Source organism: Periophthalmus magnuspinnatus, chromosome 24, assembly GCF_009829125.3.
Source record: "Periophthalmus magnuspinnatus isolate fPerMag1 chromosome 24, fPerMag1.2.pri, whole genome shotgun sequence".
Classification (NCBI taxonomy): domain Eukaryota; kingdom Metazoa; phylum Chordata; class Actinopteri; order Gobiiformes; family Gobiidae; genus Periophthalmus; species Periophthalmus magnuspinnatus.
This window is the reverse complement of record NC_047149.1, coordinates 27,433,200-27,714,724: the sequence shown is the minus strand read 5'-3', so window position 1 is coordinate 27,714,724 and position 281,525 is coordinate 27,433,200. Positions and strand designations below refer to the sequence as shown.

The 281,525-nt window shown below is 45.4% G+C and overlaps 13 protein-coding genes and 1 non-coding gene across 18 annotated transcripts; 7 read left to right on the top strand and 7 right to left on the bottom strand.

Moving 5' to 3' along the window:
• The first annotated feature begins 45,036 nt into the window (after nucleotides 1–45,036).
• Nucleotides 45,037–53,569, top strand: LOC129457398 (muscle M-line assembly protein unc-89-like). The gene is made up of 4 exons (XM_055232192.1): nucleotides 45,037–45,257; nucleotides 51,229–51,360; nucleotides 52,224–52,953; nucleotides 53,297–53,569. The coding sequence occupies exons 1-4, from the start codon at nucleotides 45,037–45,039 to the stop codon at nucleotides 53,567–53,569; spliced, it is 1,356 nt and encodes a 451-aa protein (XP_055088167.1).
• On the bottom strand, nucleotides 51,706–64,929 carry LOC117392374 (syntaxin-7-like). Its single transcript, XM_033990427.2, has 10 exons — nucleotides 64,878–64,929; nucleotides 63,347–63,436; nucleotides 62,555–62,624; nucleotides 60,823–60,913; nucleotides 59,793–59,945; nucleotides 56,353–56,396; nucleotides 55,480–55,570; nucleotides 55,239–55,311; nucleotides 54,958–55,040; nucleotides 51,706–53,723 (listed from the first exon to the last, which is right to left on the bottom strand). Exons 2-10 carry the CDS (start codon nucleotides 63,426–63,428, stop codon nucleotides 53,622–53,624), a joined length of 789 nt encoding a protein of 262 aa, XP_033846318.1. The 5' UTR covers nucleotides 63,429–63,436; nucleotides 64,878–64,929; the 3' UTR covers nucleotides 51,706–53,621.
• Nucleotides 64,930–69,980: 5,051 nt separating this feature from the next.
• On the top strand, nucleotides 69,981–138,835 carry LOC117392378 (protein LEG1 homolog). 3 transcript variants are annotated; one of them, XM_055232069.1, is made up of 9 exons: nucleotides 70,068–70,367; nucleotides 70,632–70,724; nucleotides 73,667–73,740; nucleotides 73,981–74,085; nucleotides 75,247–75,365; nucleotides 76,641–76,782; nucleotides 77,902–77,998; nucleotides 78,414–78,588; nucleotides 138,822–138,835. In XM_055232069.1, exons 1-8 carry the CDS (start codon nucleotides 70,073–70,075, stop codon nucleotides 78,569–78,571), a joined length of 1,083 nt encoding a protein of 360 aa, XP_055088044.1. In that variant the 5' UTR covers nucleotides 70,068–70,072; the 3' UTR covers nucleotides 78,572–78,588; nucleotides 138,822–138,835. The 3 variants fall into 3 exon arrangements, with proteins under 3 accessions (XP_033846322.1, XP_055088044.1, XP_055088045.1); XM_055232070.1 differs by lacking the exon at nucleotides 138,822–138,835 and adding an exon at nucleotides 138,250–138,271; XM_033990431.2 differs by lacking the exon at nucleotides 138,822–138,835 and having other exon boundaries at nucleotides 69,981–70,367; nucleotides 78,414–81,072.
• On the bottom strand, nucleotides 83,354–103,623 carry dpf3 (double PHD fingers 3). 2 transcript variants are annotated; one of them, XM_033990430.2, is made up of 12 exons: nucleotides 103,529–103,623; nucleotides 96,576–96,736; nucleotides 94,993–95,100; nucleotides 91,877–92,007; nucleotides 91,051–91,146; nucleotides 89,689–89,761; nucleotides 88,724–88,765; nucleotides 86,328–86,465; nucleotides 85,672–85,800; nucleotides 85,234–85,346; nucleotides 84,621–84,702; nucleotides 83,354–83,506 (listed from the first exon to the last, which is right to left on the bottom strand). In XM_033990430.2, the coding sequence occupies exons 1-12, from the start codon at nucleotides 103,558–103,560 to the stop codon at nucleotides 83,439–83,441; spliced, it is 1,173 nt and encodes a 390-aa protein (XP_033846321.1). In that variant the 5' UTR covers nucleotides 103,561–103,623; the 3' UTR covers nucleotides 83,354–83,438. The 2 variants fall into 2 exon arrangements, with proteins under 2 accessions (XP_033846321.1, XP_055088042.1); XM_055232067.1 differs by lacking the exon at nucleotides 88,724–88,765.
• On the top strand, nucleotides 104,456–113,852 carry wdr21 (WD repeat domain 21). The gene is made up of 13 exons (XM_033990425.2): nucleotides 104,456–104,865; nucleotides 105,779–105,933; nucleotides 106,008–106,165; nucleotides 106,577–106,659; nucleotides 106,784–106,886; nucleotides 109,986–110,132; nucleotides 110,539–110,588; nucleotides 110,701–110,780; nucleotides 111,044–111,136; nucleotides 112,058–112,155; nucleotides 112,341–112,517; nucleotides 113,116–113,230; nucleotides 113,385–113,852. The coding sequence occupies exons 1-13, from the start codon at nucleotides 104,759–104,761 to the stop codon at nucleotides 113,594–113,596; spliced, it is 1,578 nt and encodes a 525-aa protein (XP_033846316.1). The 5' UTR covers nucleotides 104,456–104,758; the 3' UTR covers nucleotides 113,597–113,852.
• zfyve1 (zinc finger, FYVE domain containing 1) lies at nucleotides 115,182–124,869 on the bottom strand. Its single transcript, XM_033990423.2, has 14 exons — nucleotides 124,648–124,869; nucleotides 123,506–124,268; nucleotides 122,771–122,971; nucleotides 121,159–121,402; nucleotides 120,781–121,041; nucleotides 120,440–120,654; nucleotides 119,918–120,024; nucleotides 119,733–119,841; nucleotides 118,750–118,847; nucleotides 118,443–118,560; nucleotides 117,827–117,997; nucleotides 117,348–117,528; nucleotides 116,711–116,824; nucleotides 115,182–116,651 (listed from the first exon to the last, which is right to left on the bottom strand). Exons 2-14 carry the CDS (start codon nucleotides 123,785–123,787, stop codon nucleotides 116,419–116,421), a joined length of 2,334 nt encoding a protein of 777 aa, XP_033846314.1. The 5' UTR covers nucleotides 123,788–124,268; nucleotides 124,648–124,869; the 3' UTR covers nucleotides 115,182–116,418.
• Nucleotides 125,307–128,088, top strand: pigh (phosphatidylinositol glycan anchor biosynthesis, class H). Its single transcript, XM_033990429.2, has 4 exons — nucleotides 125,307–125,797; nucleotides 126,186–126,395; nucleotides 126,768–126,851; nucleotides 127,550–128,088. Exons 1-4 carry the CDS (start codon nucleotides 125,621–125,623, stop codon nucleotides 127,622–127,624), a joined length of 546 nt encoding a protein of 181 aa, XP_033846320.1. The 5' UTR covers nucleotides 125,307–125,620; the 3' UTR covers nucleotides 127,625–128,088.
• A 6,102-nt stretch (nucleotides 138,836–144,937) lies between the features above and the next one.
• Nucleotides 144,938–152,181, bottom strand: rhov (ras homolog family member V). The gene is made up of 3 exons (XM_033990428.2): nucleotides 151,587–152,181; nucleotides 149,821–149,879; nucleotides 144,938–147,377 (listed from the first exon to the last, which is right to left on the bottom strand). The coding sequence occupies exons 1-3, from the start codon at nucleotides 151,789–151,791 to the stop codon at nucleotides 146,931–146,933; spliced, it is 711 nt and encodes a 236-aa protein (XP_033846319.1). The 5' UTR covers nucleotides 151,792–152,181; the 3' UTR covers nucleotides 144,938–146,930.
• A 2,626-nt stretch (nucleotides 152,182–154,807) lies between these two features.
• Nucleotides 154,808–160,285, top strand: LOC117392373 (GTPase IMAP family member 7-like). The gene is made up of 3 exons (XM_033990426.2): nucleotides 154,808–154,859; nucleotides 158,140–158,251; nucleotides 159,187–160,285. The coding sequence occupies exons 2-3, from the start codon at nucleotides 158,233–158,235 to the stop codon at nucleotides 160,047–160,049; spliced, it is 882 nt and encodes a 293-aa protein (XP_033846317.1). The 5' UTR covers nucleotides 154,808–154,859; nucleotides 158,140–158,232; the 3' UTR covers nucleotides 160,050–160,285.
• A 1,929-nt stretch (nucleotides 160,286–162,214) lies between these two features.
• On the top strand, nucleotides 162,215–176,680 carry vps18 (VPS18 core subunit of CORVET and HOPS complexes). 2 transcript variants are annotated; one of them, XM_033990827.2, is made up of 9 exons: nucleotides 162,215–162,606; nucleotides 164,375–164,516; nucleotides 166,459–166,550; nucleotides 167,937–168,187; nucleotides 170,555–170,908; nucleotides 171,963–173,225; nucleotides 174,070–174,279; nucleotides 174,369–174,605; nucleotides 175,594–176,680. In XM_033990827.2, exons 1-9 carry the CDS (start codon nucleotides 162,522–162,524, stop codon nucleotides 175,882–175,884), a joined length of 2,925 nt encoding a protein of 974 aa, XP_033846718.1. In that variant the 5' UTR covers nucleotides 162,215–162,521; the 3' UTR covers nucleotides 175,885–176,680. The 2 variants fall into 2 exon arrangements, with proteins under 2 accessions (XP_033846718.1, XP_055088027.1); XM_055232052.1 differs by lacking the exon at nucleotides 162,215–162,606 and adding an exon at nucleotides 163,004–163,022 and having other exon boundaries at nucleotides 175,594–176,667.
• A 916-nt stretch (nucleotides 176,681–177,596) lies between these two features.
• Nucleotides 177,597–235,880, top strand: ino80 (INO80 complex ATPase subunit). Its single transcript, XM_033991027.2, has 37 exons — nucleotides 177,597–177,775; nucleotides 180,746–180,796; nucleotides 180,872–181,051; nucleotides 181,742–181,887; nucleotides 182,379–182,446; nucleotides 182,516–182,662; nucleotides 182,777–182,897; nucleotides 183,175–183,380; nucleotides 183,796–183,849; nucleotides 184,179–184,382; nucleotides 184,691–184,880; nucleotides 185,251–185,318; nucleotides 185,381–185,626; nucleotides 186,221–186,301; nucleotides 187,334–187,429; nucleotides 190,783–190,842; nucleotides 191,020–191,162; nucleotides 191,848–191,932; nucleotides 192,048–192,165; nucleotides 192,235–192,320; nucleotides 192,620–192,787; nucleotides 192,948–193,093; nucleotides 194,356–194,423; nucleotides 195,532–195,625; nucleotides 196,810–197,065; nucleotides 198,147–198,308; nucleotides 198,456–198,681; nucleotides 214,732–214,859; nucleotides 224,013–224,107; nucleotides 225,227–225,299; nucleotides 227,525–227,683; nucleotides 231,195–231,297; nucleotides 231,378–231,466; nucleotides 231,549–231,716; nucleotides 232,504–232,663; nucleotides 234,155–234,370; nucleotides 235,173–235,880. The coding sequence occupies exons 3-37, from the start codon at nucleotides 180,900–180,902 to the stop codon at nucleotides 235,406–235,408; spliced, it is 4,818 nt and encodes a 1,605-aa protein (XP_033846918.1). The 5' UTR covers nucleotides 177,597–177,775; nucleotides 180,746–180,796; nucleotides 180,872–180,899; the 3' UTR covers nucleotides 235,409–235,880.
• On the bottom strand, nucleotides 195,129–195,201 carry trnat-ugu (transfer RNA threonine (anticodon UGU)). The gene has a single exon. It is a non-coding gene; the product is annotated as a tRNA-Thr (tRNA).
• Nucleotides 235,881–238,562: 2,682 nt separating the features above from the next.
• Nucleotides 238,563–240,348, bottom strand: chac1 (ChaC, cation transport regulator homolog 1 (E. coli)). Its single transcript, XM_033990842.2, has 3 exons — nucleotides 239,729–240,348; nucleotides 239,582–239,617; nucleotides 238,563–239,257 (listed from the first exon to the last, which is right to left on the bottom strand). Exons 1-3 carry the CDS (start codon nucleotides 239,897–239,899, stop codon nucleotides 238,874–238,876), a joined length of 591 nt encoding a protein of 196 aa, XP_033846733.1. The 5' UTR covers nucleotides 239,900–240,348; the 3' UTR covers nucleotides 238,563–238,873.
• A 6,005-nt stretch (nucleotides 240,349–246,353) lies between these two features.
• On the bottom strand, nucleotides 246,354–264,270 carry dll4 (delta-like 4 (Drosophila)). The gene is made up of 11 exons (XM_055232058.1): nucleotides 263,892–264,270; nucleotides 263,554–263,814; nucleotides 262,834–262,891; nucleotides 259,835–260,098; nucleotides 256,683–256,743; nucleotides 255,379–255,509; nucleotides 254,565–254,734; nucleotides 254,003–254,222; nucleotides 252,466–253,207; nucleotides 249,504–249,606; nucleotides 246,354–247,607 (listed from the first exon to the last, which is right to left on the bottom strand). Exons 1-11 carry the CDS (start codon nucleotides 263,943–263,945, stop codon nucleotides 247,602–247,604), a joined length of 2,070 nt encoding a protein of 689 aa, XP_055088033.1. The 5' UTR covers nucleotides 263,946–264,270; the 3' UTR covers nucleotides 246,354–247,601.
• Between the last annotated feature and the right edge of the window lie 17,255 nt (nucleotides 264,271–281,525).

Here is a 281,525-nt window from a genome sequence, read left to right as displayed (position 1 = left end):
TCCTCTCTGCTCCTCTCTGATCCTCTCTCCTCCTCTCTGCTCCTCTCTCCTCCTCTCTGCTCCTCTCTCCTCCTTTCTGCTCCTCTCTCCTCCTCTCTGCTCCTCTTTCCTCCTCTCTGTTCCTTTCTCCTCCTCTCTGCTCCTCTGTCCTCCTCTCTGCCCCTCTTACTTCCTCTCTGCTCCTTTCTCCTCCTCTCTGCTCCTCTGTCCTCCTCTCTGCTCCTCTGTCCTCCTCTCTGCTCCTCTGTCCTCCTCTCTGCTCCTCTCTGCTCCTTTCTCCTCCTCTCTGCTCCTCTTTCCTCCTCTCTGTTCCTTTCTCCTCCTCTCTGCTCCTCTGTCCTCCTCTCTGCTCCTCTGTCCTCCTCTCTGCTCCTCTGTCCTCTTCTCTGCTCCTCTGTCCTCCTCTCTGCTCCTCTCTGCTCCTTTCTCCTCCTCTCTGCTCCTCTCTCCTCCTCTCTCCTCCTCTCTGCTCCTCTCTCCTCCTCTCTGCTCCTCTCTCCTCCTCTCTGCTTTGTTCTGGTGGAACATTCTTTTCTCCTGACGTCACAGGAGCAGAGGTTCATTTTAAACCAGTAAAACCTCATAGACGAAAACACATGAGCTTCAGAACAGAACAGAGCTTCAGGACAGGACAGAGCTTCAGGACAGAGCTTCAGGACAGAACGGAGCTTCAGGACAGAACAGAGCTTCAGGACAGGACAGAGCTTCAGGACAGAGCTTCAGGACAGAACGGAGCTTCAGGACAGAACAGAGCTTCAGGACAGAACAGAGCTTCAGGACAGGACAGAGCTTCAGGACAGAGCTTCAGGACAGAGCTTCAGGACAGAGCTTCAGAACAGAATAGAGCTTCAGAATAGAATAGAGCTTCAGGACAGAACAGAGCTTCAGGACAGGACAGAGCTTCAGGACAGAGCTTCAGGACAGAATAGAGCTTCAGGACAGAGCTTCAGGACAGAGCTTCAGAACAGAATAGAGCTTCAGGACAGAATAGAGCTTCAGGACAGAATAGAGCTTCAGGACAGAGCTTCAGGACAGAATAGAGCTTCAGGACAGAGCTTCAGGACAGAGCTTCAGGACAGAATAGAGCTTCAGAACAGAATAGAGCTTCAGGACAGAATAGAGCTTCAGGACAGAGCTTCAGGACAGGACAGAGCTTCAGGACAGGACAGAGCTTCAGGACAGAGCTTCAGGACAGAATAGAGCTTCAGGACAGAGCTTCAGGACAGAGCTTCAGGACAGAATAGAGCTTCAGAACAGAATAGAGCTTCAGGACAGAATAGAGCTTCAGGACAGAATAGAGCTTCAGGACAGAATAGAGCTTCAGGACAGAGCTTCAGGACAGGACAGAGCTTCAGGACAGAGCTTCAGGACAGAATAGAGCTTCAGGACAGAATAGAGCTTCAGGACAGAGCTTCAGGACAGGACAGAGCTTCAGGACAGAGCTTCAGGACAGAGCTTCGGTGCAGGAGGAGGCACGTTTCAGCCTCATGGACGTCTGCGTCTTTGACACGGCACAAATGGAACTGACGAGTAACAAACACATTTAGATCATAGTTGGAGAAATACTGTTACTTATCCTGAGGTGAGACTAGTTAAATATGTTTTTGTTACTTAAAGATGCACCGTGGAACTTTCCTGGTGGAAGTTTGGCTTCCTGCTTCGTCTGAAATGTTCCATAGTGCAGCATTTACTCATCTAATCTAATCTATTTAATTCATTGCTGACATTTTTATTGCAGCTTGAAAAACATTTGTTCTGTGAGTGGGTTTGCCTCTGCACAGATCTGACCTGTAATTTGACCCTCTGGTCTCCTTAGAGATAGATAAGTTTAATGCCATACTGTGGAACATTCCAGGCAAAGTGACATTATCTCCATAGAAACAATCAGAGTTACATAGTGCACCTTTAAACAAACATAATGAAGCAGACGGGGGTGACTCAGAGGCGGCAGCACAATTCCTTATGAACATTGCATTTGGGTGTTGTGCTTTTGAGCAGGACACTTTGTAGGGGTGTGTGTGTGTGTGGGGGTGTGTGTGTGTGTGTGTGTGTGTGTGTGTGTGTGTGTGTGAGGGGGTGTGTGGGGGTGAGTGTGGGTGTGTGTGAGTGCGTTGTAAAGACATATTTGCAGTGTCCGTTACCGTGACATCCTTGTGGTCAGATGAGTACACTGACCTGAGAAGAATGCAGCAAGTATTTGGAAAGCAAAGCCCAAAATGATGTTTGCGGATGTGACACGGGGCCTGGAAAAATGTCCCACAATTCCACACTGCGTCGTCAAGGGAAACGAGAGAATTCACCTCACGAGTCGTTCAAACGTTCACTGCAGAAAACAGCATCAGGATCAGCATTCAGATGTTTTAACCTTAAACCCGCCTGAGCTTGTGTCTCTATGGTTCTCATGTCTGTGGATCATTTTGTTTTACACATTTTAAATCACAATATTCAACTAAAACCACGAAATAAAAGAAACAAGAAAACTGTGGCGTCCAGTGGAGCTGACGGCGCCGTAAACGTCGTCACACTAAAGCGCCTCATGCTGTAGCGCCCCCTATGGACAGATGCACATCACACTAAAGCGCCTCATGCTGTAGCGCCCCCTATGGACAGATGCACATCACACTAAAGCGCCTCATGCTGTAGCGCCCCCTATGGACAGATGCACATCACACTAGAGCAGCACATTTTTATACATTTGGACCAAAATGACGACGCGACGCTGCAGAATCCTACGAGTATCAACGATTAAGAAAATAAAACTGGAGAAGGAAGAGCGGACGTCACAGGGGGCGTGTCACAGGGGGCGTGTCACAGGGGGCGTGTCACAGGGGGCGTGTCACAGGGGGCGTGTCACAGGGGGCGTGTGATGCTAACTAGAGGCACTACTCTGTCAGAAGCTCAGTGTGTTTTACCACAATCTGATCATAAAAACCTGATTTATCTGAAGTACAACAGGTGATTTGTGCTGTTAAACAAGTCCCTCAAATAACATCACAATCACAAGCTAGTTAGAATTAGCATTAGCATTAGCATTAGCATTAGCCAACAGTTTTTCAGTGAGTCACTTTCACCTTTTAGTGTAAAATCAAACCCTTAATCACTCAGACTGACCACAGCTTCATCTTCTCTTTAAATCACTTTGGGATTTTCTCTGGTGTTATTGTCAAACTTTTTTGGCTGTGTCTGTGAAGTGTGTCTCCATGGTAACTGCTGAACATTCTGCCAGAGATATACATGCAGAACACCCCCAGCGTAATGTCACTGCAGGATCAGTCTCATACATCCGCATGATGGGTGCAGAAACAGCGGTCTGCTGTGGTCAGTGTGAGGCGGTCAATAAGGCGGTCAGAGTGAGGCGGTCAGTGTGAGGCGGTCAGTGTGAGGCGGTCAGTGTGAGGCGGTCAGTGTGAGGAGGTCAGTGTGAGGCGGTCAGAGTGAGGCATGTGAGGTTTTCAATGTGAGGAGGTCAGTGTGAGGCGGTCAGTGTGAGGAGGTCAGTGTGAGGCGGTCAGTGTGAGTTGGTCAGTGTGAGGCGGTCAGAGTTAGGTGGTCAGTGTGAGGCGGTCAGTGTGAGGCGGTCAGTGCGAGGCGGTCAGTGCGAGGAGGTCAGTGTGAGGCGGTCAGAGTGAGGCGGTCAGTGTGAGGCAGTCTGTGAGGCGGTCAGTGTGAGGCGGTCAGTGTGAGGCAGTCAGTGTGAGGCGGTCTGTGAGGTGGTCAGAGTGAGGCGGTCAGAGTGAGGCGGTCAGTGTGAGGAGGTCAGTGTGAGGAGGTCAATGTGAGGCGGTCAGTGTGAGGCGGTCAGAGTTAGGCGGTCAGAGTTAGGCGGTCAGAGTGAGGCGGTCAGTGTGAGGCGGTCAGTGCGAGGCTGTCTGTGAGGCGGTCTGTGAGGCAGTCAGTGCGAGGCGGTCAGAGTGAGGCGGTCAGTGCGAGGCGGTCAGTGTGAGGCGGTCTGTGAGGTGGTCAGAGTGAGGCGGTCAGTGTGAGGCGGTCAGTGCGAGGCGGTCAGTGTGAGGCGGTCTGTGAGGCGGTCAGAGTGAGGCGGTCAGTGCGAGGCGGTCAGTGTGAGGCGGTCAGTGTGAGGCGGTCAGTGTGAGGCGGTCTGTGAGGTGGTCAGAGTGAGGCGGTCAGTGTGAGGCGGTCAGTGTGAGGCGGTCTGTGAGGTGGTCAGAGTGAGGCGGTCAATGTGAGGCGGTCTGTGAGGTGGTCAGAGTGAGGCGGTCAGAGTGAGGCGGTCAGTGTGAGGCGGTCTGTGAGGCGGTCAGAGTGAGGCGGTCAGTGTGAGGCGGTCTGTGAGGCGGTCTGTGAGGCGGTCTGTGAGGCGGTCAGAGTGAGGCGGTCAGAGTGAGGCGGTCAGTGTGAGGCGGTCTGTGAGGCGGTCTGTGAGGCGGTCTGTGAGGTGGTCAGAGTGAGGCGGTCAGAGTGAGGCGGTCAGTGCGAGGCGGTCTGTGAGGTGGTCAGAGTGAGGCGGTCAGAGTGAGGCGGTCAGAGTGAGGCGGTCAGTGTGAGGCGGTCTGTGAGGCGGTCTGTGAGGTGGTCAGAGTGAGGCGGTCAGTGTGAGGCGGTCAGTGTGAGGCGGTCTGTGAGGCGGTCTGTGAGGTGGTCAGAGTGAGGCGGTCAGTGTGAGGCGGTCAGTGTGAGGCGGTCTGTGAGGCGGTCTGTGAGGCGGTCAGTGTGAGGCGGTCTGTGAGGCGGTCAGTGTGAGGCGGTCAGTGTGAGGCGGTCAGTGCGAGGCGGTCAGCGGTGCCTCAGGACGGTCATCATAATAATAACAGTTCTAATCAGGTTTAGTCTGCGCCGCAGCAGCTGCGTGTCCTTGGCTCGTGGTTTATTTCACTCCGTCAAACCGAGAGCAGGAAAACGTCCAGACTCAGTGTTTTTGTTCAGTTTTTTGAATGGTGGGATCAGACACGGGGCAGACAGTTATGAAAGGCCCTGCTCCTTCTCGGCTCCGCCAATCGGAAACGTGGAAAAAGAGACAGAAATCCTGTACAAGTCTGCAGCCGAGGAATGCGAGCGTCCGGCCAAGCAGACGGCTACTACAGGAAGTGGCTCCATAAAAGGACGTCTGCGCGTTTCCAAATATGGACATGTTCTGTGTGAACGCTCGGGACGGGCAGAGAACAGGGGCTGCAGACACAAGGACTGTGAGCGGAACGGCTCCTTTTTTTACTAAAACAGCATCAGCACATGTCATGTAAACATGTTTAAAATTGTACTTCCTGGTTAAATCATGACATCACACCAGAGAAGTGCATAACTGTTGCCCAGCAACCACCTGGTACAGGGTCCAAAACTCCTCTATTATTTACACATAAAATATAAGAAAACCTTTATTTAGTGTCAGAAAAATGTGTTTTTTGTAAAATGTGCCAAACTTTTGTATAGAATTATCCTAGTGTGATGTCATCAGTGTGATGTCATCAGTGTGATGTCATCAGTGTGATGTCATCACTGTAACATAGAACACAGTGTTTATTTTTAGCCACGGTTATAATTGTTTGATGCCAGTGTTGAACTCTGCAGGCGAGGCAGTCTCCATGGAAACCAGCAAGCAGGAATATTACACAGTGCAGCTTTAAATACATCTGAAAAAAGTCAAAAACAAACCAGACTGAACGATTCTAGTTTATGTAAACATTATGTAAACATGAGCTCAGAGCGTTCAGGAGGAAACAGCTCTGTTTGTACTGGACTGAAAAAGAATGTCACAGATGCCCTCCCATCCTCCTGTATCTGTGTGTCAGATGCCCTCCCAGATGTGGTGTGGTGTCAGATGCCCTCCCAGATGTGGTGTAGTGTCAGATGCCCTCCCAGATGTGGTGTGGTTGTATAAATACGGCGGGAGAATGGAGCTCGTCACTAAAAAAGCCGATCGAGGAAAACATTTGTGGAATTTCCTTTTGAAAATATTGTATAAAGACTCAGAACACAGAGGGAGGGGCCGAGCTCTGGGCTCAAAACAGACGACTGTAAATGTCATAACAGCTCAGCACAACACGAGTGAGGCCCAACGCGACGAGGCCCAACGCGACGAGGCCCAACGCGACGAGTGTGAGGCCCAACGCGACGAGGCCCAACGCGACGAGGCCCAACGCGACGAGTGTGAGGCCCAACGCGACGAGGCCCAACGCGACGAGTGTGAGGCCCAACGCGACGAGTGTGAGGCCCAACGCGACGAGTGTGAGGCCCAACGCGACGAGTGTGAGGCCCAACACGGTGAGGCCCAACGCGACGAGTGTGAGGCCCAACGTGACGAGTGTGAGGCCCAAAGCGACGAGTGTGAGGCCCAACACGGTGAGGCCCAACATGTCGAGTGTGAGGCCCAACGCGACGAGTGTGAGGCCCAACGCGATGAGTGTGAGGCCCAACACGACGAGGCCCAACGCGACGAGGCCCAACTCGACGAGGCCCAACGCGACGAGTGTGAGGCCCAACACGGTGAGGCCCAACGCGACGAGTGTGAGGCCCAACACGGTGAGGCCCAACGCGACGAGTGTGAGGCCCAACGCGATGAGTGTGAGGCCCAACACGACGAGGCCCAACGCGACGAGGCCCAACACGACGAGGCCCAACACGACGAGGCCCAACGCGACGAGTGTGAGGGGCAATGCGACAAGCGCGAGGCTCAACAGGACGAGTGTGAGGCCCGAGCATTTAAAACAACTCAGGCGATGAGGCGTTTAACACACGGGCCCTGATGAGGCGTTTAAGTCGTGGTCGTGGTCAAACCTGCTCTTTAAATCGCTCTTGTGTTTTTTTTAAACCTTTTTTAACAGTGTTTGCTGATGTGTGTCGTGTCACCATGGAAACAGATGAACATTACACCATAGAGATACATGTACAAGACCCCCAGCACTGTTGGACTTATAGTGACGGACTCACCGTGTGTGTGTATGTGTGTGTGTGTATGTGTGTGTGTGTATGTGCGTGTAGGGGTGTAGGGGTGTGTGTGTAGGTGTGTGTATGTGCGTGTAGGTGTGTGTGTGGGGGTGTGTAGGGGTGTGGGGGTGTGTATGCGTGTGTGTGTATATGTGTGTGTGTGTATAGGGGTGTGTGTGTATGTGGAGCTGGTATAGGTCTCCTTGACGTGAGAGTGTGTGTGAGTCCCCACACTGTGCTAAATACCCCCACACACACTCCGAAGGCTCACTGTTTCCACTGAAGAGAAAGAGCGCCAAAACCACAGAGCCGACTGGGAATAGAACCACCGCATGACATCACACACATATACACACATGCACATACACACACTATACACACACACCCCTACACACACTATACACATATACACGCACTTTACACACACACACACACACACACTATACACACACATATACACACACACAAACACATACACATATACACACACTTTACACACACACATATACACACACACACACTATACACACAAGAGTCATCTCAGGTCACCACAACAGTACAGTAGTAGCAGTACAAGGAGTTGTCGTAGTAGTAGGAGTTGTCGTAGTAGTAGTAGTAGCAGTAGCAGTACTAGGAGCTGTAGCAGTACTAGGAGTTGTCGTAGTAGTAGGAGTTGTCGTAGTAGTAGGAGTTGTCGTAGTAGTAGGAGTTGTCGTAGTAGTAGTAGTATCAGTAGCAGTACTAGGAGTTGTAGCAGTACTAGGAGTTGTCGTAGTAGTAGTAGTAGTAGTAGTATCAGTAGCAGTCGTCATGGCGAGTTTATTTGTACGTCACATTTCATACACAGGGTAATTCAAAGTGTTTTACAGAATAAGAAAGAAAATTAAAATCACACAAATCAAAACATAAATAATCACAAATAATCATCATAAATTTACCATTAAAACAGAAGAGGCAGAATAAAAACCTTTAGTCACAGATGAACAGAACAGAGTCTGGATTTAAACATTGTCAAAGTCGAGTCTGTCTCACATCTTCAGGAAGAATGTTCCAGGTTTCAGCTTCATAAAACTGAAACACTGATTCTCCATGTTTAGTCCTGACTCTGGACCAGCAGGAGGCCGGTCCCTGAAGTCCTCAGAGTGTGAGATGGTTCATGTGGCACCAACATGTCAGAGATGAACTTTGGACCGAGGCCATGGAGAGACTTATACACACAGAGCTGCTTTAAAGTCTCTGAGCCACAGGAGCCACAGACCTGAACCACAGGAGCCACAGACCTGAGCCACAGGAGCCACAGACCTGAACCACAGGAGCCACAGACCTGAGCCACAGGAGCCACAGACCTGAGCACAGGACACATGTGTGAAGTACTTCCTGGTTCTAGTCCTGACCCGAGCAGCAGTGTTCTGGATGTTCTGGATGTTCTGGATGTTCTGGATGTTCTGGATGTTCTGGATGTTCTGGATGTTCTGTTCTGTGGCTCGTGTGGAGAGGTCAGAGGTCAGGACATTACAGTCGTCTAATCTACTGGACACAAACACAGGATAAGTCTCTCTCTTCGGTTTTGACAGTTTATCTTTGATTTTTGATGTTTTTAGATGTAAAAAGCTGCAGATGTTCTTGATTTGTTGTGTCTGTTAAAGTTCAAGTCTGAGTCCATTTTTACCTCTAGATTTCTGTCCTGAGTTGAAGGTTTTAGAGAGAGAGTCTGGAGGTGACACTTTCTCTGTGTTTCTCTTGAGTCTTGTCTGAGTTTATCTGGACAAAGTTGTTTTTCCTCCACACACTGATCTGGTCCAGATTCACCTGCTGCAGTGAGACATAGATCTGACTCGTCTGCAGAGTTGTGTGTCTGGTGACAGTAGCAGTTGTAGTATCAGTAGTATTAGCAGTAGTTTCCCAGTGACAGTCGTAGTATTCTCGTTGTAGTACTATGACCTCACTGCGCTCGGCTGTGAGGGGGAGGAGTCAAACTTTAGCCGTGGAGATGACTCTCGTTCCCATGACGACACTGGACAAATTTAAACTCACATTTTTAGAGCCGTGACGTGAAGGTCAGAGGTCAGACCCCAGCGCCTCCTGTCCCTGTGTCCTCGAGCAAGACACCACCTGCCTCAGTGTGTGTGTACTTCTCTTTGTGGCGCAGTACTCACTACAGTACTTCATCTGTACTTTTCCCAAATACTAAAATAAAGGGGTACTGTGTAACTTTTCTGGTCGAGGGTCCGCCACCTGCTTGTCTCCATGGCGATGTTTCTGCTTTATCTATATAATGTTTCACTGTATGTCATTTAACTCCAGGTCAAGTACAGGTCAGATCTGTGGAGAGGCGATCCATGTCACAGTAACAACACATTTTAATTTCTTTCCAGACAAAACTGACCCGTTTCCTCCTCAAAAACAGACCTGGACTTGTGTTTTGTTTCATTCACATGTTTGAGTCACTTTATTATTAGTCTGTAACATCTACAAAGCTCAAAACGCTCTGTTCCACCTTGTGATGTCATCAAGTGGTAGTTTTCATGTTAACTCCTCCTTTTACTTTTAGTTCAGTCGAGATAAGAGACAACTCCAGGACTGAAATGAAACAAATGATTCCAGTGAAGGTGGAGTTTAAAAACACAGTGGAGCACTTCCTGTATCACCACATGATGACATCACAAGGTGGAACAGAGAGTTTTCAGTCTAAATCTGCAGGTTTGTGTTAAACATGTGAATGAAACACAAACAGATCAGAGATGTTATAACAGGCCCTTTAAAAAAACCTGAATAAATGAAAATAGATGTGTTTAAACTTTAATGTCACACTGTGGAACATTCCTGGCGTCTGCAGCAGCTCGACAGTTTTAGTAACACAGTCGTTATTTTCTCCTCATTTGTAAACATCCTCTTTTTCACAGGGCGGTCGTAGTTCGGTCGCGGTCGGAGCCGTCTATTTCCTGGAAGCATCAGTTTCCATGTGTTTGAGCAAATTCAGTGTCACTCTGTCCTCACGTCCACAGAGGGACAGAGGGCCCGGCCCCTCTGTCCTCACGTCCACAGAGGGACAGAGGGACAGAGGGCCCGCGCCTGGCCCCTCTGTCCTCACATCCACAGCTCCAAACAAGGACAGAGGGACAGAGCTCCCGACCCGCGCCCATTATGTTTTTAGTGTCCTGATTTTAGCGTCGTGTTTTGTGATTGTGACTCTGAGGAGAATCCCCTTGTCCCGCTCGTTCTCCTTCTTCTGCTCGTCGTCCTCCCCCTCTCCCCCCTCATCCCCCTCCTCCTCCTCATCCCCGTCGTCCTCCTCGTCCCCCCTCGCCCCCCTCGTCCACCTCACCCCCCTCATCCTCCTCGTCCCCCTCTCCCCCTCGTCCCCCTCACCCCCTTGTCCCCCTCTCCCCCCTCGTCCCCCTCACCCCCCTCGTCCCCCTCTCCCCCCTCGTCCTCCTTGTCCCCCCTCGTCCTCCTTGCCCCCCTCTCCCCCCTCTCCCCCCTCACCCTCTCTCCTTCATGCTCTGCCCACATGAAGTGCATTCTGGGAGCTAGCTTACCTCGCGCCGCTTAATTCCATTAGCGGTCTCTGGCAGCGCCCGTGAGGAATGTTCCTGGTTTTGCCGGAGCGATGTGCAAACGGAACACGCGCCCGGATCAAACCTCTCCCTGCGTCGGGAATATTTCTGCAGCTTTGAAGTTTTGGTTAAACTCCACATGAGCGCGCCGCTCGCCACGAGCTAATGGAGCTTCTGAAACTTCTGAAGCTTCTGAAGCTTCTGAAGATATTTTGGAAAAACTGGACTGAGAAAAGTTCACGAGTCTCAGGAAACAAAAACAGAAACTTTAAACTCAGCGTCGAGTTTTACTCAAACTCAGACAGATGAAGGGTCTGTCCCCGTGTCCTCTGCATTTGACCCGATTAAACACAGACACAGAGAGAACACACAAACTCCACACACACACACACACACAGAGAACACACAAACTCCACACACACACACACACACACACACACAGAGAACACACAAACTCCACACACACACACACACACACAGAACACACAAACTCCACACACACACACACACACACAGAGAACACACAAACTCCACACACACACACACACAGAGAACACACAAACTCCACACACACACACACACACACACACACAGAGAACACACAAACTCCACACACACACAGAGAGAACACACAAACTCCACAGAGAGGCCCAGACGACTCAGTATTGAATCTGGAACCTTCTTGCTGTGAAGTGTTGCGCCACCTGCCTGTTTCCATGGAGATGCTACTGCAGCTTTAGACAGAGCTCTGACAGTGAGTCTGGAGACGTGTGTGAATGTTCCGCAGTGCAGCTTTAGACTCTTAGTCTCTGTTTGGCCGGACGTGGCATCATCTGTCATTTATATAACTCTTTATATAATCACACTTTGAAGCTTCAGCCGAGCCGTGTTTCTGCAGAAACACTTTGAAATGGGAAAAGTTTGATCTGTGGCATTTGACGAGGCTCCGGGAGCGAACGCCGTCTCCGGATCAAAGAACGACCAGGAATTCTGCTTCAAAATATAAAGAACAGGACATTTATGCCACTTTACAAGAAGCTTTGGTTTAAAGAGGAAACAGAGATTTAAGACAACGGCAAGGGGCGGAGTTACACTGGAGGGGCGGAGTTACACTGGAGGGGCGGAGTTACACTGGAGGGGCGGAGTTACACTGGAGGGGCGGAGTTACACTGGAGGGGCGGAGTTAGGCTCGAGGGACGGAGTTACACTGGAGGGGCGGAGTTACACTCGAGGGACGGAGTTACACTCGAGGGGCGGAGTTACACTCAAGGGGTGGAGTCAGATTTGAGGGGCGGAGTGGGACGTGAGGGGTGGAGTTGGACTCGAGGGGTGGAGTTAGACTGTGAGGGGCGGAGTTGGACGGCGAGGGGCGGAGTTGGACTGTGAGGGGAGGAGTTAGACTGTGAGGGGTGGAGTTGGACTGTGAGGGGTGGAGTTAGACTGTGAGGGGCGGAGTTGGACGGCGAGGGGGCGGTTGGGGGTGAGGGTCATTTTTGTTGTACGTATTGGTCTTAAATCTTCTTTAAAGCCGGGCGTGGCGTGGGTTTGGGCGGTGCAGGTGGAGAACTCGACGGGGAAAGAGCTTGAGGCAAAAATGATCAGTACTCGTCAAAAGTCCCATCGAGGATTACCCCTGATGACATCACAAGGTGGGACCAAGTGTTTTGAGGAGAGGAACGACACAGAAGAAAAGTGTTTTTTTAGGTTTATGTAAAACTCCAGACAAAGACTTAAATAACAGCGGCCGGTCGTGGCCTGGAGGAAACTGGAGGAAACTGGAGGAAACTGGAGGAAACTGAAGGAAACTGGAGGAAACTTTCTGAGATAAAATATTTCAAAATGTGGAGCATATTTTTATACAGATGTAAAAACTGAAACAGTTTGAGCTGCGCCCAGTAACCAGAGGTTTAGAGGTTCAGACTGTAGCACCCGCCTCACAGCGACATGGTGTCAGGGTCGACTCTGTGTCTGTGGAGTTTGCGTGTTCTCTCTGTGTCTGTGTGGAGTTTGTGTGTTCTCTCTGTGTCTGTGGAGTTTGCGTGTTCTCTCTGTGTCTGTGGAGTTTGCGTGTTCTCTCTGTGTCTGTGTGGAGTTTGCGTGTTCTCTCTGTGTCTGTGGAGTTTGCGTGTTCTCTCTGTGTCTGTGGAGTTTGCGTGTTCTCTCTGTGTCTGTGGAGTTTGTGTGTTCTCTCTGTGTCTCTCAGACGCTGGTGGACGGGTCAAATGAGGTGAAATATCTTTAACTGTAAATGATCAGGAAACATGGAAAGTATTTTGTTCAAACAAAACCTCAGATGTTTCCCAGACACAGATGTGCCTCAGTACAGCAATCTGTACAAAAGAACTGTGACATCATCAAAACACTCTGTGACATCATCATAACAATCTGTGACATCATCATAACAATCTGTGACATCATCAAAACAATCTACGGCCCAATAGAACTGTGACAATGTGGGCGGAGTTATCAGACTATTTTGTTCTTTGTTTATTTTTCTTTCTTTTTTTCTTTATTATTTTGTTGTTTGTTTCTTATTTTGTTGTTTGTTTGTTGTTTTGTTTGTTTGGCTCGTGTCTTTACCTGTTTTATGTTTGAAGTTTAAACGTGTCCAGTGTTTAGACCCTGACGAGAATCTGACCAGCTTCAAACAAACATGAGGTCATCTGTGGAGCCGCCGCGCCCAGGGCAGGTGGTCCTGGTCCGACCCGCTCCAGGTGCCTCTGGCCTGGGCACTGCTCTGTTTCAATGACCCCTGAGCCTGGAGGTCAGAAGGCTCCTAAAAATACAACCAGAGAATCTGCTCTGGACATAGGTCAGAGGGGTCAGAGGGAGAAAGAGGAGGAGAGAGGAGGAGAGAAGAGGAGGAGAGAGGAGGAGAGAGGAGGAGAGAGGAGGAGAGAGGAGGAGAGAGGAGGAGGAGAGAAGAGAAGAGAGGAGAGAGGAGGAGAGAGAGGAGGAGAGAGGAGGAGGAGAGAGGAGGAGAGAGGAGGAGGAGAGAAGAGAAGAGAGGAGAGAGGAGGAGAGAGAAGAGAAGAGAGGAGAGAGGAGGAGAGAAGAGAGGAGGAGAGAGGAGAGAAGAGAGGAGGAGAGAGGAGGAGAGAAGAGAGGAGGAGAGAGAAGAGAAGAGAGGAGAGAGGAGGAGAGAGAAGAGAAGAGAGGAGAGAGGAGGAGAGAAGAGAGGAGGAGAGAGGAGAGAAGAGAGGAGGAGAGAGGAGGAGAGAAGAGAGGAGGAGAGAGGAGGAGAGAAGAGAGGAGGAGAGAGGAGGAGAGAAGAGAGGAGGAGAGAGGAGGAGAGAGGAGGAGAGAGGAGGAGAGAAGAGAGGAGGAGAGAGGAGGAGGAGAGAGGAGGGGAGAAGAGGGGAGAAGAGGGGAGAAGAGGAGAGAAGAGGAGAAGAGAGGAGGGGAGAAGAGGAGAAGAGAGAAGGAGAGAGGAGGAGGAGAGAAGAGGAGGAGAGAGGAGGAGGAGAGAAGAGGAGAGAGGAGAGAAGAGAAGAGAGAGGAGGAGAGAGGAGAGAAGAGGAGAAGAGAGGAGGAGAGAAAAGGAGAGAGGAGAGAGGAGGAGAGAGAAAGAGAGAGGAGGAGAGGAGCTCAGAGTGAGAGATAGTTTTTTTAATTTTTATTTCACTTTTATTTAACCAGGAAAGTCCCATCGATTTATAATGTCCACACACACACGACACATACACACATACACACACACGACACACACATACACGCACATACACACATACACACACACGACACATACACACATACACACACACGACACACACATACACACGACACACATACACGGGATCAGAACACAAAGTACCACATTTACCAGAGTTTTACAGACAGAGTGTTTTTTGTTGGTATCGAGTATCGAGTGTCGAGTATCGAGTATTTTCCTTAATATCAAAATCAAATTTTAAACTTTAGTATCGTGACATTGAGCACTGCTCCCAGGTCAGATCTGCGGAGAGGAGTGTTTTTAGTCTAAGCTCGTGTGTTAAAGTTCTTCTGCTCGTCCAGAGCCGTGAGCTCATGTCCAGAAATAACCCACATTCCTGTCACGTCCTCCGGGGGATCCTGGGGTCAGTTTTGGGGTCACGGCTTTTGACCCCAGAGATAAACTGACCTCTGCAGGTGTCCGCTCTCCAAATATGGACCTAATTCCTTCTTGCACTAGAAAAACAGAGACAGAAATAAGTTTAGTTCAGGTCCTGGGTCAGTTTGAATCTACTGTAGATCTGGATTAGTCCTGGTCCTGACTTTACTGCTCTGGGGTATTAAACCAAACCCAAAGAGGAGGTATTTACATCTGTGGGGTATTAAAGAGGAGGTATTTACTTCTGTGGGGTATTAAAGAGGAGGTATTTACATCTATGGGGTATTAAAGAGGAGGTATTTACTTCTGTGGGGTATTAAAGAGGAGGTATTTACATCTGTGGGGTATTAAAGAGGAGGTATTTACATCTGTGGGGTATTAAAGAGGAGGTATTTACATCTGTGGGGTATTAAAGAGGAGGTATTTACATCTGTGGGGTATTAAAGAGGAGGTATTTAATTCTATGGGGTATTAAAGAGAGCATGAGTGATGTAGCCTTGTGGGCGGAGCCTCGTACAGGCTCATACTGGTAACTGTGAGGAGGGTTTGAATAGGCCTGGAGAGATCTCTAGATGACTCAAACATGATGTGTTAGAACATGAGAGGAACATACAAAAAAAGTCCATTTGTCAGAACCTCCCCTTTAAAACTCGGTGAAAATCATCAAACTCCAGATCTGAACACAAAGACACAGCAGCATTTGGAGAATTGATTTGACTAAAACGCTTCTGTTTTTGTTCAGATTCTTGTGGTTTTGTTTTAATGAGCCGCAGCAGGAGACGAGAGGAACAAGAGGAAACACTTAAAGGAGCAGAAGGCCTGAGGTCCCGAGGATCTGAGGTCAAAACAAGTCCACTGTGAACTGTCTGCGTCTAATTATAGAGCGTCTGGTGATCAGGCAGTGCTCTGTTAGCGTGCTAGTTGTTGTTGGCTAAACTCTGAGAAAGTGCTGATAAACTCATCATGGTGAGTCATTAGGATGGTCTGATGCATGAGGTCAGTGAGGAGGAACTTTCGACCAAACTCTTTAAAATGAACTCGTTCTGTTTTTCACGTTTTTAAAAGATTAAAACTTGGGGCCAGCAGGTTTCGACTGGTCTCGTTTTAGAATAAAACTCATTTTTCACTGTAAACTCTTCATCATTCTGACACTGGAGCTTAAGACGACGACTAAACGACTCACCAGAGACGGGCTCTGCTCTGTGTTATATAAAATCTACTTTTATCCAGGTTATGATCCTGTCTGCACCTCACAATGAGCCTCATCTGTGTTTAAAGAGGCACTATGTAACTTTTATAGTGGAGGGTCTGTCTCCTGCTGGTTTCCATGGAGATGTTATTGTTTTACAGATTTAAAAGTTTATCAAAAAGACACAGCGAGTAAAGATATGTGTTAGTGCTAACAGCTAAACATCTGACAAACTGTTCAGTACTGCTCAAAGGAAAAGCTAAAGCTAACGCTAACAACATTCACACTTCGTGTTGTCATAACACTCACAGGAATGTTAGCTTCCCTGTGTTAGCTTGGCACCCGAGCACATACCTGGGCTAATTAGCTTCCTGGCTAAAAACACCACTTTAATCACGCACTCCGCCGGACTCGTGTCATTCTCTGCCAAAGCAAATGTTACGTCCAGGAAAGGAGAAAAAGGGGCCATTTTGTCCCCGCTGCAGGACAGACAGGTGCTGCGATGTCGGGACGGTCTCAGGTCAGAGCCGCGGTCAAATAAACGTGTTTTTGTAGAATTAGACTCAAAAGAGACTTTACATTTTTGCGATTTACCTCAATTACATTTAACTGGAAACACTGTGGGTTTAATGCAGCTCAATCTGGTACAAACAGTCCCAAGCACACACATGAAGTCCCCCTGCACACATGAAGTCCCCCTGCACACATGAAGTCCCCCTGCACACACATGAAGTCCCCCTGCACACATGAAGTCACAGCACACACATGAAGTCACAGCACACACATGAAGTCCCCCTGCACACACATGAAGTCCCCCTGCGCACATGAAGTCCCCAGCACACACATGAAGTCCCCCAGCACACACATGAAGTCCCCTGCACACATGAAGTCACAGCACACACATGAAGTCCCCAGCACACACATGAAATCCCCCTGCACACACATGAAGTCCCCCAGCACACACATGAAGTCCCCCAGCACACACATGAAGTCCCCCTGCACACATGAAGTCCCCCAGCACACATATGAAGTCCCCTGCACACATGAAGTCCCCCAGCACACACATGAAGTCCCCCTGCACACATGAAGTCCCCCAGCACACACATGAAGTCCCCCAGCACACACATGAAGTCCTCTGCACACATTAAGTCCCCCAGCACACACATGAAGTCCCCCAGCACACACATGAAGTCCTCTGCACACATTAAGTCCCCCAGCACACACATGAAGTCCCCCAGCACACACATGAAGTCCTCTGCACACATTAAGTCCCCCAGCACACACATGAAGTCCCCCAGCACACATATGAAGTCCCCTGCACACATGAAGTCCCATGCACACATGAAGTCCCCCTGCACACACATGAAGTCACACAGGTCCCACACACACGCCAACATTAGACTGGTCCAGTGAAGTAAACACCTCCTCTTTAACATGATTGGCCTATAGAATGTTGAGATGTCACCTGCTGGACACCAGTGGACACTTCTGGACACTTCTGGACACTACTGGACACTTCTGGACACTTCTGGACACTTCTGGACACTACTGGACACTTCTGGACACTTCTGGACACTGATGGACACTTCTGGACACTGATGGACACTTCTGGACACTTCTGGATACTGATGGACACTTCTGGACACTATTGGACACTACTGGACACTGCAGGACATGTCGTGCAGGTCTGAAGGACCTGTGAACTGGCTGTTGTCTCCGTCTCGTCGTCCTGTCTCCGTCTCGTCGTCCTGTCTCCGTCTCGTCGTCCTGCGTCATCACTTCCTCGTCGTCTTCATGAGGAATGCGCTCGGCTCCGGTCAGGACTCGCTCAGGTGTGAGCCACGAGCCGGACTGTCCACTGAGTCTGAGACGAGTCTGACACTGCGGACGAAGAAAAAGAGCCGCGTTTAAAGAGCCGCGTTTAAGAGCCGCGTTTAAAGAGCCACATGTAAAGAGCCGCGTTTAAAGAGCCGCGTTTAAAGGGCCGCGTTTAAAGAGCCGCGTTTAAAGAGCCGCGTTTCAAGAGCCACGTTTCAAGAGCCGCGTTTCAAGAGCCACGTTTAAAGAGGAGGGACTCTTTAAAGATGTCACTTTTGTGGTGGGGGGTCTGTCACCTTTTTGTCCAATAATAATAATAATAATAATAATAATAATAATAATAATAATAATTAAAACTGCAAGCAGTGATAAAGGCCCTCGCCACCCCTTGCGACCACGGGGTACACGCCACCGCGGAGATCCTGCCTTTTGTTCCCGCTTACATCGCCCCTCCCCCCAAATTCAGCGACTGAGCAATACTACTCCATTCTTTTCATTGAGACCATTTATGACATTGTCACGCCTGAATTCTTGAAAATAGAGGTATATCTTCATTGGCTTTTTTGTTCAGTATGATAAGAGGAATATGTGTACCAAATTTCAATGGTCTATGACAAAGTAATTATTTTTCATCCCAGTTAACCAAAACCAATGTATTTCAAAGAGAAATGTCAGACGTTGCCATGGCAACACCTTTGAAATTAGAGGTATTTACTTTTTGACTTTTTTGTTCAGTTTACCAACCCAATTGTCCATGTCAAATTTCAAATGTTTACGTCAAAGTAATTTTTTTGGTACAATTCAAAAGTTCAAGGGGGCGCTACAGAGCAAAAAAAATTCTGACACATGCAAATTGTATATCATTTCGTACAGATCAAGATTTTAAACAAAATGTATATTAATGCCGGGAAATAGGACACTGCATGTGTGGGTTATGCACACTTTAACACTTCAAAATATTGCTTTTTAATTTGAAGGCTGGCCACACCCACATTTTATGATGTAGAAAAATCCAAGAGAGTTCCCTATAATCCCACATGGGGTCTCGTTCATTTTCACCAATTTGCAAGTTTTTTGAATGAAAATCCACGGCGCAAAAAATCCAAATGTGAGAGGTAAAATTTTGAAAAAATGGGGTTCCACCCAAAATGGCCGACTTCCTGTAGGGTTTAGGGTGGGGTCATAATATAATTTCGTATTTGTCTTGACATCTTCTATGTATATTTTTTGTTCAGTTTGCCAAGCCAAATGTCCCTGCAAAATTTCAAATGGTTATGTCAAAGTAATTTTAATACTTCAAAAAACTTATTTTTTCTTTGCAGGCTGGCCACTCCCACATTTTATAAATTAGAAAATTCCAAAAGAGTTCCCTATAATCCCACTTGGGTCTAGTAAATTGTGACCATTTTGCAAGTTTCTTGATTGAAAATCCACGGCATAAAAAATCCAAATGTTAGAGGTAAAATTTTGAAAAAATGGGGTTCCGCCCACAATGGCTGACTTCCTGTACGGTTTAGAGTGGGGTCATAATATAATTTTTTACTTGACTTGACATGTTCTATGTTTGTACCAAATTTCATTTGTCTACGATGAAAAAGGTCTCTCATTGCCATAATGTATTTCAAATTTTGAGGTGGCGGTATTGAGTCATTTTGATACGTTAATTTTTTTGAACATCAAAATACAAAATTTTTTGCCAACTTTGAATTTTAGGCCATAGTTTGGTGAGTGTAGAGCATCTATTTAGTCTACAACAAAGTCCAATACTCTGAACCCCATTCATTTCAATGACAAATTTATTATGTTACCACGGTAACATAGTTGCAGACAGAGGTATGTTCTCATTGGCTTTTTTGTTCAGTTTGCCAAGCCAAATGTCCATGCCAAATTTCCAATGTTTATGTGAAAGTAATTTTTTGGTCCAATTCAAAAGTTCAAGGGGGCACTGTGGAGCAAAAAAAAATCTGACATATGTAAATTGTATATGTATGTGTTCAGATCCACATTTTGAAAAAAGTGTATATTAATGCCGGGAAATAGGACACTGCATGTGTGAGTTACGCGCACTTTAACACTTCAAAATATAGTTTTTTTATTTGCAGGCTGGCCACACCCACATTTTATAATTTTAAAAAATTAAGGAGAGTAGCTTATAATCCCAAATGGGTTAAATTCATTTTGGCCAATTTGCAACTTTCTTGAATGAAAATCCACGGCGCAAAAAATCCAAATGTGAGAGGTAAAATTTTGGAAAAATGGAGTTCCGCCCACAATGGCCGACTTCCTGTAGGGTTTAGGGTGGGGACATAATATAATTTTTTACTTGTCTTGATATGTTCTATGTTTGTCCCAAATTTCATTTGTCTACGATGAAAAAGGTCTCTCATTGCCGTAAAGTATTTCAAATTTTGAGGTGGCGCTTTTGAGTCATTTTGATACGTAGATTTTTTTGAACATCAAAATACACATTTTTTTTGCAAATCTTGAAATTTAGGCCATAGTTTGATGAGTGTACAGCATCCTTTTAGTCTACAACAAAGTGCAGTACTCTGAACCCCAATTCATTTCAATGACACATTTATTATGTTACCACGGTAACATAGTTGAAAATAGAGGTATTTTCTCATTGGCTTTTTTGTTCCGTATGATGAGAGGAATATGTGTACCAAATTTCAATGGTCTATGACAAAGTAATAATTTTTCATCCCAGTTATCCAAAAACAATGTATTTCAATGAGAAATGTCAGACGTTGCCATGGCAACACCTTTGAAAATAGAGGTATAGTGTCTTTGACTTTTTTGTTCAGGATAGCAATAGGGATGTCCATGCCAAATTTCAAATGTTTATGTCAAAGTAATTTTTTTTGGTCCAATTCAAAAGTTCAAGGGGGCGCTGTGGAGCAATTTATTGTCTGACCTGTGTAAATTGTATATCTATGTGTTCAGATCAACAGTTTGAATAAAAAAGTATATTCCTGCCGGGACATAGGACAGTAACTGTGTGAGTTACACGCATTTAAAACCTTTAAAAAACGTCTTTTTTCTTTGCAGGTTGGCCACACCCACATTTTATAACGTAGAAAATTCCAAAAGAGTTTCTTATAATCCCACATGGGTGTAGTTCATTTTGACCAATTGTCATGTTTCTTGAAAGAAAATCCAAGGCACGAAAAATTCAAATGTGAGAGGTAAAATTTTGAAAAAATGGGGTTCCGCCCACAATGGCTGACTTCCTGTAGGGTTTAGGGTGGGGTCATAATATAATTTTTTACTTGTCTTGACATGTTCTATGTTTGTACCAAATTTCATTTGTCTACGATGAAAAAGGTCTCTCATTGCCGTAATGTATTTCAAATTTTGGGGTGGCGCTATTGAGTCATTTTGAAACGTTAATTTTTTTGAACATCAAAATGCACATTTTTTTGCCAATCTTGATTTTTAGAACATAGTTTGGTGAGTGTAGAGCATCTATTTAGTCTACAACAAAGTGCAGTACTCTGAACCCCATTCATTTCAAAGACACATTTATGATGTTGCCACGGTAACATAGTTGCAGACAGAGGTATGTTCTCATTGGCTTTTTTGTTCAGTGTGCCAAGCCACATGTCCATGGCGAATTTTGAATGTTTATGTCAAAGTAATTTTTTTGGTCCAATTCAAAAGTTCAAGGGGGCGCTGTGGAGCAATATAATGTCTGACCTATGCAAATTCTATATGTATGTGTTCAGATTCACATTTTGAAAAAAAATGTATATTAATGCCGGGAAATAGGACACTGCATGTGTGAGTTACGCGCACTTTAACACTTCAAAATATAGTTTTTTTCATTGATTGCTGGCCACACCCACATTTTTTGATGTAGAAAAATCCAAGACAGTTCCCTATAATCCCACATGTGTCTAGTTCATTTTGATCAATTTGCATGTTTCTTGAATGAAAATCCATGGTGCAAAAAATTCAAATGTGAGAGGTAAAATTTTGAAAAAATGGGGTTCCGCCCACAATGGCCGACTTCCTGTAGGGTTTAGGGTGGGGTCATAATATAATTTTTTACTTGTCTTGATATGTTCTATGTTTGTACCAATTTTCATTTGTCTACGATGAAAAAGGTCTCTCATTGACGTAATGCATTTTGATTTTTGAGGTGGCGCTATTGAGTCATTTTGAAAGAATAATTTTTTTGAAAATCAAAATAATAAATTTTTCGCCAAACTTGAATTTTGGGTCCAATAAAATTGACTTTTCGTTAACGTTCAGGGGGTCAAAAGTGGCTTCAATTCGGCCACCAAAATAATAATAATAATAATAATTAAAACTGCAAGCAGTGATAAAGGCCCTCGCCACCCCTTGCGACCGCGGGGTACACGCCACTGCGGAGATCCTGCCTTTCGTTCCCGCTTACATCGCCCCTCCCCCCAAAATCAGCGACTGAGTAATACTACTCAATTCATTCCAATGAGACCATTTATGACATTGTCACGCCTGAACGGTTGGAAATAGGGGTATGTCTTCATTGGCTTTTTTGTTCAGTATGATGAGAGGAATATGTGTACCAAATTTCAATTGTCTATGACACAGTAAATATTTTTCATCCTTGTAGACCAAAACCTATGTATTTCAATGAGAAATGTCAGACGTTGCCATGGCAACACCTTTGAAAATAGAGGTATGGTGTCCTTGACTTTTTTGATCAGTATAGCAATAGGGATGTCCATGTTAAATTTTAAATGTTTATGTCAAAGTAATTTTTTTAGTCCAAGTCAAAAGTTCAAGGGGGCGCTGTGGAGCAATTTATTGTCTGACCTGTGTAAATTGTATATCTATGTGTTCAGATTAACAGTTTGAATAAAAAAGTATATTCCTGCCGGGACATAGGACACTAACTGTGTGAGTTACACGCATTTAAAACCTTCAAAAAACGTCTTTTATATTTGCAGACTGGCCACACCCACATTTTATAACTTAGAAAATTCCAAAAGAGTTCCCTATAATCCCACATGTATCTAGTAAATATTGACCATTTTGCAAGTTTCTTGAATGAAAATCCACGGCATAAAAAATCCAATTGTTAGAGTTAAAATTTTGAAAAAATGGGGTTCCGCCCATAATGGCCGACTTCCTGTAGGGTTTAGGGTGGGGTCATAATATCATTTTTTACTTGTCTTGACATGTTCTATGTTTGTACCAAATTTCATTTGTCTACGATGAAAAAGGTCTCTCATTGCCGCAATGTATTTCAAATTTTGAGGTGGCGCTATTGAGTCATTTTGACACATTAATTTTTTTGAACATCAAAATAATTAATTTTTCACCAATCTTGAATTTTGGGTCCAATAAAATTGACTTTTCGTTAACGTTCAGGGGGTCAAAAGTGGATTCAAAGTCGCGACCAAAATAATAATAATAAGAAGAAGAAGAAGAAGAATAATGGAAACGCATTTTCCACCCATTATTTTTCTCCTAAACCATAACAGCTACAGTCATGTGACTTTCTCACATTGTGCCCCATCACAAATAAGGCCCCCGTGAATTTTTTCACACGTCCACGACAAATCGCTTGTCTTCTACGAATTTTTGAAAATGAAATTTGAAGAGGGCCGACTTCCTGTACATTTTAGGGCGGGGCCATAATATCATTTTTGTCATGTCCCGACATGTACTATTTTTTGATGTGAGTTTCGGATTTTTACGTCGACTTTTTTCCGAGGCGGGCTCCCATTGGCCCCATGAAAATCAAAGTTTGAGGTGGCGCTACCGAGTCATCTTTCGTTATTTTTTCTCGGGGTCTTTTGTGACAATTAGAGCTCGTCAAGTTCTAATTTTTGACACCACTCACTGCCATGTCGGGGCGTGTTTACTACTTGATATTTGCCATTTTCCGGGTTTCGGACGCGGTTTTAATGAGTCCCTCGCCGGGACGGAGTCCCAGGCTCGGGCCTAATAATGGAAATTTTTTTTCCACCCATTATTTTTCTCCTAAACCATAACAGCTACAGGCATGTGACTTTCTCACATTGTGCCCCATCACAAATAAGGCCCCTGTGATTTTTTTCACACGTCCACGTCAAAGCGTTTGTCTTCTACGAATTTTTGAAAATGAAATTTGAAGAGGGCGCTAGAGAGCCATTTTGTGAGAGAGTGCCTTGATTTGCATATCATTGCGTTCAACTCACAAATGTGCATAAACGCTGTATTAGCGTTTTCCCAACAAAAAATGTGTGAAAGAGAAATATTTTTTTGAAATATTCCAAAATTAGCGATTTTGTTGAAAATTCACCCTGACCACACCCAAAGTCATAATCAAAATATAGTTGATAATCTTTAATCACACATGGGTTTAGTGGGATTTGGCCAAATTTGACGTGTTTGTGATGAAAACTGCGAGAAAATGTCCTGAATGTGAGGGTGTGCACTTTTGTCGTTCCCGGGTTTGATCCAATATGGCCGACTTCCTGTACATTTTAGGGCGGGGCCACAATATCATTTTTGTCATGTCCCGACATGTACTATATTTTGATGTGAGTTTCAGATTTTTAAGTTGACTGTTTTCCCAGTCGGGCTCCCATTGGCCCCATAAAATCAAAGTTTGAGGGGGCGCTGTGGAGCAATATAAAATCTGACCTGTGTAAATTGTATATCTATGTGTTCAGATCAACATTTTGAATAAAAAAGTATATTCATGCCGGGACGTAGGACACTAACTGTGTGAGTTACATGCAATTAAAAACTTTTAAAAATGGCTTTTTTCTTTGCAGGCTGGCCACACCCACATTTTATTACTTAGAAAATTCCAAAAGAGTTGCTTATAATCCCACATGGGTCTAGTTCATTTTGACAAATTTGCAAGTTTGTTTAATGAAAATCCAAGGCGCAAAAAATCCAAATGTGAGAGGTAAAATTTTGAAAAAATGAGGTTCCGCCCACAATGGCCGACTTCCTGTAGGGTTTAGGGTGGGGTCATAATATCATTTTTTACTTGTCTTGACATGTTCTATGTTTGTACCAAATGTCATTTGTCTACGATGAAAAAGGTCTCTCATTGCCGCAATGTATTTCAAATTTTGAGGTGGCGCTATTGAGTCATTTTGATACATTAATTTTTTTGAACATCAAAATAATTAATTTTTCACCAATCTTGAATTTTGGGTCCAATAAAATTGACTTTTCGTTAACGTTCAGGGGGTCAAAAGTGGATTCAAAGTCGCGACCAAAATAAGAAGAAGAAGAAGAATAATAATAATGGAAACGCATTTTCCACCCATTATTTTTCTCCTAAACCATAACAGCTACAGTCATGTGACTTTGTCACATTGTGCCCCATCACAAATAAGGCCCCTGTGATTTTTTTCACACGTCCACGACAAATCGATTGTCTTCTACGAATTTTTGAAAATGAAATTTGAAGAGGGCGCTAGAGAGCCATTTTGTGAGAGAGTGCCTTGATTTGCATACCATTGCGTTCAGCTCACAAATGTGCATAAACGCTGTATTAGCATTTTCCCAACAAAAAATGTGTGAAAGAGAAATATTTTATTGAAATATTGCAAAAATTGCGATTTTGTTGAAAATTCACCCTGACCACACCCAAAGTCATAATCAAAATGTAATTGTTAATCATTAATCACACATGGGTTTAGAGGGATTTGGCCAAATTTGAAGTGTTTGTGATTAAAACTGTGTGAGAAAATGTCCTGAATGTGAGGGTGTGCACTTTTGTCGTTCCCGGGTTTGATCCAATATGGCCGACGTCCTGTACATTTTAGGGCGGGGCCATAATATCATTTTTGTCATGTCCTGACATGTTCTATTTTTTGATGTGAGTTTCAGATTTTTACGTTGACTTTTTTCCGAGTCGGGCTCCCATTGGCCCCATGAAAATCAAAGTTTGAGGTGGCGCTACCGAGTCGTCTTTCGTTATTTTTTCTCGGGGTCTTTTGTGACAATTAGAGCTCGTCGAGTTCTAATTTTTGACACCACTCACTGCCATGTCGGGGCGTGTTTACTACTTGATTTTTGCCATTTTCCACGCTCCGGACGCGGTTTTAATGAGTCCCTCGCCGGGACGGAGTCCCAGGCTCGGGCCTAATAATAATAATTAAAACTGCAAGCAGTGATAAAGGCCCTCGCCACCCCTTGCGACCGCGGGGTACACGCCACCGCGGAGATCCTGCCTTTCGTTCCCGCTTACATCGCCCCTCCCCCCAAAATCAGCGACTGAGTAATACTACTCCATTCATTCCAATGAGACCATTTATGACATTTTCACGCCTGAACGGTTGGAAATAGGGGTATGTCGTCATTGGTTTTATTGTCCATTATGATGAGAGTAATATGTGTATCAAATTTCAATAGTCTATGACACAGTAAATATTTTTCATCCTTGTAGACCAAAACCTATGTATTTCAATGAGAAATGTCAGACGTTGCCATGGCAACACCTTTAAAAATAGAGGTATGGTGTCTTTGACTTTTTTGTTCAGTATCGGAATAGGGATGTTCATGCCAAATTTCAAATGTTTGTGACAAAGTAATTTTTTTACGTGCCATTTAAAAATTTCAAGGGGGCGCTGTGGAGCAATGTAATATTTGATATGTGTAAATTGCATATCTATGCACTCAGATGAAGATTTTGAACAAAAAGTATATTAATGCCGGAAAATAGGAAACTGCTTGTTTGAGCTACGGGACATTTAAAACTTCAAAAAATGCCTTTTTTCTTTGCAGGCTGGCCACACCCACATTTTATAATTTAGAAAATTCCAAAAGAATTCCCTATAATCCCACATGGGTCTAGTAAATTGTGACCATTTTGCAAGTTTCTTGAATGAAAATCCACGGCATAAAAAATCCAAATTTTAGTACAAATACAAAATACAAAATACAAAATATTTTGCCAATCTTGAATTTTAGGCCATAGTTTGATGAGTGTAGAGCATCTATTTAGTCTACAACAAAGTCCAGTACTCTGAACCCCATTCATTTCAATGACACATTTATTATGTTACCACGGTAACATAGTTGCAGACAGAGGTATGTTCTTATTGACTTTTTTGTTCAGGTTGCCAAGCCAAATGTCCATGCCCAATTTCAAATGTTTACGTCAAATTAATTTTTTTGGGCCGATTCAAAAGTTCAAGGGGGCGCTGTGGAGTAAAAAAAATTCTGACATATGTAAATTGTATATCATTTCATGTAGATCAAGATTTTAAACAAAATGTATATGCCGGGAAATAGGACACTGCATGTGTGAGTTATGCTCACTTTAACACTTCAAAATATTGCTTTTTTCTTTGCAGGCTGGCCACACCCATATTTTATGATGTAGAAAAATCCAAGACAGTTCCCTATAATCCCACATGGGTCTAGTTCATTTTGACCAATTTGCAAATTTTTTGAATGAAAATCTGAGGCGCAAAAAATCCAAATGTGAGAGGTAAAATTTTGAAAAAATGGGGTTCCGCCCACAATGGCCGACTTCCTGTAGGGTTTAGGGTGGGGTCATAATATAATTTTTTACTTGTCTTCACATCTTCTATGTTTGTAACAAATTTCAATTGTCTACGATGAAAAAGGTCTCTCATTGCCACAATGTATTTCAAATTTTGAGGTGGCGCTATTGAGTCATTTTGATACATTAATTTTTTTGAACATCAAAATAATTAATTTTTCACCAATCTTGAATTTTGGGTCCAATAAAATTGACTTTTCGTTAACGTTCAGGGGGTCAAAAGTGGATTCAAAGTCGCGACCAAAATAAGAAGAAGAAGAAGAAGAAGAATAATGGAAACGCATTTTCCACCCATTATTTTTCTCCTAAACCATAACAGCTACAGTCATGTGACTTTTTCACATTGTGCCCCATCACAAATAAGGCCCCTGTGAATTTTTTCACACGTCCACGACAAATCGCTTGTCTTCTACGAATTTTTGAAAATGAAATTTGAAGAGGGCGCTAGAGAGCCATTTTGTGAGAGAGTGCCTTGATTTGCATATCATTGCGTTCAGCTCACAAATGTGCATAAACGCTGTATTAGCGTTTTCCCAACAAAAAATGTGTGAAAGAGAAATATTTTATTGAAATATTGCAAAAATTGCGATTTTGTTGAAAATTCACCCTGACCACACCCGAAGTCATAATCAAAATGTAATTGTTAATCTTTAATCACACATGGGTTTAGAGGGATTTGGCCAAATTTGACGTGTTTGTGATGAAAACTGGGCGAGAAAATGTCCTGAATGTGAGGGTGTGCACTTTTGTCGTTCTCGGGTTTGATCCAATATGGCCGACGTCCTGTACATTTTAGGGCGGGGCCATAATATCATTTTTGTCATGTCCCGACATGTACTATTTTTTGATGTGAGTTTCGGATTTTTACGTCGACTTTTTTCCGAGTCGGGCTCCCATTGGCCCCATGAAAATCAAAGTTTGAGGTGGCGCTACCGAGTCATCTTTCGTTATTTTTTCTCGGGGTCTTTTGTGACAATTAGAGCTCGTCGAGTTCTAATTTTTGACACCACTCACTGCCATGTCGGGGCGTGTTTACTACTTGATTTTTGCCATTTTCTGGGTTTCGGACGCGGTTTTAATGAGTCCCTCGCCGGGACGGAGTCCCAGGCTCGGGCCTAATAATGGAAACGCATTTTCCACCCATTATTTTTCTCCTAAACCATAACAGCTACAGTCATGTGACTTTCTCACATTGTGCCCCATCACAAATAAGGCCCCTGTGAATTTTTCCACAAGTCCACAACAAAGCGATTGTCTTCGACGAATTTTTGAATATAAAATTTGAAGAGGGCGCTAGAGAGCCATTTTGTCAGAGAGTGTCTTGATTTGCATATCATTGCGTTCAGCTCACAAATGTGCATAAACGCTGTATTAGCGTTTTCCCAACAAAAAATGTGTGAAAGAGAAATATTTTTTTGAAATATTCATAAATTTGCGATTTTGTTGAAAATTCACCCTGACCACACCCAAAGTCATAATCAAAGTAAAATTGATAATCTTTAATCACACATGGGTTTAGTGGGATTTGGCCAAATTTGAAGTGTTTGTGATGAAAACTGTGCGAGAAAATATCCTGAATGTGAGGGTGCGTACTTTTGTCGTTCCCGGGTTTGATCCAATATGGCCGACTTCCTGTACATTTTAGGGCGGGGCCATAATATAATTTTTGTCATGTCCCAATATGTTCTATTTTTTGATGTGAGTTTCAGATTTTTAAGTTGACTTTTTTCCGAGTTGGGCTCCCATTGGCCCCATAAAATCAAAGTTTGAGGGGGCGCTGTGGAGCAATATAAAATCTGACCTGTGTAAATTGTATATCTATGTGTTCAGATCAACATTTTGAATAAAAAAGTATATTCATGCCGGGACGTAGGACACTAACTGTGTGAGTTACATGCAATTAAAAACTTTTAAAAATGGCTTTTTTCTTTGCAGGCTGGCCACACCCACATTTTATTACTTAGAAAATTCCAAAAGAGTTGCTTATAATCCCAAATGGGTCTAGTTCATTTTGACAAATTTGCAAGTTTGTTTAATGAAAATCCAAGGCGCAAAAAATCCAAATGTGAGAGGTAAAATTTTGAAAAAATGAGGTTCCGCCCACAATGGCCAACTTCCTGTAGGGTTTAGGGTGGGGTCATAATATAATTTTTTACTTGTCTTGACATGTTCTATGTTTGTACCAAATTTCATTTGTCTACGATGAAAAAGGTCTCTCATTGCCGCAATGTATTTCAAATTTTGAGGTGGCGCTATTGAGTCATTTTGATACATTAATTTTTTTGAACATCAAAATAATTAATTTTTCACCAATCTTGAATTTTGGGTCCAATAAAATTGACTTTTCGTTAACGTTCAGGGGGTCAAAAGTGGATTCAAAGTCGCGACCAAAATAAGAAGAAGAAGAAGAAGAAGAATAATGGAAACGCATTTTCCACCCATTATTTTTCTCCTAAACCATAACAGCTACAGTCATGTGACTTTCTCACATTGTGCCCCATCACAAATAAGGCCCCTGTGAATTTTTTCACACGTCCACGACAAATCGCTTGTCTTCTACGAATTTTTGAAAATGAAATTTGAAGAGGGCGCTAGAGAGCCATTTTGTGAGAGAGTGCCTTGATTTGCATATCATTGTGTTCAGCTCACAAATGTGCATAAACGCTGTATTAGCGTTTTCCCAACAAAAAATGTGTGAAAGAGAAATATTTTATTGAAATATTGCAAAAATTGCGATTTTGTTGAAAATTCACCCTGACCACACCCAAAGTCATAATCAAAATGTAATTGTTAATCTTTAATCACACATGGGTTTAGAGGGATTTGGCCAAATTTGACGTGTTTGTGATGAAAACTGGGCGAGAAAATGTCCTGAATGTGAGGGTGTGCACTTTTGTCGTTCTCGGGTTTGATCCAATATGGCCGACGTCCTGTACATTTTAGGGCGGGGCCATAATATCATTTTTGTCATGTCCCGACATGTACTATTTTTTGATGTGAGTTTCGGATTTTTACGTCGACTTTTTTCCGAGTCGGGCTCCCATTGGCCCCATGAAAATCAAAGTTTGAGGTGGCGCTACCGAGTCATCTTTCGTTATTTTTTCTCGGGGTCTTTTGTGACAATTAGAGCTCGTCGAGTTCTAATTTTTGACACCACTCACTGCCATGTCGGGGCGTGTTTACTACTTGATTTTTGCCATTTTCTGGGTTTCGGACGCGGTTTTAATGAGTCCCTCGCCGGGACGGAGTCCCAGGCTCGGGCCTAATAATGGAAACGCATTTTCCACCCATTATTTTTCTCCTAAACCATAACAGCTACAGTCATGTGACTTTCTCACATTGTGCCCCATCACAAATAAGGCCCCTGTGAATTTTTCCACAAGTCCACAACAAAGCGATTGTCTTCGACGAATTTTTGAATATAAAATTTGAAGAGGGCGCTAGAGAGCCATTTTGTCAGAGAGTGTCTTGATTTGCATATCATTGCGTTCAGCTCACAAATGTGCATAAACGCTGTATTAGCGTTTTCCCAACAAAAAATGTGTGAAAGAGAAATATTTTTTTGAAATATTCATAAATTTGCGATTTTGTTGAAAATTCACCCTGACCACACCCAAAGTCATAATCAAAGTAAAATTGATAATCTTTAATCACACATGGGTTTAGTGGGATTTGGCCAAATTTGAAGTGTTTGTGATGAAAACTGTGCGAGAAAATATCCTGAATGTGAGGGTGCGTACTTTTGTCGTTCCCGGGTTTGATCCAATATGGCCGACTTCCTGTACATTTTAGGGCGGGGCCATAATATAATTTTTGTCATGTCCCAATATGTTCTATTTTTTGATGTGAGTTTCAGATTTTTAAGTTGACTTTTTTCCGAGTTGGGCTCCCATTGGCCCCATAAAATCAAAGTTTGAGGGGGCGCTGTGGAGCAATATAAAATCTGACCTGTGTAAATTGTATATCTATGTGTTCAGATCAACATTTTGAATAAAAAAGTATATTCATGCCGGGACGTAGGACACTAACTGTGTGAGTTACATGCAATTAAAAACTTTTAAAAATGGCTTTTTTCTTTGCAGGCTGGCCACACCCACATTTTATTACTTAGAAAATTCCAAAAGAGTTGCTTATAATCCCACATGGGTCTAGTTCATTTTGACAAATTTGCAAGTTTGTTTAATGAAAATCCAAGGCGCAAAAAATCCAAATGTGAGAGGTAAAATTTTGAAAAAATGAGGTTCCGCCCACAATGGCCGACTTCCTGTAGGGTTTAGGGTGGGGTCATAATATAATTTTTTACTTGTCTTGACATGTTCTATGTTTGTACCAAATTTCATTTGTCTACGATGAAAAAGGTCTCTCATTGCCGCAATGTATTTCAAATTTTGAGGTGGCGCTATTGAGTCATTTTGATACATTAATTTTTTTGAACATCAAAATAATTAATTTTTCACCAATCTTGAATTTTGGGTCCAATAAAATTGACTTTTCGTTAACGTTCAGGGGGTCAAAAGTGGATTCAAAGTCGCGACCAAAATAAGAAGAAGAAGAAGAAGAAGAAGAATAATGGAAACGCATTTTCCACCCATTATTTTTCTCCTAAACCATAACAGCTACAGTCATGTGACTTTTTCACATTGTGCCCCATCACAAATAAGGCCCCTGTGAATTTTTTCACACGTCCACGACAAATCGCTTGTCTTCTACGAATTTTTGAAAATGAAATTTGAAGAGGGCGCTAGAGAGCCATTTTGTGAGAGAGTGCCTTGATTTGCATATCATTGCGTTCAGCTCACAAATGTGCATAAACGCTGTATTAGCGTTTTCCCAACAAAAAATGTGTGAAAGAGAAATATTTTATTGAAATATTGCAAAAATTGCGATTTTGTTGAAAATTCACCCTGACCACACCCAAAGTCATAATCAAAATGTAATTGTTAATCTTTAATCACACATGGGTTTAGAGGGATTTGGCCAAATTTGACGTGTTTGTGATGAAAACTGGGCGAGAAAATGTCCTGAATGTGAGGGTGTGCACTTTTGTCGTTCTCGGGTTTGATCCAATATGGCCGACGTCCTGTACATTTTAGGGCGGGGCCATAATATCATTTTTGTCATGTCCCGACATGTACTATTTTTTGATGTGAGTTTCGGATTTTTACGTCGACTTTTTTCCGAGTCGGGCTCCCATTGGCCCCATGAAAATCAAAGTTTGAGGTGGCGCTACCGAGTCATCTTTCGTTATTTTTTCTCGGGGTCTTTTGTGACAATTAGAGCTCGTCGAGTTCTAATTTTTGACACCACTCACTGCCATGTCGGGGCGTGTTTACTACTTGATTTTTGCCATTTTCTGGGTTTCGGACGCGGTTTTAATGAGTCCCTCGCCGGGACGGAGTCCCAGGCTCGGGCCTAATAATGGAATTTTTTTTTCCACCCATTATTTTTCTCCTAAACCATAACAGCTACAGTCATGTGACTTTGTCACATTGTGCCCCATCATAAATAAGGCCCCTGTGATTTTTTTCAAACGTCCACGACAAATCGATTGTCTTCTACGAATTTTTGAAAATGAAATTTCAAGAGGGCGCTAGAGAGCCATTTTGTGAGAGAGTGCCTTGATTTGCATATCATTGCGTTCAGCTCACAAATGTGCATAAACGCTGTATTAGCGTTTTCCCAACAAAAAATGTGTGAAAGAGAAATATTTTATTGAAATATTCCAAAATTTGTGATTTTGTTGAAAATTCACCCTGACCACACCCAAAGTCATAATCAAAATGTAATTGATAATCTTTAATCACACATGGGTTTAGTGGGATTTGGCCAAATTCGAAGTGTTTGTGATTAAAACTGGGCGAGAAAATGTCCTGAATGCGAGGGTGTGCACTTTTGTCCGTTCCCGGGTTTGATCCAATATGGCCGACTTCCTGTACATTTTAGGGCGGGGCCATTATATCATTTTTGTCATGTCCCGACATGTTCTATTTTTTGATGTGAGTTTCGGATTTTTACGTCGACTTTTTTCCGAGTCGGGCTCCCATTGGCCCCATGAAAATCAAAGTTTGAGGTGGCGCTACCGAGTCGTCTTGCGATATTTTTTCTCGGGGTCTTTTGTGACAATTAGAGCTCGTCGAGTTCTAATTTTTGACACCACTCACTGCCATGTCGGGGCGTGTTTACTACTTGATTTTTGCCATTTTCCACGCTCCGGACGCGGTTTTAATGAGTCCCTCGCCGGGACGGAGTCCCAGGCTCGGGCCTAATAATAATGGAAACGCATTTTCCACCCATTATTTTTCTCCTAAACCATAACAGCTACAGTCATGTGACTTTCTCACATTGTGGCCCATCACAAATAAGGCCCCTGTAATTTTTTTCACACGTCCACGACAAATCGATTGTCCTCTACGAATTTTTGAAAATGAAATTTGAAGAGGGCGCTAGAGAGCCATTTTGTGAGAGAGTGCCTTGATTTGCATATCATTGCGTTCAGCTCACAAATGTGCATAAACGCTGTATTAGCGTTTTCCCAACAAAAAATGTGTGAAAGAGAAATATTTTTTTAAAATATTCATAAATTTGCGATTTTGTTGAAAATTCACCCTGACCACACCCAAAGTCATAATCAAAATGTAATTGTTAATCTTTAATCCCACATGGGTTTAGAGGGATTTGGCCAAATTTGTAGTGTTTGTGATTAAAACTGTGTGAGAAAATGTCCTGAATGTGAGGGTGTGCACTTTTGTCGTTCCCGGGTTTGATCCAATATGGCCGACGTCCTGTACATTTTAGGGCGGGGCCATAATATCATTTTTGTCATGTCCCGACATGTTCTATTTTTTGATGTGAGTTTCAGATTTTTACGTTGACTTTTTTCCGAGTCGGGCTCCCATTGGCCCCATGAAAATGAAAGTTTGAGGTGGCGCTACCGAGTCGTCTTTCGATATTTTTTCTCGGGGTCTTTTATGACAATTAGAGCTCGTCGAGTTCTAATTTTTGACACCACTCACTGCCATGTCGGGGCGTGTTTACTACTTGATTTTTGCCATTTTCCGGGTTTCGGACGCGGTTTTAATGAGTCCCTCGCCGGGACGGAGTCCCAGGCTCGGGCCTAATAATAAATGCTGGGGTCTGTTCTGTTGTGTCCTTTTCTAGTGAGTCTCATTGAGTCTCATGTTTTTCTGCAGGATTCTTCCAGGGTTTAACCTCAGAGTGACATCAGCAGCTCAGTGTTTTTCTGACCCTGATCAAGTACCTCTCTCACACAGAACCTCCAGAGACGAGGACCACATGACGAGAAGGTCCTCCACCTGAGGAGAAGGTCCTCCACCTGAGCAGAAGGTCCACTATCTGAGGAGGTCCATGAACCACCTGAGGAGAAGGTCCACCACCTGAGGAGAAGGTCCACTACCTGAGGAGAAGGTCCTCTACCTGAGGAGAAGGTCCACCACATGAGGAGACGATCCACCACTTGAAGAGAAGGTCCACTATCTGAGGAGGTCCAGGAACCACCTGAGGAGAAGCTCCACCACCTGAGGAGACGATCCACCACTTGAGGAGAAGGTCCACTATCTGAGGAGGTCCAGGAACCACCTGAGGAGAAGGTCCACTACATGAGGAGAAGGTCCACCACTAGAGAAGGTCCTCCACCTGAGCAGAAGGTCCACTATCTGAGGACGTCCATGAACCACCTGAGGAGAAGGTCCTCCACCTGAGCAGAAGGTCCACTATCTGAGGACGTCCATGAACCACCTGAGGAGAAGGTCCACTACCTGAGGAGAAGGTCCACTATCTGAGGAGGTCAATGAACCACCAGAGGAGAAGGTCCACCACCTGAGGAGAAGGTCCACTATCTGAGGAGGTCAATGAACCACCTGAGGAGGAGGTCCACTACCTGAGGAGAAGGTCCACCACCTGAGGAGAAGGTCCACTATCTGAGGAGGTCAATGAACCCCCTGAGGAGAAGGTCCACTACCTGAGGAGAAGGTCCACCACCTGAGGAGAAGGTCCACCACCTGAGGAGAAGGTCCACTATCTGAGGAGAAGGTCCTCCACCTGAGCAGAAGGTCCACTACCTGAGGAGAAGGTCCACTACCTGAGGAGAAGGTCCACTACCTGAGCAGAAGGTCCACTACCTGAGGAGAAGGTCCACTACCTGAGGAGAAGGTCCACCACCTGAGGAGAAGGTCCACACCTGAGGAGAAGGTCCACTACCTGAGCAGAAGGTCCACTACCTGAGGAGAAGGTCCACTACCTGAGGAGAAGGTCCACCACCTGAGGAGAAGGTCCACACCTGAGGAGAAGGTCCACCACGTGAGGAGAAGGTCCACCACGTGAGGAGAAGGTCCACCACCAGAGGAGAAGGTCCACTACCTGAGCAGAAGGTCCACTATCTGAGGAGGTCCATGAACCACCTGAGGAGAAGGTCCATGAACTTGTGTCCAGAGCCTAGAGGTGGCTTGTGACCCAGATGATTTCATGGAAATAGAAACTTAAAGTCACACTTCAGAACATTCTCCATGGATCAGAGATACATTTAATGCCATACTGTGGAAGATTATAGCCAATGCAACAACATTCCCATGGACACACCCTCCTCCAGGCCAAATAAGAGTCAGGTTTGTGGAGATGCGAGCCCGCTCACAGTCTGGACCATAGACTGTTTATATGGATGGATATTGCTAACGTGCTAACCGCCACGGCGTTCCAAACAGGAAGTGATCCTGGGAGTGCTCCAGCTTCATGGCTCCAATTCACTTTACATTGAAATAAATCAAGATCTGAACATAAATAACATTTGGATCAGGTCCTTCTTCCCCCGAGGTCGCTCCTGTTAGCGTTAGCAACAGGTTAGATTGACAGCGTTGCTAAGCGACCGCTCCCTGCAAAAACAAGGCGCGTTACCTTCAACATCCTCGCTCCTGATTGGCTCTCGCTGACACTCGGCTCCAGATTAGCCGCTGTAGCTGCTCTGGCCTCGAGCTGGAGCCGGACGCCGTGATGTCACTCTCTTCGGTCTCTCTCTTCGGTCACTCTCTTCGGTCTCTCTCTTCGGTCACTTCTTCGGTCACTTCTTCACTCGTCTTTGGTCAGGACGCAGGTTTTTTCACGTTTTCGGTGCCATAAACACATCCAGAATAAAAGCCTGTTTTATTCGAGTGTTTGTGGGTTTCACTGTTACACAATTGAAAACAAACTCAAGTATTTTCCAGTGTTTGGCCGAGGCTTCGCCGTCGCCGCGGTGATGAGCGACTCACTCCTAATGTGAGCGTTTAGTGGTTTCAGTACTTTTATGTCAATGCCACACACTGGAGCATTTATTCAGACCAGCAGGAGCAGGAGGAGGAGGAGGGACAGGAGCTGGGGTAGGAGCAGGGGCAGGAGCAGGAGTTGGGGCAGGAGCAGGAGCTGGGGCAGGAGCAGGAGCTGGGGCAGGAGGAGGAGCTGGGGCAGGAGCTGGGGCAGGAGCAGGAGCTGGGGCAGGAGCTGGAGCAGGAGCTGGGATAGGAGCAGGAGGAGGCAGGAGGAGGAGCTGGAGCAGGGGCAGGAGGAGGAGGAGGCAGGGGCAGGAGCTGGGGCAGGAGCAGGGGCAGGAGGAGGAGCAGGAGGAGGAGCAGGAGGAGGAGCAGGAGGAGGAGCAGGAGGAGGAGCTGGGGCAAGAGGAGGAGCTGGGGCAAGAGGAGGAGCTGGGGCAAGAGGAGGAGCTGGGGCAGGAGGAGGAGGGACAGGAGCAGGGGCAGGAGCTGGGGCAGGAGCAGGGGCAGGAGCTGGGGCAGGAGGAGGAGCAGGGGCAGGAGTTGGGGCAGGAGCAGGAGGAGGAGCAGGGTCGTGTGAGGTGAGGGCGGGGGGTTTATGTAAGTGTTCCGTCGCTGAATCCGGTGCAGTTTTGTTTTCACACTCGTAAATCTGAAAAGTAAAGAAACAGAACGAACTTTGAGCCGAACTGAGCGAAAACAAGACCCAAGATCACCAGGGCGACGCGTAAAGCCACAGTCTGTCACTTTCATTCACCAGGGCGACGCGTAAAGCCACAGTCTGTCACTTTCATTCACCAGGGCGACGCGTAAAGCCACAGTCTGTCACTTTCATTCACCAGGGCGACGCGTAAAGCCACAGTCTGTCACTTTCATTCAGTCATATTACACTGACGGCTTTTTGTTATTGAGGACTTTTTCAAAATCACTATGGCGACGGTATACGTCCCCTCTCCTGTTTTCACTCAAACATCAGTGGGGACGCCTCTCCACAGATCTGACCTCTAACTTGACCTTTGTGGTGCCTCCTTATTTGGAGTTACGTCTAATGCCATAATGTGGAACATGTGGCCAAAGCAATCTCCATGGAGACAAGCAGTGAACCAGATTCAACAGAAAAGCTACATAATTCACCTTTAAATTTAGTAAAGCTGAAGTGACCCCACCCATCAGGACTAGACCAGGTGTTTAGGGTCATAGACCCTCTGGACCTCCTCCTTTGACCTCCTCCTTCGACCTCCTCCTTTGACCTCCTCCTTCAGCCTCCTCCTTCAGCCTCCTCCTTCAGCTTCCTCCTTCGACCTCCTCCTTCAGCTTCCTCCTTTGACCTCCTCCTTCAACCTCCTCCTTTGACCTCCTCCTTCAGCCTCCTCCTTTGACCTCCTCCTTTGACCTCCTCCTTTGACCTCCTCCTTCAGCCTTTGAGACTCTGATGGTCACTTGCTCCTCATTAGGAGCTTCTTCCAGATGTTTGACTTTCCGCTGTAGGATCAGGGGACGTTTCAGTCCTTGTTTTTTCTGCAGTTGAAGTGTGTCTTTGTCTCTTTGCCTCTTTGGCTCTTTGTCTCTTTGTCTCTTTGTCTCTTTGTCTCTTTGTCTCTTTGGCTCTTTGAAGGTTTTTTCTGCTGCAGACGTGGGTCAGATTTAAACTTTTAATCTCATTATTTTTGTGATGAAAACATCGACTATAAACATGAAAATAAAGCTCCACATGGAACATTTAAACTGTGGAATAAAAGAATGAAACACACACAGGTGGACATGTGGACATGTGGACATGTGGACATTTGGACATGTGGACATGTGGACAGGTGGACAGGTGGACATGTGGACATTTGGACATGTCCACATGTCCACACTCTCCGGCGTCATGTGACCGACACGGCGTCACCGCAGCGACTCTGAGGCTTTGTCTCTGTTGAATTTATTTGGCGTCAAGATCAACAAAATAACAACGATGACGATGGCGACGCCCACAGCAACGGCGAGGAGTAAAACACTGTGGGCGGGGCAAACGATCAATATGCATTCTTATGGTGTGTTCACACTGGGGCGTCAAGAACGCGTGGGACGCCTCGAGTTGGACGCCTTTGCATTTGAGGGAAGACGCCGCCTCCTCGTGGACGCCTGGACGTCAGAGCGTCCGCTGCGGTCTCTGCGGTCTCTGCGGTCTCTGTGAGGTCCTTTGTTGTTTTATTTTTATTTTGACTTTAGTGGATTTATTACATAAAACTCATCGACGGAGGCGATCGCTCTGCGGCGGCGTGTCTGGGTCCATGATTAGCCTTTATGCTAGCTGGTGCGCGCAGTACGATTAAGTCGCCGCTAGTTTGTGGCTGATGTCTTTCTACTTTTTATAGATAATGATGTCGCTTTGTCTCTGGAGCGTTGTCTCTGATTGGTTGACGCTGCAAGTCGAATGCCAAAAAGTTCAGCTTTTCAACTTTTGGACACGCGAACAAATCATCTGACGCCTGGAGGACACGCCGCGTCGACGCCAAAGCATCCGACGCCTGGAGGACACGCCGCGTCAACGCCAAAGCATCCGACGCCTGGAGGACACGCCGCGTCAACGCCAAAGCATCCGACGCCTGGAGGACACGCCGCGTCGACGCCAAACTCAGGCTGTACTGACGCCTGAAGACGCACCGTAAAAACACAGGACAGCCAAGACACTTTGTATGTAAACTCCACGCCCTGGTGTGAACACACCATTAGTCTGAGGGGTTGCCTCTCCACAGATCTGACCCGTACCTCGGCCTGGTGGCCTCACCTGCTCGTGTCAGTGGAGATGATGAGCTCATCTTGTTTCATGTGTGTCTTTCCTCGATTCCTCAAACACAGATAAACTGGACCGTTTCCCCTCTACAGGCTGATATTATATTGTTTTTTTATCTCTTGGTGCTAACTTCACTCTTTCTTACTCCTTCAGAGCATTCTCCTCTGTTCTGGCGTGTTCCAGACTCTTCTTTCTCTCTTCTTTCTCTCTCCTTTTCTCCTCCTCTCCCCACTCCTCCTCCTCTCAGGTAGCCCGTGTTTTTACTCTGGCCTTGTACATTAGTGTGTTAGCGTGTCTGGCTGGCGTGCGTTCCTGTCGGCGTATGTTTGTGCAGGTGGAGGACATTTTGACACTCCTCCCTCCTCCCTCCCTCCCTCCCTCCCTCCCTCCCTCCCTCCCTCCCTCCTTCTCCTCCATCGTATTAAAACCAGTGTGTCGTTTGAAGAGTCCAGCCCTGCGCTGGCATTTCCTCGGGGTTCTGGAAAAGAGAGTGAAAAAGACGAGGGAGGAGACATGAGAACGCTCTGGTAACAGCTCAAGGACACAGACCTGCTCCTTCAGAAGAAACGCAGAGCAAACGCAACTCATTTGACATTAAACTTATCTCCATGGAGACAAACCACGTCAGCACCAGTTTAGTTACAGGTCAGATCTTCAGAGAGGCGAGCCGGCTCATAGAATGTTTCAGAACATTTATTGACCTTTATTTCACGGGGAAAGTCCCACTCAGACCCGGGATCTGTTTTCAGACGTGGAGGAAACGAGCAAAAAGAGTCCTGCCCCAGAACCGAGACTCTCAAGAGCAACATACAGCATCTAAATGTCATACAGTCAGGAAGTGCACTGGCAGCATGCTAGTGGTTTGCATTATTATGATGGTAAAACTCTGGTCTGAGAGTTGAGTAAAGTGTTTATAAACTCATCATGTTGAGTCATTAGGATGTTCTGATGAGGTCAGTGAGGAGGAACCAGGACTAGACCAGGTCTAAACCAGGACTAAACCAGGACTAAACCAGGACTAAACCAGGACTAAACCAGGTCTAAACCAGGACTAAACCAGGACTAGACCAGGACTAAACCAGGACTAAACCAGGACTAAACCAGGACTAAAGCAGGTCTAATCCAGGACTAAACCAGGTCTAAACCAGGACTAAACCAGGACTAGACCAGGTCTAAACCAGGACTAAACCAGGACTAAACCAGAACTAAACCAGGTCTAAACCAGGTCTAAACCAGGACTAAACCAGGACTAAACCAGAACTAAACCAGGTCTAAATCAGGTCTAATCCAGGACTAAACCAGGTCTAAACCAGGACTAAACCAGGACTAGACCAGGTCTAAACCAGGTCTAAACCAGGACTAAACCAGGACTAGACCAGGTCTAAACCAGGTCTAAACCAGGACTAAACCAGGACTAAACCAGGACTTAACCAGGTCTAAACCAAGCCTAAACCAGAACTAAACCAGAACTAAACCAGGTCTAAATCAGGTCTTAACCAGGACTAAACCAGGACTAAACCAGGACTAAACCAGGACTGAACCAGGTCTTAACCAGGTCTAAACCAGGACCAGACCATGATCAAACGGCTCTTGTTGAAGATCGTCCAAAGTCTGGACCAGTCTGTGAAAATCTGCCGTGCGTCTCTGACACAGTTTGTGTTTATGTCGCTGCTCAGTGTTAATGAGGCTGAAGCCACAGCTGCCCTGGGACCAAACCATTGATATATTTCCTCATTCCTAACCAATCACAACCCACTACCCTCATCTCGTAACCAATCACATTTGAGCAAATACACGCTGTCTCCGCTCCTCTGCTCCATCTCCACCGCAGCAGCAGAACCATTAACCTCTTCAGACCCTCCATCTCCTCTTCTTCACCAGCACCAGTGTGTAGGCCACCAGGCAGATCTGTGGAGAGGTTACTCATTCCCATCTGCTCGTTCCCGGCTGCTCATTCCCAGCTTTTCCTTCCCGGCTGCTCGTTCTCGGCTGCTTTTTCCCAGTTGCTCATTCCTAGCTTATCATTCTCGGCTGCTCATTCCCGGCTTTTCATTCCCGACTGCTCGTTCCCGGCTGCTCGTTCCCATCTGCTCCTTCCCGGCTCCTCGTTCCCGGCTCCTCGTTCCCATCTGCTCGTTCCCAGCTTTTCCTTCACGGCTGCTCATTCCCGGCTGCTCGTTCCCATCTGCTCCTTCCCGGCTCCTCGTTCCCGGCTCCTCGTTCCCGGCTGCTCGTTCTCGGCTGCTCGTTCCCATCCGCTCCTTCCCGGCTGCTCGTTCCCAGCTTTTCCTTCCCGGCTGCTCATTCCCGGCTCCTCGTTCTCAGCTGCTCGTTCCCGGCTCCTCGTTCCCGGCTCCTCGTTCTCAGCTGCTCGTTCCCGGCTCCTCGTTCTCGGCTGCTCGTTCCCATCCGCTCGTTCCCGGCTGCTCATTCCCAGATGCTCGTTCCCGGCTGCTCGTTCCCGGCTGCTCGTTCGCGGCTACCCGTTCCCGGCTGCTCGTTCTCGGCTGCTCGTTCCCATCCGCTCGTTCCCGGCTGCTCGTTCTCGGCTGCTCGTTCCCGGCTGCTCGTTCCCGGCTGCTCGTTCCCGGCTGCTCGTTCCCGGCTGCTCGTTCTCGGCTGCTCGTTCCCATCCGCTCGTTCCCGGCTGCTCATTCCCAGATGCTCGTTCCCGGCTGCTCGTTCCCGGCTGCTCGTTCGCGGCTGCTCGTTCTCGGCTGCTCATTCCCAGATGCTCGTTCCCGGCTGCTCCTTCCAGGCTGGTGGCAGCACAAAGGAGCGCTTGTGAGGGAACATTCCAGTCTGGTGTTGACCTAAGCTACTTTAGAATGTTTGTGCAACGGCTTCCGACCGCTGATTAAAAATAGTGTTTGATGCAGAGGGCAGTTTGGACTGGTCTGTGCTCAAGAACACTCATTAAAGAGAGAGAGGTTCAGTAAAAACATGAGGTTAAACACAGGGCTCACACTCACCGCCACACGCCGAAGTCAAACACGCCGCTCACACTCACCGCCACACGCCGAAGTCAAACACGCCGCTCACACTCACCGCCACACGCCGAAGTCAAACACGCCGCTCACACTCACCGCCACACGCCGAAGTCAAACGCCGAAGTCAAACACGCCACTCACACTCACCGTCACACGCCGAAGTCAAACGCCGAAGTCAAAGACGCCGATCACACTCACCGTCACACGTCGAAGTCAAAGACGCCGATCACACTCACCGTCACACGCCGAAGTCAAACGCGCCGATCACACTCACCGTCACACGCCGAAGTCAAAGACGCCGATCACACTCACCGTCACACGTCGAAGTCAAAGACGCCGATCACACTCACCGCCACACGCCGAAGTCACACACGCCGCTCACACTCACCGTCACACGCCGAAGTCAAACACGCCGCTCACACTCACCGTCACACGCCGAAGTCAAACGCGCCGATCACACTCACCGTCACACGTCGAAGTCAAACGCGCCGCTCACACTCACCGTCACACGCCGAAGTCAAACGCGCCGCTCACACTCACCGTCACACGCCGAAGTCAAACGCGCCGATCACCCTCACCGACACACGCCGAAGTCAAACGCGCCGATCACACTCACCGTCACACGTCGAAGTCAAACGCGCCGATCACACTCACCGTCACACGCCGAAGTCAAACGCACCGATCACACTCACCGCCACACGCCGAAGTCAAACGCGCCGCTCACACTCACCGTCACACGCCGAAGTCAAACACGCCGAAGTCAAACACGGCGATCACACTCACCGTCACACGCCAAAGTCAAACACGGCGCTCACACTCACCGTCACACGCCGAAGTCAAACGCGCCGCTCACACTCACCGTCACACGCCGAAGTCAAACGCGCCGCTCACACTCACCGTCACACGCCGAAGTCAAACGCGCCGATCACACTCACCGTCACACGCCGAAGTCAAACGCGCCGATCACACTCACCGTCACACGCCAAAGTCAAACACGCCGATCACACTCACCGTCACACGCCGAAGTCAAACACGCAGAAGTCAAACACGCCGATCACACTCACCGTCACACGCCAAAGTCAAACACGCCGATCACACTCACCGTCACACGCCGAAGTCAAACGCGCCGATCACACTCACCGTCACACGCCGAAGTCAAACACGTCGAAGTCAAACGCGTCGATCACGCTCATTGACGCACGGCGAAGTTAAAGAAGCTGTACTTGATTTTTCTCTACGTATTTGACTTAAACGTGTCTCTCCAGAACAGACTCGTGAGGTCAGAATAAGTCCAGTGTGCACTGTCTGCATCTGAATATAAAGAGGAGAATCAGGAAGTGTGTGTTAGCATGAGCTTGTGTCTCTCAATAGTTATAATCTCTGACATCGTGGATCATTCTGTTATAATTTACTTTTTAAATCATAATATTCGTCTAAAACTACTAAAAGAAGTAGTTTTAGTCGCAGTGGGCGTGTCACAGTGGGCGTGTCACAGTGGGCGTGTCACAGTGGGCGTGTCCTGGTGGAGGTGGCTAAATACAACTTCAGAGGCTCAAACCCAGAGAAAAAACGACTAGGACACGGTTAAAGATCTGAACAGAACATTTTAAAGAATAGGGCGGATTTAAACTAATTATTAAATGTAAAAGTTGTAACATCTGAGGCTTTTTCACTTTCTTTATCTCATTCAAATGTTCTGTTTTCTTCGAGTGGATTTAATCTTTACCGACTTCAGCTTAAACTGATGGATTTGGGAGACGTTAAAATGGCTGCAGTTCATTTGAAGTGAAGGTGGAGCAGATCGTCTAAAGTCCTCTAGGAACTACAAAACAGACGTGATGTCACAAATACAACCATCCTCCATGTTCTTCCTCTTCTCTGGGGCCGGGTCACGGGGGCTCAGTCTAAGCGGGGACTCCCAGACTTCCCTCACCCCAGACACCTCCTCCAGCTCCCTAGGCATTCCCAGGCCAGAGACACAGTCCCTCCAGTGTGTCCTGGCTCTTCTAGGGCCTCCTCCTGGTGGGACATGAACACCTCCTCAGGGAGGCGTCAGGAGGCATCCTGAGCAGATGCTCGAGCTTCAACTGCTCCTCTCCATGTGTAGGAGCAGCAGCTCTACTCCGAGCTCCTCCCGTGTGACTGAGCTCCTCACCCTGTCTCTAAGGGAGGGCCCAGCCTGTGGAGGAAACTCATTTCTGTCACTTGTATCCATGATCTTGTCCTTTCAGTCCCAGAGCTCATGACCACAGGTGAGGTCAGTAGATTGAGGTAAATCCAGAGCTTTGGACTCAGCTCCTTCTTCACCACAACAGACGACACAGCGACAACATCACTGCAGACACTGATCCACCTGTCAATCTCACCCTCCTCGAGAACAAGACCCCGATACTTGAACTCCTCCACTTGAGGCAGAGACTCTCCACCACCTGCAGAGGGCGCCACCTTGTACAAATACAACCATAGACTGTTTATATAAACGGACATAGCTAACCTGTTAGCCGTCGTGTTCCAAACAGGAGGTGATCATGGGCGCGCGTCCGACTCCATCGACTTTGACTTTCTAATTCTACCTGGACGTCACTCGCTCCTCGTCTTTATGAGTCAAAATGAAAGAAATTAAACAAAGAGCTGTGAGTTCACGGCCTTAAAGGAGAGGAATAACTTATTTAGTCCCATCCATTTTCCTGATTGGAACTTTAAAAAATCAGTTTCCTTTTAAAAGTGAATAATAATTTAAAAAAAATGACCAGAGCGTTTTTCTAATCAGTTTATGGGACTTTGGTTTAAAGTTGTTTCTGATCGAGACAGAGACACTGGGCCGTGTCATCAGAGGTATAATACTCCCTACAACAGGATGATAGTCAGTTTGGACCGGACACTCTCACAGTGGCCTGAGGGGTGATGTCTCTGGAGGATCGTGTCATGTCCTCCCCCGTCCCCCCGTCCCCCCGGTGCAGTGTCCAAACATGAGTCCTGTACAGACTCAGTCGTGGCTCACACAGCTGTGGACACGTCACTGTCTGGAGTGTGACGAAGATCCCACCAGTGTGAGAGTGGAGAGTGTTTGCCCAAGTCTGCGTCCCACGCCCATCATCACCCGCGACCTACAACCCCGTTCAAACCCCGCCCACTGTGTCTGGAAGAGCCACGCCCATCAGCACCCGCAACCTCTGACCCAGCTCCATACGTGAGTCTGAAAAGATTTTCAGCAGCTTTGTTTATTTTACACATTACACCAGCCCAAACCACAAAAAAACTTTACAAAACCTTTAAATTTTATGGACTATGTGCTTGTGTCTCTATGGTTCTCATGTCTGTGGATCATTTTGTTTTACACATTTTAAATCCCAATATTCAACTAAAACCACGAAACAAAAGAAACAAGAAAACTGTGGTGTCCAGTGGAGCTGACGGCGCCGTAAACGTCGTCACACTAAAGCGCCTCATGCTGTAGCGCCCCCTATGGACAGATGCACATCACACTAAAGCGCCTCATGCTGTAGCGCCCCCTATGGACAGATGCACATCACACTAAAGCGCCTCATGCTGTAGCGCCCCCTATGGACAGATGCACATCACACTAGAGCAGCACATTTTTATACATTTGGACCAAAATGACGACGCGACGCTGCAGAATCCTACGAGTATCAACGATTAAGAAAATAAAACTGGAGAAGGAAGAGCGGACGTCACAGTGGGCGTGTCACAGGGGGCGTGTCACAGTGGGCGTGTCACGGGGGCGTGTCACAGTGGGCGTGTCACAGGTGGAGGTTAAACGGGGGCAGATCGACAAAATGGCGTCTTGAAAATAGTGGATTAAAGATTAAACTCAAACATGAATCAGTCCAAATAAAACTTCAGAGACTCAACCAGAAGAAAAGACTGAAACAGGAGAAACATCTGAACAGATTGAACAGGGCAGAGTTAAACCCAGAACAGGACCAAATGTTGTGGGTGTATCCTGCAGATTCCAGTGTTAGCGTTAGCGTTAGCCTGACAGTGAATAGACCAGCGCTGGTGTAATGTGTCTAAGTTTAGCCTCTTATTTCCGTTTGGACATGATGAAAAAAGGGGAGTTTAAACCACAGCTCTGTTTTGGGGAGTGTGGGTGGGCTTTCGGGAGTGTGGGTGGGCTCTAGGCTCTGGGAGCGCAGCGTTTCCATGGTCAAAAATAAACTCCTATCTCTCTCATTGGACCTGTTATTCTTGATCTGCCTTTTCCAGCCACACTGCAGAAACACCGAGCTGTGGGTCAAAGGCCTGGACCTGATTATGTCCCGTGTGTCTGACCCCAGGACAGATGTGCAGCTGCTCCAGGTCAGACGTGTCAGAATGTCGTCGTGTTTGGATTAGGACGCTGTGAATGCAGATGTGAACTTTGAACCACTGTAAACTGTTTAAAGCTGCTATCTGTAAGAATAAGGGATTCTCTTTCACCAGTAGAGGGCAGAGAGAAACCTGCTCCCTCCATCACCTGCCCCGCCCCTCCTCTCACCTGGCCCCTCCTCTCACCTGGCCCCTCCTCTCACCTGGCCCCTCCTCCCTCAGGATCGTTGCACCACAGTACATATAAAGAGTACTTTATATTTCTTGTATGGTTCATAAATACTTGAGGCTGGTTCAGTCACAGGGCGTCTCCTCGTCGGCCATCTTGGTGCTGGAGGATGTGGCTGAGGCCACACACACGAGTCAGATCTATGTTATTGTTACACAGTGGACGTATTTCACACAGGGCGGAGCCACTGGTCACGCGCCGGCGGCTCCACTTCCTGCTTTTGCTCACGGAGCATCAGACAAACCAGAAAAAACATGCCACAAGTTTAAGCTCGGCTCAGTCCAAGTTTAATCAGGATAAAACACAAAGTAAAATCTGTCACTGGACAAAAAGTTTTAGACTGAAGACGTTTCTCTGCTCGTCCAAGTCTCTTCTTCAGTTCTGGTCAGATTCCTGCTGGACACTGACTTATATCTGTCTGAAGGAGGCGCTAACGACACTGAAACGGCAAAGAGATTTTGTCTCCTCCATTCAGTGAAGAGTGAGCGTCACACTGGAGAAACTAAACACTCCAAAAGAGAAAGAACAAACATGAGAGAGAACAGCTCAGGACACAGTCTGCTGTTCATCTACAGAAGAGAATAAACAGAGAGAGCAGCTCAGGACACAGTCTGCTGTTCATCTACAGAAGAGAATAAACAGAGAGAACAGCTCAGGACACAGTCTGCTGTTCATCTCAAACACACTGACCACTGCTTTGAACAGAGTGAGGCTCAGATCTCAGCCAGAGAAAAGAAAGGGTTTGAGACGAGAGATAAAGAAGAGATTCTTCATGCTCAGACCCAAAGACAACAAAGGAAACAAAGAGAACAACAGAGTGAGCCAGGATGCTAATAGGTGTGAAAAACACCTATTAAGGAGTGAATGAACATGCTAAATATGCTAAATATGCTAAGTGTGACTCAGACACAGTGCACACTTAGTGCAGCTCAATAGACCTCAGCCCACAAACAGAAACTGTAAACATGTTATGTCAGTTTCAGTGTCGTTAGCGCCCCCTTCAGACAGATATAAGTCAGTGTCCAGAATAATCTGACCACAACTGAAGAAGAGACTTGGACGAGCAGAGAAACGTCTTCAGTCTAAAACAATTTGTCCAATGACAGATTTTACTTTTGGCTTTTACTAAGTTTAAGCTCCTTCCTCTCCTCTACAGTATATTGTAGTGTAGTACTATAGTACTATAGTACTGGAGTAGTACAGTGGTATAGTACTATAGTAGTAGTACTATAGCAGTACAGTAGTATGGCTCAGACCCAGATGCCTGAGGAATCACACTGACGTTTTCTGGCGTTGTTTTCCTGCACATTCTGTTCGACTTTTGTCGGTTTGTTTTGGACGCTCGTGTTTGGAACATTTGAACTGAGGCTGATTCTGGAGGGAAAACTCCACAGTGTTTATGACATCGCCATGGAAACGAGCAGGTGACGCCATCGGGCCGAGGGGCGGGGCTGAACGCGGGTTTTTCACTGTTTTTAAAAACAACTGAACTTATGAATCACAGATTAGTTTAATGCCATACTGTGGAACATTTCAGGCAAAGCAAATGACATCTCCATGGAGACGAGCAGATGACGCCACCAGGGAGAGGTCAGATCTGTGGAGAGGTGTGAGGTATGTTTTTTGCAGTATCTGTGGAGACAGGCAGGGGGCAGTGGTGGACTCTCCCAGTCAGAGAAGTTCCACAGTGGAGCTTTAACTCTTCTTCTTCTTCTTTTTCTGTTTATTCGAGTTTAATCCAGTTCCACCTTTGGCCCAGTTCTTTTCCTGCAGCGCGGTTCAGTCTAATATCAACACATTAGTGCGGCGCTTACCCAGCATGCCGTGTTTTCACCTGCGCGATGTGAGACGCCATTCAGGCCTTTGGCAAACACCACGTGAAAGGCGTTTAAAGGCGGCCCCGGCGCGGCTCGCTCCCCGCAGAGCTGAGCTGTACGTGGAGCTGCTCTATACGTTTTTATGGTCCATTTAGTTCAAAGTGTAAAAAAGAAGCTAACCGTGTTTACGTTCCAGCGCGACGTAAACAGCTGTGCTAGCTTTCATATTTGGACTTTGAAAATGCTACGACTTCCTCTTCAGAAAAACATCAATATTTACCAGAAAAGAACACCCCAGAGCTGTTAGCATGTGTTTGAGCGGCGCTGCTAGCTAGCGCCTTGTGTACCCTCGCGCTCATCTTTATGCATGACATTTTTTCATATAAACTTCACTCAGAGACATGTTTTCACATTCCTTGGTCCCGTGACAGGAATGCTACGACTCAAGCCACAGGAGGCTAAACTAAACGCTAATACGCTACGCTAATATGCTAATATGCTACGCTAATATACTAAGATGCTAACTATTCATGCTATAATAATAATCCGTCCACAGGTTCGCACTCTCACAACAGGAAGGTTCAAGTCCCCCTCTCTGTGTGGAGTTTGCATGTTCTCTCTGTTCTTCCATTTCTCATAAACACCTTGAAGAACATTCTCACTGAGTCGCCTCTCCACAGATCTGACCTGTAACTGGGCCTGGGGGCATCTTTTGCTTGTTTCCATGGAGCTAGACCAGTTTTATGCTCTACTGTGGAACATTCTAGATGAAGCAATGACATCTCCACGTGGGGCCCTGGGACCAGATAAACTCACAGAGCTGCTCACATGAAAACTACCACCTGATGACATCACAAGGTGGAACAGATCATTCTGAGCGCTGAGATCTTCCCGTAGGTCTGATAAACACAGTGGAGTTTGAGCTCTGTCCATACAAACGTTCTGTTCTTACTCCCACAGACGACAGGAGGAGTCCAGACGAGGAGGAAACGTCATGTGACTCAGAGGAGACGACACAACACTGCCCCCTGCTGGATGTGGACAGCACTGCAGCTGTGAGGAGCCAGAGAAGACAACATGACCTGTGTGTGTCACACGGTAAAACCAGGCACGGCGCCTTTAAGAGTAAAACTTACTTCAAAATCATGTTACTCGAGTACAAACTACTGGTAACGTTTTGTTTAGTTCGTTCTGGGAAAGGTCCAGTTAAATTATCGTCTTCACACGTGACCTGGAAAAGTCCGATCTTTTCTTTGGTGCTACTTTAAAAGTCCATGTCTCACTTTTCTCTGATCTGATGTTTCCTCACACAGACCTGGAGCTGTGTTTTGTTTCATTCTCACATGTTTAACACACAAACCTGCAGATTTAGGCTGAGTTCCTCTCTCAAACTGAAAACACTCTGTTCCACCTTGTGATGTCATCATGTGGTGATACAGGAAGTGCTCCACTGTGTTTTTAAACTCCACACACCTTCATTTCTAGAATCATTTGGATCATTTCAGTCCTGGAGTTGTCTCTTATCTCGACTGAACTAAAGGTAAAAGGAGTTAACATGAAAACTACCACTTGATGACATCACAAGGTGGAACAGAGCGTTTTGATCTTTGTAGATGTGACAGACTAATAATAAAGTGTGACTCAAACATGTGAATGAAACAAAACACAAGTCCAGGTCTGTTTTTGAGGAGGAAACCGCGTTAGAACATGGATTGAAGTTACAGGATAAATGTTGTGTAATACAGGAGGGTCGTCGTCTTGCGCCCCCTACAGGCCGAGTCTGAGCACAGCAGGGCCAATTAGCAGCATTTAGTTTGACAAACGTCTGTTTCTTTCTGGGTCAGGGGCGTGTGAAGCCTCCTGTGTGCAGACTGCAGCTGGTACCTCTCCAGAGAAAGGGCCGCAGTGTTAGCCGCGACGTGCGAGCGCTAATCAAAGCTAACAGGCGCGCTCATGTTTTCTGATGACGCATTCGAGGGCCCCGTGAGCTCGGTAAACGCCGCGCCGGCAGCTCGTTCATTACATGTGATTTTCCACATGGCTGTTTGAAAACTGTGCTCCCTCAGACGAGCTTCAGACCAAACATCACGGCACGAACGTCAGGACGAGATTAGCGCCGCGAAACTCAGACGTCGCGTTCACGAAGCAGCTGCGATTTTAAACGAGCTGCGTCTGATCACGTTTAAAAAAAGAACAAGCTCATTTTAAAGTTTGGTCCAAAGTTCATTTACCTCAAGCAGAACATCCTCATGACTCACCACGATGAGTTTATAAGCACAACAACAAGTAATGCTAACATCAACTAGCATGCTACAACACACTTCCTGATTATTAGACAATAAAATCAATGAAGAGCTGTTTATACAAGACACACAGAACACACACACAAGCAGAACACACACAAACACACACAAACTCAAGCAGAACAAACACATCAACACGCCATTAACACGGGATGAACATACTTGTTCCAGGACTCCTCCAGGAGTTTTTAAACTACTAATTGTGTATGCTAACTGTGTATGCTATTATTATTATTATTATTAATAATAATAATAATACATTTTATTTATATTGCACTTTACATTTCAGAGAAATCTCAGAGTGCTACAGAAGAAACATAAAAACATTATAAATCAGAGAAAGTAATAAACATAAAAAGACATTACAATTTAATTTATATTTGCAGACATTAAAATAATTAATAGCAGTAAAAAACAAGTTAAAAAGTCATAAAACTTGATAAGACTTTTTAAACAAGAATGTCTTAAGGCCTTTTTTTAAAGGCCTGGACACTTTGTCCTCAGAGACTCAGAGGACGTCCCACAGTCGAGGGGCAGCTGCCTGAACGTCCCCGTCCCCACAGAGGAGTCTGGTCCTGGGCTGTGGAGGCAGCGAGTGGAGGATGAGCGGAGACTGTGAGGTCGCATGCTAACTGTGTACGCTAACTGTGTATGCTAACTCTGCATGCTAACTGTGTACGCTAACTGTGTACGCTAACTGTGTATGCTAACTGTGTACGCTAACTGTGTACGCTAACTGTGTACGCTAACGGTGTATGCTAACTCTGCATGCTAACTGTGTACGCTAACGGTGCTTGCTAACTCTGCGTGCTAACTGTGCGTGCTAACTCAGACTCTGTACTCACACTGATCTGACCTTTGTAAATCACCTGTAATTGAATAACTGTAACGTTGCTAAGTTTAATGCCACACTGTGGAACATTTTCAGGAAAAGCAAAAACATCTTAATCAAAACAAGATGGAAATTAATTTTTTTTATTTATATTCATACATTAAAACTTTAAAAAAGACTGAACCAGGACCAGGACTGGACCAGGACTGGACCAGGACCTGGTCCGGTTTGAGATGAAGAAACATTAGGACAGAAACATATTTAAATAGTTTTAACATGAACTTTTACAGTAAAGTTTAAAGTTGAACTTCATCAATAGAAAAATGCTACTTCAATAATCTTTAATTTACAGTAACTCGATGTGATGCAAACGATAAATAAGAGTGAATTTATAAAGATTATAAACGTTTTAAAGATTAAAAACACTATAAAGATTAGAGTTAGATTAATGTTTCAGTAACAGTGCAATAAAAATAATAGTTTCATAGACCTGTAAAAATCACACAGAATTTATTCAAACGTCACAACAATGAAAACACGATTCTACAGCCACAAGATGGCGCCGAAAAACCTATGGTCTTAATGAACATGTATTTATAAAACCACGAGTGAAATCACAAGAGAAGATCCTCACGCTCCCCTGACGGTTTGGGTCAGAGGTTAAGGCTAACGCTAACGCTAACCCTGATTGTTCGACTGCAACCACCACCACAACCACAACCACAACCACAACCACCACAACCACAACCACCACAACCACCACAACCACCACAACCACCACAACCACAACCACAACCTCGACCTTGACCTCGACCCAAACCCTGACTGTTCTCCTGATCCAGACCTGTTCAGATCTGTTCTGTTTGTGTGACACGAGCTCTTCATCTTCATCTTCATCTCTCCTATGTCTGCGTTTGAGCTCATCCAATCACAGAGCAGCAGATGGATTGGACCAATCACAGAGCAGCATTGTTGTTTGGGCGGAGCCAAAAGTTGAAGTGTGTTTATGTGGGCGGCTGGTGACTCTGAACATAAGTGACATCAGTTTGGCTTGTGCCAAGTTTCATTTTGGGACAAAGTCCAGAGAAGAGTCCAGAGAAGAGTCCAGAGAAGAGTCCAGAGGAGAGTCCAGAGAAGAGTCCAGAGTCCAGAGAAGAGTCCAGAGGAGAGTCCAGAGAAGAGTCCAGAGTCCAGAGAAGAGTCCAGAGTCCAGAGGAGAGTCCAGAGAAGAGTCCAGAGAAGAGTCCAGAGTCCAGAGTCCAGAGAAGAGTCCAGAGAAGAGTCCAGAGAAGAGTCCAGAGGAGAGTCCAGAGAAGAGTCCAGAGAAGAGTCCAGAGGAGAGTCCAGAGTCCAGAGAAGGGTCCAGAGTCCAGAGTCCAGAGAAGAGTCCAGAGTCCAGAGTCCAGAGAAGAGTCCAGAGTCCAGAGTCCAGAGAAGAGTCCAGAGAAGAGTCCAGAGTCCAAAGTCCAGAGAAGAGTCCAGAGTCCAAAGTCCAGAGAAGAGTCCAGAGTCCAGAGAAGAGTCCAGAGTCCAGAGTCCAGAGGAGAGTCCAGAGTCCAGAGGAGAGTCCAGAGTCCAGAGTCCAGAGAAGAGTCCAGAGAAGAGTCCAGCGAAGAGTCCAGAGTCCAGAGAAGGGTCCAGAGTCCAGAGAAGAGTCCAGAGTCCAGAGTCCAGAGAAGAGTCCAGAGTCCAGAGTCCAGAGGAGAGTCCAGAGTCCAGAGTCCAGAGAAGAGTCCAGAGAAGAGTCCAGAGAAGGGTCCAGAGAAGGGTCCAGAGAAGAGTCCAAAGGAGAGTCCAGAGAAGGGTCCAGAGTCCAGAGTCCAGAGTCCAGAGAAGAGTCCAGAGAAGAGTCCAGAGAAGAGTCCAGAGAAGAGTCCAGAGGAGAGTCCAGAGGAGAGTCCAGAGAAGAGTCCAGAGAAGGGTCCAGAGTCCAGAGAAGAGTCCAGAGAAGAGTCCAGAGGAGAGTCCAGAGTCCAGAGGAGAGTCCAGTGAACTGTGCCTCACTCCAGAACCAAAGGGATCGTCTTAGAGGGAGTGAACACGTCTAAAACACATTGGACACTGAGCCCCAGATGATGAGTCCAATCGCCACGGCGACCACCACCGCGATGGTCACCAAGACGCAGATCTTCTTCCGGGAGCTGCTCTGAAACAGACAAAGAAACAAAGGCACATATAAAAGGCACAGGGTCAAAGTGCACTGTGTAACCTCTACAGTGGAGGGTCTGCCTCCTGTGGTCTCCATGGAGATGGTTTTACTTTTTCTGGAATGTTCCACAGTACGGCATTAAACTCCACACAGAGGAACATCAATGCTTTATTACGGAACTTTACAGATGATGCAAAGGCAAACTAAGTGGGTACGGTGCAGGGCGGGTGAGGCGCGGGGCGGGTGAGGCGCAGGGCGGGTGAGGTGCAGGGCGGGTGAAGCGCAGGGCGGGTGAGGTGCAGGGCGGGTGAAGCGCGGGGCGGGTGAGGTGCGGGGCGGGTGCGGGGCGGGTGCGGGGCGGGTGCGGCGCAGGGCGGGTGCGGTGCTGAGAGGAAATATCCGTCTAAATAAGTGAATAAATAGCTGCTGTGTCTGAATGAGCTGCTGTTTGTGACGTCGCCCGCTCCAGTGTCATCGTCCATCTCCACGGCAACAAACAAATACAAAAATGCCAGACATGAGTCACTCTGCATCTAGGAAGAAAATGGAGTCATCCTTTTACACAACAGGGGGCGCTAGAGGGTCAGCAGGTAGAGACGGAGGTTGTGGTCCTGGCTGTAACGTTAGAGAAGTTAGACCCACAGAGGTCAAACCCACAGAGGTCAAACCCACAGAGGTCAGCCCCACAGAGGTCGGATCCACAGAGGTCAAACCCACAGAGGTCAAACCCACAGAGGTCAGCCCCACAGAGGTCAGCCCCACAGAGGTCAGCCCCACAGAGGTCGGATCCACAGAGGTCAAACCCACAGAGGTCAAACCCACAGAGGTCAGCCCCACAGAGGTCAGCCCCACAGAGGTCAAACCCACAGAGGTCGGACCCACAGAGGTCAAACCCACAGAGGTCAAACCCACAGAGGTCGGATCCACAGAGGGCGGATCCACAGAGGTCGGATCCACAGAGGTCAGCCCCACAGAGGTCAAACCCACAGAGGTCGGATCCACAGAGGTCGGATCCACAGAGGTCGGATGGTTTTATGTTTGTCTGATTCTTGGTTTGGTGGATCGTGGGCTCCACATTTATCAGAATGTTACGTCAGTGAAGGGTCAGTTTTGGCCCTTGTTTACATTACGGTTGCTAGGTGACAGGCTCTTGTTTACATTACGGTTGCTAGGTGACAGGCCCTTGTTTACATTATGACCTGATTTCTTCCTGTTACAGGAGCTTAAATACCTGATACTCCGCCGCTCGGGCCAACTGCTGCATTCCTCTGTGGATGTTCTGGTCTGTGCTCTCCACATTGGCCTCGATACTGTCTGTAAAATACACACATTTATATACTGTAAAATACACACATTTATATACTGTAAAATACACACATTTATATACTGTAAAATACACACATTTATATACTGTATATCTCAGGTGTGTCTCAGGTTCAGGTGTGTGTCAGGGGTGTCTCAGGTTCAGGTGTGTCTCGGGTGTGTCAAAAGGTCAAAGGTCACATGACTCACCGATCATTTCTCCCTGCTCATGCACCATCACCCCCAGGTCCTTGAAGATGTCATTTATGTCGACAATGTCCGACTGTGGAAACACACAAGTACAGACGCACACAGACGCACACGCACACAGACGCACACGCACACAGACGCACACGCACACAGACGCACAGGGACACAGACGCACAGGGACACAGACACAGTGAAATACATTTCATTTCATTCATAAATACTCCTCCAGTCACAGTAGTACCTCCAGTTGTCTAATGGCCTGCTCTCGCTCCTGGATCAGTCTCAGGTCTTCTTCACTTATGGCCTCCACCTCCGCTTGCAGCTGCAACTCACTACAAACATTTTCAATAGTAGATTTAATATTTAAGGAATGTTAGTTTGGCTTAACAAGTAGAACTGAACTGTGATTTTGTACAATATGTGCACTAGGGATGGGACGATATACGATAATATCGTTAATCGCGATAAAAAAGGTCCGCAATTAACCGTTCATGGCATTTTTTAATAAAAATCATTGTGCACGATTAAAATCGCCTAAACGGCCCCACACTGCCTCATGTTTCCAGTTCGATGCAGCGATTAAGATAAAGGCAATGGATCTGTCCATCAAAGAAGGAAATAGAGCCACTGTATGTAAGTTTGACCTTTAAAGAAGGAAATAGAGCCACTGTACGTAAGTTTGACCTTTAAAGATGGAAATAGAACCACTGTACGTAAGTTCAGTATCAATGAACCGATGGTCCGACGTTGGAGGCGGCAGAGGGAAGAACTTAGTCAGTGTAAAAAGACGACAAAAGCTTTCAGAAGAAATAAAGGCAGATGCTGTTTTATTTTCTAAACACGCAAGTTTGTTCATCCCGTGTTTGTGCCGATTTTCAGGCACAGTTTGAAAAAAAAAAGTGTCTTAAATTAAAACAAAAAGAAACTCCGTACTACAGCATATTTGTAACCCGTGGCTTATATTCAGGTGCGACTTATATATGTACAAAATACTTTTTCTTCGGGTGCGCTCAATAGTCCGAAATTCACAGTTGTAGTTTCAATACTAGTTTTAGTATCGATCAGGATCTGATTTTCGATTATTTTGACAAATCTAAAGGAGAGTCATACAAACCTTGAAAAAGCAGGTACATTTCTGAAGTCATCGTCGTGGCCTCCCTGAAAAAAAAAAAACAATCAAACAAAAAAAACTTCATTTCACTTTTGTTTTGTATTTAAAGCTGCACTGTGGAACTTTTCTGCAACCTGTTGTCTCCATTTTACAAAACAAAGTGATAAGGTTTCCATGGAGACAAGCAGACGGCAGACCCTCCACCAGAAAAGTTACCCAGTGCCCCTTTAAAGCACAAAAATACTATGAAAAGAAAGTCTCTCTGTTTAAACACATTGACTCGTTCATAAACCCACAGGACGTAAACGGAGCGATGTCGCCACCTGGTGGAGTGTTTCAGACCTGCTCCTGCTTTAACTGTGAGAGAAACGGTCTGAGGAAGAACAGGACCAGAACCACAGGACCAGAACCACAGGAACAGGACCACAGGAACAGAACCACAGAAACAGAACCACCAGAAACAGAACCACAGTACCAGAACCACAGGAACAGGAACAGAACCACAGGAACAAGACCACAGGACCAGAACCACAGGAACAAGACCACAGGAACAGAACCACAGGAACAGAACCACAGGAACAGAACAACAGGAACAGAACCACCAGGAACAGAACCACAGTACCAGAACCACAGGAACAGGAACAGAACCACAGGAACAAGACCACAGGACCAGAACCACAGGAACAGAACCACAGGAACAGAACAACAGGAACAGAACCACCAGGAACAGAACCACAGGAACAAGACCAGAACCACAGGACCAGAACCACAGGAACAGGACCACAGGACCAGAACCACAGGACCAGAACCACAGGAACAGGACCACAGGAACAGAACCACAGAAACAGAACCACCAGAAACAGAACCACAGTACCAGAACCACAGGAACAGGAACAGAACCACAGGAACAAGACCACAGGACCAGAACCACAGGAACAAGACCACAGGAACAGAACCACAGGAACAGAACCACAGGAACAGAACAACAGGAACAGAACCACCAGGAACAGAACCACAGTACCAGAACCACAGGAACAGGAACAGAACCACAGGAACAAGACCACAGGACCAGAACCACAGGAACAGAACCACAGGAACAGAACAACAGGAACAGAACCACCAGGAACAGAACCACAGGAACAAGACCAGAACCACAGGACCAGAACCACAGGAACAGGACCACAGGACCAGAACCACAGGACCAGAACCACAGGACCAGAACCACAGGACCAGAACCACAGGAACAGGACCACAGGAACAGGACCACAGGAACAGAACAACAGGAACAGAACCACAGGAACAGAACCACAGGAACAGAACCACAGGAACAGAACAACAGGAACAGAACCACCAGGAACAGAACCACAGTACCAGAACCACAGGAACAGGAACAGAACCACAGGAACAAGACCACAGGACCAGAACCACAGGAACAGAACCACAGGAACAGAACAACAGGAACAGAACCACCAGGAACAGAACCACAGGAACAAGACCAGAACCACAGGACCAGAACCACAGGAACAGGACCACAGGACCAGAACCACAGGACCAGAACCACAGGACCAGAACCACAGGAACAGGACCACAGGAACAGGACCACAGGAACAGAACAACAGGAACAGAACCACAGGACCAGAACCACAGGAACAGGACCACAGGACCAGAACCACAGGACCAGAACCACAGGAACAGAACCACAGGAGCAGAACCACAGGAACAAGACCAAAGGACCAGAACCACAGGACCAGAACCACCAGAAACAGAACCACAGGAACACAACCACAGGACCACAGGACCAGAACCACCAGAAACAGAACCACAGGAACACAACCACAGGACCACAGGACCAGAACCACAGGAACAGGACCGCAAGACCAGAACCACCAGAAACAGAACCACAGGACCAGAACCACCAGAAACAGGACCACAGGAACAGAACCACAGGACCAGAACCACAGGAACAGAACCACAGGACCAGAACCACAGGAACAGGACCAGAACCACAGGACCAGAACCACAGGAACAGGACCACAGGAACAGAACCACAGGAACAGAACCACCAGAAACAGAACCACAGGAACAGAACCACAGGAACAGAACCACCAGAAACAGAACCACAGTACCAGAACCACAGGAACAGGAACAGAACCACAGGAACAAGACCGCAGGAACAGAACCACAGGAACAGAACAACAGGATCAGAACCACAGGAACAGGACCACAGGAACAGGACCAGAACCACAGGAACAGGACCACAGGACCAGAACCACAGGACCAGAACCACAGGAACAGGACCACAGGAACAGGACCAGAACCACAGGACCAGAACCACAGGAGCAGAACCACAGGAACAAGACCAAAGGACCAGAACCACAGGACCAGAACCACAGGAACAGAACCACAGGACCACAAGACCAGAACCACCAGAAACAGAACCACAGGACCAGAACCACCAGAAACAGGACCACAGGAACAGAACCACAGGACCAGAACCACAGGAACAGAACCACCAGAAACAGAACCACAGGAACAGAACCACAGGAACAGGACCAGAACCACAGGACCAGAACCACAGGACCAGAACCACAGGAACAGGACCACAGGAACAGAACTACAGGAACAGGACCACAGGACCAGAACCACTGGAACAGAACCACAAGAACAGAACCAGAGGACCAGAACCACAGGAACAGAACCAGAGGACCAGAACCACAGGAACAGAACCACAGTAACAGAACCAGAGGAACAGAATCAAAATGTAAAGAAAGAAATGAACATTTGCACATTTGAATTTTTGGACCTCAGAACTTTTGGACATTTGGTAAATGCAAAATGTTTGGGATTTTTCTGTGTAACATCACAGTATCAATACAAAGTGATTCAAAGAGCAGATTTTCAGGAGTCTGTGGTCAGTCCGAGCTCATGGTCCTGTTTAAGAGTCTGATTTTACACAGGTGGAAGCTAATGCTAATGCTAATGCTTGTGACTGTGATGTTATTTGAGGGACTTGTTTATCAGCACAAATCATCTGTTGTCTAATCAGAACGATTGTGTAATTCAGACATGATGGTTGTTATTTACATTACGGTTTAGTTTTTAAATGACGTCTGTGTTTCACCGTGAACAAGCAGGAAGTTAAATTATGAACTTTATCAAAACTAATTATATTTAACATCTGAGTAAAAAAATGTTTCTGTAAGCGTTTTTTTTTCTGTCCTTTTGTCTGGACTGGGACATACTCTGATGTCCTTGTCTTACCCCAGAGTGGGACATACTCTGATGTCCTTGTCTTACCCCAGAGTGGGACATACTCTGATGTCCTTGTCTTACCCCAGAGTGGGACATACTCTGATGTCCTTGTCTTACCCCAGAGTGGGACATACTCTGATGTCCTTGTCTTACCCCAGAGTGGGACATACTCTGATGTCCTCCTGTCTTACCCCGGAGTGGGCGGTGGACACTCTGGACGACGCTCTGACGCGGGCCACGCACTCTCGCTCTTTACTCGCTGCCTGACGTTGTGTTTTCTGGAAACTGTTCAGAGCCGCAGAGAAGTCGTTCAAAAGACGCTCTTTCTGAAGTTTCCTCTGACGCTGAAAATACAAGATTTACACAAATAAAAGAGAGAAACACAAAACAGAGACACTGATGGAGACGAGAGGAGCCACGTGTGAATCAGAAGAGATTTATTTACACTGCAGTACTTCACTGTAAAACCAAAAGTAAAATTTGTCACTGGACAAAACGTAGGAGAGAAGACGTTTGGCTGCTCGTCTGGACAGATTTGTGCTGGACACTGACTTATATCTGAAGGGAGGACACGGAAACTGTAAACACAGTTTCTGTTTGTGGGCTGAGGTCTGCACTGCCTGAGACATATTTAGCAAAATAATTCAGCTTTTAATGGCCCTAATGACTCACTCTTGTTCTCTTTGTTCTCTTTGGGTCTGAGGGTGGAGTTATAGGTGGAGGACAGATTATGTCTGACGCCTCATTCCTGTTCGAGGAAGAACAAAAATTGCTTCTTATTTTTGTTAGAAAGAAGCGACGAGCAGCGAAACATCTTCACTCCCACAACTTTCTGTCCAGTGACAGATTTAACTTCTGACACATTTTCACACATTTTCAAACCGAACCGTCTGAAGCTGCAGCTTCAGTGTGAGCGTGAGTTTATTCTGTTTAATGAAACTGCAGCCTCTTTGATCTGATCATTGAGTTTGATTTGCAGTTTCCCAAATAGACGCTCAGAGCATGCACAATGTGTGTGTGTGTGTGTGCACGGGGTGTGTGTGTGTGTGTGTGCACGCTGTGTGTGTGTGCATGCTGTGTGTGTGTGTGCACGCTGTGTGTGTGTGCACGCTGTGTGTGTGTGCACGCTGTGTGTGTGCACACTGTGTGTGTGTTTGTGTGTGCATGATGTGTGTCTGCGCACACACACACACACACACACACACACATATATAAAAGTACCTGGTCTGGTCCCAGGGGCAGAGCAGCGAAGGCTTTGATCTGTTTGTCTGTTTCTTTGGCCAAATAGTTCCCCTGCTGCTGCTTCTGCTGCCTGTGAACACACACAACACACACAACACACACATTACACACATGACACACATGACACACATTACACACATTACACACACATTACACATTTTAAAAGTATCACACTATTCTCTGATCTAATGTTTCCTCATCACACACAGACCTGGAGTTGTGTTTTGTTTCATTCTCACATGTTTAACACAAACCTGCAGATTTAGGCTGAAAACTCTCTGTTCCACCTCGTGATGTCTCTGTATTTAAGACCAGGCTTAAAACCTTCCTCTTCGGTATAGACCAGGTTACATAGTGAGGGAGTTAGGGACATTAAAACCCGGGATAAGACAGGCTGCAGTAGGAGTAACTAGCTGGGGGAAGTATGGCAACCTGAGCACTATCCTCTGCTTTGCCCTATTTTCTCATCAGCAATGCTATTCACATGTTGTCCCCTGTCCCACTCCCCCTGTGGAGTGTATCTCTGTCAGATGCCCCGATGACAGATGGACCCTCTCCTCCACCCGCCTGGCCCTCCTCCACCTCGCTCCCTCCTCCTCGTCTGGTCGATTTTTCTTGTTGTGTCTGATTTTTCCTGTTGTTTTGTTTTTGTGTGTTGTTTGTTTTTGTGTGTTGTTTTGTTTTTGTGTGTTGTTTTGTTTTTGTGTGTTGTTTTGTTTTTGTGTGTTGTTTTGTTTTTGTGTGTTGTTTTGTTTTTGTGTGTTGTTTTGTTTTTGTGTGTTGTTTTGTTTTTGTGTGTTGTTTTGTTTTTGTGTGTTGTTTGTTTTTGTGTGTTGTTTTGTTTTTGTGTGTTGTTTTGTTTTTGTGTGTTGTTTGTTTTTGTGTGTTGTTTTGTTTTTGTGTGTTGTTTGTTTTTGTGTGTTGTTTTGTTTTTGTGTGTTGTTGTGTTTTTGTGTGTTGTTTGTTTTTGTGTGTTGTTGTGTTTTTGTGTGTTGTTTGTTTTTGTGTGTTGTTTTGTTTTTGTGTGTTGTTGTGTTTTTGTGTGTTGTTTGTTTTTGTGTGTTGTTGTGTTTTTGTGTGTTGTGTTTTTGTGTGTTGTTTTGTTTTTGTGTGTTGTGTGTTTTTGTGTGTTGTTGTGTTTTTGTGTGTTGTTTTGTTTTTGTGTGTTGTGTGTTTTTGTGTGTTGTTGTGTTTTTGTGTGTTGTTTTGTTTTTGTGTGTTGTTTGTTTTTGTGTGTTGTTTGTTTTTGTGTGTTGTTGTGTTTTTGTGTGTTTGGTTGATCCCCGGGTCACCAGGCCTTTCTGTGTGGAGTTTTTCATGTTTCTCCTCGTGTCTGGATGGGTTTCCTCCGGGTACTCCGGTTTCCCCCATCAACCAAAACATGAACGCCCTTCGAGACAACTGTTGTTGTGATTTTGGGCGTTACAAAAATAAATTAATTGAAAATGAATTGAATTAAAAGGAGCTGTTAACATGAAAACTACCACTTGATGACATCACAAGGTGGAATGTCGCATTTTGATCTTTGTAGATGTAACAGACTAATAATAAAGTGTGACTCAAACATGTGTGAATGAAACAAAACAGAACTCCAGGTCTGTTTTTGAGGAGAACATCAGAACACTGTTTAAACCTCACAGTTTGTGTGAATCAGGAGCTTCACACATCGCACACATTTATAAAAACATGTGTGTGTTTCTCTTAAACTCACATAGAGCTCCTGAGCTGACTGTCGTCCTGCTCCGTCCCAACGAGAGACACCGCCCTCTGAAGCTCATTGGCTGAAAACACAACATCATTATAAACATAAGTCTCTGATATTTAGTTATTTTCCAGAATGTTGATCCTGGTCCTGGTTTGTTAAGAGTCAGACTTTTACAACAGATCAAACTATTCACTCGATTTAAAAAAGTGACACAGCAGAAGAACCACATGGACCAGCATGTTAAAAATGACAAAAAAAAGTAAAAACACTGACAACAATATGATGTCATACTATGATGTCATACTATGATGTCATACTATGATGTCATACTATGATGTCATACTATGATGTCATAATGATGTCATACTATGATGTCATAATATGATGTCATAACTCTAATGTCAGATATTTAAGCAGACAGATGGAGACATATTTAAACTGTTGTCTGTGGGTAAAATCTCAAAAATGAGACGAGAAAAACATGAAATCACTCGTCTAGAAGTTAAAAAGTCTTTACAAAATGACGAGTCTGACGGCCGCAGAGAGGACACAGTTTTTACACAGAAAGTGAAGTGGACAAATGATCACTTCCTGTTTGGAGGCGGCGGGTTATGTCCATGTAAATATACAGTCTGTGGTTTGTCTGTGGTTTGTAGAGTTTTTTGTCGTCTCATTTTCCATTTCCATTTCTGAGATTTCACCCCACAGACTCCATTATTTTCAAGTTGAAGCCGTCTCCAAACGGCGCCCTCTACAGATCTGTCCCACACTCCTCTTTTCTCTGTTTAAAGTTCTTACTGAGGACGGTGAGTCTCTGGATGTTTGAGGTGATGTCGTTCACCAAAGGGCTGGGATTAGGAAACCCAGCGTGGTACGCCATGACGACGGCTGCAACAAACAAGCACATTTAAAGCCACAGTGTCACTTTTAGGCCAAAATATACTAAAATACAAGCATTTTTCAATTTTGGACATTTTTATTGCTCTGAAAAGGTAAGACATAAAAACATTCGTCCTTAGTCCTGACTCTGGGCAAGCTCGCCTCTCCACAAACCTAACTCTTATTTTTTCAGCCTTTTTAATATTTTTGTTATTACAGAAAATAAACTCAATAATAAATCAGACAGAAGTAATAAAGGTCTGGTCTCCATGGAGATGTGCCTGGAACTCTCCACAGCTAAAAAAACAAAAAAACATTGTTATTGTGAGCAAGACTGGCTCTCCACAGATCTGACTCGTAACTTTGGTAAATGGCCATTCACACAGACACCGGGGTGAGGTGGGGTTAAGTGTCTTGCCCAAGGACACAACAGCAGCGTTCATCTGTGGAGCTGGAATCGCACCTCCAACCTTCAGATCATTGAACAGACGCTCTACCACCTGAGCCGCGGTCGCCCCTTCTGCCCCTAAAGTCTGAGGATGGTTTAATAACATATTTAATGTCCTACTGTGGGACATTTTAGGTAAAGCAGTCACATCTCCACGGAGACAGGGCGGCGGTAGAAATCTGAATCACAGTTGAACTTAAAACAAATATTGAAACAGTTTTTATCGGCTCCGTGTTTGTGGCTCTTTGGGCGTGACTCAGAACACACGGGGAAATACACAATCTTATCTTAAAGCAGCACTATGTAACTTTTCTACTGGGAGAATGCCTTTGCTTTTCTCCATACAGGAATGCTTCACAATATGGCATTAAACATCAGTCAGTTACAGCACGAGTTTTAAATTCTGCTTTGAAAAACATGTGCTCCTTTTTCCAACTGCGATCAAGGCTCGCCTTTCCACAGATCTGACCTGTAACGTGTGAACTGCTGATTTTCCTGGATAAACAAAGGTCTGATTCTCGATTCTTCAATGAGCAGTTTAATAATAAATAAACATAAAACTTAAAATAAAAACCAGGCTGTGCTTTAAAACAGAGTCAACACAAGACACACAGTGTGTCTTTAAATGAAAAGTTCCACAGTGTCTTTAAATGAGTCTTTTTCTGTCTCTGCGCCTTTAACGCGACAGGAAAATGCGGAAATCAGAGACTCACAACATGAACCAAACTCAAACAGGTGAAAGTTTACACAGGTCTGGAGTTTCTCTGGAGTTTCTCTGTTGTTATTTCCTTTAGTTATTTCCTCTGAGTCAGTCTGAAGTTTGCAGATCTGACCTTAAATCACTGTCACTTCAGTTTTTCAAACTTTTCTTTTGTCTCGACGTCACGACGTCATGTCAAACCTGAGCACGTGACTGACGTATGTCCGCGCGGGGTGTGACGTGGGGTCGCAGATCCTGAAAAACTTAAATATTTGAGTAAAAAGAGTTGAGTAAAGTTTTACCTTGTCGCGCAGCAGCGGTGGAGTTTGACTTCCTGATTGTGCGCCACGCCCCCGTCACGTGACCAAAAGCACAGCTGCCGGAAACAAACACTGTGGTCACGTGGCCCAATGTTTGATCACGTGGGAGCTGTGGTCACGTGGCCCAGTGCTTGATCACGTGGGAGCTGTTTGGAGTGAGCTGTTCATTTATTAAACCAGTAAAAAAATCTGAGGAGAACTCACACTTACCCAAGTGACTTTTTAAATAAAGAGTACTTTTCACACTACTTACTACACTACTAGTACTTACCTGGACCAAGAGTACTGTGTTCTGAATACTTACAGTACTTTTACACAGAGTACTGTGTTCTGAATACTTAAAGTACTTTGAGTTACATTTTAAATTTTGGTATAAAAATAAAGGATTAAAATCAGGTTTATGTTTCAGGTTCCATGTTTATCTCAAACGGGAGAAGTTCAGATCTCACCTTCACCAAAAGAGACGACGTTTAGATTTGTCTCAATGATTCTGTTTGAGACGAAATGTGTCAAGTACAAAGTACAATGTGAAGTACATGAGTACAATGTGAAGTACATGAGTACAATGTGAAGTACATAAGTATAATGTGAAGTACAATGTGAAGTACATAAATACAACGTGAAGTACAATGTAAAGTACATAAGTACAATGTGAAGTACATAAGTACAATGTGAAGTACATAAGTACAGCGTGAAGTACAATGTGAAGTACATAAGTACAATGTGAAGTACAATGTGAAGTACATAAGTACAATGTGAAGTACATAAGTACAACGTGAAGTACAATGTGAAGTACATAAATACAACGTGAAGTACAATGTAAAGTACATAAGTACAATGTGAAGTACATCAGTACAATGTGAAGTACATAAGTACAATGTGAAGTACATAAGTACAATGTGAAGTACAATGTGAAGTACATAAGTACAATGTGAAGTACATAAGTACAATGTGAAGTACATCAGTACAATGTGAAGTACATAAGTACAATGTGAAGTACATAAGTACAATGTGAAGTACAATGTGAAGTACATAAGTACAATGTGAAGTACATCAGTACAATGTGAAGTACATAAGTACAATGTGAAGTACATAAGTACAATGTGAAGTACATAAGTACAGCGTGAAGTACAATGTGAAGTACATAAGTACAATGTGAAGTACAATGTGAAGTACATAAGTACAATGTGAAGTACATAAGTACAGCATGAAGTACAATGTGAAGTACATAAGTACAACGTGAAGTACAATGTGAAGTACATAAATACAACGTGAAGTACAATGTAAAGTACATAAGTACAATGTGAAGTACATCAGTACAATGTGAAGTACATAAGTACAATGTGAAGTACATAAGTACAATGTGAAGTACAATGTGAAGTACATAAGTACAATGTGAAGTACAATGTGAAGTACATATGTACAATGTGAAGTACATAAGTACAATGTGAAGTACATAAGTACAATGTGAAGTACATAAGTACAATGTGAAGTACAATGTGAAGTACATAAGTACAATGTGAAGTACATAAGTACAATGTGAAGTACATCAGTACAATGTGAAGTACATAAGTACAATGTGAAGTACATAAGTACAATGTGAAGTACAATGTGAAGTACATAAGTACAATGTGAAGTACATAAGTACAATGTGAAGTACATCAGTACAATGTGAAGTACATAAGTACAATGTGAAGTACATAAGTACAATGTGAAGTACAATGTGAAGTACATAAGTACAATGTGAAGTACATCAGTACAATGTGAAGTACATAAGTACAATGTGAAGTACATAAGTACAATGTGAAGTACATAAGTACAGCGTGAAGTACAATGTGAAGTACATAAGTACAATGTGAAGTACAATGTGAAGTACATAAGTACAATGTGAAGTACATAAGTACAGCATGAAGTACAATGTGAAGTACATAAGTACAACGTGAAGTACAATGTGAAGTACATAAATACAACGTGAAGTACAATGTAAAGTACATAAGTACAATGTGAAGTACATCAGTACAATGTGAAGTACATAAGTACAATGTGAAGTACATAAGTACAATGTGAAGTACAATGTGAAGTACATAAGTACAATGTGAAGTACAATGTGAAGTACATATGTACAATGTGAAGTACATAAGTACAATGTGAAGTACATAAGTACAATGTGAAGTACATAAGTACAATGTGAAGTACAATGTGAAGTACATAAGTACAATGTGAAGTACATAAGTACAATGTGAAGTACATCAGTACAATGTGAAGTACATAAGTACAATGTGAAGTACATAATACAATGGGAAGTACAATGTGAAGTACATAAGTACATCAGTACAATGTGAAGTACATAATACAATGTGAAGTACAATGTGAAGTACATAATACAATGTGAAGTACATAAGTACAGCGTGAAGTACAATGTGAAGTACATAATACAATGTGAAGTACATAAGTACAGCGTGAAGTACAATGTGAAGTACATAAGTACAACGTGAAGTACAATATGAAGTACATAAATACAACGTGAAGTGCAATGTGAAGTACATAAATACAATGTGAAGTACAATGTAAAGTACATAAGTACAATGTGAAGTACATAAGTACAATGTGAAGTACATAAGTACAGCATGAAGTACAATGTGAAGTACATAAGTACAACGTGAAGTACAATGTGAAGTACATAAATACAACGTGAAGTACAATGTAAAGTACATAAGTACAATGTGAAGTACATCAGTACAATGTGAAGTACATAAATACAACGTGAAGTACAATGTAAAGTACATCAGTACAATGTGAAGTACATAAGTACAATGTGAAGTACAATGTGAAGTACATAAGTACAATGTGAAGTACATAAGTACAATGTGAAGTACAATGTGAAGTACATAAGTACAATGTGAAGTACATAAGTACAATGTGAAGTACATAAGGACAGCGTGAAGTACAACGTGAAGTACATAAGTACAATGTGAAGTACAATGTAAAGTACATAAGTACAATGTGAAGTACAATGTGAAGTACATAAGTACAATATGAAGTACAATGTGAAGTACATAAGTACAATGTGAAGTACAATGTGAAGTACATAAGTACAATGTGAAGTACAATGTGAAGTACATCAGTACAATGTGAAGTACAATGTGAAGTACATAAGTACAGCATGAAGTACAATGTGAAGTACATAAGTACAATGTGAAGTACAATGTGAAGTACATAAGTACAATGTGAAGTACAATGTGAAGTACATAAGTACAATGTGAAGTACATAAGTACAATGTGAAGTACATCAGTACAATGTGAAGTACATAAGTACAATGTGAAGTACAATGTGAAGTACATAAATACAACGTGAAGTACAATGTAAAGTACATAAGTACAATGTGAAGTACATCAGTACAATGTGAAGTACATAAGTACAATGTGAAGTACAATGTGAAGTACATAAGTACAATGTGAAGTACATAAGTACAATGTGAAGTACATAAGTACAATGTGAAGTACAATGTGAAGTACATAAATACAACGTGAAGTACAATGTAAAGTACATAAGTACAATGTGAAGTACATCAGTACAATGTGAAGTACATAAGTACAATGTGAAGTACAATGTGAAGTACATAAATACAACGTGAAGTACAATGTGAAGTACATAAGTACAATGTGAAGTACATAAGTACAATGTGAAGTACATAAGTACAATGTGAAGTACAATGTGAGCTACATAAATACAACGTGAAGTACAATGTGAAGTACATAAGTACAATGTGAAGTACATCAGTACAATGTGAAGTACATAAGTACAATGTGAAGTACATAAGTACAACGTGAAGTACAATGTGAAGTACATAAGTACAATGTGAAGTACATAAGTACAATGTGAAGTACAATGTGAAGTACATAAGTACAATATGAAGTACAATGTGAAGTACATAAGTACAATGTGAAGTACATAAGTACAATGTGAAGTACAATGTGAAGTACATAAGTACAATGTGAAGTACAATGTGAAGTACATAAGTACAATGTGAAGTACAATGCCGTTTTCTTGTATGTTTTTATTGTGTATAGTTCTTAGAGTATGTGTGCTTTCAATTGTTGGATTATAATTTTATGTTTTACTTTGTCTCTGTGTTTTATCAAATCTAGTTTGTTTACACACACACACACACACACACCCCTACACAGACACACACACACATACATACACAGACACACACAAACATACACACGCACACATATACACACACACAGACACACACATATACACACGCGCACACACCCCTACACACACACAGACACACACACAAACATATCCACACACACATATACACACACATACATATATACACACACACACATATACACACACACAGACACCCCCACATACATACACAGACACACACACAAACATATACACACACACATATACACACACATACATATATACACACACACACAGACACACACACATACATACACAGACACACACACAAACATATCCACACACACATATACACACTCATACATATATACACACACACATATATACACACACACAGACACACACACCCCTACATATACACAGACACACACACACACACACACACAGTGTATACACTCAGTTGACCTTTTCTGACCAGCGCCTCACTGACCCGAGGCTTGGACCCTGTTTCATAATCTTACGTGGAACCGTCTCATATCTGAAAATCGGCTTCTGGCTGCACTGTCACGTCGATACCTCCAAAGTCCTCACAAAGTCCTCACAAAGCCCCATCTGACACCAGCAGACTTTTATTCACCCAAAAGTGGGTCAGTGACGGGTTCAGTGATGGGGTCAGTGATGGGGTCACATATGTGGACTAGAGGAGTTCACTGGAGACATTTGGTTGGACGACTCAGATCTGTTTGCTCTGTATCGATTTGTGAGCCATGTGTATCTAACAAAAGCACACAGTGTTATCTGGAGGTAAAGATCAGTCTGTTATTGGACCGGGCAGTGAGTGGGAGGAGGAGAAGGAGGAGGAGAAGGAGGAGGAGGAGAGGCTTGTACTTAAGCCCAGTGGAGGTGCTTGTCCTGGGTCTCTTCTGGTCTCCTCAGGTCTCCTCAGGTCCCTGCGTCTCCTCTGGTCTCCTGGTCTCTCCTGTGGTCTCGTTGCGTCTCCTCTCTCAGAGCCATGCGTCTCCTGCTCCTTGGCCTGCTCCTCGTGGGCTCCTGTTGTCTGTCCAGAGCGGGTCTGATCTTGGAGAATGGCGCTCCGATTATGTGGGCCCACGCCACGTCGCAGCCGACGGACTTAACCATCACGGAGGGAGTGCTGACCCCTGACCCCTGGCACTACCTGCACCGCATGAGCTTTTACCGCATCCTCATCGCCGCTACTGACCCCTACATGACCTCTATGGGCCCCGGGGACAACCAGAGCCCCATCTGGGGTCTGCCTCTGCAGCTCGGCTGGATGCTCACCTCAGGTACAGGCTCTGACGCTCTGATGTGAAGGAGTCCACCACCTGCTGCTTTCTAACCAGTTTTTGTTGCATTGCCTGTAATGTTATATATACTGTGTGCGTGTGTGTGTGTGTGTGTGTGTGTAGGGGGGTGTGGGGGTGGGGGTGTGTGTGTATGTGTGTGTGTGTAAACAGTTCTGCTGTAGAGTTTTGAGATTGTGCTTGTCTCTTTGTTTAATGTTCAGTTCAGTCTCAGGTTTTTAAACACCCCCCCTTTCCTCTCCTCAGGTCGTCTGGCCGACCCCACAGGTCTGACCGTATGTGGGACTCAGGGTGGAGACACGGCCGACATGTGCATCTCCACCAACAGCTGGTGGGGCTGTGAGTGCAACACTGGAACATGAACATCACACAAACATCACATAAACATCACACAAACATCACATAAACATCACACAAACATCACATAAACATCACACAAACATCACATAAACATCACACAAACATCACATAAACATCACACAAACATCACATAAACATCACACAAACATCACACAAACATCACATAAACATCACACAAACATCACATAAACATCACACAAACATCACATAAACATCACATCAACATCACACAACCATCACATAAACATCACACAAACATCACATCAACATCACATAAACATCACATAAAAATCACATCAACATCACACAACCATCACATAAACATCACACAACCATCACATAAACATCACATAAACATCACATAAACATCACACAAACATCACATAAACATCACAAACATCACATCAACATCACATAAACATCACATAAAAATCACATCAACATCACACAACCATCACATAAACATCACATAAACATCACACAAACATCACATCAACATCACATAAACATCACATAAAAATCACATCAACATCACACAACCATCACATAAACATCACATAAACATCACACAAACATCACATCAACATCACATAAACATCACATAAACATCACACAAACATCACATAAACATCACACAAACATCACATAAAAATCACATAAACATCACATAAAAATCACACAACCATCACATAAACATCACACAACCATCACATAAACATCACATAAACATCACGCAAACATCACATAAACATCACACAAACATCACATAAACGTCACACAAACATCACATAAACATCACACAAACATCACATAAACATCACACAAACATCACATCAACATCACACAAACATCACATCAACATCACACAACCATCACATAAACATCACATAAAAATCACATAAACATCACACAACCATCACACAAACATCACATAAACATCACACAAACATCACATAAAAATCACATAAACATCACATAAAAATCACACAACCATCACATAAACATCACACAACCATCACATAAACATCACACAACCATCACATAAACATCACATAAAAATCACTTAAACATCACACAAACATCACATCAACATCACACAAACATCACATAAAAATCACATAAACATCACATAAACATCACACAACCATCACATAAACATCACACAAACATCACACAACCATCACATAAACATCACATCAACATCACACAACCATCACATAAACATCACATAAAAATCACACAACCATCACATAAACATCACATAAAAATCACTTAAACATCACACAAACATCACATCAACATCACACAAACATCACACAAACATCACACAAACATCACATAAACATCACATAAACATCACACAAACATTACACAAACATCACATAAACATCACATAAACATCACACATATTGAGTCTTTATGGTTCTCGTCTGTGACCCCTGTGGATCATTTTATTATAATTTACACATTTTAAATCACAATATTCATCTAAAAGCACTTCATAAAAGAAATAAGAAAAGTCTGCTGACTTCCACGCTAGAAAATTGCGGTGCCCACAGACGTGTAACTCCACAGACGTGTTACTCCACAGATGTGTAACTCCACAGACGTGTTACTCCACAGACGTGTAACTCCACAGACGTGTAACTCCACAGACGTGTTACTCCACAGATGTGTTACTCCACAGATGTGTTACTCCACAGATGTGTTACTCCACAGACGTGTTACTCCACAGATGTGTAACTCCACAGACGTGTTACTCCACAGATGTGTAACTCCACAGACGTGTTACTCCACAGATGTGTTACTCCACAGACGTGTTACTCCACAGACGTGTTACTCCACAGATGTGTAACTCCACAGACGTGTTACTCCACAGACGTGTTACTCCACAGACGTGTTACTCCACAGATGTGTAACTCCACAGACGTGTTACTCCACAGACGTGTTACTCCACAGACGTGTTACTCCACAGACGTGTCACATGTGTGTCACTGGGATAATCTGATTTCTCCTCATAAATCAGATTATGGGATTGTAAAATTATTCCAGTGATCTGATTTTGACTGAAAACTTAAATGGACCAATATTTACTACACAGTACATGTACTCACATATTTACTACACAATACATGTACTCACATATTTACTTCACAGTACATGTACTCACATATTTACTACACAGTACATGTACTCACATATTTACTTCACAGTACATGTACTCACATATTTACTTCACAGTACATGTACTCACATATTTACTTCACAGTACATGTACTCACATATTTACTACACAATACATGTACTCACATATTTACTACACAGTACATGTACTCACATATTTACTTCACAGTACATGTACTCACATATTTACTTCACAGTACATGTACTCACATATTTACTTCACAGTACATGTACTCACATATTTACTTCACAGTACATGTACTCACACATTTACTTCACAGTGCATGTACTCACACATTTACTTCACAGTACATGTACTCACACATTTACTTCACAGTGCATGTACTCACACATTTACTACACAGTGCATGTACTCACACATTTACTACACAGTACATGTACTCACACATTTACTTCACAGTACATGTACTCACACATTTACTTCACAGTACATGTACTCACATATTTACTTCACAGTACATGTACTCACATATTTACTACACAGTACATGTACTCACATATTTACTTCACAGTACATGTACTCACATATTTACTTCACAGTACATGTACTCACATATTTACTTCACAGTACATGTACTCACATATTTACTTCACAGTACATGTACTGTGTACTCACTGTTCAAAGCCAGGATTATTTTAAATATTTTACTATAATTATAATCGTGATAAATGAAAATAGTTTAATTTGTTTATAAAAGACCTTTGACCTTCTCCAGGTGTGAACTACTTCTCCTCCGCCCTGCCCTTCCTGTCTGCGGCGAAGCAAGGGATATTGGGAGATGGAGTTTCTGTACGTATGCCAGGATGTTCTGAGGAGTTTTATGTTTAGTTTTTAGAGCAATAGATTTCAAAATGTGCCAAACTGTTTGAATGTATTTTAAACTTACTGTTCTTTTGAAAGTTGTTTTTTTTTTGCATTAGGCCGTAGAAGTTTCTTTCCCAAATGTTAAGATGTTTAAGTCAGAAAGTTTCCAAATAAAACACAGTGGATGCTGTTCTTGACCCTGAGCTCTGCCCTGTCCTGGCTCAGGTCCAGATGCAGAGTCCGGCCGGAGTCGAGGGATACTGTACCACCTACGACTCGTGTAAAACAGCTCATCCCGACGTCATCAACAACTGGGACTCGTTTTTCCAGGTGAGACGAGAGATTCCAACGTTTTTAAAGATCAAACTGATTCTGAGGCAGTGGAGAAGTGAGAGTAGAACAGACTGTAAAGAAGAGACTGAGTGTGACGCCAAGGCTTCAGCTCAAATGAAGCTCATCGAGGCTGGAGCAGGTGGAGAGGCCGATCTGGACCACAGTATCATGTTTGGAATTCTGACCGTGAGTGTCATAGCAACCAAAGAGCCAATCAGGAGCGAGGCTGTTGAAGGTAACGCCCCTTCCCTCCCGTACCACTGGTTTAACAGGGAGCGAGCAATTAGCAACGCTGTCAATCAAACCTGTTGCTAACGCTAATGCTAACGCTAACAGGAGCGACCTCGGGGACAGAAGGACCTGATTTGTCTGTTATTAATGTTCAGATCTTGATTTACAGACACAATAGTGAAATAAAAACCCCAGGATCATGTAGAGGGTTAATACGAACATTTAAGACCAGAATGAGTCTGAAGCAGCAGAGACAGAGAGAGGACAGAGGACAGAGAGAGGACAGAGGACAGAGAGAGGACAGAGAGAGGACAGAGAGAGGACAGAGAGAGGACAGAGAGAGGACAGAGGACAGAGAGAGGACAGAGAGAGGACAGAGGACAGAGAGAGGACAGAGGACAGAGAGAGGACAGAGGGGGCGCTGTTTATACAGAAATGAACTGGAGCCAGAGTCGATGGAGCAGGAAGTGCACCATGATCACTTCCTGTTTGGAGCACGTTTGCTAGCAGGTTAGCTCTGTGCGTGTATAAACACAGTCTGTGGTGTAGATGTTTGCCCTCTTACCAAAAGCTCACCTGTATAAAGACTCTGGTCAGATGCAGAACACTTTCATCTTAAAGCTGCACTAGGGAACTTTTCCCGGGAATGGCCGCCGCCTGCTTGTCTCCATGGAGATGTTAATGTTGTGCCTAGAATGTTCCACAGTATGACATCAAACTAATCAATCTGGCATTTACGAAACAACTTGTAAAACACTTTACCCTGAATGTTACGTAGTGTGACATAGTACTTGACTTCACCAGGACAACATACAGGTCAGCTCTGTGAGCAGGCGAGCTCACAGTGAGGATGCAGGGTTTTTTTTATGTATTTTGGACTAAATAAGCATCAGAACAGTCCTGACGTTCATCTTGTTTGTGTCCCAGGGTCTGAAGGACGCCACCACCTCCCCTCTGCCCGAGAACGAGAAGAAGGACGCCATCTTGGGACTGTACTGGAGAGCGCAGATGTCCTCCACCGCCGCCCACTCCACCTGCCAGGACAAGTACTGCCTCCCTCTTCCTCATGTTGTTCTCCTCCTCTTCCTCCTCAGGCCGAGCTCTTCCTCATGTTGTGTTCTCCTCCTCTTCCTCCTCAGGCCTCCCTCTTCCTCATGTTGTTCTCCTCCTCTTCCTCAGGCCTCCCTCTTCCTCATGTTGTTCTCCTCCTCTTCCTCAGGCCTCCCTCTTCCTCATGTTGTTCTCCTCCTCTTCCTCAGGCCTCCCTCTTCCTCATGTTGTTCTCCTCCTCTTCCTCATGTTGTTCTTCTCCTCTTCCTCATGTTGTTCTCCTCCTCTTCCTCATGTTGTTCTCCTCCTCTTCCTCAGGCTGAGCTCTTCCTCATGTTGTTCTCCTCCTCTTCCTCATGTTGTGTTCTCCTCCTCTTCCTCATGTTGTGTTCTCCTCCTCTTCCTCATGTTGTTCTCCTCCTCTTCCTCAGGCCTCCCTCTTCCTCATGTTGTTCTCCTCCTCTTCCTCAGGCCTCCCTCTTCCTCATGTTGTTCTCCTCCTCTTCCTCATGTTGTTCTCCTCCTCTTCCTCATGTTGTTCTTCTCCTCTTCCTCATGTTGTTCTCCTCCTCTTCCTCATGTTGTTCTCCTCCTCTTCCTCAGGCTGAGCTCTTCCTCATGTTGTTCTCCTCCTCTTCCTCATGTTGTTCTCCTCCTCTTCCTCATGTTGTTCTCCTCCTCTTCCTCATGTTGTTCTCCTCCTCTTCCTCATGTTGTTCTCCTCCTCTTCCTCAGGCTGAGCTCTTCCTCATGTTGTTCTCCTCCTCTTCCTCATGTTGTGTTCTCCTCCTCTTCCTCATGTTGTGTTCTCCTCCTCTTCCTCATGTTGTTCTCCTCCTCTTCCTCATGTTGTTCTCCTCCTCTTCCTCATGTTGTTCTCCTCCTCTTCCTCATGTTGTTCTCCTCCTCTTCCTCAGGCTGAGCTCTTCCTCATGTTGTTCTCCTCCTCTTCCTCATGTTGTTCTCCTCCTCTTCCTCATGTTGTTCTCCTCCTCTTCCTCATGTTGTTCTCCTCCTCTTCCTCATGTTGTTCTCCTCCTCTTCCTCAGGCTGAGCTCTTCCTCATGTTGTTCTCCTCCTCTTCCTCATGTTGTGTTCTCCTCCTCTTCCTCATGTTGTGTTCTCCTCCTCTTCCTCATGTTGTTCTCCTCCTCTTCCTCATGTTGTTCTCCTCCTCTTCCTCATGTTGTTCTCCTCCTCTTCCTCATGTTGTTCTCCTCCTCTTCCTCAGGCTGAGCTCTTCCTCATGTTGTTCTCCTCCTCTTCCTCAGGCTGAGCTCTTACTCTGGTGTGGAGAAGTCGTTCGCTCACAGTTGGCTAAACGCTGCAGAATACGTCGCTGCAGCTCATTTCCAGTCGAGTTTGGAGTTGGCGTCTCAGTTCATGTCTCCTCTGCCCGGGCGAATTCTGAAGGTGCGGAATTTAGAACGTCAACATTCGAAAAACTCTAAGACTCTACAAACTCTACAAACTCTACAAACTCTAAAAACTCTACAAACTCTAAAAACTCTACAAACTCTAAAAACTCTAAGACTCTACAAACTCTAAAAACTCTACAAACTCTAAAAACTCTACAAACTCTACAAACTCTAAGACTCTACAAACTCTAAAAACTCTACAAACTCTAAAAACTCTACAAACTCTAAAAACTCTAAAAACTCTACAAACTCTAAAAACTCTAAAAACTCTACAAACTCTAAAAACTCTAAGACTCTACAAACTCTAAAAACTCTACAAACTCTAAAAACTCTACAAACTCTACAAACTCTAAGACTCTACAAACTCTAAAAACTCTACAAACTCTAAAAACTCTACAAACTCTAAAAACTCTACAAACTCTACAAACTCTACAAACTCTAAAAACTCTACAAACTAAAAACTCTAAAAACTCTAAAAACTCTACAAACTCTACAAACTCTACAAACTCTAAAAACTCTACAAACTAAAAACTCTAAAAACTCTAAAAACTCTACAAACTCTACAAACTCTAAAAACTCTACAAACTCTAAAAACTCTACAAACTCTACAAACTCTACAAACTCTAAGACTCTACAAACTCTAAGAACGGTCTTGTTAAAATGACTTCAGTTCTGAATATGAACCTTGATTTAAGTTTTTTTTTTTTTTTCTCTGTAAAATAAATTTTCCTCTGATTGTGGTTAGAATTTTTCCAGGATTGTTGCGTCACAGGTAGAAAAATAATGTATTTACCCAAGAGTCAGTTTAAAGTGACACTGACAGTGACATCGTTTTGAACAAAATCACATTTCTCAGACGAGTTTTTAAATCTGTGATGTTCTTCGGTCCTTTCTGATTTTTGTCCTGTATTTGGAACATGCTTGTCCCTGATTGGCTAATTCACCTGTCAATCACGCCCCTCTGAACTCTGGGAGATTGAGCGGTGACCGGACTCACATCTTCATGACGTTTTGTTCTGTGCGTTCTGTGTTTAAAGGATGTCCGTTCGCTCTGGTTTTGGCGCTCGGCCTTTAGCTCCGCCCACTCCATAATGACACATTCTCTCTCGTTCAGGAAGACGACAGCCCTCCAAACATCCCCGACCTGAGCGCCGAGGAGAACCACTCCCTCTACATCTTCTCCTGGATGCAGAGCGTCGACAACTTTCTGGGTCAGTCTGTGTTTGTGCAGCACATTTAGACACTCTGTTCCACCTTGTGATGTCATCATGTGGTGATACAGGAAGTGCTCCACTGTGTTTTTAAACTCCACCTTCACTAGAATCATCTGGATCATTTCAGTCCTGGAGTTGTCTCTTATCTCGACTGAACTAAAGGTAAAAGGAGGAGTTAACATGAAAACTACCACTTGATGACATCACAAGGTGGAACGTCGCATTTTGATCTTTGTAGATGTAACAGACGAATAATAAAGTGACTCAAACATGTGAATGAAACAAAACACAACTCCAGGTCTGTTTTTGAGGAGAACATTAGAACACGGTTTAAACCTCACGAGTCAGGTCTGTGTGACGGTGGAAACGCGTCACGTCGCTAACGTCCTGTACTTTGTGCCGCGTCCTGCAGGGGGCACTCTGGCGAGCATGTGGCGCAGGGCCATGTGCTCAGTGACGACTCGAGAAAACGGACGAGAGATGCTCAAACAGCTGCTCTTCAACCCCGAGTACGCCACCTCCAGCTTCCTCTCCATCGTCACCTCCATGTCCACGAGCTGTGGCTCCTAAGACCGGGACTGGACCGGGTCTAGACCGGGACTAGACCGGGACTAGACCGGGACTAGACCGGGACTAGACCGGGACTAGACATGGACTAGACCGGGACTAGACATGGACTAGACCGGGACTAGACATGGACTAGACCGGGACTAGACATGGACTAGACCGGGACTAGACCGGGACTAGACATGGACTAGACCGGGACTAGACCGGGCCTAGACCAGGACTAGACATGGACTAGACCGGGACTGGACCGGGTCTAGACCAGGACAAGACTGGGACTAGACCTGGACTAGACCGGGACTAGACCGGGACTAGACCGGGACTAGACCGGGACTAGACCAGGACTAAACATGGACTAGACCAGGACTAAACATGGACTAGACCGGGACTAGACCGGGACTAGACATGGACTAGACCGGGACTAGACCGGGACTAGACATGGACTAGACTGGGACTAGACCGGGACTAGACATGGACTAGACCGGGACTAGACCAGGACTCGACCGGGACTAGACCGGGACTAGACCGGGACTAGACATGGACTAGACCGGGACTAGACCGGGACTAGACATGGACTAGACCGGGACTAGACATGGACTAGACCGGGACTGGACCGGGTCTAGACCGGGACTAGACCGGGACTAGACCGGGACTAGACCGGGACTAGACCGGGACTAGACATGGACTAGACCGGGACTAGACATGGACTAGACCGGGACTAGACATGGACTAGACCGGGACTAGACATGGACTAGACCGGGACTAGACCGGGACTAGACATGGACTAGACCGGGACTAGACCGGGCCTAGACCAGGACTAGACATGGACTAGACCGGGACTGGACCGGGTCTAGACCAGGACAAGACTGGGACTAGACCTGGACTAGACCGGGACTAGACCGGGACTAGACCGGGACTAGACCGGGACTAGACCAGGACTAAACATGGACTAGACCAGGACTAAACATGGACTAGACCGGGACTAGACCGGGACTAGACATGGACTAGACCGGGACTAGACCGGGACTAGACATGGACTAGACTGGGACTAGACCGGGACTAGACATGGACTAGACCGGGACTAGACCAGGACTCGACCGGGACTAGACCGGGACTAGACCGGGACTAGACATGGACTAGACCGGGACTAGACCGGGACTAGACCGGGACTAGACCAGGACTAGACCGGGACTAGACCGGGACTAGACCGGGACTCGACCGGGACTAGACCGGGACTAAACCGGGACTAGACCGGGACTAAACCGGGACTAGACCGGGACTAGACCAGGACTAAACCAGGACTAAAGTTCTTTTTCTATAATATTTTCTTTTATAAACTTCAAACTCTTTGGAAATATTCAAATGATTTTCAGTCGTGTTTGTGATACAGACTCTTTACTCCCTCTAGTGGTCATGTGTGGAACGGCCTCTTTAATAAACACATTTTTTTATTTTAGTTTAAATAAATTCAAACGCTGTGATTTAAAGGTGCACTGTGGAACTTTGATGTTTTAATCTGGCAAAAAAAAAAACGTGAAAAACAACTTAAAATGACAAAAATATTTATATGAACACGAGCAGATCAGGCGCACTCAGAAAAGTTACACACTGCACCTTTAAAATGTTTAAGAACAAGAAAAACAACTTTTATGGAAAAAGTTTATTTTAACACAAAACTTGCAACAACACAAAACATCGGTAAAGGATTTACAAAGGGAAGACAGGCCCCGCCCCCTCACGATCTACAGGCCCCGCCCCCTCTGCGTCACTCTGGAGTCTTCAGGCCCCGCCCCCCAGGCCCCGCCCTCAGCTTCACTCTGGATTCTACTCTAAAACCGATTGTCTGGAAAAATATCAAACGCACAAAACAAGATGGAATCCTCCCGTTTCCATGACAACAAAACATTACACTGATAAAATACTGGAACTTTTTTTTTCTTTTACCGAACACTGTACACTGTAGAAAAGGAAGACGTGAAGACGACGCTTCAGACTGAAACTGAAACGGAAACATGGTCTGGTTCAAACAGATTCACTGAGTCAAACTTAAACTCTGATATTAAAGGGGCACTGTGTAACTTTTAAGTTGTCTGAATTCTTCTTTAGTTTAGTGGTGACGCCCCCTGGAGGCGTGGAGTGTTAAAGCTGAAGAACTACAGGTTAAAGCTACAGTATGGAACATTCTGCAGTTGGCACGTCACAGAAACTCCACTGAAACACAAAGTTAAAGCCATACTTCGGAACATTCTCCGTACTGTGGAATGTTACAGCCAAGAGAATGTTTCCATGGAAACAAGCAGGTGGCCCTCCTCTAGGCCAAAGAAGAGTCAGGTCTGTGGAGAGGCGAGCTCGCTTACAGTGTTTTTCAATGCAATAAAAACTGAAAAAAAGATTTTATTTGAGTCTGTTTTTTAAAATGTTCCATACTGTATCTTTAAGGATGTATTTAGTGTTTAAACTAAGTTTAGTTTAAACTTTGAAAACCCTGTAATAATAAACACATGTCAGTGTCAGACGTGTCGATTCCTTTTGTACAGTGCACTGGACCTCAACTTTTACATTAAACTCGACACAGTTACACAATTTAAAAACATACAAAAGTGAAGTTAAAATGACCATGCAAAGAAACGCAAGTGTCCCACAGTCTGACGTGAACCATCGCTACGGCAACGTGGGATTTAAGACGAGAAAAGTCCCACAGTCTGAGCACGAGAACCGTGGCGTCGCTACGGTAACGTGAAATTCTCCAGATCTGAAAGAAACACGGCGGAGAAGTTTAAACGAGTCAGGAACGCTCCAGAACTGGTCCTGGTCCTCTGAGGTCCTGTGAGGCCCTGGTCTTATGAGGCCCTCTGAGGCCCTCTGAGGCCCTCTGAGGTCCTCTGAGGTCCTCTGAGGTCCTCTGAGGTCCTCTGAGGTCCTCTGAGGTCCTCTGAGGTCCTGATCCTGGTCATGTGTTGTTCTGGAGTTCTTTCAGTTTGACTTTTGTCTGTTTTTTTAAACATAAATTATTATAAACGACTTCAGTCGAACAGAGACATCGAGTCCAGTGACTTTAAAAACACAGAGGACGACTTCCTGAAGTGCCACCTAATGACATCACAAGGTGGAATAACGTGATACAGAAGGTTTAAATATACGAACACGACCAGCCAAAGGTTTGGACACACGGCTGTAAAAATAAACAGAATGAGACGATGTGTTTGACCTCATCAGGACCTTTGACCTTTGAACCATCGTAAAAGACAAAGTCAAATCTGTCACTGGACAAATCTCTTCTTCAGTTCTGGTCTGAAGGAGGCGCTAACGACACAGATTCTGTTTGTAAACAAACCACATTGAGCTTTAATGGGCCTCATTGTTGTTTACAGCAGACTGTGTCCTGAGCTGCTCTCTCGTCTCTTTTACGATGGATCAGACGACTGACGGACACAGACACAGGACCTTTGACCTTTGAGGACATGAAAAACAGTGCTGTTCTTTGGCGGCCGTCGGCTGAGGTGAGGTAGAACCAAAAACATGAAAACATAAGAATGATGAAGTTTAGCCTGACCAGCCGAGCTCCCTGTGACGAGTGAACGGACCAATCAGAGCAGCCGGAGGACGTCATCATAAACACAGTTTAATCACATGGTGTTTAGTCTGATCCTTAAAGCTGCCCTCTGTAACCTTTCAATGGAGGGCACGTCTCCATGGAGACGAGAAGGTGGCAGAGGCTAAAAGTGAAAGAGGGTTTGGCTGGGCAGGCTAATGTGTGTGTGTGTGTGTGTGTGTGTGTGTGAGTGTGTGGGGGGGTGGGTGTGTGAGGACATGTGGGGGGTGTGTGTGTGTGTGTGAGTTGTGTGTGTGGTCTGATAGAGGTAGAAGATGGACCCTGAGCCTGTTCCTGACCTGTGTGTGTGTCCTGTGTGTGTGTGACCTGTGTGTCCTGTGTGTGTGTGATCTGTGTGTCTTGTGTGTGTGTCCTGTGTGTGTGTGACCTGTGTGTTTGACCTGTGTGTGTGTGTTTGACCTGTGTGTGTGTGTGTTTGACCTGTGTGTGTGTGTGTGTGATCTGTGTGTGTGTGTGTTTGACCTACAGAAGTTCAAACGGCTTCAGTTCAGAATCAAATGTTTTTTTAAGTTGTGTTTGAGTTTGTGGAGTTTAATTTTGTCATTTCAAGACGCTCCCTCTGCCTCGTCGCGACGGGGCATCAGGACCAAACATTGACATGGACACTGGCTGAGGTCATGAAAAGTCCTGAATAAAAAAGTTTCATTTTAAATCCTGACTCTGGATGTTGTTGTTTTAGTTTCACGTCGTCAAACGCCTCAGAAATGAATCTATTGCAAAACACTTCACATTCTGCCCTGAAGCCACGTTCTGTCCTGTAGATCTGCCCCTGTGCCCTCTGCTGCCCCCTGCTGCCCCCTGTGTCCCCTGTTGCCCCCTGTGTCCCCTGCTGCCCCCTGCTGCCCTCTGCTGCCCCCTGCTGCCCCCTGCTGGACTCGTGTGGGTGAGTGCTGATAATGCCACGTTCAACTGTTACAAACACGTTACAGTAGAAATATACAAATGTTCTAAATGTTTCAGATGTTTCAGGTGTTTCAGATGTTTCAGATGTTTCAGGTGTTTCAGATGTTTCAGGTGTTTCAGATGTTTCAGGTGTTTCAGGTGTTTCAGATGTTTCAGGTGTTTCAGATGTTTCAGGTGTTTCTGGTGTTTCAGATGTTTCAGGTGTTTCAGATGTTTCAGGTGTGTCAGATGTTTCAGGTGTTTCAGATGTTTCAGGTGTGTCAGATGTTTCAGGTGTTTCAGATGTTTCAGGTGTTTCAGATGTTTCAGGTGTTTCAGGTGTTTCAGATGTTTCACATGTTTCAGATGTTTCAGATGTTATGCTTCTCCAAACGCAGAGGCTTTGTCTTTTAACAGGTCCAGACACAGGTGACAGCTCCAGCTTCCTGAAAACAAACACATCACATTTAAATCAGACGGTGTAAAGTGACTGAGTGTGACGTCACCACGGCGACGGCTCCAGATGAAGCTCGTCGAGGCTGAAGCGGGTATAGTGTGAATCTGAAGCAGAGTTACATATTTAGAACTCCGAGTATCATAGCAACTAAAGAGCCAATCCAGAGTGCAGCTGTTGAAGGTAACGCCCCCTTCCCTTAGCAACGCTGTCAATCAAACCTGTCGCTAACGCTAACGCTAACAGGAGGCGCCTGATTCGTCTGTTTTTAATGTGAAATAAAAACCCCAGGATCATGTAGAGGATTAATACTATTTATACTTCACCCTCCGGAATTACCACTCAGTGACATCACAAGGTGGAACAGACTGAATACTGAGGCTCACACAAACACATGAAGTGTGTGTGGTGAAGTGTGTGGTGAAGTGTGTGGTATAGTGTGTGAGGTGAAGTGTGTGGTGAAGTGTGTGTGGTGAAGTGTGTGGTGAAGTGTGTGGTGAAGTGTGTGGTGAAGTGTGTGTGGTGAAGTGTGTGGTGAAGTGTGTGGTGAAGTGTGTGGTGAAGTGTGTGGTGAAGTGTGTGGTATAGTGTGTGAGGTGAAGTGTGTGTGGTGAAGTGTGTGGTGAAGTGTGTGTGGTGAAGTGTGTGGTGAAGTGTGTGGTGAAGTGTGTGGTGAAGTGTGTGGTATAGTGTGTGAGGTGAAGTGTGTGGTGAAGTGTGTGGTGAAGTGTGTGTGGTGAAGTGTGTGGTGAAGTGTGTGGTGAAGTGTGTGGTGAAGTGTGTGTGGTGAAGTGTGTGGTGAAGTGTGTGTGGTGAAGTGTGTGTGGTGAAGTGTGTGTGGTGAAGTGTGTGGTGAAGTGTGTGGTGAAGTGTGTGGTGAAGTGTGTGTGGTGAAGTGTGTGGTGAAGTGTGTGTGGTGAAGTGTGTGGTGAAGTGTGTGGTGAAGTGTGTGGTGAAGTGTGTGTGGTGAAGTGTGTGGTGAAGTGTGTGGTGAAGTGTGTGTGGTGAAGTGTGTGGTGAAGTGTGTGGTGAAGTGTGTGGTGAAGTGTGTGTGGTGAAGTGTGTGGTGAAGTGTGTGGTGAAGTGTGTGGTGAAGTGTGTGGTACCTTCAGGAGGTTGTGTCATCGGGGGCTTGAGGCAGTACATGTGGTATCCTCTGTCACAGTCGTCACAAAACAGCAGCTGGTCCTGAAAGCGAGAGGGGCGGAGTCACGTCAGACACGTTTAAACACAGACGTGATCCTAAAGAGGGGCGGAGTCACGTCAGACACGTTTAAACACAGACGTGATCTTAAAGAGGGGCGGAGTCACGTTAGACTCGTTTAAACACAGACGTGATGTGTAAATACAAACATAAAAACATGAAAATCAGGTCCTGCAGCTTTAACATGTCACAAAAAAACTGTTTTATTTAAGGAAACGACAAGAAAATGTCCACAGACAGAAAAGGTTTCCTTAAATATGTCGTGTAGAAAAACGACAGAGATGGACAGAGATGGACAGAGATGGACAGATGGACATAGATGGACAGATGGACAGAGAGATGGACAGATGGACAGAGATGGACAGATGGACAGATGGACAGAGAGATGGACAGATGGACATAGATGGACAGATGGACAGATGGACAGAGATGGACAGATGGACAGATGGACAGAGAGATGGACAGAGTTGGACAGAGATGGACAGAGATGGACAGATGGACAGATAAACACTCACGTCGTTCTCGGACGTCCCGCACAGGGAGCAGGACTTGCACTCGATGCACTGCCACTGGTACGTCCTCACGGCCTGCATCATGTTCTCTGTGAACTGCAGACACGACGGGTGTCCTGCAGGGGGCAGTCACACACATCAGGGACACGACTCTGTGTTTATGTTTATTTTATGTTTATTTTATGTTTATTTTATGTCGGACTAAGAACTGAGGAATCGAGGAGGAGCAGGTTTATATTTATGTAAATATAGATGGACATGTTATGTTGCTTTGCCTAGAATGTTCCACAGTATGACTTTAATTGATCTGTCTTTACTAATGTATTACAATTTTTTATGTCCTGTATTGGGTTTAAGATTAGTGGTCAGGGGTCAGGGGTGAGGGGTCAGGGGTGAGGGGTCAGGGGTCAGGGGTCAGGGTCCTGTCTGTGTCACACTGACCGGAGCGTCCACAGTCGGAGCAGGACACCAGCTCCTCGGCTTGTCCGGTTTTCCTGTTGGAGTCCTGGTCGCCCAAACAGAAGTCGCAGTAGTCGTTTGGAATGATGGAGCCGTCTGGACCTTTCTGAGCTGCAGAAAAATAAAACTGAGTCAGGTCTGGAACCAGAAACCCTCTGGTGTGTAGAGGTTTTATACTGAAAGTTGTGGCCCAAACGTCCACAACTGATGAAGAGGAACTCAAATCAGACAAAACAAAACATATGGACTTTAATTAAACACGTGCGAACGTCCCGTCGTGTGAACGTCCCGTGTTAAAGTGTTTGTGGGTTTGAAAAAGACCGGAGTCTGTGAGGGAGAGTTACACCTTTTCTTCTGGCTTTCCCTGTTGTCCTGTTTTTTGTGTCTCTTAGATCTACTGAAGACTCATTTTGGACGTCCACAGCAGAGAGGAGGAGAGGACTTTCTCCAGTTTGTTCTTTCTTCTTCTCGTGTGAACCTGATGTTTGGATCCACAGATTTAAAATGTGCAGTAAACGGCTCCAGATCCTGAGTTTTGATTTTAGAAAGTGGTGATGTCATCAGTGATGAATGTGATTGGCCTGTGGAACGAGGCGATGTCGTCCGACACACAGCAGAATGTTCTGGGTCGTACTCACGTTTGTGTGTGTCTGGAGGAGGTGGAGGAGACGGAGCGATCTCGGGCTCTTTCTCTTCCTCGCCCTCCTCTTCGGCGAGGTGAGTGTGTGTGTAGTGGTAACTCAGGCCTGGGCGATTCTTGTAACGTTTCCCACAAACTAAACATCACACAAAAACACAAAAAACACATTTAAAAGTCATTTAGGCCACAGCAGCTTCTGTTTGTGTAACGTCTGTGTGTAGTGTGTGTGTTTGTGTAGTGTGTGTGTTTGTGTAGTGTGTGTGTTTGTGTAGTGTGTGTGTGTTTGTGTAGTGTGTGTATTGTGTTTGTGTAGTGTGTGTGTGTTTGTGTAGTGTGTTTGTGTAGTGTGTGTGTGTTTGTGTAGTGTGTGTGTGTGTGTTTGTGTAGTGTGTGTGTGTGTGTTTGTGTAGTGTGTGTGTGTTTGTGTAGTGTGTGTGTTTGTGTAGTGTGTTTGTGTAGTGTGTGCGTGTGTTTGTGTAGTGTGTTTGTGTAGTGTGTGTGTGTGTGTGTTTGTGTGTTTGTGTAGTGTGTGTGTTTGTGTAGTGTGTGTGTGTTTGTGTAGTGTGTGTGTGTGTTTGTGTGTGTGTGTGTTTGTGTGTTTGTGTAGTGTGTGTGTGTTTGTGTAGTGTGTGTGTGTGTTTGTGTGTGTGTGTGTTTGTGTGTTTGTGTAGTGTGTGTGTGTTTGTGTGTTTGTGTAGTGTGTGTGTGTTTGTGTAGTGATTAGTCGTGAACATAAAATACGACACATGAAACATGAGTTAAAATCATGAGATAATTTAAAAAAAATTTATTTATTTATTTTATTTTTTCAAAGTCCTCGTTTGCCTGAAGTGGCCGTTGTGTAAAGATTTAGATCAGATGAACGTCGTTTAAGAACATTTACATTTACATTTAGTGATTTATCTTTAGTTTAATTAAATGATTCACACAAACTGACCCCTGACCTCTGACCCCAGTGAGCTCCATGTTCTAATGTCCTCACAAACAGACCTGGAGTTGTGTTTTGTTTCATTCACACATGTTTGAGTCACACTTTATTATTAGTCTGTTTCATCTACAAAGCTCAAAACGCTCTGTTCCACCTTGTGATGTCATCAAGTGGTAGTTTTCATGTTAACTCCTCCTTTTACCTTTAGTTCAGTCGAGATAAGAGACAACTCCAGGACTGAAATGATCCACATGATTCTATAAATGAAGGTGTGTGGAGTTTAAAAACACAGTGGAGCACTTCCTGTATCACCACATGATGACATCACAAGGTAGAACAGAGAGTTTTCAGTTTGAGAGAAGAATCTGCAGAGTTTGTGTTAAACATGTGAGAATGAAACAAAACACACTCCAGGTCTGTGTGTGATCACATCAGAGTCGTGTGGGGCCTTTAAATGATTAAATCATATTTTTGTTTTCTTCTTCTGGCAGATTCGTTCGGATCATTTGACTTAAATTGTTTTGGATCCGTGTTTTGGGCAGAAGTGTTGAGCTGTTTTTGAAATCTGTCCGTCCACTTTCATCTGGAACAAAACCACGTCTTTGTTCCAGAGTTTCTCCTTCAGTGAACGTCTAAAATGTCTGCCGGAGCTGCAGAGGAACATGCTAAAGGCTAACGGCTAAAGGCTAACAGCTAAAGGCTAACGGCTAAAGGCTAACGGCTAAAGGATAACAGCTAAAGGCTAAAGGCTAACGGCTAAAGGATAAAGGCTAAAGGCGACACATGCCCTGCTCTGAGTGGCATTAGCTTTAGCGTGTTAGCGTTAGTGACATGCAGAGCTTTACTGCAAAACATGATCCCAACATGAGTTAAAATATTTAAAGCTGCACTGTGTAGCTTTTAAGAGCCTCCGCCTGCTCGTTTCCATGGAGATGTCAATGCTTTGCCTGGAATATACCGCAGTGCTGCTTTATCGGTCTTGTATTCACTTACAGGTTTTTTTTTTTATTGTTAAAAACACCTGGAGAAACTCGCTTTCTCCATAGATCTGACTGGTGACCTGGCCTGGTAGCTTCACCTATTTGTCTCCATGGAGATGTTAATCCTTTTCCTGGAATGTTCCACAGTACAGCATTAAACTTGTCTTCTTGCATTTATTTAATTATGTTTTTTATTGCTCGAAAATATCTTGAAAAACCTGTGACTTGGTTCCGTTACCTGTTTGTCTCCACGTTTAATGCTGTACTGTGGAATATTCCAGACAAAGCAAGACAACGGCCGACCCTCTATAGAAAAGTTACATAGTGCAGCTTTACCTCATGCGCAGACGTGACATTTTGCAGCGTTGGGTCGAGTTTAAGGGGTTTGTCTGCTAGCATCGCAGCGCTAAGGAGTGTTAGCATTAGCATTAGCCATTCTCACACGGAGCATTGTGGGAAAACAAGATGGCAGACAGATTCAGATACCTTCTTCAGCCCTTTTTGAGTTATGCTTTTGTTTGTATCTATCTGGAACAGAGAAGACACAAAAGCAAAAATAAAAACGACAAAAAACGAAATTACAGAACAAGACAAAACATAAAAAGATGAGCTACGTTTATCAGGGTCAAAGTTTAAACCGGCATGCTCTAAAAACACAACGAGACACAGAGGCAGAGGACGAGACGGACGCGACACAAACGCTCTCAGGGTTTGGGGAAAAGGGAAAGAGGGATTTATTTAGGTTAAACATTTTTGGCACAAATAAAATAAAACATAAAACATAAAACCAACACGATGGGTTTCACTCGTCACTGCAAAAACGAGACGCAAAAACGGAAAAAAAAACGAGTTTGGTTCAGAAACGTGTGGGTCCAGCTCAGATGAATGAATGTTTCTTGTTTTTGGTCCAACCGATTTTGTGGGCTGCCGTGTCTTGGTAATTTGACAGATTCGTAAGCCAGATGCCCTTCCTTCCTGTTACTGTCAAACTGTCAAACTCAAGGCCTGTGGGCCAAATGTGGCCCTCTACATCATTTTATGTGGCCCTTGAGTTATGATGGTCTTAAAATGTCATTTTATCAGGAGATGCAGTTACACAGACATATTTGTACATCCAGGCAAATACATGAGCGATATGTGTAACTTTAATAAGTAGTAAATACAGAAATAGTTAATTAACAAATAAAAAAGTAGTTAGATTTATTTTACATCTGGACATTTGAGGTCAGCCCTTTTTCTGATGTGGCCCTCGGTGAAAATGTGTTTGACGCCTCTGGACTAGAACAATGAGAGAAGTGTCTTGCTCAAGGGTCGTCAAAATGATTAAAAATCATTTACTAATCGATACTAAAACTAGAATCAAAACTAAACCAGGTCCCCTCGTTTTTGCAGTGCATTGTGGGTAACACTGAGCCCCCCTGGAGGACGGCGGGGGGACTGCGCTCTCTTACTGTCACAGACGTAAGGCTTGTCCTGGTCGTCGTTGTTCACAGGCTCCGCCCTCCTCCGACTCGACCCTCGGTTCTGACACAAACACGACAAAAATCATTCACTTTATTTATGAACAAAGACAAACTTAAAGATGCACTGTGGGACTTTTCAGGTGGGTGACTGTCTCCATGGAGATGAGTTTCTGCTTCCTGTTTTTTTGCAACATTTTGAGAATTTTTTCCACATTTGTTCTCCATGGCAACGGTCCTGTTCATCATTCTGAAACCCACAAATGTTCCACAGTAGGGCATTAAACTGATCTATCTGCACGGCCTAGTTACAGGTCAGATCTGTGGAGAGGCGACCCTGCTCAAAGTAAGAATACTTAATAATAATTTAATAAATGCAAAATAAATATGTTTAATGCCATACGGTGGAACATTTCAGATCAAGCAATATCTCCATGGAGACGAGCAGGCAGTGAACCCTCCACCAGAAAAGTTACGCAGTGCACCTTTAAATACAAAGCACCTGAGCTCTAGTATCTGCTGGCGCCCCCTGGAGGCAAAAATGAGGCTAAAAACCATCGGACAAAACTGTGTTTATTTAAACATGTATTTATGAATGTATTTATTAAACATATTTATTAAATGTATTTATTAAATGTATTTATTAAACATATTTATTAAACATATTTATTAAACATATTTATTAAATGTATTTATTAAACATATTTATTAAATGTATTATTAAATATATTATTAAACATATTTATTAAATGTATTTATTAAATGTATTTATTAAATGTATTGATTAAACATATTTATTAAATGTATTTATTAAATGTATTTATTAAATGTATTTATAAATGTACATAAACACTTTAATAATATGGAGATAAACATTTAAACTCAACCTGCTCCTGATTGAATGTTTTAAATGGACCAGGTCTGTGTCTGTTCCGTGTTTGTTCTGTGTGTTCCGTGTTTGTTCTGTGTTTGTTCCTGTGTGTGTTCCGTGTTTGTTCCATGTCTGTTCCGTGTTTGTTCCGTGTCTGTTCCGTGTTTGTTCCTGTGTTTGTTCCATGTCTGTTCCGTGTTTGTTCCATGTCTGTTCCGTGTTTGTTCCGTGTCTGTTCCGTGTTTGTTCTGTGTTTGTTCCATGTTTGTTCCATGTCTGTTCCGTGTTTGTTCCATGTCTGTTCCGTGTTTGTTCCATGTCTGTTCCGTGTTTGTTCCGTGTCTGTTCCGTGTTTGTTCCGTGTTTTTACAGGGCTCATGAGTCTTTTCTCTCTGTGGCCTGTTCCTTATGAAATAAAGTCAAATAAAATAATAGAGACATAAATATATAAATCTTGTTGGTTCCTGTTCCGTGGGACTCACTTTTCCTCTGTTCCGGTTCTTCCTCTTCGGAGTGTCCAGCTCAAAATCCTCGTCGTCCTGAAACGCGTCGCCATTTTCCTCGGCTTCTAAAACTCTCTGAAACAGAACGACACAAACACGACGTCGGACTGATCTGTCTGTCCCCCTGTCCCCCTGTGTCCCACTGTCCCACTGTGTCCCACTGTGTCCCACTGTCCCCCTGTGTCCCACTGTCCCACTGTGTCCCACTGTGTCCCACTGTCCCACTGTGTCCCACTGTGTCCCACTATCCCCATGTGTCCCCCTGTGTCTCACTGTCCCCCTGTGTCACACTGTCCCCCTGTGTCCCACTGTCCCACTGTCCCCCTGTCCCTCTGTCCTGGGTTTATCACTGCTCTGTGATTTAAAGACACAGGAGCCTCAGTCTGAGCTCGTCCTGGTGAAGAGTCTGATTTTACACAAAAAGGTGAAAGTGACTCACTGAAAAACTGTTGGCTAATGCTAATGCTAATGCTAATGCTAATGCTAATGCTAATGCTAATGCTAGTGACAATACAATGTGAGGCACTTTTTTTTAACAGCATAAGCAGCATAGACAGAGAAGTGCCTAAAGTTAGCATCACACCTTCAGGGAATATTGATAACAACTGCAGTATCCACACTGTACCTGTCTCTCCTCTCCTCACCCGTCTCTCTCCTCACCCGTCTCGCTCTCCTCACCCGTCTCTCTCCTCACCCGTCTCTCTCCTCACCCGTCTCTCTCCTCACCCGTCTCTCTCTCCTCACCCGTCTCTCTCCTCACCCGTCTCTCTCCTCACCCGTCTCTCTCCTCACCCGTCTCTCTCACCTGTATCTCCAGCAGCGTCTCCTCGTCTTTGCTCAGACTCTTCTTCTCCAGGAGACTGTCTCCTCTGAGCAGAGCCTCCAGAGCCGTGGCCTCCCCCGGAGGAGCCTCACGTTTAGGAGCCAACTCTGCCTCTGGAAGGAGAGAAGGAGGAGGAGAGGAGGAGGAGGAGAGGAGGAGGAGGAGAGGAGGAGGAGGAGAGGAGGAGGAGAGGGGAGGAGGAGAGGAGGAGAGGAGGAGGAGGAGAGGGGAGGAGGAGAGGAGGAGAGGAGGAAGAGGAGGAGGAGGAGGAGGAGGGAGAGAGGTGAATAAACCAGGACCAGACCAAACTCGTGTCCAGACCCTGAGACACTTGAGGCAGAGACGCTCCTCCCCCTGCAGAGGGCGCCACCTGAACGTGAGACACATGTTTAATGCCACAGTGCGGTACATGTTTAATGCCACAGTGCGGTACATGTTTAATGCCACAGTGCGGTACATGTTTAATGCCACAGTGCGGTACATGTTTAATGCCACAGTGTGGTACATTGGAGTTTTGCGTAGGTCGTGTTGGCTCAGGGTCTGATGGGAAAACTGTCTCTCCTCATTACTGGTCTATTTTTGAACGAATGTGGGCGAAAAGAAGAAAAAGAAGAAAAAATAAAGAAGAAAAAATAAGAGTAAAATAGTGAGTTTCTAAAAGGAGGAGGTGAGACAGGCCCAGTGCCTGATGGTCTCTGTGTTTGATGTTGGACACTCGGGTGGAGCGAGGGGCGGAGCAGAGCACCACCTGGTGGTGAGTTGGATCCGGAGATTCTGGAAAAACGTCCGACGCCTCAGGACGAGGAAGCGGCTTCACCAGCACAGGAGCAGAACAGAGGAGCTGCTGAACTCGACTGTGGAGGTGGAAAGACTTTGAGGATCTCCTCAAACTTCAGAGGAGGAGCAGAGTTTGAGGACTCAGAGGTGGGCCCTTTAAACAGTGTAATATGGGCCCTTTAAACAGTGTAATATGGGCCCTTTAAACAGTGTAATATGGGCCCTTTAAACAGTGTAATATGGGCCCTTTAAACAGTGTAATATGGGCCCTTTAAACAGTGTAATATGGGCCTTTAAACAGTGTAATCTGGGCCTTTAAACAGTGTAATATGGGCCCTTTAAACAGTGTAATATGGGCCTTTAAACAGTGTAATATGGGCCTTTAAACAGTGTAATATGGGCCTTTAAACAGTGTAATATGGGCCTTTAAACTGTGTAAAATGGGCCTTTAAACAGTGTAAAATGGGCCTTTAAACTGTGTAAAATGGGCCTTTAACGTGACTTCTTTAAACGCTCCAGAGCTAAACTGAGGCACTGCTCTGTGTGTGACTCAGGAAACATTAAACAAACATCAGACGTGTGTTTAAACACAGAGCGTCACATTCCTCTGTCTGTGATACAGATCTGAGCTCACGGCCCACTGCACAAACACGACTGAGCCGACCAGTGTCCCACACTCACATTCTACTTCAGTACTCACAACAGACTCGATACTCGATACTGATCCCAATACTACGACGACAAAAACACACAACTAGAACATGATTAAGGATCTGAACAGGACAGTTTGAACAGGGAGGAGTTAAAAAACTGTTTAAATATTAAACGTTGGCAGAAAGTGACGTTTATCCTGAAGGAAATAAAATCATGAAAATCTATGAAAAACAGAACAGATAAAAAAAAACAAGAGTGAATGAAACAAAACACAGCTCCAGGAGTTTTTGAGGAGGGAACAACAGCAGAACATGAGTAAAACGTCAAAAGAGTCTGAGCCCCACATGTTTATGTACATGTGTACATGTATATATATACATATATGTATATAAATACATATATGTATATATATACATATATGTATATATATACATATATGTATATATATACATATATGTATATATATACATATATGTATATATATACATATTTGTACATATTTATCCCCGTGTTTATCCCTTTGGTCCAGGTCACATTTGCAGCTGTGACGTTTGAGTTTGTTCGGCTCATATTTGTCGCTGGTCTGGGGCAGTTTGGAGTTTGGAGTTTTGTGTTACATCTGTGAGAGTTTGACGTGGAAACAATGGAGACGCTGGCCCCAAACAAAGAGCTGCCTTTAGTTCAGGCTGATCAGGTTCCTCAGGCATTCCACCGACAGAAACACTGCCCCAAACAATCAAGCACCAGACACACGGAGTACTACAGTCTGTGAGGAGGTCACATGACACTGAGGAGGTCACATGACACTGAGGAGGTCACATGACACACTGAGGAGGTCATATGACACACCGAGGAGGTCACATGACACTGAGGAGGTCACATGACACTGAGGAGGTCACATGACACACTGAGGAGGTCACATGACACTGAGGAGGTCACATGACACACTGAGGAGGTCATATGACACACCGAGGAGGTCACATGACACACCGAGGAGGTCACATGACACACTGAGGAGGTCACATGACACTAAAGAGTCACAAGCAAATGGCACCAAGAGGAAACAAGGAAAACAGCCACGGCCGAAAACTTCAGACGAGTGAGACGAGTCCTGAGGAGTCAGATCAATGGAACAAGACCAGGCAACAAACAGCTACGCCCTGGAAGTATCAGAGACCAGCAGGAATCATCAGCCAAAGGAGGAGATACAGACCACAGACGCTAAGACCCCAAAGCTCCTGACCTGCATCGAGGGTCCATCCCAAATCCAGCACCGTGAGACTGTACGAGCCGTAAGGAAGGAGGACGAGAACGAGTGAGGGTGAGAGCCACAGTCCAGGATGAAACATCCAAGATCCATGAGAACATCAAGAACAAGGCCCCAACAGACGACGAGCTCAGTGTCTCAGACAGTGGAGCGCAGAGGAGGAGGAGAAGGAGGAACCATCATGGAAGGACAAGCCCCTGCACGGGACGTACCACCAGAACAGAACTGAACTGGACTGAAGACCCCGAGGTCAGAGGTGAAACACCTCCAAAGGTCATGAAGAATGAGCCAAGATCCTGTGGGACTTTAGAGAGAGAACCAACGGGACACTGGAGCAACAGCATCACTCTGCCTCCACCCAAACAGTTTGTGTGTAGTTTGTGTGTAGTTTGGTTGTTACCTAGTCGTAGCTCGCACAGTCGGAGTTGCGGGTCCAGAGGAGGGTGGAGTCTCCTCTTCTTCCTCCAGCAGCGAGCGGGATACGTGTACATTTGTCCCGCCGCCCGACCTGGACACACACAACACACAACACACGACACACGACACATGACACACAACACACGACACATGACACACAACACACAACACATGACACACAACGCATGACACACGACACACGACACATGACACACAACACACAACACATGACACACAACGCATGACACACGACACACGACACATGACACACAACACACAACACATGACACACAACGCATGACACACAACACACAACACATGACACACAACGCATGACACACGACACACAACACATGACACACAACACATGACACATGACACACAACAACAGGGATATTAGCATTTTACAATATGTGAACTACACGCAGACAAGAACCAGGAAGTCCTAGTTTAGTCCCTCTCCTCCTCCTCTTCTCCTCCTCCTCTTCTCCTCCTCCTCTCCTATCGTCCTCCTCTCGTCCTCCTCTCCTCTCCTCCTCCTCCTCTCCTCCTCCTCTCCTCCTCCTCTCTTCTCCTCCTCCTCTCCTCCTCTCTTCTCCTCCTCTCTTCTCCTCCTCCTCTCCTCCTCCTCTCTTCTCCTCCTCCTCTCCTCTCGTCCTCCTCTCGTCCTCCTCTCGTCCTCCTCTCGTCCTCCTCTCTTCTCCTCCTCTCCTCCTCCTCCTCTCCTCCTCTCCTCTCCTCCTCCTCCTCCTCCTCTCTTCTCCTCCTCCTCTCTTCTCCTCCTCCTCTCCTCTCCTCCTCCTCTCGTCCTCCTCTCGTCCTCCTCTCCTCCTCCTCTCTTCTCCTCCTCCTCTCCTCCTCCTCTCGTCCTCCTCTCCTCCTCTCTTCTCCTCCTCTCTTCTCCTCCTCTCTTCTCCTCCTCCTCTCCTCCTCCTCTCTTCTCCTCTCTTCTCCTCCTCCTCTCGTCCTCCTCTCTTCTCCTCCTCCTCTCCTCCTCTCTTCTCCTCCTCCTCTCTTCTCCTCCTCCTCTCCTCTCCTCCTCCTCTCCTCCTCCTCTCGTCGTCCTCCTCCTCTCTCCTCCTCTCCTCCTCTCCTCCTCCTCTCCACATTCACATAAATATCTCAGTGAGTTGTGGACACACCCTGTACTTTGTGGCAGGTCACGTTTTCTGTTTTTATTTTGGGATTGTTCATGTGTTACACACAGAGGGGGCGGGGCTTAAGATGTTTAAAGCCACAGTACGGAACATTATTTATGATTGTTCCAGAGTTATACAAACAGAGACCCTCCTCCCCCAGATTAATTATGTTTCTGTGGATCATTTTGACATAAACATCATTAAAACAAGAAAACAGAATAAACAGAATAATTGTTTTTGGCTTTTTTCTTTTGAGTAAAACAGAAAAAAACACACAACACATGTGGGACTGAAGAGTGAGAGACACACAGGTTGTACACAGAGTACTGCAGGTGTATAATGGTATTTCACACACGTGACGTGTTCTCAGTATAAATATAAACACAGATCTGCTCCGTGTGTGGTTCATACTAAACACACTCTGTACCTGGTCTGCGGTGCTGCTTCTCCATCCAGATGTAGCAGTTGTTTTGAGCGACCCCTGTCTGTGAGTCGAGGAATGGCATGCGCACGCTCCTCTCAGCGCAGAGTCGTGCATTATAACTGCGACAGTGTTCGATGGCCTCTCGGTAAAACTGATCCCCCAGACTGAAAACACAGAGAAAAGAGGTAAAAACACAGAGAAAAGAGGTAAAAACACAGAGAAAAGAGGTAAAAACACAGAGAAAAGAGGTAAAAACACAGAGAAAAGAGGTAAAAACACAGAGAAAAGAGGTAAAAACACAGAAAAAAGAGGTAAAAACACAGAAAAAAGAGGTAAAAACACAGAAAAAAGAGGTAAAAACACAGAAAAGAGGTAAAAACACAGAGAGAAAAAATAAAAACACAGAGAAAAGAGGTAAAAACACAGAGAAAAGAGGTTAAACACAGAGAAAAGAGGTAAAAACACAGAGAAAAGAGGTAAAAACACAGAGAAAACAAATAAAAACACAGAGAAAACAAATAAAAACACAGAAAACAAATAAAAACACAGAGAAAAGAGGTGTGTGTTCGACTCGCGTGTTGGATTTGCGCGCCAGACTCGTGTTAGACTTGTGTTGGACTGGCGTGTTGGACTGGCGTGTTGGACTGGCGTGTTGGACTGGCGTGTTGGACTGGCGTGTTGGACTGGCGTGTTGGACTGGCGTGTTGGACTGGCGTGTTGGACGCGTCGGGCTCACACGTGTCCTGTTCCTCACATTAACCTGATCCTCTCTGTTTTTTTGTGAATGGGAGAAACACATGTTCATGTTCTGCTGGTTTGACACATCGACACCTCTACAGGTCAGATCTGTGGAGACGAGGGAACATGCAAACTCCACTCAGAGAGATCAGGAGTCTAACCCACAACCTCCTGGTGAGAGGGAGGACACAGGATAACCACTCTGCCATGATTGTGAATAGATTTGTGATTTATGTTTTAAGATTAACGTCACATTTAAAAGACGAAAAAAACTGAAGTGCGCCCATGATCACTTCCTGTTTGGAACACGCCGCGGCGGCTAGCAGGTTAGCTACGCCCATTTACATATACAGTATGCTAGCAGGTTAGCTCTGTGCGTGTATATAAACATCTACAGTGGGAGCGCCCCCTGTGGGGCAGTGGATCATGACGTTTACGTCAAGAGATTCAAACCTCTAACCATGGGCTCAGTGGACTCTACCAGCTGAGCCGCCGTGGCTCGTCCCTTGTGCGTGTTTCTGGGCCGGTGCCGCTCGTCCGGGTCCAAACACTGAAGCTTTGTGAGTTTCAGATGAACCCGGTGCTTCTGTCACATTCTTCACATTTTTGAGCATTTCCGCAGAAACAAACTGAACAAAAACCTGAACAAAAACCTCTCGATTTATTCAGTTTATTCTGAGCAGGTGACGTCAGGACGGACGAGTCTGGCGCGATTCAGAGTCACGATACCGACACGATACTTGATACACGATACTCGATGTGTGATATGCAATAACTCGATATCGATACCATGATGATACTAAAAACACTCTTTAGACACGGTGCTGTTCCATAGAGGTCCCTGTGTGTGTGTGTGTGTGTGTGTGTGTGTGTGTGTGTGGGGGTGTGTGTGTGTGTGTGTGTATGTATATGTGTGTGTTTATGTGTCTGAGTGTTTCTCTGTGTGTGTGAGTTTTTGTTCAATAATCAGGAAGTGCGCTGTTAGCATGCTCTGGTGTGAGTTGTGCTTATAAACTCATGGTGGTGAGTCATGAGGATGTTCTGTTTAAACTGTTTTAAGTCGAGTGAATCCCGTTTGTTTTGGGTGGAGACTCGTGTCACAGAAACACGACAACCACACGCTCAGATCACGTCTGCGGAGGTCAGGGCGGTCAGAAGAATCGAGAATCAGACACTAATCGATACTAAAACAAATATCGAAACCAGATACTCGCAGGTATCGATACTAAAAAAGTCTAATAGTAGAAAACAAAGTACAACGTTTAAAGCACAGTGTCTAAAGAGGGTTTGTATCACCGTGGTATTGGGATTGGTATCGAGTATCGGCTCTGTTCCTTAGTATCTAAATAGAGTTTGAAATTTTTGTATTGTGACAGAAGTTCAAAGTTCACATTTTAACACAAAAGACGGAAATCTGAATTAACAAAAAACACAGAAATCATGATCTGACACACAGGGAGGGCATCTGACACACACAGGGAGGGCATCTGACACACAGGGAGGGCATCTGACACACACAGTCTGTTGTTCTCAGATTAAACCTTTGTGATTTCTCATTGTGTTTTTGTTTTGTTTTGTTGAATATTCATGAGTTTAATCTGTGTCAGGGGGCGGGGCTTTGAGAGGAGCTGTCAATCATCCACTGTGTCAGGGGGCGGGGCTTTGAGGGGAGCTGTCAATCATCCACTGTGTCAGGGGGCGGGGCTTTGAGAGGAGCTGTCAATCATCCACTGTGTCAGGGGGCGGGGCTTTGAGAGGAGCTGTCAATCATCCACTGTGTCAGGGGGCGGGGCTTTGAGAGGAGCTGTCAATCATCCACTGTGTCAGGGGGCGGGGCTTTGAGGAGCTTGTTTCAGTTTCGTTGTTTTATTTTCAGTTTCTCGTTTGTGGAAACAGAATTTTAAATGTTCTTAGCCTCATAACGAGAAGGTCCCCAGTTCAAACCCTCGTCACGAAGAAAACGGTCAAATAAAAGAGAAAATATAAAACATGAACCTGCACCCGACACGACGGGTCAAAGGAGAGAGAGTGACCCACAGACACGACGGGTCAAAGGAGAGAGTGACCCACAGACACGACGGGTCAAAGGAGAGAGTGACCCGCAGACACGACGGGTCAAAGGAGAGAGTGACCCACAGACACGACGGGTCAAAGGAGAGAGTGACCCACAGACACGACGGGTCAAAGGAGAGAGAGTGACCCACAGACACGACGGGTCAAAGGAGAGAGAGTGACCCACAGACACGACGGGTCAAAGGAGAGAGTGACCCACAGACACGACGGGTCAAAGGAGAGAGAGTGACCCACAGACACGACGGGTCAAAGGAGAGAGAGTGACCCACAGACACGACGGGTCAAAGGAGAGAGTGACCCACAGACACTGGAGACGGGTCAAAGGAGAGAGAGTGACCCACAGACACGACGGGTCAAAGGAGAGAGAGTGACCCACAGACACGACGGGTCAAAGGAGAGAGTGACCCACAGACACGACGGGTCAAAGGAGAGAGTGACCCACAGACACGACGGGTCAAAGGAGAGAGTGACCCACAGACACGACGGGTCAAAGGAGAGAGTGACCCACAGACACTGGAGACGGGACACTCGTTTTCTGGCTTAAACTGGCCTCTACCTCCTCCTCTCCTCTCCTCCTCTTCTCTCTCCTCCTCTCCTCTCTTCCTCCTCTCCTTCTCTCTCTCCTCCTCTCCTCCTCCTCTTCTCTCCTCCTTTCCTCACTCCTCCTCCTCTTCTCTCCTCCTCCTCTCCTCTCTTCCTCCTCTCCTTCTCTCTCTCCTCTTCTCCTTCTCTCTCTCCTCCTCCTCTTCTCCTCCTCTTCTTTCTTTACACTGATCATTTTTGTCTTTCAGAACAAAACCACATGGACCAAACATGATCCAGATCAGACGAATAACTCCTGAAACACCAACCCCCCTCCACCTCCTCCTCCACCTCCTCTACTCCTCCACCTCTTCTACTCCTCCACCTCCACCTCCTCCTCCACCTCCCCCACCTCCTCTACTCCTCCACCTCCTCTACTCCTCCACCTCTTCTACTCCTCCACCTCCTCTACTCCTCCACCTCTTCTACTCTTCCACCTCCTCTACTCCTCCACCTCTTCTACTCCTCCACCTCCTCTACTCCTCCACCTCCTCTACTCCTCCACCTCCTCTACTCCTCCACCTCTTCTACTCCTCCACCTCTTCTACTCCTCCACCTCCTCTACTCTTCCACCTCCTCTACTCCTCCACCTCTTCTACTCCTCCACCTCCTCTACTCCTCCTCTACTCCTCCACCTCCTCTTGCACCTCCTCCTCCACCTCCTCTACTCCTCCTCTTCCATCTCTCTCTTTCTCCACCCTTCCTCCTTTTCTTCTCCTTCATCCTGCTCTCTCACTCTATTCTCTCTCCTCCCCTTCTCCTTCCATCTTTCTCATGCTTGTTTTCTCTCCTCCCTCCTCTCTTCTCTTTTGCCTCTTCCATCCCCTCTTCTCCTCTTCTCACTCTCCTCTGCCACTTTCCCCATTCTCTCTCCCCCTCTTCTCTTACTTGCTCCTCCTTCCTCCATTCCCTCCTCTCCCCCTCCACTCCTCCTCTCCCTCCTCTGTCTCCTGCTCTCCCTACACTCCCACTCCCTTCTCTCCTCCTCTCTCTTCTGCCCCTCTTTCACTGCCTCTCTCTATTTCTCTCTCTCTCCATCCCTCCTTCCACAGACAAAGACATACCTCCAGTTGTACTGATGTTGTTCTGTGCAGTGCTCCTCCTTTTTTACCCTCTCTCCTCCTCCCTCTATCTCTCTATCTTTGATTCTCCTTTCCCTCCTCTCTCCTCTTCTCTCTCTCCTACACCTCCTTCCCTGTCTATCCCTCCCTCCATCCCTCTTCCTTTCTTTCCCTTGTATCCTCCCCCTCTCTTTTCTCACTCTCCACTATTCCTTCCCTCTCCCTCCATCCTCTTTCCTTTATCTCTTCTCCTCCCTCTATTCTCGTCCTCCCTCTCTCACTCCTCCCTCTGTTCTTTCTCTCTCTCTTAAATTGGGGGAGGGGCAGAACAGATGTATCCGACAAACAAAAAAATACATTTAGATACAGCCCTCCCCCCCTCCACCTTCTCCTCCTCCCCCCTCCCCTTCCTCTTCCTCCCCCTCCTCCCTCCCTCTCTCTCTCCCTCTCTTTTCTTCTGACCTACATTTCAAACACATCTTTAGTTTTACTCAAATATGAGCCTCAGCCAAAAGAAACATTTAAACAACAACACAGCTCAAATTATTATTATTATTATTATTATTATTATTATTATTATTATTAATAATAATAATAATAATAATAATAATAATAATAATAATAATAATAATAATAATAATAATAATAACACATCATATACACGGGGCAGATGTCGTTCCTCCATCTCACCCCTCTCCCTCTGGACCCAGGAGGATTCTGGGACAATCTGATCTTATGGAAATGCAGCACAAACAGAGCAGAGGCCTGAGCGTCAAACACACAACAACAACAACAACAACAACAACAACAACAACAACAACAACAACAACAACAACAACAACAACAACAACAACAACAACAACAACAACACTGGACTTTATGTTTATAGAAAATCCACCAAAGACAAAACAGTCGAGATCTGGGACAGAGACATGATGATGATGACGATTACGATGAAGACAATGATGATGTTGATGATGATGACGATGATGAACTCAGGAGGTTTTATCTTTGTTTAAATATGTTCAGTTCAGACCCTCACAGACAGAGCAGCTCCTTCTGCACCATTTTCATTTTTCTTATTATAAATTAAACACTTGATTCAAATGTGAATCTTCAAAATCTAAATAATAAATATTTCCACATGTCGTCCAGCTCCTGTCAGATCCACCTGGTTTAGTCTAGAAAAGTCCTGATGTCGTTTAGTCCTGGTTTAATCCTGGTTTAGTCCCAGTTTTACTCTAGTGTCTGTGAACAACACGGTTTATGTAAAACTAAAGGTTTAAAGCTCCTGTGTCACAAACTGACTCCTGCAGCTTTAATCCATGTTCTAACGCTGTCAGCACATCAAAAACAGACCTGGAGTTGTGTTTTGTTTCATTCACATGTTTGAGTCACACTTTATTATCAGTCTGTAACATCTACAAAGGTCAAAACGCTGTTCCACCTTGTGATGTCATCAAGTGGGAGTTTTCAAGTGAACTCCTCCTTTTACCTTTAGTTCAGTCGAGATAAGAGACAACTCCAGGACTGAAATGATCCAAATGATTCCAGTGAAGGTGGAGTTTAAAAACACAGTGGAGCACTTCCTGTATCACCACATGATGACATCACAAGGTGGAACAGAATGGGGTTTTTTTTTCAGTTTGAGAGAAGAACTCAGCCTAAATCTGCAGGTTTGTGTGATAAACATGTGAGAATGAAACAAAACACAACTTCAGGTCTGTGTGTGACGAGGAAACATTAAAACACAGATCAGAGCGGTGCATTATGGGACTTTAACATTTCAAATGTCGCCTCAATGTTGTAACTGATGATTATTATATTAAATGATACAAGAACAGAGCGTGTTTCAGATAAAGAGACATTTATGCTGTTTTTTCTTTACTCTTTGTGTGTTTAAATCAAACCAGCTCCGCTCTCTTCACCTCTGCAGGTTTTTCTTCTCTCTAAAACCTCATAATAAGACGTAACTGTGCGCCATTGTTTATCCATCTGACAGAAGCGACACGAGAAACAGCGACGAGGATCAGTCAGAGCGCTTTGTGTGGCTCTTTTACGCGTTGTGTGGCTGTTTTACGCGTTGTGTGTCTGTTTTTACGCTTTGTGTGTGTCTGTTTTTACGCTTTGTGTGTCTGTTTTTACGCGCATAAACCCGCTCCAAACGCATTATCCGGCTTCACGGTGTAAACTTAAGACCAGCTTTGCAAAAACACAACTTTGGTGAGCGTAAACCCGCGCGTAACCGTGCACATTTGGGCAGATTTGGAGAAGTGTGCGCAAAAAGCAGAATCCGTGGTGCCAAACGTGCGCTCCACAAACAGCAAACAACAAGGCAACATGACGCTCAGTGATGTGATTATGTTTATCAAAGCGTTTTACCAATCCTCCCATCAGAAAAGCCTCATAAAAGCATCATAAAAGCATCATAAAAGCATCTCTACTGCAGCGGAGGTGCAGCATCCACATCGCGTAAAAGATGAGACATAAAGATGCACTTACGTTTTCAGAGGATTATGAATGACAGTCGCCATTTTCCTGCTGGACTGTAACGTAATATTCCAACAAATCTGTGTGTGTGTAGTTTGGGACCCTAATGAAAAAAACACAGCAGCCAATGCGCGTGTGTCCAGTGTGTGGCCCCTCCAATGCAACAGCAGGGCCCAGAGAGAGGGCGTGGTCTGTGGCCCCTCCAATGCAACGGCAGGACCCAGAGAGAGGGCGTGGTCTGTGGAGCTGTCACACCAATGCACCAATCAGAGGAAGAGGGCGGGGCATCTGAAGCTGTCAAACTAATCAATCATGAATAATCTGATAAAAGAACGCTACTGCATCCCATTATATATGAATGCATTGATTTAATCTAAAACAAAATGTGTTCTTGGTTTCATTAGACTTACGTTTTGTTTTTTTTATTTATTAGACTCATCAGCACGGCTTGAAAACGGTTTTCTCACTGTCCATGACGTGTATAAAGAAATAATAACCGTGGCTTTGCTCTTTATTTATTTATTTGTTATTCATAGGTCGTAATAAAGCATGGATATATACAAATAATAATAATAATAATAATAATTATATATATATATATATATATATATATATATATATATATATATATATATATATATATATATATATATATATATATATATATATATATATATATATATATATATATATATATATATATATTAGTGGAGTCAAAGCTGTTTAAAAATGTCCAATAACGCGCTGCTGCGTCACGTCAGTGGGAGGGACAAAATGGCGGTTATAAATAAATAATAATTGTGATTTTACTCTTTATTTATTATTCATCGGTCTTATTAAAGCATATATCTATACAAATAATAAAAAATTATAAAATATAGTTTAGTGACGAGTTACAGCTGTTTAAAAATGTCCAATGACGCGCTGCCACGTCACATCAGTGGGAGGGACAAAATGGCGGACAGCTCTAGCATTTAGCTCACGAGGCGCAGAACTGACTCATTTTTGTCTGTGAAATAAGATGAAAATGCAAAATATGTAATATAAGAAGACGTGTTTAGTTTGATTATTACGTTTTCTGGTTGTATAGTTACTTCATTATCATTGTCTTTGTTGTTATAATCTGTAAAAGCCCGAAAAAGTGCCAGGGAGCTAACAGTGCTAATAGTGCTAACAGTAAACAGGCCAGAAACAGTTCAGAAAACCTTTGGAAGAAACGAATCTTTTTAAATCGTCCCAGAAATGAGGAGGTGGAACTGGAGAGACGAGGAGAGGCCGCGCAGGAGACACGGAGGTCCCCGGCATCAGGGGAGGAGCAGAGGGAGTGAGCAGAGACACAACAGCCTGAGGTAACAGCTGTTCCATAACTCCACTGTGTCTCAGAGCTTTCAAATCAAATACTTTCGGTTTTGTGTTTATTTTGCAGTAATAGTTGACCTTCTGTGAATATGCATTTATAAACTTTTTACAAATGTTCTGGCTTCAGTGAGTGGAGTCACGTGGAGTTCACAGACTGGAGCAGATGTGGTTAGGTCTCTGTGGATTTCTTTGTTTATATGTTTGGGAGCCCATTCATATTATAAACAATAGTAATAACTCAACTCTGTCAGCTTCAGGTGTCGGGCATCTAGCAGCAGACATCTTAAAAAGACTTGAATCTGTCCCACGGCTGAACCAATGCAGAGACATGTCTCTAGATCAGAACAGGCTTGTGAGGGTCTGTATTACAGGGTTACTGTGTTATTTTTGGTTAATGTTCACTTTATTGTTCATGCATAGATATTGGTCCTCTGCATTTGACCCATTCTGCTATGTCACTGGGACAATTTCTCTGTGCAGCTTCCCGTCTCCAGATTTTGAGCTCTGTTGTATTCATGAATAGGATATTTTTTTGTTGTCTAAGGGATAGGGGCAAAGTTATTTAAGATTTTACTAAAAATTGACCCGATAACGACTGGTACCAGAGACTGAAAACAGCATTAATTTAATTTAAACAAAAATAAAATAAGACAAAACTGATCCAAATGTTTTATGGAGCTGTTATTTAAGTAACGACAGAACAGCTTTGTGTAAGTAAAAGTTCAAACATTCTGAGACTTTCTGGACTGATTATGACCTGTAAGTCTCATTACATCGTCCAAACAGGATATCGACTGAACCGATATATGGAAGTCGATATCTGATCATGAAAATAACACTAGATTTTAAAAACTGGGCTGTTCAGATTGTGGAAAATATTTGATGGTTGCTTTTTTGTTTCAGGACTGACAGAAACTATGAACCAACCCAAAGAACTGAAAGTCAAACTGCTCCTTCCTCCTCCTCCTCCTCCTCTTCGTCCTCCTCCTCCTCCTCCTCCTCCTCTTCTTCCTCCTCCTCCTCTTCGTCCTCGTCCTCCTCCACCTCTGCTGCTCCAGGTACAACACCTTTTTTTATTTCAACTAAACTAACAGTGACATATATTTATGTGTACACATATTTGTATCTCCAGAGCTTCCCGGTTTCTACTTTGACCCGGAGAAGAACCGCTACTTTCGCCTGTTGCCGGGTCACAACAACTGTAACCCTCTGACCTCGGAGCAGCTGAGGCAGAAGGAGAGAGAGAAGCAGAGAGAGAGGAGCCTCGCAGAAGACGACAACCCCAGAAAAGTGAGACTCCAGTGGGCAAGAAAAAAAATAACACAGCCCAGATTTATTCAACCAGAGCCAAAAGTCTTTCTTCATTCTGTCTGCTGTTCATTTTTGGCTTTTAAAATCTAAAAAAGTACCTAAAAATGAAGTTTCATATCCAATCCATTATTATGTGTTAAGCACGTATCCTAAACATGTGTGCTGCCCCTAGTGGCATTATAAACAAACAACAATTCCACAGTTATATACAGCCGAGCAGAAAATGTATAAATATATAAAAAACATAAAAACACGTTACATACAAGTGTATAAAAGTGTTAAAATGTAACCACAAGAACATTGATAAAATAATTTAGTTTTAGGTAAAGACAAAGACTTTTGACAGCTACGACTTTAAAACGACTTTAAAACTTGTTCCTGTTTCTACAGAAAGCACCAAGATCAGGACTGAACATGACGCTGCTGCTACAGAAAAGACAGTTTGGCTCTGTCCCCGGCAGATCCTTCTGCAGGTGCGACACGTGGTTTAGTGTTTATCATGTGAACGTGATCACAGCTGAAGACTGTTCAGATAAAGCACTTCTGTGGGAAACAGGCATAAGCTTTTTCACATAAAGTTTGGTTGTATTTGTGCAGATTGTCCCATGAGGTGAAAGTGAGTGACATGAAGAGACACAAACTGGAGATTCTCAACACTGACCACAACAGTCAGAGCACGGACAACTTCAGAATAATGGTGGTGAGAGCAAAGCCCAGTGACCTTTAACACTTCAGCTGTGTGTGTGTGTGTGTGTGTGTGTGTGTGTGTGTGTGTGTGTGTGTGAGACCTGTGTGTGTGAGACCTGTGTGTGTGAGACCTGTGTGTGTGAGACCTGTGGGGGTGTGTCCTGTGTGTGTGTGTGTGACCTGTGTGTGTGTGTGTGTGACCTGTGTGTGTGTGACCTGTGTGTGTGAGACCTGTGTGTGTGAGACCTGTGTGTGTGTGTCCTGTGTGTGTGTGTGTGACCTGTGTGTGTGTGTGTGACCTGTGTGTGTGAGACCTGTGTGTGTGAGACCTGTGTGTGTGAGACCTGTGTGTGTGTGTGTGACCTGTGTGTGTGTGTGTGACCTGTGTGTGTGAGACCTGTGTGTGTGAGACCTGTGTGTGTGTGTGTGACCTCTGTGTGTGTGTGTGACCTGTGTGTGTGTGTGAGACCTGTGTGTGTGTGTGTGACCTGTGTGTGTGTGTGTGACCTGTGTGTGTGTGACCTCTGTGTGTGTGTGTGTCCTGTGTGTGTGTGTGACCTGTGTGTGTGTGTGTGTGACCTGTGTGTGTGTGTGTGTGATCTGTGTGTGACCTGTGTGTGTGACCTCTGTGTGTGTGTGTGTGACCTCTGTGTGTGTGTGTGTGACCTCTGTGTATGTGTGTGACCTGTGTGTGACGTGTGTGTGACCTGTGTGTGTGACCTCTGTGTGTGTGTGTGACCTCTGTGTGTGTGTGTGATCTGTGTGTGACGTGTGTGTGACCTGTGTGTGTGACCTCTGTGTGTGTGTGTGACCTCTGTGTGTGTGTGACCTCTATGTGACCTGAGCTGAAGGTCACTGTCTTTGCCCCTCGAGTGCAGACGGACCATAGACTGTTTATATAAATGGACAGCGCTAACCCGCCGCCGCCGCCGCCGCCGTGTTCCAAGAGGCGTTACCTTCAACATCCTCGCTCCTGATTGGCTCTTTGGTTGCTGTGATACTCGCGGTCAGAATTCTAAATACCGTAAATTTCGGACTATAGTGCACCTCAGTATGAGCCGCACCAGCGAAATTTGAAAAGAAAATCAACTTTGTACAAATTTAAGCCGCAGGTTTTCATATTGAAACGTGAGATATTTCCACAGACAGACGCTGCACCGACACGACACCAACACGGGATGAACACACCTGCAGGTTTAGAAAATAAAACTGCACGGAAAATCTGCTTTTATTTCCTCTGAAAACTTTTGTCTTTTTACATTGACCCAGTTGGATTCATTGATGCCGAGCTCTCGTGCTGTGGCTCTTATTTCAGGGGTCGGCCCCGCGGCTCCGGAGCCACATGCGCCTCTTTCACCCTTATACTGCGGCTCTGTGTGGTTTGGGAAAATACATTTTAAGTATTTAATTGAAGTGTATTTTATTTGTGTTAGCTCTTTTTTGTTGTAGTTTAAATTGGAAGATTATTATGATCTTAAAATAAAATTATATTTTCTTATTTTTCGTTGCTCAAAATAAGCGTCACACTCGGAACAATGTTCAAAACAAACACCGCTCATGTCTCAGACACACTGACACACACAGACACACACACACCCCGACACACACACACACACAGCTCACAGTCCTGTGTAAAAAGCCCTGATTTTCAGACGCTGTGCACAGGGGTCAGGAGCCCGTCCCTCATGACACACTAATAAACTCGTCCGTAGATGTGACATGAAAATCCTGCTGGAAATCGCCACAGAAATCTATTTGATGTAGTCAAGTTTATTATCTGCTCTTGTCTCCGTGATGACGTTTCACGTCAAACACATCAGACACGACGCACAAAAGTAGAGCCACAAACTAGTGAAAATGAGCCAAAACAAAAGTCTGTGGAGAGATTTTAACAAAGGGGAAAAGGACAAAGAGCCAGAAGAGGAGACTACGAGAAGATTTTAACAGACACTGCCTACTTAAAATCTGGGTTTGTCTCCACAGGTGAGTCTCACAGACTCCGCTCTGTTTAATATGTGGGAAAAGCAAATGAGGCAATGAAACCTTCAAAATGGCTTTGGCACATGGAGAATAAGAACCTGGATTAAGCCTTTAGAGTTTTAGAGTTCTCTACAGAGCAGAGTAGACATAATCACATTATCAGCACAGGGTCACACTGATGCAGTGGTTTGGTGAGTTGTATTTTTTTTATGCACTTGTTATTTTTTCCATATTTATCTGCCACGTGTAGAAGGTCTGTGAAAATAAAACCTACATTATTCCGTTACATTATTATTATTATACACAGTGTTTTCTTCATTTTAGATGTCAAAGTATTTGCGGCTCCCAGTGTTTTATTTTCCGTGGAAAGTGGCTCCAAATGGCTCTTTGCGTGTTAAAGGTCACGACCCCTGCTCTATTTCCTTCTTTATCTTAAAAACTGCATCATATCCATTTCACAAAATGATCGTTCAAAATCAAAACTAGTGAATTCTTCAGAGCAGAATCTTTCCCCACGTCTGTCTCACTTTTACGTTTACAGCTGGAGAGCGCCCCCCGGTGGACGTTATCCAGTAAAAATTGTATAAATAATCTGCACTGTCCGCAGGGTTCAGAGCGTGAGGGGGGAAAAGTCGCGGCTTTAGTCCCAAATTTACGGTAAATAACTCGTCTCCAGATCAGACTCTCCACCTGCTCCAGCCTCGAGCTTCGTCTGAGCTGAGGCTGTGGGGACGTCTCAGTCACGTCTTTACAGTTTCACTCTATTTAAAAAAACAAAGAGTCGAAGCGTCTGAACTGTGTCTGTTCTTAAATGTGGTTCTTTTAAAGTCATTTGTTTGTTTTAGTGTGAATGTTTTTTCGGCCTGTGCAGTTTCACTTTTGTCCAGGTCTCGACTTCAGTGGATTTTTCTCCTGGTTAAATAAAGTTTTATAAATATATAAATAATAAAACACATTTATTTTTGTTCAGTCGACGTGGAGAGGCCCGTTTTATTCGTAGTTCATATTATCCATATTTCAAACATTTCCAATTAGTGATTCTGATCCATTTATTTATTATTTATTCCATTTTGGACGAGTTTAAACAGTTTTAAAGAGTTTTCTCAGACGCTGTTCTCATCTTTGTTCTCAGGGCGACTCGTCGTGTGAGCGCGTCTTCACTGTGAGCGACGTGTCTCACGGAGGAGCCAAATATGGAATCATGAACCTCCGCAGCAGCAGAACGCAGAGCCCCCTCACTGTGGAGATGTGTGATAACCTCTTCTTCACAAACCGCAAAGTAAGACAAAAAAAAAAACCCCTTTCCATCAGCCCCTGTGTCATCATGAAAAAGGACACTCAGACCACAGCGCCACCTACGGACGCACCCAGCTTCAGTCGATTTTCTGTCTCTGGTATCGGTTCATATCGAGTATCGGCCGATTCTTAAAGTCAAAGTGTCGATATCAATAACTGAAAAGCTGGATCAGTGCATCCCTAGCGCCACCTGCTGGTACAGATCAGGATAGTGAGACGCTGAATCCTACGAGTATCACCAGAAAAAAAATCTGAAAAGAGTCAGTCCAAATAAAACTTGAGAGACTCGACGAGAAGAAACGACTGAAACATGAGAAACTGAACAGACTGAACACGTCTGGTTTGACTCGGGTGAACTTCAGGTTTGACTTTCACTGTTTTTGTTCCAGGTGAATTCAGTTTGTTGGGCCTCGGTCCATCACACAGACTCTCACGTCCTGTATCCTTTGGCTTCATTCGTTCATAGACGTGATGTATAACCATGTGACCTTTGACCTGACGGCGCTGTGTGTTCAGACGCTCCGGCTCGTTCTCCTTGACGCTGTGTTCAGGTTGTGTTTGGTTGGAGCGGCGGACACTCCGGGATGTGTCAGTTTACTCCCGGCGTCTCTTTACAGTAATTCAAACCCAGGTACAAACAGGATCATTGTGCAGATTATTGATCATCTGATTTAAACTTCAGACGCTGATCATGAGTAAAATGAACAGAAACATCAGGGATGTTTTTGTCCTGTTCATTCTCGTGTCGTTCTTCCACATTTACCTCCAGATGTTCAAACTCTTTTAAAATGGCCGCTGTGCAGGAAATCCTAAAGTCGATGTTTGTATTTGGTCCATCTCTGTTTGATTTTACAGATTCTTGTTTTTCTCATTCTGTTTTTTTCTTGTTTCCAGAACAAGCTGAGACTCTGTGCAGTTTTAAAATCTCCTCAGCCTGGTCCTGCGCCTGGTGCCCACACCCTCAGTTTGACAAAACCTTCAGCACAGGTCAGATATGAAGGGTCAGGGGGCAAACACAGGTCAGATGTGAAGGGTCAGGGGTCAAACACAGGTCAGATGTGAAGGGTCAGGGGTCAAACACAGGTCAGATGTGAAGGGTCAGAGGGTCAGGGGTCAAACACAGGTCAGATATGAAGGGTCAGAGGGTCAGGGGTCAAACACAGGTCAGATGTGAAGGGTCAGGGGTCAAACACAGGTCAGATATATAGGGTCAGGGGTCAAACACAGGTCAGATGTGAAGGGTCAGGGGTCAAACACAGGTCAGATATGAAGGGTCAGAGGGTCAAACACAGGTCAGATGTGAAGGGTGATCTTCTGTTCCACGGAGGAGCCTCAGGTTGTTTGAACAGTGTCTGCAGTTACTCTATTATTATTATTATTATCAGATTTATTTTTAGCTCTGAGACTCGTCTCCATAGTAACAGACTTTACTCGTTTATGTTTTAATGAGACGCAAACAGAAAAATCCTGACATTTGATTCAGTGAAGCATCATAAAATATTAATATTGGAATTTGGATGGATGGATGGAATAATAATAATAATGATTATAATAATTATTATCATTATTATTATTACACCTCAGTTTACACACATGTCAAACTGTACAGTGAGTGTATTGATTATATTGCTCACATTTTATAATATAATCTGGGGCAAAGCGTCTTTAATGTTTCTGCTCATTGTGCCGATCAAATAAACTAGAGACAAATAAACCCCAGGTCTGCTGTAGAGTCACACTGAACTAGATGTTCACTTGAACAAGTATCAGCTGTTTGAACTCGACACCGTGACCCCCGTGACCCGCCCTGATGAATAGAGATTTAAAATGGCCGACGGTTTAAGAGCTCATGTGTAAAGTTTATTGTGTATTTTAAATGTGTTTTTAAATGGTCTCGTGTTTGTGCAGGTTTGTCTCGGAGGATCATTCTGAAAGACGCAGAAAATGGACGTACTCAAACCTACAGCGTCGCCAGTGACGTCCTGGCCCAACAGTTTTCACTCGGGGTGAGTTCTGCAGACCCTGGACTAGACCCTGGACTAGACCCTGGACTAGACCCTGGACTAGACCCTGGACTAGACCCTGGACTAGACCCTGGACTAGACCCTGGACTAGACCCTGGACTAAACCCTGGACTAAACCCTGGACTAAACCCTGGACTAAACCCTGGACTAAACCCTCTGCTCCTCAGGACCCGGTTCTATTCAGCGGCTGCAGGTCGGGTGAAGTCTTCGGTCTGGACCTGAGACAGCGCAGTCGAAAAGGACAGAGCTGGAAAACCCATCGTCTCCACCAGGGGGCGGCCATCACCTCCATCAGAGTCCTGAGCGACCACAACTACCTGCTGTGTGCGGACATGCTCGGACAGGTCAGGCCCCGTCCAGGGTCATGTGTGAGGGCGTGTCCAGTAGAGCCGACGCCACCGTAAACGTCACACTAAAGCGCCTCATGCTGTAGCGCCCCCTATGGACAGATGCACATCACACTAAAGCGCCTCATGCTGTAGCGCCCCCTATGGACAGATGCACATCACACTAGAGCAGCACATTTTTATACATTTGGACCAAAATGACGACGCGACGCTGCAGAATCCTACGAGTATCAACGATTAAGAAAATAAAACTGGAGAAGGAAGAGCGGACGTCACAGTGGGCGTGTCACAGGGGGCGTGTCACAGGGGGCGTGTCACAGTGGGCGTGTCACAGGGGGCGTGTCACAGTGGGCGTGTCACAGTGGGCGTGTCACAGGGGGCGTGTCACAGGTGGAGGTTAAACGGGGGCAGATCGACAAAATGGCGTCTTGAAAATAGTGGAATAAAGATTAAACTCAAACATGAATCAGTCCAAATAAAACTTCAGAGGCTCAAAGAAGAAACGACTGAAACAGGAGAAACATCTGAACCGTTTAAATGGCTCCAGCTGAGCGGATCTAACGCTACAATAAAAAATGTTTTCTTTTGTTTTCAGATAAAACTGTGGGACGTGCGGGTCTCTAAGTGTGTGCAGCAGTACAACGGACACTACAACGAACACGCTCTGCTCCCCGTCCACCTGAGGGAGCCAGAGGGACTCGTACTCGCAGGTAAACACAGAATCAGTGTGTGTGGGGGTGTGTGTGTGTGTGGGGGTGTGGGGGTGTGTGTGTGTGTGTGGGGGTGTGTGTGTGTGTGTGTGGGGGTGTGTGTGTGTGTGTGTGCGCTCGTGTGCGTATGTTTGATCTGTTCGTTCTGTTCCAGTGGGTCAGGACTGTTACACTCGGATCTGGAGTCTCCAAGATGGCCGCCCGCTCCGCACCATCCCCTCGCCGCACCCCACGGCCAACGACCTCGTCCCCAGTGTGGTCTTCTCCTCAAACCTCGGCGGTTTTAACGGAGCGGCCGGACTCCTCATGGCGGTCAAGAACGACCTTTTCTTTTACCCGTACGGTCCAGACAACCAGACGCTTTAAGGAAACATGGCTCCTGTGATAAAGACGCACTGAGACTCACGGAGGAGCTGCCACCTGCTCGTCTCCATGGAGAGGAATGTTCCATTGTGGCATTAAACTTAAGTTATGGGTGCTACTGGTATTTCAAAATATTACTCAACTATAAGTAAAGTGAGTACTACCAATACCACTGTGAGCATTTCTCTGTCACTTCTTTAAAGGAGATTTTATTTCCTGTAATATTCCACAATGTGGCATTAAAATATTTCTTACATTTATTCTTTTACAGTTGTTTTCTTTTGTGTTCTTACTGTGAATGAGCTCGCCGCTCCGCAGGCCTGGCCTGTTTGTTTCCATGTCACATCTCCATGGAGACGAGCAGGTGAAGAACCCTCCAGTATAAAAGTTCCACAGTTCACCTTTAAATGTGTGAATCAGTTTAAGCTTCTGTCACGTTTTGTACCAAAGTTAAAGTTTGAGCTGATGTAAAACCAGAGGAACATTTACTCGAGTACTGTCCGTCAAAACAGAATGAAAAACATCCGTCAAAAACATTTACACTAAACCTTAATCTGACACGTTCTATAAACACAATTATATAAACAATATTTTATAAACTCTGATGTTATTTAAACTTTGACTTTGGGCCAGTGCAGTTTTTCCACAGAAGATCAACGTTTAGTCTCAGGGAAAAACTTTTTTTTTGCACAAAAAAACAAAGAAACGACTGAGTTTAATAAACACAGTGAACAGATTTACATAACGTGAGTGTGACCTCCCCTTTGACCTCCCCTTTGACCTCCCCTTTGACCTCCCCTTTAACGTCCCCTTTGACCTGATGCAGTGAATCCCAGACGTGGTGAGGCCTGTGTCGTTTCTGTGTCGCTTCAGTTTTGAGCAGAACTGTTTTTATTCGTGTTGTTTTTATTCGTGTTGTTTTTATTCGTGTTGTTTTTATTCATGTTGTTTTTATTCGTGTTGTTTTTATTCATGTTGTTTTTATTCGTGTTCGAGCTCCACATTTTGGATTCACAAAAACCAAACGTCACATTTTCAAAGATTAAATATTAAAAAGGTCGAGGAGATTTCACTCTGTGCAGAACATCACGTTATATTTTATTATATTTTATTATATTTTATTATTTTATTTACATGACGCTGTGTTTTTGAGGGACCAGCCTCGACCTGAACCGGGTTCTTTTTTAAACCCATTTGAAAATGTTACAGTATAGTACTTTATACTTGGTACTTTATACTTTGCCGTTTGGGACACGACCCACAGAGGCCCTGGTTCAGTTACACTTTTAAAACAACTATTACCTTTAAAGTTTCACTATGTAACTTTTCTGTGGGAGGTCGGACACCTGCTGGTCTCCATGGAGATGTTACTGCTTCAGCTGGAATGTTCCACAGTGCAGCAGTAAACGTGTCTGTGTGGCATTTACTTCATTACGGCGCGTGGGCTCGCCTCTCCACAGATTGGACCTGTCACTCCAGCCTAATGACATCCGCAGGAATATTCATCTCCATGGAGACGAGCATGTTCCATGGTGCATCTTTTAAGCCTCGTCCTTCTGTAGAAAAGTATTTAGTCCAAATTTAACAAAAATAAAGTAAACTGTTTTATTGTGGCTTTTCTGAAAAAAAACTTTAAAAAGACAAAATATCCCAAACATTCCTGAATTATTCTCAAGTTCACCTGATATTAAAATGTCCAACGCGCTGGACGACAGGCGGCGCTGGACGACAGGCGGCGCTGGACGACAGGCGGCGCTGAGCTGCAGTTACAGGCGACTGTCAAAAGGGGCAGTGTTTGTGACATTTGGAAACATCAAGTTAAATTCAGAGAAAAACCAACATTTGTGGAGCAGAAGTTTGAGATTTATTTTAAAACAGAGTCTGACCCTCTGAGGCCCACAGTCTGTGACCCTCTGAGGCCCACAGTCTCTGACCCTCTGATGCTAACTGTGGGCACTGCTCTGACTTATCTGAACATGTTTGTTTTGTTAAACACGTCCCTCAAACATCACACCATGAGTTAGCATTAGCATTAGCATTAGCTTTAGCATTAGCTTTAGCCAACGTTTTTTTTTTGTTTTTTTAATTCCAGTTTTCAGACGATCTTAACACTTTTCTGACCATGTTTGCGAGTGTGTGCTTTGTGTCACCGTGGTAACCGCTGAACATTCTGCCACAGACATTCATGTAGAACCCCCCGTGAAATTATAAAACATGAACTAAACATGTTTGAAAATGACATTAAAAACTACAAAAATGCTGACGCCTGTAAAACCAAAACACAAACTTCAGTCCTGCTCTGACTGTGTCCTCGAGGTTGGTGGTTCGACGCTAAAGACGCTGGACACTGCCATCGTGTCCTTGAGCAAGACACTCCACCCACTCCAGAATCTTTCCCTCAGTCGCAGAGTTCCCTGGTTTTCTTTGTGCTGTTGAGAGGTTGAGAGGTACGACAGATGTGTTTTTCTGGGGCAGCAGTAGCTCAGGTTGAGAGGTTGGAGGTTTGACGCTCGCTAAAGACTCTATACTGTCATTGTGTCCTTGAGCAAGACACTTCGCCCACCGGATATCCCATTTCTGATGTTTTCCGTTTTTCGTCACAAATCCAGTGGTCTGTGGTTTTCTTTGGCGCAGCAGTATCTCCGTTTAAGAGGTTGGTAGTTTGACGCTCGCTCATCGTCTCCTTGAGCAAGACACTCCGCCCAGTTTACCGTGTCGATCGTTACCTACAGATGCCGTTTTTCTTCGGGTTTGTGATGTCCCAGTTGGTTGAGAGGTTGGTGGTTCCGTCGCTGTGCCCTTGAGCACGACACGTCCCGTCGGTGCTATAGGTCGCCCGGTCTGTGCACACACACGTTACACACTCGGACGGGGTGGTCCCAGCCTCTAGAGGGCACCGCTCTCCTCTCGGGGGAGCAGTCTTCGCACACTCCCTGTCCACACGAGCGGCAGTGGTGGATGGAGAGTCGCGGGTTGAATTCCCTCTGACACCCGGAGCACGAGTGGAGGTCCTGATCCGGGACCCAGTACGTGGGACGAGCGGCGTCTTTCACCAAACCTGAAAAATACACGGACGTTCAGAGCGACGTTACATCAAGTATATCGGGTTTTTCTCACCCAGAGGTATGTCCATCGCTCCGACCACAGCGCCCAGCGTGTTCTGTACGGCCTCGCCCACTTTACGAGCGATCAGGGTCCCGCCCTCCTCCTCCAGCGCCGCGTCCAGCAGCTCTGCACGCACAAATACAGCTAAAGTTTAATCGCTGTAGGACTGAAGACGTTTAGCTGCGGCTTGGACGAGCAGCTAAACGTCTCTGACCACAGCCACGGTCAGTCTGAACGTTTCATTTCCTAAAGTCTCTAGAGTCGCTCCTGTTCGCTCTGTGACCTTTGACCTCTCTTCTTTCGCCTCAAATGAACTCAAACAGATGTGAGGAGTGTAAACGCTGACGCTCCTCGAGGGGCAGTTTAAAACGGACTAAAAACAACAACACTGAGGCCAGAGGAGTACGGAGAATTCACAGGAACAACCCCCCCCCCCTGGTGTTACCCGTGTCTCTCTCTGTGGCGCCCCCTGGTGTTACCCGTGTTTCTCTCTGTGGCGCCCCCTGGTGTTACCTGTGTCTCTCTCTGTGGCGCCCCCTGGTGTTACCTGTGTCTCTCTCTGTGGCGCCCCCTGGTGTTACCTGTGTCTCTCTCTGTGGCGCCCCCTGGTGTTACCTGTGTCTCTCTCTGTGGCGCCCCCTGGTGTTACCTGTGGGGATCTCTCTGTTGGTGAAGCACTGGTCACAGACTCGCACTGGCCCCAGGCCCCAGCCTCGCTCAGGGACAGGTCTGGACTTTGAGGAGCAGGAGGCGCAGACTCCTCCTCCACAGGCTCTGCAGTGATGTTTAGTGTCGTTAGGACCAAAGTCCAGTTTACACGACTGACACGACTACAACAAAATAGAAACACACACGATTAAACAGACAATACACACAACTGACACGTGTGTCACAAAATATATAAACACACACACGATTAATGTGTGAAACAGACGAGGTGTGTGTGTGTTTAAGGCTCATGTGTGTGTGTGTTTGAGGCTCGTGTGTGTGTGTGTTTGATGCTCGTGTGTGTGTGTGTTTGATGCTCGTGTGTGTGTGTTTGATGCTCGTGTGTGTGTGTTTGATGCTCGTGTGTGTGTGTTTAAGGCTCATGTGTGTGTGTGTGAGGCTCTCGTGTGTGACACTCACCAGTATGTCACAGTTGCGTGTCCAGTACGCGGGGGCGATCTGATCCGTGAGCCACGACGTCACGGCTTTGGCCGGAGTCACACTGAGCTCAGACACAGACTGAGAAATCAGTTTGACTCCATCCAACAGCCTCTGCGCCGCATTACTGTGGTCCTTCAGGAAACCATCACTCTGCAGATACAACAACACACAACACACACATGAAACACACAACACACACATGAAACACACAACAACACACAACAACACACACGAAACACACAACAACACACATGAAACACACAACAACACACATGAAACACACAACACACACATGAAACACACAACAACACACATGAAACACACAACACACACATGAAACACACAACAACACACATGAAACACACAACACACACATGAAACACTACTGTAGTGTAAAGCCGACGTCCTTCAGACGTGGATCAGAGTCGTTATTATCTCATATTCAATTAAAAAAACATTCTGAGACTTTCTGATCCGACTGTGAACTTATTACATCAGTTTAAACGTCCAACACGATATCGACTGAACGTGAACATGTGACCACAGCGTGAACATGTGACCACAGCGTGAACGTGTGACCAGAACAAGGTCTCACCCCAGGCCAGATGTGCTGGATCTCCGTCCTGACCACAGTCTCCACGGGGTCCTGGTTGCCGTACCAGTACTGTCTGCTCCTGTAGATCACTCCACAGTTTGGACACTCGATCACATACCTGCAACACAACACGACTTTAAAGGGTTAACACGGATTATTACAGAGCAGAACTGTGAGGGTGGACCACAACATGTCTACTCATGGTCCTGGTCTGGTCCGGTCTGGTCCGGTCTGGTCTGGTCCGGTCTGGTCCGGTCCCACTTCTCGTGTATTTTCTTGTGTAAGTCTGACCCGCTCTTGGACTTACCCAGACCAGGCGTAAATGGCCAGTCCAAACCAGGGCGAGTCTGAGGACGCAGTGGTCTTTGGAACGACGATGACCTCCTTCCCTCCCTCGTAACAGGCCTGAGAGAAACGAGAGTTTAACTGACCTCTGACCCTTAGGGTAAATAAACTCTGGAGCCGTCCTTTAACTGCTGATCATAAACAGATTATAATTAAATATTAATGTGAGAAGTTTGTCCTTTCATAGTGTAACGTTGACTAAACCGGTAGCAGTTCACCTTTTGACCATTAGATGGTGCTGTTAGTTTCATAATACTTCAGAGTTTACTTGGCTTGTTTTTCTTATTATTTCTTGTTTTAATTTTCTTGTATGTATTAATTAATTATGAGATCATAATGGTGATAATTCTTCATTTGTAACAGTGCTGTAAATGTTTAATTTATCATAAGTTTGGGGTCGTAAATCTACTTCCTATTTCTGGGTCAGTTTTTTCCTAAGAGCTCGTGTGAAGTCCTGCCCGGCAGCACGATTTAAGATAAATAACAAATAAAATAAAGGTTTTCAGTTCATCAGTTTGTCCACTTACAGGCCAAAGTGGTGCGTATTTTTCATGTGTTTATTTTATTTTGTGTTTACTGTATCTGTAATGTGAGCCATGTTTTATTTTGTATGTTGACAGTTCTACGGTGTGGACTGTGAAGAATAAACGCAGTAACATCAGTCAAAAGAACTCGTGTCTCTCGTGTACGTGGGCAACCGGGCATACATAGTTTAAATGAACACACACACATCCACCTCCTTCATAAAAAGATAAATGTGTAATTCTTTGCTCAGACCTGACAGCTGTAGATTTGTTTTTAAATATAATGTTTTGTCCTGGTGTGTGGGTGCAGTTCCGGTCTTGTCCTGGTGTGTGGGGGCAGTAGTGAGCTCATGTTTTGTCCTGGTGTGTGGGGGCAGTTCCGGTCTTGTCCTGGTGTGTGGGGGCAGTAGTGAGCTCAGACCTTGCAGGTGTAGATGCGGTTGTCGTACTGAGCCGAGTATCGACATCGATGTTTGGCCTCGTGCTGCAGACCTTCCTTCAGGTGGTTCATGCTGCTCCTACAGCCAGACCTATGACATGTGAGAAATGTTACAGAGTGAGCTTTATGCCAGGTTAAGTGAAGCTCATTAACGTGCGGCGTCGTACCCGCAGCTGAGGCAGAGGCTGGAGCAGGTGAAATATTCATCGGGGAAGAAGCAGGTGCTGTTCAGGTGCTCGTCCTGAATCTCCCCATTGAAACGTTCACTCAGAGCCTGAAGCACAAACTCAGAACAATGAGGAACAAGAGCAGGTCCAACTCAGGACAGTTAGAACAACAACAACAACAACAATAACAACAACAACAACAACAACAATAACAACAACAACAATAATAACAATAATAATAATAATAATAATAATAATAATAAATGTAAAACGCTGATCAGGTTGAACTCTTAACTCAGGGTTAAGGGGCTAAATGCAGGGACCTGTCCCTCAGCCGCTCTGCAAAGGACAGAGACACCTCCAAAAGACCTTATAGCTCAGAGTTAGCACAGTTAGCTCAGTGTTAGCACAGTTAGCTCAGTGTTAGCACAGTTAGCTCAGTGTTAGCACATTTAGCTCAGTGTTAGCACATTTAGCTCAGTGTTAGCACATTTAGCTCAGTGTTAGCACACTTAGCCTCACCTGCAGAGCCTTGTAGATGACAGTCGCACACCTGGGGGAGCGTGTGTTGTTGTTGTCGAGCTGTAGCTCTAAACAGCGCAGGAGTCCAGTGAAGTCTGTGGGAGGGTTGAAGGTTCGAGTCCCTTTGTACTGAACAGAACTGAACGCCTCCGGAAACAGCCCCAGCTTCCTGAAGCGCTCCTGCAGGAGGCGCTCCGCCGATTCTAACGGTTTATCTGAAACAAGACACTGCATTTGACCCTTCAACTCCCGGGTCGCCCTGTGTGGAGTGTGTTTGTTCTGTGGGTGTGTGTGGGGGTGTGTGTTTGTATTTGTGTGTGTGTTTGTGTGTTTGTTTGTACCTGACCCCAGAAGCTTCGTGTGCACCGTCTCGTGGAAGATGACCACGGCCGGCCCCAGAGTGGACAGAGGCACGTCCAGACCGCAGCGCGCCGTCGTGGCCTTCAGCTCTCTGGAGAAATGTTTCAGATACGCCTCCGAAGCGTCGCCGAGGAACTTAAACAGGTCGTCATGGAGACGGTCTGCGTGCGTTCGATAGATCACGATATCAGACACGGCCAGGACTTTGAGCAGCAGACGAGTGCGCTGGCCCTGATTCGCTCCTGGAGACGGAACAAAAGGGTCGTCAAAAATACAGTCTATGCTAGCAGGTTAGCTCTGTGCGTTTACAGTCTGTGTTTATTACCCCAGGATGACCCCTGTCCCCTGACCCCTCATACCAGCTCCCAGCAGCCCCTCTGTGTCGATCAGGACCACGTTCCTCACAGGGTCCAGAGCGGCCCACACTCCCACGGTGCACGAGTCCTGAGCCGGAGACGTTTGGAAAACCTCTCTCCCCATGAAGAAGGTGTGGTTCAGAGTGTGGGACTTCCCCTCGCCCGTGTTCCCAAAGATGGACACGACTTTGAGCAGCTCCTCTGGACCACAGCCCAGACGACTCACGAAGTCCTGCTCATCTCTGACCTGAGGAACAGAACATGGAGCTCTGAGCTGAGGAACACGACAGAACATGGAGCTCTGAGCTGAGGAACACGACAGAACATGGAACTCTGACCTGAGGAACACGACAGAACATGGAACTCTGACCTGAGGAACACGACAGAACATGGAACTCTGACCTGAGGAACACGACAGAACATGGAACTCTGACCTGAGGAACACGACAGAACATGGAACTCTGAGATGAGGAACACGACAGAACATGGAACTCTGACCTGAGGAACACGACAGAACATGGAACTCTGACCTGAGGAACACGACAGAACATGGAACTCTGACCTGAGGAACACGACAGAACATGGGACCAGGGGGTGTGGGATGATGTCATACTCCCAGAGCAAGGCTCAGATTTCACTGTTGAGCTCAACAGCGACACCTCCTGGATCTGGAGCTAAATTTTACATAAATTCTTCCAGAAAAAAAAGTTAAATGTAAAAGCTGGAGGAGAATCATCTGTCACTGTGGAGCTCCACTGACACGGGGATTTTAGAGCAAATATTTAAAACAGTCAATTCACAAACGTTGAACCTGATCATTTCTATAAATGACTCGACTCCATAATCTGCTTTTTAACTCTTAGATTATTGTGATTGTTCTGCAGCTGCTGAACCACAGAGTCAAACGAAAATACAGAAAATATCCATGAGATAAGATTTTAAAGGAGCAGTGTGTAACATCATCACGTGTTTCCATGGAGATCATAATAATCATAATAATGCATTAGTTTTATAAAACTGTTCTTGTAGCCACAGCTGCCCTGGGGCAGACTGACAGAGGTGAGGCTGCCAGTCTGCGCCCCACACCCCCTCACACCCCCCCCCCCACACACCCCCTCACACTCACACACACACACACACACACACACACCCCCTCACACTCACACCCCCACACGCACTCACACACACACACACCCCCACACACACCCCCACCCCCACCCCCACACACCCCCTCACACTCACACCCCCACACCCTCATACACACGCACACACACACACACACACAAGTGTGGGTCAAGAGCCTAAAGACACAACTGTTTCTTTGCACTGGCGCCCCCTGTGGCACCTGCTGTTCACTGCAGTCTCCTGACCAGACCCTGGTCAACAACAGAGAAGTGACCAGACCAGGGTCTGACCAGGACGTTTGACACAACATTCTACTCCATCCTGTGTGTCAGATGCCCTCCCTGATGTGGTGTTGTGTCAGATGCCCTCCCTGATGCCGTGTGGTTGTATAAAAACAGCCGGAGACTGGACGTCGTCTCCGATAGAAAAGATCAGACATTTGTGGATTTCTTATAAATGAAACACTGTTTGTTTTGTGTTTGTTTCTCACTTGCATCTCCTCCTTTTCGTCGACCAACAGGAAGCTGGAGACTTTCTCTAGAGCCGCCCTCAGACGCTCCGCCTCTGCGTCCGCGGTGCTGTCGTCTTTCGGGGTTTGAACTGGAGGATACGCCGTTAGAGGGTGTTTCTTCTTATTCACTCCTCCATGCGTCCTCTTCTGACAGTCCAGGCACAGGTTGATTTTACATCCCTGGAATTAGGTCAGGATTTATGGATTTGACATTTGACCTGTGGTAATGATGAATGTCATCGCCCCCTAGAGGACAGCTGTGGTAATGAATTCATCAAATACATATTTTTCTACCTCCACTGGGCACAAGTCACTTTACCTCAAGGAACCATTCACTTTATCAAACACACAGACACTGGAAACAAGTGTCTTGCCCAAGGGACGTTTGTTGTCGTCCAGTCGTCCAGGTATGGTCCATAGCAAAAGAAAAAATACAATTCTATAACTGATTGACTGACTGACATGATTTGGGGTATTTGAAGCGTCCATTTTCTCCCTCTACTGTCACCGAACAGAAAACCAGTCTTGTAAAACGGCCGGGGAGCTCTGTCACTGAAAGTTACTTGGTTCTGCTTTAAAACAAAGTCAGACCTGAGTAGCAAAGCTTCAGACAGAGCAGTGCCTCAGTTAGCTTCACCTCACCAGGGACTGTTAATGACGTCATTGAAAAGTATAAATATTCAGAACACTTACGTTTGACCCATCCTCACTCACCTGGCACCTGACCGCAGCCCGCAGTCGTGCGCTGTTCCCGCCGTAGCTCCCGTCGCCTTTGCACGAGTCGCAGAACGGCACGTGTCCGGGCGCGATCCGCACTCGGTCGTGGTTCCTCATGCGCTCCTGTAGGTGGAGCTCTAGTTCACAGCGTGTGCACTGCAGACTGCCGCACTCGTCGCACTCAAAAGCCGCGTCGTCCGACCCTCCGCAGGCGTAACTCTCCTGACAAACTAGAACCGTGTTCATGACTTTATCTGCGCATGACCCTTGACCGCTCATGGTTTACGGCTCTCTGAAGCTCGAGGTTTACGGCTCTCTGAAGCTCGAGGTTTACGGCTCGCTGAAGCTCGAGGTTTACGGCTCTCTGAAGCTGTTCCAACGAGTCACTTAGCCATAAAAACAGGTGCAGTGGTTCCAAAAATTTCAGATAAATGTGAAATAAAAAATATAGAAATGATGGGTGTTGTTTCAAAAATCGTATCCTATATGAAAAAAAATACTATGTCAGTTCTGGACTAAAAACTGTGCATTGGAAGACTATTATTCGTTATTATTACACAGCTGTTATTCTGAACTTTTTCAATTTGAAAGGCCACATTTGAAATGATAAAAATGACAATGTCAATATTCTGAAAAAAAAAAAAAAATGTATTGGAAGACTAAATTAAACACTTGTTTCCAGTGCGGTTCCACCTGTCAAAGTTGTGTAGCCTGAGGGCAGGGAGGGGAGGGCATCCGGCGTAATCAAAGCTGCCAATCACTGTTGAAAAGAAGAAACAAAAGAATTAAAATAATGTACAGATTTGGTATTACTTATTGTACTTTGTGTTAATATTAAACTAAGTGAAAGGTTATAAGTCTTTCAAATAGTGACTTATTCACAGATAATTCAAAATAATAGTTGAAAAATAGTGAACACACAAACTGCTGTTAGCTAAAATTAGCCTCAGCCTTTGTCACTTTTGAGCTAAATTGTGCTGTGTAATGGAAAGACAAAAAGAGTAAACAACAGCACAGAGTTTGTGAGAGAAACGAGCTCATAAACTGTGAATGACACGGTCTGGTTCAGTTTAACTGTGAAATAAAAGCTTCATTTGACTTTGATTTGAGTTTATGTGAGTTTATGTGAGTGGACTGACCTCACGGAGCCGAACAGCAGCGACAGGCTCCAAAAACAGTCCAAATGTGCCACGACAGCGGATAAAAGGCGAGATTCTGCCCCGAGCCGCGACACACCGCCCCGGGGACGTGTCCGAGGGGAGGACGGAGCTGGCTGCGGTGTGTTTTTGTCTCCAAGTCCCGGATTTGTTGTTTGTTGTCGTTTTTACATCAGCTGATCAGATTGTTTTTAAGCAGAGGTCAAAGGGCGCGCGTGCGCAGTGCATCCTGGGAGATGAAGTCTTTGTGAGTTTGATTTCGCGCCACCACAGCGATTCAGTGACGTAATTTTTAATATTTATCATTTTATTAATTTACTTTGATAGTTTTAAATTAACATGGTGTTTTTGAAAGCAGTAAGAATAATTCTAAGCACTTTTAGTTCATCAATTCTTAAATATAAGCAGAGATTTCCCATAAAGCCTCGCGTCGACTACCAGCAAAACAGTGCGCTTGAATTAAGAACTGGCGTGCGCCGACATTCACGGTCAAAACACGGAATAAAGCCTAAAATATATATTTGTTTATGCCTTTGTTACGCTTTTAACTGTATTTAACGTAGTTATTTGTCTATTTGTACTCATTTAAAAGACGAACTCTCCGTCTAAATGCATGTTTAGTTTCAGCCGGAGCGCCCTGTGTCACAAACGAGCGCACCTTTCACCTTCAGTTTAAGTTTGACTGGAGACTTCACTTTTATGACATTTGTTCATAAAACTTTGCGAACAACGTCACAAATCTGCTATACATTAATCCGTTAGGACGTATTTATTATTACGTAGATAACGTGATAATTGCAAAAATTCCCAGGCTGCATTTAAGAACCTGAATGACCTGTTTCTCCAGTGTTGTGCTAGCCTGGATGCTAGCTTAACTGTTAGCCTAGCTGTTAGCCTGTCTCTGCAGCTCCTTTTGAAAACATAAGTCACATATTGGTTCGTTTTTGTAGGTGCGATGGAAGAAGAGACTTTCAGTGACATAAACGGCGGAGCAGTGACTCTGCAGTGTCAGTTTCACTCCAGTTTGTGCTCAGAGTTCGTGGTGAGTTCTCCTAAAGTGTCTTTTTGGAGAGTGATGGGCTCCACCAGCGCAGTGTGGCTCGGGGCCTACGTGCTGTTTTTCTTCACACAGGTCAGTGATTATCATAGAAATATCAGACTTAAATATATATATATATATATATATTTATTTACATTTACATTAACCATGGAAACAGGCCAAATCAGAGTCAGGTCTGTGGAGATGCGAGTCTGGTCAAAGTACGCACGTGTTTTTCACTACAATAACAACCAAAAAAACTAACACCGCTTTTATCTGAGTGTATTTTGAGCTCAATTGTTACATACTGTGGCTTTAATGTGGTGGTCATGGGTTGAAGACTTTTGTGAGGACTTTTGGGTTCAGCCTGTAGAGCCTCATTAAAGCTTAAATATTTGTGTTGTTGTTTTTGTTGCAGAACAGGGCCGTGCTGAGCCGCTGATCATCATCACTCTTTTAAACACTTGTGTTGTTGTTGCAGAACACGGCCGTCCTGAGCACTGCCATCATCGTCACTCTTTTGGGGATGATGGTTTTTATTCACTTTGTCAAAGTGGATCATGAGTCCCTGTTGGTCGTCGGCTCTTTGGGGATCCAGGTGTCGTACAGTTACGCCTCAGGACGAGAAACCACGTCCTTCATCGAGATGAACAAGATCAAGGACATCGTCATCAACGAGGCCATTTATATGGTACAACTGTAGAACATGTATATAAGAGTGTGTGTGTGTGTGTGTGGGTGGGTGGGGGGGGGGGTGTATATATATATATATAGAGAGAGAGAGTCTGGCACAGAACTGTGGGGTCGACTTCATTTTATTGGATGTTACAAATACAACATCTACAGTGTTCTATAATAATAATTATATTTGATGATGTTTATGTGATGGAGTCGTGCACTTTTCTCCTGCGCTGAACATCATGACTGTTCACTATTTGACCCTCCAACAAAACACTTTTTTTTTGTTTTATGACCCAAATATTGATAATAATAATAATATTTAAGGAAAGTATTTTCAGTCACCTCTTCACTGTAATTATAATAAAGTGTGTTGTATTTGCAGCATCAGATCATCTATTACCTGTGTGTGCTGCTGAAGGATCCTTCAGACCCAGACGCTGTGTCGGGGGTCGTGCCTTTGTTTCAGGTACAAAAATATATTAAAAAAAACATCTATTGATTTTAACACCGTCGTGTTGACGCATACTTTGAGAGGCTCCTGTGACTTACAGAACTGAAGCATTTTTCTGCTTCTTATCTGGTGGTATTTTTTTCTCCTTTAACCTCTTAGGGCTCGACTCATGACATTCTTTATTCATTTCTGTTATTTGGGCTTGTCTCATGTGAGGAGCTGCAGACAGAAGCAGGAGACATGTGCCTTTATAAAAAAAAAATCTAAACATTTTAAACTCTTAAAAATGTTCTAAATTGAATATCTTTGCATTGTTGCTGCTGTTTTTCTCATTCTAAAAATTTGCATTGTGGCCTAGACGACCCAAAATGTGTTGTCCACATGAGGGCGCCAGGTCCCAGGAGGTTATTTTACAAATTGCTGTTAAAATAAGTTAAAACTAGTCAAAAAATTGGCAAACAATTATCTACCATAGGCCAAATGGGTGAGTATATCAAAACTACTCAAATCATTAAGTGTTTAAAAACAGTTCAAAGTGGTTCTGTTTAGCTTGTCCTCTTCTCTTTTAATGATTATTTATGTATTCGTTTGTTGTATTGTGATTTGTCTTTTTTCTCCTGTGAAATATTTTGAATTACTCTGTGTACTCATTGTACTGTGTAGTTTTATTAATAATACGTGTCTTATGTAATATTTGTTTTCTTAATTTTCAGAGTTCTAAGCCCAGACTGAACTGTTTGGTGAAAGTTTACAAAAGCTGTCAGGAGATTCTGTCTAAAGGCTCGTGATCCTGAACAAAATGATGTTTTTGTGATTATTTTAAACTCTGTAAAATGAACATTTTAACACCGTCTCCTGCTGTGAGACTTTTCTGTGTGATGTTGATCTTGGTGCCATTTACTATTTAATTCTTCTTCTATTTATTTGAACCCTCTTCTACTGTGAATTTGTCCCCTTCATTTGACCCATACTTCAGTACGGCCGAGGCCACCGGGGGGCGTAATCCTCCAGATCAGAGCCTGTTGTTCCTGGAGCTCTGTCCTGGTTATTATTAGTTTAATTATTGTGTATGTTTTAGTGTAAAGTCCATAAAAGTGCCTGGCCCTGGGGACCGTGTTGCTGTGAGTGAGAGTGCTAACCCGCCTGACGCCTGTCACATGTTATATTTGTTTTAATAGTTACATTTATACCTCTCTTTCTTCAAAGTATTTTCTCTGTTTTATTACATATTTTAATAAACACATTTGGTCAGAAATCTGCTGCTGTCACTTTTCTCCAGTAGAGGGAGCCACACTCTTTCTTTTTGCTCCAGAGGAGGTCATGGGTCAAGCGCCTTGAATAAACCAGACTGTACTGATCCTCCGCAGTGACATCACACTGGGGTGTTCTACATGTGTGTCTATGGCTGTGTCTCAATTCGCCAAATGCACCCTTCAAGGGTCCTTACGAAGTACTCTTCAAAAGTGCAGTTTGAAGGTTCCGGTGGAGAATCTGCCCTCCTCAGTGTCGTCTCCATCTTGCTGAAGTGGGACAGGTCTACACCACGGACCGCACTTCCACCTCTGTCTTTGAACGTACGATACGCACATTACGTACGTTATTTTTAATGATTTATTATTTAATAGAAAAAAAGTCAAGATGTCGTCGTCACAGCCGTTTCTTTCTGTTTAGATTGAATATCAATAGGCAAATATAACGTTCGAGGTGATTTTTTTTCTCATTTGTAGCTACTTCATAACTTAAACAAAATATACCTTGTGAAAACGTAATAACAGAGACAGAGGTAACAATATAATTTTCACATTCATAGTCTATAAACCAGAGACACTGATTAGTTGTACATATAGTGGGATATTGCAGTTTAATGGTTCGGTATTTTGGCCAGTGTCTACACCACTTTAATAACAGTAGAGGGCACTGTTTCCCTTCTGTGCCGTGCCAGTTCTTTTCATCTGATTATTATAAGGTATTTTCTAGCAGTGCAGCTACATCAAGCTAGTATCTTGATTTACTAACACGAAAGTAAATGACACGTGTCCACGAGGGGCGCAGACCTATGGAATGTACCGGAACACATGAAGATTTTGTGCACGTCTCAGGACTCTGTTCTGTCTGTTCTGTCCTTTCCTCAGAGTCCGTTGTTTCATTGTTCACATTATCTGTGTGCAACTCATTAAACTCTTCTGACTTTACGTTTCAGTCTCTTGGTCTTTGACACAATAGAAACGAAGATTCTTACATTATTCTTATTGCAGTAATAATTTCTAATGATAATAATGTCTCTTATTGTCTAGCAATAACTGCACATTCCTTTATTCCATGTAACTCCTTTTTATTCATCAAACACACTGTACAGATCTTTATTCAGATTTAACAGTTTCATGTCGCTCTGTTGTAGATGAGGTAAACCAGTACGAACATTTGAACGTATATTGCGCAACGGACTCCATTTTCTTCTCTTTTTTGCGTAGGCGCAGTGCATGACGGGATATAGAAGTGCGTGAAGTGTGCACGGATGCACGCTTCAGTTACGTCCGATCTCCATGGAAACGGTGCAAAGGGAAGGGCAGGTTTGTCGGCCGCATTCAGTAGGGTGGGGTGAAATGGGACAGCCCTTGTCGCGCCGGAAATCACGTCACTGCCCTTCGAACCGCCCTTCCAATGGTGATTCTAAGGCCAGGTGGGCGAATTGAGACACAGCCTATGATAGAATGTTCAGCAGTTACCGCGGTGACACAATTCACACATCAGCAAACGCTGAAAAATCTGTTTTTAAAATAGAGAGAATAGAAAGACACATCTTTTCCACGACCTCGAGCCTCTGCTGCCCCCCTGTGGCTCCTGGTTTAGTCCTGGTTTAGATCTGGTCTAGTCCTGGTTTAGATCTGGTTTAGTCCTGGTTTAGATCTGGTTTAGTCCTGGTTTAGTCCTGGTTTAGATCTGGTTTAGTTCTGGTTTAGTTCTGGTTTAGTCCTGGTTTAGTCCTGGTTTAGATCTGGTTTAGTCCTGGTTTAGTCCTGGTTTAGTCCTGGTTTAGATCTGGTTTAGTTCTGGTTTAGTCCTGGTTTAGTCCTGGTTTAGATCTGGTTTAGTTCTGGTTTAGTCCTGGTTTAGTCCTGGTTTAGATCTGGTTTAGTCCTGGTTTAGTCCTGGTTTAGATCTGGTTTAGTCCTGGTTTAGTCCTGGTTTTGTCCTGGTTTAGATCTGGTTTAGTTCTGGTTTAGTCCTGGTTTAGTCCTGGTTTAGTCCTGGTTTAGATCTGGTTTAGTCCTGGTTTAGATCTGGTTTAGTTCTGGTTTAGTTCTGGTTTAGTCCTGGTTTAGTCCTGGTTTAGTTCCACATGAGGCTCATGGAGCAGGTCTGTGGATTTTGCATGTTCTCCCTGTGTCTTTTCCCGTCAGTGTGACCTCAGTGTGACCTCAGTGTGACCTCTGACCTCAGTGACAGGTGGACAGGTCAAATGCAGAGGGCCCATTGATGTTCGTCCTGTTTTAATCACAGTTTGCTCCGTGCGAGGGAGCCGTGTGAGGGAGCCGTGTGAGGGAGCCGTGTGAGGGAGCCGTGCGAGGGAGCCGTGTGAAGGAGCCGTGTTTATATGAGCTCACAGTCAAATGCTCCATGATGGAACTTTTCCTCATGTTTCAGTTTAAATGTAAATGTCTTTAAACTGGAAACAAATGAGACTCAGACCACGCCCCCTACAGCGTCACCACGGAACTGCACTGTGAAAGAGACACGAGAGAAGAGACATGTCTCTCTGTCTCTGTCTCACTGTCTCTGTCTCTGTGTCTCTGTCTCACTGTCTCTCTGTCTCTGTCTCTCTGTCTCACTCTCTCTCTGTCTCTGTGTCTCTGTCTCACTGTCTCTCTGTCTCTCTGTCTCTGTGTCTCTGTCTCACTGTCTCTGTCTCTCTGTCTCTGTGTCTCTGTCTCACTGTCTCTGTCTCTCTGTCTCTCTCTGTCTCTCTCTGTCTCTCTGTCTCACTGTCTCTGTGTCTCTGTCTCTGTGTCTCTGTCTCTCTCTGTCTCTCTGTCTCTGTGTCTCTGTCTCTCTGTCTCACTGTCTCTGTCTCTCTGTCTCACTCTCTCTCTGTCTCTGTCTCTCTGTCTCTGTGTCTCTGTCTCTGTGTCTCTGTCTCACTGTCTCTCTGTCTCTCTGTCTCTCTCTGTCTCTGTGTCTCTGTCTCTCTGTCTCTCTGTCTCTGTCTCTGTGTCTCTGTCTCTGTCGCCAAAGGAGCAGCGTCTCCATGGAATCAAACAGGAGGAGTATGAGTCAGGTTTGTGGAGAGGCGAGCTTTTTCAGGGCCATAAACACAAAAACATTTTTAAAAGCTTTTATTTTAGTCTATTTTCTGTCTAAAAAGTTTCATACTGTGGCTTTAACATTAAAGTTCATTATTCGGGTTTTGTAAATTAAAACATAAATACAACAAATATAAACGTTAAAAACATCACAACTTCAACTATTTTCATGTGTACTTTAAACTTTTACACTGTATACTTTTACTTCAGTACATGTAAGTGACACATATTTCCCCGTGTATCTGTAGTTACATGAGTATGAAGTATTAGTACTTTCCACCTCTGGTTATTTCACTTTCTGAAAATTTATTTCTTCTATTTTAAGTTTTATTTTTATTTCCTTCATTCATTTCATCCTCCGTGTGTGTGAGGAGTCGTGTGTGTGAGGAGTCGTGTGTGTGTGAGGAGTCGTGTGTGTGAGGAGTCGTGTGTGTGTGAGGAGTCGTGTGTGTGAGGAGTCGTGTGTGTGTGAGGAGTCGTGTGTGTGAGGAGTCGTGTGTGTGTGAGGAGTCGTGTGTGTGTGAGGAGTCGTGTGTGTGAGGAGTCGTGTGTGTGAGGAGTCGTGTGTGTGAGGAGTCGTGTGTGTGAGGAGTCATGTGTGTGAGGAGTCGTGTGTGTGAGGAGTCGTGTGTGTGAGGAGTCGTGTGTGTGTGAGGAGTCGTGTGTGTGAGGAGTCGTGAGCGTGAGGAGTCGTGTGTGTGTGAGGAGTCGTGTGTGTGAGGAGTCGTGTGTGTGAGGAGTCGTGTGTGTGAGGAGTCGTGTGTGTGTGTGAGGAGTCGTGTGTGTGAGGAGTCGTGTGTGTGTGAGGAGTCGTGTGTGTGTGAGGAGTCGTGTGTGTGTGAGGAGTCGTGTGTGTGAGGAGTCGTGTGTGTGTGAGGAGTCGTGTGCGTGAGGAGTCGTGTGCGTGAGGAGTCGTGTGTGTGAGGAGTCGTGTGTGTGAGGAGTCGTGTGTGTGAGGAGTCGTGAGCGTGAGGAGTCGTGTGTGTGTGAGGAGTCGTGTGTGTGAGGAGTCGTGTGTGTGAGGAGTCGTGTGTGTGAGGAGTCGTGTGTGTGTGTGAGGAGTCGTGTGTGTGAGGAGTCGTGTGTGTGTGAGGAGTCGTGTGTGTGTGAGGAGTCGTGTGTGTGTGAGGAGTCGTGTGTGTGAGGAGTCGTGTGTGTGTGAGGAGTCGTGTGCGTGAGGAGTCGTGTGCGTGAGGAGTCGTGTGTGTGAGGAGTCGTGTGTGTGAGGAGTCGTGTGTGTGAGGAGTCGTGAGCGTGAGGAGTCGTGTGTGTGTGAGGAGTCGTGTGTGTGAGGAGTCGTGTGTGTGAGGAGTCGTGTGTGTGAGGAGTCGTGTGTGTGTGTGAGGAGTCGTGTGTGTGAGGAGTCGTGTGTGTGTGAGGAGTCGTGTGTGTGTGAGGAGTCGTGTGTGTGTGAGGAGTCGTGTGTGTGTGTGAGGAGTCGTGTGTGTGTGTGAGGAGTCGTGTGTGTGTGAGGAGTCGTGTGCGTGAGGAGTCGTGTGCGTGAGGAGTCGTGTGTGTGAGGAGTCGTGTGTGTGAGGAGTCGTGTGTGTGTGTGAGGAGTCGTGTGTGTGAGGAGTCGTGTGTGTGTGTGAGGAGTCGTGTGTGTGTGAGGAGTCGTGTGTGTGAGGAGTCGTGTGCGTGAGGAGTCGTGTGTGTGAGGAGTCGTGTGTGTGTGAGGAGTCGTGTGTGTGAGGAGTCGTGTGTGTGTGTGAGGAGTCGTGTGTGTGTGTGAGGAGTCGTGTGTGTGAGGAGTCGTGTGTGTGAGGAGTCGTGTGTGTGTGAGGAGTCGTGTGTGTGAGGAGTCGTGTGTGTGTGTGAGGAGTCGTGTGTGTGTGTGAGGAGTCGTGTGCGTGAGGAGTCGTGAGCCGTACGTCCTGTCCGACCGGTCGCTCCTTTGGCTCAGATGCCCTGGTCCGACCGGTTTGGCTCAGACTCACATCCGTTTGTTTTTTGTTTTCACACAAAGACTCGGCCTGAGTTTGTGCCGAGTTTACACAGGAGCAGCAGAGCATTATGGGTAAAGAGGACAGGGAGCACCAGGGCATTATGGGTAAAGAGGACAGGGAGCACCAGGGCATTATGGGTAAAGAGGACAGGGAGCACCAGGGCATTATGGGTAAAGAGGACAGGGAGCACCAGGGCATTATGGGTAAAGAGGACAGGGAGCACCAGGGCATTATGGGTAAAGAGGACAGGGAGCACCAGGGCATTATGGGTAAAGAGGACAGGGAGCACCAGGGCATTATGGGTAAAAAGTCTCTGTTGGGTCAGTGCAGAAACAAACATAATAAAACTCATTAGTGATAATTATACAGAGTGAAAAGATACTACTACTACTACTACTACTACTACTACTACTACTACTACTACTACTACTACTACTACTACTACTACTACTGCTACTACTACTACTACTACTACTACTACTGCTGCTGCTACTAGGACTCATAATCATAATAATGGCAAACGTTCACATTTTTATACTGAGACTCAAAGTGTTTTACACACACCCCCCTATACACACACACATATACACATCTCGTCTCCGTCCTCGTGTTGATCTCGTCTCCGTCCTCGTGTTGATCTCGTCTCCGTCCTCGTGTTGATCTCGTCTCTGTCCTCGTGTTGATCTCGTCTCTGTCCTCGTGTTGATCTCGTCTCCGTCCTCGTGTTGATCTCGTCTCCGTCCTCGTGTTGATCTCGTCTCCGTCCTCGTGTTGATCTCGTCTCCGTCCTCGTGTTGATCTCGTCTCCGTCCTCGTGTTGATCTCGTCTATGTCCTCGTGTTGATCTCGTCTCTGTCCTCGTGTTGATCTCGTCTCCGTCCTCGTGTTGATCTCGTCTCCGTCCTCGTGTTGATCTCGTCTCTGTCCTCGTGTTGATCTCGTCTCCGTCCTCGTGTTGATCTCGTCTCCGTCCTCGTGTTGATCTCGTCTATGTCCTCGTGTTGATCTCGTCTCCGTCCTCGTGTTGATCTCGTCTCCGTCCTCGTGTTGATCTCGTCTCCGTCCTCGTGTTGATCTAGTCTCCGTCCTCGTGTTGATCTCGTCTCCGTCCTCGTGTTGATCTCGTCTTCGTCCTCGTGTTGATCTCGTCTCTGTCCTCGTGTTGACAGTCTGTAGGAAACTCACTCTTGTGTTTTTGTTACATTCCTGTGTCCACAGACACATACCTGCGGCTCGCCACACGACACCAAACACATTTACATATTTGAGGCTCCAAATTAAAATTCTACAAAACCTCAAAGATTCTCAGAGACAGAGATAAGTGGAGTTTTAAAAAGTTCGTTAAGTTTTAGATCTTGGTTTATCACTAGTTTAGTCCAAATGGTCCTGGTTTGAATCAGGGTCCGCTCTGATATTTACAGTGTTTATTCAGCCCTGGTCAAGTTCTGACACTTAAAAAGACGAGAGACGCCTGTAATTTTCATCATAGTTTCACTTCAACAATGAGACAGAAAGAAAGATCCAGGAAATCACACTGTAGGATTTTAAAGAATTTATTTGCAAATTATGGAGTAAAATAAGTATTTGATCAATCACAAAAGTTCATCTCATACTTTGTTACATTCCCTTTGTTGGTCAAATGTTTTCTGTAAGTCTCCTGAGGTTTTCACTGTTGCTGTAGTTTGGCCCATTCCTCCTGCAGATCTCCTCCTCCCAAACACTCCTTCGTTGCCCGGGCGATGTGTTTGGATCATTGTTACGCTGAAAGACTCAGCCACGTTTCATCTTCAATGTCCTCGCTGATGGAAGGAGGTTTTCACTCAAAATCTCACGATACTTGGCCCCGTTCATTCTTTCCTTTACACGGATCAGTCGTCCTGGTCCCTTTACAGAAAAACAGCCCCAAAGCATGATGTTTCCACCCCCATGATTCACAGTAGGTCTGATGTTCTTTGGATGAGACTCTGCATTCTTTCTCCTTCAAACACGACAAGTTGAGTTTGTACCAAACAGTTGTATTTTGGTTTGATCTGACCCTGTGACATTGTCCCAATCCTCTTCTGGATCATCCAAATGCTTCTGTCAAACTTCAGACGGGCCTGGACATGTCCCGTCTTAATCAGGGGACACGTCTGGCACTGCAGGATTTGAGTCCCTGGTGGTGTAGTGTGTTACTGATGGTCCATTTGTTACTTTGGTCCCAGCTCTCTGCAGGTCATTCACTCGGTCGCCCCGTGTGGTTCTTGTGTCATTTTGACCCCACGGGGTGAGATGTGGAGCCCCAGATCGAGGGAGATCATCAGTGGACTTGTATGTCTTCCATTTTCTAATACTTGCTCCCACCCTGAACCACCACCTTAACATGGTGGAGGGTCTGAGCCCAAATGATCCTGGGAGGGTCACCCATGGCAAACAGGTCCAGGGGGACGGGTCAGACTAAGAACGGTTCAGCCTCTTATGATGAGCGACAGATCAAGGACACTTATGTCATCTGGACCGGCGTTAGCAGGGCCCCACCCTGGAGCCAGGCCTGGGGTGGGTGCTCAACACCAAGGGCCTGGTGGCCGGGCCATTCCCACACGAGGTACAGTCAGACTCAGCCCGAAGGAGCGACGTGGGGCCGTCCTCCCGTGGACCCACCACCTGCAGGAGGATCGGGGTGAGGGCGACCGGATCTCCAGACATGAGACTGGCTCTGGGGACATGAGACTGGCTCTGGGGACATGAGACTGGCTCTGAGGACATGAGACTGGCTCTGGGGACATGAGACTGGCTCTGGGGACATGCCGCTGAGGGGGAGGAGCCTGAGCTTGTGCAGGAGGTTGAGTGTTACAGATTAGATCTAGTCGGCCTCACCTCCACACAGCCTGGGCTCTGGACCCTCCTCCTCGAGGGGATGAGGACCTCCTCTGGCGTTGGGGAGCGGCGAGGAGCTGGTGTGGACTTATTGCTCCACGGCCGCCTCATGTTGGAGTTCACCCCTGGTTTAGTCCTGGTTTAGACCTGGTTTAGTCCTGGTTTAGTCCTGGTTTAGTCCATGTTTAGTCCTGGTTTAGTCCATGTTTAGACCTGGTTTAGTCCATGTTTAGACCTGGTTTAGTCCTGGTTTAGTCCATGTTTAGACCTGGTTTAGTCCTGGTTTAGACCTGGTTTAGTCCTGGTTTAGTCCTGGTTTAGTCCTGGTTTAGTCCTGGTTTGTGTCTTGTGTCTCTGTCCCTGGAGCCTGTCTCTCTGCTCTGTCTGTCTCACATCCTCCATCTCCAGTGTGACTGTTTATATACTTAAGGATATGTATAAATACTTTGTTATATATGTATAAATACTTTGTTATATATGTATAAATACTTTGTTATATATGTATAAATACTTTGTTATATATGTATAAATACTTTGTTATATATGTATAAATACTTTGTTATATATGTATAAATACTTTGTTATATATGTATAAATACTTTGTTATATATGTATAAATACTTTGTTATATATGTATAAATACTTTGTTATATATGTATAAATACTTTGTTATATATGTATAAATACTTTGTTGTACAGTCTATGGTCCTCACACATCAGGCTGAAAGTGAAAGTGTGTGTGTGTGTGGGGGGGGGTGCGGGGGTGTGTGTGTGTGTGTGTGTGCGTGTGTGTGTGTGTGTGTGTGCGTGCGGGGGTGGGTGTGTGTGTGTGTGTGGGGGGGGGTGTGTGTGTGTGTGTGGGGGGGGGTGTGTGTGGGTGTGTGGGGGGGGGTGTGTGTGGGTGTGTGTGTGTGTGTGTGTGTGGGGGTGTGTGGGTGTGTGTGTGTGTGTGTGTGTGTGTGTGTGTGTGTGTGTGTGTGTGTGTGTGTGCACTATCACACTTTTCAATACCTTTAGTGGAGAGAAACTGGGAAACAGTGAAATCTGTGGGTAAAAGTCAAAATGGCGGAAAAACTAAAATGATTAAACTGTCACTGAGAAAAGAATGAAATCAAATCAAAATGATAAGGTGAGAGTGACTGCTCCCCCGACTCCCCTCCTCTGAGGTACTCCCACATCATGTCCCCTCCTCTGAGGTACTCCCACACCATGTCCCCTCCTCTGAGGTACTCCCACACCATGTCCCCTCCTCTGAGGTACTCCCACATCATGTCCCATCCTCTGAGGTACTCCCACATCATGTCCCCTCCTCTGAGGTACTCCCACATCATGTCCCCTCCTCTGAGGTACTCCCACACCATGTCCCCTCCTCTGAGGTACTCCCACACCATGTCCCCTCCTCTGAGGTACTCCCACATCATGTCCCATCCTCTGAGGTACTCCCACATCATGTCCCCTCCTCTGAGGTACTCCCACATCATGTCCCATCCTCTGAGGTACTCCCACAGCATGTCCCCTCCTCTGAGGTACTCCCACACCATGTCGCCTCCTCTGAGGTACTCCCACATCAGGGCCTCGCCTCTGAGGTACTCCCACATCAGGGCCTCGCCTCTGAGGTACTCCCACATCATGTCCCCTCCTCTGAGGTACTCCCACATCATGTCGCCTCCTCTGAGGTACTCCCACATCATGTCCCCTCCTCTGAGGTACTCCCACACCATGTCCCCTCCTCTGAGGTACTCCCACATCATGTCCCCTCCTCTGAGGTACCCCACATTATGTCGCCTCCTCTGAGGTACTCCCACATCATGTCCCCTCCTCTGAGGTACTCCCACACCATGTCCCCTCCTCTGAGGTACTCCCACACCATGTCCCCTCCTCTGAGGTACTCCCACATCATGTCCCCTCCTCTGAGGTACTCCCACATCATGTCCCATCCTCTGAGGTACTCCCACAGCATGTCCCCTCCTCTGAGGTACTCCCACAGCATGTCCCCTCCTCTGAGGTACTCCCAGGCCCTGAGGACAAACTGTGGGACAAACGTGACTCACTCTGAGCTCAGGTTCACTCAGTCTCGACTCAACAAGTTCAGACTCATCAGATTCAGACAGAAACTAAAGAAAAACACGACCAGGACTAGACCAGGACTAAACCAGGACTAAACCAGGACTAAACATGGACTAGACCAGGACTAAACCAGGACTAAACATGGACTAGACCAGGACTAGACCAGGACTAAACCAGGACTAGACCATGACTAGATCAGGACTAGACCAGGACTAGACCAGGACTAAACTAGGGCTAAACCAGGACTAAACCAGGACTAGACCAGGACTAAACCAGGACAAGACCCGAACTAAACATCAACTAGACCAGGACTAAACCAGGACCCAACCAGGTCTAAACCAGGACTAAACCAGAACTAAACCAAGACTAAACCAAGACTAAACCAGGACTAAACCAGGACTAGACCAGGACTAAACCAGGTCTAAACCAGGTCTAAACCAGGACTAAACCAGGACTAAACCAGGACTAAATCAGGACTAAACCAGCACCAGACCAGGACTAAACCAGGACTAAACTAGGGCTAAACCAGGACTAGACCAGGACTAGACAAGGACTAAACCAGGACTAAACCAGGACTAAACCAGCACCAGACCAGGACTAAACCAGGACTAAACTAGGGCTAAACCAGGACTAGACCAGGACTAAACTAGGGCTAAACCAGGACTAAACCACGTCTAAACCAGGACTAAACCAGGACTAAACCAGGACTAAACCAGGGCTAAACCAGGACTAGACTAGGACTAAACCAGCACCAGACCAGGACTAAACCAGGACTAAACCAGCACCAGACCAGGACTAAACCAGGTCTAAACCAGGACTGAACCAGGGGGCAGGTGAGCTCTTGTTGTGTTTATATAAATATACTGTATATAAATGTAGGAGGCTCAGATACTTTTATATTTGTTGCTTTTTTCTTTTTTGTTCAGATTAAATGTTTGAAAAGTTTTTTTCTGTAAATCCGACATTTTCAGATGTATTTTTGGATTTGAATCAGTCCTAGTAGATTTTTATATATTTTTTATTCGTTCAGTTTTGCATAAATAAGAAAATAAGTCAAACCGCTCTCAATAATATAAATATATATAAATATATAAATACATAAATATATAAATATAACGAGTTCAGTCATTTTGACCAGTGTGTCCTCAAGTTCAGAGCTGTGGGTCTATAGTGTCACATATGTATAAATACAGTATTTATACACTCATAAACACATATATACACTATATATACTCTTATAAACATATATACATTCACACATAGATTCATATATATAAACACACACACACACACACACACACATATACACATTTATATATAAACACACACATATATATACTTTCGTATATATAAACACACATATATACATGTATACATTCATATATAAACACACACACATATATACACATTCATATATAAATACACACATATACATATATACTTTCATATATATAAACACATATATACATGTACACATTCATATATATAAACACACACACACATATATACACATTCATATATAAACACACACTTATACATGTACACATTCATATAAACAGTTTGACTCGTGTCTTTCAGATGGTGTCCTCCTCGTGTCCTCCCCGTGTCCTCCTCGTGTCCTCCCCGTGTCCTCCTCGTGTCCCCGTGTCCTCCTCGTGAGAACGTCCTGATCCTTTGATTCCCAGACACACCCAGAGTCCCAGGCCCAGCGTCGTCCAATCAGATCGCAGCATTACCCCCCATGCAAATATGCCCCGCCCCGTCCCGAAACCAGCTGCACTTTCATCATCCTGAGCTCAACGTTTGTCAAGTTCCCACAAAGAGATGCAACTCTGAATGAAAATCATTTTAAACCTGCCCACAGTATTTACGGAAGTGCATCTGATTTAAAAACCTTTAAGGTGATTGAAGACGTCACTGTGGCTCTGCACAAAATTAAATCTCTGACTTTTACTGTTTTAAAAACGTTACAAACAGAATCAGTTCATTTAAACAGTTTGGTTCCTCCTCTCAGAGCATCATAATGACTCACCATGATGAGTTTATAAGCTCATTACACGACTCTCAGAGCGGAGTTTCTCATGACGCTAATGCTAACAACAACTAGCATGCCAATGTGCACTGCCAAACACAACTCACGTTTTCTTAATAAATAAAATCTAAATCTGAATTTTACTTAATCATGAGGCAGATTTCAGCAAATCACAAAAAAACTTGAGTAATTCCAAGTTTGTGACATTTGAGACGAGGCTAAAGCTAACGCTAATGCTAACGCTAGCTTAAACACTAAACTATTTCAGGTTTATCATCAGTTTTGACACATGTGCTCGTTTCTGTCTGAATCTAAACTTTGACTGTCTCTTTAGGATTTACTGTCAGGGGTCAGGGGTCAAAGGTCAAACACAGTTATATTTATTATTCTGGACTTCACCATGAAATCTCCAAAAGATTCACAAATGTTGAACCTGATCATTTCTGTGAGAAACTGGAGCCAAGAGCTTTGTGTGATAAAACCCCAGAACAGTGTTCAGCCTGTTCCCCTCAGAATATAAATATAAAATAAATATAATATAAATATAAATATAATATAAATATAAATACAAATATAATATAAATATAAATATAATATAAATATAATATAAATATAAATATAAATATAAATATAAATATAAATATAAATATAATATAAATATAAATACAAATATAATATAAATATAAATATAATATAAATATAAATATAAATATAAATATAAATACAAATATAATATAAATATAAATATAATATAAATATAATATAAATATAATATAAATATAAATATAATATAAATATAAATATAAATATAAATATAAATATAAATACAAATATAATATAAATATAAATATAATATAAATATAATATAAATATAATATAAATATAATATAAATATAAATATAATATAAATATAATATAAATACAAATATAAATACAAATATAAATATTACTGGCCCATGTGGTGATGTGGTCGTGGCCGTTTCAGCCGTGCACACACACACACACACACACACACACACACACTCATGTTGTATTTTAATCCACAGACGTGACACTTGGAGAATCTCATTTACAAACAGACTCCACACAAAACACAAAACTCAAACACACGGTTCAATCCACGTTTCTCTGGTGTTTCTAAATTACAGTCACATTTTTATTTTCCATTATGCAGAGTTAAATAAAATAACACAGTTTATTATAACATCTGCGTCACATGATCGAACTCATGAAACATGTGTAAACTGTTGATTAGCATCATGCTAACTCTGCAGCGTAAAGAGCTTCAGATGAGTTTACACAACAAAACTCACAAACAACAACAACACTCAGATATTTGTATGAGGCCAAAGTTTAAACGCACAAAAAACTGAACTGTGGAAAGTCTGTAACAACATGGCCCCTACGGCAGCTCAGAGTGGACAAAACACATGAACTCAAAACAGAAACAACTTTCTCCACTGGGATATTTATATATATATATATGTATATATATATATATATATATATATATATATATATATATATATATATATATATATATATATATATATATATATATATATATATATATATATATATATATATATATATATATATATATATACACACACACACACACACACACACACACAGATGCCCTTCCTGTGTACTGTTTGTTTTAGTTCATAAGTTTCTTCAGTCTTTTTTAAACATCGATGCTTCTTTTCGCATCCGTGTGGATCGATCCTCATTTTAAGATCTGTTTTTCCGATATGTAATCACATCTTCAATATTTGTTTTTATTTGAACTTCTTTCTTTAAATTAAGATAAAACAGTGGAAACAAAAACACATCCTTCAACTTCAGTATTTAAATGTTTGGTGTAAAAAGCACAACATGAAACTGAGTTGTTTCACAGCTCCAGACTCATCTGCGGCTCGTCAGCGCCGCGGTGAGGCGGGGGGGCGGGGGCGGGGGCTTGTTGTGCTAATGCTAATGCTAAAGGTGCTAAACTCTTTGTCTGCTGCTCCTTTGAACTGAACGAGCCGTCAGACTCTGTTCAGTCCATTCTTATGTTTGTCTTGATCTGCACACGGCCCCATCCCTCACTACCCATGATGCACTGCTCTGATCTGTTTCCTCGTCACACACAGACCTGGAGTTGTGTTTTGTTTCATTCTCACATGTTTAACACACAAACCTGCAGATTTAGGCTGAGTTCTTCTCCCCGTGTCTGGATGGGTTTCCTCCTACGCCCTTCGAGACGACTGTTGTTGTGATTTTGGGCATTAAAATAAAATGAATTGAACATGAAGCTCAGAGTCAATATTGTGAAACAGGAGCTTTATGTTGTGTTTTTAGGCTGAAACGAGCCATTGAGGAGTTTTAAGGAAACAGTGAAGTTAAACCTGTGGGATTTAAAATGTAAAAGGTTTTACTGAAGCTTCTGACCTTTAAAACTGAAACTGTTTTTACACCTGAGGCTCAACAGTTTCACCATAAAAAAAACAAACATCTGAAACTAAATGTTCATGTCAGGACACATGTGTGAAGTACTTCCTGGTTCTAGTCCTGACCCGAGCAGCAGTGTTCTGGATGTTCTGGATGTTCTGGATGTTCTGGATGTTCTGGATGTTCTGGATGTTCTGGATGTTCTGTTCTGTGGCTCGTGTGGAGAGGTCAGAGGTCAGGACATTACAGTCGTCTAATCTACTGGACACAAACACAGGATAAGTCTCTCTCTTCGGTTTTGACAGTTTATCTTTGATTTTTGATGTTTTTAGATGTAAAAAGCTGCAGATGTTCTTGATTTGTTGTGTCTGTTAAAGTTCAAGTCTGAGTCCATTTTTACCTCTAGATTTCTGTCCTGAGTTGAAGGTTTTAGAGACAGAGTCTGGAGGTGACACTTTCTCTGTGTTTCTCTTGAGTCTTGTCTGAGTTTATCTGGACAAAGTTGTTTTTCCTCCACACACTGATCTGGTCCAGATTCACCTGCTGCAGTGAGACATAGATCTGACTCGTCTGCAGAGTTGTGTGTGACACATTATTGTTGTGTATTAACTGTCCTAACAGCAGCATCTAGAGACTGAACAACAGGGGCCCCAGGACTGACCCCTGGGGCACCCCACAGGTCAGGGACATTTTATCTGAGACACATTTTACAATTTCAACCTAGAACTATATATATATATATATATATATATATATATATATATATATATATATATATATATATATATATATATATATATATATATATATATATATCGGGGGGGGGGGTGTGTGTCGGGGTGTGTGTGTGTATGTGCTCATGTTCATGTGTTTCACTGCTGACCTACTTTTCAAGTTTTCCAAAACAAAAGCTCGTCCTCTCTGTCAGAGCACCTGTCAGAGCACCTGTCAGAGCACCCGTCAGAGCACCTGTCAGAGCACCCGTCAGAGCACCTGTCAGAGCACCTGCTGATTCCCAGGACTCTGCTCTCGGCTCTTCCAGCGAAACCTAAAAAACCTGAACGAAACTGGAGCGAAGCCAAAGGAGCGAGAGAGTAACTGCCACGAGGAAAGTCACAACAACAGGAAGAGCCTGAGTCACACGGAACCACACCCCGACACACAGCTACATGGATCTCACACACACGTCTCCGACCCCGACACACAGCTACATGGATCTCACACACACGTCTCCGACCCCGACACACAGCTACATGGATCTCACACACACGTCTCCGACCCCGACACACAGCTGTGTGTTGTTTCTACATGGACAAAGTGCATGTTTCATGTCTGAGATGTTACAGTGAAGTTTGGAGATAGTTCTAGTGGCTCATCACAGCACGAGGTCGAGTGAAGTGAATATCGTGAAATAAAACTCTCTGGTTTGGACAGACACAGCTCTGGGTCAAAGGTCACAGCTCCTCCACCTGTGACTCTGGAGACGACGTCTCTGAAGATGGAGACGTTTGTGAGATAAATGTGTCTGAGGCTCCTTTAAAGATGCTAACAGGCGTAGCAAAGATGCTAACAGGCGTAGCAAAGATGCTAACAGGCGTAGCAAAGATGCTAACAGGCGTAGCAAAGATGCTAACAGGTGTAGCATTGCTAACGTTCATCTGTCCTCAGAAAACCAAACACTTGTTGTTCTTATATGTTTGTGTTGTTGTTGTGTTGTTGTAGTTGTAGTGTTGTTGTTGTGTGTTTGTGTTGTTCTTATGTTTGTGTTGTTGTGTGTGTTGTTGTTGTGTGTGTTGTGTGTGTTGTTGTGTTGTTGTAGTTGTGTCGTTCTGGATGTTTTCAGTCTGATGTTGTTCAGATAAAAACAAAAACAACTGGACAAAGTGACGAGAGTCAGAATGTGTCAAATGTGAATCAACAACAACTGAACCAGGAGGGGGCCCCAGAGACACAGCCCGGGGCCCCTGAGAGGAGGGGCCCCAGAGACACATTCAGCTCCAACAACATTCTCCATACTGTGGAACATTACTGCCAAAGCAACAACGTTTCTATGGAAACAAACAGTATGAGGCCAAACATGAGTCAGGTCTGTGGAGGTGCGAGCCCGTGCTTTCCCTCTGGGTCTGGGTTATTTTATTGGCTAAAATGTTCCGTACTGTGGCTTTAAGTCATTTGAGCCCGGTTCAGTCTGATTTTATGACACGGAAACAAAAACAGAAAATACAAATGTTCAGTTTCTTGATTTTCACAGATAAAAACATAAAAATGGAACAAATTTAACAGATTATTATAAAATATAATACATAAGTAAATAAATATAATAAATAAATAAATATAATACATAAATAAGTAAATCAATATAATAAATATAATATATAAATAAATATAAACTGATCCAAAGCTGAGTTTTTCAAATGGTTTATTGATTTTTTGTAAATACAGTTTGAACAAAACAAACACGTCTCTGTTTAAAACAACAGAACAAACACAAACACACACACACACACACTTCCACTGGAAGAACAGGACGCACCGGATCAGGTCTGTGCAGAGGCGAGCACAGACTAAATATATGTGACAGGTCAGGTCTGTGCAGAGGCGAGCACAGAGTAAATATATGTGACAGATCAGGTCTGTGCAGAGGCGAGCACAGAGTAAATATATGTGACAGATCAGGTCTGTGCAGAGGCGAGCACAGAGTAAATATATGTGAATATGTGTATCTGATTCATTTGATTCATTTGATTCATTCACTGTCTCTGAGTCGAGTCGCTGTGAGGGAGGATTCATGCTAACGACACACCTCCTGCTGTTCCTGTTAAATGCTAATGGGAGGGCATCTGAGACAAAAAGATAAAGACGCCCCTCCCACCCCACACCTCCCCCGAACGAGGAGCTCCACCTCCAACCGAGAAACAAACTCCAACCGACAACGACATGGAGCGTTTGAATCACAGACACAAGAAAGGCTAACAGAGCCGCTAGCTAACAGAGCCGCTAGCTAACAGAGCCGCGAGGTAACAGAGCCGCGAGGTAACACACTGCAGACACGTTTATGTTTTTTTTACCTTGTAGATGATTTGACTTTGTTGGACATATTTTGTCCTGTTTTTAAAATATATTTGTTGTGTCATTTCAAAACAAATAAAAAAAAAAAAGTTGAAATAATGGAGTGACTTGAGTTTTTGTTTAAACTAAATGTTGATCCAAACAGAGTCAGTGCTGCTTTTTTACAGTGTGTCGAGTGTGTTCAGACTGTGATGTCACTGCAGATGGGGTCAGAGGTCACACTGGACTCACCGTCACACGTCCTAAAGGTCAAAGCACAAATGTTGAACCTGATCATTTCTGTGAGACTAGAATCATGACGTTTCATCTGAGTCAGAAATGAGACGACGTCATCACGTGTGAGACGTGATGATGTCATCACGTGTGAGACGTGATGATGTCGTCACGTGTGAGACGTGATGATGTCGTCACGTGTGAGACGTGATGATGTCGTCACGTGTGAGACGTGATGATGTCGTCACGTGTGAGACGTGATGATGTCATCACGTGTGAGACGTGATGATGTCGTCACGTGTGAGACGTGATGATGTCGTCACGTGTGAGACGTGATGATGTCGTCACGTGTGAGACGTGATGATGTCATCACGTGTGACGGCCTATGGTGGTGATGTGGTGATGTCATGTGACCAGTTCCTGCTCCTGTGTCCAGTGTTTGTTTTTAAACTGGTTTGACCAAAGAGTCAAACAGTCAAAGTGGCTCCGCCCTGCTCTGGCTCAGCTTCTGTTTCTGCTCCGTCGCTTTTTCTCTTTCTCTCCCTCCCTCCCTCTCTCTCTCTTTCTTTTCTTTCTCTGGTTCTGTCTCATGTAAATTCACACATTTCTGTTTGTTTTGACCTCTCCCGTGTCTCTCGTGTCTCCCGTGTCTCCCGTGTCTCTCGTGTCTGTCTCGTGTCTTAAAGGGACGGGGGACTGTTCTTTGTGTTTATATTTTTGGACAAACTCCTGAAGCTGAGCAGATAAATGTGACTCTTGATCTGAGGCGTTTTTCACTCGTTTTTCACTCGTTTTTCACTCGTTTAAATGTCTCTTCTCTTTAGACCTGCATCATTCAACTTATTTTAATGTTTTTGTTTTTCTCCAAAATCTAAAATATCATAAAAACATTTTTCTGGACTGATGATTCAGCCAAAGATGAATCAGCTACAAAACAAGTCAAATTTACTTCATATAATAAAGAAATAAAAAACTCATTATTATTAAAGTTGTTCTGATTTAAAGTCGTTTAGATGTTCATTTTTGCAGTGTAGCAGATTCTGTGCTAACTTTAGCATCTGTTAGCTTCCATTAGCATCTGTTAGCATCATGATTTGTGACTTTGTTCAAAATGACCCTGATGATTTGTGGATGAATAAATCGTCTGTATAAATAGCGAGTCCTCAAAGGTCAAAGTTCAGATGAAACAGAAGAACTTCTTCCAGCTGCACCTGGAGAACGCTTTGGTTCTTCTGTCGGAGAACCTCCTCTTTTTACCTTTGCGAGTTTTACTTTTGATGGCGGCAAAGATGGCGGCGTCAAACGCCTCCTTCAGGTTCTTCTGCGTCAGCGAGGAACACTCTACGTAGTCCGCCGCTCGGATCTTCTCCGCCGCCGTCCTGGCTCTGGAGCCGACAATCGGACTCACGTTAGAACTGTCCAGGTTTATCAACACGTTCACGTCCAGGAGTAAGTCCGACTGAGTCCCGATCAGGACGATGGGAGCGCCGGGATTGTGCGCGCGGATTTCAGGAACCCATTTTTTAGTGACGTTGTGGAAAGACGTCGGGTTGACGACGCTGAAGCAGAGCAAGAACACGTCCGTCTGACTGTACGACAGAGCGCGGAACTCGTCAAACTCCTCCTGAAAAACAGAAAGAGAAGAAGAAAAGAAGAGAGAGAAGAGAGAAGAGAAGAGAGAAGGAGAGAGGAGAGACAGTGAGTGTCCAGGTCTGACTCACAAACTCGTGGTTTAAAGTGAAACTCGTCTCCGTCTCGTCGTCTCGTCTTTACACGAATCATCTTTAAATGTTCCTTTTTATCGTCAAAAGTATAATATCGATATATAATATCGATACTGCATACTCATTTCTCACAGGTATCGATACTGAAACAGTGACTTTCACAGAAGAAAATCTGAGTTTCAGTTTGAGTTTGAGTTTGAGTTTGAGTTTGATTTTCAGCTGAAGCTCGTGTGACAAACAAAGAGATTTGACTTAATCAGCACAAAAGGAGAGTTTGATCTTCACTGTGGCATCAGGATCAGTATCAGTATCAGTATCAGTATCGGAGGACTGAGTCACTTTGTTCATATCGACACGTCGTCTGTGAAACGATTCCTCAGGGACAAACTTATTATTATAGTTTCATTATTTTAAAATCAGAAGCAAAAATTTGAATTTTAGTCCAGAACAAAATGTGAGTTTGGATTTTGAGGAAGATTCAGTTTGTTTCTCTCGAACGTTACGAGTAAATACGACTACTACAACTACTACTACTACTACTAATACTACTACTACTACTACTACTACAACTACTACTACTACAACTACTACTACTACAACTACTACTACTACAACTACTACTACTACTACTACTACTACTACAACTACTACTACTACAACTACTACTACTACAACTACTACTACTACAACTACTACTACTACTACTACTACTACTACTGCTACTGCTACTGCTACTACTACTACTACTACTACTACTGCTACTACTATTACTACTGCTACTACTACTACAACTGCAACAACAACTACTACTACGACTACAACTACAACAACTACTACTACTACTGCTACTACTACTAAACTTTAACTTAACGTCAGATTTAAATGAGACAAAGATCAAAACCCATAAAGAAAAACATGAAGCACGACACAAACTACACACACACACGACACAAACTACACACACGACACAAACTACACACACACAACACAAACTACACACACAACACAAACTACACACACAACACAAACTACACACACACAACACAAACTACACACACAACACAAACTACACACACAACACAAACTACACACACACGACACAAACTACACACACGACACAAACTACACACACACGACACAAACTACACACACACACGACACAAACTACACACACACACGACACAAACTACACACACACACGACACAAACTACACACACACGACACAAACTACACACACAACACAAACTACACACACACGACACAAACTACACACACACGACACAAACTACACACACACGACACAAACTACACACACGACACAAACTACACACACACGACACAAACTACACACACGACACAAACTACACACACACGACACAAACTACACACACACGACACAAACTACACACACACAACACAAACTACACACACAACACAAACTACACACACAACACAAACTACACACACAACACAAACTACACACACACGACACAAACTACACACACGACACAAACTACACACACAACACAAACTACACACACAACACAAACTACACACACACGACACAAACTACACACACGACACAAACTACACACACACGACACAAACTACACACACACACGACACAAACTACACACACACGACACAAACTACACACACAACACAAACTACACACACACGACACAAACTACACACACACGACACAAACTACACACACACGACACAAACTACACACACGACACAAACTACACACACACACGACACAAACTACACACACACGACACAAACTACACACACAACACAAACTACACACACACGACACAAACTACACACACACGACACAAACTACACACACACGACACAAACTACACACACGACACAAACTACACACACACGACACAAACTACACACACGACACAAACTACACACACACGACACAAACTACACACACGACACAAACTACACACACACGACACAAACTACACACACACGACACAAACTACACACACGACACAAACTACACACACGACACAAACTACACACACACGACACAAACTACACACACACACGACACAAACTACACACACGACACAAACTACACACACACACGACACAAACTACACACACACGACACAAACTACACACACACGACACAAACTACACACACACGACACAAACTACACACACGACACAAACTACACACACAACACAAACTACACACACACAACACAAACTACACACACACGACACAAACTACACACACACACGACAGTTGTGTAATGACCTGAGTTGTGTAATGACCTGACTCACGATGAGTCAAACTGTCAAAGTGTGAATCTCACCTGTCCAGCTGTGTCCAGGAGCTGCACTTTGACCGGTGACCCCTCCACCTGCACCTGACCTGTCACAAAGAAACACAGCTTCAGAGAAAAACACTGAAACACGACACTAATGAACTGAAACACGACGATAATGAAACACGACGATAATGAACTGAAACACGACACTAATGAACTGAAACACGGCGATAATGAACTGAAACACGACGATAATGAAACACGACGATAATGAACTGAAACACGACACTAATGAACTGAAACACGACGATAATGAACTGAAACACGACGATAATGAAACATGACGATAATGAACTGAAACACGACACTAATGAACTGAAACACGGCGATAATGAAACACGACGATAATGAACTGAAACACGACACTAATGAACTGAAACACGACGATAATGAACTGAAACACGACGATAATGAACTGAAACACGACGATAATGAAACATGACGATAATGAACTGAAACACGACACTAATGAACTGAAACACGACGATAATGAACTGAAACACGACGATAATGAAACATGACGATAATGAACTGAAACACGACACTAATGAACTGAAACACGGCGATAATGAACTGAAACACGACGATAATGAAACACGACAATAATGAACTGAAACACGACACTAATGAACTGAAACACGACGATAATGAACTGAAACACGACGATAATGAACTGAAACACGACGATAATGAACTGAAACGCAACCATAATGAACTGAAACACGACGATAATGAACTGAAACACGACGATAATGAAACATGACGATAATGAACTGAAACACGACACTAATGAACTGAAACACGACACTAATGAACTGAAACACGGCGATAATGAACTGAAACAAGACGATAATGAACTGAAACAAGACGATAATGAACTGAAACACGACGATAATGAACTGAAACAAGACGATAATGAACTGAAACAAGACAATAATGAACTGAAACACGACAATAATGAACTGAAACACGACACTAATGAACTGAAACACGACACTAATGAACTGAAACACGGCGATAATGAACTGAAACACGACGATAATGAACTGAAACACGGTGATAATGAACTGAAACATGATGATAATGAACATGTTTAAATCAGACGTGTTTCAGATGTTTCTCCATGTTCTGGTCGTTTCTTCTCGTTCGTCTGAAGTTGTTTTTGGACTGATTCATGTTTGAGTTTAATCTTTAAAAATGTGCTGCTCTAGTGTGACGTGCATCTGTCCATAGGGGGCGCTACAGCATGAGGCGCATTGATGTGACGACGTTTACAGTTTAGATGAATATTGTGATTTAAAATGTGTAAATTATAACAGAATGAGCCACAGAGATGAGAACCATAGAGACACAAGCTCAACAGGACTGGTTTAAATAAATATGCAGCACGTGACAATAATCTGACCCATTATATTCTGAATTGGGTTAAAGTTGAAGTTTAATTTGAGTTTTGTTTCATTTTTCTTTTTTACAACAAACTCACTCTGGAGTTTTGTCATTATTGGTTCATATTCAGTGTAAAAGTTTTGTTACAGCACTTTTAACTTTAAATTTAAAAAGTTTAAAATAGCTTTACATTTGAGCCTTTGTTTAAGGCTCCACCCACCGCTGACGTCTGGACTTTGCGCATTTTACGCATTTACCCTTTTTACGCACTAAGTTGCAGAACTGTTATTGTATTTTTATAATAGTTTCAGTGATGATTCATACTCAGTTTTCTTAAACTCTGTGACTAAAACCCTGAGTCTCACCAGAGAACACGTCGAAGCCGGTCTGCTGGTACTCCGCGGGGTATCCGTTGGAGGTGTAGCTGACCACCATGCTGGTTTTACCCACGGCAGGGTCCCCCACGAGCATGCAGCTGACCGCCCCCGAGTCCAGCGCGTCCTCCCCGGTCAGGCCCAGCGCGGAGGCCCGGGGCTCGTGCTGGTAGAAGTAATCCATGTGCGGGGGCATGACGCGGAGACGAGGCAGAAAGTCCTGTTTCTGTGACGGAGTTTCGACTCGGAGAAAAGGAGTAAATCGATCAATGTGATTAAAGTGGAGTGATTAATCGATTACCACAACAAACAACAGCGTCTGCGGATCATCTGATCATGTACTGTCCTTCACAGAAAACAAAAAGTCCCGTTTCCATCAGGAGGAACAAGCTCTCCAAACGCGTAAAAGTGTGCGTAAAAGTGTGCGTAAAGTTGGAGCGACCAAACCGCTCTGCTCTTTTAGTCCAACTTTAGTCCCACTGTAGACCTGTTATAATCCCGGTTTAGGCCCGGTTTAGTCCTGTTTGGTCCTGTTTGGTCCTGCTTCTGTCCTGGTCCAGTCTGGGGTCTGACCTGTGGCTCTTGTGCCAGAGTCGCGTGGGGCGGATGTATTTAGGGCGCTCGTGCGCTCAAACAGGTTTTGATTTGCATAACCACGCCCCCCTCAGAGAGCCGCTCCTCAAAGAGATAAAGGCAACTACAGGTCATTGTCTTCATCATCATCGTCTTCATCACATCAGGCTGTTTGACCAGGTCTGAGCCTAATGTGTCTGTGTGAGGCTTTAAGTCACTGCAGGAGGAAATAGAGCACACAATTACTGGAACCAGGTCTAAAACAGGTCTAAACCAGGTCTAAACCTGGACTAAACCAGGTCTAAACCAGGTCTAAACCTGGACTAAACCAGGTCTAAACCAGGACTAAACCAGGTCTAAACCAGGTCTAAACCAGGACTAAACCAGGTCTAAACCAGGTCTAAACCAGGACTAAACCAGGACTAAAACAGGTCTAAACCAGGTCTAAACCAGGTCTAAAGCAGGACTAAACCTGGACTAAACCAGGTCTAAACCAGGACTAAACCAGGTCTAAACCAGGACTAAACCAGGACTAAACCAGGACTAAACCAGGTCTAAACCAGGACTAAACCAGGACTAAACCAGGTCTAAACCAGGACTAAACCAGGACTAAACCAGGTCTAAACCAGGTCTAAACCAGGTCTAAACCAGGACTAAACCAGGACTAAACCAGGACTAAACCAGGTCTAAACCAGGACTAAACCAGGACTAAACCAGGTCTAAACCAGGTCTAAACCAGGTCTAAACCAGGACTAAACCTGGAGTAAACCTGGACTAAACCAGGACTAACCACAGTAAATGTGGCTGGTGTTGACTTATGTTTGTGATCAAAACTTTTATGTTCATCTTTTGCAGATCTAAAATGAAAATTATTTTTAAATTCACATAAACTTTTTTCCTTATTCCAGATAAAAATATTAAAATATAGAACATACTTAATTGATTAGTTAAATTACTTTAAATAAAGTATATATATATATATATATATATATATATATATATATATATATATATATATATATATATATATATATATATATATATATATATAAAATAAATGAGTTTATTCTTCGTTTATTTCAGTCCAACTCTCTGACCTGACCTCACGTCATCATTTTCTGTCAGATATTTATATTTTATTTAAAATAGTTTTTCTGTAAGATTTGGTTTTTCTCTTTGTTCAGCCTAAACTTTCACCTGAGTCTGTAGCGCCTTCTGGAGGTGAACCCGCGCCACTGCAACTGTGTGACACTGCATCTTTATACAAACCTATGAACATGACTCTGGGACTAAACCAGGTCTAAACCAGGTCTAAACCAGGTCTAAACCAGGTCTAAACCAGGTCTAAACCAGGACTAAACCAGGTCTAAACCAGGACTAAACCAGGTCTAAACCAGGTCTAAACCAGGTCTAAACCAGGTCTAAACCAGGTCTAAACCAGGACTAAACCAGGTCTAAACCAGGACTAAACCAGGTCTAAACCAGGTCAGGCAAGTTACTTCAAAAATGTAATTAGTTATAGTTACAAGTTACTTCTCACAAAAAGTAACTGAGTTAGTAACTCAGTTACTTTTTGGGAGAAGTAACTAGTTACTAGGCAAAGTAACTACTCTGCGTTACTTTACTCCACGTTACTTATTATGTTAAAACAATAAAAACACAACAGATGTGAACCTTTAACATTTATTTCACTTTAACAGATTGAAATTATTTTACATTTGTTTTCAAGTAAATTATAGAATGTATCAAAAATTAAAAAATATAAAACATTTAATTTGAAGTGCAAATAAATCAACATGTCACACAATTTCAGAAACTGAACTTCAAGTATTTTCTTCATTAAAATAAACAATAACAATAAAGTGCTTTCAGTAAAATACTGAAAAGATTCATTACTATGTTTTGTAAAACTAAGACATTCAAATGTAAATCATGTAAAATAAGACAAAACCTTTGACCTTCTCTGGCCACACACTGTGATTCTGTCCAGTCCAAATATGAATCACCTCTGACCTGAGCCTGTTCCTCTTTGGACAGAACAGTCACGTTTCTGATCAAAACACAACTCAGTCCTAATCTGCTGTGAACGTGTGGACAGGACATCATTTCCCATCATGCATCACGTGTTTGTAGTCCATGCAGGCGGCCGCAGTCTGTGGAGAGCTGCTGCGCTTAAAAACGTCCCGTTACCGGCGCATATGTCAGAGCCACTCTGTGGCATCTTGGACACAAAACTAACCGGCATGCACCGCGCACAGACTGACGGCGTCGTATCTGCGCCTCATCTCAAACGCGCCTTTTCTCTCAGCCCAGTCTCCTCTTTCACCAAAGAAACAACAGCAGCTCCTCGATGAGACTCTGATGAAGAGAAGAGTGAACTGAATAAAAAGTAACGCGCCACATTTTATTGTCAGTAACGGTAACGGCGTTACGACGCTAGGAAAAGTAATTAGTTACATTACCCCGTTACTGAAAAAGTAACGCAGTTAGTAACGCCGTTATAGTTTTACTCCCAACACTGGACATGACCTGAGGACATGATTCTGCTCTGCCTGTAACTGATGCTGATTCTGTGAAATCACGTGACTCCCTCCACACAGATCCTCTATATAAGACAGAGCATGGCTCAGTGTGGCTCAGTGTGGCTCAGTGTGGCTCAGTGTGGCTCAGACTCCTGTCGACCACAGCGAGGTAAGAATTCCTCATATTCCTTCTTTGGCGTTTAATTCAATATTATGTAAAATGCTCTGTGGATGTTTGGATGTTTAGCTCTACTTTCAAAAATACAAATATCCCATTGACATTTAGGCTGATGAGGCAAACACCAGTAAATCAGATCGTTACAATATTTCTGACATCAAGTTTTACCCGAGTGGAACTGCAAGTGTGTTTGAGGAAATCACCACAGAAATCTATTTGTTATAACATGTTTATTATCTGCTCTTGTCTCTGCGATGACGTTTCACGTATAACACAAAAGTGAAAATGAGTCAGAACAAAAGTCTTTGGAGAGATTTTTAACAAAGGGGAAAAGGACAAAGAGCCAGAAGAGGAGACTACGAGCTCCAAGAAAAAGTAAGATAAATTTAACAGACAACACCAGGAGTCCAACTTAAACATGAGTTTGTCTCCACAGGTGAGTCTCACAGACTCCACTCTGTTTAATATGTGGGAAAAGCAAATGAGGCAATGAAACCTTCAAAACGGCTTTGGCACATGGAGAATAAGCACCTGGATTAAACGATAAGATTTAGAGTTTTTTGAAAGAAACTGTTGCACAGACTAGACATAATCACACTGTCATTGTCTCTCGTCTCCTCAATGGGACAACCTCATCACAAAGACACAAGTGCAGTGTCCCACAGATTCAACGTGTGGTGAGGTGTATTTTTTATTTTTGCCATATTTATCTGCCACGTGTAGAAGGTCTGTGAAAATAAAACCTACATTATTCCGTTACATTGTTATTATTATTATTATTATTATTATTATTATTATTATTATTATTATTATTATTATTATTATTATTATTATTATTATACACAGTGTTATCTTCATTTTAGATCAAAAAGTATTTGCGTCTCCCGGTGTTTTATTTTCTGTGGAAACCAGGTTCAAATGGCTCTTTGTTTGTTAAAGGCCGACCCCTGGTCTAATGTCTAACTCAGGGGTCATGACCTTTAACCCCCAAAGAGCCATTTGGAACTGGTTTCCACGGAAAAAATCAAAACAAAACACTGGGAGCCGCAAATACTTTTTGACATGTAAAATAAAGATAACACTGTGTATATTGTTTTGTTTTTTACCTTTACACTTTGTATAAACATCTCTAGTGTTTCTTATTAAATCCATGAAGTGCCACAGAGACGTCTGCTCTGACCCTCTGCACAGCGTCTGCACATCAGGACTTTATGCAGCGAGTGAGCGCTCTGTTTTTAACATGTGACTGTGACGCTTATTTTGAGCGTCAAAAAATAATAAAATATCATGTTTATTTTATTATTTCAAAATCACAATAATCTTTCAATTTAAACTACATTTTAAATAAGAACCAACGCAAATAAAATACACTTCAATTAAATATTTATAATTAATTCCCAAGCCACGCGGAGCCACTGCATAAGGATGAAAGAGCCACATAGTTTCTGTGTCACATGACCACAGAATTCCAGGTTTGGAAGACAGCAGCTGGAACAGACAAGGGAAATGCATCGTCGTGTCATTAGACCAGTCAAAAGAGCAACTTTGGGTTGATTTATTGTTCATGTATATTGTGGTTTGGCATTGAGTGTTCTAGGTATGGGCCTCGTGTCCATGTTGAGCACGCACAAGATTCTACAGTCTGAAGAGGAACATTCATCACCATGTCGCCTGTAGTGGGATGATTCTCTAAACACGTGATCTTAGGATGTGGAGTTACAGCATCATTCCGTGGATGATAGGGAAATGTGACTGGGACTGTCTGTAGCACTGACTTTGCTGTCAATGGGACATAGTTCTAAAACTAAAAATGAGTTTTGAATTTGGCCCATCCTCACATTGTAGTGGAATGGTGATGTTTTCTTTCATTGTTTGACCTGATGAGCCGATTGAATAAACATGTTTTCCACTTAATGGAGGTTTAGGATTAAATTGCATGGATTTTGACAGAATGTGTTGCTCCTGAATCTACTAAAAATGATACAATCTGATCTGTGATTGCTAAACAGTATTGTGGGATTTTTTTTGAAGTTTTCAGATGTGTATTGAACATACATTTGACCATATGTTGTAAGGGTATTTTGTACTGTGGTATGTGGTGTAGTACCTTTCTCTGAAGTTCTATGTTGGAGTCCGTCTCTTCCCGGTCCCATCTGACTTTTGTCAATCTGATGTGTTGGTTATAGCCAATAGTCTCACATTTGAAGGAGCTTCTGAAGAAAGGGGACAGTTGTGCCCCCAAAGTTCTATTTGTTCACAACAACAGCATATATCATAGGAAAACCTAAAACGTTCCAGCCTAAAGCTGCTCATCAAGACAGAAACTAAATTGGTGCGATCATTTTTGCAATTTTCAAATTTCTAAATTTGCTCCCGTTTGCGCATGCAAAGTCCGATTTTGCTCAAATTTGAATCAGTAAAACTTGTAAAACTTTCATGCCTAATTCACCTGATTGTGAAAGAAATAAATTTGGCGTGACAGCGCCCCCTATAGAATAACAAATAAATTTGTATGGAAAGCTGAAAATTTAGTTTTCCCAAATGTTATCAAATTTGACACAAAATTCCATTGGGTCATCCCAATCAATAAAGTCAATCAGACCTATGTCGTCTTTTGCACCGTGTTGCCATGGCGATGCGCCAAACTGCCAATGTTATCCTAATGGGAAACCTCCCAAATTTTCCCATTCATCAGAAAAATATTAGTTTCATGGAATAATGTGAAATTTGGCACAATGACTCTTCATGTCATCCTGATCAAAAAAGTTAATGGGACCCATGTCATATTTTTCACTGGGTTGCCATGGCGATGCACAACAGCCCCCATTTTATCCTAATGGTAAAATTTCTCAATTTTCGTACATTTCAAAGTCTTATAATGACTTATTGCCATCAATGAAGAACTTGAAATTTGGCACAGTGATTCTTCAGGTCGTTTCCGACAAAAAAGTCCAGGGGGCCAAGTTTGTATTTTGCAGGGTGTTGCCATGGCGATGTCTGGAAAACCCATGTTTTTGCATTTTGTGCATCAATGCTTCCAAAGTCTTTTGACTTTGTTTGGTGACAAGTGCAGCGGCGCAATAAAACAGAGGGAAGTGGCGCGTCAGCGCCACCCACAGGGAGTGCTGGGTCGGCCGAGTGCGAAGCACGGCCCGTGAGGGCCGTTCGATGCAGCTTGCGGCTTTAATTGTATTTTGTCTTTCTTATTCTGTAAAACACTTGACACTGTTGAATTGTGCTGTTCAAATAAACCTGTTTTGTGTCAATACAGACAGAGACACACCCACTTCATACACAGGCTGCAGTGAGGGACAGGAGACACAGACCCTGCAGAGGACGACAGCAAAGACGAGACGAGTCCAGAATGAGCCTAATCCCTGCAGGTCAGAATTTCAAGGGGCATGAGGCTGAAAAGTGTTTTTTTCTTCCAAAAAATATTAATTAATGATAAAGTATTTACAACTAAAAATGTGGTGAAAAATAAAAAGTGAAGAAAATAAAAAGGAAATGCAGATAATTATTAGTGTTGTGTCGTAAAGACTGAAGGGACCAAAGAGACAGAACTCAGGGAAAAGTTTAACTGTTTATTTACAGTTTTAAATGTGTGAATGAAGGTCGATGGATCAGGGAGGGGAGGGGGGTTTGCAGTCGTCCAGGAGCAGAGCGTGAGCAGCGGGGTCAGAGACGAGGTGAGCGGTGCTGGTCAGAGTGAACTGGGTCAGAGGGTGTGAGGTCGAGCTGGGTTGGAGACAGAGGAGCTGAGGGGGATCTGACGAGGAGCAAAAAAACATCCGACCTAGAACGAGTCACAAAGAGCAAAAACATGAGACTGAGCCAAGCAGAGCTGTACCACTGAGGACACGAGGACGTCCTGGCTCCTTCGTCCTCCCTTTTGTCCTCCAGGTGGAGCTTGGTTGCTGATGAGTATCAGGTGTGTGTGGGAGGAGCCAGAGTCTCCGCCCAGCTCCGGGCTCTGACACAGAAGAGAGGAGGGGAAAACAGTGCAGAAAGACAAGACTGGGATCTTGAGTTAACAACAATTATAAACTCACTTTTGACTCGTGGTTTATTTAAGTTAATAAATCACAGATTTGAGTCTAAATTGTAACACAATTTAAATGATTACATCAGCTCCATTGCATGTTAAAGCCTTGGTGAGGAGCTGGATTTGATATTTGCATAAAGTGTTGTACAGTCAGGTTGTACTGTGATTAGCTCCTTTGTAACTCGTATAAATATCCATTTGTCTGGGATCCAGAAAACACTTCAACACTTTACAATCTTCAATCTAAAAAGTACCAATATTTGTGTGTGACAGGTGAAGAGGACCACCACCAAGGCACATGGAGACTCATTCTGGTCGGAAAAACCGGAGTGGGAAAGAGCGCAACCGGGAACACCATCCTCGGAAGAAAAGAGTTTGAGTCACAGCTGAGCCCCTCCTCTGTGACGGCTCAATGTCAGAAGGCTGAAGCAACGATTGGTCATCGAAACATCGCTGTGATCGATACTCCGGGTCTTTTTGACACAAATTATACCCAGGAAGAAATTGTGGATCGAATCAAATATTGCATTTGTCTGTCTGCGCCCGGGCCACATGCATTTGTGATTTGTCTCCAGCTCGGAAGGTTCACCAAAGAAGAGCAAGAGACTGTCAAAATAATCCAACGAATCTTTGGAGAAGAGGCAGCGAGATACACCATCGTTCTGTTCACACGCGGAGATGACCTGGAGGGTTTTACACTTGAGTCTTTCATAAAGAAAGATAAAGCTTTATCAGAGTTTGTCAAGACGTGCGACAACCGCCATCACGTCTTCAACAATAAAATCACAGATCAGAAGCAAAGAGATGAGTTTATTAAAAAAATCAATAAAATGATCCAGAATAATGGAGGAAGGTTTTACACCACAGAGATGTTCAGAGTAGCAGAGGAGGCCATTAAGAAAGAGGAGGAGCGACTCCTAAAAGAGTCAAAAGAACAAGACAAGGAAAAGATTCGGAGGGAGGCAGAGAAGGTAAATGAGTTCATGATGGCCATAGCAAACATGGAGATCGGTACAGCTATAGGAGCAGCAGTCGGGGTTGTCCTGGATGAGATTGGGAAGGCAGTAGGTAAAATGGTTGAAGAGGTAGATGAATGGATAACTGGAGCAGCAAATAACATGTGTGTGATACAGTGAAGTGATACTGAGGGATGAGGATCCAAACCATAAATTTTATCTGTTACATTTTGGTCAAAGCCACATTTCTCATTTCTACTCAACAGCCACAGGAGAGTCTGACACACTCCATTTTAAAACACTGGTGTGATCTCAGTGTGTTAGACTCTGTGTTTGACTCTGCTTTTAATTATGCTTTGAATGTTTCTGTTCACTGCCTTTAACCCGACTGCACAATAAATAAACATCTACAGAACGATTCTCGAGCCTCTTCTTCACACAACAGAACAGAAACCGACAAACTCCACAGGGAATCAGATTAGATCAGGAGGAACACACTCTCCAAACACATAAAAGTCAAAGCGACCGACCTGCTCTGCTCTTTATGTCCTACTTTAGTTCTATTGTAGACCTGCACCTGGAAACAGGACTAAACCAGGATGTGTCAGTCGTCCTGGTTTAGTCCACAGCAAAAGACAAAGATTAAATCTGTCACAGGTGATGTCTCAGGCCTCATTTCTGTTTAAGGAAGGATTGTCTTTCCTCACAAAAATATCTTCTTTAACTCTCCTCTCAAACCATTTCTTTTCTGTGGCTCAGATCTGACCCTCTCTCTGTTCAAAGCAGTGGTCAGTGTCTTTGAGATGGAGATGAACAGCAGACTGTGTCCTGAGCTGTTCTCTCTCATGTTGGTTCTTTCTCTTGTGGAGTGTTTAGTTTCTCCAGTGTGACGCTCACTCTTCACTGAACGGAGGAGACACTTTATTTTGTTTGTGTCTCGGGGTTTTGTTCTTTGGTTGAACCAGTTTCTGTCTTAAAGTGTTTGTGGGTTTGAAATAGACTGAAATCTCAAACTGTCTGAAAATTTTAAGTTATAACTGCATAGTTATAGTTCCTCTATAACTCCATCCTCAGACCCAAACAAAGAGAATAGCAGAGTCGTTAAAGGCTGAATATGGTACTTTCAGCTGAAGCTGGAGACAATAGATGTTTACAGTTTCAGTGTCGTTAGCCCCTCCCTTCAGATAAGGCCGTGTCCAGCAGGAATCTGACCAGAACTGAAGAAGAGACTTAGATGAGCCAAACGTCTTCACTCCTACAACGATTTGTCCAGTGACAGATTTAAACTTTGTCTTTTGCTCTGGATCAGACCTGGACGACTGAGGGACGACACAGACATTTCTCAAGAACTACTGACCTACAACCGTCAAACTGGCAAGTGTAAGTCCGTACACAAATAAGACGCCATAGGATGAGCCTCTGCTTTATTCTCTCTGTGACAGACATATAGACACACGTTAATATGTCCTCACATTGACAACTAAATTATTTTGAATTAAATGGGTGCTAGTGGAAGACATATCGTTAGAAACAAATGCACCAGTTACTATTTTACATACATTAAAAAAAATAAAATCAACCCTACCTGTGACAGACACAATAGACAGGTTAATATGTCCTCACATTGGCTCCTGTAACAATGAGAAAACACCACGAGGTGGCGCCTCATTTTCGCGGTATAAGGATGTTACAAAACAAGCGGCAAAATTTTACAATCAGAATTCAAGTTACAAAATTTAGAATTATCCTTCCAAAATACATGAATTGCATGTGAAAATATTGTCTAATTAACATGTGCTCTTGTATTGTTGCTAACGGTAAATTATTTTCATAAAATATATTATTTTCAACAGCAACAGAACTGACCCTCTGCCCCGACACTGAGAGGAAGCTACCAAAATAAAACACAAGGGAGCAATGCGCACATCCGGTTTTTCAAAATAAAACATCAAAATGACAAAATTTACATATAAAATCAAAAGAAACATAATACACTCTGTTACACATGAGAGCTGGAAACTACTTTTTACTTTAATCCAGTTAAAAGTTTTAAAAATCTAGAACATTTTAATCGATTAAATTCCCTTAAATAAATTATTTATTTTTGCAAAACCGTCAAAAGTAACAAAATAAATGTGTTTATTCCTTTTTTATTTTGTATTTATTTCAGTCCAGTTCTCTCAGCCTGAAAAATATTAATATTTAAAAACAGTTTTACTGTGAGTTTTGGTTATTTTCATCTTTGTAAAGCCTAAACTTTCACCTGAGTCTGTGGCGCCCTCTGGAGGTGAACCCGCGCCACTGCTCCGCCATGACACTGCAGTCACGTGACCCCTGTATCACGTGCTCCTCGTGTCACGTGCTCCTCCTGTCAGCTGCTCTGCTCACGGAGTCTTTCTGCGATAAAACACCAAAAATACTGAAAATGACTTAAATGTTTCGTAACGTGATTTTATCAGGTCTGTGTTTTTTATCTAAACCTCTGAACATGTTTTATGGACTCTGTTTGGCTAGCACTGTGAGGCTAACACTGTGAGGCTAACACTGTTAGCTTTAGCTCGGTGTTTTGATGCTAACGCGGCTCGTCCTTTTTGCCTCTGACTCCGGACTGAGCTCGTGATTTAAACAGTTTTTGGTTGTTTTTTTTGAAAAATGGCTTCGATTTTGGACGAGTACGAGGATTCACAACAAACAAGACAAAATGTGCAGCCTCACACAGCCATGATCACACACACAGGTAAGACACACACAGCCCTGATCACACACACAGGTAAGACACACACAGCCCTGATCACACACACAGGTAAGACACACACAGGTGAGACACACACAGCCATGATCACACACACAGGTAAGACACACACACAGCCCTGATCACACACAGCCATGATCACACACACAGGTAAGACACACACACAGCCCTGATCACACACAGCCATGATCACACACACAGGTGAGACACACACAGCCATGATCACACACACAGGTAAGACACACACACAGCCCTGATCACACACACAGGTAAGACACACACAGCCCTGATCACACACACAGCCATGATCACACACACAGGTAAGACACACACAGGTGAGACACACACAGCCCTGATCACACACACAGGTAAGACACACACAGCCATGATCACACACACAGGTAAGACACACACAGCCCTGATCACACACACAGGTAAGACACACAGGTGAGACACACACAGCCCTGATCACACACACAGGTAAGACACACAGGTGAGACACACACAGGTGAGACACACACAGCCCTGATCACACACACAGGTAAATGAATTAAAATGTTTTACAGAATAAGAAGGACATTAAAATCACACAAAACAAAACACAATTAAATGTCTCACATCTTCAGAAAGACTGTCCCAGAAAATGAACTCTGGGACCAGAAGACCAGGACTAAACCAGGACTAAACCAGGACTGAACCAGGACTAAACCAGGACTGAACCAGGACTGAACCAGGACTGAACCAGGACTGAACCAGGACTGAACCAGGACTAAACCAGGACTGAACCAGGACTAAACCAGGACTAAACCAGGACTGAACCAGGACTGAACCAGGACTAAACCAGGACTGAACCAGGACTAAACCAGGACTAAACCAGGACTAAACCAGGACTAAACCAGGACTGAACCAGGACTGAACCAGGACTGAACCAGGACTGAACCAGGACTAAACCAGGACTAAACCAGGACTAAACCAGGACTAAACCAGGACTAAACCAGGACTGAACCAGGACTGAACCAGGACTGAACCAGGAGGCCCTGAAGTCCTCCTCATGTGAGGTGGCTCATGTGGCTCATGTGGCTCATGTGGCTCATGTGGCTCAGGTGGGAGATGTTCTTTGGTGCTGGTCCATGGAGACTCTTGTTCACACAGAGCTGCATCTCTGAGCCACAGGAGCCACAGACCTGAGCCACAGGAGCCACAGACCTGAGCCACAGGAGCCACAGGAGCCACAGGAGCCACAGACCTGAGCCACAGGACACATGTGTGAAGTTTGTGTTTTATGTGTAAAATAAACTGAAATGGTTTGACTTTGTGGATCTATATTTGATTCATTTTTCACTTTTTAACGGTGATGAGATGATTGTTGTAATTTGGCACAATATTTTATTTAAACAGAGAAACAGGCACTTAATATTTTTCAAGTTTTCAAGACAGATTCAAAATTTAAACAGCACATTCTGTAACATGAAATAAATATATTCAAAATCAGAATGATATTTAGTTTAATGAGGCCAAAGACACTTTTCTTAGGCCTGGACATTTTAAGTCAGTTGTATTTTCTGTTAAAATAAATGTGTTCATCAGGAGAACTGTGTTTTAAACACAATATTGTGTCTTAACAGTTTGAGGTCATAGTTCAACCTTCAGCTCAAATCTTTGTGATAAAATAACGGCTGGAGCTGACAGTTCTACAGATGAATGTGTTTTACTTTGTTTCTCATTCTCTTTTTATTATTTGTTTGTGGAGCAGGTTTTGTGAACGTGAGACTGGAGGAAGAAAAACCCATTTTCAACAAACAGAGAATCGACTTCACTCCCCCAGAACAAATCAACCACCTCATGGTCTGCAGCAACCAGCTCTGCATGAGCCTGGGCCGAGACACACTGCTCAGGTACAGGACCAGGACTAAACCAGGACTAAACCAGGACTAAACCAGGACTAAACCAGGACAGGACCAGGACTAAACCAGGACTAAACCAGGACTAAACCAGGACTAAACCAGGACTAAACCCGGACTAAACCAGGGCTAAACCAGGACAGGACCAGGACAGGACCAGGACAGGACCAGGACAGGACCAGGACAGGACCAGGACAGGACCAGGACAGGACCAGGGCTAAACCAGGGCTAAACCAGGACTGAACCAGGACTGGACCAGGACTAAACCAGGACTAAACCAGGACTGAACCAGGACCAAACCAGGACAGGACCAGGACAGGACCAGGGCTAAACCAGGACTGAACCAGGACTGGACCAGGGCTAAACCAGGACTGAACCAGGACTAAACCAGGACTAAACCAGGTCTAAACCAGGACTAAACCAGCTCTGCATGAGCCTGGGCCGAGACACACTGCTCAGGTACAGGACCAGGACTAAACCAGGACTAAACCAGGACTAAACCAGGACTAAACCAGGACTAAACCAGGACTAAACCCGGACTAAACCAGGGCTAAACCAGGACAGGACCAGGACAGGACCAGGACAGGACCAGGGCTAAACCAGGACTGAACCAGGACTGGACCAGGACTAAACCAGGACTAAACCAGGACTGAACCAGGACCAAACCAGGTCTAAACCAGGACTAAACCAGCTCTGCATGAGCCTGGGCCGAGACACACTGCTCAGGTACAGGACCAGGACTAAACCAGGACTAAACCAGGACCAAACCAGGACTAAACCAGCTCTGCATGAGCCTGGGCCGAGACACACTGCTCAGGTACAGGACCAGGACTAAACCAGGACTAAACCGGGACTAAACCAGGGCTAAACCAGGACTAAACCAGGACTAAACCGGGACTAAACCAGGACTGAACCAGGACTAAACCAGGACAGGACCAGGACAGGACCAGGACTAAACCAGGACTAAACCAGGTCTAAACCAGCTCTGCATGAGCCTGGGCCGAGACACACTGCTCAGGTACAGGACCAGGACTAAACCAGGACATGAACGCCCTTCGAGACAACTGTTGTTGTGATTTTGGGCGTTACAAAAATAAATGAATTGAATTGAATTGAATTGACTGAACCAGGACTAAACCAGGACTGAACCAGGACTGAACCAGGACTAAACCAGGACTAAACCAGGACTGGTTTAGTCCTGGTTTAGTCCTGGTTCAGTCCTGGTTTAGTCCTGGTTTAGTCCTGGTGAACACAGCTCAGGTCTAAACACTGCGCTCGTGTCACGTTGTGGTTTTCTCAGATTTATAAACGTTACAAACCTGCAGATGTTCACTGTGTTTAGAGTCAGAACCTCAAACCTGAGGAGCTGATGGAGCAGAGACGTCCAAGAAGAGACGGGACGATAAAAATAATATCATTTATCGTGATGAAAAGAGTCGACAATAATCGTTTGTGACACTCTTTATAGAATTGTCATAACAAAGATAATTGCTGTGGTGCACCGATTGTTTAGATAAGAGCCGTCAGTATTTTTAGGTTGATTTTTATTATTTTTCCATGTTTTTTTTCCATGATTTGAAATAAAAACAAACTGATCCACAGCCTGTTTCTCTACAGGATCAGAGCGTCACATTAAAGTGTCCAAATAACTTTATGTGGCCAACAAAATATCGGTCTGAGCTGGAGATTTAAGTTCAAATATCGATCAATATATGAGTCTGTCTCCAGTTAATCTGCTCTTTAAATGTGCTGTGATCTGAACAGTGATTATTGTGATGTCATCAGAACGTGCTCACCTTTCCCGTGGTCATCTGTGTGATCAGCTCTAATCACACTGATCACTCTGATGGACGACCGCACAGAGAGAACAAACAAACAAACAAACAAACAAACAAACAAACAAACAAACAAACACTTTTACCGTTTTGTTTCCCAGAATCGACTTGGCCAAACCTGATCAGCCCAATCAGATCGAGCTCGGGAGGAAAGACGACAGCAGAGTGCACAGGCTTTTCCTCGACCCCACAGGTAAAAGGTCAAAGTTCAAAGGTCAGGTCACAGGACCGAGGGGTCGGACGTGCGGATTAAAACATCACCAGAGTCGGACGAGCGGCGAAGAAAAGACTGAAGGGTTGAGACGGATAAGTGAACGTGAAGCACAGACTCGGGACTCACTGATCCAATACTGGTATCGATATCAACCTCCAAATATCGGTTCAGTCGATATCGCGGTGGGCCGTAGTTTGACCGTGAAGAACTTTTATCTCTACAGTCGCGCTGTCGTTACTTGAGCAATAAATAACAGCTCCATAAACATCTGGATCAGTTTAGTCTTTATTTCTGTTTAAATAAATTATGTTTTCAGTCTCTGCCGATATCCAACATCGACCGATATCAGTGCAGATATTTAAAGCTGTCGTATCGAAATAAAAAACGCAGGATCGGTGAGTCCCCAACACAGACCTGACACGACGTGAGACAAAAAGTCGTTTTAGTGTCGTTTATTTATCAAAAAAAATATACATCTACATTTGTTGAAGTTTCACTCTGTAACTTTTCCCATTCAGGTGTCTGTCACTGTATCATATGTGGAATGTTCCGCAGTGTGGCGTTAAACTCTGTCGTGCATTTCGTCGTTCACAGATGTTTTTGTTGCTGAGACGTTGCGCTCGAGCTTTCCTCTCCAGTTTGAGTTTTCAGACGATCCTAAAGTGTCAGTGTTTGCTCCTGTGGGCACTTTGTCACCGTGGCAACTGCTGAACATTCCACCATAGACATATGTGTAGAATACCCCCAGTGCAATGTCACTTTAGACAAAGCTTTGACTCGACTTTTGTCACAAATCTATAATAATTTATCTGCTTATAATTAAAAAAGATCACTCTGTGTCTGAATCACAGCTGTTTGTAAAGTGAAAGAAAAGCCCTGATAAGTCTGAGTATTATTATTATTATTTTATTATTATTGTTATTATTATTATTATCATCATTATTGTTATTATTATTATTATTATTATTATTATTATTATATTATTATTATTATTATTATTATTATCATCATTATTATTGTTATTATTATTATTATTATTATTATATTATTATTATTATTATCATCATTATTATTATTGTTATTATTATTATTATTATTATATTATTATTATTATTATTATTATTATTATTATTATCATCATCATTATTATTGTTATTATTATTATTATTATTATTATTATCATCATCATCATCATCATCATTATTGTTATTATTATTATTATTATTATTATTATCATCATCATCATTATTGTTATTATTATTATTATATTATTATTATTATCATCATCATTATTATTGTTATTATTAGTGGTGCGTGCTCCCGCCTGTACCTTTTTAAAGACTTATTGTGGTTTATTTCCTTCAGGGTCCCATCTGCTGATCAGCCTGAGCTCCAGCGAGTGTCTGTATCTGAACAGAAACACTCAGAAAGTGCGCCCCCTGTCCCGCTGGAGGGGGCATCTCATTGAGAGCGTGGGATGGAACAAAGTCCTGGGCGGCGACAGCAGCACGGGGCCCATCCTGATCGGGACCAGCCAGGGCCTCATCTTTGAGGCCGAGATCACGGCGAGCGAAGGCAGTTTGTTCAACAACAACCCAGACCAGTACTTCAGACAGGTCCGACAAACAACGCACACAAGTGTTTATGTGTTTATGTGGCTCAGAGGTTAAGCACGACGCGCAACAAGAAGGTCCCAGGCTCAGTAAAACGCACATATGACTCTACTGTCTGTTCTGATGTTTCCTCGTCACACACAGACCTGGAGTTGTGTTTTGTTTCATTCTCACATGTTTAACACACAAACCTGCAGATTTAGGCCTAAAACACTCTGTTCCACCTTGTGATGTCATCATGTGGTGATACAGGAAGTGCTCCACTGTGTTTTTAAACTCCACACACCTTCATTTATAGAATCATCTGGATCATTTCAGTCCTGGAGTTGTCTCTTGTCTCGACTGAACTAAAGGTAAAAGGAGGAGTTAACGTGAAAACTACCACTTGATGACATCACAAGGTGGAACAGAGTGTTTTGATCTTTAAATAGTTACTGAGCCTGATCATTGTTAATAAACACTGTTCATTACACATTAAAGTGCAGATCATGGGTTAGACCAGTGGTCCCCAACCACCGGGCCGGGGACCGGTACCGGGCCGCACAAAAACAGTAAATAGTTTATCAGCGACCGCATCTTCTCCGACGTAACTTTCTCCCGTCCCTCATGACGCACTAATAAGCTCCTCCGTGGTGTTGTGAGGTGTGTGTGTTTAGCTCCTATGTGCTTTAGTTCTGTGTGAGTGTGAGTGAGAGGTGACGTGCACGTGTGTGTGGCGCATGGTGTAGTTCAACCCGTGGAGAGAGTGTGAGAGAGTGAGTGTGTGAGAGAGTGAGTGTGTGAGAGAGTGAGTGTGTGAGTGTGTGAGAGAGAGTGTGTGAGTGAGTGTGTGAGAGAGAGTGTGTGTGAGAGAGTGAGTGTGTGAGTGTGTGAGAGAGAGTGTGTGAGTGAGTGTGTGAGAGAGTGAGTGTGTGTGAGTGTGTGAGAGAGTGAGAGTGTGTGAGAGAGTGAGAGTGTGTGTGAGTGTGAGAGTGTGTGTGAGTGTGTGTGAGTGTGAGTGTGTGTGAGTGTGAGAGTCTACAGATGCACTTGTGTGTGAGTCAGAGCAGAAGTGATGTGTTATTTCAGTGCAGTTCAGATAATAAAGACACAGACTCTGGAGGTCTGGGGTCTTTGAGCTCACACTCCAAACAACTGTGAGGTTAAGAACAGGGAGTTAAACCCGGAGGAAGAACGACGCTTCGGCCCTGGAGAAGACGGATCTCCCCTGTGTCTCCCGACCACGGCCAAGGGACCGAAGCAGCAAAGGTTTAACAGTAGATGTATAATGAAAATCCTGATAGGAAATCGCCACAGAAATCTATTTGATGTTGTGACAAGTTTATTCTATCTGTGATAAATCTGCTCTTGTCTCCGCGATGACGTATCACGTCAAACACATCAGACACGACGCACAAAAGAGCCACAAACTAGTGAAAATGAGCCAAAACAAAAGTCTTTGGAGAGATTTTAACAAAGGGGAAAAGGACAAACTGAGGAGCCAAAAGAGGAGACTACGACCTCCAAGAAAAAGAAAGATAAATTTAACAGACAATGCCTATTTAAAATATGAGTTTGTCTCCACAGGTGAGTCTCACAGACTCCGCTCTGTCTAATATGTGGGAAAAGCAAACGAGGCAATGAAACCTTCAAAACTGCTTTGGCACATGGAGAATAAGCACCTGGGATTAAAAGATAAGATTTAGAGAAGGAAAGAAGCAACAAGTGCAGAGCTCACACTGATGCAGCGGTTTGGTGTTGTATTTTTTATGCACTTAACTTATTTGTGCCACATTTATCTGCCACGTGTAGAAGGTCCGTGAAAATAAAACCTACATTGTTCTGGTCCGTGGCCCAAAAAAGGTTGGGGACCACTGGGTTAGACTATGAATTTCACAAAAAACATAGTTAACATCATTATATTTACAATTTTACTGCAAATCGTGCCTTTTTTTTTTTTTTTTTATAAATTAAAAAAATATGTGGTTACGTTGATCATATTTACTTCCTGGTTGGACACGAGCAGCAGATGTGTCTGAGCTAAATCTATAAGTGTTACAAAGCAAACATAATGTAAACAAGAGTCAAAACGTGTCTGAATCCCAGTCGTTGAGTCTGATTTAACTTTAAGTGTGTTTATTTAAGTGTTTATTTATGTTTATCTGATGTGTAGAAATGTTTTCTTTGTGTGTAACATTTGGATTTTGAGCGGTGTTTTCTGCGTTGACAGAGACAGATTCTGTTTTACATCAGATCTACTTCCTGTTGTTTTGTATTTTTCTTCTCAAACTGACACTGAACTGATGTAAAACTCTGACAAACGTTTATCTCGGGGACGATCCACCAAACACAAACATAAACCGTCGTGTTCCGCTCGTTTGTGATGTTCAGGTTCACTCTCTGGAGGAGGACGGCCGCGCGGCTCCCGTCTGCTGCATCGAGATCGAGCGCGGCTGGGAGAACAAGTTCTTCATCATCGCCACCACCAGGAAGCGCCTGTTCCAGTTCGTGGGGAAAGTGGCCGAGGGTTCGGAGCAGCAGGGATTCAGCTCCATCTTCTCCCAGAACCAGGACCTGCTCCCCAGTTTCCAGGAGTTCCCGGTGAACATGGGCCACAGCGAGATCACCTTCTACACGTCCAAACTGAGGTCCACGCCCAAAGCCTTCGCCTGGATGATGGGGAACGGCGTGCTGTACGGTCAGCTCGACAGCGTCCGGCCAGACTCACTGCTGAGCGACGTCCAGGTCAGGTTTATAACGCCGTTTATGACCCCTGACCCCGAGTGACGCGTCATTAAAGGGGCGGTACGACACAGTCCCACTTTAAAGCTCCTGTATCACACAAACTGACTCCTGCAGCTTTAATTCACACGTTTGAGTCACTTTATTATTCGTCTGTAACATCTACAAAGATCAAAACGCTCTGTTCCACCTTGTGATGTCATCAAGTGGTAGTTTTCATGTTAACTCCTCCTTTTACCTTTAGTTCAGTCGAGATAAGAGACAACTCCAGGACTGAAATGATCCAAATGATTCTATAAATGAAGGTGTGTGGAGTTTAAAAACACAGTGGAGCACTTCCTGTATCACCACATGATGACATCACAAGGTGGGACAGAGTGTTTTCAGCCTAAATCTGCAGGTTTGTGTGTTAAACATGTGAGAATGAAACAAAACACAACTCCAGGTCAAACATTAGAACAGGTCAGAGAACAGAGGAACATGGGACTTTAAATGTGTTTTCGTGTTTAAATAGTTTCACTTTCGTTCTTTCGGGTCAAAATCACCAATTTCTTTCTACATGAAACATTTGGAGTAAGAAAAAAAGTTAAATAACTCAACTAAATATTTTTGAACAAACCAAAGTGCAGAGGCTGAGGATTTGAATGTGAAATATAATTTATTTATTCCATAATTCCATATCTGATGTTTATAAAATGTACAAAGACAAAAACATGAATGAGGCTCAAACATTTGACGTGTAAAATAATAAAATAATTATCACATTATTTACTGTATTTTCCAGACCTGATTTTTACCGTGTTAAACAGAACTAGTTTTTCCTCAGTTTCCTCCTTCTTCAGAACATCCCAGTGATTCACCAGGATGAGTTTAGCAGAGTTTACACCAGAGGGTTGTATCGCTAACAACAACTAGCATGCTAACGCACGCAATCTCTGACAATAAAATGTTTGAATTAGATTCCGACGGAACACAGTGGACTTATTTTGACCTTAGAGTACTCCTCTCCTCCTCGATGTCGTCGTCTTCGTTCTAACATGTTTCTCGTCGTTTTCAGGTGTGGGAGTACACGCCCGACATCGACCTCTCCTTTAACAAACCCATCTCCATCGTCCTGACTCAGTTTCACTTCCTGCTCCTCCTTCCCGACCGGATCAAAGCCGTGTGCACGCTGAACGGGCAGGTCGTGTACGAGGACGTTTTCCCCGAGAAGTTTGGCGCCCTCAAGAGGATGATCAAGGACCCCGTGGGCGGCTTGGTCTGGATTTACACCGAGAGAGCCGTGTTCAGATACCACATCCAGAAGGAGTCCCGGGACGTTTGGCAAATGTACATGGGAATGAAGAAGTTCGACTTGGCGAAGGAATTCTGCCGCGACCGACCTGAGTGCATGGACATGGTGCTCGCCAAAGAGGCGGAGCACTGGTTTCAAAATAAACGCTACCTCGAAAGCGCTAAATGCTACGCCATGACGCAAAGCTACTTTGAAGAGATCGCGTTAAAATTCATCGAAGCCAAACAGGAAGACGCCTTGAAGGAGTTTCTGCTGAAGAAGTTGAACAATTTGAAGCAAAACGAGCGAACGCAGATGACGCTGCTCGTCACCTGGCTCGCCGAGCTCTACCTGAACCGAGTCGGGCAGCTGGAGAGCGACTGTAACACGGTCGTATTCAAAGAAACACGAGACGACTTTAGGAAGTTTTTAAACAACCCCAAATACAAGGACTGCCTTTTCAACAACCGCGGGACGATTTACGATCTGCTCGCCAGCCACGGAAACGTGGACGACATGGTTTACTTCTCCGTCGTGATGCAGGACTACGAGAGGGTCATTTCACATTACTGCCAACACGACGACTTCGCCGCCGCTCTGGACGTCCTGTCCAAACACTGCGACGCAAAACTCTTCTACAAATTCTCTCCGGTTCTCATGCAGCACATTCCCAAAAAGGTGGTGGACGCCTGGATCCAGATGGGAAAACGACTGGACCCCAAGAGGCTGATTCCGGCTCTGATGAACTACAGCCAGATGGGAAGCACGCAGCAGATCCACGAGACCATCAGATACATGGAGTTCTGCGTGTTTGAGCTGGAGGTGACGGAGGAGGCCATCCATAACTACCTCCTGTCTCTGTACGCCAAGTACAGGGCGGAGTCTCTGCTGGCGTACCTGGAGCAGGCGGGAACGCACGCCTCCGAAATCCACTACGACCTCAAGTATGCGCTGAGGCTGTGCGCCGAGCACGGATACCTCAAAGCCTGTGTGCTCGTCTACAAGATCATGGAGCTGTACGAGGAGGCCGTGGACCTCGCCTTACAGGTCAGATCTGTGTGAGAGAGAGGAGGGTTTACAGGTCAGATCTGTGTGAGAGAGAGGAGGGTTTACAGGTCAGATCTGTGTGAGAGAGAGGAGGGTTTACAGGTCAGATCTGTGTGAGAGAGAGGAGGGTTTACAGGTCAGATCTGTGTGAGAGAGAGGAGGGTTTACAGGTCAGATCTGTGTGAGAGAGAGGGATGGGTGAGATATCGAGTTCAGTATCGGTATTGGCCGATGTCGATATTGGACACGGGGCTCGGGGGACACGGGGCTCGGGGGACACGGGGCTCGGGGGACAGGGGGCTCGGGGGACAGGGGGCTCGGAGGACACGGGGCTCGGAGGACACGGGGCTCGGGGGACACGGGGCTCGGGGGACACGGGGCTCGGAGGACAGGGGGCTCGGGGGACACGGGGCTCGGGGGACACGGGGCTCGGAGGACAGGGGGCTCGGGGGACACGGGGCTCAGGGGACACGGGGCTCGGGGGACACGGGGCTCGGGGGACACGGGGGACACGGGGCTCAGGGGACACGGGGCTCGGGGGACACGGGGCTCGGGGGACACGGGGCTCGGGGGACACGGGGCTCGGGGGACACGGGGGACACGGGGCTCGGGGGACACGGGGCTCGGGGGACACGGGGGACACGGGACACGGGGGACACGGGGGACACGGGGCTCGGGGGACACGGGGCTCAGGGTCCCAGTAGCAATAGTAGTAGTAGTTCTTTAGTAGTAGTGGTACTTTTACTGTAGTACATGTTTGTAGTTTTGTTCTCTGGTATATTAAAGTCGTCTGTGTGTCCATCCGTCTTCACGTCCGTATGATCTCGTGTCATTTCTGTCTCAGGTGGACGTGGACCTGGCTAAGTCTTGTGCCGATCTGCCTGAGGACGACGAGGAGCTGAGGAAGAAGCTGTGGTTGAAAATCGCCAAACACGTGGTTCAGGAGGAGCGAGACGTGAAGAAGGCCATGAACTGTCTGTGCAGCTGTGAGCTGCTCAAGATCGAGCACATCCTGCCGTTCTTCCCGGACTTCGTCACCATCGACCACTTCAAGGTCTGGGACGGTTTGAATCGGAAGAAAACATCAGATTTGGTTCATGGTGTCATGTTTTTGTAGAAGTTGAAGTTCTGTGTCTGTTCCAGGAGGCGATCTGCAGCTCTCTGGAGGATTATAACCAGCACATCGAGGAGCTGAAGCAGGAGATGGAGGAGGCCACGGAGAGCGCCAAACGCATCCGCGAAGACATCCAGGAAATGAGGAACAAGTACGGAGTGGTGGACTCGCAGGAGAAGTGCGCGTCATGTGACTTTCCTCTGCTCAACCGACCGTTCTACCTGTTCCTCTGTGGTCACATGTTCCACTACGACTGCCTCTTCCAGGTAAAGGATGAGAACGAGTAGAACAAACACGAGCAGGTAAACGAGTAGAACAAACACGAGCAGGTAAACGAGTAGAACAAACACGAGCAGGTAAACGAGTAGAACAAACACGAGCAGGTAAACGAGGAGAACAAACACGAGCAGGTAAACGAGTAGAACAAACACGAGCAGGTAAACGAGGAGAACAAACACGAGCAGGTAAACGAGTAGAACAAACACGAGCAGGTAAACGAAAAGAACATAAACGACAAGAACAAACACGAGCAGGTAAACGAAAAGAACAAACACGAGCAGGTAAACGAAAAGAACAAACACGAGCAGGTAAACGACAAGAACAAACACGAGCAGGTAAACGACAAGAACAAACACGAGCAGGTAAACGACAAGAACAAACACGAGCAGGTAAACGAGTAGAACAAACACGAGCAGGTAAACGAGTAGAACAAACACGAGCAGGTAAACGAGTAGAACAAACACGAGCAGGTAAATGACAAGAACAAACACGAGCAGGTAAACGACAAGAACAAACACGAGCAGGTAAACGAGTAGAACAAACACGAGCAGGTAAACGAGTAGAACAAACACGAGCAGGTAAACGAAAAGAACAAACACGAGCAGGTAAACGAGGAGAACAAACACGAGCAGGTAAACGACAAGAACAAACACGAGCAGGTAAACGACAAGAACAAACACGAGCAGGTAAACGAGGAGAACATAAACAAACCATAATGTGGAAGATTATAGCCAAAGGAACCAAGTATGAGTCAGGTTTGTGGAGATGCGAGCCGGCTCAGAGTAACGACATGTTTTTCAGTTTTGATTCCAATGTCTCCACCAAATATCTGATCAGTAATATGAAAAAAACAGGCTGTTATCTGAGTCTTTCAGGCTAAAAAGTGACACACTGTGGCTTTAACACTTACATTATGTTTTTATTTTTAGCTCAGAAAAGGTTAAATTCATGTGACCTTTGTGTTTCGTTGAACAGGAAGTGACCCCTCACCTGACTCCGTTCAAACTGGGTCGTCTGGAGGAGCTGCAGAGGAAATTCTCGGCCGCCACGCAGTCGTCCAAATCCCGTCACCGCCAAAAAGAGGAATCGGACACGGCCAGTTTGGGAAAAGGAACCGCAGGAACCAGCCGCGAGCAAATCAAATCTGATATCGATGACATCATAGCGTCTGAATGCGTTTACTGCGGCGAGCTCATGATCAAATCCATAGATAAACCTTTTATTGATCCAGACAAGTTTGAAGAGGAGAAATCGAGCTGGTTATAGATCTGTGAATCATAACTATAATAATGATCTAACAGTTAAACCGCTCTGCATAATGTGACATTTCTATGGATTAAAATGACTGGAATTCACAGATTGTTCTTTTTAGTTCAGTCAGGTTCCACTTTTAGATTTCTTCAGTGTATTTTTGTTTAATTTTAACAAACTTTAACAAAAATATTGCACTTTTACATCAACTAAACTGAAGCCTTAAACCCGCCCTGTTCTTCAAACTGTTCAGATGTTTCTCCATGTTTCAGTCGTTTCCTCTCGTTGTATTTGGACTCATTCATGTTTGAGTTTAATCTTTGAAATAAGACAAAGAATCGAGGCTAAAAGATTAAACACATCTATAAACCCAAACTAGTCCAATAAATCGAAAGTATAATTGTGAATTCAGGTCATTTTAATCCTGTGGATGTTCATTTTTGCAGTGTTGAAATCTGCACTAAGCCTAAACCTGTTGATTTGTGCCTGAAGCGAAACACTTTAACGAAAATCAAATAAACACACACACAACCTGCCCCGCCTCCACACAACCTGCCCCGCACCCACACAACCCGCCCCGCACCCACACAAAGTCCAGTGAAGTGTCTTGCTCAATGACCCCATGTTCTAATGTCGAACTCGACCTTAGTCAATATTTAAAACATAAATGTATTAATAAAACAGTTTTATGTGGTCGTATTTACCGGGGGGACATTTACTGCGGCGGAAACTTGACTCTGAAAATGTTACACTGATATTTGCTTGTTCTTGTCTTTATTGTTTGTTTTATAAATTAAATACTCCTCAATTTAAAATATTTTGAATTTTGTGTGATTTTTTTCTGATAATATGTTGAAATGAAAACTGTTCAAACAGATGAAGTTAGTAATAATAATTTCTCATTTTAATTTTAGGGGTTGTTTTAAGACTTTAGAACAAACCAAACTATAAGAGTTAAAAAGACATAAATTATATATATTTTTTGTAATTTTAATTTTGTAAAACTTAACATTTATCCTTCATATTTTCAACAACATTTTTATAACTTGTTTCAGTAATAACTCCCTTAATTGTCTTAATTGTTAATTGTCTGGTAAAATTGCTTGAAATTAAAAATAATGTACTATATATATGAAATATAAAATATGTAAATTAAAGGCAAATTAGTATTTAAATTATATTTCTAGTGACTTTAAGCAAGGCGAGTTAATTTGTATAGGACAATTCATACACAAAGTAATTCAAAGTGCTTTACAGAATAAGAAGGACATTAAAATCACACAAATAATCACAAATAACATTAAAACAGCAGAGTTTAACAGGATTTGAAGTCATTCTAACTCTCAAATTATTTTTTTTTCGCAGTGAGAAAATTGAAACAATACACATTTTCAAAGGAATCTTGAAAAAAATATTTATTTTTCTTGAATTATAAATAAAAGATCCTGTTTGCAGAAGCTCTGCCCTAAAAGGAGTTCCGTTTGGCTTACGTAAGACGTCGCTCGATAATCTTCAAACTCGGCAGACTCGGCTAATCGAACTCAGACGCAGATAAACGTTAATCGATTTGTTGTTTTATTTTCCGTTGTTTTGACATAAATCACATAAATAGTTGCGTATGTGGCAGTAGAGTGGGTCGTGTTGAGTTCACGGGGCGGTTTTAGTCCGTGGAGCTTCATAAATCCTCCTCTGGGGCTCGGTGCTCGGCTGCTCGTCCTGCTCCTCTCTGTCCCCTCGCCATGGCGTCGTGTCTGCCTGTTCTCTCTGTTGCAGAAAGTGGCCGCCTCTCCGCCGCCGCTGCCGACTCAAAGCTCCCCGACTCTAAACCCTCACACCGCCATTTTGTGAGTCCGGAGACCCGAGAGTCGACAGCAGCAGCGGAGAGAGGCACGGGGCCGGGGCCGAGGTGAGAGGCGCATGAACGGAGCGGGTTATGGCGAAGGGGACGTGGCGGGAGGGAGAAAGAGACAAAACCCCGAGACTAAAGCCCGGGACAAAAGCCCGGGACAGACGCAGCGCGAGCCCGCAGAGGAGTGTGGGAGCCCCGGGCAGCGCGGGAGAAGGGCCCGCTGCTCTTAAACCACAATAAAACCACTAATAAACCTCAGTATCGACAATATCAGGAGGAGCTGGCCTTAAAGAGACAGGGCCGATGTGAAAACTCAGAAATAATGTGCAAAATGTGTCAAAATGTGTCAAAAATGCCAAGCTAGCATCCCTGCTCAAAGTCAAATGTTCTCTGATGGAAGAAGCTAACGGCAGTGAGGCAAAACACGGACAGAAAACAGCGCAGAAACTCAATACTACTGTAAAATAATGTAAGGGGATGTGAGCGGGGAAGTGGCCCCTTAAACAGCGCACTGACCCTTTATCCTTGATCAGAGCCACAGCTCCAGCTCCTAGCGGCTAACGGGCTAATGCTAAGCTAACTGCTAATGCTAACTGCTAAAGCTAATGCACTGATCCAGAGGACATGGGCCTCCTGCTGCTGTCTGCTGCTCTAAATCAAACAGTTTAAACTTATCCTGTTCATTTAAAATAGTTTAGTGCAGTTTTGCTCTCAGTTTAATGGTTTAATGCTTTTAAATGCTCAGTTTGTTCAGTGAGGTTGAAGTTTTACTATCTGTCAGTTTAATCAGAGGGGCCCCTGAGGTCACTGCAGTTTAACTTATCAAAATGCAAACAGGCCAGTACAGAACAGAGGATGAGGTAGATATCCAGAAGGAAAATAAAATCTAAATAAGATGGGGTTGAAACATGTGAATCGATTAATTTCAACTAATCCATTATTTAAATAATTGTCAACTAATGAATTATGGATTAATAGTTTTTAAACTATCCACAGACGTCAGATTGTGCGATGTGCTCAGAGGTTTATTAACAGGAAGTGTGTAAAAAGAATGTTCTATTAGACTTTATGAAGATGTTCTCGAGCTTCATCTTGGTCACTTTTTAAAATCTCATATTCACAGGCCTTTTTCTAAACAACTAATCCACTAATCAAAAAGTTTAAGTTTTAATAAAGAGATCAACCAAACAATCATAAAACCATTTCTGACAACGTGTGTTATAAATACACTGCCGGTTTTGTCTTTATTTTTACAACTTTCTTCATTTTATATAGATACAGAAGACTTCATATATAGAATTATTTAGTAAAGAAATAAGGTTTTTAAAAAATAATTAACTCTGATAAATATTATTCAACAAACAAATCTGCCTACTCTGAGGATTTGAAACTCAAATACATTTTATTAAAACTTTTTTTCTTTACTACATCATTTCATATTTCTTATTATATTTGATGTCTTCTGTGTGTATAAAATGTAAAAATGAGTCAAAATAAAGACAAAACTACACTGAATGAGCGGGCGTCTCACTGCTCGTGTGGTTAAATAACTCTGACCTTTAAACCATGTGATCATCAGACTCCACAGCAAACTCTCCAAGTGACCGTTGTTTTTCTCAGACAGAGCCACATTTCCCATAAATAAACAGGGTTATATTTGATTTGTGTACTACTACTGCCCACTGTATTACATTTGTTGATTTAGTTTTAATGACATTTGACGGCACGTGGTCAATGACATCATGTTTGTTTCTTAATCCTCAAACTTCAGAGTTCAGGGCTGCAGTTGTGTGTCACAGTATTATTGTGTTATGATAAATGTGATAGTTATTCTGTACAAAAACACACAACACTGACATTATTAAAGGGCCCAATTCTTAGCTACAAGAGTCAGTTTTGCGTAAAATTTAAAAGTCTTAAAAAACCTGACATAATAATGATTAGACCAGGAATAACTGAGTCTCCTAAAATCCTCTTTAGTTACAGACGTGTTCACTGTAGATTCTTGTTTCTGTCCAGTGTGTTCTTGTCCTTTACTTGTTCCTTTACTTGTTTCTTTACTTGTTCCTTTACTTTTTTCTTTACTTGTTCCTTTACTTGTTCCTTTACTTGTTCCTTTACTTGTTCCTTTACTTGTTCCTTTACTTGTTCCTTTACTTGTTCCTTTACTTGTTTCTTTACTTGTTCCTTTACTTGTTTCTTTACTTGTTTCTTTACTTGTTCCTTTACTTGTTCCTTTACTTGTTCCTTTACTTGTTTCTTTACTTGTTTCTTTACTTGTTTCTTTACTTGTTCCTTTACTTTTTTCTTTACTTGTTCCTTTACTTGTTCCTTTACTTGTTCCTTTACTTTTTTCTTTACTTGTTCCTTTACTTGTTCCTTTACTTTTTTCTTTACTTGTTTCTTTACTTGTTCCTTTACTTGTTCCTTTACTTGTTCCTTTACTTTTTTCTTTACTTGTTCCTTTACTTGTTCCTTTACTTGTTTCTTTACTTGTTCCTTTACTTGTTTCTTTACTTGTTCCTTTACTTTTTTTTTTACTTGTTCCTTTACTTGTTCCTTTACTTTTTTCTTTACTTGTTCCTTTACTTGTTCCTTTACTTGTTCCTTTACTTGTTCCTTTACTCGTTTCTTTACTCGTTCCTTTACTCGTTCCTTTACTTTTTTTACTTTTTTCTTTACTTGTTCCTTTACTTGTTTCTTTACTTGTTCCTTTACTTGTTTCTTTACTTGTTTCTTTACTTGTTCCTTTACTTGTTCCTTTACTTGTTTCTTTACTTGTTCCTTTACTTGTTTCTTTACTTGTTCCTTTACTTGTTCCTTTACTTGTTCCTTTACTCGTTCCTTTACTCGTTTCTTAACTTGTTCCTTTACTTGTTTCTTTACTTGTTTCTTTACTTGTTCCTTTACTTGTTCCTTCGTGGCTGCGTCTCACTGAACGTGGGAATAGGGCTGTTTTTGTTTCGATGCAGATTCTCAAATTCTGTTGTTTCATGAATTATATTTTTCCCTCCTTTTTTGTTGTAGAAATTCTCAGTTCTTCTTGACGTCAGGACGATGATGTTTTGTTCTGAAAAGGTAGGTCCCTGCGCTTTAGCCCCTGTACGACATAAACAGTTTTGAGTTAAACCTGATCATGTCCGTGTTCCTCAGTGAGAGCTCCTGCCCTGGAGGGAGCGCCATGGCGTCAGGGCACAGCACGCGTTTGGAGGCAGGGCCATCGGGGGGCGCTGTGCTGGCCAAACCTCTGTATCTGCAGCGTCTGGAGAGGTCGCTCAAACTCGACTCTTTTCTGAGACAAACGGCGGCGGTTTTCAACACCGACATCACCAGGTACAAGAACACGGGCAGCGATTAAAGCGTTTTGAGCTTTGAGTAACACTTTATTTTTAGTCTCCAAACGTGTGTGAATGAAACAAAACACAACTCCAGGTCTGTGTGTGAGGCGTTAGAACAGGGATTAAAGCTGCAGGAGTCAGTTTGTGTGGAGCTTTAAAGTGGAACTGTGCCAAGATCAGTCTAAAGTCTGGACCCTCTCATTCAGTGTTGTTTTTATTTATTTTGACTATTTTCTACATTTTATATACACAAAAATAGATCCAATATGTGAGGCAAGATTTATGGAATTATGTAATAAAGAAAAAAACAAAGGGTGCGGCGACAGTGGCTCAGTCGGTAGAGCGTTTGTCCACTGATCTGAAGGTTGGCAGTTTGAATCCCGCTCTCGACCTAAACATCACTGGAGCGGTCAGGTGGGAGGTGTGATTCCAGCTCCCTCAGATGAATGCTGTTGTTGCATCTTTGGGCAAAACACTTAACCCACCTCAGCCCAGTGTGTGTGCACTGGTGTGTGAATGTGTGTGGTTCCTGAAGAACTTTGACCCTCAGAGGTGTAAAAGTGTAAAAACACTGAATGAGTCCAAACGTTTACCTGGACATGAATAAAAATATGAACCAGATGGTCCTGTATAAGTCCTATTGTCGTCTTGTTTCTGTTTTGATTTCGTCGTCTTGTTTTGTCAGTGAGGACAGTGAGGAGAGCGACTGTGGTCTGGACTCGGGTCTGTCTCTGGACTCTGGACCGAGTTCGGCTCTGAAGCAGGAGCCGTGTGAGCAGAGCGACGCTTCAGAGGGAAAACCGCCACGAAACGGGATTCTCCTGCAGAAAGGTGAAACACGGGAACAATACTGGACAGAATTATCAGATAAATAGTTAGAGGTTTATAGCTTTGCCTGAAATGTTTCACAATATGGCATTAAACATGTATATCTTGCATTTTGTTTGATCACAGGCTCAAAAATACTTTAAAAAACATTGGTTCTTTCTGTGAGTGGGTTCACCTTTCCACAGATCTGACCTGTAACTTGGTTTAGTGGTGTTATTTGCTTGATTAATTTGTCTAATGTGACACTGTGGAACATTCCAGGCAGTGAAAATCTTCATCTGGTTAAATAAATCTGTAATAAAAGACACAGATTAAAGATAAAACTCCTGACTTTGAGCTTGTGGTGTGTTGTCTCTTCATCTCAGTCTTACATTTGTGATAAAATGATTCGCAAAACCAAAACCAGTTCATTTCTCAGAGTGTTTTGGACTCTGGAGGCCACCATAGTCTCCTAATAACGGGAAAAACTGTATTACGCTGTTTTTATGTCACAGAGCAAAAGGCCGACAGAGCGAGTCTCTACAACTTTTCCAAGATCAAGAAGAACAGGAAGTGGCTGAAGGTTCGTTTGTTTCACTCAGATTTCAGATTTCATAAATTCACGTGTTTATATTTTTGTGTTTCTTTTCAGAGTTTACTTTTGAGCGATGACACCACGGACTCAGGCTCAGACTCGGATGATTCTGACTTTAGTTTATCTAAAGACGAGCTTCACGACATGTTGAGGCTCCATCGCTTCAGTCGACAGCACCAGAGCAAGTTCCACTCAGACAGAGAGGTACCACCAGCTAGAATGGAGCTCTACACCGTCAGAGGGCGTAGATAAATCCGCCCTGTTCTTCAGACGGTTCAGATGTTTGTCCATGTTCTAGTCGTTTGTTCTCCTCTGCAGCTCCATCAGTACCAGTACTACAGCACAGGGCTCCTCTCCACCCATGACCCATTCTACGAGCAGCAGCGCCACCTACTGGGCCCCAAGAAGAAGAAGATCAAAGATGAGAAGAAGTTCAAAGGTCACAACTTTATTATAATTAGACCTTTAAATTCTGATATTATTGTCTTAGCACTTTATAAAAACATGTTTATAATAATTATCTTGAACAAAGACTTCGTACTTTTACTAAACTTTTCCTGACTCGTTCTTAATAAAATATTTGTTCATTATTAATAAAACTCTGATTCTTTGTCTTAAAAACTTAAACGAGTTCATTTTAAACAGTTTGGTGTAAAGTTGCTCCTCTTTACCTGATTCCCTCGTGACAGTTCACTGATTTTATTTGATCTGTGCAGCTAAACTGAGGAAGGTGAAACGGCGTAAGAAACGCGGCGAGGGCGACGGTGACGATGACGAGCGTCCGTTTGTCACCAAGGTTTTTGCAAAGTTTTCCCACGATGCACCTCTGCCTCCAGTGAAGAAGAAGCATCTGAGTCTGGAACAACTGAACGCACGACGCCGCAAAGTGTGGCTCACCATCGCCAAGAAGGACGTGCCCAAGGTGAAGTGTGTACTGTGTGTACTGTGTACACAAATGTATACAAATATACACAAATATATACAAATATACACATATATACACCTATATACACATATTTACACAAATACACACATGTATACACAAATATATACAAATATACAGAAATATATACAAATATACACATGTATACACAAATATATATACAAATATACACACATATACACATGTATACACAAATATACACAAATATACACATGTACACACAAATATACACAAATATAGACATATATACACATATATACATGTGTGTATGAAAGACGTGCCAAAGGTAAAGTGTAATATAATATATTTATATATTATATATATATATATATATATATATATATATATATATATTCTGAATGCTGAGGTCTTAATCCCTGTGTTTGTGTTTCAGACTTTCAAACAGAAAACATCTGCCAAAAATCTCGTGTTTACCAACGCCAGAAAGGTAAAGTGTTAATCTGCTTCATTTAAACGTCATGAATATGAAACACCAACCATGTTTATGTTTGGTGTGTCCATCAGATGAATCATGTTTACCTGTGTTGTTGTTGTTTACCTGTGTTGTTGATGTTGTTGTTGTTTACCTGTGCTGTTGTTGTTTACCTGTGCTGTTGTTGTTTACCTGTGTTGTTGATGTTGTTGTTGTTTACCTGTGCTGTTGTTGTTTACCTGTGCTGTTGTTGTTTACCTGTGTTGTTGATGTTGTTGTTGTTTTCCTGTGTTGTTTACCTGTGTTGTTGTTGTTTACCTGTGCTGTTGTCGTCTGTCGTGCAGCTGGCTCACCAGTGCCTGCGTGAGGTCCGCCGCGCCGCCATCCAGGCCCAGAAGAACTGTAAAGAGACTCTGCCCCGAGCGCGACGCCTCACCAAAGAAATGATGCTCTACTGGAAAAAGTACGACAAAGTGGAGAAAGAACATCGAAAGAGAGCGGAGAAGGAGGCGCTGGAGCAACGCAAACTGGACGAGGAGATGAGAGAGGTGAGGGACCTCAGTGTGAGAGGGGCCTCAGTGTGTGAGGGACCTCAGTGTGAGAGGGACCTCAGTGTGAGAGGGACCTCAGTGTGAGAGGGGCCTCAGTGTGAGAGGTACAGGGACCTCAGTGTGTGTGAGGTACGAGGAGACTGGGCCTCAGTGTGCTCTGCAGGTCAGACACAGAGTTTGAGGTCCTCACTCTTCATTTTGACTTAAATAGTTTTATTTTCTGTTTTTGTCTCATTTTTCAGTTGTTTGTTTGTTTTTATTTTCATTTTTTCCTCTGAATCTCTTTAAATCTTTATTTGTTTCAGGCGAAGCGGCAGCAGCGTAAACTGAACTTCCTGATCACGCAGACGGAGCTGTACGCTCACTTCATGAGCGGCAAAGGCCCCGGGGCCGAAGGTCAAGACGAGATCCTGCAGAAACTGGAGGACAGCGCCCCCCACAGGCAGATCGACATCGGAGGAGGAGTCATGGTCAACATGGGACAGGAGGATTATGGTAAAAACACGTCAGAGTGTTCTCCTGGAACCACACGTCAACTCTGAAAATACAAATATAAAGTCTAAATATAAAAATATAAACTAAAACTATAAAGTCATTATAGTAAAGAGTCTGTAAGATTAATCACAATTGAAACAAAATCACCCTCCCTGTGTGTCAGATGCCCTCCCTGTGTGTGTCAGATGCCCTCCCTGTGTGTCAGATGCCCTCCCCGTGTGTCAGATGCCCTCCCCTTGTGTCAGATGCCCTCCCTGTGTGATTAAATGTATATTTTCTGTTTTATGGCGGTTACATATTTTCCATGTTTTCCGTCTGACTCTGCTGTTTACTGATGTTTTATAACGAGGGAGTTTTTGTGCGTTTCCAGACAGTGAATATTACAAGACCCAGGCTCTGCGGAACGCCACGGACGCCTTCCACGTCCACCAGGAGAGGGTGAGACGCTCGTCATCACGTCTTTATCTTGATCTAAACTAAATGGACACGTCCCTGTTTAGACTCGTATGTTTGACGATGAGGCGAAGGACAGTCGAGCTGCGGCCGGGGCGTCCGGGTCGGGAGCGGCGTCGGCGACGGGGCAGGCGCACGCGGCGGGCGCGGCGTCCGGGTTCGGGGAGAGCTACAGTTTATCGAACCCGTCGATTCAGGCCGGAGACGACATCCCACAGCCCACGATCTTCAACGGCAAACTCAAAGCCTACCAGCTCAAAGGCATGAACTGGCTCGCCAACCTGTACGAACAGGTACGGCCCCGGGTTAGACCTGGTTTAGACCCGGGTTAGACCTGGTTTAGACCCGGGTTAGACCTGGTTTAGACCTGGTTTAGACCCGGGTTAGACCTGGTTTAGACCTGGTTTAGACCTGATTTAGACCTGGTTTAGACCTGGTTTAGACCTGGTTTAGACCTGGTTTAGACCCGGTTTAGACCCGGTTTAGACCTGGTTTAGACCTGGTTTAGACCTGGTTTAGACCTGGTTTAGACCTGGTTTAGACCTGATTTAGACCTGGTTTAGACCTGGTTTAGACCTGGTTTAGACCTGGTTTAGACCCGGTTTAGACCTGGTTTAGACCTGGTTTAGACCCGGTTTAGACCTGGTTTAGACCCGGGTTAGACCTGGTTTAGACCTGGTTTAGACCCGGTTTAGACCTGATTTAGACCCGGTTTAGTCTGTGTCATATTTTATTTACCTCAGATGTATGTTAATAAGGTGCCTTCTTCTCCCCCTCCTCCTCTTCTTCTTCTTCTTCCTCCTCTTCCTCTTTTTCTTCCTCTTCCTCCACCTCTTCTTCCTCCTCCTCCACCTCTTCCTCCTCCTCCTCTTCCTCCTCTTCCTCAGGGCATTAATGGGATCCTTGCTGATGAGATGGGTTTGGGGAAGACTGTGCAGAGCATTGCACTTTTGGCTCATTTGGCCGAGGTGAGACACACACTTCACTCCTGATCTGTTATGTCTGTTATTACATATATTATTATAGATTATTACATATATTATTATAGATTATTACATATATTATTATAGATTATTACATATATTATTATAGATTATTACATATATTATTATTATAAATGTCGATATCCACCAAAACTCAAGACCAGTTTGAGTATATCGATACCAGTATCAGATGAGCGAGTATATCGATACCAGTATCAGATGAGCGAGTATATCGATACCAGTATCAGATGAGCGAGTATATCGATACCAGTATCAGATGAGCGAGTATATCGATACCAGTATCAGATGAGCGAGTATATCGATACCAGTATCAGATGAGCGAGTATATCGATACCAGTATCAGATGAGCGAGTATATCGATACCAGTATCAGATGAGCGAGTATATCGATACCAGTATCAGATGAGCGAGTATATCGATACCAGTATCAGATGAGCGAGTATATCGATACCAGTATCAGATGAGCGAGTATATCGATACCAGTATCAGATGAGTGAGTATATCGATACCAGTCCAGTCCTTTGTTTTCACACCTGAGATTTTCCCAAACTGAAGTTTCAGCAGAAAAGATCCTGATGTGGTGTTTCCTCCTGTGTTTGAATATTCTGTATCAACACCATCAACACCATCAACACCATCAACAACACCAACACCATCAACACCATCAACACCACCATCAACACCATCAACACCACCAACACCATCAACACCAACACCACCAACACCATCAACACCACCACCAACACCATCAACACCACCAACACCATCATCAACACCAACACCACCAACACCACCAACACCACCAACACCATCAACACCATCAACACCACCAACACCACCAACACAATCACAAACACTATCAACATCATCAACAACACCAACACTACCACCATCAACACCACCACCAACACAATCACAAACACCAACACCAACACAATCACAAACACCATCAACACCACCAACACCATCACCAACAGAGTTTTGTTTTTTCCCAAAGCGAGACAACATCTGGGGCCCGTTCCTGATCATTTCTCCAGCCTCGACTCTCAACAACTGGCACCAGGAATTCTCACGATTTGTACCAAAATTCAAGGTGAGAAAAAGTCGTTTATTTGTGCATTTATGTTTTATTTAAAAATATATATATATATTTACATTTATATATATTTTTTATGTTTTTTAACCACTTGACGTTCCGACGGCCCGCGGGCGTGTGTGTGCGTGTGTGGTTTGTATTTGTTTTGACCCAGATCACTTATTTTGACTGTATTTTATATACAAATATACATTTTATATTGTGTTTTGATATATAAATGTACAGACAGATTCCTCTGTGTTCACTGTTCTCAGTTTTCAGTCGAGCCTCATTCACTGTCTGTGAGTTGAAACATTCAAAAGTTATTGCAGTTTTTCCAAACGTTCTCCAAATGTCTTCATTCAATTCAATTCATTTATTTTTGTAACGCCCAAAATCACAACAACAGTTGTTTCGAAGGGCGTTCATGTTTTGGTTGATGGGGGAAACCGGAGGAGGGCCAGGCGAGGAGGAGAGGGAGGCGGGTGGAGGAGGAGAGGGAGGCGGGTGGAGGAGGAGAGCGAGGGGGGTGGAGGAGAAGAGGGAGGCGGGTGGAGGAGGAGAGGGAGGCGGGTGGAGGAGGAGAGGGAGGCGGGTGGAGGAGGAGAGGGAGGCGGGTGGAGGAGGAGAGCGAGGGGGGTGGAGGAGAAGAGGGAGGCGGGTGGAGGAGGAGAGGGAGGCGGGTGGAGGAGGAGAGGGAGGCGGGTGGAGGAGGAGAGGGAGGCGGGTGGAGGAGGAGAGCGAGGGGGGTGGAGGAGGAGAGCGAGGGGGGTGGAGGAGGAGAGCGAGGGGGGTGGAGGAGGAGAGCGAGGGGGGTGGAGGAGGAGAGGGAGGCGGGCGGAGGAGGAGAGGGAGGCGGGCGGAGGAGGAGAGGGAGGCGGGCGGAGGAGGAGAGGGAGGCGGGTGGAGGAGGAGAGCGAGGGGGGTGGAGGAGGAGAGCGAGGGGGGTGGAGGAGGAGAGGGAGGCGGGCGGAGGAGGAGAGGGAGGCGGGCGGAGGAGGAGAGGGAGGCGGGCGGAGGAGGAGAGGGAGGCGGGCGGAGGAGGAGAGGGAGGCGGGCGGAGGAGGAGAGGGAGGCGGGCGGAGGAGGAGAGGGAGGCGGGTGGAGGAGGAGAGCGAGGGGGGTGGAGGAGGAGAGCGAGGGGGGCGGAGGAGGAGAGGGAGGCGGGCGGAGGAGGAGAGGGAGGCGGGCGGAGGAGGAGAGGGAGGCGGGCGGAGGAGGAGAGGGAGGCGGGCGGAGGAGGAGAGGGAGGCGGGTGGAGGAGGAGAGGGAGGTGGGTGGAGGAGAAGAGGGAGGCGGGTGGAGGAGGAGAGGGAGGTGGGTGGAGGAGGGCCGGGTGAGGATGGGTTTGGAGAGGCCTGGACTTACTCATGATAAAATTAGTGTAAAAGTCTAATTTTTATAGGTTTTGACCTCAAATTTGAAAAGTAAGTGCTCAACAGTCTTGTCAGTTGAGATATGGTGTATTTTTGTTATTTTTGTGCCCAGCTCCTACTGCAACTTTCTTCATTTTCGCAAAAAAATGTAGGCGAGGATGAGAATTATGTGTGTATAAAGTGTATAAATGCTCAGCAGACAAACTCACAGTGATTCTGACGCCTGTGGGTAAAACTATAGAGTGTGACTTTTACAAAGACACAAACTTGTGCATTTACTACTGAGGGATCAATAATGTGATCATTTTAATCTGGAGACGTCAGGACAAAGGCAGTTTCACCAAAATGTCCCGGAATGCTACGTGAACAAATTAAAGTGTTGAGTTAAAGTGACGTGCTGTAGTTTTGGATCTTTCTGACCCTGAGCTCAAACGCACTCGAGACGTTCTACAGCCGCGAATAATGGACTAAACCAGAGGCTGAACCAAAACCCGTCTGTAGGAGGCGCTGTCTCACTGTCCACACTCCTACAGCACAGTGTGAAATCCCCTTTATGACCTTATATATGTCCCGCTCACTTGTTCCTGCAGACTGACGTGGAGCTGTTTTCCTCGTCCGTATCTCGCCTCGTTCGTCTGAGTTTGTGTGTTCAGTTAATGAGGTGTGAAAAGAGTCTATTTCACCGTTTAAGATTAGCTTCCTGAACTCAGAGTCACACTGATATAAAACAATGGAACATGAGTCCTGTCTGCTGAAACGCGTCTGAATCACATTCTGTGTAAAAATAAAAGAGGAGGAGCCTGTTCTCACTGTGAGTCTGTGAGCGACGGGCGCTTTGTGTCGAAAATATGAAACGATTTGAACATTTGTATTTCTGGCTCCTTCAGATGTGATTTAGTTTGGCTCATTTTTGCGTTTTTGAAAATACCACTCTTTATATTCTTTTATTTTGTCCTTTTCTACGTAAAAGTGGCTCCTGGGGTCAAAATGAGACCTGTGTGTTCTGTCTGCACCAGGTTATAAGGGTTTTATTGTCCGCTAACCAGGAAGTAATGTTAGCATGCTAGCTGTTGTTAGCTTTACTGCGCTGGCAAAACTCTGCTCTGGTCTTTGAGAGTTGTGAAAAGTGCTTATAAACTCATCATGGTGAATAATTAGGATGTTCGTGATGCAAAAAGTCAGTGAGGAATAACCACAGTTAAAATAAATGCACATAACGAACCTGCTAGCACCGCGAAACAAACAGGAAGTGATCATGGGCGCACTTCCTGTGTCCTCTCTCTGTCTCTGCTGATTCAGACTCATTCTGGTCTTAAATGTTCATATTAACCCTCTACATGATAATTTTGAGTTTATTTTTTCCATGTTTTTCCTTTTTTTTTTTTTTGTCATTTTGAGTTTTTTTTTTTTAGTTTAAATATTTATTTATTTTTTCTTTTTTGTTATTTTGAGTTAATTTTTGAATTTTTTGTTACTTTATTTTTTTTATTTCATTTTTCATTTTTTGTAATTTTGAGGGTTTTTTGTTGTTGTTTTTTTTCATTTATTTTGTTATTTTTTTGTTTTCTGTCCCCTCTCTCTGTCTCTGCTGCTTCAGACTCATTTTGGTCTTAAATGTTCGTATTAACCCTCTACATGATCCTGGGGTTTTAATTTCACTATTGTGTCTGTAAATCAAGATCTGAACATTAATAACAGACAAATCAGGCGCCTCCTGTTAGCGTTAGCAACAGGTTTGATTGACAGTGTTGCTAAGCGCTTGCTCCCTTTTAAACCAGTGGTGTGGGCGGGAAGGGGCGTTACCTTCAACATCCTCGCTCTGGATTGGCTCTTTGGTTGCTGTGATACTCGTGGTCGAAATTCCAAATATGCTCCGGCCTCGATGAGCTTCATTTGAGCTGAAGCTGTGGTGACTTCACACAGACTATGGTCCAAACAGTGGCAGTTCCTTTTACTTGAGACTCTTCTAGACTCTTACGTTTGTCCTTCTCGCAGGTTTTGCCTTATTGGGGAAATCCACACGATCGAAAAGTGATCAGAAAATTCTGGAGTCAAGTAAGTAACATGTCCTAAACGTGAATGGTTCATATATTATAAAGATATTTTAACATCACATCATGAAAAGGGCTGTCAAAAGAATCGAGAATCAGATCCGAATCAATACTAAAACTAGTATCAAAACCATGAGTGTCCGATCCTGTTTGTGTCCATGTCTCTCACGTGTCGTTTCAGAAAACCCTGTATACCCAGAATGCACCGTTCCATGTGGTCATCACCAGTTATCAGCTCGTGGTGCAGGACGTCAAATACTTCCAGAGGGTCAAATGGCAGTACATGGTTTTAGACGAGGCCCAGGCGCTCAAGAGCAGCTCCAGGTAAAGCCTCACCTCACAGCGAGAAGGTCACCGGTTCAAAGGTCACCGGTTCAGAGGTCACGTTCACGTTCTAGAGTTTGATGATGTTATGGTTTCAGATGTTGTGGAGGTCTGTAAAATTCCTTTTAAACTACTGATGCTTTGTAGCTGATGTCACCCACATTCCCTGGGGGTGTGATGCTAACTAAAGGCACTGCTCTGTCTGAAGCTCTGTCACTCAAATAGTTTTATTTTAACACAATCTGACCATAAAGAACTGACTTATCTGAACTGCAACAGGTGAGCTGATCTGTGCTGTTAAACAAGTCTTTCTCAAGAGCTTTAGCATTAGCATTAGCATTAGCATTAGCCAACAGTTTGTCAGTGAGTCACTTTCACCTCTTTGTGTAAAATCAGACTCTTAAACAGATGAGCTCAGACTGACCACAGCTCCTGAAAACGTCCTCTTTAAGTCCAGTTTATATTTTTTCTTGAGTTTTCAGACGATCTAAAAACATTTTTTGGCAGTGTTTGCTAATGTATGTGTTGCGTCACCATGGTAACAGTTGAACATTCTACCATACACATACATGTAAAACCCGCAGTGTGTTATCAGTAGGAGTCGTTGTGTTGTCATGTGAACGGAGACGATTGTGTCATAACGAACAAATAAACAACATCATATTTAATATTTGTTCTGTTTCAGTGTCCGGTGGAAAATCCTCCTGCAGTTTCAGTGTCGAAACAGACTCCTGCTGACGGGGACGCCCATCCAGAACACCATGGCAGAGGTGAGTCGTGAGTCATGTTACATACGTGTTACACACACCACACACATGTTACTCTCATGTCACACAGTTTTCGCACATGCCTAAGCCGTGTTGACAGCCGTATGTTTCGTTCCAGTTGTGGGCGCTGCTTCACTTCATCATGCCGACTCTGTTCGATTCACATGAAGAATTCAACGAGTGGTTTTCCAAAGACATCGAGAGTCACGCCGAGAACAAGTCGGCCATCGACGAGAGTGAGTCTGAGACACGAGCTGCAGGCTCCTGTACAAATCATCTTTATTTATTTTATTGTTTTGTTTCAGACCAACTTTCGCGCCTGCACATGATCCTGAAGCCGTTTATGCTGCGAAGGATTAAAAAAGACGTAGAGAACGAGCTCTCGGACAAGGTACAAATGACACACGCCTGAGTGCTTTAAGGATCAAAAACGATTTATTTGGATTCAAGTTTTACTCTGTAACTTTTCTGGTGAAGGGCCCGTCACCCGCTTGTCTCTGTGGAGATGTTGTTTATCTGATTGTTCCACATTGTGGCATTTAACATCCTGTATCACACAAACTGACTCCTGTGAGCTCCATGTTCTACTGTCCTCCTCAAAATCAGACCTGGAGTTGTGTTTTTTGTGTTTTGTTTCATTCACACGTTTGAGTCACTTTATTATTCGTCTGTTCCACCTTTGTTCTTCAGATCGAGATCCTGACGTACTGTCAGCTGACCACGCGGCAGAGGCTCCTGTACAAAGCTCTGAGGAATAAGATCTCTATAGAAGATCTGCTGCAGTCGTCCATGGGCACAGCTCAGCAGGCCCACAGCACCACCTCCTCCCTCATGAACCTCGTCATGCAGTTCAGGAAGGTCAGAGGTCACCTGAGACCACGCCTGACCTACTCTCAATGTTAAACTATGACAATATTTCAGTTATTTTAACATTAAACCTGTGACACATCTACATTGTCCCTGATGCCCTGACGCTCTTGAGGCTCATGTTCTAAAGCTGATGTCTCCTGTGTCTCAGGTGTGTAACCATCCCGACCTGTTTGAGCGTCAGGACACGCGCTCTCCCTTCCACATGTCGCTCAAGCCCTATTTTATGTCCAAGTTTTTGTATCGCAACGGCCTCCTGCACAACCACACCCACAACCACACCCACAGCACCAACAGGTGAGTTTAATACAACCACACCCACAACCACAACCACACCCACAGCACCAACAGGTGAGTTTACTACAACCACACCCACACCCACAGCACCAACCCACAACCACACCCACAGCACCAACAGGTGAGTTTAATACAACCACACCCACAACCACACCCACAGCATCAACAGGTGAGTTTAATACAACCACACCCACAACCACACCCACAGCACCAACCCACACCCACTCCCTGTGTCCCCGTGGGGTTTTATTCTGTGTAAAAGCTGCTAACCCTGTAGTTTAGACTCTACAAACATGTGCACTGTGTAACTTCTCTAGCGGGGACCTGTCTCCATGGAGATGTTATTGCTTTGCCTGGGAATGTTCCACAGTATAGCATTAAACATGTCTATCTTTATTTTTTCTTATCTTTTAAAATAGTGATGCCGCAGTCCAGCTTTTTCATTTCTCAAAAACGTTCAAACACTGCGAGTGTTTCCAGGGGTTTGACCTGTAAATGTGTCGTCACACATCAGGATATCGACTCAACCCATATCTGGACGTCGATATCGATACCGGGATCAGATCAGTGCGTCTGTACTTAAAAATAAAAACCTTGAAAACAATACATTCTTACTGCGAATGGGGTCACCGCTCCACAGATCTGACCTGTAATCTGGCCTGGTCATGTAACCTGCTTGTCTCCACGGAGATAAGTTTAATACCACACTGTGAAACATTCCAGACAAAGCAATATAGACTATGTATAAATGCACAGAGCTAACCTGCTAGCATAGACTGTTTATAAACGACAGAGCTAACCTGCTAGCATAGACTGTTTATATAAACGACAGAGCTAACCTGCTAGCCGCTACGTTCTAAACAGGAAGTGATCGTGGGCGCACTTTGACTCTGGCTCCAGTTCACTTTCCATTGAAAAACTGTGTCCTCTCTCAAAAAGTAAAGTTCCGTAGAGCGTCTTTTAACAGTCTGACCTCGCTCTGATGCTCACACTAATAATAAATCTGTAATATACATTTGAAATTATAATAATAAACAGAACAATCCTCCAGCAGGTCGTCTGATTGTGACGACACAGCTGCGTTTTCCAACATAAACCACTTTAAGGTGGGACGGCTTCAGGAAATGACAGTTGAAAGTGTAAAAATGTTTATCTGGGACTGGCTGAAGAGTTGGGTCTTAAATTATGTCCGTTAATGGGAGGTGGAGCCCCCTAGAGACACGGTGGAGTATTTCCATTATGATCTCATTGTCTTTTCACAGAATCCTCCGAGTGCTGCTGTCTCCCTTCTCCCCTCAGCACATCCAGCACAGTTTGTTTCACAGGAAAGGTAAAAAGTTTCATGTTTATTACTGTCAAAAACGTCATCTTAAAGGTGCACTGTGGGACTTTTCTGGTGCAGCATAGGGCTGTAAGAAGTATTGAAAATCAGATACTAAGCGATGATACAATTTTTCAGTTTTCAACATGTTTAACACACAAACCTGCAGATTTAGGCTGAAAACACTCTGTTCCACCTTGTGATGTCATCATGTGGTGATACAGGAAGTGCTCCACTGTGTTTTTAAACTCCACACACCTTCATTTATAGAATCATTTGGATCATTTCAGTCCTGGAGTTGTCTCTTATCTCGACTGAACTAAAGGTAAAAGGAGGAGTTAACATGAAAACTACCACTTGATGACATCACAAGGTGGAACAGAGCGTTTTGATCTTTGTAGATGTTACAGACGAATAATAAAGTGACTCAAACATGTGTGAATTAAACAAAACACACCTCCAGGTCTGTTTTTGAGGAAGGAACAGAGTTAGAACATGGATTAAAGATACAAGACTCAGTTTTGTGTTTTGCCTGCTCGTTTTCAAACATCTTTATTTCAGTGTGATGTATATATTTTTTCTCTTTAAATCTAAACTGACACATTTATAGATTTGTTGTGGAAAAAATAAAACTCCGGCAGTTTGTAGATGTTTTTTCTGAGTTAGATCACAGGATTATTCTATTTTAGTTCTCGTTTTGTGTCAAAACTTATCAGGCCCCAGCGAGAATTGAACTCGCGACCCCTGGTTTACAAGACCAGTGCTCTAACCACTGAGCTATGAGGCCTCACCTGCTCCTGTGACGCCTGACGTGGATATTTATACTGACACACCTGTCTATAAATAACACACCTGTTTACATGTACTGTACGACCACACCTTCAGCCAGACAGGTGAGACAGGAACAAGTGAGACAGGAACAAGTGAGACAGGAGGTGAGACAGGAACAAGTGAGACAAGAGGTGAGACAGGAGCAGGGCAGACAGGAGCAGGGCAGACAGGAGCAGGGCAGACAGGAGCAGGGCAGACAGGAGCAGGGCAGACAGGAGCAGGTGAGACAGGAGCAGGGCGTGTCCTTGTAGCAGATGTATTTTCTAATCTGATCTGTTGGTCTCAGGTGAGGATGAAGGCAGCTGCTTCTCGTTCCTGCGTTTCATCGACGTGTCTCCAGCCGAAATGTCCAACCTCATGTTACAAGGCACTTTAGTCAGGTCAGCTCCACAGACACCTGTGTCCACACACCTGTGTACACACACCTGTCTCACACACACACCCCCACCCCCACACCTGTCTCACACACACATGTCTCACACACACCTGTCTCTCATTTTTATAAAGTGAAAGTGAAACACAGGTTCTCACTGCTCTTGTGTTTTCATGTTTTTCTTTAATCTAAAATGACACTTTATCCCTCGTCACTTTTCACACACTGTGTGTCACACATAGTTTTTTAACTATTAATTAAAATCCAATAAAAATTGTCCATTGATTTAAATTGTAAAGAGCTCCCCCTACTGGATACTTCACTGGGCACTTCTGCAGTGTATACAAATAACCACCAGGTGGAGCCAGTGTGTCCCTTACACTTCTACATTAAGATGTAACTGCCGCTGATTTTAACCTAAAACCTTTTAAAATCACTGTATTCACTGTTATCAGCGTTAACCACAGAGTGAGTCTGACGTCACCCACGGCGTTCAGCCCCAAATGAACCTCAGGGAGCGAGCGCTTAGCAACACTGTCAATCAAACCTGTCGCTAACGCTAACAGGAGCGACGTCGAGGATTATTAATGTTCAGATCTTGATTTACAGACACAATAGTGAAATAAAAACCCCAGGATCATGTAGAGGGTTAATACGAACATTTAAGACCAGAATGAGTCTGAAGCAGCAGAGACAGAGAGAGGACAGAGGGGACACAGAGGACACAGAGGACAGAGAGAGGACAGAGAGAGGACAGAACTGTTCACCATCTTCATCACATCAGAAAACTTTATCTGTTTTATATTTACAAACAGACACACAGTTTGAATCACGACGTCACTACAGAGAAACACTGACAAACGATAATAAATACAGAATGACTTTACGTCACTGACACAATGACAATAAAACAGGAGAATCTCATTTAATCAGATTATGAAGAGACAGTGTCGTTAAGAGCCTGAGCAAATAAACAGCAAAATGAAGCTATAATGAGTCATTAAGTGATTTACTGCCCTCTACAGCTCAGAGCTCGTCATAGCACAGAAAAATCAAACAAGAAAATGTCCACACGATGAACATGGAGCCCCAAAATATGTCGCTCCTTCTTTTTATACTGAACGATAAAAAAATATATAATAAAAATAAATATGTTTTTTAAAATACGTGAATTTGTCTCGTCTGTTGCAGATGGTTAGCCCTTTTCCTGTCTCTGAAATCTGCATACCGACTCCACTACCAGCGCCTGTTTGAGGAGAGAGGAGACTCAGGAGGAGACTCAGGAGGAGACTCAGGAGGAGACTCAGGAGGAGACGCAGGAGGAGACGCAGGAGGAGACGCAGGGCCCAGTCCACAGAGGCTGAGATGTCTGTCCCGCAGAGACCTGATTCTGAGCGTTGACAGACCCAGTTCTTTCCCAAACAGCAGCAGCAGCCGCCTCCTCCAGGTGAGACACACACACACGTACACACACACATACACCCCCACATACACAAACACACATACACACACACGTACAACACATACACACACCCACACACACCCCTACACACACACACACGGCTCATTGTGCGTTTCAGACTCATCACCTCGTTCTACTCGTCCAAACACACAGACGTCACTGTTCAGGTGTGTGATGTTTTGGCTCTAGTCTCAGAAATGATCAGGTCCAACATTTGTGACTTTACCATGAAACATCCAAAATGTAAAGTCCAGTGTAAATAGAACTGACCCTTGACCCCGAGTGAGACTATGACATCATCAGATTCTCAAATGTGAAAAGCACCAATCAGATGCTCCACGGGGATGTCCTGCAAAAAGACAATGACATATGGACTTCAGAGCAGCCATTTTGATTTGGAATGTTTTTATATTTGACTTTTCTCCTGGTTCAGTGGGTTTATAAAAATAATAATAATAATAATAATAATAATATTAGACCAGTGAACTGTGTTTTCCTCATCAGTGACTGAAAGAACGTTTGGATGTTCAAACTCACATTTTTCACAAAACTAGTCAAAGTTGTTTCAAGTTTAGTTTTTACAGTGTAGTTGCTGTATTTTCTTAACCAACAGGTGGAGCTGTGGAGCTGCACCTCCTCTGTGTCAACTTTATATTTTAAAGAACAAACACGTTTAGCCTCGTCTTATGCAACATATATATATATATATATATATATATATATATATATATATATATATATATATATATATATATATATATATATATATATATATATATATATATATATATATATATATATATATATATATACATATATACATACATATATACATACATATTAATATATATGTGGTCCTCATGTCACTGATCTACCTACACAGAGGAAACAAGTTTGGTTTAGTCCTGGTGTAGTCCTGGTGTAGTCCTGGTTTAGTCCTGGTTTAGTCCTGGTTTAGTCCTGGTTTAGTCCTGGTTTAGTCCTGGTTTAGTCCTGGTTTAGTCCTGGTTTAGTCCTGGTTTAGTCCTGGTTCAGTCCTGGTTCAGTCCTGATGTTTGTGTTTCAGGGCCTGGTGTTCACAGCGTCCTCTCCAGGTTTGATTGGACATTCAGATGTTGAGATCCACAGCCGCTCCTCCTCCTCCTCCTCCTGCTCCTCCTCATCTGTCGCTCGCAGGTCGTGTCTGCCCTGTCTGCCCCCAAAGTTCCTCCTCGCTGCGACACCCAGGGTGAGTTTATGTTATATTTATATTTCTTGTGTTTTGTGTCTCATGTGGACGTCCAGATTCAGTCCAGGTTCAGTCCTGGTTCAGTCCTGGTTTGTCCTGGTTTGTCCTGTTTTCTTCTCGTTCGTAAAAATTCTCCGTGGTTTTTAGGTGACGGCCGTTCCCATGGAGACGTACTGTAACGACCGCAGCGCCGAGTATGATTGGCGGGTGACGCGGAGCGGAGGCGGGACCGTGTACAGGGACTGCTTCCTGTACGGCTCTCCTGAACTGGCCTCTGATTGGACCACGAGAGCGACCTCCTTCTACCCACAATCCCCCGGGGGCGTCATGGCGATCAACCCGCAGCACGGCTGGTCCTGCATTCGTATTCCAGGTGAGGAGAATGTAACGCTCAGGTCCGTGTTGAAGGTCAAAGGTCAAAGTCACGTTTGGTTCATCTGTAAAAGAGGCGGAGTTCTGCTTTATCAAATGTTCACCCACCCACAAGCCTACATCACCCATGTACGAGGCTCCACCCACAAGCCTACGTCACCCATGTACGAGGCTCCACCCACAAGCCTACATCACCCATGTACGAGGCTCCACCCACAAGCCTACATCACCCATGTACGAGGCTCCACCCACAAGTCGACATCACCCACGCTCCACACGACAATCCTCCATAAATAAACAAAAACATGACACAAACTGTGCACTATGACGCGACAAACCTGGTGTGATGTGCAGGAGTTTCATTCGTGCGATGCAGCTGATTGTGATCGTGCTCTGAAGGGGGAGGGGCTTAGCACAGAGAGCAAGTCCAGTTGTAATTTCTTAACTCTCTGACCCGAGGGAGAGCGGGTCAGAGGGAGAGAGGGTCAGAAGGAGAGAGGGTCAGAGAGGGTCAGAGGGAGAGAGGGTCAGAGGGAGAGAGGGTCAGAAGGAGAGAGGGTCAGAGAGGGTCAGAGGGAGAGAGGGTCAGAGGGAGAGAGGGTCAGATTTGTTCTCTGACCCCAGGGAGAGCGGGACATTTGAAATGTCGTTGTTTTTTCCTCCTCTGTTTCCTAATTCCTTTAGATTAGATTAGTCCAGTGATACAGAGAAATACTCACGCTATCACACGAAAAACAAACACTGAGAGAGGGAGAGGGAGGAGAGAGGAGAGAGGAGGGGAGAGAGACGGAGGGGAGGAGAGAGAGACGGAGAGGAGGAGAGAGAGACGGAGGGGAGAGAGACGGAGAGGAGGAGAGAGAGAGAGAGACGGAGGGGAGGAGAGAGAGACGGAGAGGAGGAGAGAGAGACGGAAGGGAGAGAGACGGAGAGGAGGAGAGAGAGACGGAGGGGAGGAGAGAGAGACGGAGGGGAGGGGAGGAGAGAGAGACGGAGGGGAGAGGAGGAGAGAGACGGAGGGGAGAGAGAGAGACGGAGAGGAGGAGAGAGAGACGGAGGGGAGGAGAGAGAGACGGAGGGGAGGAGAGAGAGACGGAGGGGAGAGGAGGAGAGAGAGACGGAGGGGAGAGGAGGAGAGAGAGACGGAGGGGAGAGGAGGAGAGAGAGACGGAGGGGAGAGAGAGAGACGGAGAGGAGGAGAGAGAGACGGAGGGGAGGAGAGAGAGACGGAGGGGAGAGGAGGAGAGAGAGACGGAGGGGAGAGGAGGAGAGAGAGACGGAGGGGAGAGGAGGAGAGAGAGACGGAGAGGAGAGGAGGAGAGAGAGACGGAGGGGAGAGAGAGAGACGGAGAGGAGGAGAGAGAGACGGAGAGGAGGAGAGAGAGACGGAGGGGAGGAGAGAGAGACGGAGGGGAGAGGAGGAGAGAGAATGGAGTGAGTAAAAAAGAGGAAAAGAGAAAGATGATGGACAGAAGAGAGATGAGAGCAGGGAGGAAAGAGAGAAACAGAGAGAAAGAGAACAGAAGGTAAGAAAAGTGGGCCAGAGGAGTGTGGATAGAGAGAGGAAGGAAGAGAGAGAGGTCCAGAGAAATGGAGAGAGAGTAAAAGAGAGAGGTGCATTGTGGGAAAGACTCAGACCTTGATGTTTGAACAATGTCTTTGGGAGAATCGTGTCGTTTGGTCATTTCCTTCCTCCTGCGGCTGAGAAACGACAGAGCGACAGACGAAGAGAGAGGGAGAGAGAGGGGAGGAGGAGGACGAGGAGGGAGGAGGAGGAGGTGGCGTATCCCTCGGCAACCAGCGTGAGAGACTGAGGCGTGCACTGTAAAAACGAGACGACGACACAGACTCTGCCTCTTTCACTCAAATATTTCACATTTTTATATTTGTGTTATTTTTATAAACTTTATTTAAAAAAAACAAAAAAAAACAACTAAACATTTAGACTTTACACAAATATTCTGTTCTGAAAATGACACATTTACATGAAAACAGTTTAAAACTAAAATAATAAAGACACAAAATCTGAGACAAATTTAAATTTACTGCAGAAAATGATCAGATTTAAAATCATTAAAAATGTCAGTTTGTTTTTTGTGTTTGGATGAAAGACGTGAATGGACAGAGAGAGAGAGAGAAGAGTGAGGGAGGGAGAGAGAGAGAAAGAAGAGAAGAGTGAGGGAGGGAGAGAGAGAAGAGTGAGGGAGGGAGAGAAGAGTGAGGGAGGGAGAGAGAGAAGAGTGAGGGAGGGAGAGAGAGAGAGAAGAGTGAGGGAGAGAGAGAGAGAAAAAGAACAGTGAGGGAGAGAGAGAGAGGATAGAGATGAAAGTAGTGGATGGAGAGAAGGACAGAAGAGAAGAGAGAGACAAAGAGAAGGAGAGAGAGAGAGAGAGAGAGAGAGAGCCCTGAACAATGAGTAGTGGCACTTCCTGAGTTTGTGGGAACAGACTGAGCTCGTGTGAACACAACACACACAACACACACAACACACACAACACACACAACACACACAACACACACAACACACACAACACACACAACACACACACAACACACACAACACACACACAACACACACACAACACACACACAACACACACAAGAGACACACAACACACACACAACACACACACGAGACACACAACACACACAAGAGACACACAAGAGACACACAACACACACAAGAGACACACAACACACACACAACACACACACAACACACACAACACACAACACACACACAAGAGACACACAACACACACAACACACACACAACACACACAACACACACAAGAGACACACAACACACACAACACACACACAACACACACACAACACACACACAACACACACACAACACACACAACACACACAACACACACACAACACACACACACACACACACAGCAGACCATAGACTGTACACACTTGCACATATCTAACCTGCTGCCGCCGCGTTCAAACAGGAAGTGATCGTGGAAGCACTTCCTGTTCCATCGACTCTGGCTCAATTCACTTTTTATTGAAAACTGTCTCCTCTCTCTGTCCTCTGTGTCCTCTCTCTGTCCTCTCTGTCCTCTGTGTCCTCTCTCTGTCCTCTGTGTCCTCTCTCTGTCCTCTGTGTCCTCTCTCTGTCCCCTCTGTGTCCTCTCTCTGTCCTCTGTGTCCTCTCTCTCTGTCCTCTGTGTCCTCTCTCTGTCCTCTCTGTCCTCTCTCTGTCCTCTCTGTCCTCTCTGTCCGCTGTGTCCTCTCTCTGTCCTCTGTCCCCTCTGTGTCCTCTCTCTGTCCGCTCTCTCTGTCCTCTGTCCCCTCTGTGTCCTCTCTCTGTCCGCTCTCTCTGTCCTCTGTGTCCTCTCTCTCTGTCCTCTCTGTCCTCTCTCTGTCCTCTCTGTCCTCTCTGTCTGCTGTGTCCTCTCTCTGTCCTCTGTCCCCTCTGTGTCCTCTCTCTGTCCGCTCTCTCTGTCCTCTGTGTCCTCTCTCTGTCCTCTCTGTCCTCTCTCTGTCCTCTGTCCCCTCTGTGTCCTCTCTCTGTCCGCTCTCTCTGTCCTCTGTGTCCTCTCTCTGTCCTCTCTGTCCTCTCTCTGTCCTCTGTGTCCTCTGTGTCCTCTGTTCGTATTAACCCTCTACATGATCCTGGGGTTTTTATTTCACTCTTGTGTCTGTCAGTCCTGGAGTTGTCTCTTATCTCGACTGAACTAAAGGTAAAAGGAGTTAACGTGAAAACTACCACTTGATGACATCACAAGGTGGAACAGTTTGGGATTGGTCCAACATTTCCAAAGCTCAGAGTTGTGTAGAGTTGTGTAGAGTTGTGTAGAGTTGCATAGAGTTGCGTAGAGTTGTATAGAGTTGTATAGAGTTGTATAGAGTTGTGTAGAGTTGTATAGAGTTGTATAGAGTTGTATAGAGTTGTGTGGAGTTGTGTGGAGTTGTATAGAGTTGTATAGAGTTGTGTGGAGTTGTGTGGAGTTGTGTAGAGTTGTGTAGAGTTGTGTAGAGTTGTGTGGAGTTGTGTGGAGTTGTGTGGAGTTGTGTAGAGTTGTGTAGAGTTGTATAGAGTTGTGTGGAGTTGTGTGGAGTTGTGTGGAGTTGTGTAGAGTTGTGTAGAGTTGTGTAGAGTTGTGTGGAGTTGTGTGGAGTTGTGTAGAGTTGTGTAGAGTTGTGTAGAGTTGTGTAGAGTTGTGTAGAGTTGTGTAGAGTTGTGTAGAGTTGTGTGGAGTTGTGTAGAGTTGTGTAGATGTGGAGTTATGACATCATCGGGCTTTAATGACAGACTCCATTTTGTTTTGTTCTGTTGATTTTCCGGAAGCAGCCGTTTCATTTTTAGGCTTCGGTGTGAAACAGAGAAACGTTGATGGAAAAGTTTATTTATGGAACATTCTGGGGCTGAATCTGAAATAGTTTTGGTTTGAGTTTGTGGCGACGCGGCTCCACTTTAATGAGACGCTTTGTACAAAATGAAAGAACAAAATGAAGCTTTTTATGAAACGAGGAACTGAGTCACAGGCCACAGCACCTCCATCTGAGCACCTCCATCTGAGCACCTCCATCTGAGTCCACAGCACCTCCATCTGAGCACCTCCATCTGAGCACCTCCATCTGAGTCCACAGCACCTCCATCTGAGCACCTCCATCTGAGCACCTCCATCTGAGCACCTCCATCTGAGTCCACAGCACCTCCATCTGAGCACCTCCATCTGAGCACCTCCATCTGAGCACCTCCATCTGAGCACCTCCATCTGAGTCCACAGCACCTCCATCTGAGCACCTCCATCTGAGTCCACAGCACCTCCATCTGAGCACCTCCATCTGAGTCCACAGCACCTCCATCTGAGCCCACAGCACCTACTCCTCTCCTCCTGCTCTCCTCCTCTCCCCCTCCTCCTCTCCCCCTTCTCTCCTCCTCCTCTCCCCCTCCTCTCCTCCTCCTCTCCCCCTCCTCCTCTTCCCCTCTCCCCCTCCTCTTCTCCTGCTCTCCTCCTCCTCTCCTCCTTCACTCCTGTTCTTCTCCTCCTCCTGCTCTCCTCCCCCTGCTCTCCTCCTCCTCTCCTCCTTCACTCCTGTTCTTCTCCCCCTCCTTCTTTCCCCCTCCTCTCCTCCTCCTCTTCCCCTCTCCCCCTCCTCTTCTCCTGCTCTCCTCCTCCTCTCCTCCTTCACTCCTGTTCTTCTCCTCCTCCTGCTCTCCTCCCCCTCCTCTCCTCCTCTCCTCCTCCTCCCCTCCTTCACTCCTGTTCTCCTCCTGCACTCCCCCTCTCCTCTCCTCCTCTCCTCTTGTGTCTGTTGTGTTAATGCACCACACTTGGACAGAAGGGGGCGACATTCTCCACAGTTCAGACATGTTTGGGGTCAGAGGTCATGACTGGACAAAGACACACACTTTAAAGACTGGAGGTCGACATCTTCATTTAAATAGTTTATACAACTGTGTGTGTGTGTTCTGTGTGTGTGTGTTCTGTGTGTATGTGTGTGTGGAGTTTGTGTGTTCTCTGTGTGTGTGTGTGTGGTTTGTGTAAAATAGTAGATTTTAGTTGTTTTTTTTTCTTGTTCTCATCTGTTTCTGCCTCTTAAAGCTGCGAGTAAATTAAGTTTCTGTGGCTGTGACAGAGGCCTCCTCCTCCTGCTCCTCCTCCTCCTGCTCCTCCTCCTTCTCCTGCTGTTTCTGCTCCTCCTCCTCTTTCTGCTCCTGTTTCTCCTCATGCTCCTGTTTCTCCTCCTGTTTCTCCTCGTGCTCCTGTTTCTCCTCCTGTTTCTCCTCCTGCTCCTGTTTCTCCTCCTGTTTCTCCTCGTGCTCCTGTTCCTCCTCCTCCTCCTGTTTCTCCTCGTGCTCCTGTTTCTCCTCCTGCTCCTGTTTCTCCTCCTCCTCCTGTTTCTCCTTGTGCTCCTGTTTCTCCTCGTGCTCCTGTTTCTCCTCCTGTTTCTCCTCGTGCTCCTGTTCCTCCTCCTCCTCCTGTTTCTCCTCCTCCTGTTTCTCCTCCTCCTGTTTCTCCTCCTCCTCCTGTTCCTCCTCCTGTTCCTCCTCCTCCTCCTGTTTCTCCTCCTGTTTCTCCTCCTGTTCCTCCTCCTCCTCCTGTTCCTCCTCCTCCTCCTGTTTCCTCGGTGACACGTGCGGCTCATTGACGTATTGATCCTCAGTGTAATGTTTCATACAGTGATTCTCCATCATGTTTGAGTCTGGGCCATCTGTCCATGAACAACACCGCACCTCCTCCAGCTCCTCCACCACCACCTCTATCTCCACCACCTCCACCTCCTCCATCTCTCCATCTTCCTCTTCACTGTAATGTATCAAAGTGTGAGTCTCCATCATGTTTGAGCCATCTGTCCATGAACAATGCTCCACCTCCACAATCTCCTCCACCTCCTCTGCCATCCCTCTCCATCTATCTCCACCTCCACCACCTCCACCACATCCTCCACCTCCTCCACCTCATCCATCTTCTCCATCTCTCATGAAAAACGCTCAATCTAGCTGCATCTCTCTCCACTTCATCCACCTCTCTCTATCTTCTCCATCTCTCTCCTTTTCTGTTGTCTCCCTCCACCTCTCTCCATCTCTCTCCACCTCATCCACCTCTCCTCTGCGACTGCACCCTCGTTTCTCCACCTCTACAACATCTTAAAGCCACAGTGTGTCACTTTTTATCCAAACTTAGACTAACATAAAGCATGTTTTTATCACACCGGGTGGGGCTTGCATCTCCACAAACCTGACTCTGCTCGGTCTGGAGGAGGGCCTCCTTATATTCTGGTCTGGAACATTTCAGTGTGGAATTTTCAACCAAACCACCACTAGAAAAGTTCCACAGTGCTTCTTTAATGCAGGTGTTTGTGACGTTCAGTCAGTGTGAATTTAAATATATTTTGTAGATGAACTGAAGCCCGTGTTTAGAGGGGACAGAGGGGACGAGGGGACAGAGGGGACAGACGGGACGAGGGGACAGAGGGGACAGACGGGACGAGGGGACAGACGGGACGAGGGGACAGAGGGAACGAGGACAGGGACAGGACCAGGGGACAGAGACCAGGGACGAGGACCAGGGAGAGGACCAGGGACGAGGAAAGAGACCAGGGACAGGACCAGGGACGAGGACAGAGACAGGACCAGGGGCCGGACAGAAGACGCAGAGCCGTTGTAATGACATTAGATCGTCCCAGGCGGCTGCAGCGGCGCTGGGGGGGCAGCAGGGGGAGCCAGGAGGGGCAGGGGGGACAGTAATTGGGTCAGGCCCCGAGATCTGGTCCTACGGGAAACTACGGAGATCAGGTTACTGCGCCAGGGGAGAGAGAGAGACAGAGAGAGGAGGAGGAGGAGGAGGGTCGACTGAACAGAGGGAGACAAGGAGGAGAAAAGGAGAGAAGGAGGAGGACACAAAGAGGGAAAGAAGAAGAGAGGTGTCATTTAGAACTGGTGTTAAATGAGATGATCAGAAAAACTGATTTAAAACATTAAATATGGAGGGATGAAGAGGAGGGAGGAGAGAGAGAGAAGAGGAGGACAAATGTAGAGGAGCAAAGGAGAGAGAGAGTAATAGAGAGGGGGAGAGGGAGGAGAGAGAGAAGAGGAGGACAAACTTAGAGGAGCAAAGGAGAGATAGTAAGTAGAATAGAGGGAAAAAGGGAGTGGGACAGATGAAGGGAGAGGTTGGGGGTGGGGAAGGAGAGTGGGAGAGGTGGAGGGAGAGATGAGGAGTAGAGGAGCAACAGAGAGGTAACTGAAGAGGTGGAGAGAAGGAGCGGAGAAAAAGAGATAAATAGAGAGATGGGGGAAGAGAGAGTATGAAACGAGAGATAAGAACTGAAAGGGGGAGAGAGAAAGAAGAGGGGGACAAAAGGACAAGGGAGAGGGAGGGGGGGAGAGGGAGGAGCACAAAGAGGGAGGGAGAGAGAAGAGAAAAAAGAGGGAGCAGAGAGAGGTAAAGAGAGAGATCAGAGATGGAGAGGGGTGAGTGGGAGACAAAGGGGGAGAGAGAGGGGGTAAAATGGAGGAGAGGTGCAGGAGAAACAGGAGAGGAGGATGATGAGAGGAGAGGAGGATGATGAGGAGAGCATTTCGGGGGAGGGGGCAGGTGCCAAAGCTTTATACTCGTCTCCATGGAAACGGGAGAGCAGAGCCACACCACATGGAAATGAAGCTTTTTGTACTGGATCAGAATCATGAGGACGGAACAACAGAACAACAGAACAGAACAACAGAACAGAACAACAGAACAGAACAACAGAACAGAACAACACAACAGAACAACAGAACAGAACAACAGAACAGAACAACAGAACAGAACAACAGAACAACACAACAGAACAACACAACACAACAGAACAACAGAACAACAGAACAGAACAACACAAAATCAGAACAGAACCTCAGAACACTGTGGAACCTCAGAACAAGACCAAATACAGACTGTATATTAGACAAGTATAAGACACATGGACCAGGACACGCCCATGGACACAACCTCCTGCTCACTGACCACTGCTCTCCTCTCTTCTCCTCCTCTCTCTCTCTCTCCCTTTCTCCTCTTTCCTCTCTTCCTCTCCTGTCCCTCTTTCCTCTCTCCCCCTCTTCTTTCCCTCTCTCCATTCCTTTGCCCACTCTCCTCCTTCTCCTTCTTCCTCTCCTCTTCCTCTTCCTCTTCTTCTGAGATGGACCTCAGACACTGAGGATCACACAGATATAAGACACATGAGTATATGGAGTATATGGAGTATATGGAGTATATGGAGTACACAGAGTACACAGAGTACATGTTCTCCATGTCCTCCTCTTGTCCACAGTCCTCCTCTTGTCCACAGTCCTCCTCTTGTCCACAGTCCTCCTCTTGTCCACAGTCTTCCTCTTGTCCACAGTCCTCCTCTTGTCCACAGTCCTCCTCTTGTCCACAGTCCTCCTCTTGTCCACAGTCCTCCTCTTGTCCACAGTCCTCCTCTTGTCCACAGTCCTCCTCTTGTCCACAGTCCTCCTCTTGTCCACAGTCCTCCTCTTGTCCACAGTCGTCCTCTTGTCCACAGTCTTCCTCTTGTCCACAGTCCTCCTCTTGTCCACAGTCCTCCTCTTGTCCACAGTCCTCCTCTTGTCCACAGTCCTCCTCTTGTCCACAGTCCTCCTCCTTCACACTCTTCTTTTCCTGCTGCGTCGTGTTAAATATAAACTCCTTCATAACCCGACACTTCTGCTCCATATTTAGTGGTCCAGGTCCAGGACTTTGTGAATCGTTGGGTCTCGCTCCACATTCCTGCTCTGACCCAAACGTAGTATTTTGGAGTCTGAGTCAGGGCTGTGTAAGAATAGTCCGTCACACTTAAGCCCCTGGAGCTGCTCTGTAATGTCGGGCTCCGCCGAGCGTCAGCGTCGAACCGCACGACTCCCCCGGGAGCCAGAAGAGCCACACGCAGCCAAACGCCTAATTATTCAGCTTCTTGGCGGCGTTTTTTAGATCCGTGGATTTGCAGTTTAAATGTTTCGAACTCGCCCACCTCCAAAGTCACATGCTGACAGTTTTTATTTATTTTTGGAGTGAAATGTTTCAATGTTCTGGATTTTATTTGGATTATTTAAATAACAATTTTGACTGAAACTGGTGTCTGCAGCTTTAATCCACGTTCTAACGCCTCAAGGACAGACCTGGAGCTGTGTTTTGTTTCATTCACATGTTTGAGTCACTTTATTATTAGTCTGTCACATCTACAAAGATCAAAATGCGACGTTCCACCTTGTGATGTCATCAAGTGGGAGTTTTCACGTTAACTCCTCCTTTTACCTTTAGTTCAGTCGAGATAAGAGACAACTCCAGGACTGAAATGATCCAGATGATTCTAGTGAAGGTGGAGTTTAAAAACACAGTGGAGCACTTCCTGTATCACCACATGATGACATCACAAGGTGGAACAGACTGTTTGTTTCTTTGTTTGTGTTTGTGTGTTAAACGTGTGTGCAGGTCTGTCTTTGAGGCGTTAGAACGTGGATCAGCGTGTGACTTTGGAGGTGGGCGAGTTTGTGTCGCGTGTTACTTTATCTTGATGTTTTTAGTTGAAATGTTTCACAGTGTGGCTTTAAACTTGTGAAAAACAGAGACACAGTGGAACATTTCAGGCAAATCCATAGAGACTGACAAACATTAAAATGTGTTTCTTCATGTTGATCGATCACAAAACACTAAAGTTCCACAGGGCGTCTTTAAAATCCTGTATAAACGTCAGCAGAACTGCAGTCGTTTGAATCGTCTCGTATCGCCGTAGATCTTGGGGTGGTCACATGACCTCAGAGTCTGGCTCATGCTAATCTCTTGAGCAGCAGCGTGTGGTTAGCGTGGTGGGCTAATATTGTCTTTACACGAGCGTTTGTGAATGTGCCAGGCTGCACTTTCCTCTGGCACCGGTGGGAAAGAGGCTCCGTCTGATCTGACCACACCAACATGGCCGCCGTCTCCGCCGCACTGTAAAAAACACTGAACGGCTCCAGTTTGAGTTTGTCTGTTTTACTTTAGTTCTGTTCCCATAGTTATTATCTTTCCCATGGGCTTTGGTCATGTGTGGGCAGCGGGTGGCGTCTTTGTGCCCCGTTTGTCTCCTCTTTGTCTCCTCTTTGTCTCCTCTTTGTCTCCCCTTTGTCTCCTCTTTGTCTCCTCTTTGTCTCCTCTCTGTCTCCTCTTTGTCTCCTCTTTGTCTCCTCTTTGTCTCCTCTCTGTGCCCTCTCTGTGCTCTCTGTCTGTGCCCTCTCTGTGCTCTCTCTCTGTGCCCTCTCTGTGCCCTCTCTGCGCTCTCTGTCTGTGCCCTCTCTGTGCTCTCTCTCTGTGCCCTGTTTGTCTCCTCTCTGTGCCCTCTCTATGCCCTCTCTGTGCCCTCTCTGTGCCCTCTCTGTGCTCTCTCTCTGTGCCCTCTCTGTCTCCTCTCTCTGTCTCCTCTCTCTGTGCCCTCTCTGTGCCCTCTCTGTGCCCTCTCTGTGCCCTCTCTATGCCCTCTCTGTCTCCTCTCTCTGTGCTCTCTCTCTGTGCTCTCTCTGTGCCCTCTCTGTGCCCTCTCTGTGCCCTCTCTCTGTGCCCTCTCTGTGCGCTCTCTGTGCTCTCTCTCTGTGCCCTCTCTGTGCCCTCTCTGTGCTCTCTCTCTGTGCCCTCTCTGTGCTCTCTCTCTATGCCCTCTCTGTGCCCTCTCTGTGCTCTCTCTCTCTGTACCCTCTCTGTGCTCTCTCTCTGTGCCCTCTCTGTCTCCTCTCTCTGTGCTCTCTCTCTGTGCTCTCTCTGTGCCCTCTCTGTGCCCTCTCTGTGCCCTCTCTCTGTGCCCTCTCTGTGCTCTCTCTCTGTGCCCTCTCTGTGCTCTCTCTCTGTGCCCTCTCTGTGCTCTCTCTCTATGCCCTCTCTGTGCTCTCTCTCTGTGCCCTCTCTGTGCTCTCTCTCTGTGCCCTCTCTGTGCCCTCTCTCTGTGCCCTCTCTGTGCTCTCTCTCTATGCCCTCTCTGTGCCCTCTCTGTGCTCTCTCTCTGTGCCCTCTCTGTGCCCTCTCTGTGCCCTCTCTGTGCCCTCTCTGTGCCCTCTCTCTATGCCCTCTCTGTGCCCTCTCTGTCTCCTCTCTGTGCTCTCTCTCTGTGCTCTCTCTGTGCTCTCTCTGTGCCCTCTCTGTGCCCTCTCTGTGCCCTCTCTGTGCCCTCTCTGTGCCCTCTCTGTGCTCTCTCTCTGTGCCCTCTCTGTGCCCTGTCTGTGCCCTCTCTCTGTGCCCTCTCTGTGCCCTCTCTGTGCCCTCTCTGTCTCCTCTCTGTCTCCTCTCTGTGCTCTCTCTCTGTGCTCTCTCTCTGTGCCCTCTCTGTCTCCTCTCTCTGTGCTCTCTCTCTGTGCTCTCTCTGTGCCCTCTCTGTGCCCTCTCTGTGCCCTCTCTCTGTGCCCTCTCTGTGCCCTCTCTGTGCTCTCTCTCTGTGCCCTCTCTGTGCTCTCTCTCTGTGCCCTCTCTGTGCTCTCTCTCTATGCCCTCTCTGTGCTCTCTCTCTGTGCCCTCTCTGTGCTCTCTCTCTGTGCCCTCTCTGTGCCCTCTCTCTGTGCCCTCTCTGTGCTCTCTCTCTATGCCCTCTCTGTGCCCTCTCTGTGCTCTCTCTCTGTGCCCTCTCTGTGCCCTCTCTGTGCCCTCTCTGTGCCCTCTCTGTGCCCTCTCTCTATGCCCTCTCTGTGCCCTCTCTGTCTCCTCTCTGTGCTCTCTCTCTGTGCTCTCTCTGTGCCCTCTCTGTGCCCTCTCTGTGCCCTCTCTGTGCCCTCTCTGTGCCCTCTCTGTGCTCTCTCTCTGTGCCCTCTCTGTGCCCTGTCTGTGCCCTCTCTCTGTGCCCTCTCTGTGCCCTCTCTGTGCCCTCTCTGTCTCCTCTCTGTCTCCTCTCTGTGCTCTCTCTCTGTGCTCTCTCTCTGTGCTCTCTCTGTGCCCTCTCTGTGCCCTCTCTGTGCTCTCTCTCTGTGCTCTCTCTCTGTGCCCTCTCTGTGCCCTCTCTGTGCCCTCTCTGTGCTCTCTCTCTGTGCCCTCTCTGTGCCCTCTCTGTGCCCTCTCTGTGCCCTCTCTGTGCTCTCTCTCTGTGCCCTCTCTGTGCCCTCTCTGTCTCCTCTCTGTGCTCTCTCTCTGTGCTCTCTCTGTGCTCTCTCTGTGCCCTCTCTGTGCCCTCTCTGTGCCCTCTCTGTGCCCTCTCTGTGCCCTCTCTGTGCTCTCTCTCTGTGCCCTCTCTGTGCCCTCTCTGTGCCCTCTCTCTGTGCCCTCTCTGTGCCCTCTCTGTGCCCTCTCTGTCTCCTCTCTGTGCTCTCTCTCTGTGCTCTCTCTCTGTGCTCTCTCTGTGCCCTCTCTGTGCCCTCTCTGTGCTCTCTCTCTGTGCTCTCTCTCTGTGCCCTCTCTGTGCCCTCTCTGTGCCCTCTCTGTGCTCTCTCTCTGTGCCCTCTCTGTGCCCTCTCTGTGCCCTCTCTGTGCTCTCTCTCTGTGCTCTCTCTCTGTGCCCTCTCTGTGCCCTCTCTGTGCCCTCTCTGTGCCCTCTCTGTGCTCTCTCTCTGTGCCCTCTCTGTGCCCTCTCTGTGCCCTCTCTGTGCCCTCTCTGTGCTCTCTCTCTGTGCCCTCTCTGTGCCCTCTCTGTGCCCTCTCTGTGCCCTCTCTGTGCCCTCTGTTTGACTCTGGACAAACCGCTCGTGTCCATCAGTGTTGCTCTGTGTAGTTCTGCCACTGGCCTGTCTCCATGTTGAGCGGGCTCGCCTCTCCACAGATCTGACTTGTGGCGAGTGGAGATTAGGTAGTGGGTCGTCCACCTGAAAAGTTCCATAGTGCAACTTTCTGTTCAGTTTAACACGGCTGAGCTGTGACTCAGATCATGTCCTTCATTTAAGTCACATTTTACAGTGTAGCTCTAAAGCCACGAGCCTCATCCCTACGGCTCTTCTTCTTTTCCTCTTCCTCTCACTCAATCTTCCTCTCCTCCCCCTCTCCCCCTCTCCTCCCCCTCTCCTCCCCCTCTCCTCTCCTGACGCCGGGCAGATTACAGGACTCCTCTGGCTCTGTACAGTTTGCATTTCTTTGGGTTTGTGGGTTTTGGGTCGACATAAGAATGAGACCACACAGAGGAAACAGCACATACCAGAGAGAGCCAGAGGAGAGCCAGAGAGAGCCAGAGGAGAGCCAGAGGAGGGCCAGAGGAGGGCCAGAGGAGAGCCAGAGGAGAGCCAGAGGAGAGCCAGAGGAGAGACCAGAGGAGAGCCAGAGCAGAGCCAGAGGAGAGCCAGAGGAGAGCCAGAGGAGAGCCAGAGGAGAGCCAGAGGAGAGCCAGAGGAGGGCCAGAGGAGAGCCAGAGGAGAGCCAGAGGAGGGCCAGAGGAGAGCCAGAGGAGAGCCAGAGCAGAGCCAGAGGAGGGCCAGAGGAGAGCCAGAGGAGCAGAGTCTGAGCCTGGAGACCTTCTGTTGTTCGGTCTCTTGTGAAACAAGAATCATCACAAACCAACATCAAAACAAGAACTGCCATTATTAAAGCCTCACTGTGGACTTTTTGGCAAAAAATAGCGTGTTTTTCATTATAGATGTTTTTATTGGACTGAAAACTGTATAAAAACATGTGTCCTCACTGTGAGCGGCTCGCATCTCCACAAACCTGACATGTTTTCATAGAAATGTTGTTCCTTTGGCTGTGGTGTTCCACATAAAACACTTCTGTCTCCATGGAAAATGTTCTGATTGTGGCTTTAAACGTTATGTTTCCATGGAATCGAGCAGGTTACGTGCCATCTCCAGAAAGTTCCACAGTGGAGCTTTAAAGTTACATAATTTTCCTGCAAAGAACAAAACACTGTCGTCTTATTCATGGATAAAAGCTGCTAACCCTGGAGTTTAGACTCTGCAAACGTGTCAGATGCCCTCCCCGTGTGTCAGATGCCCTCCCCGTGTGTCAGATGCCCTCCCCGTGTGTCAGATGCCCTCCCCGTGTGTCAGATGCCCTCCCTGTGTGTCAGATGCCCTCCCTGCGTGTGTCAGATGCCCTCCCTGTGTGTCAGATGCCCTCCCTGTGTGTCAGATGCCCTCCCTGTGTGTCAGATGCCCTCCCTGTGTGTGTCAGATGCCCTCCCTGTGTGTCAGATGCCCTCCCTGTGTGTGTCAGATGCCCTCCCTGTGTGTGTCAGATGCCCTCCCTGTGTGTGTCAGATGCCCTCCCTGTGTGTGTCAGATGCCCTCCCCGTGTGTCAGATGCCCTCCCTGTGTGTGTCAGATGCCCTCCCTGTGTGTGTCAGATGCCCTCCCCGTGTGTCAGATGCCCTCCCTGTGTGTATTCTGTGTAATCCTGTTGTATTTTAGTCTTTACAAACATGTTGTGCTTTGTTGCTGCTCAGATGTTTTTCATTCATAAAACATGGCGCTGTTTGTACTCCGCCTTCTTCAGGTCAAAATAATGTCCGCGTCCTTCTCCATGATCTACTCATTTTTCATATTCTGATATTGTTAAAAACATCAAATCGTTGACTTTGGCGCTGTATAAACTCCCATAAACTCTGCTCTCGCTGAGATCCGTTGAGACCAGTGCGTTTCCACAGCTGTCAGGGGCCTGTCAAAACCATCCCCGTCAAATGTATCCGTATGGGTTTGAAATAGTGATGGTGACAGCCTGTCCCATACACCCTGACCTCTCCAAGATGTCCCCCCTCCTCTGTGACCTCTCCAAGATGTCCGCCCTCGTCTGTGACCTCTCCAAGATGCCCCCCCTCGTCTGTGACCTCTCCAAGATGTCCGCCCTCCTCTGTAACCTCTCCAAGATGTCCGCCCTTGTCTGTGACCTCTCCAAGATGTCCCCCCTCCTCTGTGACCTCTCCAAGATGCCCCCCCTCGTCTGTGACCTCTCCAAGATGCCCCCCCCCCCTGTGACCTCTCCAAGATGTCCCCCCTCGTCTGTGACCTCTCCAAGATGTCCACCCTCGTCTGTGACCTCTCCAAGATGTCCGCCCTGTGTTTCCAGTGTCGTGCTCTATTAGATCCTCTTTAACACCTCAACGGGCCCTGACCTCATCTTGGGCTAAACCTAAAGGTCGTAGGTCAAGGTTCAAGCCAAGTACACGTTAGCATTGAATGCTAATGGAGGAGGTGTGTGAGTGAGTCAGCTGGTTTGGAGTTTAGCTGCATATTTTACCATTTCAACTGTTCAATCGGCTCAGATGTGTTCTCCCTCGTACTTCAGACGTTCAGAATATTCATGGATGAAACTGCTTCATTTTGTCCTGTCCTGGTTTAGTCCTAGTTTAGCCGTGGTTTAGACCTGGTTGAGACCTGTTTTAGTCCTGGTTCAGTCCCGGTCTGGTCCTGGTCCATTGAGTCCACTGCAGTGGGACATTTAGTGTGTTGTGTTCTTCTTCTTTTGTCCCTCTGACACTCGCCCTGTCTCTGTTTTTTTTAACATTAGCATTAACATTAGCCGTAGCGATGAAGCGCAGAGTGATGTCCACACTCATGTCCTCTCTGAACATTCTAAAGGTTTCTCCGTGTTTGTGTCCCATTAGCATTAGCATTAGCATTAGCCATAGTCACACTCATGTCCTCTCTGAACACTCTAAAGGTTTCTCCGTGTTTGTGTTCCAGATAAAGAGAGTCTGATCACAGAGAGCGGGAAGCTGCACACTCTGGACCTTCTGCTGAGTGGACTGAAGAACCAGGGTCACAGGGTCCTGATCTACTCCCAGATGACCCGCATGATCGACCTGCTCGAGGTAACTCAGGGTCAAAGAGGAGGTCCCACTACAGGGTTAAAGAGGAGGTCCCACTACAGGGTTAAAGAGGAGGTCCCACTACAGGGTTAAAGAGGAGGAAAAGGAAACATGGAGATCTGAATATGTTATGTGTCACAGTTAATACCCCAGAGCAGTAAATACCCCCTCTTTAATACCCCAGAGCAGTAAATACCCCCTCTTTAATACCCCAGAGCAGTAAATACCCCCTCTTTAATACCCCAGAGCAGTAAATACCCCCTCTTTAATACCCCAGAGCAGTAAATACCCCCTCTTTAAAGTCAGTAGAGGGTTTGTTTGTTTGTTGGTTCTAACATTGTTTGGTTTTTGTTTTTTTTATAGTGAAACCAGTCGTGCCTCATTACAGACGTAACGGGGGATGAAATTAGCTGGACTTACCTTAATTAAACCCTCCCCTAAAGCAATATTCTGGAACTTTACACAGTTAATTAAACAAATTCAAATGAATGGAGGTAATTGTGACATATTAAAACCCGACCTGCATCTGACTCATTATCAGAGAAACATGAAAACACTGAGGTTTATTAGACTGAACGCTCGTTAACAGGACCTGAGAGGGGAGGAGGAGGAGGAGGAGGAGGAGGGGGGAGGAGGGGGGAGGAGGACAGAGACCGCTCTAATATCCCTCTGTCACAGCTCTGTAAACACGCTCATCAACAGGACAGAGATAATTACACCAGGGAGGAGGAAGAGAGAAGAGGAGGAGGAAGAGAGAGGAAGAGGAGGAGGAGGAAGAGAGAGGAGGAAGAGAGAGGAAGAGGAGGAGGAGGAAGAGAGAGGAAAGAGTCTGAGGGGTAAAGGGAAGAAAGTTGGAGCAGAGAGAGAAGAGAGGGGGAGAGGAGGAGAAGGGGAGGATGATGAGGAGAACGAGAGAGGCTGGTTGTTCGTTTTATCTTCACAGTAAAACTCTGGTCTGTGTAAAGAGCTTATAAACTCATCATGGTGAATCATTAGAATGTTCTGAGGTCACAGGACTATGTTGTTACAGTGTGATTGTGTCGCTGTGCAGTTCTTTAAACAGGATTACATCACCAGTGAGGGGGCGTGTGGTCTGTCGTGGTCATGTGGTCTGTCCAGGTCATGTGGTCTGTCGTGGCCATGTGGTCTGTCCTGGTCATGTGGTCTGTCGTGGTCATGTGGTCTTTCGTGGTCTGTCGTGGTCATGTGGTCTTTCGTGGTCATGTGGTCTGTCGTGGTCATGTGGTCTGATGTGGTCTGTCGTGGTCATGTGGTCTGTCGTGGTCATGTGGTCTGTTCTGGTCATGTGGTCTGCCCTGGTCATGTGGTCTGTTGTGGTCATGTGGTCTGTTGTGGTCATGTGGTCTGTCGTGGTTATGTGGTCTGTTCTGGTCTGGACATGATGGACAAGTTTGTTATAATTTGTTTTGGTTCTGGACGATTATCCAATCAGAAACTCTTACTTTTCATTGTCCATCCTCCATGTTCTTCCTCTTCTCTGGGGCCGGTTCGTGGGGGCTCAGTCTAAGCGGGGACTCCCACACTTCCCTCACCCCAGACACCTCCTCCAGCTCCCTAGGCATTCCCAGGCCAGAGACACAGTCCCTCCAGTGTGTCCTGGCTCTTCTAGGGCCTCCTCCTGGTGGGACATGAACACCTCCTCAGGGAGGCGTCAGGAGGCATCCTGAGCAGATGCCGGAGCCTCAGCCGCTCCTCTTGACGTGTAGGAGCAGCGGCTCTACTCCGAGCTCCTCCCGTGAGACTGAGCTCCTCACCCTGTCTCTAAGGGAGGGCCCAGCCTGTGGAGGAAACTCATTTCTGTCGCTTGTGTCCATGATCTTGTCCTTTCAGTCCCAGAGCTCATGACCACAGGTGAGGTCAGTAGATTGAGGTAAATCCAGAGCTTTGGACTCAGCTCCTTCTTCACCACAACAGACGACACAGCGACAACATCACTGCAGACGCTCATCCACCTGTCAATCTCACCTCCACCCTCCTCGAGAACAAGACCCCGAGATACTTGAACTCCTCCACTTGAGGCAGAGACTCTCCACCTGCAGAGGGCGCCACCATTTTTTGGTCGAGAACCATGGATGTGGACTGTGGCAAACCCATGAGCCTCGAGGACCCGATGGAGAGTACAGAGCTGGTCCAGTGTTCCACGACCGGGACGAAAACCACACTGCTCCTCCTGAATCAGAGGTTCGACTATCGGTCGGATTCTCCTCTCCAGTCCCTGGAGTAGACCTTACCGGGAAAACTGAGGAGTGTGATTCCGGTCCCCCTTCTTAAACAGAGGGACCACCACCCCGGTCTGCCAGTCCAGAGGTACTGTCCCCGACTGCCACGCGATGTTGCAGAGACGCGTCAGCCAAGACCCACAACATCCAGAGACTTAAGGTACTCGGGACGGATCTCGTCCACCCCCGGAGCCACTGAGCCAACCTCAGTGACTTCAGCCAGGGTGATGGACGAGTCCGCCTCCGGGTCCCCAGGCTCTGCTTCCTCCTCAGAAAACGTGACAGTGGAATTGAGGAGATCCTCAAAGTATTCCTTCCACCGTTCGACAACATTCCCAGTCGAGGTTAGCAGCTCCACTCACACTGTAAACAGTGTTGGTGAAGCACTGCTTCCCCCTCCTGAGGCGTCGGACAGTTTGCCAGAATCTCTTTGAGGTCGTCTGAACACATGGTATTTGTTATGGACAAACTGCCGAGCACAGAAGTCCAATAACAGAACACCACTCAGTTTAGATCAGGGAGGCCGTTCTTCCAGATCACCATCCTCCAGGTGTCACTGTCGTTGCCCTCATGGGCGTTGAAGTCCCCCAGGAGAACAACGGAGTCTCCGGTCGTTGCACTGTCTAGTACCTCTCCCAGGGACTCCAAGAAGGCACTGTCCATAGGTCGACACTACAGTGAGAGACCTGTCCCGACCCGAAGGCGCAGGGACGCGACCCTCTCGTTCACCGGGGTGAACTCCAACACGAGGCGGCTGAGCTGTGGGGCAATGAGCCCACACCAGCTCCCCGCAGGCAACACCAGAGAAATGGAGAGTCCCTCTCCAGGAGTTGGGTTCCAGAGCCCAGGCTGTGTGTGGAGGTGAGGCCGACTATATCTAGTCTGTAACGCTCAACCTCCTCAACCAAGCTCAGGCTCCTCCCCCTCAGTGAGGTGACACTCCATGTCCCCAGAGCCAGTCTCCATGTCCGTAGATCCAGTCGCCGAGGCCCCCGCCTTGGACTGCCGCCCAGCTCTCCTCGCACCAGCCTTTCATGGATCCTCCGCAGGTCGTGGGTCCACGGGGGGACGGCCGCATGTTGCTCCTTTGGGGCGGGGTCTGGCCTTGATAGTTTACTTGTCATGGAAGTCTTCTGAACCGCTCTTAGTGTGACCCATCCCCACCCTCCAGTTTTCATTGTGTTTCTTTGTATAAACCAACAGAGCAAATAATATGGAACTGGTTCTGGAGGGCATCTGACGCAAAACACATCACTGAGCTCATCTAGGGAACGTCCTGTTCATCTTTTCATTTTTCTCCTAAAGTTTGCAGCTTTTCTCTCGTGCATAAACCTGTGTGTGATTATGAGTCGACTCGATGACGGAGACTCGATGACGGAGACTCGATGACGGAGACTCGAGTCCTGGCTCAGTCTCATATTTACATTAGATTTTTCCTTTTGTTCGTCTGGGAACCGATTCTGATCAGACGAGTTTCATTTGTAACAGAGAAGTGGCTCTGTTTAACGTCCAGGAAGTGAAAACAAACGCCTGCCCCGCCGCCACGATTTATGACCCAAAGAGAGAGGGACGAGGAGAGGACAAGACCCAAAGAGAGAGGGACGAAGAGAGGACAAGACCCAAAGAGAGAGGGACGAGGAGAGAAGGACAAGACCCAAAGAGAGAGGGACGAGGAGAGGACAAGACCCAAAGAGAGAGGGACGAAGAGAGAAGGACAAGACCCAAAGAGAGAGGGACGAAGAGAGAAGGACAAGACCCAAAGAGAGAGGGACGAGGAGAGAAGGACAAGACCCAAAGAGAGAGGGACGAGGAGAGGACAAGACCCAAAGAGAGAGGGACGAGGAGAGGACAAGACCCAAAGAGAGAGGGACGAAGAGAGGACAAGACCCAAAGAGAGAGGGACGAGGAGAGGACAAGACCCAAAGAGAGAGGGACGAGGAGAGAAGGACAAGACCCAAAGAGAGAGGGACGAGGAGAGGACAAGACCCAAAGAGAGAGGGACGAAGAGAGGACAAGACCCAAAGAGAGAGGGACGAAGAGAGGACAAGACCCAAAGAGAGAGGGACGAGGAGAGAAGGACAAGACCCAAAGAGAGAGGGACGAAGAGAGAAGGACAAGACCCAAAGAGAGAGGGACGAGGAGAGGACAAGACCCAAAGAGAGAGGGACGAGGAGAGGACAAGACCCAAAGAGAGAGGGACGAAGAGAGAAGGACAAGACCCAAAGAGAGAGGGACGAGGAGAGGACAAGACCCAAAGAGAGAGGGACGAGGAGAGGACAAGACCCAAAGAGAGAGGGACGAAGAGAGAAGGACAAGACCCAAAGAGAGAGGGACGAGGAGAGAAGGACAAGACCCAAAGAGAGAGGGACGAGGAGAGGACAAGACCCAAAGAGAGAGGGACGAGGAGAGGACAAGACCCAAAGAGAGAGGGACGAAGAGAGGACAAGACCCAAAGAGAGAGGGACGAGGAGAGGACAAGACCCAAAGAGAGAGGGACGAGGAGAGAAGGACAAGACCCAAAGAGAGAGGGACGAGGAGAGGACAAGACCCAAAGAGAGAGGGACGAAGAGAGGACAAGACCCAAAGAGAGAGGGACGAAGAGAGGACAAGACCCAAAGAGAGAGGGACGAGGAGAGAAGGACAAGACCCAAAGAGAGAGGGACGAAGAGAGAAGGACAAGACCCAAAGAGAGAGGGACGAGGAGAGGACAAGACCCAAAGAGAGAGGGACGAGGAGAGGACAAGACCCAAAGAGAGAGGGACGAAGAGAGGACAAGACCCAAAGAGAGAGGGACGAGGAGAGGACAAGACCCAAAGAGAGAGGGACGAGGAGAGAAGGACAAGACCCAAAGAGAGAGGGACGAGGAGAGGACAAGACCCAAAGAGAGAGGGACGAAGAGAGGACAAGACCCAAAGAGAGAGGGACGAAGAGAGGACAAGACCCAAAGAGAGAGGGACGAGGAGAGAAGGACAAGACCCAAAGAGAGAGGGACGAGGAGAGGACAAGACCCAAAGAGAGAGGGACGAAGAGAGGACAAGACCCAAAGAGAGAGGGACGAAGAGAGGACAAGACCCAAAGAGAGAGGGACGAGGAGAGGACAAGACCCAAAGAGAGAGGGACGAAGAGAGGACAAGACCCAAAGAGAGAGGGACGAGGAGAGGACAAGACCCAAAGAGAGAGGGACGAGGAGAGGACAAGACCCAAAGAGAGAGGGACGAGGAGAGGACAAGACCCAAAGAGAGAGGGACGAACAGAGAGGGAGAGGACAAGACCCAAAGAGAGAGGGACGAGGAGAGAAGGACAAGACCCAAAGAGAGAGGGACGAGGAGAGGACAAGACCCAAAGAGAGAGGGACGAGGAGAGGACAAGACCCAAAGAGAGAGGGACGAAGAGAGGACAAGACCCAAAGAGAGAGGGACGAGGAGAGGACAAGACCCAAAGAGAGAGGGACGAGGAGAGGACAAGACCCAAAGAGAGAGGGACGAGGAGAGGACAAGACCCAAAGAGAGAGGGACGAAGAGAGGACAAGACCCAAAGAGAGAGGGACGAAGAGAGGACAAGACCCAAAGAGAGAGGGACGAGGAGAGGACAAGACCCAAAGAGAGAGGGACGAAGAGAGGACAAGACCCAAAGAGAGAGGGACGAGGAGAGGACAAGACCCAAAGAGAGAGGGACGAGGAGAGGACAAGACCCAAAGAGAGAGGGACGAACAGAGAGGGAGAGGACAAGACCCAAAGAGAGAGGGACGAGGAGAGGACAAGACCCAAAGAGAGAGGGACGAAGAGAGGACAAGACCCAAAGAGAGAGGGACGAGGAGAGGACAAGACCCAAAGAGAGAGGGACGAGGAGAGGACAAGACCCAAAGAGAGAGGGACGAGGAGAGAAGGACAAGACCCAAAGAGAGAGGGACGAGGAGAGGACAAGACCCAAAGAGAGAGGGACGAGGAGAGGACAAGACCCAAAGAGAGAGGGACGAGGAGAGGACAAGACCCAAAGAGAGAGGGACGAGGAGAGGACAAGACCCAAAGAGAGAGGGACGAACAGAGAGGGAGAGGACAAGACCCAAAGAGAGAGGGACGAGGAGAGGACAAGACCCAAAGAGAGAGGGACGAGGAGAGGACAAGACCCAAAGAGAGAGGGACGAGGAGAGGACAAGACCCAAAGAGAGAGGGACGAGGAGAGGACAAGACCCAAAGAGAGAGGGACGAGGAGAGGACATTGTGGGGACAGTGTGGGGACATTGTGGGGACAGTGTGGTCATGTTGTTGTTGTTGTTTTTGTTGTTTTTGCTCATAAACACTGAACATTTGAATCATCTCCACTTTTCAGATTTAGTGGAGAAACTTTTCCCAAATTCCACTTAAATGAACGACATTCCCACTTCACCGGAAACACCACCACAAAGAAAAGAGCGTTTGTCACATTTACGGAAAAAAGAGCACGGGGACGAATAAGGTCAATAATGAGAGGACTAGACCAGGACTAGACCAGGACTAGACCAGGACTAGACCAGGTCTACAGCAGGACTAAACCAGGACTAAACCAGGACTAAACCAGGACTAGACCAGGACTAGACCAGGACTAGACCAGGACTAGACCAGGACTAGACCAGGTCTACAGCAGGACTAAACCAGGACTAGACCAGGACTAGACCAGGACTAGACCAGGACTAGACCAGGACTAGACCAGGACTAGACCAGGTCTAAACCAGGTCTAAACCAGGTCTAAACCAGGTCTAAACCAGGTCTAAACCAGGTCTAAACCAGGACTAAACCAGGTCTACAGCAGGACTAAACCAGGTCTAAACCAGGTCTAAACCAGGACTAAACCAGGTCTACAGCAGGTCTAAACCAGGTCTAAACCAGGTCTAAACCAGGTCTAAACCAGGACTAAACCAGGACTAAACCAGGACTAAACCAGGACTAAACCAGGTCTAAACCAGGTCTAAACCAGGACTAAACCAGGTCTAAACCAGGTCTAAACCAGGTCTAAACCAGGTCTACAGCAGGTCTACAGCAGGTCTTTAAATGTTTGACTTTATAAACAGTATTTTTGATTGATTGCACAGCCCTGATTAGAGAAAGATTTAAAGTGTTTGTGGACGTCAGAAACGTGGAGCCGACGCTGCAGGAAACAGGAGCAGGTGGGGCAGATGTGGCTTCCTCTGCCTCAATAATCCTCCATTTTAGTTCTGAGAGCTCCGGCCGCTCATATTTCACTGTGATTATGAGCTGGCACTGAAACAACAAACACGAGCCCAGATACAGAGGCCAAAGTCTGATTCAGAACACATGGACCGGGCCTGGGCCAATGGGAAGTGACCCACCACAGGATCATTCATCTGAACATTCACAACTGACGCTTAGCAACGCCGTCAACCAAACCTGCTAACGCTAACGAGAGCGACGTCGGGGAAAGAAGTGCCCGATTTGTCTGTTATTAATGTTCAGATCTTGATTTACAGACACAAAAGTGAAATAAAAACCCCAGGATCATGTAGAGGGTTAATACGAACATTTAAGACCAGAATGAGTCTGAAGCAGCAGAGACAAAATCAGAAAGTGAATTGGACAAAGAGTCGATGGAGCTGGAAGTGCGCCCACGATCAGTTCCTGTTTGGATCGCGGCGTCTAGCAGGTTAGCTCTGTCCATTTATATAAACAGTCTGTGGAGAGAGCAGCGCTGCAGAGGAGAAAGTCCATGAGCTCCTTCACAATGAGAGGTTTCCTGATGATATCCAGATGATATCCAGTAAAATCCCATTTTTCTTACAATGTTACACCAGATGATTTCCTGATGATTTCCTGATGATATCCTGATGATTTCTTGATGATTTCCTGATGATTTCTTGATGATTTCCTGATGATTTCTTGATGATTTCCTGATGATTTCCTGATGATATCCTGTAAAATCACATTTTAGGGACCCCGTTACAATGTTACACCAGATAATTTCCTGATTTCCTGATGATATCTTGATGATATCCTGATGATTTCTTGATAATTTCCTGATAATTTCCTGATGATTTCCTGATTACTTCCTGATCAAACACTTCCTCAAACTGTTCAGTGCTGCTCTGTCAGTTTTATAAATCTCACGTCTGGCACAGGGGGCGCTCTACCTAATGCACCGTGTGTATTTAAGCTTTATAAATGAGGCTTCTGAGGAGGAGCAGGTGGTCGACAGTGGCTCAGCGGGTACAGCATTCGCCTTATAATGAAAAGGTTATTGGTTCAGCTTTAAGCAGTGTGAGCTCGGGCGGGGCAGTATGAGAACTTTTGTCTTCTTCATGTTGATCAATCCATGTTTTTTGATTAGATTTTGGCTCATTAAAAACATAAAAATTGGTCGAACATAAAAATCCAGACTTAATGTTTGCCCAGTCCGGTCTGCTCCAGCCGCGGCTCCAAACGCCGTACATCAGAGCGCTGGCTGCACCTCCACGTCTCACTGGGGTCTCTGCCTGTTTATTTCATAACATTTATCTGATTTGGAGGTTCAGATGTTTGACAGAACTGGGAGTTTCACATTCTGGACCAAAATGTTGAAATTTGTGTTTTGATTCTGGGAAAGTGACGGAAAAACCCACAGGAATCCCTTTTATTTTTAGACAGATTAGAATATTTGACTTATTCAGCCTGGTTCCTAAACAAACTGAAATGAGGATCGTTTCCCGTTTCTCTGGAGTTTTGTGTCTGTTGTGGTGATTTTTTTTGTTTTTTGGCTCCGTCTTCGGCTCAAACTGATGTAGACGTGATCACGATTGAGCTCTAACAAAACAACTGACAAACATGAGTAAAAGGGTCATTTTAAAGCTGCTTTAAGTCACTTTTCAGGTTAGAGTTTTGTCTTCTTTTTGTGTCCGTGGAGTTGTTGTTCACAGTGTTGTCTTGTTCTTTCTTGTGTGTTCTTTCAGGAGTACATGGTGTACCGTAAACACACGTACATGAGACTGGACGGATCCTCAAAGATCTCTGAGCGCAGAGACATGGTGGCCGACTTCCAGAGCAGGTCAAAACTCACTCTTTAAACAGATAAAACTCACTCTTTAAACAGATAAAACTCACTCTTTAAACAGATAAAACTCACTCTTTACACAGGTAAAACTCACTCTTTACACAGATAAAACTCACTCTTTACACAGATAAAACTCACTCTTTACACAGATAAAACTCACTCTTTACACAGATAAAACTCACTCTTTACACAGATAAAACTCACTCTTTACACAGATAAAACTCACTCTTTACACAGATAAAACTCACTCTTTAAACAGATAAAACTCACTCTTTAAACAGATAAAACTCACTCTTTAAACAGATAAAACTCACTCTTTACACAGGTAAAACTCACTCTTTACACAGATAAAACTCACTCTTTACACAGATAAAACTCACTCTTTACACAGATAAAACTCACTCTTTACACAGATAAAACTCACTCTTTACACAGATAAAACTCACTCTTTACACAGATAAAACTCACTCTTTACACAGATAAAACTCACTCTTTACACAGATAAAACTCACTCTTTACACAGATAAAACTCACTCTTTACACAGGTAAAACTCACTCTTTACACAGATAAAACTCACTCTTTAAACAGATAAAACTCACTCTTTAAACTGATAAAACTCACTCTTTACACAGGTAAAACTCACTCTTTAAACAGATAAAACTCACTCTTTAAACAGATAAAACTCACTCTTTAAACAGATAAAACTCACTCTTTAAACAGGTAAAAAACATGAGCAGGAGGTGGAGTCAGCGCCAAATAAGTTACATAATTCACCTTTAAGACCGAGGGGAGTTTCTACAGATCAGTGATGTGACTTAAAACCACAAATATTATTTTTCCAACAGTTAAACTCACAGTGAATATTTTAAACCACAGGGAGGGCATCTGACACACACAGGGAGGGCATCTGACACACACAGGGAGGGCATCTGACACACACAGGGAGGGCATCTGACACACACAGGGAGGGCATCTGACACACACAGGGAGGGCATCTGACACACACAGGGAGGGCATCTGACACACACAGGGAGGGCATCTGACACACTGTGTTTCTTTTGTTTACATTCGGCTCCATTTATTTTTTTTAATTGTGGACTTTCTCCTCGCAGGGCGGACATCTTTGTTTTCTTGCTGAGCACCAGAGCTGGAGGACTGGGCATCAACCTGACGGCTGCAGACACTGTGAGGAACAACAGGATCTTATATTTGTCTAAATGTGGGAACGTCTGTGTAAAACAAAAGATACGTCTACTGAGCTTGAGTCTCTATGGTTCTCATGTCTGTGGATCATTTTGTTTTACACATTTTAAATCACAATATTCAACTAAAACCACGAAACAAAAGAAACAAGAAAACTGTGGTGTCCAGTGGAGCTGACGGCGCCGTAAACGTCGTCACACTAAAGCGCCTCATGCTGTAGCGCCCCCTATGGACAGATGCACATCACACTAAAGCGCCTCATGCTGTAGCGCCCCCTGTGGACAGATGCACATCACACTAAAGCGCCTCATGCTGTAGCGCCCCCTATGGACAGATGCACATCACACTAAAGCGCCTCATGCTGTAGCGCCCCCTATGGACAGATGCACATCACACTAGAGCAGCACATTTTTATACATTTGGACCAAAATGACGACGCGACGCTGCAGAATCCTACGAGTATCAACGATTAAGAAAATAAAACTGGAGAAGGAAGAGCGGACGTCACAGTGGGCGTTGTAGTGTTAAAGGGAAGGTCGTAGTGTTAAAGGGGCGGTCGTAGTGTTAAAGGGGAGGTCGTAGTGTTAAAGGGGCGGTCGTAGTGTTAAAGGGGAGGTCGTAGTGTTAAAGGGGTCGTAGTGTTAAAGGGGAGGTCGTAGTGTTAAAGGGGAGGTCGTAGTGTTAAAGGGGTCGTAGTGTTAAAGGGGAGGTCGTAGTGTTAAAGGGGAGGTCGTAGTGTTAAAGGGGCGGTCGTAGTGTTAAAGGGGCGGTCGTAGTGTTAAAGGGGCGGTCGTAGTGTTAAAGGGGTCGTAGTGTTAAAGGGGAGGTCGTAGTGTTAAAGGGGAGGTCGTAGTGTTAAAGGGGCGGTCGTAGTGTTAAAGGGGAGGTCGTAGTGTTAAAGGGGAGGTCGTAGTGTTAAAGGGGAGGTCGTAGTGTTAAAGGGGAGGTCGTAGTGTTAAAGGGGAGGTCGTAGTGTTAAAGGGGTCGTAGTGTTAAAGGGGCGGTCGTAGTGTTAAAGGGGAGGTCGTAGTGTTAAAGGGGAGGTCGTAGTGTTAAAGGGGCGGTCGTAGTGTTAAAGGGGTCGTAGTGTTAAAGGGGCGGTCGTAGTGTTAAAGGGGAGGTCGTAGTGTTAAAGGGGAGGTCGTAGTGTTAAAGGGGCGGTCGTAGTGTTAAAGGGGCGGTCGTAGTGTTAAAGGGGCGGTCGTAGTGTTAAAGGGGAGGTCGTAGTGTTAAAGGGGTCGTAGTGTTAAAGGGGAGGTCGTAGTGTTAAAGGGGAGGTCGTAGTGTTAAAGGGGCGGTCGTAGTGTTAAAGGGGCGGTCGTAGTGTTAAAGGGGCGGTCGTAGTGTTAAAGGGGCGGTCGTAGTGTTAAAGGGGCGGTCGTAGTGTTAAAGGGGAGGTCGTAGTGTTAAAGGGGTCGTAGTGTTAAAGGGGAGGTCGTAGTGTTAAAGGGGCGGTCGTAGTGTTAAAGGGGAGGTCGTAGTGTTAAAGGGGCGGTCGTAGTGTTAAAGGGGCGGTCGTAGTGTTAAAGGGGCGGTCGTAGTGTTAAAGGGGCGGTCGTAGTGTTAAAGGGGCGGTCGTAGTGTTAAAGGGGCGGTCGTAGTGTTAAAGGGGCGGTCGTAGTGTTAAAGGGGAGGTCGTAGTGTTAAAGGGGAGGTCGTAGTGTTAAAGGGGTCGTAGTGTTAAAGGGGCGGTCGTAGTGTTAAAGGTGTTACACTTTAATAATGATACACAAGTCGAACTCAGAGCGTCTCCAGATTCACAGAGTCATTTTACGTGTTTTTCATTTACACCACACTCTGTAGGCGTCTTGCTCAAGGACACGACAACAGAAACTGGTCCAAACCGGGGTTGAAACTAGAGTTCTAGGTTTGGGACTAGGCTGGTAATAAGTGATGGTGGAACTGAATAGATGTTTTCAAACGTAAAGGCTCATCGTGGTCAGTGTGTGTCTTATACAGAGACATCAGGTCAAACACATTTATGTCAATGGGACTTTTTATTGTTTCCTGTGAAAAATGAGGATCTAATTTTGAGACTAGTTTTAGTGTCAGATTTACTTTTGGCGACACTACTGCAGTTTATAAAATATCACAAACTCGCAGCAGATCTGAGGGTTGAGCTGGACTGGTGTTGTGTTGTGTTGTGTTGTTTGTGATCTCTGTGTGCGTTTCCTTGCGTTGTTCTAAACTCTGTTGTGTTGTTGTAGGTGATCTTCTACGACAGTGACTGGAACCCCACAGTGGACCAACAGGCCATGGACCGCGCCCACAGACTGGGCCAGACCAAACAGGTGACCGTGTACAGACTCATCTGTCAGGGCACCATCGAGGAGAGGATCCTGCAGCGCGCCAAGGAGAAGAGCGAGGTAACTGCCCTGTTACCACGGTGATTAACAATAAGAGAGCAGACGTGGGGCCCAGAATCATCCTCATCCTTTACACTAGAGGGGACTGAAGGGGGCAGTTTGACCCAGGCCCTGAAATTTCTGTCGACGGGTCTGTTAGAAATATTTCAGACGACATCACCACATTCTGCAGACCAATCAGATTTAACCAGGAAGGAGCAGATAAAATGGATCAGGATCAAACTCAGATGTGTGGTGTTGTCGTTGTTGTCGTCATCGTCGTTGTTATCGTCATTACTGTTGTTGTCGTCGTTGTTGCTGTTGTTGTCGTCGTTGTTGTCGTCATCGTCATTACTGTTGTTGTCGTTGTTGCTGTTGTCGTTGTTGCTGTTGTCATTGTCGTCGTTGTCATTGCTGTTGTTATTGTCGTCATTGCTGTTGTTATTGTCGTCATTGTTGCCGTTGTTGTCATTGCTGTTGTCGTTGTTGTCATCGTTGCTGTTGTCATCGTTGTTGTTGTCACTGTTGTTGTCGTCGTTCCTGTCGTCGTTGTCGTTGCTGTTGTTGTTGTCGTTGCTGGTGTTCAATTCAATTCAATTCAATTCGTCGTTGCTGTTGTTGTCATTGTTGTTGTCGTCATCGTCGTTGTTGTTATTGTCATTACTGTTGTCGTCGTTGCTGTTGTTGTTGTCGTTGCTGTTGTCGTTGCTGGTGTCGTTGTCGTCATCATTGTTGTCATTGCTGTTGTCGTCATTGTTGTCGTCGTCGTTGTTGTCATTGTCGTTGCTGTTGTCGTCACTGTTGTCATCGCTGTTGTTGTCGTTGCTGTTGTCATCGTCGTTGTTATCGTCGTTACTGTTGTCGTCGTTGTCATCGTCTTTGCTGTTGTTGTCGTTGCTGTTGTCATCGCTGTTGTTGTCGTTGCTGTTGTCGTCGTTGTCATCATCGTCGTTATCATCGTTACTGTTGTCGTCGTTGTTGTCGTCGTCGTTGCTGTTGTTGTCATTGCTGTTGTCGTTGTTGTCATCGTTGCTGTTGTCACTGTTGTTGTCGTCGTTCCTGTCGTCGTTGTCGTTGCTGTTGTTGTTGTCGTTGCTGTTGTTGTTGTCGTTGCTGGTGTTCAATTCAATTCAATTCATTTATTTTTGTAACGCCCAAAATCACAACAACAGTTGTCTCAAAGGGCGTTCATGTTTTGGTTGATGGGGGAAACCGGAGTACCCGGAGGAAACCCATCCAGACACGAGGAGAAACATGAAAAACTCCACACAGAAAGGCCTGGTGACCCGGGGATCGAACCAACCTTCTTGCTGTGAGACATGAGTGATGGCACTCAGTCACCGTGCCGCCAAGACACAAAAAACAAAACAACAGGAAGAATCAGACACAACAAGAAAAATCAGACAACATAAGAAATCGGCCAGGCGAGGGGGAGGAGAGCCGGGCGAGGAGGAGGAGAGCCAGGCAAGGAGGAGGTCCAACTGTCATCGGGGCATCTGAAAGAGATACACTCCACAGGGGGAGTGGGACAGGGGACAACATGTGAATAGCATTGCTGATGAGAAAATAGGGCAAAGTAGAGGATAGTGCTCAGGTTGCCATACTTCCCCCAGCTAGTTACTCCTACTGCAGCTTATCTTATCCCGGGTTTTAATAACCCTAACTCCCTCACTATGTAACCTGGTCTATACCGAAGAGGAAGGTTTTAAGCCTGGTCTTAAATACAGAGACTGTGGGGGCCTGTTTAACATCAGCAGGGAGTTGATTCCATAGCACAGGAGCTTGGTAACTGAATGCTCTCCCTCCCACTGTACTTTTGGACACTCTAGGAACCACTAATAGTCCTGCATTCTGAGAGCGGAGTGCTCTGTTTGGCTGGTACGGGACAATAGCATCTTGCAGATAGGATGGGGCCATACCGTTTAGGGTTTTGTATGTCAGGAGGAGGACTTTGAATTTGATTCTAAGCTTGACAGAAAGCCAGTGCAGATATTTTAGTACAGGACTGATGTGGTCTCTTCTTTTAGTTCCTGTTAGGACTCTGGCCGCTGCATTTTGGACCAACTGGAGGCTCCTTATAGTACTTTATAGTACTTTATAGTACTTTATAGTACTTTTGGGGCAGGCGGCAAGCAGGGAATTACAGTAATCAAGTCTGGAAGTAACAAATGCATGGATGAGTTTTTCAGCATCGTTTTTAGGTAAAATATTTCTAATTTTAGTTATATTTCGCAGGTGAAAGTATGCGGTTTTACAAGCTAGGTTTATATGGGCTGTGAATGAGAGATTTTGATCAAATAGGACTCCAAGATTTTTTTACAGTAGGGCTAGAAGCTATATTCACATTGTCGAGTGAGATTATCGAGTGTTGTTATCGTCGTTACTGTTGTCGTCGTTGTTGCTGTTGTCGTCGTTGCTGTTGTTGTCATTGTTGTTGTCGTCATCGCCGTTGTTGTTATCGTCGTTACTGTTGTCGTCGTTGTTGCTGTTGTCGTCGTTGCTGTTGTTGTCATTGTTGTTGTCGTCATCGTCGTTGTTGTTATTGTCATTACTGTTGTCGTCGTTGCTGTTGTCGTCGTTGCTGTTGTTGTTGTCGTTGCTGTTGTCGTTGCTGGTGTCGTTGTCGTCATCATTGTTGTCATTGCTGTTGTCGTCATTGTTGTCGTCGTCGTTGTTGTCATTGTCGTTGCTGTTGTCGTCACTGTTGTCATCGCTGTTGTTGTCGTTGCTGTTGTCATCGTCGTTGTTATCGTCGTTACTGTTGTCGTCGTTGTCATCGTCGTTGCTGTTGTTGTCGTTGCTGTTGTCATCGCTGTTGTTGTCGTTGCTGTTGTCGTCGTTGTCATCATCGTCGTTATCATCGTTACTGTTGTCGTCGTTGTTGTCGTCGTCGTTGCTGTTGTTGTCATTGTTGTCGTTGTTGTCGTCATCGTCGTTGTTGTTATCGTCGTTGTTGTTATCGTCGTTACAGTTGTCGTCATCGTTGCTGTTGTCGTCGTTGCTGTTGTTGTTGCTGGTGTCATTGTTGTCATTGCTGTTGTCGTCATTGCTGTCGTCGTTGTTGTCGCCGTCGTTGTTGTCATCGTCGTCGTTGCTGTTGTCGTCGTCGCTGTTGTCGTCGTTGCTGTTGTTGTCATTGTTGTCGTCGTTGTTGTTGTCGTTATCATCGTTACTGTTGTCGTCGTCGTCGTTGTTGTTGTCATTGTTATCGTTGTTGTTGTCGTCATCGTCGTTGTTGTTATCGTCGTTACTGTTGTCGTCGTTGTCATTGCTGTTGTTATTGTCGTCATTGTTGCTGTTGTCATTGTTGTCGTCGTTGCTGTTGTCATCGTTGTTGTTGTCACTGTTGTTGTCGTCGTTCCTGTCGTCGTTGTCATTGCTGTTGTCATTGTTGTCATCGTCGTTGTTGTTGTCGTTGCTGTTGTCGTTTTCGTCGTCGTTGTCGTTTTCGTCGTCGTTGTCGTTTTCGTTGTCGTTTTCGTCGTCATTGTCATTGTCGCTCCTTCAGTTTTTGTCCTGTGTCTTTGCTCAGATCCAGAGAGTGGTGATCTCTGGAGGAAACTTCAAACCCGACACCCTGAAGCCCAAAGAGGTGGTCAGTCTGCTCCTGGACGACGACGAGCTCGAGAAGAAACGTGAGACACAAACTGTTCAAGTAAATACAGAGCAGTTTATTTATATTACATTATTTATTATTATTATTAATGTTTTTCAGTGCGTCAGAGGCAGGAGGAGAAGAGGCTGCAGGAGGAGACCAGCAAAGTGAAGGAGAGAAAGAGAAAGAGAGAGAAATATGCAGAGAAGGTGAAGACGCTGATCACAGCTTTTATCTCAGAACAAAACGGACTCACTGTTTACGTTTAATCACTTTTTTCCCTCTCTCCAGAAAAAGAACGAGGAGACGGAGACGAAGAGGAAGAGAGAGGTCAATCTGGTGATCTCTCACTCCGCCCCCTCCGCCCCTTCAGCCGATAACTCCAACATGTCCGCCGACGGAGAGGACTCCTTCCTCAGTGTGGACATGGACTCGGCCATGCCCAGCCCCTTCAGCGAGGTGAGACACGGGGGACAACGGGGGGGACGACAGGGAGGACGACACGGAGGAAGACATGGGGGACGACACAAGGACAACACGGGGGACGACGTGGGGGACGACGCGGGGGACGACACGGGGGACGACACGGGGGACAACACAGGGGACAACACGGGGGACGACGTGGGGGACGACACGGGGGGAGACAGGGGGGACGACGTGGGGGACGACACGGGGGAGACAGGGGGACGACACGGGGGGAGACAGGGGGGAGACAGGGGGGACGACACGGGGGGAGACAGGGGGGAGACATGGGGGACGACACGAGCTGGAGATTTAAGGCCCAAACGCTACAAAGAGCAAATATCGTCCAAACCATAAATCACTGTCTATGATTTTACATTTAACATAAAGAAATATGTCCCTCCTTTTTCCCCTCTCCTCCTCTCCTCCTCTCCCCCTCCTCCTCCCTCTCTCCCACTCTCTCCCCCCTCTCTCCTCTCCTCCTCTCTCTCCTCCTCCTCTCTCCTCCTCCCCCCCTCTCCTCCTCCTCCCTCTCTCCCCCCTCTCCTCTCTCTTCTCTCTCCCCCCCCTCCCCCGTCTCTCCTCTCCTCCTCTCTCTCTTCTCTTTCCTCTCCCCCCCTCCTCTCCTCTCCTCCTCCTCCTCTCCTCTCCTCCCCCCCTCCTCTCCTCCCCCCCCTCTCCCCCTCTCCTCTCCTCCTCTCCTCTCCTCCTCTCCTCTCCTCTCCTCCTCTCCTCTCCTCCTCTCCTCCTCTCCTCCTCTCCCCCCCCCCCCCTCCTCTCTCAGATCTCCCTGAGCAGTGAGTTTCCTCCGGGCTCTCTTCCTCCTGACCCGGACCAGGACGAGAGCAGCAGTGACATGTTGGTGATCGTGGACGAGGCTCCGCCCACCAGAGCCACTAACTCTCCCGCCTCCGTGTGCGGCTCGGCGTCGGACAACTTCAACGGTGAGAAGCATCTGTCCCATACTGAGCCTGTAACTGAATAAAGGACATGTAGAGAGGTTTAAAGCCGCACTGTGGAACTTACCCAGCAGAACAGTTACCATGGAGCCAAACAGATGAGAGAAAAGTTACATAATGTCCCTTTAACTGTGATGATTTCACTTTAATCCTGTAACAGCTCAAGGGTTTAAAGTGCAGGTACATATCGGCTCTGACACTCCTCTGGGCTCCACCCGTCCCCCACCCACCCCCACCCGTCCCCACTCGTCCCCCACCCGTCCCCCACCCGTCCCCACCTGTCCTCCACCCGTCCACTCTCACCTTTTTGACCACATTTTCAGACGATCTTAAACGTTGTTTTCAGTGTTTGTCCTGTGCACTGCGTCTCCATGGTAACTGCTAAATATTCTGTCATAGAGACACATGTAGGACCTTCTTAATAAACTTTGTGTTCTGATGTTTTGACAAAGTTTATTTGAGTTTAAATCCCTCGTCGCCAGTTTACTGCCTCGTTTACATCATTTAAACATGATTCTGTAGAAAGAGACAAACTCCCACTCACTCTTCACAAGTGCACTCTGTCACTCCTCCTCCTTCTCCTCCTCTTCCTCCTGTCTTTTCTCCTCCTCCTCCTGTCTCCTCCTCCTCCTCCTCTTCCTCTTTTTTTCTCACTTTCCTTTCCTTTTGGTTCATATTTCAAACAGTTTCTGTCTCATCACTAAAGCCCAAACACACGTGAAACACAAGATCTGTGTGGGACCAGACCCAGGACTAAACCAGGACTGAACCGGGACTAAACCAGGTCTAAACCGGGACTGAACCGGGACTGAACCAGGACTAAACCAGGTCTAAACCGGGACTGAACCGGGACTGAACCAGGACTAAACCAGGTCTAAACCGGGACTGAACCGGGACTGAACCAGGACTAAACCAGGTCTAAACCGGGACTGAACCGGGACTGAACCAGGACTAAACCAGGTCTAAACCGGGACTGAACCGGGACTGAACCAGGACTAAACCAGGACTGAACCAGGACTTGACTCATTCTAAAACAGATCCAAAGGACAAAAACATGGTTAAACACTTGAATAAATAACTTTATAAATAAAGTGACTATATAAACAAACTAAAGTAGTAGCACCACATTTTGAGAACCGCAGCTGAAGCTAGCATGCTACGTCAGGTCGTCATCGCGCGTGCTACGTCAGGTCGTCATCGTGGGCCATAAATACGTCTGTTTGTCACGTCTCCAGGGGGTTTAAAGTCGTGTTTTACTGCAGCCAGAGGTTTGTCCTGATCCAGAGGAAACTCAAATATGACCTAATGCTAAAGCTAATGCTAAAGCTAATGCTAATGCTAATGTGAGATCACAGGCCGAAGTCTTTACACTGCACAAAATAAATGTTAATATTTATTCACAATAGTGATTAAATAGTTCGACCTTTGACCTTTGTTCACATGTTTGATTCTTAATAATATTTGTTTTTCTGGCAGGAGTTTCGAGCTCGGACGCCATCAGCCCGGGCAGAGGCCGGTCTAAAGGCGGTCGGGGACGGCCCAAAGGCTCCGGGGGCGGGGCTAAAGCCGGCGTCAAAGGTCGCGGCAGGAAGTCGACGGCAGGGAGCGCGGCGGCGATGGCGGGAGCGATGGCGGGCGCAGCAGCGGCGTCAGCTGCTGCGTACGCCGCCTACGGCTTCAGCGTGTCCAAAGGTGAGGCCAGCGCCATGTTTGACTCTGTTTGACTCTCTGTGTTTGACTCTGTGTTTCAGTCTGTGTTTCAGTCTCTGTGTTTCAGTCTCTGTTTCAGTCTCTGTTTCAGTCTCTGTTTCAGTCTCTGTCTCTGTTTCAGTCTCTGTTTCAGTCTCTCTGTTTCAGTCTCTGTTTCAGTCTCTGTGTTTCAGTCTCTGTTTCAGTCTCTGTTTCAGTCTCTGTTTCAGTCTCTGTCTCTGTTTCAGTCTCTGTTTCAGTCTCTCTGTTTCAGTCTCTGTTTCAGTCTCTGTGTTTCAGTCTCTGTTTCAGTCTCTGTTTCAGTCTCTGTGTTTCAGTCTCTGTCTCTGTTTCAGTCTCTGTTTCAGTCTCTGTCTCTGTTTCAGTCTCTGTTTCAGTCTCTCTGTTTCAGTCTCTGTTTCAGTCTCTGTGTTTCAGTCTCTGTTTCAGTCTCTGTCTCTGTTTCAGTCTCTGTTTCAGTCTCTGTCTCTGTTTCAGTCTCTGTTTCAGTCTCTCTGTTTCAGTCTCTGTTTCAGTCTCTGTGTTTCAGTCTCTGTCTCTGTTTCAGTCTCTGTTTCAGTCTCTGTTTCAGTCTCAGTCTCTGTGTTTCAGTCTCTGTTTCAGTCTCTGTTTCAGTCTCAGTCTCTGTGTTTCAGTCTCTGTGTTTCAGTCTCTGTTTCAGTCTCTCTGTTTCAGTCTCTGTTTCAGTCTCTGTCTCTGTTTCAGTCTCTGTTTCAGTCTCTGTTTCAGTCTCTGTTTCAGTCTCTGTTTCAGTCTCTGTTTCAGTCTCTGTCTCTGTTTTCAGGAGGTCTCTCTGGGTCCAGTCCGGTCCTGGGACGCTCTGGAGCTTCTCCAGCGTTTAAACCGAGTCGCAGCTCCTCTCCTCAGGCTAAAGGGGGCGGAGCCCCGAGCCCCCACAAGAACCAGATGCCCTCCCACTACCCCCACCAACTCCACCCCAACCACCCCCATCACCACACTGCCCCGCAGACAGGACCAGTGCGCAAAGCCAAAGGTCCAGCAGCTCCAAACACGCGATAACACCACCTCCACCTGCAACACCACCTCCACCTGAACCACCACCTCCACCTGCAACACCGCCTCCACCTGAACCTGCAACACCACCTCCACCTGCAACACCGCCTCCACCTGAACCACCACCTCCACCTGCAACACCGCCTCCACCTGAACCTGCAACACCACCTCCACCTGCACCACCGCCTCCACCTGCACCACCGCCTCCACCTGCAACACCACCTCCACCTGCAACTCCACCTCCACCTGAACCACCGCCTCCACCTCCACCTGCACCACCACCTCCACCTGAACCTGCAACACCACCTGCACCACCTTCGGCTCCGCCTGCTCCCTGATTTCTCTGTGGCTCCAGCCGTTTACAGAGTCTGTCGGCTGTTTCCAAACTCAGAAAATATGTGTCAGATGCCCTCCCACACTCCTGTATCTGTGTGTCAGATGCCCTCCCAGATCATTTCTGTTCTTGGTTCATTCTCCTGTTTATTTATTTAAGATTCACCAGAGACGTTTGACCTGAAAACGGGAGGGCATCTGACACACGGGAGGACGGGAGGGCATCTGACGCACGGGAGGATGGGAGGGCATCTGACGCACGGGAGGACGGGAGGGCATCTGACGCACGGGATAGTGACTTTTTGCCCACAGCCTCCAGTGTGAGGCTGAAGTACTGGAGTATTCAGAGTATTTAGAGTATTTGAAGTACCTTTTGTTCTGTGTAGGCTCTGGCTCTTAAAGGGACGGTTCTTACAAAATTCTCCTTTTTTTCTATAATTTATTTGTCCTGATTTTTGAACAGAAAATAAAATTTGTCTGGAGTTTTTCTGCTTTGTGACCTGAAGCTCGAGTCTCTGAAGAATCAACAAAGAGCTCAAAAGAATCGGATCCATGAGTCGTTTTGAGTTGTTTTGGTTTGATGAGAATCAGAAGGATCTGAGTCTGAGATTTAAAGATGCACTGTGTAACTTTCCTGCTCGTATCTGTGGAGATGTTTTTGTTTTGGCCTGAAATGTTCTACTGCGACAATAAACTTATTTATCTCCATGGAGATGTCACCAGGCCAAGGTACAGGTCAGATCTGTGCAGAGGTGACCCCTGAGGTGACCCCTGACCCCTGAGGTGACCCCTGACCCCTGAGGTGACCCCTGAGGTGACCCCGGTAACAGCAGGATGCATGTGTCTTTGGTGTTAACAGAGTTTATGCTGTATAGATGTTTAATGCTACACTGTGTAACATTCCAGGTAAAGCAGTGACATCTCCATGGAGACAAGCAGAAGACATGTTCAGGCCAAGTTCCAGGTCAGATCTGTGGAGAGGCGTTCCCACTCGTGTTGTGATGTCATAATAAAACCTGTGATTGAACAAATGCAGGATGGAGATGTTTAATGCCGCACTGTGGAACATTCAATGACTTGTCCATGGAGACGAGGATGTGCCCCCCCCCCACCAGAAAAGTTTCATAGTAAAACTTTAAATATGTAGAAATGTCACAAAATGATCCAATAAAGTGAAGTGTGACCCAGTGCATTTGACCCATCCTCAGAGTCTGGGGTTACACCTGTGAGAAGCCACGCCCACAGGACACGCCCACAGGACACGCCCGCATGACACGCCCGCAGGACACACCCACAGGACACGCCCACAGGACACGCCCACAGGACACACAGACCTGGACGACCTGCAGCAGACACACAGACACACACAGACACATTCCTGAACAGGAAAAGTGGAACCATGAGATTTTATAAACAAACCAGGATCAGACTCAGACCAGGATGTGGCTCACTGTGGCTCTGACGGCTCACTGAGGCTCACTGTGGCTCACTGTGGCTCACTGTGGCTCACTGAGCCGTCAGAGCCGATTCTCAGATGTTTCTCTGATTCGCAGATGTGACTCGTGACGTGTTTCTGTTTCGTGGCTTTGACTCCAGGATGTTTTTTTTTTTATCCTCATGTTTTTTATTCCGACGTTTCTGTTTATTCATAAAATTCAGTTTTTTGACTTAAACTGTTTTTAAACAATGAAACTAATTCATATTTATGTTTTGGAAATTTAAACATTTGAGCCAATTTAAGTAAAAGTAAAATTTGTAAAAAAAAATAAAAAATAATCTGAAATAAACATTAAGATGTGCTGCGAGTTAAAGCTGCACTGTGGAACTTTTCTGGGGGAGTTTTTGTCTGTCTCCGTGGAGATGCTATTGCTTGGACTGGAATGTCCCACAATATGGCATTAAATGTATGTGTCCCTCGAGTGTTGAAACTTACTTTAAAAACAGGGGTCGCCTCTCCACTGATCTGACCTGTACCTTCACCTGTAGTGTCGCCTGCTTGTCACCATGGAGACAGATACACTTAATGACAATTTGACAACATTCCAGACAAAGTCACGACCGAAAATAACCAGAAAAGTCCCACAGTTTGTCTTTAATCAGTGAGGTTTTTTTCTCCTCCATTTTGTGATTTTGACGTTTCGCCGTTAGTCGTTCCGTTAAAGAGTCGTTTGTGGCGAGCTGACTGCATTCGCCGCCGTGACTTCACCAAACGTTTTTTCTACTAAAGCTCTTATTTTTGTACTGAAGCTGAAGCGAGTGTCTTTCAGAAGGAGCCGTGTGTTTTTACTGATGCTGAACTCCTGGTGGTGGCGCTGTTCTGTGTGGAGCTGCTCTCACTGTGAAGACGTCCTGAAGCCATGTTCTGCAGTTTGTGTGTTGTGTGCGTTGTGTTGTCGTGTACATACACCATCGTGTTTCTGGTTTGTTCTATTTTTGTAGCTGCTGTAAATAAATAAAAACTTTTACTAAATGAGGAGCCAGTCGCACAAAAGTGAACGACGTCGAGTTTAATGGAGACGAGACCAGGACATTTAGACAAACACATCGTCTTCTGTCCAGACTCGCCTCTTCAGTTTGATTCTGAGTAAAACACAAAGTGGACACATGTTTTCACTTAAGTTTATCTAAACTGAATCGTTTTGGCTACGAGCCCAAAAGAATCAGATCCAGTTCTGGCTCAGGGTCAGGACTCAGATGGACGTGGGACGACAGGACGATTAGAACCTCATTTCATATTTAACTTCATTAAACCTCAACCACAGACACTTCACATTTGGTCGTGTTTTGGCCGAGGGGGCGGAGTCACATGTCAAAGAAAAACACAAATCAAAGAAATTTTCCAATTTTTATTTTTAGCAGTGACAGAAGTTGCATCACAAACTCAACATTTGGCAAATCAACTCAAAAAACAGACAAGTTTGTGGACGGAGTCTGGACGTGAGAATAAACCGACAGACGCGTTTACTCTGATAAAGACGATCGTTTTAATAAATAGTTTAACACGTTTTGTTTAGTCTGATGTTTATTCTACGAAAAACAAAGACAAAGTTTAAATCTGTCGCTGGAAAATTTTACACTTTAGCACAGAACAGATGAAATGGCTGTGAAGGTTTAGCCTCATGTCGCTAATGCTAACAGCTACTGCGCGGCTAACAGGAGCGCTACCGCACTGAGCGCCGCCGCTTCGATGGCGAACAGATGCCCGTCCTGGACGTGCGGGCAGCTGTCCCTCATGAACGCCGCGAGCCGCAGCAGGTACTCCAGGTTGTGCCCGCTCTTGCCCCGGCACATGACGATCTGGACCCCGATCTCCTCGGCGCTGGCCGGGCCCAGGTACAGCGGGTTGTCGGCGGTGGCGATGTAGACGAGCGCGGGCACCGGGCTGGACTCTTCGCCCTCGGGGAAGAAATCCACCATCTTGGTGACGTAGCCGCCGCACACGGTCTCCCGCACGTTCAGGTATTTGAGCGACTCCTCGACCTGAGCGCCGCACACCTCGAAAGCCACGCCCCAAGTGGTCGCCTGAGGAACAGAAGGTGAACGTGAGTCTCCAGGTTAAATATTCAGACTTCAGCGTCTGATCCTGTCAAACGCCACTGCAGCAAAGTGACTCAATACGACTTTAATGTGTGTGTATATATATATATATATATACACACATACACACACTACTATGAGATTTAAACTTGAGTCTTAACATGTTTAAAAATCCCACATGTTCTGATCTAAAACTCATGTGGAGGTTTAGTTTTTTTTAAACCAGTTGCTTATATTAAAATCTCGAGTTAAACGCGTCAGTATAAACCACGTGCTCGTTTCCTACGTAAAAAGAGGCGTGTCACTTACGTCATCGTCCTCTATGAGCGTCACCACTCTGCCAGGCTGAAAGAACAAAAACATTTAGAGTCAAATAAAACGTAAAAACATGAGTAAATTTAACTTTAGACATAAACCTCCCCCTGGGCCTCACTGTGGACCTCCCCTGGGCCTCACCTGGGCCTCGTCGCCCCGGTGGTGGTCGTCCCCGTGCCAGAAGCGCCTCTTGTGGCCCCGGATGTGACCCACTTTACTCGTTTTATATTTAAAGTCTGGTTTCCAGACCAAAGAGCCGTATCCAAAGATCCACAGGCGGCTCTTCGCGGACAGCACGTCCTGAGGCTTCATTTTGACACAGACGATGATCAAAGATGGAAGCTAACGATGCTAAAGCTAATGCTAAAGGCCTAGCTCAGGCCCGGCTCCGGCTCCTTCCTCCGGTCCAACCGCGGCGGGAACGAGCGGCTCCCGCGGCTCTCGGGGCGGGAGTGTGAGGCCCAGAGCAGGGCCTCAGAGGACGGGGAGGCTCGGGGGAGGAGGTGCTGTGCAGGATGCATCGCCATCGCATTAAAGGAGCCACATTATGCCGAAAAATCCATGATGCACCGGGAGAGACCCGAGGTGAACGAAAGAACGAGAAAGAACGAGTCAGGAGCCGGTGCTGCGCCGGCTCCGGAGAGAAACAAACTGAACGACACGACGAGAAAAAGACAAATAAAAGCGTTTATCCGCCGGTCTCGGCCCTTCGTGGCTCTGGATCGTGTTTCCGGCTCTTTCTCTCGCTCGGCTCTCTGCTCAAATGGCTCATTGCGGCTCTCCGGTTTTATAAGGTCCGAGCGGGAGGGCGGGGCCAAACCTGCGTTTTAACCAATAGCGCTCGAGAGCCATCATCCCACCTAAACCGTGAGCCAATCAGAGCTGCGCGCGCTAAAAGAGGCGGGGCTTATCCTCAAACTCGCCTCTCTATTGGCTGAACCACGGCTCGAGGCGCAGACGTAACTCTACACGTAATTGGCTGTTGAACTGTCAATTATATAAACTCGCTGTCTGATTGGATCCTGCAGCTGTCAGTCTCCACAGGACACGCCCCTCTGCGGCTGATGCAACACGCGCCCTGGTTTCACCGAAGAAACAGAAGCTGAGAATTACATCAGCTTCAAATGATTCAACACAAACAGGTTTAACGAAGAGGAGACATTTAAAAACATATATTCAGTTTATACAAAGTGTTTATACAAATATAAAATCACATTTAACAGAATAAACAAAAGAGAAAGACTCGTGTTTGTTTAAAGTGACGTCACGTGGACAAAAAGAGTTTTATCTAAAATAAATAAAAATATCAAATATTTGAATAAAGTGAATGAGGAGTGTCTCAGAAAGTTAAATGTTTATATAACGTCACACTGCGGCAGAAGGATCGTTTAAATCTGGTTTAAAGTCTTTTCTCGTCACATAAAGTTTGAATCTCATGAAAAACAAAAACTAATCAGTCAAACGCGAACTTCAGGTGAAAATAAATCAAGAGTCAAACGATGCTTTTTTTAAAGAGTCATTTCACCGAAACACGATGGAATTAACCCCAGATTGTTTATATAAACGGACAGAGCTGCAAACAGGAAGTGATCACAGACGCACTTCCTGCTCCATCGACTCGTCGTTTTGGTCTTAAATGTTTAAATGTTTAAATGTTTAAATGTTTAAATGTTTCGTATTAACCCTCTACATGATCCTGGGGTTTTTATTTCACATTAATAACAGACGAATCAGGTCCTTCTTTCCCCGACGTCGCTCCTGTTAGCGTTAGCATTAGCGTTAGCACCAGGTTTGATTGACAGCGTTACCTTCAACAGCCTGGCTCCTGATTGGCTCGTTGGTTGCTATGACACTCGTCCCTTCACCTGCTCGAGCCTCGATGAGCTTCATCACGTGTCACGTGTGTCACGTGTCCAACCAGGAAGTAAAATGATCAAAATAGAAAGTGAAGTGTGTGGTCGTGAGTCATGTGACCGTCCACTGTGTTTACGTCCCACTAAAGACACAAGAGGGACATCCAGGTGTGTTTGTTTTTATGTCCCTCTTTGCTTCACACCGGGACGTTTCTTTGCTTGTGTTTTGCTCTGGTCTCACACTCGTCTGAGTGTCCCCCGTGTGTCTCATGTCCCCTGTGTCTCTCATGTCGTCCGTGTCTCTCATGTCCCCCATGTCTCTCATGTCCCCCGTGTCTGTCATGTCCCCCGTGTCTCTCGTGTCCCCTGTGTCCCCCGTGTCTCTCATGTCCCCTGTGTCTCAGATGTCTTCAGTGTCCATCTCTTTTTAGGGACAAACGATGTATTTTTAAACGTGTGGACCCAGAGCAGCTGGTCCAGTCCAGTGTCCACTGACGGGGCATCTGGACATTTATACAGGTCAGTTTATACGAGACATGAGCACAACACTAAAAACACAACACTAAAAACACAACACTAAAAACACAACACAACACTAAAAACACAACACTAAAAACACAACACTACACTAAAAACACAACATCACACTAAAAACACAACACTAAAAACACAACACTAAAAACACATTACACTAAAAACACAACACCACACTGTAAAAACAGATGTTTGAAGGACTTCAGTCTTTTGAGTGATTTTAAATCACACGAGCTCAGACAGTTCAGATCTTTAAACATGTTATTCATGTTTCTTCTCATTGAGACTGAACTTTAATCTTTAATTTAATATTTTCAAATTGTAAAAGCAGCAGTTGTAGTAGTTGTAGTAGTAGTAGTAGTATTAGTAGTTGTAGTAGTAGTAGTAGTATTAGTAGTTGTTGTAGTAGTAGTTGTTGTAGTAGTAGTAGTTGTAGTAGTTGTAGTAGTAGTAGTAGTTGTAGTAGTAGTAGTTGTAGTAGTAGTTGTTGTAGTAGTAGTAGTTGTAGTAGTTGTAGTAGTAGTAGTTGTAGTAGTAGTAGTTGTAGTAGTAGTAGTTGTTTAGGTAGTGGTGGTGCAGCAAAAGAGAGTCACAGTCTGGTCAGTCAGGTCAGACTCTGCTCAGTGTGAGATTAGAGTCGAGTCGGGTCAGAGTCGGGTCAGAGTCGGGTCAGAGTCGGGTAAGAGTCGGGTCAGAGTCGGGTCGGGGAGAATCTACAAACTGTAGTTTAAAGACATACTCTGTAACTTTCCCTTTGCTGCTTTGCCCAGAATGTTCCACAGTACGACATTAAACCATCACCTCCATGGTGACGTCAGTTCTAGTTACAGCTCAGATCTGTGGAGAGGCGAGTGCTTCCTTTAGTTTCATGAGTAAAAACATCTGTAACTGGATCAATAATGAAAGGTACGTTTAATGCCACACTGTGGGATATTCCGGTAAAACCACAAACATCTCCAAAGTGACAAGAAGAAAAGTTGCATAATGCTCCTTTAAAGTCACCGTGGGAACTGCTCTCGCTCTCTGTCGCCATCTTTAATCAGACAGGAAACAGGAAGTGATGTCACACCGGGGCACAAACAGGATGTTGGGTGAAACGCCGAGCCACGCCATGAGAACGCCACGAGAACGCGGCGCTGTGAAAACACTCTCAGACAGGACCCGAGAGTCACAGACGTGTTTCATTCACACGTTTAACACACAAACCTGAACATTTAGGCTGAGCTCTTCTGACAAACTGAAAACACTCTGCTCCACCTTGTGATGTCATCATGTGGTGAAACAGGAAGTGCTCCACTGTGTTTTTAAACTCAAAAAAGTCCCATTGACATGAGCCTTTCCTGATTCTGTTTGTTCTGATGTTGAGCTTTATCAGAACAAATATAAGACACACAGACGAGTTTACACACACGGACCATTATCATCACCGTGGTATCGGTATCGAGTATCGAGTGTGTTCCTTAGTATCGTGGCTCTACACCAACATGAACATTTTGTTTTCAGGATCTTCTGTGTGAAGATGATGAGATGCTCCGGTCGACAGGGAGAGTGTGAAAGGACCAATGTGAAATATTCTATAGGCTCCGCCCACAAGCCAACATCACCCACGCACGAGGCTCCGCCCACAAGTCTATATCACCCATGTACGAGGCTCCGCCCACAAGTCTATATCACCCATGTACGAGGCTCCGCCCACAAGTCTATATCACCCATGTACGAGGCTCCGCCCACAAGTCTATATCACCCATGTACGAGGCTCCGCCCACAAGTCGACATCACCCACGCACGAGGCTCCGCCCACAAGCCGACATCACCCACGCTCCACACGACAATCCTCCATAAATAAACAAAAACATGACACAAACTGTGCACTATGACGCGACAAACCTGGTGTGATGTGCAGGAGTTTCATTCGTGCGATGCAGCTGATTGTGATCGTCCTCTGAAGGGGGAGGGGCTTAGCACAGAGAGCAAAGTCAAAAAACGAAATTGAATCTTATAAAACATGTTAATATGTTGTTTTTGGGTGAATGTAACATTTTGAAAACCTAAAATGAAACATGGAGATATAAATCTGTTTCAGTAAATACCTCCTCTTTAAATAAGATGCCAGATGCCCTTCCCTGTGGGGAGTTGTCTCATCTGGAGTTGTTTGTCATAAATATTCAGTTCTTCAGTGTTTTCCAGAGCGTTCTGTCTCGGCAGAAGTTCGCGCCTTCGGCAGATTTACACTCAAAATATAAATCCATCGTGTTTATGTGTCTCCATCTGCTCCCTCAGCCCCGCCCACTGCCCCCGCCCCTCAGCCCCTCCCACTGCCCCTCCCCCAGCCCCATCAGTCACAAGCTAGCATTAGCATTAGCATTAGCATTAGCATTAGCCAACACTTTCTCAGTGAGTCACTCTCACCCTTTTGTATAAAGTCAAACTCTTAAACAGGTTCATGTTTTCTTGAGTTTTCAGACTTTTTTGTGTTTGTTCACATGTGCATCGTGTCTCCATGGTAACTGCTAAACATTCCGCCATAGACATACATGAAGAACACCCCAGCGTGACGTCAATGCAAAAAAAAAAAAAGAAAAGAAGTTGTATTGATATTTTGCTGTGACATCACGTTGTGACATCATGTTCTACATGTATGTCTATGGTGAAATGTTTAGCACTTACCAGAGTTTTATAAAATTCAGCTTTTGTCTGTGTGTGTGCGTGTGGTGTTTGTGTCATGTTTGTGTTCTGTTGTGTGCTGTTGTGTCATGTTTGTGTCATGTTTGTGTCATGTTTGTGTTGTGTGCTGTTGTGTGGTGTTTGTGTGGTGTTTGTGTGCTGTTGTGTTGTGTGTTGTTGTGTTGTGTCTGTTTCTCGTCACAATAAACACAGGACACACATTTTCATTTTTGAATCACTTTAGTTTGAAAAGTCAAAAATATTTTTCTTTTACACGTCACATTAAAGTTTGGTCCTTATAAATATTTATCTACAAAAACTTTATAAAACATAGAGTTAAATTAAACTCTGAATCAGACGTAAAAAAACATTATTGGTTCTGTGGTTTGGAGACGACGGCAATTTACCGCAATGCAGCTTTAAATGACTTGAACTCAGATGATTAAAGAGGAGGTGTTAAAGAGGAGGTGTTAAAGAGGAGGCGTTAAAGAGGAGGTGTTAAAGGGGAGGTGTTAAAGGGGAGGTGTTAAAGAGGAGGTGTTAAAGGGGAGGTGTTAAAGAGGAGGTGTTAAAGGGGAGGTGTTAAAGAGGTGTTAAAGAGGAGGTGTTAAAGAGGAGGTGTTAAAGGGGAGGTGTTAAAGGGGAGGTGTTAAAGAGGAGGTGTTAAAGAGGAGGTGTTAAAGGGGAGGTGTTAAAGGGGAGGTGTTAAAGGGGAGGTGTTAAAGGGGAGGTGTTAAAGAGGAGGTGTTAAAGGGGAGGTGTTAAAGAGGAGGTGTTAAAGGGGAGGTGTTAAAGAGGAGGTGTTAAAGGGGAGGTGTTAAAGAGGAGGTGTTAAAGGGGAGGTGTTAAAGAGGAGGTGTTAAAGAGGAGGTGTTAAAGGGGAGGTGTTAAAGAGGAGGTGTTAAAGGGGAGGTGTTAAAGAGGAGGTGTTAAAGAGGAGGTGTTAAAGGGGAGGTGTTAAAGAGGAGGTGTTAAAGGGGAGGTGTTAAAGAGGAGGTGTTAAAGAGGAGGTATTTACCTCTGTGGGGCATTAACTGTAACACAAACATTCAGATCACCATGTGTCATTTTATTGTTTTGAAAATGCTGTATTCTCCCTTTGCTCTCTGTGCTAAGTCCCTCCCCCTTCAGAGCACTATCACAACACAAACTCCTGCACATCACACCAGGTTTGTCGCGTCATAGTGCACAGTTTGTGTCATGTGGGTGATGTCGACTTGTGGGCGGAGCCTCGTACAGACTCGTACTGCTGACTGTACAGAGGGTTTGAATAGGGCCTGGAGAGATCTCTAGATGACTCAAACCTTCATGTTTTTGATGAGGAGCAGTGTTAGACGATGGGACAAAGATTTAAAAAAGTACATTTTCCAGAGCACCTCCCCTTTAAACACCAGAGCACCTCCCCTTTAAACACCAGAGCACCTCCCCTTTAAACACCAGAGCACCTCCCCTTTAAACACCAGAGCACCTCCCCTTTAAACACCAGAGCACCTCCCCTTTAAACACCAGAGCACCTCCCCTTTAAACACGTGTGACTTTTACCTCCGTGTGACTCGACTTTTTTACTTGAATTAAAATATTTTGAACTGATTTAGATTTTTTAAAATTATTTTACGTTGACTTGTCACAGCGTAACATCATTTAACCTAAAGCTGCACTGCGTAACTTTTCTGGCAGACTTTGTTTTGGCTTAAAATGTTTCTCAGTATGGCATTATTAAACGTCTGTGTCGCCATGGAGACCGGAGTTACAGTCCTGGACATTTTAAAACAATAAAAACACTTGTACTTGTGTAAAAGCAAGTACAGATGTGTTTAATGACATGCTGTGGAACCTTTCAGGCGAGGCAATGGCGTTTCCATGGAGACAAACAGGCGACATCCACAGTAAAAGTTACACAGTGCATCTTTACGGTCGTATATTTTACCCCAAAGGCAGAGCGTTGGAAAAATAAAACCAAAAACATTCAAATCAAAATTCTGAATTCAAGGCATTTTGTTTTTGCAGTGAACGTTTTTTTTTTTTTTTCATAAAGCACTTTTCAAACGGCTCTTTTCAAACGGCTCTTTTCAAACGGCTCTTTTCAAACGGCTCTTTTCAAACGGCTCTTTCTCTGTCATTTCATTCAGAGATTTTAAACTTTTTTTACTGATTAAAATCTAATTTTCCCCCAAAAATGATGGATATTTTCTCTGGTGCTGATCCGAGTGAAGCGACAGAGCCAGTTTCCGTTTTTTCCCTCCTCGTTTCGTTCTGTTCTGTTTCATTTTAAGGCTTCAATCTTCACCTTCAGGAGTTTAAAGTCCAACCCTCAGTCACGGCGTCAAAATCTAAACTTAAAACGACCTGAAATCACAATGTTCACTTTGACTTTTGACATTTAAACTCGGATTATTTGGTTTGTTTTGAGACATTTCTGGCAAATAACTGATATAATTCTATAAATCTAACGTCGAAACTTCATGTAAATTTATTTAAATGCTCTTTTTTTTAACATTTATTTACTTTGTGATATTTTCAGGTCATTTTAAGACTTAGTTCCTGCAGCGTTTCGACAGTTTTCTCGTCTCAAACATTCAGCGTGGTGGAGGTTGGGTGGTGTTGGTTTTTGCATAGCGGGTGAAGCTGGTGGGCGTGGTCCGTAGGGGGCGGTGTAGGCACAGGTGTTCACTGATTGGCTGAAAAAAACGTCTTGATTATCACAAAAAAAGGCAATTCCCGGGCTCCGGTCTGGCGGCAGAATCCGTCCAAAATGGCTGACGATTTCATAAATAAAGGTTTGACGTTGCATCAGTTTTATCGAGGTCCTTCGCTCAAACAAAACTCCACGTTCAGTTTGTCCGTTTTGTAGAGTTTTTTCCAGTCCTCAGAGTCTGGAGCAGCAGTGGCGCCTCCTCTCGGCCTTTTGTAAACAAATACAGAGTTTGTCTCGCTCCGAGTTCAGTCTCCAGATTCTTTGTTGATTATACCTAAAAAAAACAAAAACAAAACACAAACTTTAGACACAAGACGCGTTTATATTTATACGTTTATATTTATACGTTTATGTTTTAGTTTCATGATGATCTGCAGCGTTGAGTCGAGCCGTGACGGAGCCGACGAAACCTTCAGAATCACCGAAAACCTCTGGACAAAGGGCTGCGGTCGGGGTCGAGAGTCGTCGCCGTGGTAACACGTTAGCTTTTGCCGCTATGAACGGGCTAACATGTTTGACTGTTTTATTTTATTTCCTTTCACCGTAAACCTCCACGAGAACCTGTTTCCAAAGCTAAACGTTACCGCTCTGACTGACCAATCGCAGCAGACGTGACCCCTGACCCCACATTAGCATAAACCATTGCTAGCTCGCTGTTAGCATCATCATCTTTGTTATATTTTGGTGGAAAAGACCCAAAGAAAACCAAAGAAAACACGGTGAAGAGAACGACTCCACAAGTGTTTGTGTTTAGAAACGTGTTTGTCTCAATGCTAATGCTAACGCTAATGCTAATATGGAGGCATTATAATTATAGTCTTTGGTTTTTACTTTTGAATTTTAATAGTTTTACTTTGTTTACGTTTCAATAAAGTGACCTAGCGCCGCTGTGTGTGTCATTTCTAAGATGGTGAAGTGTCTTGCCAAGTTTGTACAGAACGGGAGTCGAACCGGCAACTTTCAGGTCGAGTTAAATCATTCGAACGTAAACAAAAACACAACAGTAACGGCAGCAGCAGGAATCAAACCCTCAACCTTCACGTTCATGGACAAACGCTTCGACCAGCGGCGAAACGCGTCTTAAAACAGCGTTACGACAGTGTGCTGCTCAACGACACAACCGCACCGGTGGATTTGAACCTTAACCCTGGGCGTGTTAATGACCCGCTCAAACACAGATACTTTACACGTGTTTATTTATGGAGTTGTATTTCTTTGTGAACGTTGGACTGAAAATCCCCCGACGTCAGAGTCACGGCCCCTCGGAGACGAAACGCAGCCAAAAGAGAAAAAAACAGAAGAGCCGGAGCCAAACGTGCGAAGAGCCGGAGCCCGACGCCAAAATAAAGAAACACTCCAGAAATTTATGAACCTAAAAACGACGACGAGCAGCTCCAAGAGTTTGAGCGAAAAACCAACCAGGGCCAAGAAGACGATGAAGACGACAGAAAAGAGACGTTTAAACGGAGCTTTTTAGGATCGAAATCTGTGACGATGTAGTATCGATTCTAGCTTTAGTATCGATTCTGATAATCGATACTTTTGAAAAAAAAACACTCCTGGTTTAGTCCTGGTTCAGTCCTGGTTCAGTCCTGGTTTAGTCCTGGTTTAGTTCTAGAATAGTCTGGTTATAGACCTTGTGAAAGGCGTAAGGGAAAACAAAGACTTAAAGGTGCACTATGTAACTTTTTGTTTTTCTGTGAAACGTGACCCGGGTCATTTGGAAATAACAAAACAGATCTGGACGTCACAGATCTGACTCGTATGGGGCGTCCTGCTTGTTTCCATGGAAATGTTGCTCCTTTGGCTGTGATATAAAACCTCCAGAAAGTTCCACACTGTAGCTTTAGTTATTTTGGCTAATGTGGTGTGATCTCCTCCATTTAACAAACATCAGAACAAACCTGAACATGTCCAACAATTTAACACAATCAGATGAACAGAAGTCCTCAAAATGTCGCCCATAACACGACGAAAGTCACATGATCAACATCAGCTTTATGTTATATTTTACATTTTTACAGTGTTGTGCATAAAGACCCGGCCGCCCCACACGACGGCTCATTTCCCGCGCGTTCCCCATGTTTCCTCGCGTTTCCCATGTTTCCTCGCGTTTCTGTGCGTTTCTGTGCGTTTCCGTGAGTTTCCGTGAGTTTCCACACACATTTACCTCTGTTGCTATGACGCACTCCCGCCGCTCCTCGATCACATACACAGACTGGTACATGGAGTCTCTGGAGCAGACGGTGGAGACTCCACACTCCGGCTTCTCCCTGTGAAAAACACATCACACTTTAAGAGTTTAAACTCCACACACCTTCATTTATAGAATCATTTGGATCATTTCAGTCCTGGAGTTGTCTCTTATCTCGACTGAACTAAAGGTAAAAGGAGGAGGAACTTGGAAACTTCCACTTGATGACATCACAAGGTGAAATCATGTGTCCACTGAGCTTTTTTTTTACAAATGTACTTGTATTTTTAAGTACAATTTCTTTATTAAACTCTTTTTTCTGACGTTTTAACTGTTCGTGTCCTTTTCTGATACAAACACCTGTCTGCGGGGGCGGAGTTTAAAGTGTGGACACCTGTTAGACCAATCACACTGTCCCTTTAGTCCCCCAGACCCCGCCCCTTTAGTCCCCCAGACCCCGCCCCTTTAGTCCTCCAGACCCCGCCCCAGACCCCGCCCCTTTAGTCCTCGTTCGGCCCAGTTTAGCAGCTGTTTTAAATGTGATAGTGGGCGGAGTTTAGGGGTTTACTCCCACTTTAAACGTGTCGTGAGTTGGACTAGTGGTCACTCGTTGGTACTACAGCTCGCTGCGTTCACTGCCGTTTCTAAAAGTCCAGATTTCATGTAGATTTTTCTTTTCAGATCCTAAATGTTTCCTCAGTTCAAACTCATCGTTTGAGTCTGTTTCTGTGTTTCTGTGTTTCTGTGTTTTTGTGTTTCTGTGTTTCTGTGTTTCTGTGTTTCTGTGTTTCTGTGTTTTTGTGTTTCTGTGTTTCTGTGTTTTTGTGTTTTTGTGTTTTTGTGTTTCTGTGTTTCTGTGTTTCTGTGTTTCGTCGTCTGCTTCAGTCTGAAAAATGAAGCTGCATCGACACTAAACGTTACAACTGAAATAACCTCGTTTTGACCTCGTCCTGTTTTGTTTTCATTTTTGCGGTGCAGGAAATAAACATGTGATTTATCCGTGTGTCTTGGAGATGTGACCTCGTGTTTCAGAGGCTGAAGCTGCGCCGCAGATGCTCACAGACGTAAACACAGTGTTTTCAAACAGCACAAACCCAGATGCCCCGGTCTGTCCTGTGCTCTGATTAAAGCTGTACTACGTCACTTTTCTAACAGGGAGGTCCGTTACCATGGAGACGTGACTGCTTTGACTGTAATGTTCCGCAGTATTGTCCCTGTGTCTAGCCTCTCCACGGACGCGACCAGTGACTCTCCTGGTGGTGTCACGTGCTCGTCTCCATGGTGATAGATGTGGTTTAATGCGGCGCTGTGGCACATTCTAGGAAAATTAGTTTGTGAATGTTTTCTTTGACAAGTGAGGAAGAGCGAGACTGTGATAGTCTGAGGAGGCTGGTGGTTCTGCTGCTGCGGGGGGGATGGGGCAGAGGACAGACAGTGTATTTATTTGAACAGGTCTTGAGAGGTGATTGGTTGAGGGACACAAACTGGAGGCTGTGATTGGTCGACAGAAACAGGAAGTCGGACACGTGTCGTGTTTTGTGACGTCATAAAAAACATGAAATATTAAACTTTATAAAGCTACAATATGTAACTTGTGCAGGTGAAGGTGTCGTCACCTGCTTGTCTCCATGGAGATGTTCTACTTTGCCTGTAATGTTCCACAATATGACATTAAACCTGTCTGTCTCCATGGAGATAAGCAGGTGGTGCCATCGGGCCGAGTTACAAAGTCCAGAGACACAAGAAAAACAGAAGTGAATTGAGTGGAGCAAAAGTTTGTTCATCCACAGACTGTCCAAGTTCAACTTAAAGACGAGAGACGCCTGTAATTTTCATCAGAGTTTCACTTCAACTATGAGACAGAATCAAAGAATCACACTGTAGGATTTTTAATGAATTAATTGATAAATGCCTCTGTAAAATAAGCATTTGTGTCTCTCACAGACCTGTACCTTCTTCTCTCAGAGGCTCCTCTGTCCTCCACTCGTTCTCTGTATTAATGGCCCCTGTTTGAACTCGTCCTCAGTATAAAAGACACATGTCCACAACCTCAAACAGTCAGACTCAAACTCCACTATGGACAAGACCAAAGAGCAAAGGAACCACAAACAAAACTGTAGACACCAGGCCCCGAACACTCAATCTGCAACAGGTAAGAGCTGGAGTCAACAAATCAACTGTGGAGCAAGTATTACAAAATGGAACAAGACCAAGACCTGGGGCTCCACCAAGATCTGACCCCGTGGGGTCAAAATGACACAAGAACAAAGAGAAAAAACCCCAGAACCACACGACCGAGTGAATGACCTGCAGAGAACTGGGACCAAAGTAACAAAGGGACCATCAGTAACACACTACACCACCAGGGACTCAAATCCTGCAGTGCCAGACGTGTCCCCTGATTAAGACGGGACATGTCCAGGCCCGTCTGAAGTTTGACAGAAGCATTTGGATGATCCAGAAGAGGATTGGGACAATGTCACAGGGTCAGATCAAACCAAAATACAACTGTTTGGTAAAAACTCAACTTGTCGCGTTTGGAGGAGAAAGAATGCAGAGTCTCATCTAAAGAACATCAGACCTACTGTGAATCATGAGGGTGGAAACATCATGCTTTGGGCCTGTTTTTCTGCAAAGGGACCAGGACGACTGATCCGTGTAATAGAATAATAATTTGCTAATAAATTCATAAAAAATCAGACAATGTGATTCTGTCTCTCATAGTTGAAGTGAAACTATGATGAAAATTCCAGGGTGAGTGGGAGAACTCGAACAATTGGAGGCTGAATAAATACTTTTTGCCCCACTGTAACTGAATAAAAACAATATAGACACATTTATGCCATACTGTGGAACATTCCGGACAAAGCACTGACATCTCCACAGAGACACGCACCCAGAAAGTTCCACAGTGCAGCTTTAACAGAGGCATTCTTACCTGTAAAATCCTGAAGTCCTTTTGTCTTCTAAACATTTGTCATAAATAAACGTGTTGTCCATGTGCGAGTTCCCGTCCTTAAAGTCCTTGTGTTTGTGATACGGGTCCAACGCGTCCAACGGGTCCAAGTGATAGTTTTTGTGAATGAAGTTGGATTTCTCCGAGTCGCAGTCGACCTCCAGCATCAGTTTGTGGTTGGTGTTTTTCAGCTGCGACGCCGGGATCAGATTATCCTTCTGTACGTTCGATAAATTGTTCATAGTTTCCGTGTCTTCTCGCTCTCGTTGGCGTTGTCGGTAAATGTGCCGTAACGCCAGTCCCACCATGCACAGCAGAACCAGCAACGCCACCAGACCGACCGCCAACGAGACCGCCGCCCACTGGAACCCTCCTTGACTCGTGGACGACGCCAAAGCTGCGAAGTATTCACATCGAGGTCCAGTAACTCCGGCCGGACAGATGCACGTGGGTGCGGCGGTGTTCCCGGCACCGCCGTCGGAGTTGCAGTATCCGCCGTTGAGACAGGGCTGGACGGTACAGGGGTCCAGGGGGCGCTCGCACTTTCGGCCCGTGAAGCCGCTGGGGCAGACGCAGGCGTAGTCGCTGATGCGGTCCTGACACGTGCCGCCGTTCAGACACGGGTTCCCGGCGCATTCGTTGATGTTGATCTCACAGCGAACGCCAACGAAGCCGGCGCGGCAACTGCACACGCTCACGCCACCGTGGATCAGGCACTGCCCACCTGCACAACACAACGAGAGGAACGTCAGGAACGCCAGGGAATTATCAGGGAATTATCAGGGAATTTATTTATTTGTTTTAATTAGGACATGTCAACAAACAGCATCAATGTAAATGTGCCCGAATTAGCACAAGAGCTAATTTACATCTGTTGTTACCAGGGAATTATCAGGGAATTATCAGGGAATTATCAGGGATGTGACATTGTCCAAAGCTCAGAGTGCAGTTTTTATTGTGACAGAACAGAAGTAGAATAAACTTAAATATGACACTTTTTCTTTTTAAAACACATTGACCAGATTTGGTGTGAATATCACTGTAATAATCCAAAGAATTATGTGTATTAAGACGTCCCAATCCAGTGTTTCAAAGTAAATGAAGAAATGTAATGATGTTCAGAGCGCCCGGAGCGCCCGGAGCGCCCGGAGCGCCCCACACGGAGGGAACGACCTGAAGAGTTTTTACACTGAGTGTTTTTACAGAGTGAAGCTGTTTACAGCCTCAGAGCCTCTGACTCTGTTTATGAGACGCACAATAGAACAGAGACACCGGACGAGGAGGAGGAGGAAGGAGAGTGTGTGAACGGGGGAGGAGAGGAGGGAGGAGAGGAGGGGGAGGAGGAAGGAGAGTGTGTGAACGGGGGAGGAGGAGGGGGAGGAGGAAGGACTGGGCAGAGTTTGATCCAAACGTCCTGAGTCAAACGTTTAAAGAGACTGGACCATGTTTTTCTTTCATAAAGTCACATTTTTATATTTATATTATTTAAATATTATTATTCTATAACTGCGGCGCTGACCGTTGGCGCAGGGCAGGGACGTGCACTTGTCCACCTTCTTCTCACAGTTGCGTCCGGTGTAGCTCCTCGGACAGTCGCACCTGTAGCTCCGCCCCCCCTCTCTCTCACTGCAGCGGCCGCCGTGGAAACAGGGCGAGTCGGCGCAGGTGAGGACGCCGTGCTCGCAGTGAGAACCCTCAAAACCACGAGGACACGAGCACAGGTAACCACGCTCCAGGTTCTGAAGGAGAGGAGAGAGGAGGAGGAGAGAGGAGGAGAGGAGGGGAGGGAGGGGAGAGAGGAGGAGAGGGGGAGGAGAGAGGGGAGGGAGGAAGGGAGAGAGAAGAGAGAAAGCGAGAGGGAGGAGAGGCAGAAAGAGAAAGAGGGAGACAGAGGTTTCATTTAGTTTATATATTTTTTTTATCAGTTTTTGTCACCAGACCAAGTTATTGATCAGCTCTGTGGAGAGGTGACCCTGATCACAGTGAGAAAAATATAAACACTTTTAAATAAATAATCTCCATGGAGACGAGGAGCTGCTCTTTTTTATGAATAAAAGATGAAATGTGTTTTTGAGGCTCACCGTGCACACTCCCCCGTTCCTGCAGGGGGCGCTGTCACACTCCTGCATCAGCAGCTCACAGTCTTTCCCTGTGAACCCGGGGAGGCAGGTGCAGGTGTAACTGCCCTGACCACTGTTCATGCAGGTGGCGCCGTTCACACACGGCTGGTGATGAGTGCAGAAGTTTAAGTCTGAAACACAAAGACCAACAAGTTTAAGTCTTTAATCCGACAGTTACACGTCAAAGTGCACCTGAGGATCATGACCTCTGACCTCTGACCTCCAGCTCAGGTCAGACTATAGAGATGAAACATATAAACACAAATACACTGGTCCCTGGTTTATGTGCCGTTATTTTCACATTATTCTCTCTGTTTTTGTCTGTCAAACCCCTCACCACACACTTTATACACTTTTCTCACACAGGCGTTAACATTTTCTCACATTTCTCTCTCGTTTAAACTCTCTCAAAGTTCAAACCTTCGTAGGCGTCTTTGTCGGTGCAGAACGTTTCATCGACATTGTGGGTTTTGTCGGCGAGAAAACAAATTGCAAACGTACAGCACTTCAGAGTCACACTGAGATCCAACGTTTATGTAAATTTGTCTGAACACATTCTGTACTGGACAGGAGACACGGCACGGAGGAGACTGATGGACAATGGTCTACAGTCCAACAGCCAATCAGGACGCACGACACAATGGTCTACAGTCCAACAGCCAATCAGGACGCACGACACAATGGTCTACAGTCCAACAGCCAATCAGGACGCACGACACAATGCACGATGTAAAAAAGCATGTGTATATTTGTGTATATATTTGTGTATTTGTACCTTGGTCGCACAGCAGGCCGCCCCAGCCCTCTTCACAGTTGCACTGCCAGGGCAGGAGGCAGGTCCCGTGTTTACAGGCCGGGTACTTTTTACACTCGTCACAGAACGGGCCCTGCCACCCGTCTCTGCACCTGAACACAGACAAATAAAACACAAACACTTAAATAAATGAAAAGGACAATATGTTTGACTTTAAAGTGTTAAATGTGTAAATGTGAGTTTGAAATACTTTGAAAATAATGAATATTTGTATTATTTTTAGGTTAAAAAAGTATTAAAGCTTAAAACTCCTGTGTGATCTGAACTGAAGACATTTTAATAACTGCACGTGTTTGACTGACGCTCCAAAAGCTGCTCCTGCGTCAGTGTCTTGCTCAGAGACACAACATCACTTTCTCCTGTTTGAGGTTTCAACTGGAAACCCTGTTGTTGTTGGGTGAACTCTTAACCTCCTGCACCGCCATCATGAGTCAGACTGATCGTGTGAGAGTTTAACCCCCGCGGAGCCGCGCAGAGCTAGCGTTAGCGTTAGCATCTCATTTATCAGGACCAGACGATTTTACGGCGACGTTAAAAGCTCAAATAAATCTCTCGACGTTTTCCGCTCAAACTAAAACCATCGATCTTCATAAAACGGATTTGAGTTTTGGAGAAAGAAGCACTTTAGTTTTAATAAAAGACACTGAAACTTTTGACAAATGAGTTTGAGATAAGACTCAAGGTCAAAGGTCACAGACAAATATGAAGACCTGGTTTAGTCCTGGTTTAGTCCAGGTTTAGACCTGGTTCAGTCCTGGTTTAGTCCTGGTTTAGTCCTGGTTTAGTCCTGGTTTAGTCCTGGTTTAGTTCTTAAAGTCTCAGTCTCAGTTTTGGGAAGGAGTCGGAGGAGGAGGAGGCGTCGGAGGAGGAGGAGGCGTCGGAGGAGGAGGGAGTAGTGATTGAAAAGAGGAGAACAAAACGAGAACCTTGGGAATAAAACTGAGGAGCTGAAAATGTTTTAATGTTGAGGAATGTTGATCTGTAAAAGGTGATGGAGAGATGTATCTGACCTCTGACCTCTGACCCTCTGCTCCTCTGACCCTCTGCTCCTCTGACCCTCTGTCCCTCTGCTCCTCTCCACATCTTCCTCCTATTTTCCTGTTTATCTCTAAACACCTGAAGGTTCAGTCTGAGCTTCTACCAGAGCATTCTGATGTTGTGTCCATGAGCAACACACTTCACACACAGACACACTCACCCCCACCACCCCCCCCCAAACACACACACACTCACACACACACATACTCACACACACACATACTCACACACACTCTCCGGGGCTGGAGCAGTTCCCGTTCCTCTCGCTGCAGCCGTCCAGACAAATCGCTGCAAAACAAAAAGACAAACATTTAAAAATATTTCAACGACAAACGTAAAAGTTTTTGTTTTTAAATAATGATCCAAAAGTAAAACCCACTAACCAGACCTGTTTTATTCACATGTTTAACGCACAAACCCTGCAGATTTCTTCTCTCAAACTGAAAACACTCTGTTCCACCTTGTGATGTCATCGTGTGGTGATACAGGAAGTGCTCCACTGTGTTTTTAAACTCCACACACCTTCATTTATAGAATCATTTGGATCATTTCAGTCCTGGAGTTGTCTCTTATCTCGACTGAACTAAAGGTAAAAGGAGGAGTTAACATGAAAACTACCACTTGATGACATCACAAGGTGGAACGTCGCGTTTTGATCTTTGTAGATGTTACAGACGAATAATAAAGTGACTCAAACATGTGAGAATGAAACACCTGCTTGTTTGTTTCCACGGATGTCACTGCATTGCCTGTAATGTTCCACAGTGCGGCATTAAACTCATCTCCATGGAGACAAGCGGGTGACGCCAATGGGCCAAGTTACAGGTCAGATCTGTGGAGAGGTGTGTCCGCTCATGGTTAGAACACATGTTTTTAAGTTACTTTTTTCCAGTGAAAACTCCTGTAGTTGAATAGAGACAGAACAGGTGGATTTAATGCCATACTGAGGAATATTTCAGGCCAAGTAATAACATCTCCATGGAGTTACATAGTTCAGCTTTAAAAATATATAATTGAAGCCATGAAGAGGGATTTGTATTTGTTTTTGCAGCGTGACCTCTCCAGACAAACTCCGCTCTCTTTGTTTTTACGGTGCCTCTTTAAAGTCACAAATAGCTAGCATAACCTGGCGCTATTCAGGGTTAGCCTTGGTCTGATCTGCCCTGTCATCCGCTCCCACAGCTGCATCGGCTCTACCGGATTTGACTCATGACTTTTCCCCACTTTAAATGCCCGGGTTTGGCGTGACACGGATCCGGCAGGGGTATATTTCAAACATGTTGTAAGCGGTCGGTTTAGGAGCTAGCAGATGCGCGCCGTTATTAGCCGACAGCTGCGTCTATTGTTGTTTGTGGTTGTTGAGAGAAGTATTTGCTCGACACGGCAGGCGCGTGGCGACGGATAATGTGGAGATTGACCCCTGCGTGCGGTAGCCATGACACTCGTGTACAGGGGAGGCTAAGGTTACACTCCTGTCTCCAGATATGTGCTACGCTAGGCCAGAGCCGCGGGCGACAAAACACCGGGAACGTCCAGACTGTTCATCTGGAAACGTGTTTGAGACAGTGACTTACTCAGATGGAGCTCTTTACCCATTGATACTCTGGGGTGTTCTAGATGTACCTCTATGGTGGAACGTTCTGCAGTTACCATGGAGACACATTTAGCAAACACTGCTTGATAACGAGTTTTTAGATCGTCTACAAACTCAAGTAAAAACACAAAATGGAGCGTTCATGGTCTGGTTCACACAAAAAGGTGCGACTGACTCTGAAAAACTGTTGGCTAATGCTAATGCTAATGCTAGCTAGCGTGTGACTGTGATGTTATTTGTGAGAGACTTGTTTAACAGCACAAATCAGCTCATCTGTCATAGTTCAGATAAGTCAAGATTAAAGTCTAACTGGACCAACAGAGCTTCAGACAGAGCAGTGCCTCCAGTTAGCATCACACATAATTGACACAAAATAATGGCAGGTTTGTTTTTGATGAAGTCACTTTAAAAAATAATGAGGCTGAAGCTTCATAAAGTCTGTTGAGCTGAATGTTTCCTGTATCAGCTCCAACAGAAACACTAATAAAGTATCCAGCACTGGACTCGAGTATCAAAATATCGATACTGACCCAGTGCAAAGGTGGGAATCGATACTGTTATGTAAATATCGATTGTATTTAGTAGATGCACATGTGAAGTGTGTGTGACAGATCTGAGTCCGCTCTTCTGTTTGTCCTTTTGTTCCCGTTAGAAAAACTTTATTTTACATAAATTTACTGAAATCCCTTCACCTTTAAGACTAGTATCAAGTATCGGTATCGAAAAATGACTCACAAACGCACTCGTATCAGATGGCCCATCCCTGATAGTTAGAATTAAAACTTATTCTAACTGAAACATATTTATATTTTATTTCTTGTCAACTTTGACCTGTCGCTGTTTCTCGGATGAATCTATTTTTAGACTAATATTTATTCAACTCAAGCTTCTCAAATAAACTTGAGTGTTGTTTTTACAGTGTGTTGCTATGTGCGCTGCTAGCTGCTAGCTGCTAATGAGAAATGAGCTCGTCTCTCGCTGCCTGATTTGTCTCCGCTGTATATTTTCTGTCGTCGTGGCGATTGATGCGCGTGTAATTGCGACACGTGAGCCCATCTGGTCAGGATTTGGCGCCACGGTGAAAATAGCACACGCCAATTTCTCTTTCAGCGCGGCGACATAAACGACTGGTCCACAGACGCCAATGTGGTCACCCGACGCAGCACATGTTAGCGATTAGCACGTCTGCCCAATCTGCGTCGCTTGATTCATTTGGTTTTGATGAAAAGACTGTTTAGCGTCGTAAGAGTCAGTGGGTCTGTGCTCGAGTCCATCACAAACACAGTATTTAAAGATGCACTACGTCACTTTTACGGCTGTGGGGGTCCATCACCTGTTTCCATGGAGACGATGTTCCACATTATGGCATTATATTTCTTGCATTTAATCAGTTACTGCTAAAAATAATAACTTTAAAGGGCAGCACGTTTTTATATATTTGGACCAAAATGACGACACGACGCTGCAGAATCCTACGAGTATCAACGATTAAGAAAATAAAACTGGAGAAGGAAGAGCGGACGTCACAGGGGGCGTGTCACAGGGGGCGTGTCACAGGGGGCGTGTCACAGTGGGTGTGTCACAGGGGGCGTGTCACAGTGGGTGTGTCACAGGGGGCGTGTCACAGGTGGAGGCAGATCGACAAAATGGCGTCTTGAAAATAGTGGATTAAAGATTAAACTCAAACATGAATCAGTCCAAACACAATTTCAGAGACTCAACGAGAAGAAGCGACTGAAACAGGAGAAACATCTGAACAGATTGAGGAACACGTCTGAGTCTTACGTTCTTCGCAGTATTTGCCCTTCCATCCGGGCAGACAGGCCAGGAGCCCGTCTCTGGTGCAAGTGTAGTGACCGAAGCGATCGTCTCGTGGCGTGCACTTCTTGGAGCAGGACTCGCCGTAGTAGCTCTCGTTACAGATGAACCTGTATGAATATCTGAGCTCCGTCTGCCTCCACAGCTGGACGCTCTGGGACCAGTCCGAGCCCACGCCCAGCTCCCTCTGGATGGAGAAGAAGCTGATGAGGAGGTCTGAGCTGGAGCCGTCTGAGGGACACAAAACACAAACGTCAGGTCTGAAATTTGTGTAAAACCAAACTAAATATGATATAGGTAAAAACGACGAGGTAACTACTGATCAAAACCAAGGAAAAAGAGTCAAAATTCTCCTGAGAAACAGAGATCTGGAGCTTTACATCAAGAACCACACACACATTCACACACAAACACACACATTCACACACAAACACACACATTCACACACAAACACACACATTCACACACAAACACACACATTCACACACAAACACACACATTCACACACAAACACACACATTCACACACAAACACACACATTCACACACAAACACACACATTCACACACAAACACACACATTCACACACAAACACAGGGGCGATCATTGTCACGCTGAAGGACACACCCACGTTTCATCTTCATTGTCCTCGCTGATGGAAGGAGGTTTTCACTCAAAATCTCACGATACTTGGCCCCGTTCATTCTTTCCTTTACACGGATCAGTCGTCCTGGTCCCTTTGCAGAAAAACAGCCCCAGAGCATGATGTTTCCACCCTCATGATTCACAGGAGTCTGACTGTTTGAGGCTGTGGTGTCTTTTATACTGATGAGTCCAAACAATGAAATGAAAATTAATGAAGTGGGAGAACTCGAATAATTACTTTTCTCCCACTGTAAGTGTCTTGCCCAAGGACACAACAGCAGCATTCATCTGTGTGAGCTGGAATCACACCGGCAACCTTCAGATCAGTGGACAAACTCTGCACCAACTGAGCTAATGTCACCTACTGTGGCATTAAAGTTGTATCCCACGGAGACCAGCATGTCCCCAGACTGAGCTACAGGTCAGATCTGTGGAGAGGCTTTTCATGGTGTTTTTAAGCAATAAAAAAGACGAGTTTAATCCCAGAACATCGATAATATTTAATATCTCCATGGAAACAATCCCGCTGGAAAAGCTCCACAGTGCACCTTTAAATAAAAACTATCATTTGTTTTAAAAGTAAATCTAAAGTGTCCAGCCCCATGTCCTGTGTCCAGTCCTGTGTCCTGTGTCCAGTCCTGTGTCCAATCCTGTGTCCTGTCCCCAGTCCCGTGTCCAGTCCTGTGTCTTGTGTCCAGTCCAGTCCTGTGTCCAGTCCTGTGTCTTGTGTCCAGTCCAGTCCTGTGTCCAGTCCTGTGTCTTGTGTCCAGTCCAGTCCCGTGTCCAGTCCTGTGTCCAGCCCCATGTCCTGTGTCCAATCCTGTGTCCTGTCCCCAGTCCCATGTCCAGTCCTGTGTCCTGTGTCCAGTCCTGTGTCCAGTCCTGTGTCCAGTCCTGTGTCTTGTGTCCAGTCCCGTGTCCAGTCCTGTGTCCCGTGTCCAGTCCTGTGTCCAGTCCTGTGTCTTGTGTCCAGTCCCGTGTCCAGTCCCGTGTCCCGTCCTGTGTCTTGTGTCCAGTCCAGTCCCGTGTCCAGTCCTCATCTGCCCGGCAACAGGCCTCACAATATAATCCCAGCTCCATTTCCTCTTCCCTGATCGAAAAAACAAAAGCTCGCTCTGGAGTTTGGGCGGAGACGCCAAAGGTGTAAACTCCAGGAAGACGAGTCCACGGCGTTTGGCAGCGAGCGCACTTTCTCACCGCGCTCTCACAACGCTCCATCGGCGTTCCCAAAGCGCTCCCAAAACGTTCCCACGCCTAAAATACTCACGAGGAAGTGTGAGTGTGACGGGACAAGGTGCACCGGTCCAAACAGGACTAGACCAGGACTAGACCAGGACTAGACCAGGACTAGACCAGGACTAGACCAGGACTAGACCAGGACTAGACCAGGACTAAACCAGGACTAGACCAGGACTAAACCAGGACTAAACCAGGACTAAACCAGGACTAAACCAGGACTAAACCAGGACTAGACCAGGACTAAACCAGGACTAGACCAGGACTAAACCAGGACCAAACCAGGACCAAACAAGGACCAAACCAGGTCTTAACTAGGATCTAACCAGGACTAACCACACAGACTTTGAACCAACACAATCCACATCTAACCAGGTCTAAAGTAGGTCTAAAGTAGGTCTAAAGTAGGTCTAAAGTAGGTCTAAAGTAGGTCTAAAGTAGGTCTAAAGTAGGTCTAAAGTAGGTCTAAAGTAGGTCTACACCACGTCCGGACCTCATTAAGGATCAAACCAGGGTCACTGGTTGGATCAGGACTAAACCAGGACTAAATCTGGACTGAACCTGACAAAGTTCTTATTACACAAAGTCTAAACCAACACAAAAAACCTTAACCTTTAAAATAAAGTCAGTCTAACCCGGTCCAACCCGGTCTAACCTGGTCTAACCTGGTCTAACCCAGTCTAACCCGGGTTTACACGGGTTTTACAGGATTAGACCAGGAATGCAGGACTAAAATGGGATCTGGTCCAGGACTAAACCAGGTCTTAAAGTATAAACGCTCTTAACCTTAGAGTTTACAGCTCAGTGTGAAAAAGAAGATAAAAGGATCAAGTTTATGTTTATGTTTCATGTTTATGTTTATGTTTCATGTTTATGTTTCATGTTTATGTTTATGTTTCTGTTTTTGTTTTTGTTTATGTTTCATGTTTATGTTTCATGTTTTTGTTTATGTTTATATTTATGTTTCATGTTTCATCTTTGTGCATTATTAGCCCTCCTCTCTCCCGCTCTGCGCGGCTGGGGCCCGGGGCGCCCTCTTGTGGCGCCCTCTTGTGGCGCCCTCTTGTGGTGCAGAGCTGCACTTACCCGCAGGTGGACGTCCGTGCGGTGAGTGCCAGGCCTCAATGATTAAAGAGAACGAGCCCTGAGGAAACAGTAAAGACTTTAGAGTTTGGAACATTGACTTTTACACATGTGTCTCTGTGTCTGCGCCGCCAGAGAAATAAATAAAATAAAATAAACAACATAATGAACTGCGTTTGTTTAACACTGAGGACACAAACTGAGTCTCCACATCTGAGCAAAAAACTGAATTAACAGATTTAGAGATTTGGAGCAGAAGGAGCGGCAAGTACTGTGTACTACATACTGTGTACTACATACTGTGTACTACATACTGTGTACTACACACTGTGTACTACATACTGTGTACTACATACTGTGTACTACATACTGTGCACTACATACTGTGTACTACATACTGTGTACTACATACTGTGTACTACAAACTGTGTACTACATACTGTGTACTACATACTGTGTACTGACCTGAGCAAACAGGACATTAATAAACAACATGAACGTGACTCCACACAAACCTCACGCGCACTGTGTCTCTGTCTCTGTTTTATTATCTCTGTGTCTCTCTCTCTGTCTCTATCTCTCTGTGTTTCTGTCTCTGTCTCTGTGTTTCTGTCTCTGTCTCTCTCTGTCTCTGTGTCTCTGTCTCTGTGTCTCTGTGTCTCTCTGTCTGTCTCTGTGTCTCTGTGTCTCTGTGTCTCTGTCTCTGTGTCTCGCGCTTCTTACCGGCCATCCGAAGTTGAAGGGGATCTGTATGGGTTTGTGCGCGGGGACAGTGTCTCTCGCGTTGAAATAGTTTGTCCCCAGCACCGGAGTCACTGATGTCCCAAAGATACAGTCCCCCGGGGACACCACAGCCTGGTAGTTCTTCAGACACACTCTGAAATAAGTCCTACAGTTGGGTTTGCACGCGCTGCCGTTCGCCAAAAGGCCTTTGTTGTTCTTAAATTCGTGTAAGTTGAGCTCAAACACGCCCGAGCCGCAGACCTGCAACACACACACACACGGATCAGACCAGAGCGCGCGCGGGGCACGCGGCGCACGCGGGGCCGTGGGTCCTTTACCTGTGAGATCACCGTGGAACTAAACGCGATGCTGAAGGTGATCCAAGCTGCCATCCTCGCGTCCCCAGAGCAGCTCCACCAAACCCCAACACCACCAGCGCCTCCACCCGCACCTCCAGCCTCTGCTCCAACTAAAGTGACAAGAAAACACTCCACCCGCGGCTGTAAATCCTTCTTCACTCAAACACGAGTCCCGTGGTACTTCCTCGGGTTAAAACGTGTCCAAAATGTAAAAAATGTAAAAACAAAAAAATGTAAAAATGTAAAAACCGCGTGTCCAGTTTTATCCAAACGCGAGGGTCGATCCGCGCGCGCCGCGTTTATTCCACAGACTGAGCCCCGGACGCGCCGCGCTGATGCTTTTACTACACACTGATCCGACTCCCGTGGCTCCTCCCGTGTTTATAGACTCCCGCGGCTCTGCTCATTACCTAAGCTGTCAATCAGAGCGCAGGCCCCGCCCCCTTTTACGCATCCAGCCCCAGAGGCGGACAGAGCGCGAGAGGGGCCGCGGGGGCCATTTTGAGACGGTCCCAGAAGCGAACAGAGCGCGCGCCCTGCCCCACGCGCGCTCTGCCCCACGCGCGCTCTGCCCCACGCGCGCTCTGCCCCACGCGCGCTCTGCACTTTCACCTGCAGAGTCCACTGCTCTTCCTCTATCAGCTGCACTTTAAGGACTTTTCCCACATTCAAAACAAATATTTACTTTAAATTTGTGAATCATCTTCATTTCTCCAGACTCAGATGTTTCATGAACCACAGACACAAAGTTTTTCTTAAAAATAAAATAAAGTTCTTCATTTTTTTATCACTGTCGTAAATAAAGTAAAAATATGTTAAAAGTCAAATTATCAAAGTATTTAAGAAAAAACATAAAAACTCAAATAAAAAGGTCCAGCTCCTGATTGGCTGGTGCTGCTGCGTCTCAGATGACGTCACAGACTCTATGGACCAATCAGATTGAACTCAGATTTAATTAAACTGAACTTTGTCCAAATGAAGATTTGAGTTTGACAAAAAAACAAACAATCAGGTTCAACATTTGGGAATTTAACTTTTATTTATTTACATAAGTCCAGTTGTGTCCTCCTCTCCTCCTCCTCCTCTCTCTCCTCCTCCTCCTCCTCTCCCTCCCCCTCCTCCTCCCCCTCCTCCTCATCTCCTCCTCCTCTCCCTCCTCCTCCTCCTGTCACGCCCCCTGTGACACGCCCACTGTGACGTCCGCTCTTCCTTCTCCAGTTTTATTTTCTTAATCGTTGATACTCGTAGGATTCTGCAGCGTCGCGTCGTCATTTTGGTCCAAATGTATAAAAATGTGCTGCTTTAGTGTGATGTGCATCTGTCCATAGGGGGCGCTACAGCATGAGGCGCTTTAGTGTGATGTGCATCTGTCCATAGGGGGCGCTACAGCATGAGGCGCTTTAGTGTGATGTGCATCTGTCCATAGGGGGCGCTACAGCATGAGGCGCTTTAGTGTGATGTGCATCTGTCCATAGGGGGCGCTACAGCATGAGGCGCTTTAGTGTGACGACGTTTACGGCGCCGTCAGCTCCACTGGACGCCACAGTTTTCTTGTTTCTTTTATTTCGTGGTTTTAGTTGAATATTGTGATTTAAAATGTGTAAAACAAAATGATCCACAGACATGAGAACCATAGAGACTCAAGCTCAGTAGGTTCATAAGTTGTGCGTTGTCGTCATTGGATAAATGTTTTTTCTTTTGTATATTTTTTTTAAATATCACTTACAGTTGGACAGAAAAAGTGTTTATTCAGCCACTAATTGTTCAAGTTCAACTTAAAAAGACGAGACGACTGTAATTTTCATCATTGTTTCACTTCAACTATGAGACAGAAATAATCCAGGAATCACATTTAAGATTTTTAAAGAATTATTTGGTAAATTCCTCAGTAAAATAAGTATTTGTCTCTCACAGACCTGTACCTTCGTCTTTCAGAGGCTCCTCTGTCCTCCGCTCGTTCTCTGTATTAATGGCCCCTGAACCCCCCGACAGCACCGGGCCAAGTTACAAGTCAGATCTGTGAAAAGGTGGTCATGCTCACAATAAGAATGAAGAGGACGTTTGGGCAATAAAACACCCGATAAAAGATCGATTTGTTGAAATAGTCGACTTGTTCTGCTTAAAACAGAAAGTTACAGGAGGCGCAGGCAGGAGGCGCAGGCAGGAGGCGCAGGCAGGAGGCGCAGGCAGGAGGCGCAGGCAGGAGGCGCAGGCGTGTGTGTTTTGGTCGTGTTAAACATAAACTGGTGCTGGTGTTTCTGTGTTTACTCTTCATATTCCTGATGCTGATAAAGCCGCGCTCTCTCCACTGTAGCCGCGATGCTAACGTCACGTGATCTTTTATAACGCCGCTTATGCTAACACGCTAACACGCTAGCACACATGTTTTATCTGTGCAGTCTGGACTCTGTTGGTTTAATGACTCGTTGCTAAGATGCAAAGGTGTTTTCAGTGTGGACATTTTTTTAATAGCATTTTTATTTTCTCTGCACAGACGAGTCGATTTAAAGCGGCGAGAAACACGGGATTAAAGAGGAAAGTCACGTCTAAAACATTTACATTTAAAATACTTTTTTTTTTAGCCCATGTTCTAACACTGTTCCTCATTAAAAACACGTCTGAAGAGGCTTTAGACGTCATCCATGTTTGAGTCATCTAGAGATCTCTCCTGGGCCCTATTCAAACCCTCCTGACAGTCAGCAGTACAAGTACGAGGCTCCGCCCACAAGTCGACATCACCCCCGCTCCACACGACAATCCTCCATAAATAAACAAAAACATGACACAAACGGTGCACTATGACGCGACAAACCTGGTGTGATGTGCAGGAGTTTGATGATGGTGATGATGCTCTGAAGGGGGAGCTGTGTTTGTGGTGAGCGACAATATTTAAAGTGTAAAAGCTCAAAGCGTTTGTGGAAAATGTTTAAAATAAATACAGAAAGAAAATCCAGTATAAAATCAAAACAGCCTCCTCCTCCTCTCAGTCTGTGCAGGCCCCTCGCCCCTTGCTCCTCGCCCCTCGCTCCTCGCTCCTCGCCCCTCGCTCCTCGCTCCTCGCTCCTCGCTGGGGCCCTGTGTGGATGATCTGGTCCCATCAAAGGTGTCTCTCTGTGGGGAGCGAGGAGCAGACCGCCGCCCGTGTCCTCCAGGACTTTGAAGACGAGAGGATGAAACGACATCTACTGCGCCTCCCTCTGTCCACTCTGCTCCTCCTGTGATCCTGGTCTGCTCCTGGTTTGATCCTGCTCCTCTATCCTCTGCTCCTCTATCCTCTGCTCCTCTATGCTCTGCTCCTCTATCCTCTGCTCCTCTATCCTCTGCTCCTCCAGAGGGAAGAGAGAAAGAGAAAGGGAGGAAGAGGATTCGGTCGTCATTTTGGTGCATGTAAAACAAAGCTCTGCTGTGGTGTGATGTGCAGGTGTCCACAGGGGGCGCTACAGGGGGAGCTACAGGGGGCGCTACAGGGGGAGCTACAGGGGGAGCTACAGGAGGAGCTACAGGGGGAGTAGAGGGGGCGCTACAGCAGCGCTTTGTTGTGATGTTTACGACATAAAAACAGAGGAGAGAGTGAACATGAAGAGAGTCATAGACCATTAGCATTAGCATTAGCGTTAGCATTAGCATTAGCAGATGTCCACACACAGACGGAGCATCAGGATTAAAGCGTCTGACACTAATCTCATTGTGCATCAGATTTAGACTGTGCACTTCACTCTCTCCTCACACACGACACCAGTCCTCCTTTCACCTCCTCTGCTCCTCCCTCAGCTCCTCCCTCAGCTCCTCCTCTGCTCCTCCCTCAGCTCCTCCCTCAGCTCCTCCTCTGCTCCTCCCTCAGCTCCTCCTCTGCTCCTCCCTCAGCTCCTCCTCTGCTCCTCCTCTGCTCCTCTTACCTCACAGGGTAAACTTTACTGTCTCTGGGTTAAACATCAGGACAGACACACAGAGAACACACAAACAACACACACACAACCCCCCCCCCCCCACACACACACACAGAGAACACACAAACAACACACACAGAGAGAACACACAAACTCAGATTCCTCTTGTTTCTCTTCACTGAGTAAAACTTAGACTCGTCTCTTTTATCGACTTCAGGCTCTAAATTTAGCTTCATGTTTCCATGGAGACGCAGCAACTGTGGAATCTATAATGGAAATGTGTTATAGACGCACAACACACACACAACACACACTCTACACACACAACACACACACAGTAGACACACAACACACACACTACACACACACTACACACACAACACACACACTACACACACAACACACACTCTACACACACAACACACACACAGTAGACACACAACACACACACTACACACACTAGACACAACACACACTCTACACACACAACACACACTCTACACACACAACACACTCACAGTAGACACACAACACACACACTCTACACACACAACACACACACACTAGACACACAACACACACACTACACACACAACACACACACTACACACACACTACACACACAACACACACTCTACACACACAACACACACACAACACACTCACAGTAGACACACAACACACACACACTAGACACAACACACACACTACACACACACTACACACACAACACACACTCTACACACACAACACACACACACTAGACACACAACACACACACACTACACACACACACTAGACACACAACACACACTCTACACACACAACACACACACACTAGACACACAACACACACACTACACACACAACACACACACTACACACACAACACACACACTACACACACAACACACACACTACACACACAACACACACACTACACACACACACTAGACACACAACACACACACTAGACACACACTACACACACAACACACACACTACACACACAACACACACACTACACACACAACACACACTCTACACACACAACACACACTCTACACACACAACACACACACACTAGACACACAACACACACTCTACACACACACTACACACAATAGACACACTACAGTACACGTGTGTGAGGTAAAAGTACTACAGTACATCTTGGGTGAAGTGAGGGGCAGAGCTGTAAACCAGAGTCCACAAACTTTTTTACACCACGGACCAGAATAATGTAGTTTTTATTTGTAGTTTTTATTTGTAGTTTTTATTTGTAGTTTTATTTTCACACTGAGACTCACCTGTAGAGACAAACTCATGTTTAAGTCGGACTCAGGTGTCGTCTGGTAAATTTAGATTTATTTTTGTCGGAGGTCGTAGGCTCCTCTTCTGGCTCCTCTTCTGGCTCCTCTTCTGGCTCCTCTTTTGGCTCCTCTTCTGGCTCCTCTTCTGGCTCCTCTTCTGGCTCCTCTTCTGGCTCCTCTTCTGGCTCCTCTTCTGGCTCCTCTTCTGGCTCCTCTTCTGACTCCTCTTCTGGCTCCTCTTCTGGCTCCTCTTCTGGCTCCTCTTCTGGCTCCTCTTCTGGCTCCTCCTCTGGCTCTTTGGCCTTTTCTCCTTTGTTAAAAATCTCTCCAAAGTCTTTTGTTTTGGCTCATTTTGACTCTCTTGTGGCTCTTTTGTGCGTCGTGTCTGATGTGTTAGAATAAACTTGACACGACATCAAATTGATTTCTGTGGCGATTTTCTATCAGGATTTTCATTATTTCTATGGTCGAGTTCATTAGCGCGTCAGAGGGACGGGCCAAAGTCACGTCGGAGAAGATGCATCGCTGATAAATTATTTACTGTATTTGTGCGGCCCGGTAGTAAATGCGTAACGGCCCAGTACCGGTCCCCGGCCCGACCACTGCTGTAGAGCACCACCTGGTGGGGAGTTGAATCCGCTGGTGGAGGTGGAAGGACAGACCTGGCAGGCCCAGGTGTATCGTGAGGTTCTGCTGGGAACGTCTGAGTGAGCCCTCTGTCAGGGGGGTCTTCACCTCTGGGAGAACTTCTCCCTGATCCTGGAGGAGGCTGGGGACATGGACTCTGAGTGGGCCATGTTCTCCACCTCTATTGTTCATGCGGCCGCTCGTAGCTGTGGTCATAAGGTCTGCGATGTCTGTCATGGCGCCAACCCCTGAACCCGGTGGTGGACACTGGAAGTAAGGGATGGCTGAAGAAAGAGTCCCATCGAGCCTTGTTGGCTCGTGGGACTCCTGAGGTACTCCTGAGGTACTCCTGAGTACCAAGCGTGCCGTGGCTCGTGCGGTCAGAGGCAAAAACTATGAGTTGGGAGGAGTTCAGGGAGGCCGTGGAGGAGGACTATCGGACGGACTCAAAGAGATTCTGGAAAACCGTCCGACGCCTCAGGAGGAGGAAGCAGCGCTTCACCAACACTGTTCACAGTGAGTGGAGCTGCTGACCTCGACTGGGGATGTTGTCGGACGGTGGAAAGACTTTGAGGACCTCCTCAATTCCACTGTCACGTCTTCAGAGGAGGAAGCAGAGTTTGAGGACTCAGAGGTGGACTCGTCCATCACCCTGGCTGAAGTCACTGAGGTGGATAAAACTCCTCAGTGGCAAAGCTCTGGGGGTGGATGAGATCTGCAGACCAGGGTGGTGGTCACTTTGTTTAAGAAGAGGAACTGGAGGGTGTGTTCCAGTTACAGGGGAATCACTCCTGAGCCTTCCCAGTAAGGTCTATTCCAGGGAGAGCAAAATCCGACCGATATTTGAACCTCAGATCCAGGAGGAGCAGTGCCATTCTCATCTCAGTCGTGGAACACTGGACCAGCTCTATACTCTCCATCGGGTCCTCGAGGCTCATGGGAGTTTGCCACAGTCCACATGTGTTTTGTGGATCTGGAGAAGACATTTGACCGTGTCCCTCGTGGTGTCCTTTGGGGGGTGCTCTGGGAGTATGGGGTCTGGGGCTCTTTGCTAAGGGCTGTCCGGTCCCTGTGTGACCGGAGCAGGAGCTGTGTCTCTGCAGTGAGTCAGACCTGTTCCTGGTGCAGGTTGGACTCAGGGCTGCCCTTTGTCACCGGTTCTGTTTATTGTTTTTATGGACAGAATTTCTAGGTGCAGCCAGGGGCCGGAGGGGGTCCGGTTCAGGGGCCGGAGGGGGTCCATGTTGTCCTGATGCTTGGTCGAGTCAGGACCTGCAGTTGCTGTGGCAGTTTCCATCCGAGTGTGAAGTGACTGAGATGAGAATCAGCTCAGTTCCTCCGGGGTCTTGTTTTCAAGTGATCGGAGGATGGAGCGTGAGATGGACAGTTGGATCGGTGCAGTGATGCGGTCGCTGTATCGTTTGCTGTGGTGAAGAATGAGATGAGCCTAAAAGCTTCTGTCCAGGATTCCCTCTGGACACCTCCCTCGGGAGGAGGCCCTGGGGAAGAGCCAGGACACGCTGGAGGACTATGTCTCAGCTGGCCTGGGAACACATCTGGAAGAACTGGAGCAGGTGTGAGTGGAGAGGGAAGTTCAGGCCTCTCTGCTCAGACTGCTGCCTCCAGGACCCCGCCCCAGATAAAACAGAAGAAAATGGATGGAATCAGTCCAAATAAAACTTCAGAGGCTCAATGAGGAGAAACCACTAGAACATGGAGAAACATCTGAGCAGTTGTTTACCTTTTGGTTGCTGGTAACAAACCGCTGGTTGTGTCATATCTGAGGTTTGTGTCCAAAAAGGAAGTAAAATAATAAACGTCACCAAAACAACAAAACTAAACAAGACGAGGCAAGATTTTCTCTTTTTAAACCCGTCGTTTACACTTTAATATGAAGGACTAGACCAGGACTAAACTGGGACCAAACCAGGACTGGACCAGGACTGGACCAGGACTGGACCAGGACTGGAGCAGGACCGGAGCAGGACTGGACCAGGACTGGACCAGGACTGGACCAGGACTGGACCAGGACTGGACCAGGACCGGACCAGGACCGGACCAGGACTGGACCAGGACTGGACCAGGACTGGACCAGGACTGGACCAGGCCTCACGCGGCGCTGCTCTGACCTCACTCTGACTCATTGTCGTTGGTGCTGAACTAAAACTGCTTCAGTGTTAACAGTAAACAGAGAGAGAAACATATTACAACACAGAGAGAAACAGATAGAGGGAGAAACACCGAGTTTCAATAATCTGGGGACGTGTGAGTCTTATAACGTCCTACTGGTACGAGACCCCGCCCCCAGCGTCTCTGGGACATAAACCTTCAGATTCTGAGCCTAAACCTGCAGCTTTAACCTGTGTTTGATGCTGTTCTTTGTGCTGTTCTGCTAACGACTTCCACAGCCGTCCTCTGCCCCCAGCACCCGGCCCCCTGCACCCGGCCCCCAGCACCCGGGACCCCGAGTCACTCCGGCCCCATAAATTTAAAACTATACCCCATTAAAGGCGCTGTACCTGAGTTTTATTGTTTTAAAGACGTGAAAAACAAAATGAGTTGATTTTAAACAGTTTGGGCCAAAGTTCCTCCTCTCTGACGTGATGAGAGCGTCCGACTGATCCAACAGTTTACACATAACAACTAACATGCTAACAGTGCACTTCCTGATTATTGAGCAATACATACATTAAAAAGCGACAGATATCAGATTTATACAAGTTAAATCCAGGTGATTTTCAGACATGAGCTACAGGAGAGTGTGTGTGTGTTTATGTGTATATGTGTGTGTCTGTATGGGGTGTGTGTGTGTGTGTATTGTGTGTGTGTATTGCGTGTGTATCAGGAAGCTTATACACTCAGACCTCTGCTGTTTTATATGGGATTAAATGTACGTCTGCACCTGCACAATCCGCGTCACCTGCACAATCCGCGTCACCTGCACAATCCGCGTCACCTGCACAATCCGCGTCACCTGCACAATCCGCGTCACCTGCACAATCCGCGTCACCTGCCTCTCACTGACGACAGGATCTTTAATGTGAGGACTGTAATAACAGTCCCTTTTCACCTGACTTCCCCCTCCACAGACACTTCCTCCAGCTCCTCTGGGGGGACCTCGAGGAGCTCTCGGGCTCAGAGACACGCTCTCTTGACCTCTGCTGCTCTTGACCCCTGCTGCTCTTGACCTCCGCTCTCTTGACCCCTGCTGCTCTTGACCTCCGCTCTCTTCACCTCCGTTCTCTTCACCTCCGCTCTCTTGACCTCCGCTCTCTTGACCTCCGCTCTCTTGACCTCCGCTCTCTTGACCTCCGCTGCTCTCTTGACCTCTGCTCTTCGTGTTCTCTCTGTCCAGCCCTGAGCTCCTGGACGTCTGGTTCTCCGCCCCTCGTCCTCTCCTGCTCGTGGCCCAGCTCGGCTCACTCGTCCCTGGGCTCGTGTCCCTCTCTGGGCTGGAGCTATGTTTGCTTTTTCAGACAGAAAATCCTCTAAGGTCACGACCTCCAGGATCTGACCCCCAAGACAACAACCTGCGGCCAACGCCCCAGACACGGCTTGTCTGGACACGGCTCATCTGGACACGGCTCGTCTGGACACGGCTCGTCTGGACACGGCTCGTCTGGACACGGTTTGGGCCATTTTACATTTATTTGCACTTATCTGGCAACGCACGCTCTCAATTATGTTTTTAATGTTTATGAGACAGGAGGAGACAGAAGGAGGCACGAGGAGGCAGGAGGAGACAGGAGGAGACAGGAGCACAGAGACATGGTCTGGAGGCAAAACAGATGTGACATTTCAGGTGAACGTAACAACAACATGTGATAATTGACACGTGTGACGCCTGTGAACACAGAGGGACATGTGTAAAGGTGAACACGGACGCCTCTCCGCAGATCTTCAACAGATCGTGTGTTTAAGGGTCAGATATCGACAGTAAAAGCCGTCAGAAACCCCCTGAGGCCCCCTGAGGCCCCCTGAGGCCCCCTGAGGCCCTGACCGTCTGAGGTCAGTGTATCTTTACATTATCCACTCAGTGAATAATAGAACGTTGAAGTGTCTTGCTCAGGGACACAAAATCTGCGAGGGGTTTGAACCGGTGACCCTCTGGCTGTTGGGGCTCACGTGCTGTGATATCAAACATGTTTTTAAAGCTACACTGTGGGACTTTTCTGGTGGAGAACAGTCTCACATCTGACCTGGGACTTGACCTGACGGTTCTCGTGTCCATTTAGACCGATGTGTTTAATGCCACACGGTGGAACATTTCAGGCAAAGCAATAACATTTGACTGAGACGAGCAGGTGGCGTGTTGGAAAAGTCCCACAGTGCAGCTTTAATGAGTGTCTCTAAGCTCTTGTGTCGTCGCCGCAGGCCCAGGTCAGCAATGACTTCATCTGTTTTTTTTTGTTTCCATTTTGGACGGCCCGCATTTACCGCGCCCGGTCTCCACGGCGACGCCCTGAAGGTGACACGCGCTGATGTCACTCGAAGGTGACGGCCTTTGGGAGCTGATGACATCATCACCTCTGAGCCTTTAGGAATGTTTCAGAATGAGCTTTTTTAGAGTAATGCAGGTGATGCCCTGGGGGCATTACAGGGGGCGCTCTGGAGTCTAGGGGGGAGGTGCTCTGGAGTCAGGGAGGTGCTCTGGAGACGGGGGGTGCTCTGGAGTCGGGGGAGGTGCTCTGGAGTCGGGGGGGGGGGTGCTCTGGAGTCGGGGGAGGTGCTCTGGAGTCTGGGGGGGGGGGTGCTCTGGAGTCAGGGGAGGTGCTCTGGAGTGGGAGGGGGGGGGGGCTCTGGGACAGTCGGGTCCAGAGTTCTCTCTCACTGACCTGATGCATCAGAACATCCTGATCACTCACAGAAATGACTTTATAAGCTCATGATGTTTTTCGTTCATGAGTTTTACCGTTGCACTAAAGCTAACAACTAGCATGCTAATGCACAATTCCTGAATAAAATGCTGCATAATTAAACGCAGACACTGCAGACGACTGATTTTACCTGGAGATTTGTTTATATAAAATATCTGCACTGGGACAAACACCTGACCCTCTGGAGGCGGGTGGTCCTGCTCTGGACACTGATAGAGCAGTCAGCGGAGGGTCAGCGGAGGGTCAGCGGAGGGTCAGCAGAGGGTCAGCGGAGGGTCAGCGGTTGGTCAGCCGTTGGTCAGCGGTTGGCCAGCGGTTGGTCAGTGGAGGGTCAGCGGTTGGTCAGTGTGAGCGGTTCCTTGGGTCCGTTTCTGTCTAATGTAAAGACGCTGCCTGGTCCAGCTCAGCTCGAGTCCAGTTGACAGAATTCTGTTTTTTTCCAGTCTTCCCGGTTTATCTGTGAGTTCCTGGCGTGTCGTCCGAGCCGCGTCCTGATTGGTCGGTCTGTGCCAGGCGGTGGGCGGTGTCCGTGCGGTGCCTCTGAATAGTTCTGTTTTGGTTAATCTGCTCGGCAACCGCGGCTCTGGGAGAATCTCACACACAGACATGCCACAAGTTAGCACCACGGAGTTTGAGGAGGAGGAGGGAGGAGGAGGAGGAGGAAGAAGAGGAAGACAAAGAGGAGAAGAAGAGGAGGAGAAACACTGATCAGATGTTTTTATTTTGTATAAACTTTAAGACTTAAAGTGCCTGTGTGTGAGATTTAGATTTAAACTTAAACTTGTGCAAATCAAATAAAATTTTCACTGAGACAAGATTTATCTGATAATCTGGTGTTTTGGTTCCAGACGATTATCCAATCAGAGAGCAGAATGAGGTCACATGACTCTCATTTGTGTTTCCAGGTTCAAAGGTGAAATCCAGTTGTTTTAAACCTAAAATGTCTCTGATGATCTGATTGGTCACGACTCCAGCACCTGCAGCCAATCAGGACTCAGAGAAGTCTGTGCATCAACTGAGACGCACCTGTGTGTCTCTGTCTGCAGGTCGAGGCTCTGGACACAGGGTCGAGGCTCTGGACGCGGGGTCGAGGGTCTGGACCGGGATGAGCCTCTGGGCCGGGATGAGCCTCTGGGCCGGGATGAGCCTCTGGGCCGGGATGAGCCTCTGGGCCGGGATGAGCCGCTCTCTCTGTATCTTCGCTCTCTGAGGTATTTTTGGCTCGTGCTGTTTTTTCCTCAGTAAACTACAGTTCCGCTTGTTTTGCCTGCTCCCTGTTCTCAGCCGGGACACTTCCTGTCGCACTTCCTGCTCCCGATCTGTGATTACGGAGAGGGGGAAGCCGACTGTGTGAAAAGACGACAGGAATGTTGGGATATGTATTTTTCAGGTCTTGGTTTTGAAATAATGAGAGTGTCGGATTACGGGGAGAGTTCTGCTCAACTCCGACGTAAAACAAACCACACGGAGCTTTTTAAACAAACTTATATTTAAACTGAAGTGTTGTTGTGTCATTGAGCAAAACACACGTCCCACTTCACCCTGGAATTTAACACTGACCAGGCTCTGGGTGTTTTATGTTGTTTTGTTGTGGATGCTGTGTGGTTGTGGTGGTTGTGGTTGTGGTGGTGATTGTGGTGGTGATGGCTGTGGTGGTTCTGGTGGGTGGTTGTGGTGGTGGTTGTGGTGGTGGTGGTGGTTGTGGTGGTGGTGTTTGTGGTTGGTGGTGGTGGTGGTTGTGGTGGTGGTGGTTGTGGTGGTGGTTGTTGTGGTTGTGGTGGTGGTTCTGGTGGGTGGTTGTGGTGGTTGTTGTGGTGGTGGTTGTTGTGGTGGTTGTGGTGGTGATTGTGGTGGTTGTGGTTGGTGGTGGTGGTTGTGGTGGTGGTTGTGGTGGTTGCGGTGGTGGTTGTGGTGGTTGTGGTTGTGGTGGTGATTGTGGTGGTGATTGTGGTGGTGATGGTTGTGGTGGTTCTGGCGGTTGGTTGTGGTGGTGGTTGTGGTGGGTGGTTGTGGTGGTTGGTGGTTGTGGTGGTTGTGGTGGTTGTGGTGGTGGTTGTTGTGGTTGTGGTGGTGATTGTGGTGGTGGTTGTTGTGGTGGTTGTGGTGGTGGTTGTTGTGGTGATTGTGGTGGTGGTGGTTGTGGTGGTTCTGGCGGTTGGTTGTGGTGGTGGTTCTGGTGGGTGGTTGTGGTGGTTGTGGTGGTGGTTGTGGTGGTGGTGGTGGTTGTGGTGGTTGTGGTTGTGGTGGTTGGTGGTGGTGGTTGTGGTTGTGGTGGTTGAGGTTGTGGTTGGTGGTTGGTGGTTGTGGTGGTGGTGCTTGTGGTGGTGGTTGTGGTGGTTGTGGTTGGTGGTTGTGGTCGGTGGTTGTGGTTGGTGGTTGTGGTGGTCGTTGTGGTGGTCGTTGTGGTTGGTGGTTGGTGGTGGTTGTGGTGGTTGTGGTTGTTGTGGTGGTGGTTGTGGTTGGTGGTTGTGGATGGTGGTTGTGATGGTTGTGGTGGTGGTTGTGGTGGTTGTGGTGGTGGTTGTGGTTGGTGGTTGTGGTTGGTGGTTGTGGATGGTGGTTGTGATGGTTGTAGTGGTGGTTGTGGTGGTTGTGGTGGTGGTGGTTGTGGTTGGTGGTTGGTGGTTGTGGTGGTGGTTGTGGTGGTGGTGGTGGTTGTGGTGGTTGTGGTGGTTGTGGTGGTGGTGGTGGTTGTGGTGGTTGTGGTGGTTGTGGTGGTTGTGGTGGTGGTGGTTGTGGTGGTTGTGGTGGTGGTGGTGGTTGTGGTGGTGGTGGTGGTTGTGGTGGTTGTGGTGGTTGTGGTGGTGGTGGTGGTTGTGGTGGTGGTGGTGGTTGTGGTGGTTGTGGTGGTTGTGGTTGTGGTGGTTGTGGTGGTTGTGGTGGTGGTGGTTGTGGTGGTGGTGGTGGTTGTGGTTGTGGTGGTGGTGGTGGTTGTGATTGTGGTTGTGGTGGTCGGTGGGGTCAGAGGAGGGCCAGAAACACACCTTTTACCAGAAAAGTTCCGTAGTGCATCTTTAAATCCAAAGTGTTTCAGGCCGTTCTCAGACCAGGAGGTGCAGTGTTGTGTCTGGAGTCTCTGGATCGTCTCTGCGTCCCGCCCTGTGCAGTGACATAATGAGTCCGAGTGTCTTGAAAAGTACTTTTTAAATCGTACTTACGCTGTGAGAACCCGTCGTCCTCGTGTTGTTCCTGTGTAAACGCACATCAGAGCGTCTCCATGGCGACGGTGTTTGGTGGAAACCGTTTATGAAACAACCCAACGGATTGTATCTGCGCCTATTGTATCTGAGGCTATTGTTCAGGTCAGTGTAAAGTCTGAGGCTCCGCACACAACATACACACAACATACACACAACATACACACAACATACACACACACAACATACACACACACAACATACACACACACAACATACACACAACATACACACACACAACATACACAACATACACACAACATACACACAACATACACAACATACACACAACATACACACACACAACATACACACAACATACACACAACATACACACAACATACACACACACAACATACACACACACAACATACACACACACAACATACACACAACATACACACACACAACATACACAACATACACACAACATACACACAACATACACAACATACACACAACATACACACACACAACATACACACAACATACACACAACATACACACACACAACATACACACAACATACACACACACAACATACACAACACACACACAACATACACACAACATACACAACACACACACAACACACACAACATACACACAACATACACACACACAACATACACACAACATACACACACACAACATACACACAACATACACACAACATACACACACACAACATACACACAACATACACACACACAACATACACACACACAACATACACACAACATACACACAACATACACACACACAACATACACAACATACACACAACATACACACAACATACACACACACAACATACACAACATACACACAACATACACACAACATACACAACATACACACAACATACACAACATACACACAACATACACACAACATACACACAACATACACACAACATGCACACACACAACATACACAACATACACACAACATACACACAACATACACACACAACATACACACAACATACACACAACATACACACACAACATACACACAACATACACGCACAACATACACACAACATACACACAACATACACAACATACACACAACATACACAACATACACACAACATACACACAACATACACACAACATGCACACACACAACATACACAACATACACACAACACACACACAACATACACACAACATACACAACATACACACAACATACACACAACATACACACAACATACACACAACATACACAACATACACAACATACACACAACATACACAACATACACAACATACACACAACATACACAACATACACACAACATACACAACATACACAACATACACACAACATACACAACATACACAACATACACACAACATACACAACATACACACAACATACACACACACAACATACACACAACATACACACAACATACACACAACATACACAACATACACACAACATACACACAACATACACACAACATACACAACATACACAACATACACACAACATACACAACATACACAACATACACACAACATACACAACATACACACAACATACACAACATACACACAACATACACACAACATACAAACAACATACACACAACATACACAAAATACACACAACATACACACACACACAACATACACACAACATACACACAACATACACACAACATACACACAACATACACACAACATACACACACACAACATACACAACATACACACAACATACACACAACATACACACAACATACACACAACATACACACAACATACACACACACAACATACACACACAACATACACACACACAACATACACACACACAACATACACACAACATACACAACATACACACAACATACACAACATACACACAACATACACACAACATACACACAACATACACAACATACACACAACATACACACAACACACACAACATACACACAACATACACACAACATACACACAACACACACAACATACACACACATGTACACACATAACATATACACACATGTACACACATGTACACACATACAAACATACACACACATATACACATGCAACATATACACACATGTACACACGTGTACATACATACACACATAGACACACATACACACATCTACGCACATATACACACATATATACACACATACACAAGGCCAAGAAGTGACCGCACTCAGCACATTTCACACAACTGAGGTTTAAAGCTGCTTCATATAGATTTGTATAAATACAAACACACAATCACACAATCACACAAAAACAAACACACAAACATAAACATTACATTAATAATAATTAAGAAACTTTGTCCCGTTCACCGACACAGGACGATTTAAACTGAAACACACACACTGTGGATTTATCAGAACATCACAACATAAGGGCCCATATTACACTGTTTAAAGGCCCATATTACACTGTTTAAAGGGCCCATATTACACTGTTTAAAGGGCCCATATTACACTGTTTAAAGGCCCATATTACACTGTTTAAAGGCCCATATTACACTGTTTAAAGGCCCATATTACACTGTTTAAAGGCCCATATTACACTGTTTAAAGGCCCATATTACACTGTTTAAAGGGCCCATATTACACTGTTTAAAGGGCCCATATTACACAGTTTAAAGGCCCCATATTACACTGTTTAAAGGCCCATATTACACTGTTTAAAGGCCCATATTACACTGTTTAAAGGGCCCATATTACACTGTTTAAAGGGCCCATATTACACTGTTTAAAGGCCCATATTACACTGTTTAAAGGCCCATATTACACAGTTTAAAGGCCCATATTACACTGTTTAAAGGCCCCATATTACACTGTTTAAAGGCCCATATTACACTGTTTAAAGGCCCATATTACACTGTTTAAAGGGCCCATATTACACTGTTTAAAGGGCCCATATTACACTGTTTAAAGGCCCATATTACACTGTTTAAAGGGCCCATATTACACTGTTTAAAGGCCCATATTACACTGTTTAAAGGGCCCATATTACACTGTTTAAAGGGCCCATATTACACTGTTTAAAGGCCCATATTACACTGTTTAAAGGCCCATATTACACTGTTTAAAGGGCCCATATTACACTGTTTAAAGGCCCATATTACACTGTTTAAAGGGCCCATATTACACTGTTTAAAGGCCCATATTACACTGTTTAAAGGCCCATATTACACTGTTTAAAGGCCCATATTACACTGTTTAAAGGGCCCATATTACACTGTTTAAAGGGCCCATATTACACTGTTTAAAGGCCCATATTACACTGTTTAAAGGCCCATATTACACTGTTTAAAGGGCCCATATTACACTGTTTAAAGGGCCCAGATTACACTGTTTAAGGCCCATATTACACTGTTTAAAGGGCCCAGATTACACTGTTTAAAGGCCCATATTACACTGTTTAAAGGGCCCATATTACACTGTTTAAAGGCCCATATTACACTGTTTAAAGGGCCCATATTACACTGTTTAAAGGCCCATATTACACTGTTTAAAGGCCCATATTACACTGTTTAAAGGGCCCATATTACACTGTTTAAAGGCCCATATTACACTGTTTAAAGGCCCATATTACACTGTTTAAAGGGCCCATATTACACTGTTTAAAGGCCCATATTACACTGTTTAAAGGCCCATATTACACTGTTTAAAGGCCCATATTACACTGTTTAAAGGCCCATATTA

What these genes read in the sequence shown, in the direction of transcription:
- zfyve1 (XM_033990423.2), bottom strand. Translation starts at nt 123,787, where the DNA reads ATGAGCGGTCAAGGGTCATGCGCAGATAAAGTCATGAACACGGTTCTA. An exon ending in GGGCTGCGGTCAGGTGCCAG is followed by an intron (nt 122,972 to 123,505) that starts GTGAGTGAGGAT and finishes ACCTAATTCCAG; the next exon opens with GGATGTAAAATCAACCTGTG. An exon ending in AGCCTCTGCCTCAGCTGCGG is followed by an intron (nt 119,842 to 119,917) that starts GTACGACGCCGC and finishes CACATGTCATAG; the next exon opens with GTCTGGCTGTAGGAGCAGCA.
- rhov (XM_033990428.2), bottom strand. Translation starts at nt 151,791, where the DNA reads ATGCCCCCGCACATGGATTACTTCTACCAGCACGAGCCCCGGGCCTCC. An exon ending in CGGCTTCGACGTGTTCTCTG is followed by an intron (nt 149,880 to 151,586) that starts GTGAGACTCAGG and finishes TCTTTGTGACAG; the next exon opens with GTCAGGTGCAGGTGGAGGGG. An exon ending in TCCTGGACACAGCTGGACAG is followed by an intron (nt 147,378 to 149,820) that starts GTGAGATTCACA and finishes TCTGTTTTTCAG; the next exon opens with GAGGAGTTTGACGAGTTCCG.
- LOC117392378 (XM_055232069.1), top strand. Translation starts at nt 70,073, where the DNA reads ATGCGTCTCCTGCTCCTTGGCCTGCTCCTCGTGGGCTCCTGTTGTCTG. An exon ending in CACCAACAGCTGGTGGGGCT is followed by an intron (nt 70,725 to 73,666) that starts GTGAGTGCAACA and finishes GACCTTCTCCAG; the next exon opens with GTGTGAACTACTTCTCCTCC. An exon ending in GAGCGTCGACAACTTTCTGG is followed by an intron (nt 77,999 to 78,413) that starts GTCAGTCTGTGT and finishes CGCGTCCTGCAG; the next exon opens with GGGGCACTCTGGCGAGCATG.
- dll4 (XM_055232058.1), bottom strand. Translation starts at nt 263,945, where the DNA reads ATGGCAGCTTGGATCACCTTCAGCATCGCGTTTAGTTCCACGGTGATC. An exon ending in GTTCCACGGTGATCTCACAG is followed by an intron (nt 263,815 to 263,891) that starts GTAAAGGACCCA and finishes TGTGTGTTGCAG; the next exon opens with GTCTGCGGCTCGGGCGTGTT. An exon ending in TCCAGCCCCGGAGAGTGTGT is followed by an intron (nt 255,510 to 256,682) that starts GTGAGTATGTGT and finishes GTCTGTGTTCAG; the next exon opens with GTGCAGAGACGGGTGGCAGG.
- chac1 (XM_033990842.2), bottom strand. Translation starts at nt 239,899, where the DNA reads ATGAAGCCTCAGGACGTGCTGTCCGCGAAGAGCCGCCTGTGGATCTTT. An exon ending in ACCGGGGCGACGAGGCCCAG is followed by an intron (nt 239,618 to 239,728) that starts GTGAGGCCCAGG and finishes TTGTTCTTTCAG; the next exon opens with CCTGGCAGAGTGGTGACGCT. An exon ending in CGCTCATAGAGGACGATGAC is followed by an intron (nt 239,258 to 239,581) that starts GTAAGTGACACG and finishes TCTGTTCCTCAG; the next exon opens with GCGACCACTTGGGGCGTGGC.
- LOC129457398 (XM_055232192.1), top strand. Translation starts at nt 45,037, where the DNA reads ATGAGTCCTGTACAGACTCAGTCGTGGCTCACACAGCTGTGGACACGT. An exon ending in CCTCTGACCCAGCTCCATAC is followed by an intron (nt 45,258 to 51,228) that starts GTGAGTCTGAAA and finishes CTTTTTTTAAAG; the next exon opens with GCCTGGACACTTTGTCCTCA. An exon ending in GTGGAGGATGAGCGGAGACT is followed by an intron (nt 51,361 to 52,223) that starts GTGAGGTCGCAT and finishes GCTCCCCTGACG; the next exon opens with GTTTGGGTCAGAGGTTAAGG.
- ino80 (XM_033991027.2), top strand. Translation starts at nt 180,900, where the DNA reads ATGGCGTCAGGGCACAGCACGCGTTTGGAGGCAGGGCCATCGGGGGGC. An exon ending in AGAACAGGAAGTGGCTGAAG is followed by an intron (nt 182,447 to 182,515) that starts GTTCGTTTGTTT and finishes GTTTCTTTTCAG; the next exon opens with AGTTTACTTTTGAGCGATGA. An exon ending in GTGGCCGACTTCCAGAGCAG is followed by an intron (nt 224,108 to 225,226) that starts GTCAAAACTCAC and finishes TTCTCCTCGCAG; the next exon opens with GGCGGACATCTTTGTTTTCT.
- dpf3 (XM_033990430.2), bottom strand. Translation starts at nt 103,560, where the DNA reads ATGGCGACTGTCATTCATAATCCTCTGAAAAC. An exon ending in AGAACCGGAACAGAGGAAAA is followed by an intron (nt 89,762 to 91,050) that starts GTGAGTCCCACG and finishes TGTTTGTGTCAG; the next exon opens with AACCGAGGGTCGAGTCGGAG. An exon ending in TCCTCCAGACACACACAAAC is followed by an intron (nt 85,801 to 86,327) that starts GTGAGTACGACC and finishes ATTTTTCTGCAG; the next exon opens with CTCAGAAAGGTCCAGACGGC.
- pigh (XM_033990429.2), top strand. Translation starts at nt 125,621, where the DNA reads ATGGAAGAAGAGACTTTCAGTGACATAAACGGCGGAGCAGTGACTCTG. An exon ending in TGCTGTTTTTCTTCACACAG is followed by an intron (nt 125,798 to 126,185) that starts GTCAGTGATTAT and finishes TTGTTGTTGCAG; the next exon opens with AACACGGCCGTCCTGAGCAC. An exon ending in TCAACGAGGCCATTTATATG is followed by an intron (nt 126,396 to 126,767) that starts GTACAACTGTAG and finishes TTGTATTTGCAG; the next exon opens with CATCAGATCATCTATTACCT.
- wdr21 (XM_033990425.2), top strand. Translation starts at nt 104,759, where the DNA reads ATGAGGAGGTGGAACTGGAGAGACGAGGAGAGGCCGCGCAGGAGACAC. An exon ending in AAGACGACAACCCCAGAAAA is followed by an intron (nt 106,166 to 106,576) that starts GTGAGACTCCAG and finishes CTGTTTCTACAG; the next exon opens with AAAGCACCAAGATCAGGACT. An exon ending in GTGCGGACATGCTCGGACAG is followed by an intron (nt 112,518 to 113,115) that starts GTCAGGCCCCGT and finishes TTTTGTTTTCAG; the next exon opens with ATAAAACTGTGGGACGTGCG.
- LOC117392374 (XM_033990427.2), bottom strand. Translation starts at nt 63,428, where the DNA reads ATGGCGTACCACGCTGGGTTTCCTAATCCCAGCCCTTTGGTGAACGAC. An exon ending in TGTCCACCGCCCACTCCGGG is followed by an intron (nt 56,397 to 59,792) that starts GTAAGACAGGAG and finishes TTTTTTTTTCAG; the next exon opens with GGAGGCCACGACGATGACTT. An exon ending in AATGTACCTGCTTTTTCAAG is followed by an intron (nt 55,571 to 56,352) that starts GTTTGTATGACT and finishes AAATGTTTGTAG; the next exon opens with TGAGTTGCAGCTGCAAGCGG.
- vps18 (XM_033990827.2), top strand. Translation starts at nt 162,522, where the DNA reads ATGGCTTCGATTTTGGACGAGTACGAGGATTCACAACAAACAAGACAA. An exon ending in AGCCATGATCACACACACAG is followed by an intron (nt 162,607 to 164,374) that starts GTAAGACACACA and finishes TTTGTGGAGCAG; the next exon opens with GTTTTGTGAACGTGAGACTG. An exon ending in GGCCGAGACACACTGCTCAG is followed by an intron (nt 164,517 to 166,458) that starts GTACAGGACCAG and finishes TTTGTTTCCCAG; the next exon opens with AATCGACTTGGCCAAACCTG.